Here is a 224,956-nt window from a genome sequence, read left to right as displayed (position 1 = left end):
TCTTTTAAATGAGAAATGGTACTGGATTTTTTTTCTTCTTTCTTAAAAAAAAGTGACAGAAATCCTGGTGACTTGGGGAGAGATATGAATAGATGCGATGATTGAGTTTTTTTCAAAGGAGTCCATGTTTGATTCTCTCCTTCGCCCAGCCTCAGGGTTCTCTAATTGTGGTCAATTTCCTCTCTACTCTTTCCCTTCCTCTCCTGCAGTTGCTTGCTTGTAAAATCATCTGACTTGAGAAATTAATTTGGTGGTGAATAGGACAGATTTTTAGAAGAAAGAGGAGAGGGTCAGATCTGGAGATTGTGAAATTCTTTTCTCCTGTTTCAGCAAACGCCTCTTCCTCCATGGCCTTCGACACTGAGAAAGTAGAAGAAACTGAGGCACGGAGAGGAAGGCAACTGAGGAGGACTGAGGTATGGCGAGCGTTCGCTCAGGCCTTTTTACTGAACCTGCTCAACCGTCCTTTCCAACTGGGTCCCAGTGTTTATCTTAAAGTTGCAGCAGGGATCAGATGTGCAGGGAGTCCAGAAGTAAGTTTTCCCTACAGAGATTTGACAGAGCTGCCTCAACTGGAATAAAACTTGCCAAGAAGCCAAGCAAGAAGGGCAGATAGCCCGGCTCCACCTTCCTTTTTGTTCTGGACTCTTTCTTCCCTCCAGTTTCCTCCCATTCTTTTGATCTGTCTTTGTTGCTCCCCATCCACGGCCCAGCCCGGGAACCCATTTCTCTACTGCCCCTGAGCCTCCCAGGCTCTCGAAACGAGGGGAAGGTAGGCAACAACCAAGAAAGGACTTGTAACAAAGGAAGAGTCCACAGAACATTGTTTACAATGCTAAAATGTTTCTTCTTGATGGTATATTCCCCTGCCCCACCCCCACTACACTTTAGTTCATTGAGCCTTGGTTTCTGTCTTTTTTTTTTTTTTAATGTGGAATTATCTTGCCTATGTTCCCATATTATTTGGTTCGGTCCTCTCTCAATCTCATTACCAGTCTGGTTGGGTACCCCCTCTTTTTATGTGTGGGCTCCTCTGTAAGTGCACTAGACCCTCTTGTGCGACGGCACTGTTTTTCTTATACCTTTGACTCTAAGGGCCTCATCTTTTCTAAGTGATGGTCATCTCTGTCCTCTCTTCCCGTCTGCAAATCCGATGGCTCGTCCTGAGTATGCCTGGCCCCCCTCTTCCTGGCCTGAGTGTGCACGCGTGCATCATCCTGACACTAAGAGTGTCTCCACTTGTGTGCTCGCCACATTGCACAGCATGCGGCAGCAGTCTCTCGTGTCCTCTCCTGTGCCAGGTACCTCTGCCTGTCTGCCACATGTGTCACGGTCTGCAGGTGTGGGTGTCTTACTGCAGCAGTGTGCCTCCCTGTGCACCTACATCCCTGTCTCCAACAGAGCACCTGTTAATCTGCCGGATCCTTTTCCTTGTTCATCTCACACACACACACACACACACACACACACACACACACACACACACACACACACACGCACGTGCACGTGCGCGCGCGCACACACTGACCCCAGCCTGTCTGCAGTCTCCCCTGCTCCTGCCTGCCTCTCTACCTGCTTGCTTCTGTTATGATGCCTGCCTGCCTGCCTGTCTGCTCCTCCCTCGCTGGCTGGCAGCTTTTTTCTCTCCCTGGTTGTCTGTCTGCTTCTCTGGCTGTTTGCCCACCACTCTCTCTCCCTAGCCATCTGTCTCCCCGCCTGCCTGTCTCTGTCACTTTTAAAGCCTGAATCTCTTGGTTTGTCTACCTTCCAGGATTTGCCAGTTTCCCATCATGGTTTGCCTCTCATCTTGACCTTGGACGTGTTTCCATTCCAGCGTGTCTCTGCTGAGTTCCTTGGCTTTCTTTGACTCCTTGTAGCTGTGGCCGCCACTGCCTGCCTGTCTAGTCTCCCGCTCTCCCACGGTTCAGTTTGTATCTTTTTACTCTACATATCAGCTGTTTCTCCCAGGGCTTCCAGGGGTCGTGCTGACAACTCACCAATGGGCTTAGGTCCTCTCCCCAGGCCCTTTAGTGGGTCCCTGGCCTTGTGTCTCATCTGCATTTGTACCACATCCCTTACCCGCCCCCCCACCCCCACCTCCTTTTTAATTCTCTCTTCTTTGCCACCTTCACAGGCAGTCTGGGTGCCTCAGTCTTTTTGCCAGTTTCCTAGTCTCTATTTTCCTGGGGTTTTGCTGTCTGCTTAGCAGCTTCTGGCTGTCCACATCTCTGCTTGCTTTTCTTTCTTCTTGTTTGTTTAAGGTATTTTTTTCCCCAGTCAACTTTTGAATAGACACAAACAAGCTATGAAATTCTCAAAGTATGAAACCTAAAGCTAGTGTGAGACAGCTGAGTAATTAAGAGCATTGGCTGGCCTTCCAGAGGACCCAGGGTTGATTCCCAGTACTGATGTGGTAGCTGACAACCATCTATAACTCCAGGTCCAAGGATGCAACGCCCTCTTCTGATATCTTTGGGTATTGCATGAACTATATACATACACTGAGGCAAAATACCCACACACATAAAAAATAAAGTAGGGGCTGTAGAGATGGGTCAGAGGTCAGCAGTACTGTTACTCTTGCAAAGGACTAGGGTTTGATTACCAGCACCCACCCTTCTGTAATGCCAGTTATAGAGAAGTTAACACCCTGAACCACGGGGGGAATCAGGCACATGTGGTGCACATACATGTGGTACACATACATGCATGCAGCAAAACACTCATACACATAAAATAAATGCTTTTAAAAATAAGACTTTTGCCAGGCGGGGAGTGGCGCATGCCTTTAATCCCAGCACTTGGGAGACAGAGGCAGGCAGATTTCTGAGATGGAGGCCAGCCTGGTCTACAAAGTGAGTTCCAGGACATCCAGGGCTACACAGAGGAACCCTGTCTCGAAAAAAAACAAAAACAAAACAAAACAAAAAGTCTTTTAATGAAAATAAAAGTAAGTCTCCCACATAGCCTTCTCTCCAGGGCCAGGAATGAGTCTCCCCAGAGCCAGTCATCCTTCCGATTGTTAGATACCACCTAAGAGAGGCCCACACATCTGAACCCCACGACTCTGTGCACACAGTCACTCCTGTCACCTCTTTCCCAGGTTCCCTGGTACTCTGTCACACATCAGGACTTCCTAACATCTCTGGGCTTTGCCATCTCTTCCCATTTACTGGTCCAATCCTGCCTGGTAGGTCTCACAGAGGCTGGGTGTCTTCTTTTTAATTGGCTGGTTGCCTTTGCTTGTTGTCGCTACTGCAAACATGCTCAGGAAGGGCTTACCCTCCCCTCGTCAGCCTGGTGAGAGACCTGGATGACAGCACACACTCCTTGGTCTCTTCACTAAAACCTGTGTCATGGAAAGATGGCCACGCTGGGAGGAGTGAGCCGATGCGCTGACGTAGGCAACGTCACAGGTGCGGCGGTGGCGTGCGAGCTGTGTTCCTGTGCGTGGGACGCAGGTGGACGCCTGCTCCGCTTTTCTTGTATACACTTAGTTTGCCCTTTCCTTTTGTAGGAAGACAGTCTAGCTGTGTCGTCTAGGCTCTTCCCCTTGCCTCCCGGCCTCCCCGGCCTCCCAAGCGCGTGTCTGTAGGCATGCGCCTCCATGCCCAGGCCTCAGGGTGAGTGACTCTAGAGCCTTTCAATTTAAGTCTGTCCAAGAAGTTTGCCTTCTTCCTTTTCTAAAAATTTTGCTCTTTACTATCCCCCCCCAACCCTTTCTTCTATCTCTTCTCCATGCATTTTAGAAACAAAGACTCAGACTGTACACAGACCTTTTTTGAGAAAGATGATCAAACTTCTCCATATCATGTTCACTGTCCTTCATTTTTGCTTCCTGAATGTCCGGTGTTCCAGAGCCTCCTCACTTGTCTTTCCTCTTAGATGTCTGTCTTCCTCTCTGTTCCCACCTCTGCTTCAGATTGGCTGCCCTTCTGGCTGCCTGGCCAGTATCCCTCCATCACGTCATCTGCCTGCAATGGTGCGCATTGGTAAGCTGTGTGGCGCCATGTCTGTGTCGAGCAGTATGTCCCTACTGTCTGTCTCACACTGGCTTCCTCTTTCTCTCGGCTTCTCATGGCCGTCTCTCTTTTTTCCTCACTCACCCGTTTTTTCCGTTTCTCTGTCTGCCCCAGGCATGTCTCTCCCCTGTGCACACAGACTCCTCTGTATTTCTTTTGCCGTTTGTTGTCTGTCCTTGGGCCTTTTGTCTGTGCCTGTATGTCTCCTGTCTCCAGTGCCTGTCCCCTGCTATCAGATTCAGTGTGGCCATCTGTTCTCTCTTTCTATACTTCCAAAGTCAGGTAAGTGGGAATCCCTTGGTGATTACTTCTTGTTTTTATTGGAAGAGTGTTCAGGTGAGAGCAAGGAGCATACAGACATGCAGTTATCCCACTCAGAAGAGAGGTTGAGAGGCCTCCTCAGCAAGGGAAGCATTGAGGAGACTCCTAAGCCAATAATCAGATTAGTCAAGAAATCTATCTAAAGCAATAGTTAAAAACCTTTCAGATTATAAAAAGTTATAAACTATTTTGCTAGAGAAAAAGCAGGCACTCTTTGAGGGGAAAGGAGATCTGGCTCTGTGCAACCAAGCTTGCCCACAGACCTTCATGTGTAAGGCTGAGGTAGCCCAGGAACAGAACTGCGGGCCACACCAGCATGAGGACCTGAGTTCAATACCCAGCACCAGCTTAAAAAGTCAGGCATTGAGGCTGGAGAGCTGGCTCAGCCATTAAGAGCACTGACTGAGGCCCTGAGTTCAAATCCCAGCAACCACAAGGTGGCTCACAACCATCTGTAATGGGGTCTGATGCCCTCTTCTGGTGTGTCTGAAGACAGCTTCAGTGTACTTACCTATAATAAATAAATAAATTTAAAAAAAAATTTTAAAAAAATCCAAGCATTGCTGTGCAGACTCTGTTGTGATTTCAGCTCTGGAGAAGGGAAAACAGGTAGAGCCCTGGAACTTGACAGCTAGCTAGATTAGTCTAATTACTAAGTCCCAGGTCCTAGGGAGAGACCTACCTCACAAAGTGGACAGAAATCCTCAATCTCTGGCCTCCAACATGCACCAACACACATGTGTGTACATAATTACACCCAACACACATAATATAGTAATATTTTTACTTAAACCAGTAAATAATAATAATAATAATAATATGAACATTTATCAGTCATTCAACTTCGTAACTACAATATTATTGACATCTTTAAAGTCACCTGTGAGAGCTGGGCGGTGGTGGTGCACACCTTTAATCCCAGAACTTGGGAGGCAGAGGCAGGCGGATTTCTGAGTTCCAGGCCAGCCTGGTCTACAGAGTGAGTTCCAGGACAACCAGGGCTACACAGAGAAACCCTGTCTCAAAAATAATAATAATAAATTAAATAAATAAAGGCACATGTGAGGGCTAGAGAAATAGCTTGACAGTTCAGATAACTCACTGCTCTTGCAAAGGACCTGGATTCAGTCCACAGTACTCCCATGGCAGCTCATGAATCTACCTCCTGCTCCCAGAGTACTCACACGGCAGCTCATAACTACACCTCCTGCTCCCAGAGCCCCAAGACCCTCCTCTTGCCTTCCTGCCATCCTGCAGAGAAGTGGTGCCCATGCATTTATAAAACACACAGACATGCACATAAATAAGAAGGGAAAGTGACAAGCTTCATGTGGCTTTTACCCTTTCTATACATTCCCATCTTTTGTTTCCAGCACAATTTTATGCTTAAAATTTTGGGTATTTTGGGACTAGAGAGATGGCTCAGTGGGTGTGAGCACTGGGTGTGTTTCCACGGGCTCTGTGTGCACACTCCTGGGGTCTATGGATACCAGGCACACGTGCGGTACACAGACATACATTCAGGCAAAAACCATACATATAAACTAATTTTCAAAATTAAAGTTTTTTTTTTCTTTTCCTTCCCATCTGTAACTTTTTTTTTCTTGAGACAGAGTTTCTCTGCATAGTCCTGGCTGTCCTGGAACTCACTCTGTAACTTTTTAAAAACATTTATTTTGTATGTGTGCAGATGTGTACACATGTGCATGTCTGAACGCACCCCTCATACAAGAAGACACCTTGCGAAAGTCAATTCTTTCCCTCCACCATGCAGGTCCTGGAATTGAACCTAGTTTTTTTTTTTTTTTTTTTTTTTTTTTTTTTTTTTAAAGTTGGTTTTTTTTTTTTTTCCAATATTTTGAATTTGGTTTTTTCGAGACAGGGTTTCTCTGTATAGCCCTGGCTGTCCTGGAACTCACTCTGTAGACCAGGCTGGCCTCGAACTCAGAAATCCGCCTGCCTCTGCCTCCCAAGTGCTGGGATTACAGGCGTGCGCCACCACTGCCCGGCAAACCTAGTTTATCAAGCTTGTCAGCAAGACCCTCTAGCCACTGACCATCTCAACCATCCATGGTAATTTCCTAATTTTTAAAGATTTCTAACCTATAGAAAAAATCGGAAAGAATACAATATTCATGTCCTCCTCATCTAAACTTAATTGATTGCTAATATTCTGTACATCGACAATGGGCGTTGTCTTAGTTAGGGCTTTACTTCTGTGAACAGACCCCATGAGTAAGGCAACTCTTTTCTTGTTTTATTTTGTTTTGTTTTTTGTTTTGTTTTGTTTTTTGCGAGACAGGGTTTCTCTGTATACCCCTGGCTGTCCTGGAACTCACTCTGTAGACCAGGCTAGCCTCGAACTCAGAAATCTGCCTGCCTCTGCCTCCCAAGTGCCAGGATTAAAGATATGTGCCAACACTGCCCGGCAAAAGGCAACTCTTATAAGGACATTTAATTGGGACTGGCTGACAGGTTCAGAGGTTCAATCTGTTATCATCGTGGGAGCATCCAGGCAGGTGTGGTGCAAGAGGAAGCTGAGAGTTCTACATCTTTATCGGAAAGCTACTAGGAGAAGACTGATTTCCAGGCAGTCAGGATGAGGGTCTTAAAGCCCATGCCTGGGCTGGAGAGACGGCTCAGAGAGTAAGAGCACTGACTGCCCTTCTGAAGGTCCTGAGTTCAAATCCCAGCAGCCACATGGTGGCTCACAACCATCCGTAAGGAGATCTGACACCCTCTTCTGGTGTGTCTGAAGACAGCTACAGTGTACGTAGATATAATAATAAATCTTTAAAAGGAAAAAAAATCCCATGCTTACATGCTTACAGGTGCACACTTCCTCCAACAAGACCACACGTACTCCAACAAGGCCACACCTCCAAAGAGTGCCAGTTCCTGGGCCAGGCATATTCAAACTGCCACAGGTGTTCTGGCAAATTTTATGACACAGGCTATTATCATTTGGGAAAAACAAAACCCAGCTGAGAAAATCCCCCACCAGACTGGTTGTGGGCTGTGGGCCAGGCTGCTGTGCATTTTCTCAAGATTGACGTTATGGACCCAGCTCACAATGAGCAATGCCACCCCAAGCTGGCAGTCCTGGATACTGTAAGAAAGCAGAACCAGAGAGTGGTGGCGCGCATCTTCAGGCCCAGCACTTAGGAGGCAGAGGCAAGCGGAACTGAGTTCGAGGCCAGCCTGGTCTGCAGAGCAAGTTCCAAGACTACACAGAAACCCAGTTTTGAAAAACCCTAAATAAAAAATTTTAAAAGGAAAAAAAAGGCAGACTGCGAAAGTAAGGAGTAAGCCAGTGAGAGCCACGCCCTCCGCCAAGTGTTCCCGCCTCCACCTGCTCCCACCTCAACTCCTCCTGCTCCTGCCCTGCCCTCCCTCAGTGACGGTCTGGGACATGGAGCCATAAGCCCAAAAGAACCCTTAAGCTTTCAAGGTGCTTCTACCACAACAGTCAAGAGCCTGATTAGGACAATGGGCAGATCTCTGTGATCCAGTTTTAATGGAAGGAATATCAAATTCTGCATGTAATATAATTCCAACCATGTAGTAAGAGAATTTAAATATTAATAATGGTTTTCATAGAAATAAGCATTTTCTTCATTTTCTCTATATACTTGTCTCCCTAAGTATTTGCTCTGGAGTATATATTCTATGATGAAACATAAAAAAATAAAACTAAGTCAAGAGAGCAAGAGTGACTGCCTTGTGGTCGTTCGTGCAGTGTGGTGGTCTCACTGGAAGGACGGCGAGGGGCATAGCTCAGTGCCGGGACACTGGGCTCGATACCCAGAAGAGATCACACATCTGAGAGAAGTTTACATGTGTGTGCAGTGTTGGAGATTAAGCCAATGACTCTACACTGAGCTACGACCCCATCCTAAGCAAATCTAATTTTAGATCCAGGGTTGTTTCCAAATTCCCCAGCTTGTATTAAACCCTGCATTCCTTGAGGCTCCTGCAGTCTTGCCCAGAACACTGCCTTCTCTCTCTTTGAGATGACTTTTTACAGGCTAGCAGCATGGCTGAAAGGGTACGCGCCATCCCTAATGGCCTAGGTTGAACTCCCAGGACCCACACTGTAGAAGGGGAGAAGTCCCCACATGTGTGCTGTGACGTACACACCCCCAGCATGTATGTACATACATATAATACATATGCATGAATATAATTTTTAGATAAGAAAAATAGGTTAATTTTCATAATCTCCGCTATTAAGTCTTTGCCCCTTGATTGCTCCCCTTACTGAGGCCCCTTGCTACCTAGACCCTGATTCCATGACTTGCAGAAACCCTGGAGTGACCCCAGTCTCTGCACCTGCCCCCTCCATGATACAAAATGGAGGATACCCCTTGGCCACCATTCTCTGCCCCTTGCTTTCTCATCTACTTACATGTCACTATTTTTGGACCTGTGAAATACTCCATATCCCAGCTGTCCCCTCACCAGGCCACTTTTCACCTCTTTGAAGCAGCCTGACCTGCACTGTCGGCTACTCCTCACCACAGCCACCCACAGCCACCCGTCTTCACATTCGCCTCCCTGCAGCAGCTGTGTTGGATCACTGTGGCCGTTTACCACCACAGCGCAAAGTGTTGCGGGTGAGCCTTGGCCACTGAGTAGGTCCCAATCAGACCCAGTCAGCCCTTATAGCTTCCTTTGTGGGTCAACATTCTCCACAGTGGCTCTCCTACTTATATTTAAAATATTTTAGTTTTAATTGTGTGTGTGTGTGTGTGTGTGTGTGTGTGTGCGTGCGTGCAGGTACTCCAGAGACCAGAGGCATTGCATTCTCTGGAGCTAGAGTTAAGGTAATTGTGAGCTCCCCAGTGTAGCTGCTGGGAACTGAGCTCAGTCCTCTGCAACAGCAGTGTGTGATATTAATCACTCGGCCACGATGTCTTTTTAAAACCATCCTCAAATCCACTCCTTAAGAAGTCTGGTCTAAGAGGGCTGGGTTCAGGAGGCAGGTCTAAGAACTTATCCTCAGCACCCCCATCTCCCAGCCTCATGATGGTGCTACCTAAGAAAGTCTTCCCCCGCACCCTTTGCTAGCCCAGTCAGTGATCAGACTTGGAGGAGGATCGGACAGGAGGGTGGAACTGTGAGATAAAAAATGTCTTGGTTGTACCTGTTTGTGGCTTAGCTTTGTAGTTAAATAGCAAACAAAAAAAGGAAATAAACTTGAAAGTTTTTTGTCATCTTAAGAATAAAGCAAGTCAGGCAGTGGTGGCACACGCCTTTAATCCCAGCACTTGGGAGGCAGAGGCAGGTGGATTTCTGAGTTCAAGGCCAACCTGGTCTACAGAGTGAATTCCAGGACAGCCAGGGCTACACAGAGAAACCCTGTCTCGAGAAAACCAAAAAAAAAAAAAAAAAAAAAAAAAAAAAAAAAAAAAATGGTTTGGGACCAGTATTTCAAAGGAGTGCTCTGATTAAACTACTATTATTAATACATTTAAAATATGTACACTTTTAATTTAAATATTAATAAAATAAAACTAATACTGTATTAGTATGCTAATAGTAAATATATTTTGATATAAATATTAATAAAATAATACAACAAAAAGCCAGGTAGAGTGGTACACATCTTTAATCATACCACTCAGGATGCAAAGATAGACATTTTTCAGAGTTTTAGGACAACCAAGTCTACATGACCACTTGCAGACCAGCCAGAGCTACATAGTGAAATTACATCTTTAAAAATAAAAAAGGCTTTGGGGTTGGAGAGGTAGCCCAGTAGTTGACAGCAACCTGAGAAATAGTTTTAAATGAACAAGTATGAGGTGCAGCAAATACTTTCCTGAATTTTTTTTGTTGTTGTTTTTTTTTGGGTTTTTTTTTTTTTTGGTTTTTTTCAAGACAGGGTTTTTCTGTGTAGCCCTGGCTGTCCTGGAACTCACTCTGTAGACCAAGCTGGCCTCGAACTCAGAAATCCACCTGCTTCTGCCTCCCAAGTGCTGGGATTACAGGCGTGTGCCACCACTACCCAGCTTTTCCTGATCTTCTTCTGTATGAGAAAGTTTTAAACTACAATGAGAAAAGCCATAAAGGAAATTTCTTATATATTTAACAAAACTAAAATTTACTATGTAGAATATCATAACATTAAAAGACAACCAGGGAGAGAAATGATTCCCAAAAATTGTCCTCTGATCCTTCCTCGGTATGCTGTGGCACATGCCTGTTCACATACACACATGCACATACACACATGCACATGCACGCACGCACACACGCACACACGCACACACATATGTGCACACACACATGCACTTACACACATGCGCACGCACACATATATGCACACACACATGCACATACACACATGCACATGCACACATGCACATACACACATGCACACGCACACATGCACATATACACAAGGAAGGAAAGAAGGAAGGAAGGAAGAGATTAAAAATGTAAAAGGACTGAAGCGATGGACTCATGGTTAGGATGACTTGCTTTGGGATAACCGCGGCGCACACCTTTGGGCCCGGCACTCAGGTAGTAGGTAGAGGCAGAGGTAGTAGGATCCCTGTGAATTCAAGACAATCCTGGTCTACATAGTAAGCTCTGAGACAGCCAGAGGGGCCCTGTCTCATAAATTAAATTAAATTAAATTAAATTAAATTAAATTAAATAAATAAATAAATGCAAGCACTTGCTCTTTCAGAGGACCAGAGCTTGGTCCTCAGCTGTCCACAGCTGCCTGTGACTCCAGCTCTATCGGGGCACTCTCTTCTGTCTTCCATGGGTAGCCATGTGCACATATGTATGCTTTCACACAATAGACGCATAAACAATAAAAAAAGATTTAAATGATTTAAAGACAAACAGAAAACTATTTGACATACATACCTGACAGACCATTCAGTCTTTTTTAAGATTTATTTTCATTTCATGTGCAGAGCAATTTCCTTGCATGTACCCTTGCATGTATGTAAAGTGCACTCCATGTCTAGTGACCACAGAAGCCAGAAGAGGGTACTGGAGCCCTGGAACTGAGTTACAGACAGTTGTAAGCTGTAATGTGGGTGCTGGGAACTGAACCCAAGTACTCTAAAAAGACAATAAATGCTCTCAACTGCGGAGCTATCTCACTAGACCCAAGCATTATATCCTTTAATAATGCTTAGAGATAACAGAAACTAGTTCTTTTAAGTAGAAAGAGATTTTATATTTTATCACTTGAGAAGTTGAGATAAGCAGATCTCTGTGAGTTCAAGGCCAGCCGGGTCCACACAGCACGTTCCCGGAGTCAGCCAGAGCTGCACAGAGAGGACCTGTGGGAGAGAGATAGAGACAGAGGGAGAGGGAGAGAGAGAGAGAGGGAGGAAAAAGAGGGAGAGAGAGAGGAGACAGAAAGAGGCAGGCAGAACTCTTGAGTTTGAGGCCAGCCTGTTTCACAGAGTGAATTTGTGAATTTCCAGGGCTACACAGAGAAACCCTGTCTCAGAGAGAGGTGGGGGATGGGAAGAGAGGGAGCCGGAAATGATGAAATTACAAAACTTGCTGAAAGGGCCAGAAAAGCAGCATAGCAGAGGTTCTAGGATAGGCCACATTGCAAAGCTGGCCCAGCAGAGCTCTTCCTGTCTCTCCTGTGGCCAGGAAGCTGTTGGTCAACAGCTGGTTCCACAGTCCCTCCAACAGTGTCAAGTGACAGGACTCAATAAGTAGAAAGCACAGTTACAAGGGGAAGAGTCAGCTAAAGTTCCCTGCTAGCTTAGAAATGAGGTCTCACTGTGCTGCCTGGGGCATTCCAAACCTGAGCATTCAGGTAAGCCCCCTGCCTCAGCTTCCTAAGTAGCTAGGTACTGTAGGTGTACAGTGTTGTACCTGGCCATAATGTTTCTTTTCTTTTTTTTTTCCTTCCTTGCCTGCCTTCCTTCTTTGAGATAGAGTCTGATTCTGTAAACCTTGACCGGCTGGCCTTGACCTCCAGAGACCATCGGTCTCCACCTCCTAGAGTTAGCACTAAAGGTGTAGCACGGCATACCCAGCAGTTAAGTAAAGCCCTCGGGCTCATTGGGATGGCGCAAAGGTAGAAACACTGCTGCCAGTCTTTGTGACCCATGTGCTGGCAAACCCCTCCACACACACAGAAATATAATTTTAAGTACTGAATAAGGACCTTAGAGAAAGCCACAACAACAACAAAATCACTAGAAGAATATAACAAGCTATGTAGGTGGCGTGAGAGGCTGATTGCTGGTCCTTACAGAGTTGTGCGTTCTGTCCAGGAGCATCCCCGGGCAAGCACTCAGGAAGTGCTTCACTCCTTCCAATAACCTTCAACAGCAGTGACCTTCACAATCTCCAATTTACAGATAAGGAAACTGAGGTGAAGGGAGGTTAAATAGCTTCTCCGAGGTCAGAGGTATTTAGAGGTAAAGTAGGCATTTAGATACCAAATTCATGGGGCTGGGGAGATGGCTCAGCGGTTAAGAGCACTGACTGCTCTTCTGAAGGTCCTGAGTTCAAATCCCAGCAACCACATGGTGGCTCACAACCATCTGTAACAAGATCTGATGCCCTCTTCTGGAGTGTCTGAAGACAGCTACAGTGTACATACATATAATAAATAAATCTTAAAAAAAAAAAAAAGAAATCTACAAGATACAAGAGGAAGTTGAGTGATATGCAGACTCTAGGTCTGAAATACCATTATTAGAATCCTAGGAATTATCTGGAAAAGGAGATGACTTTCAGAGGGGATGAAGCTAGCAGGACGAGACAGACATCTTTCACCTGCCCTCCCCTTGCTGTGAGCTGTGAAAACTGTGCTGTAATCCGAGGGACCTGTTACTGCTGTAAACACAATGGTGTCATTTCTAGTGAAGGTGTAGTCAGTCTTCCAGTCCTTTCTCTGGGCTTTCTTGCTGACAAACTTCTCTCTTTGCTTTCTAAGGAGCTATGAGATTAAGAAGATAGACGCGCAAAATTGCTGCCTCCTCTTTCTCCTCCCCCTCTCCTTCCTCCTCCTTAAGACCTGCATTGCCTGACTATTGGAATAGAACTGAATAGCCATATACAAAATTGAGTTATACTTTATGTACAAATACTTCATTAATAAAAATATTATACAGATTAAGCATCTCTAATATATTTTATTTTTTATTTTTTTGGGGGTTTTTTTGGGTTTTTTTTTTTTGTTTTTTGTTTTTTGTTTTTTTTTTTTTGAGATAGGCTTTCTCTGTGTAGCTCTGGCTGTCCTGGAACTCTGTAGACCAGGCTGGCCTAGAATTCAGAAATCCGTCTGCTTCTGCCTCCCAAGTGCTGGGATTAAAGGCATGCGCCATCACTGCCCTGCTCTAAATGTTTCAAAGTCCAAGACTTAAATAGCAACATGATTCCCTTGTGTTGGGGTCACAGCAAAAATTTAGGCACACTATGAATGTTGAATTAAGTTACTTTCGGGCTATGTATGTAAAATTTATGAAACACAGTGTCTTTTGGGTTTAGATGATCCCATATCCAAGATCTTTCGTCGTAAAGTATATATAGATATTCCACAGTCCAAAACATCACTAATCTTGTTCCATGCATTTAGGAAAATGGATACTCGAAGTTTCCTGTTGCCTGGCCATCTAGAAATGCCCAGCTTCTGCTGTCGAGCCCAGCAGTCCCAGCAGAGTTAGTTACCTGCCACTTTCCCGGCTGGTCAGCTCTCTTGCACTGTAGGCTGTAGCTCCGCCGGACCCTTGTTGATGCCCCAGCCCCCTCCTGGCTCTGCATTTGCTCTTAACCTTCTTTACTATTTAGCTCACACTATACAGGAAGCAAGTTAATGTCACAACTAGTTTTTAAGATTCCATATTGAAAAACTGTATAACCTCCAAAGTCCACCCTAGAGCCAATAATGAAGGTACCTAGTATCTTTAAGGAGAGGCATGTCAAGAGTCAGAAAGGCAGCAAACCCTGCCTCTTACCAACTTTGCCCTCACCCTCCTGCCAGGCAAGCTCCTTGTTCCTCCAGTGTCAGCCTTCTGTGTGAAGTCAGTAGTGAGGAGAAAGGAACTGACTTAGATTAGGCACTGCCGGGAGGAGAGCGCCCTCAATAATTGATAGTTGTTCTGATAATCAAATTTACTATTAGGCTGTTTGTCTTTGGAGAGATTCCTTTTAGGTGATTCCAAGGTGAAAGGATTTGTGTCCTTGGTTACATATAGAAATCCTAAACTTAAAGTGCAAGAGATGGCCTTCAGTGACTCTCTTCCTGGAAGCTGCTACCTTCCCTAGCTTTGCTTCATTTGCATAAAAAAGCTCAACTCTGACAGGATGTGAGACAAGCGCTTTTAACTGCACTTCGTAGTTCTCAGAGAGACGCGAAACTATTTGGTTGAAAACAGAAAGTTAGTTCCAGCTGTGATCCACTAACTTTCTCATCACGAAGGATATTCCTGGATGCTACATATTGCCCAATCTCAGGACACATCAGGAGCCTCTGTCCCAGGCCGTGCAGGGGCTGTTTGTCGTCCTTGCTGTCACTGTCTGTGGTTGAAGAAATGGCATCTAAAGAGAGGAGTCTGTAGGAAGTTACTAATCAAGAATACTGTTCCCCTCTAAGAAGTAGCTGGACGTTTTCTGGCGTCCCATGCTCTCCCTGTGCAGTCGAAGCCTGTCTCCTGTAGCAGACACTGCCCAGGTGCTGTTTCCAAGATCCACAGACACTTAAGCCATCCTCTTAAGCTAGACCCCACGCACCATTTCCCACAGTCCTCCCCACCTGCCTCCTGGGCTCTGGCATCCGTGCTCCCAGCCTCCTCCTCCCCTCTCTGTGTGGCTGGCTCCTTCCTTCCTCCCCTGCCAGGCCTGCTCAGATCTCACTACTCACCAGGTGACCTCATCTTTAGCTTTGGCCACAGTTCCTGCTGCCTGGGACTTCCTGGCTGAAGGGACCCAGAACACCAGTCCCAAATATTTTCATGTCACAAAGTTACCACAAACAGCTAACCTCCTCTTTCACCCCCTGCCTTCTACCCGTCTATCCATTGTCTATCCATCCAGTTGCTCAGGCCAGGCAGACCCTTGGGTGTCATTCTTGGCTCCTCCCTGCGCCTCTAACATCTGCCAGGGGAATTACTCCACCTTTCCTCCTCAGTCCTCCACTGTTCCAGCCTAGCTGCCTTCTGGTCTCTCCGAGGGCTGCTGTTGCCTCTGTCTCATTGTCGTCCCCACCTCCCCCATTCTATTCTAGTCTCTCTTGGACACTGTAATGCTTGTCTGCCCATGTAAGGTGGTGCACACCTTTAATCCCAGTATTGGGGAGGCAATCAGTCCAGTCTCTGAGTTTGAGGACACACTAGTTTAGATATAGAATTCCAGGCCAGCCTGGTCTCCATGCAGAGTTCCAGGGCTACATAGTGAGAGTCTCCCAAAGTAAACAAACAAAAACCTCCCTCTCAAAATGACTTAGCAGGTGATACATGCCACATCAGCTGGGCATCTGCGTTTGATCCCTGGGACTCACAAGGTAAAGGAGAAAACCCACAGCGGAAGGAAAGGACAGACTTGTGTTGTCTTATGATCTGTACACACGCACGCACATGCATGCACAAATATAAAAAATTTAAAAGTAAAAATTAATTTTAGGTGGTTGTGGTGACACACAGCTTTAAACCCAGCACCGGGGAGGCAGAAGTAGGCAGATCTCTTGAGTTTGAGGCCAGCCTGGTCTACAGAGAAAGTTTCAGGACAGCCAGGGTTACACAGAGAAACCGTGTCTCGGGCAGGAAAAAAAAAGTCATACAAAATAATAATTTTAATGCAAATCTGAAAATGTCCTTCCCCTTAGAAAGTTCTTAACTCTGAATTCTACACTGTAAAGGGGTGACTGTTATATCGGGTCTTTACAAGAGCCCTAGCCTGGTTGGCGAAGCTCCCAGGCCTGACCTGCCTTCTCCTCGGCCCTCCTCACACTTCACTTCCCCCCTCTAAAGTTCGCGCTCTCCTCTGCCTGTCCCTGCTCTCTCCCTAGCCTGACACTGAGGCAGAGCCTCCCTGCCCTTCAGGTCTCAGCTTGAGGCAGCATTGCTTCCCTGCAATGCCATCCCTAGACCCCTTCCCTGGTTCCCACAGAAGGGGCTGGGGATTGTTGTTGTTCCTGAGCATAGCCAGGGCCACAGGGTTGCATGTCTCACCTCCCCCCTGGGTAGCATTGTTGATCACATGTTTGTTGGTTGTTGGGGATATTTGGGGAATAGCTTCTCTGGGCTGGGGTGGGGGGGCGGTAAGTGCTGAGTGTTCAGTGAGAGATATGGTCTCTATCTCTTAGGCTCTAAGAAGGGGGAAAGGCGGGCAGGAACCTACACGACAGGGGCTAGTGATGTAGTTGGGTAGGTAAAGTGTCAACCTGGCATTGGCAAAGCCCTGAGTTCAAATCCCAAGCACTGCATTAAAAACCTGGTATTGTGGTGCACTCATGTATCCAGCATTGGGGAGGTAGAAACAGGAGCAGCAGTTCAAGATCAGGGTCTCTGTGGTGAGGACTCGGCAGGTAGAAGTGTTTGCTGAGCTAGCTCAGGCATGCTGTAACCCATAGACCCTCATACACTCTAATAATAGCAGTATTACAAAGCTTTTTACAAATATACATTTGTGCCAGGCATGGTGGCGCTTACTTAATCCCAGCACTCAGGAAGCAGAGGCAGACAGATCCCTGAGTTTGAGCCTAGCCTGGTCTACAGAGTGAGCTCCAGCACAGTCAGGGCTACATAGAGAAAGTCTGTCCCTAAAAAGCAAAACTAAAATTAAACTTTAAAGATCATTCTGTTACAGGCAAGTCTGAGACCAAACTGGGCTATAGAGACCTTATCTAAACAACAAAGCAATGGAGGCTTAGGAATGGCTTCACTGGTGAGGTGATTGCTCCACAGGTATGCAGACCTGAATTGGAATCCTTAAATGCCCAGAGAGCCACTGGTAGCTCCAGTTACAGGGAATCTGACACCTGGACAGCTTCTTCTGACCTCTGAGGGCACTGAACACATGTGGCTGTGAGCCACCATGTGGGTGCTGGGAATTGAACCTTGCCCTCTGTAAGAGCAGCCAGTGCTTGTTAACTGCTGAGCCATCTCTCTGCCTCATGGTAAGAGTTTACTCCTTAACTCTAAGGAAGCTTTTGGAAACTTTTTTTGTTTTTGTTTTTGTTTTTTGGATTTGGTTTTTTTCAAGACAGGGTTTCTCTGTATAGCCCTGGCTGTACTGGAGCTCACTCTGTAGACCAGGCTGGTCTTGAACTCAAATCTACCTGCCTCTGCCTCCTAGAGTACTGGGATCACAGGCGTGCGCCACCACCGCCCAGTGAGGATGGCAAGTTTAACAGGTACCAAACTTCACCGAATCTCCTAATAAACTTTTGTTTGCTTGTTTGTTTGCTTGCTTGCTTTATAAGTTATATTTCCGCCAGAGAAATGAGCCAATTTAAGCCAAATTAGTTTATATTAAAGGCAGGTTTATTGGGAAGCTGCTCTCAGGCGAGTTCACTGGCCCCAAGGGCTGAGGCCAGGGAAGTTGCCGTGGAAGGGAGAAGAGAAGCAGAAGGAGGAGCAGGGAGACCAAAATCCTGGATTATATAAGGAAGAGCCTGTGTGGGAAGGGCCCGGCCCCTGGGCTGGCAAGTTCACGGCTGGGGCACGATATGCCAGGTAGGAACTGAGGGATGCTGGGGTATGTAAGATATGCACCTCTGTCCCTTGTCCTGGGGTCTGAAACCAAACATTGCTTTGGTTTATTTTTTTCAAGACAGGGTTTCTCTGTGTAGCCCTGGCTGCCCTAGAACTTAAGAGGCCAGCCTGCCTCTGCCTCCTCAGTGGTGGGATTAAAAGCTTTCTGCTACCACTGTACAAGCTGTTATGTATTTCCCAAAAATACCCACGGGAACTGTGGTAGTTTGAATGTAAATATGTAGTGGCACCATTAGGAGGCGTGGCCTTATTTGAAGAAGTGTGTCACTGAAGAGTGGGCTTGGGGTTTCACAAGTCAGACCAGGACCAGCAGCTCTCCCCCTGCTGCCCTCAGATCCAGATGTGGCACTACCAGCTCCTTCTCCAGACCACGCTGCCTGTGTGCTGCCATGCTCCTACCCTGACAACAATGGACTGAACCTCTGAACTGTACACCAACACCAATTAAATGTTGTCCTTTATAAAAGATGCTGTGGGGGCTGGAGAGATGGCTCAGTGGTTAAGAGCACTGGCTGCTCTTTCAGAGGACAAGATTTAATTCCCAGCAACCACATAGTGGCTCACAAATATCTGTAATGGAATCTGAAGCCCTCTTATGGTGTGTACTCACATATGTAAAATCTTAAATAAAAATGTTGCTGTGGTCATGGTGTCTGTTCACACCAATAGAAACCCTAAGTAAGACAGTACTATCTCATATCTTCCATGTTTGTCTGTTCCCCTCGAATATGAAGACGTGATCCATCCTTACCCTGGTTCTTTGGAGGCCCATTCACTCTCAGAACCCAGCTCCCAGACAGTGAGGAAGTCCAAGCTCACGGGTGTGGAGGCTCATAGAAGAAGAAAGAGGTGGAGGGGGGTAGCTCAGTGGAAGAGAATTGTCTACAATGTTGGAGGTCCTGGATTTGATCCCACAGCATTGAATAAAAAGTTAAGAAAATGGACCCTCCAACTTCCAGAAATGTACCCCAGTTCATGCATTTGGATATAGAAATGGGCTACAGCACCTAGCTCAGCCTGAACCGCAGACATTCACACAGTAATGGTGCTGGTTGTTAAGGTCTCGGTCTAAGGGTGTTTGCTGACAGCAACAAGAGAGTGGAATGGCATCTCGTGTCAACTGTGCAGCGTGGGGTTGGGAGCACGATGCCAGCGTTAGTAGGTGGACTGTTTCTGTCTTGCTTCAAGGCCTAGCTCTGCCAGATGGTCAGTTGTATGGCCTTTGACAAGGTACTTAACATTAGTGCATCGATGTCCTTTCATCAGTTTAAATGAAAAACTTGAACAGGTGTAATGGCGCACACCTCTAATCCTAGCCCATGAGAGGCAGAGGCAGGAGGATCTCTGTTTGAGGCCAGCCTGACCTTCACAGAGAATTCCAGGCCAGCCAGGGTTATACAGAGATATTCTTTCTCAAAAAACATGCACAATAGTTGTACTTACCTCTGAAGTCTACTGGGAGCACAATGTGATTAATTACAGAGAACTGCATAAGTAAATTTGTTCTCATGTATGTATATATAGTATAACTTTAGTTCTGTCTGGGTATAGTGGCTCACACCTACAATTCTGGACCCTTTGGAGGGATGGTGAAGGGGTTCAAGCCTGCCTTAGTTACACAGTAAGTTCAGGGCCAGACTGTCTCAAAAAACAAACAAACAAACAAACAAACAAACAAAACCAGAACTATCCAGTGATCTTTTTCAGGTGTGGTGGCTTTTCAGGTAAAGACATATGCTGCCAAGCCTGGGAACCTGTGGTAACCCCAGGACAAGAGAACTCCTCCCCCCCCCCCCCCCCCGCAGGTTCTCTTCCATCCTACACGTGTGCCGTTACTTGTGCAAACCCATACCTGTACCTAGACACTATACACATACAAGTGCAATATAATTTTTAAAAAGACCAGTGAACTCTTCTACTTATTTGCCCACAAGAGTATGAACCCCATAAAGCAGGCCTGCCTCCCGTTCGTTGTTAGGACCTGAATGCCTGGAACCAGGCAGAGTGCAAATTAACTGTTTGTTAATAAATGAATGTGTAGTACATTCACACTGCTGGTAAAGGGAAGGCTTCACTGGTTCCTGTCCAGTGTCTGTTTTGTTTGGGGTCCCAGATTCCTTTGAGCCTATGTGCCATAATGTAAGTCATTCCCTATCAAACTGTCGATGGCTGGGCTGGGCTGGGTGACTCCTGACTTTAATTCCAACATCCAGGAAGCACAGTTGAGAGCAGGTAGACCAAGGCCACCCTAGTCTACATCAGAGTTTAGGCAACCAGAGCCACGTAGTGAACCCGTCTCAAATAACAAAAAAAAAAAACAAACAAACCAATGGCAACAACAAAAACTCAAACTAAAGGTCTGCTAAAAAGGTTGAAACATTTTTGCCTTTTGTTTTTGTTTGCTTTTTGAGACAGGGTTTCTCTGTAAAGCCCTGGCTATCCTGGAACTCACTCTGTGGACCAGACTGGCCTGAAACTCAGAAATCTGCTTGCCTCTGCCTCCCAAGTGCTGGGATTAAAGGTGTGCACCACCACCACCTGGCCATTTTTGCCTTCGTGATGTAGGCACTGCCCTCTCTGCCCCCTTTTGCCTGAAATCCAGGCTAGGAACAGAGCAGCCAAAATGTTGATGACTGTGAGTATTATTAACAAGGGAAAGAGGACATTCTTGTGGCTCTGATGATCTATTAGAATCACTGTTTCACTAACTGCAGACCTCTGGTTATATGGATAGATTGAAATCTTTAACTCCAGTAGCCAGCTTTGTCACATGCAGCCAAATGCTGTGGTGTATTAGGGATTAATATTTACCCCTTTAGGGTGACAAGTCTAAACCTGTCATCTCCCCTACTGTTAACAGTTAGGACAGTATGATGGTTGTTTGTATATGCTTGGGTCAGGGAGTGGCACTGTTTGGAGGTGTGTCCTGTTGGAGTGGATGTGTCACTGTGGGCATGGGTTTAAAGACCCTCATCCTGGCTACCTGGAAGTCAGTATTCTGATAGCAGTCTTCAGATGAGGATGTAGAACTCTCAGCAGCCCTGTACCACACCTGCCTGGATGCTGCCATGTTCCCACCTTGATGATAACGGACTGAAGCTCTGAACCTATAAGCCAGCCCCAATTAAATGTTGTCCTTTTTAAGACTTGCCTTGGTCAGCCAGGTGGTGGTGGCGCATGCCTTTAATCCCAGTACTTGGGAGGCAGAGGCAGGCGGATTTCTGAGTTTGAGGCCAGCCTGGTCTACAGAGTGAGTTCCAGGACAGCCAGGACTACACAGAGAAACCCTGTCTCAAAAAAAAAAAAAAAAAAAAAAAAAAAAAAAAAAAAAAAGACTTGCCTTGGTCAAACCCTAACTAAGACAGACAGTTCATCAGTGCACCTCTCACTTCCTGTCCAGGTCGTCAATCGGGGATAGAGATTGGTTAGGAAGGGATGCTTTGCTCTTGGGTTCACATGGACTTAAAAGCCAGAGCTGTGTGGTAACTTCATGCTTTAAATTGTTTCTGACTTATTTTCTATGTGTGAATTCTTTGCCTGCAGGCATGTATGTGCACCACTGTGTGCCTAGTGCCCTCAAAGCTCAGAAGGCAGCATCCAGCCCCCCTGGACCTGGAGTCATGGATGCTTGTGGCCTACCTTGCGGGTCCTGGGAATTGAACTCTGGTCTTTTGCAAAAGCAACAAGTGCTCTGGAACTGCAGAGCCATCTCTTCATTCTAGCAATGCTCATTCCTGAAATAAGCATTTACTTGTTAAGAGTCCTGGGTCGGGCACTGTACGACCACTGGGGACACAGGATGATTTAGGGGGGCAGCTGAGCTCTCACTGAGCAGTAGTTCTCTGAGGGCACTGGATGGGCCAGGAGGACCCAGGTTGGAGCAGTCCCTCGCCAGTCTTTTCCCTGAACCCCAGTTTAACAGGGCCCCTCATTCATTCACACAGGAGCTTTGTTTTATAGCGTCCCTATGTGCCTAAAGGATCCATGTCCAGTATTTTGCATATCTGCCTGATCTCTGAGATGAGATCTGACCCTTAGGGTCCCTTAGGTTCAGACTCTGCTTTCTTACTCCTGTGCACTGAGTAAGACCTCTCGCTGAGCTAACACAAACTGTAGTAACAGCACAACTGTGTGCTTGCCACGAATTCACCTGACATCAGGATGTCACAGCCTTATCCTGATGTCATGATGGGGGTTAACCTAAATGAGCTGGAAACATTTGAGCCTCAGTGATAAGGCACAATCAGATCAAAAAAAATTTAGGATAGCTGTAAAATACTCCAGACCAGTCGTTAACTCCAAAGATTGAAACATTAGGAATCCCTGTTGTGGGATCACAACAATGTGACATGGGTTGACACTGATCAAGATGGTGCACCCTGTTTGTGACTTCTCAGGCTTCTTGTTAATTTTGTATGAGTGGAACTGCTACTGTAGGCAGAGGTTTGGGCTCTTTGGAGAATCTGATGAAAATTATCTTTTTTTTTTCCAAAATAGTGCACATGCATGCGCGATCTGCGCACGCACACACAGAGACATATATATTTAGAAAGTTTCAAGATGTCCATATTACTTGCTATGAGGTAGAGCCCTTTTCTAATCGTTATTTTACCTGCAAGGAATATATGCTTATTATGCACAGAGAAGTGTGTCACCACCAGTGTGTAGAAAACTGCCAATTGGGTATTTTGAAGCTGCTAGGATTTGCTGAGGACAACTGCTCTTAACATTCAGTTCTTGCCTGGCGGTGGTGGTGCACGCCTGTAATCCCAGCACTCGGGAAGCAGAGACAGGTGGATTTCTGAGTTCAAGGCCAGCCTGGTCTACAGAGTGAGTTGCAGGACAGCCAGGGCTACACAGAGAAACCCTGTCTCGGAAAAAAAAAAATTAAACCAAACCAAGCCATTTCGTTCTTTCCCCATCTCCTTCCAGTACACACGAGACAGCTACCCCAAGACTCATCCCTATACCCAAGTTCTTGGCTTTTCAGATCTCAGCTTGAAACATGAGTCATATATTCCTCATGTCAAATATCCAGTTTTAGAACAAGACAGCACCTATCGGAAGGCCTGCTAATGCACTAAGCAATGGGTATTAATAAAGCAATAGGACATCTTGTTCCTCATCTACTTTACCCCTCCTGCCCTCCAAGGTCCCCTCACTGAGCTGATTCACACATCAGCTTTGGTTTTTAGTGTACCTCTAGTACCTTAGAAACAGCTAGTCAGGTGTCCTGGGTGTTGTTTTTGTCATCTTGACGCAGCTAGAGCTGTCTAGGAAGAGGGGTGTCCGCTGAGAAGGTACCATAGCGGGCATTTTGAAATGAGTGACTGGTATCGGAAGCCCCGGCCCCCTCGGGAGTGGTGTCACCCCTCCGCGGCCTCTGCCTCCAGTTCCAGCCTGTGTCCCTGCCTTGCCTGCCCTTCAGGATGGACTACAACTGGAAGCTTAAAACCCCTTCCCTCCCCAGGCTGCCTTTGATTGTAAGACACTGGGCATGGTGCTGGTGTGTGCCTGCAGCCCCAGGACTCTGGCGGCTGAGGCAGGAGGTGGGGGAGTTTGATTACATAGTGTAACTGTCTCAAAACCTGCCTGCGTCCGTCCTGCAGCCTGCCCAGCCATTGCACCCACACTGGGGCCTGCGGCTGCAGCTTGGAAGATGCCCTCTCTCCTGGGGAAGGCACACGGGGACTAAATCTAGCCACATCCCCAAACAAAACATGATCCCCTCTTCTCACTTCTAACGTACCCCTCAGGCCACACAGCCACCCCTCGATTCAGCTTTATCCCAAGCTGCACACACAACCACACCCCAAGCCTGCCACTCACCCCATCCAATAAATGACATTTTTTTTGAGATTCCTTTTTTTTTAAATGTGTACATGTGTCAGATTCCTTAAAAGTAGAGTTACAGATGGTCCTCTGGAAGAACAGTCAGTTCTTAACCACTGTGCCATCCCACTAGCCCCATATGTGACTTCTTAAAGTACTTATGTATTTATGGAAAAAATTAAAAACATGCATAAACTTCATGCTAACAGAGCGGTGTCCATGCAGGAGTTCTTCCTATTACACCCCCCGCCCCCTCCCCTCCCCTCTGTGGCCCCTTCTAACTTCTTTGATGGTGGTTTCATGCATGGCCCTAGGCTCCTGGACTCTTTAGTCATGAGAGCCACCTGGTGGCCATAGAGGAAATCACACTCCACATTCCAGAGTGCCACCACACTCTGGTGCCAGAGATTACAGTGAAATTTTGAGTCCTGGCTCTGTGGAAGGGAAAGAAAAAAAAAAAAAAACCTGTAGGTTGAGACCACAGAAAGGGCCAGGTACCCTACTGTCTCTTAGTCCCGCTGTGCCTTCAAGACACACCGGACCCACCAGTTCTCGCAGACAGATGACTTCCTCGGTGCCTGAGTTCATTCAGTCTATTTATTGAGCAGCAGCTATGTGTTCAGCAATGAGAATACAGAAATGAAGGAAGTTTCTGCCCTCGTGAGCTTACAATCTAGCAGTCAGACAGCCATTTTTACCTGTCTATGTAGTTTTGAAGTGATAATAAGAACACAGAAAAAAAAAAGTGCATACTGCTGAGGTGAGGCCAAAAAAGACAAAGAAGAAAACCGAATAGTTAGGATAATCAAGGTGCCGGATAGAAGGGTGTGGTGCACTGAGAACAGCTTCCATGTGAACTGAGGTAGGAAGAGGCCTCATGGCTTGCAGGACAAGGAGGACCGTGAGGGGATGCCACGGGCATCGAGGCAGGGCCCGATTTATGCAAGGCTTCTTGAATTTAGGGCTTTATTTCTTTTCTTTTTTTTTTTTTCTTTTGTTTGTTTGTTTGTTTGTTTGTTTGGGGGATTTGGTTTTTTTGAGACAGGGTTCTTGACCAGAGCAGGCAGGTATAGCTCTGGCTGTCCTGGAACTCACTCTGTAGACCAGGCTGGCCTGGAACTCAGAAATCTGCCTGCCTCTGCCTCCCAAGTGCTGGGATTACAGGTGTGTGCCACCTCCGCCCAGCTAGGGCTTTATTTCAAAAGCATGAAAAGCCTACTGAAGATCTAAGACAGAAAGTAAGATATTTAGGTTTGTGAAGGCAGAGGTAGAAAACAGACATCAGGAAGTTTCCCAGTAATCTGAGACAAAGGTGGTTATTATATTAGACAGAAGAACAGATTCCAAAGATTCTTAGAGATAGACCGGATGAGCTCTTGGGCATTTAGGGACAGGAGTGTGTGTAACAAGAAGCTGGGACTAGGTGAGTGATCTCTGAGTTCCTGGCCATCCAGGGCTACATAATGAGACACATCCCCCACCCCGCCCCAGGAAAATCAGGAAAAAAATCTGTAAGTGGGATGTCCTGGAAAAGACAAGCTTGGCAGGATGAGCCCAGCCCACAGCACCCCCTGAGGATGCCGGGGAGGACCTGCTTTGGCTCTCGGATAGTTTAAGACTCAGAAAAACAAATAAGAACACACATAGATCATTTCTGAGCTTACTAAATATCACGACTGACTGATTCATCCAAGCAGTTTATGGACTCTTAGGTTGCATACGACTAAGTGAAAGTCGTCAGCATCAGTAGATTAAAAAATCACTGAAATCAAGAGTTTGAGTCCACCTTGGCTCATGCCTCTACAGTCACCTTCTCAGAAGACAGTGCGTCCCACCCAGTGTCTCTCTCATGGAGGGAAAGACGCAAGCTCCTTGACTGTATTTGCCTGATGCTGCTGCAAACTATGTTGTTGTTTTGTTTTGGTTTGGTTTTGAGACAGGTTTTCTCTATGTAGCTTTGACTATTCTGGAGCTTGTTTTGTAGACCAGGCTAGCCTGGAACTCATGAGCTCCAGCTGTCTCTGCCTCCTCAGTGCTGGGATTAAAGCTACTCCACCTGGCACATTGTCAGCCTTAATCCCCCTCCTCTGTTAGGGATAAAGGGAACCAGATGCAGCCAGTCGCTATGAGAGTTGTCTGCCTCTCTTAGCCCCCTTCTTTCTGACCCTAACAAACCTCTTTTAGGGTCACCATTTGACAAATTCAACTGTCTTCCTTGCTGTCTGTCAGTGGCAAGGCCTACTGGAAAAAGAAGGTGTACCCTTTTGGGTCCCTCATTAGAATTTCTCTATCTACAGGCCCTTTCTCCATTCTGCTTCTTCCTAGAGTCAGTAAATATCTACCTTCTTGCACCCAAACAGTCAGAAATCTTAGGATATCAACAAGGAAGTAGCCTCAATAGCCAGTGCTTGGCTGAGATTTAGCCTTCCCTGCCTCCATCCTGAGTTCTCTCTAAATTAACCCCCTAAAACACAGTAAATATTAAGTACACAATAGGCTTCTATTTCCCCATCATGCAGTAAGCCTAGGACAAACTCACATTCCAAATACACGGTTTGAGAGCAGCCATCAGAAATGTTAGCATTAAGCAAGGCTGCTGAGAATGTTCCTTTACACTGAAAGATGCCCGACTTGGTAAATTCCTAAGGAATTATCTGTGAAATAGCGTTAATGTTATAGGATAGCTGTATTGAACAGTGTAAAACTCCAGCATTTCAATTCTAAATTAACCTCATTCACTTTTCCTGGGGCACCAACTAGTAAACACCTTTAAAAAGGAAATCTACCAACCACCTATGATTGGTAAAGCTAATTTCCAAATCCTGTAAATCCTACCTTCCTACAAATATCTCATTCTCACCTTTGCCAAAAAAGTTCTTCCCTCCCTTCACCCCGTGTGTCTTTCTCTTACTACTAAAAAGTTTTGCCTGAGCCGTGCTTCCTCCTCACACTCCTGAGAGACTCTAGCTCTCTTCATGGATTCTTCCCTAGGACCCCACTAACACTCTGAGCAAATCACCCATGAGCAAAGGAGCCAGGGATACACAAGAACCACGGGCTGATTCCCAGCAGGGAACAGAGGGTTAGGCCAGCCCCACACACCCACACCTCTTTTCCTCAAGGCATAGAAAGAGGCAAACTCAAACATCTTGAGTCTACATGCACTTGAGTCTATAGCTCTGTGAGGTCATCATTGAAGTAGAGCAGTATTGCAGGTGTGTGAATTGTACCATCCATATTGAGATAGTCAAACTCTTCTTCTTCATCCCGGATCCCATTTTCTTCCAGAGTTTGATCCATGTTCAAATTCTTCCCATCGTATTTCCATGTGTAGCTGGCAGCATGTGCATTGTAGGGGAGATAGCGGTGCAGGATTTCCCACATTGATTCCAGAGCCCCCACCTAGAGAACACAGAAGTATTCACCTCTAGAATGCTGCATGGGACACACACACACACACTCCCCAAAGGCCAGAAGGTAATTCTAAGGGAAGAATCAGTCACAAGAAACACCAGAGCTTGAATCAGAGCACCTCAGTTAGCAGATAGCAACCTTCGGGTATCCCATAGTCCCAGAGAAGGGAAGTCGAATCTACAGCGTACCATAAAGACTCCACAGTCCTGTCCCTTCTGACAAATGACTCAATAGAGTAAAAGTCGGTGCCTCTCACTTACAATGGATCCATAACAGCATATAAACCCTTCCACAGACCACCATCACTAAGATGCTGACCTAGATCTATGAAGGAGACTGTGGCAGCTGTAATACAAACATACTTCTAGAATTTCCAACTCGGGGTACCAAGATCATCTGCTTTCCTCTGTCATATTAATATGAAGGGAAGAAGATGCAGCTCCCAGAAGTGATTTCTGGTTCCTCTAGTATGTCCCCAGGCACCATATCTCACCTGCAGTGTGTGCTCCTGTATTGTTAGAGTGTTAATAATACGGATGTTCCGAGTCCGGGCAGACAGTCGCCCCACCTGGTAATTTACCCCCTTCCACCAGGGTATTCCGAAATCATTGGCCCAGTCTGAACGGGGCAGAGGAGGCGGGACATGCACGAAGCGGCCCCGCGGGGTGCGGTATCTCACGCAACCAGTCAGTGGATCTATATGCTTGCGAATCTTCCAAAGCAAGGGTTTGGAGAGAAGGAGAGGTGCAATCACTACTTCGAGTTCGAGTTCTTTCCCGCCATCCCTCCTCCGCTCTCCAGTGCCGCTTCCACCAACCCCACACTCCATCGGAACTTACGTCTTTAGTCTCTGGATCAAACCAGTGACTAATGTCCTGGCCTGCAACCTCCAGGATGGGTTTCAACAGCAGATCCCCTAAAAGGGAGCAGAGGCCGTCAACGGCCGGCCATCCAAGTGCCAGAACCAGCTCTCCAGCCCTTCCCTAGTGTGTGTCCCGTACCTTTGAATTCCTGTACAAGTGGTGTTAGATTGTAAACAAATCCCAGGTAAGACACCCATAGGTCCTCGGGTTGGTTGTGTGCAGCTACTTCTGACGGCGTGAAATACCGACGCTGAAAATCATCAAAGTCTGGCCCTGCCACTAGGCCCCGGCGCGGCATGGCTCCTGTTCTACGAGAGGCACAGGCTCCCTCAGCTACTTTCTCGCTCCTCAGCAATCTTAAAACTATCAGGTCCAAGAACTACCAGGAGTGCGTTTGTCGCTGACATGGAAACCATTGTCCTTTTCCGGCCACCATCCACTGGAGTTAAATAAACGTAAGAAGGGCGTGGCTTGGGCTGCAAGTGTTCACCGGAAACATTCCGGATTCCGGCATCGAGCATACTTTTGTTGAATTCATTCTTAAGAGGAAATGAAGACAATCCGTTTCATAACGGAGTGTAGGCTAGATGTGATAGAAGGTAACAGAAAATATCGACGAGACTAGAATAGAGGGTTTTTAAATCACCAAATTTCAGGCGTTTCTAAAAGCTATTTTAGAAATTTCAGGTAAAGTTCTCGCGATATTCTTTAATGGCCTAGTAGGCATCTAGGAACCTGGCATGAAATAAAATCTCGCGAGATCTCTGCAGTGGCGGAACCAGAGACGAGGAGGAATTGTGATCTCACGAAAGAGCTTGGGAGCACTCGCGAGATCTGACACGCCGACCCCAAAACGCTCCTAGGAAGTTTTAAGGCCCAAAGAAGGTCCCAGGGCCAATGGCCGGAGCTGGGCCGACCATGCTACTACGAGAGGAGAATGGCTGTTGCAGTCGGCGTCAGAGCAGCTCCAGCGCCGGGGTTAGCGTGGGCTCGGGTTCTGAAGGAGCAGTCGGGCAGCGACACCGAGCGGGTAGGGGAAGGAGGGTGGCGAGCATAGAAAAGGGAACTGCACTTCCCAGCAGCCCACGGGCTTCGGGCAGCGCCGCGAGGGCAGCTGGGAATTGTGGTTCTATGGGCGTGCAGCTGACACTGGGCGTCTGAGTGCTTGTCCTGCCCTAGCAGGACTCTGATGGGGAACAGGAGGACTCGCCGGCAGCGCGTGCACGGCAGCAACTGGAGGCACTGCTCAACAAGACCATGCGTATTCGTATGACAGATGGAAGGACACTAGTCGGCTGCTTCCTGTGCACCGATCGCGACTGTAATGTCATCCTGGGCTCTGCGCAAGAGTTCCTCAAGCCTTCTGGTCAGTGTCCAGGGAATACACACCTACCTCCTTGGGAATGCGGCGGAAATTTACCTCAAGGCATTTCCTCTTGCAGGCCTAACTGCACCCCTTATTTTCTGGGGCGAGCCCTATGTTTGCCTGCTGTTCTGATACTGACTCTTTTTTTTTTTTTCCAGATTCATTTTCTGCGGGGGAACCCCGTGTGCTGGGTCTGGCCATGGTACCAGGACACCACATCGTTTCTATTGAAGTCCAAAGGGAGAGTCTGTCGGGGGCCCCATATCTCTAACCACGATTGCACTTCTCTTTGAGACCATTAAACCCTATGACCGAAGTGGCCCGTGTCTGTGTGTAGGTCCAATGTCAGGGTAGGGATAGCACACCCCACCCTTAGCGGTCCATCTGAGCTCGGCAGCTCCCTCAGCTTGCCCAGGGGTACCAAACCCTCAAGTTATGAGCTTAAGGCAACATGCCCTAGGGTGGGCCCCTCCGTCTTCCCTCCCACGCTCCTGCTTCAGATTCTAGCGGGAAGGGGTGTCATCCTGCTCCGGAAGACCCATTGTTTCCCACCCCGGCCTGGCAACACTTAGTTCCTTTAAGCTGGGGTCAGAGAACGGGCTCGGGTCCCCAAGGGGAACTGGGTAGGCCGCCGAAACAAGGCCCTCTCTGCGCTATTAATGGCAAAGTGACTTTGGGGTCAGGGCCAGAGAACTCTGGGGTCTGACCAGGAAGAACGGACAAATGAGATAAGGAGAGGCAGGATGCTGAGTGGTGCTCTCTGCTTTGCCCATTTGTAGTCTTGAGGATTTGTTTCCTACTTCTGAGCCCTGGGCAGGGGCGGCTGGATATGCGCCACCCCTGTATTCACACAGCGCATTCATTTTTTAATTTTTTTTATTTGTGAAGGTTTTTTCTCGAGCCCTGTCCCTCAGTCCCGTAAATTCTGGAGGAGCTGCACCAGCAAAGGAAGGCACAAGGTCCAGCTCTCCTCTTTACAGTAGGGAAGGAAAGATGTGCAGGGTCCAGCCCAGACGTTCAGGAATCAAATGTGAATGAATTTTCTGGGACGTGGGGGTTTTCGTCAGCTTTGGGTCCGTGTTCTGTTCCATCAAAGGGATGCTAGGATGAGACTCGGGCCGCGGTAAGGAGCTGGGGTGGGCAGTTTCCCCCTGGGCTTGCTTCAAGTCCTTGAGAGTCCAGGAGGGCAGTGGGCAGGATTCTTGACTCTCAGCACCTCAGACCCAGACCTTTCCCGGTGTAGGAACAGCCCGGGAGCCCGGTGAGCCTGGGATTTGCTTCGGCTGTGGGATGCGCCGGCGCCTGTAGAGGGCTCGGCTGTAGGGCACGAGGCAGTCGGCCAGGCGGAGGCGCAGGCAGAGGCGGCGGTAGGTAGCCAGGGCAAGCACAAGCAGCGGCACGAGCAATAGGAATCCAGTGACCAGCAGGGCAGTGAAGCCGGGATCGCGCAGATGCGCCGTGCAAGGGGGGGCCTGAGAGCGCAGAAACTGCGGATAAGAGACATCAGGATGGGCCACACTCTGCCCAGGAGGAACCAGCCCAAGAGCTGTGGCTCAAAGACCACCCGCCCACAACCACTCACGCATACCCCTGGGGGCACATGCTTACCTGGGAGTGGCAGAGAAAGCCGAAGCCTAACATGGTGACAGCAGGTAGCAAGATGGTCCCCAGCACCAGTGCCAGCAAGAGGAGATTGAAAACAGCCACCAGCAGATTCTGAGCCGTTACCAGCACTGCACAGGCCCAGCAATCTAGGGGATCCCGAGGCTCTGGGCCGCCAGCGAGGACAGGGCGCTGGGCTGCGGGGACCTCCGCCATGGCCTGGTTGGTTCCCGCCCCGCACGGCTGCAGTCCTTATAGCCCTCTTTCCTGCCCCTCCCCCGGGGCAGTCTCTCCCCACCCCGCCCCCCACTACCTTATCCTGGAATGCAGCTCCGGGATTAGGCATCCTCATCCTAAGGAGCAGACTGTGGTTCTGGACATTCCACAGGCTCCTCCGGGAGGGGCTCGCCGGGCTGCCCCGCCCTCCCATCAGTAACTGGACCCTTCAACAGATCTGCTCCACAGCCAGCATCAAAACACAAGGGTCTTTTTTTTCCTGCTTTTATTTTTAATATTCTCACACAAAAATCACTGAAAATAGGGTAGGGATGGGAAGCCCCCTCTGCCCCTGGGGCAGAGAGACAGTGCAGTGCGAGGGGGCGGGACTGTAACCCCCCCACCCCTCCGCAGCCCCAGCGGGAGAAAATGAACTAAGAAAATGAAAATAAAGCCCCAGAGAAAATCACCCCAGGGTGTCCCTGCCCCAGAGAGGCCCTGCCCTGGGATGTTTCGCGCCTTAAAAAAGGGGGTGTGTGTGTAGGTGTCCAATGTTTTTAAAATGGCCGAGGCTGGGGAGGACAGGGTTTCTTTTCCTCATAGTTCTTTCTTTAAAACTTTTTTTATTTTATTTATTTATTTATTTATTTATTTTTTTACAAAATACCATTTCAGTTCCCACTTCTTCCCCTACAGTACAGGAGTCGCTCACCCTCAGGTGGGGTTGGGGTGGGGTCGGGAGTGGGGGTACTGGTCCAAGAAAGTGCAGGACAGAGGGGAGGGGAGCAGGTTTGAGCACCATGAGAGCCCGGCTGGAGCCGCGGGCAGGCGGGCGGGCGGGCGGGCGGAGACGGACGGGCCAAGCCCGGACATACACTGGGGCGCAGGAGGGCCCAGGACTGGGCCTCCCAAAGAGGCAGGAAGGATGGCTTGGGGATGTAGGAGGTCGGGTTTTCCCAAAAAAGAAAAAACAAAAAAACAAAAAATGAATAAATAGAGGTGAGTGGGACTGTTATAAATTAAAAACCAAAAACAAAAAGAACAAAAATACGAATCATAACCAAGTGAATAAACAAGAGACATATACAGGGATCACAGCTAGCATTGGAAGTAAAAAAAAGGAGCTCCTGGGGGAGGGGTAAAGCCCATAGAAAGAATCTCATTAAAAACCTCGGCTGCCGAACGTCTATGTACACAACGAGCCGCGAACGTCCGCGGGGCGGCGGGCGGCGGGCAGGCTTGAGGGAACCCGTATGTGACCCCCGCCGCCGCCGCTGCCGGAGCCTGGTCCTTGTGTCTGTTGCTAGAAAGGCCAAAGTCGGTGAGGGGAGGCGCTGGTGGGCGAGGGGCCGCCGGCCCCCTCCCCGTCTCCCATTTTTTTTCCTTTTTTTTTTCCTCGTATTTGTTAAAAAAACTTTTTTCTTAATAAATTAAGTGAGGGGAGCTGCCAATAGGGTGGAAGGGCTGGGCCCGACCCCCTTCCCGGCCAGAGGCGGGACCTAGGTCCAGCCCAGGCGTGTGCTGGTGGCCCCGCCGCGCCCAGCGTGGGCGGGCGAGCGGGGCGTCCGGCCTCATCGCGACGTGCTGGCGGGAGCCTGTGGGCAGAGAGTGGGCGGCTTCAGTGTGGGCGGGTGGGGACCGGCCGCCCCGCGCCCCCTCGGGAGCCCCGCGCTCTCACCAGTGTGAAGGCATCGTAGGCCTGCGCCAGCTCCTCGGTGCGGTATTGCTCTAGCACCACCACGCCCTGAAGGCCAGCGCTGCGGCGGCGCGCACAGCCCTCGCAGTGCACCAGGTACGTGTTTCGGCTGCCATTCTCGCTTGTAACGAACAGGATGTTGAACACCTCCACCTGGCCAGGAGAAAGCGGCTGTCACTGAGAAGGCACTACTTACTTCTGCTAGGGGTCGTCCAGGCTGGCGGGAGCCTGCACACTCACGTCGCATTCGTTGCAGTAGTAGGCAGGCTCGTCCTTGACCCGGCCTTGGTAAGCGATCTTCTTCCCGGCCCGCACCAGGCTCTCCCGCTGCACCTGACAGTGCTTCATTGACTGCAGGAGGCAGAACCTGAGCGAGACCCAAAGGTGGGTGTTGAGGAGACTCTAGAGGGGGTGCTGAGGCTGGAGGCTGGCGAGTGGGCAGGGGTGGCGCTCCCGAGACCCTAGCTACAATAGACTTCCCTGGGCAGCCCTCCCTTTTCATTTGCATTTCCTGTATTGAATACGTCACACTTGACATTTCAAGGTTTTATGTGTGTTTGGACCACAGGAAACCAGGGCTATGAGATGAGAATAGGACTTTTGTCAGGCTCCCCAGCACAGTAACACTTAAGGACATGCTGCAGACGGAGAATGGGGAGTCAGGAAGGACAAGGCTAGGGAACAAGCCAGTGAAGGTGGCTGGTAACCAGCAGGGCGCTCACTTGATCATCTTGAACAAGTCAGGGTCGCTGATCTTGACTGTCCGAGCTACATTCCAGGACACGTGGATCATGGGCACAATGGACTTGACGTTCTTCACCTCGTTCCACTCATATCGCTCCAGGGCCAGCTGGTACTGATAGGCTGTGGGCCAGAGGAAGCCATGCAGGGTTCTCCAGCAGTGCTTCCCCCACCCCCCCCACCCCCGCCTTCTTCCCTCAGATTCCTGACTCTCCAGACCCAACTCTCCCCATCAGGGTTCACTCCTCATACCCTTCACTGTACCGAGAGGACCCGACCCCAGCCTCTCACCGGTGAGGGGCCCCACGTTCCAGGCAATGTTGTTGCACCAGCCAGTAGCCTGCACCCAATGCACAGTCCCTGCATTAATCCACACAAGGTCTCCAGGGCGCTGCACGAAGCGGTAAACAGGAATATTGGACGCATAGAGGTCATCCAGAATTGGCCACCAGGAACCAGTCAAGTAGTCCACACCATGCCTGTGGAGTGGGCAGTCACAGGGTCAGGTGGGAAACCCAAGGACCCGATGTGATGGGGTGACTAGCAAGAGGTGGTGCGCACCGATCGCAGAAGGCGCTGATGGTCTCCCAATAGTGCTCGTGTACCGCGAACCACTCGCAATCCCCGGGGCCAATGTTGATATTGACAGAGCAGAAATTGTTATTCTCTTGGTGGCCTGCAGAGGGAGATAGAACGTCATGGATGGTCTGATGCAGGCGCGCATGGAGCCACAACCCCGCCCTTTGCCCTCATTGGCTAAGACCTAAGCACTGAGTGCACACGTCCAGCGCCGCGTGCGCGTGCGCAGGGTGAGAAGCACACCTGGCGTCCGGCTGCCAGGGACCTTCATGTACAGCTGCACGGTGTTCATGCCCAGGATGGTGTGGCCCACATGGCTAAGCATGTTGCCTGTGGATGTTACCCGCATGAAGGCAGGCAGCTTCAGCAGCTCCTGTAGCTGTGGCTTCCACCTGTGGATACAGGAATGCCGACCAAGTTAAGAGGGTGTCCCAGACCAGTACCTAGCAGGGTTTCATCCCAGCTGCACTGGCCTAGCTGGCCTCACTGACCTCTTGGCATCAGACAGGTCGATGTTAGTGCCAAACTTGATGATGTGATGGTTCTTGGGGTCCGGTGCACTGCTGTTGGGGCGAAAGCACAGCCAGGTTGACGGCGAACCAAGGGAGAAGAGCGAAGCAGGAAGGGACAAAATTATCCTTTACCTGGGAGAGGTTCCTGTCGTGCTGTCTGGCTCCTCGGATTCCTCATCCTCACTCTCCTTCTCCTCCTGCTTTGTCAGACAGGGACACGGGCCTGGGTCAATGACTTCGGGAAGCCACTGAAGTCAGAGCCCAGCACCCTTGTCCCCTCTTGTGCCTGACCCTCACCTGCAGTGACTCCTGGAAGGATGAGGCCTGGTACTGTGCATATTTAGCGATGGTGGTGTGCGAGCGGGAGCTCTCACAGGGCCAGATCTGCCTGGTACCCGTCAGGTCCCAGTTCTCGTCTGAGGGCTGCTGCACTTGGGTACGGACCTCCACTGTATGTTCACCGCTCGCTTCCACCAGAGTCTTGGTGGAGAAGAGGCCTAAGTCTGAAGGGGACGCCAAACCGGATGTCACTCAGGTCACAAGGCTCAACTCACCCCTTTCCCACCTGCCCAGGACTCTGATCTAGTGGACATAGATTGAGCAGAACTCAGCACCAAGGAATAGGCATGAATCATGGCCCTAGGAAGCTGACAAGGCTGGCTCCTGCCCAGCCCCTTTCTCCAACTATTTCAAGCCTCAGGTCTCTCTACTAGAGATCTCAGGCATGCAGATGCCCACATGGTAGGCAATCACTGAATGGCTCAAGCAAAATAGATAGTTGAGCTCGGAATGTCTCCCAAATTACTCCCTGGGAGGAGAGAATGTGTGGGCATAAAGGAAACAAGACGGACTTCTGTATTCCTCTGGGTTTATACTGCTTAAATTTTTACATTAAAAAAAAAAAAAAGCAGGGCGGTGGTAGCGCACGCCTTTAATCCCAGCACTCTGGGAGGCAGAGGTAGGCAGATTTCGGAGTTCGAGGCCAGCCTGGTCTACAGAGTGAGTTCCAGGACAGCCAGGGCTACACAGAAACACCCTGTCTCAAAAAACAAAACAAAACAAAAAAAACAAAACAAAAAAAAAAAAAAAAGAAAAAAGAAAAAAAAGGAAGCCGGGTGGTGGTGGCGCACGCCTGTAATCCTGTAATCCCAGCACTCTAGGAGGCAGAGGCAGGCGGATTTCTGACTTCAAGGCCAGCCTGGTCTACAGAGTGAGTTCCAGGACAGCCAGGGCTACACAGAGAAACCCTGTCTCGAAAAAACCAAATCCAAAATATAAAAAAAAGAAAACAATTAACCACGGATCAGAAGTAGTCTATAATTCATACTTTTAAATTTTCTATTTGTTTTGTTGTTCTTTTAGAAACAGGATTTCTCTGTATACCCCTAACTGACTCTATACACCAGGCTGGCCTCAAACTCACAAAGATCCGCCTGCCTCTGCCTCCCTGCTGGGATTAAAAGTGCGTGCCAGCCCCGCCCGGCCATTCTTTTCGTTCTTATTCACTAAAAAAGTCAGAAGAATGACTCTAAGGACTCCTGAGATCTATCTTCCCAAGTGTCCACTGCTGAGGACAGAAATGACCATGGATGAGAGAACCCCTCAAGGCTGACACAGCACCCAGCACTCCTCAGACATAGCCTGTGCGTGGCTGAGTGAGCTCCTTCACCGTGGCAATCTCTAAGCATGGAAGGGGTTCTCAAAGGGTCCCACAAACCACAATCCTTACAGCCTGGGCATACTTTTTCCCCAAACTCACTGAGCCGCAGTGAACCAGCCAGGCCCCTGATGACGGTGATGGGGTTGCGAGGGTCTGTACAGAACTGCAGCAGGACCGGCGAGAAGGCATCTCGTTTGCTCTCCAACTGAGACAACCAGGAGATAGTGGGGTCAGAGCCCTTTCCCAGACTCTAAGGACCCCAAGTCAGCCCTTCTGGGAAGGGTGGTGCTGAGGACAGACAGCGTACATACATAGATGCTGGGTGTGGGGGGGTTGAGTTTTTCCCGGGGCAGCTTCTCCTCCGTGTTGATCTTCGGCTTTACAGACTGGGCAGGGGAAAGGTAGGACTCTCGAAATTTCCCTTTCACCTTGGCATTCCTGTGTGAAGACCATAGAATAGGGTCAGGAACATGGGGTAATGAGCAGGAGCCTGTCCCCAGGCCAAGTGGGCAGCCTTGGGTAGGACAGCCTCCAAACTCACTTGCTGGCTCGCATGACATCAGCAGCGCAGTGACTGATGGTGAGGTCTGCCATGCGCAGCCGCCGCTCTTCCACCTCCGAGGCGATGAAGGTCTCCTTGTCCCCACTCTCTACCTTGATGAGCCTGATCTTCAGCTCCTTAGGCGGCCCCTCGCTAAGCGACCGAAGCTTCAGCATGTCAGCTCGGCTCACACCCGGGGGCCCTGGAGTGTCCTCTCGAGTCTTCTTCCCGGGGACAGGGGCCGATGGTGGTGTTGGCTGAGCAGAGGGTGCAGGAGCAGGCGTGGGTGCTGGAGCTGTGGGTGTCTTGACTTTGGAAGCCCCACCTACCTCAGGCCGAGCTTTCTCCCGGCCCTGGATCTCCTCACTCTGCAAGTCCAGGTTCCCCAGCACCCTTCGGCTTTTTTCTTTGGGAGCTTTGGCCTTGGCCTTGGCCCTCCCCTCACGGGGTCGACGACCCACACTGTCCCTACAGGTTCGTCTGTGCCGCCGATGCTCCTTCTGCCGACGCTTGCCACTACCTGGACCTGCCGCTGCCGCCGCCGCCGGCGCCACAGCCACCCCCCCACTCTCCTCTTTTGCCTGCGCAGGCGGCGGCTGTGGCTCAGTCCCACTGTCCACTGGGTCTGCTGTGTCCACTGGGTCTGCTGGGTTGATGGCACTCCGGCCCACCCGCTCTACAAGGGTCTCACAAGCCCGACTGATTTCTTCTAGCACCTCAGACTCAGATCGAGCAGGGGGCAGCGGCAGAGGTGGGGGCAACTGGGCAGAGGTCACGGGGCCTGGTGCTGGCTCTTCGCCTGCCCTGCGCTCCCGGGCCCAAGGCCCGCCTGAGGTAGAAAACTGAGATGACGAGGAAACAGAGGGCTTGGGGGAGCCCTGGGCGCTGGGGGCCACTGAAGTGGGTGGTGGGGCGGTAGCACCTGATGCAGGACTGGGGGAATACTGAGTGGCGGGCATGGACCCGGGCCTGGTCGAAACGGCTGCTCCAGTCCCCCGGTAACAGTACTTTTGTCCCTCAAGAACAGAGGCCAATGATTTGAGCAGGCTGGCTGGGCTGGCTGGTGGAGGTGGTGGGGGCTGCGGCTGGGGGGGTGGAGGAAACTTGGCTAGAGGCGGTGGTGGCGGCAGGGCTGGTGGTGGCTTCTTCTCCTCTTCTTGGGTGGTGGTTGTGGTGGTAGTGGTGGTGGTGGTGGTGGCGGCAGCAGTGGTGGTGGCTGGGGCTGTGTCACTGGGAAATGGAGGCTGTAGAGATGCAAAGGGCTCTTTGAGTGGGGGTGGGGGAACCACGCCTGCCTCCTGCTGCTGCTGCTCCTCCTCCTTCCGAATGGATTCATCCAGCATCTTCATGATGTTAGCTAGCCCATCAGGTAGGATCTTGAATTCAGCTGGCTCTTCAAACTGGTCCTCCAGGGGAGTAGGTGGGAAATCAAAGAGCCTCGGGCCTCGGGCGGGTAGCTCTCCAACCCCAGGTGGCACAGGCTGGGGGCCTTTACTCAGAGAGCCTGGGGGTGGCCCCTGCCCCACTTCAGGGGTCTTTGGGAAGGAGACCCTGGGCCGGGGGCTCTCCGAGCGCCTGAAGCTTCCTGAGGTATTTTGGTGGCAGGAGGAGGGAGGGGCTGGAGGCAGGGCAAGAGTCAGTGGTGGGAGAGGTGGGTCCTGGGAGCTCAGTGTGGGGCTGGAGGGCCTGGGCAGGGGGTCTATACTTCTGGCCAGGTAGGGGGGTGGTGGGAAGGGCGCCGGCCCAGTAGGACTACTGCTGTGGCTGCTGCTGCTGCTGCTGCTGGTGGTGGTTGGGGGAGCGGGAGGGGTATGCGAATCCTGAGTGCCCACAGAAAAGCGGGGGTTCGGAGGCCCCAAGAAGCCATCGCGGTGGGGAACGGGTGGGGGAGGACGGGAAGGTCCCTCAGCACCAAAGAAGAGCTCCCCTAAGATCTCTCCATCCTCTCGGGCTGCACGGCAGGCTGAGCCCTTCATCCAAGCAGGGGGGGGTGGAGGGCGCAAGAGGCGAGGACATGGGGGTGGGGGGGATGATGGGGTCCCAGGTGGTAGGGATAAGTGGGGAGCGGCAGCAGGGGCCGTTAAAAATGGTTTCCGACTGCTGTGTGCGGAGGGACCCAGGCGGGCCTGGTGAGGGGGGATCTCCAGCGCAGGGTTTTGGTAATGGTCAGCGCCAGGCTGCAAGTGAAGAATGCAGGTCAGTGGTACTCTTCTGGTGCCCCCGGAAAAGTTCACCCACCTTCAGCCCAACGTCATAACATACAATGCCTGGGCTCGGCTCCACACCCCGAAGACCAGTGTTGTTGTTGCTGCTGCTGCTGCTGCTGCTGCTGGGGAGGCCAGGGGGCCGGGAAGGGGCGTAAGGCACGCAGGCGGTAGATGCTGCTGGTGAAACGCTGGAGTCCATCCGCGACCTCTGAACTCTGCTCTCTCTAAGGTCACTTCCGGGGGGACGGGTGGCAGGCAGGCAGCCATGGCTCTCTGCTCCTGGGGGTCGGGGACCTGGACCAAGGGGTGTGGCCGGGACCAGCCGATGGCCGGGCGGATGAGCAGTGTAGGCAGGAGCTGGGTATGGATAGGAATGAGGCAGCGAGTGCCGCTGCTCCTACAGGAGATGGATGAATGAGGTCACAAAGTGAGGACTGGTAGTTACAAGAGGTAAAAGGTAGCAGGTATTAAAGGGGGGCTCACCTGGCGCTCTGGGGGTGCTGAACCCTTGCGCTCGGGCCCCCAAGCATCTCCATGCAGGGTATTCCACAGCCCTGGCTTAGTCAGCTGAAATGGGGGGTTAATAGCCAGGCCAGGCAGCGGTGGCGGTGGCGGCGGAGGTGGGGGTGGCGGCGGAGGTGGAGGGGGCGGGGGTGGAGGGAGTGGCAGACCTGGGGGAAGGCCAGCCTAGAAGAGAAAAAAGTGTGAAAGTCCTACTCCTTGCCCCAGGCCCCAGGCATCGCTCTGCCTGCTGGCCCATGTACAACCAACCCACCTGTTCAGAGCTGCAGCCTCTCCTGCGCTTGCCTCCAGGGCTGAGACCCTCCTCTCCTGAGGGGCCTGAGAGTGCTGCAGGAGGCATAGGCTGGACCACTGGGGGTTCAGCAGATCTCTTCACTGGAGGGCCCCCTCGCTTAGCCCCATAGTTCCGTTTGTGCTGAGAAGAGAGACGGAGCGGTGTGAGCGTTGGCCTGCAGCGCACGACCCCCTTCCCTCAGTCACTTTACCCTCAGGCTCACCTCAAGGTGCAGCAAATTCCAGACTTGCTCCAGCGGGGGTAGGACCTTGGCTCTGTGCTGACAGGAACCAGCATGAAAGTTCCAGAGCTGGGCCTGGGAGGGTCAAAGGGCAGATGAAGATGAATTGGGAACATTGTGCTAGAAGGCACAACCCAGCCACCTGTGTCCCACCTCATCCCACCTGCTGCAATCGGCCAATTCGGGGCCCCAGCTCAGCGAAGCTTCCTCCATAGCGAAGGGCCCTGTGGTAGCAGCATATGGCCTCCTCGCTGTCATGCTCTGACTCATACAACTGTCCAAGCTGTTCCCATAACCCTGGCTGGGCTGGCTCCCGGAGCAATGCCTGCACGCAGCCATGCAGGGATTCGAGCTTCCCATGGAGGGGTCTTGGGGCGGGTGTCCTACAGAGAAGGAATTGGGGATGATCAGGCTTGAGGAAACATTTTAAGGCCCCAGTTTTCCTCCAATCCTAGAACTTTTGAATCCCCCACTTACCCAGGAGCATAGTAAGGTTTGTTAGGGTGCCCGGAACTACCGCCATGAGAAGGGGGTAGAGGAGCAGAGAGCGGGGGCTGCCCAATGCTGGCCGAGCATCTGTAAGGGGAAAGACCTGTTACGTCCTGCCAGTACTCTTCCCCCTGGATAGAGGGGGAGCAGATGAGGCTGCATCCGGACCCACATCACAACAGAAACTCCCAGAATGTGACCCAGTGGACAGAGAAGACTGGAAGAGAAATGCCTGGAGGTAAGGCCAGCGATCCCCTCTCACCTGCCTCCAGGCAGCCATGAGCTTCGGGGAGGAGGATGGGGTGGGCAGGAGCTCCAGGCCCCGGCGCAGCTCAGGCCCCCAAGGGCAAAGGCTTCCCGTGCAGAGCGGGCCCCTGGAGGGTCCACTGCCCGATGCATCCAGCCTAAATCAGAGACAAGGGATCATGCTCTAACAGGGAAGCAAAACATTCAGCCATGTTTACTTCCAAACCAGTTCCAATCTTTCCCTTACCAGGTCAGCAGTGGCCCCAGGAGCCCTGGAGATGGGGCACAGCCCCCTGCCCCAGCTCTCTGGCACGATGGTCCAGCTCCAACTGCCCTTAACAAGAGTGCCCACTGTTTCCAGGTGACAGACTCTGGCCTTCTACAACCAGTTCTACAGAGAGAAATAAAAGAGTGCACTTTAGTTGCCAACACAGTGAGGGCCCGAAGGCTGGTCTGAACTGTCAGGGCAGAAAATTGAGGGCAAGGAGCCAGGGCAGACATCAGCATAAGGAGCCCCTAGAAGGACCCAAGTAGAGTAACAGGAATATGGGACAAATAGCGGGGAGTCAGCGATGGGAACAACCCAGCCACTGCACTGTCTGACAGGCTTCCTATCCTGAGCCACTAGGGCGACCTACCGCGCGCGCGCCTGCTTACCCAGCCTCCGTGGGAGCGTCCTCTCACAGCTTCAAGAGCTTCAGAAATTTAGCCAATCACAAGACTTCTCTATCCCCAGAAAGCCAATCATCACCCTTGTCTCCGCCTCAGTAACAGCCTAGCAGGAACCAATAGGAGTAAGGTTAGCCGGGCTCTGAGCAGCCTCCAGAGGAGGGGCGGCAAGGCCGGTCAGACAAGCTCCTCGCCCTAGGGTGACCCCGATGTGACCCCAAGGTTCCCACCTAGGGTCCACATCTCTGATCAGAAACTGGTAGCCCGCAGGGCAGTAACAGCAAGCTAAGACTGAAAGTGCGGAAATCATCCACTAGCCGACCTGAGGGCAAGCCTCACACATCCACCGAACTGGCAATTGTCCCCGGCAGACTGTTCCAAGTCGTCCTCTGCCTATCCACCCCAAGGACGGACAGCAGACCAAGGCGAAAGGCAGACAAAGACATCACTACCCCTCTTCACTTCACGTCACCCAGCTATTGCCTCGATCACCCCAGTAGAAATGCTTAGGTCTCGCAATCAGCAAACCCAGCACCCAGGCCCTCCCGCGCCTCTATCAGAATGCTCCACCTCCAGCCCCTGGTCCTGTCCTAAATCATGGTCAAGTCCCCAGTCTCATACCAAGTTCCTCCAGCTCCTCCACTTTCCCTGGCTCTGAGTCTTCGATATCAGTCGACCCCCTCAGCCAGTCCCCCCAGCCCTCCAACTTCTGGGAAGCTGCGCGCCGTGGAGTGGCCCCTCTCGCGTGGCTCCTGTATCCTCTATGCCCTTTCCCTGCCGGGGCCACGCGGTTCCCCACGGCCCACGTGGCCCCCACCCCCCCAAGGGAGGGGGGATTTCGGGGGTTGCCCGTGACGTGGCTTCTTGCGCAGCGGAAGCGGTGTGTGTAAGGGGGGGTCCTTCGGTAGGGAGGGGAGGGCGGGGCCCAACAGGCAGTGACATCACCCCTGTCCCACTCTCACCGCCTACTCCCTTAAAGAACCCAGAACCCGTTTCACTTCCTTCTTCTCGCCACCCCCCCCCCCCCTTACTCCTTCCCGTCGAAGCTGAACCCACAACGGGCATAGTACTCCCCTTTCCTAAAGCACATTCCCTTTAATCCTAGCTTTGCCGTCTCAAATCTTAGGGCCCAGACGCTGCCTCCCTGCGCATACCCCAGGTCCCGGCAGGTAGGGAGCCTACTCCGCTCCCGGGATCGGTCCATTGAGAGTCTAGAGTACAAAGAGCAGCGAGAGGCTGGAGTCGAGTACAAAGCCGCGGGGGCGGGGCCAGCGCTCCAGCTGGAGAAAGCGCCGGGCGGGCAGGAAGCCGGGGGAGAGCGCGCGGCGAGGGGTTGGGGGCGGCTGGAAAGTTCGCCTTGGCCGAGAAGTCTGCACCGGGAGGAAATTTCCACCCAGCCCACAATGGCAGAAGGGTTTCTGGCGAAAACTGTCTTCCTTCCCGCTGGGGGCAAGGTCATCTGTGCGGGAAAGTGCTTGGACCCTACAGATCCCGCGGGCTGCTCCGATCCGGCCCCGTAGGACCGCGCGTTCCGCGGACTACTCAGTTCAAGCGGAGCTCGGGTCAGACCTCTCTAGAGGCTGCAGTCTGTCAGTTACCAATCCCTGGGACGTTACAGTGCTAAACTGTGATCAAGTGCAACCCAAACTGGCTACCCCAATCAAGCCCTGCGGGGTAGAGAAACCAGACGTGGATAAACGGCAGCTCGGGGTACCAGATGTCAGAGAAGCAGATCCCGGCTAAGGAAGTGGTGCCCAGAACTCTGCTAGTTACCAGGAAATGCAGCTTCCCCTTCTGCGATGATGACACTTCCCCTCTACCACTTCCCCTTTCCCACGGGGAACTGACTCAGCTTTCCCTAAACTGGCGAGTTCTGTCCCCCAGCCGCCTTGATCTTCAACCTTTATCCACAACCTCCCACGACGACGACAGCATGGACTACAGAGCGCTCCAGAACAAAATTTCCTGTGTCCTAAGCACAATCACGCCAACTACCACGAATCTGTGTCCCCACCAGGGACACAGGCGCCTGACTTCCCATCCGCCCCACGAACAAAGCCTTTCTCAGGGTCTGAATCAGGCTTGGGGTGGGGGAGAGTGAGTCACTCCGAAAACCATCCCCCGTTCCCACTGACTCAGCCCCCGCCTCCCGCGACTCACACAGACACACAGTCAGAGACAGACACAACTCCTCAGCCCACATACTGCTCACCACCGGTCCCGCGGAATTTCCCCTCCGTCTCCCTCAAGACGGCCCCACCCCGCGCTGGGCAGCCCCGCCGCCGCACTCACACCTGTTCCTCAGTCGCCGCCGCCGTCGGCTGGCTCGCCGTCCACTCTCACCTCCACTCTCGCTTTGAGGCAGGAATGGCCCTCCCCGACTCCCAGTGCTCATACTAACCAAGGGGAGGGGACAACCAGGGACAAGCACAAAGACAGACACCCACAGCCTTCTCGAAGACAGACGGAAGGTAGACGCGCACGTCCAGGGCCAGGCTGGATGGCCGACACACTCCTGAGGCTGACAATCCAGCCTTTCCAACCCGACCTACAGCCCCAGAAAGTCGGCCGCCCAGAAAGGGTTAATTCCACTTGAGTCGAAACCACGCCCTCTCCATCCGGGCACTCCCGGTAAAGCCAAGCTCCGCCTCCCGCATCCGGGATCTGGACTCTAGGACTTTAACCGAAGCCCCCCCTGTTCAGTCCCAGGAGAGAGCTACTCCATCAATCACACCCACTTAACTCTCTCTGGGCTTGGGTCAGAAGAGCCCCTCCGCAGCTCACGAAACGCGGGGTATAAGAGGGACGCTTGGCCCGAGGCCTGCGACCCGCAGGCAGACCTTGGACGACCAAAGACACCAGACCCCGCAGGCCGATTTTTCCTGAACATGCATTTTGCCAGCACGCACCGGCTCGAAGGTGGGGCGGATTCAGAACCGACCCCCGCGGGTCCCATTCTTTCGCAGTCTTCTTTCGGCATGGCGGAAGCTACTAAGTTGCCGGCTCGCTTCTCACCTGGGAGAGCCGGTGGGAGAGGGAGGGCCGCGGGCTGAGACTCCGCTGTGACTCAGCCACCCGGGCAGGCCGCCCGCCCGGGATTCCCTTCCCTAGCCTTCCCCCGCCGCCGGCCCCTCCCCGCCCCCATCGAGAAGTGACAGTGCCGGCCCCAGCGCGCTGGCCCGCTATGTGTCACTGCGGGTGTTTGTGTCTGCCTCTGACTGGGCGCTGTGTTCATCAGTCAGTCTAACAGGGTCGACTGTGTGTGGGTCTTGGTGTCTGTTTGCACCTGCATATCTGCTCATCTCCCTCTGTGCCTCTGTCTGGCGCGTTCCTGTCATTATCCCTGTCTACATGACTCTGCTAGGCTGTCTCTTGTCTGTGTGTCTGGTTGGCTCCTGTCTCGGTCTTTTGTCTGGGTCTGCCTCTGCATCACTGAGGTGATCACGTGTGTCTGTGCACATGCCTTTCAGTGTTTGCTTTCACGGTCTCAAAGCCGGGGAAACATTGGAGGCAGGCTTGAGGGGTTCTCTCAACTCCCTGAATCCTGACTGACTGGGGCAGTGGTCCTGCTCAGTCGGTTATTTGAGGCTCTGTCTGCCTTCAGTCAGGGTTAGCCCCATTCCTCCACATCCTCACTTGAACCCTCACAGCTTCCTGCAGTTACCATGATGCAGAGTGCTATCATTTACCAAATGGTAGGCACTGTGTTAAAAAACAAACCTTTTGCATATACCTCTTAACTCTTCCCCAAAACCTGGCAGAGGGAGGTACTTGATTGCCCTAATTTGGGAATGAGGAAACAGGCTGGGGAAGGCTTGGTAATTTAACCAAGATCATTCTCAAATGAGCCGACAAGCTGGGCTTCTTTCCACAGCTACATTTTCTACACTGCTTCTGACCTGTTCTCCCTCAGTTTTATCCTTGCATGCTACCTCCTAGACCAGCCTTCCTCTCTGTTACTATCCCAAGTGTCTCACATCCTCCAGACTAGGTGTGGGCAGGAGGCTTTGCAGATCTCGGAAGCCGTAGGTTTCTTGGCAGTGAAGTACTACATTCCCTTACAGCATTCATTCAACACAAATCTACAAAGGCACCTCAACGTGCGAACTGTCATACTAAACGGGACAGATAGGAAAAAATAGGCCTACTCAAGAAACTCAATGAGCAATGGGGAAAAGCAATAAAGACTTAGAGAGCTGAGGCTTCCAGCTTAGGGAAAATTCCTTTCTGCTAGGGAGATGAAGCAGGGCCTCAGGAGGAGAGCTGGCAGAAGGTCTGAGGAAAAGCGGGAGTTATGAGTTAGGTACACGAAGCAAATCTACACGGAGAGAATGAGCCAAAGAGCACTCAGAGGTGAGGTGCGAAGTCAGCCTTGACAAGCTGGGACAGCTGCACGCCAGACACTGGTGTGTGACATCTCACATGGATCCCTAAACACCTTCTATAGGCATGGGGGGAGGAAGTCTTCCCCTTCACAAGAAATTCCTCTGGGCTATCTCACAACTACATTCAGCCTGCAAGCCCTAGCTTTCTTCAGTCTGCAGATGAGTTCCTAGTAGACTGGGGGTGGGGGTGAAAAGGTTTTCAGGTGGTAGAGAGGCTAGTGAAGTGCAGGGACAAACCATTCATGGGAGATAGAGGGGCGCTTCAGAAACGTGGAGGGCTGAACCATTCATGCTCCGCACGTTGGGGGGAGGCTCGGAGTTGGACTGGACCATTCTGATGAGTGGGCATGAACCTGATCATAGCAAAAATGTTCAAACGTGCGGTGAAGAGTTGTGCATGGGGGACGGAGGTGGCACTCAGCAGCCAAGCTTACCAGATGGAGTTGGAAGTGGACTGTCTCATGGAACAAGCACTCCAGCAATGGGGTACAGCAGAAGTCAAGTCGTGGGGTGGGTCCTATGGGGTACAGCAGAAGTCATGGGGTAGGTCCTGCTATGAGGCTGACATGGTGCCTGGGGGAACCTAAAAGAAAATTTCAGTTAGAGGTGGGATCTCCCTTCGTCCCTTGCCCCCCTCATTGAGAAATCAGGCTCTAGAGGTCAGATGAGATGGGAGACTCAGTTTCCATGGTAACCTGGAAAAAAGCCATCTTCCAACCTTCCCTTTAAGAAGCAGCCTGGTTCAGGTGTAAGGAAGCATGCAGTGGCACCGCAGTACCCACCATGTCCTCTCCTGACTGGACTGATATTCCGGTTCAGGCCCAGCTACAGGGGACACCTACTGTCAAGCAGCCTTAGTTCTGCCCCCAGGGCATGTGGCCCCTAGGCCTTCAGTTCTGCTACTTCCAACCCTAACAAGACACCAGACAGTCACCACCTTTTGGACTCTGACCCTTCCAGTTCCCTTAGGCTGGTGTAGGCAGGTTCTGGCAAGCGGCACAGGTGGTCAGACAAGATGAACGGGCCCAACCGGGAGGCGCCTTCTTCCTCTGCAAGAACTGTGACTGGGCCTGAGCTAGGAAGTAGCCTCTGTAGCAGGTTCCCTCCATGTCACCTCCAAGGCCATATCCTGTTTCCCCATCACCTCCTTCCTCTATGTGGCCCAAGGAGGTGACAGGGGCCCACTCCCTTCCCTCCTAATCCTTAGATACAAAGAGCTAGGCTTATTAATACAAGGCCAAGACCAAGACTCAGGTGTCCACAGCAGGGGTCAGACCTCAGTCAACCCTCACCTCAGACTCACTCCTCAGGGACCAGTGTTTCCCCCAGGACCCAGACACATGGGTTCTCTACCTGGCCTCTCCATTTCCTGGCCTTCCAGCCCCCTTCTTTTCCCCCTGCCCCAGAGACTTAGGCCTCTGGCCTCCATGATGCAATGCACTGCAAGCTTCTGTCGCTGCTGATGACACTGCCCCCAGGGAAGGGTTATTTCTGACCTAAGCAAGGCCCTTAAGGGGCAGTGGTCAGCTGCGAGCTGTGACAACTGGATTGGCTAGGACCTTCTGGAGTAAAGATGCTAGAGGCTGGAACCCTTTCGGACAGGGAGGCAAATTCAGGACTAAGGTGCTTACCCAGCGGGTGACAGAATTTGTAGATATGGGATAGGATAGCCTATAAGGGAAAAGGGCCCCCCAGGCCAGACCAAGGGGGTCAGAAGGGTGTGTGATAGGTGTCTGGACACCAGAGTGGGGGAGGGTCAGCAGCCATTTAAAGGGCCAACCTCAGAACTTTAATCCCTTACCAGCCTTGGCCCCAAGCAGGAGGCTGTAATTCATCTGTCCAACAGCTGGGGTGGGGGTGGGGGGGCATGTGCATGAGGGGGAGGGGCTGGGGCCTTCTTGTGCAAAGAACCAAACAACAAAAGAGGAAGCTGAAGGGCTGGCTCTAAAGTGCCCAGGTCACTCTGCTGGCCTGCAGATCTGCCAGTGCCCCCCACCTGGTCCTGGCCCACAGATTCCGTAGTTCAGACTCACAGATAGTTCGTCATGGAGTCAAAGGGCTCAACCATGGGGTTCTGGAGGAAGCGCAAACTGAGCACCCTCAGGGCAGGCTGTCAAGCCTTTCTTGCACCTTTCCAGCCACATAAGTGTACTGGAGACCTGAGGCCCAGTCCCAGACAGCCTCAAGTGCCCTGCTCACCAGCCAAGCCTCTCTAGACACAGCCTGCCAGCTCCCCCTCCTGCCAGCACAGGGTGGCAGTGGCCACACCGAGGCTGTCCCTTTAAATCATTACCACCCCTGACGGTGTGGACAAACCAAGGGCCCTGCCCCCCAGGCAGGCAGCTTGCCACCACCCCACCCCCCCAGTCCCCAGATATGTAAGGGCCATTTAAAGGGACATCAGAGAGGCAGCCTGGTCTCTAACAAATCCCCACCCCCTCCACACACACACTCACTGCCCCTGTCTCCAGCAACACATAGCCCCCCTGCCTCTCCATAGGGCCCCCAAATTCCGGTTTTCTTTCACCCCTAGAGACTGCTACGAGGAGAATGGGGCAAGGGAGACTCGGGGAGCAATTAAAGGATAAGGACTCCCTCCTCCCTCAGAGCCCCATGAGACTGGTCGGAAGAAGCCAGCCTGAGAAACATCGAGACAGAACCCCAAAAGGTGCCTCGGGCAGAACAGGGGAGCACACACTGTGGGGTGGGGGGAAGGGAGTCAGGCTGCAGGAGACGGAGGGTGGCGGAGCCAGCAGGCGACGAGCCCAACTCGCAGAAATGGAACAAGGAGGGCTGGGGAGGAAAGGCAAGGCCCGGGAAATCGGGGAGACGGAAAGGGGTCGTCCGGGAGGGTGTGGAAGAAAAATCAGACAGGGGGAGGGAGAGCCAGGCCAGGGTTACCTGCTGGGTGTCTGTCCCCCGGCGGTGCCCCCAGAGTCCGGGTAGGGAGGGGGAAGCAGCAGGGGGGGGAGTGGGGGCTGGGGGGCGGGGGAGACGGTCCCTCCTCTGCCTCCTGGGCCTGCCCCGGCGTTTGCAGCCTCTGCCTCCCTCCCTCCTCCCCGTCCCTGAGTCCCGGAGTCAAACAAAGAACTGTAGCAGGCTCTCCCCAACCCCCTCCCTCCCTCCTCCTCCTCCTCGTCCTCCTCCTCCTCCTCCACCTCCTCCTCCTCCCCTCCCTCCCCACCAGCAGGCTCCCTCCTCCTCCCTTCCGGTCTCTTCCTTTAACTACCCGCTCCCCCAGCCTCCCCCCCCCCCAGTCTCTCTCCACCCACCCACCCACCCTCCCCAACCTTTTACACACCCCTTTAGCCTAACCATGTCCCCGCTAGGGAAACTGTGGAGTCCCTTTGCAAAATGAAAGGCTCCAGAGAGCAACATGGGAGGGAACCAGAGTGTCGCTTCAAAATCACAAGCCACGACGTATATTATTTTAACAGCCAAAGGAATATAATCTTAGCTATTTTTTTTTTTGAGGGGAAAAATAAGCCTAAAGAAAGCAATACAAATCTTGACTAAAGCCCACATCAAATAAGGTAAAGTAGCCGATGCTAATCCCTGACACCCCACACACACACACTCCAGGTAGCAAAATCCTCCACTCTACCCAATCCCTAACGAGGGCTCCTTTAGAAACAGGTCCACCCACTATAAGAATTAACAACATTTAATAATACGTATTTCATGACACTCATTCGGTATTAATTTCATACCGACCACTGTGCTAAATGCTTTGCATAAATTATTTCACTACCCCTCCTCCCATCAGCTAGAAGGTAAGTACTGATATTTAAATGTCCCAGGTTAAGGATAGGTTCCGAGAGAGGTTGACTTTTGAGTCCCATTTAGGGGCAGAGCTGGGATTACAGAACCCAGATTTGAGCCGACCATCCAAATTCTAAGGAACATGAAAGGAGACTGTAACACCATCACCAACTCCAAGCTTTAACCGAGGGCAGCCATAACTATCATTGGCCTTCTCTCTCCAGTGTGGGCAGTACCAGAGGCTGATCCACACCCACACAGATAAAGACCTTGACTTCTCCGCCTGACTCTGTTTCCTTAGTTGTTGAGAAGTGAAGGGAATGACAGGGATGAGCGGTGTGCATACCACAGACGCTCTTCTCTTGGGGGCAGCTGTCTCCAGCTACACCCACTTCAGCTCGAGACGGGAAGGGGCAACATGACACTGGGCCATGCAGCAGGTGGGAAAGTAAAAAGACTTCCAGGACACTCTTCCAGGGGCGCGCGGGAGGGAGTACGGGGGTGGGGGTGGTAGGAGGGGCTGCAGAGGAAGTTTTTCATGGCAATCTAGGAAGAAGAAGAAGAAGAAAAAAAAAAAAGACCCAGAATTCTCTCAAGCCAGCAAAGGGGCAAAGTCTTTCAGGCCACACCACACCCGCGCCCCTCCCCCTCACTAAACTCCAGGCCAGGGTTTCCCACCTGCAGGATGCTAATGCCAAGGGAAAGGAAAGGAGAAAGAGATGGCACGGGACTGGAACGGGACTCTGGGCAGAGGTGGGAGGGAATGGAAAGGGGAGGAGATCGCATTGCCTGGCAACCGTCCCGGGGCACGTGCACTGGTGACATCATCCCAGGCCACCTCGAACACAGACCTTTGACTCCTACCAGGGTGAAGAAGCTGCTGGCTGGCTAAGTTTCCTGAGAAAATAGCTTTAGGAATTCTGGAAACCCAAAAAGGAGACGAAGGAGGGAACCCAGGCGTCCTGCCTTTATCTCTATTAACCCCAGCAGAACTAATCCTAGGGAATCCGGTCATTCGCCTGCCTCCTCTCAGCCTCCAGCCTTGACCTCCCAACCCACATTTCGACTGTCCCGACACGCCCCTCCCCTCGGAAATACTGTGCCTTCTTTATTCTGGCTTGATCCCTGGCTAGGGCGGGAGACTAAGGACCGGGCACCCATCAAGTCCCTCGGGACTCCGTCTGCTATCTGCAGGATCCCTTGTGCCCCAGCTGGCCGCCAGCCGGGATCTGTCTGGGTCCCCAACTCTCCCGCCCCTCCCGCGCTGTTCCAAGGCGGAGTCTGTGGAGTTGAAATCAGGACACGCGGAGAGGAAGAGTTATATAACCCTCTGGAGAAGCGGAGAAGGACGAGAGGAGATGGGGACAGACAGCCCAAAAGGAGCCAAGGGAGGTGTAAAGAACGCCAGAGCATGCTAGAAGGAAATGTTAAGGAAGGGAAGGGGAAGGTTTGGTTGCCTATCAAAAAAGCAGGAAATTACAAGAAAAAAAATGGCATAACGACCCCTCTGGCCAAGAAAGTCACCTGGACCATAAGGGGGCTTTTCAGTGTCCTGCGGTGTCACTAACTGCAGCTAGGCCTGGGTGGGTTAGGCCACGGGAAGGGGCGCTTGTAACCCACTCCCTTTCTTTTGTGGAAACAACCTAAGCTAGCGCTCGGGAAAGCCGCGACTGAGCCTAGGGGGCCGGAAACCACAGCTCCGCCCAGCCCACCTGGGAGCTTGGGGCGCCAGCTGGGGGTGGCAGTGGGGAACACAGGTAGCGGGCTTTCCCTTGAGAGGCTGACATTAACAGTCGACACCCGGCTAAAGAGCGCAAACCCACCCAGACGTCTGGGCCCGCAGGGGTTGAGAAACCTGGACTAGTTTGCAAACACAGCCTGTCGACCTGGGGGGGTGGGGAGGGGAGACGGCTCGCCGCGCAGGCGCAAGAGACTGTCTGGGCTCGTGCGATGGAAGGGGTAGTACAGGGAGTGAAGCGTGTGGGAGTGCACGTGCGGATCCGGGGTAGCCTCCGCCTCCCCCCTTCCACCTCCTCCCTCTCCGTCTTTCAGTCGCTCTATAATGACAGCTCCCCATTGGTCACTAGGGCCCTGACGTGGTCGACGTCCGCTGAAGCGGATTGGACTGGAGAGAGTGAGTTTGGGAATCTGGCGGTGGACGTTCGTTAGCCTGTTACTCTGGCAACTGAGCAAACAACCTGGCAAGCGACGGAGAGTCGACCCGCGGGACGGACGGATGCTGAACGACCACTGGGTCCGCTCCTATCGCACCTCGATCGCTTACTTCTTTTCTCTCGGAGTTCTCATCTCCAGGAACTAGGTGTTCTGCCCACGGCCTTCCCCACACTCCAGCGCGCAAGACACCCAGGTCACAGCCAGCCCGAAACAGAAGCTGAAGTTTAGTGAGCAACTCGAGCCACAGGCCACTTCCCCACGGTTTATTCTAGGCGGAAAAAGCATGGTCTCTAGCCCTGCCCCTAGCTTCTGCTCTTCGCCCATATGCTTACAAAGTCCTGGGCCGGGGGCGGGGGCCAGACAGACGACAGGGAATCAACTAAAGGTGACCGACCCTCCGCGCACCTTTCTCAAGGTTCGTGTCACCGCAGTATCCCCCACAACCCCATGGCCCTCAGCTCTGGTGGGCGTCTCATCTTCGCCATCTCGTGGCTACGTGGGAGAGGTTCAGTATGGAGGAAGGGCCTGAGCCCAGTGACGCCTAGGGAACTAAAGACGGAACCGTGAAAAGGGCACCCGGGACTGGGGGAACGAACCAGGCGACACCGAGAGCAGAAGGTGTGGCGGAGCGGGGTGAGACGGAAAAGCTCCTAGAGGGATGGTCAAAGTAGAGAATACATACACATCTCCCCCGAGGAGAGAGCTGCCTTCAAGTGGCCCCATAACTGGGGGTTCGCTTTGCCTGATCGCAAGTGATCTCAGTGCCAGCGCCTAGCCCGAGCCCTAGCCGCAAACGGTCCTACAGTCTTGTTCCTCAGGACCGCAGAGCCCCGCCCTAGTGTCAATTCCCCATCCCAAGCGGGACTGGGATTACTTTTAGGCCCTCTTGACCTTTAGAGCCCAGACCACAGTTTCTCCACTACCTTTGCCTTGTTCCCTTTTGAGGGACTTGGGTGTTCTGCGCCCCCGTTTTGCCATTGCTCTTCCCAAGACCCAAATGCCCATCCCTTGCCCTGCCTCTCCAGAGTCTGACGTCCCGCCCCTCCCCCTTGCAAGGAGATGGTCTCCCTCTTTCCAAAAGTCCCTGCGATTCCCCATTACCTGGTTGTAGGGGTCCCAGATATTCATGGTCCTCAAGGCCTTTCGGGGGTCGAGCGGCCCCCCCTCTCCCAGACAGGGGTTGGGGGGGCCGCTCCACCCCGTGGCGCAGTTTGATTTTCCAACACAAACACCCGCCCCCGCCCCCTTCTACAACCCCGCCCCTGACTCGTGGTCCCGCCCCTCGGCGCTGAAGTCCCTCTCTCCGGCTCCGCCCTGCCCTCGGTCCTGCTCCCCTCAGCTGTAGTGTCAGATAGAATTTCGAGTAAGGATTGCAAGTCTTAGTTAGGGTGTAGTGTATAGAGCCCACGCTGGACCCTTACCTGACAAGTCTCTATTCTATTTGCATCCCGCGCCCTTCCAAAGCAAGCCCCGCCCCGCCTGCTCAAATCCTTTCCAGGAGGTTTGGTCACACCTCCTTTAGGCCTGGCGGGCAAGTAGTTCAAGGCCACGCCTCCTCTAGAGGCCACCTCACTTTCCCTTCTCAGTTCTGGCTATCGCACTCCTTACCAGAAGTAAGTCCCAGCTTCCCCCACTCCTCCAGGTTCCCTCACCCCCCACCCCCAACACACACTAAAACACCATCATTCCATTGAGAGACTTGGGACTCGGTTTTGCACATGTTTTACTGCGCTGAGCTCCAATAAAAGTCCTCTTCCACCTTTACCGCTAGCGCCGCTAGGTCCCGTCGGAGCGTCATCATATGCTGGATTCAGCTAAGATCAAAGCCTGAGATCCAGCTTTAGTTCAAGGTCCGAGGGCTTCCGACCCTCTCAAGAAGGAAAGAGGGCTCATCAGCTGTCCAGGCTCATCAATAGAGCCGTGCCCCTCTTAATCCAGTGATCAGATGTCATGGCTCCAGATCGGAGATCGATGCCTATGACAAAGGAGGCTCGGTCTGCGCTGCCTGCCCGGTTGGGGTAATAATAGCAGGGACAGGAGTACATGCCTAGGGGAGAAGGAGAGAAGTCAAACGGAACCTGGGAGATCAGAGCAGGCGCATTTGGGAGCTGAAGCAGAGGGTGGGTCAGTATCCAAACAAGGGGTGGGGAGGGACCATTTCCCACCCTTGGCACTTTTCTTTCGGCTCTCTGCTGGACGGAAGTGGATCGTGGGCATGAGGCAGACCAGTTGCATGGGCTCGGCCTCAACTAAACAAGAATTCTTTCGGTCCCAGCCAGCTCCCTCCAGGTACAGGCCCCGAACCCAAACGCCATCCTGGAGAGAAATCAAGACAGAGCTGGGGGAAAGACCCTTCGCTGACGATACCTCCAACCTAAGTCCTCCGTCTCCTCTTCTCCCCACTTAATTTCCCACTCTTTCCTCCTCGTCCTTCCTTATCCCGAGCTCATCCACCTCCCACCTTGGGTGGATACACCAGGTTGCTGTCGTCCACAGTGGAAACTATAAACTCCCAAGAGAGGCTGTCCACTGAAATCTGTGGATTGAAGGCGACAATGAAGGAGGCTCCTAAGGAAGAGAGCCAATAGTTTTCGCTTTCCCAGGCTGCCTCCGGGCCCGGCCGGGCCGCTCACGTTGTTTTGGCGAGCGGCGGACTGCAGGACCGCAGTGAGGAAGCCGGTGGGGAAGGTGAAGCCAGACAGCCAGAAGAGCACAGGAGGACGGGCTCGGCTGGCCCACGTTTCAAACTGCTCCACACGCACGGCCAGGTCCCGGGTCCACGACGCCAAGGGCTTTTGTGAGGGATATACCTGAGGAAGGGGGGGTGCATGTGTTCTTCTCTCCCCCCCACCCCCGCAGTATTAAGACCACCTGGGGCATCCGCCAAAGCTCTCCAAAAGTTAACTCCAGGGGGAAGGGGAGAGGACCATAAAATAGCAGCTACTTAATAATAATAATATCCCTACAAGATTATCCTTTATCCAAAATGCACGGAGCCAGAAGAGTTTGAGGTTTCTCGTGGATTTTTCAGAGTGTGCTTGGAATATCTGCATAGACTACTGGTTGAGGATCCCTAATTTTTTTTTAAAGACACAGTTGTTTTTTTGTTTTTTGGATTTTGGGTTTTTTTTTTTTTTTTTTTTTTTTTTTTTTTTTTTGAGACAGGGTTTCTCTGTGTAGCCCTGGCTGTCCTGGAACTCAGTCTGTAGACCAGGCTGGCCTCAAACTCAGAAATCCGCCTGCCTCTGCCTCCCAAGTGCTGGGATTAAAGGGGTGTGCCACCACTGCCCGGCAAGGGGGGATTCCTAATTTGAAGAAAAAAATAATCTGAAACCTTTTGAGCACTGTGCTTGGCAATGTTTTGTATTTCCGAGTTTTGGCAGAGGGATGCTTGTTCTGCAGTGAATCAGGTACTTCTGGAGTACCATGCACAGTATTTGGGGTTGGGGTATCCTTGAAAGAATATCCTTGCAGAAATCAATGTGGCTACATCTCTTAAGGTGTGCATGCAGTCAGTGAATGGCAGAGCAGATCTCAACACCTTGAACCTGTCTGGATTGGAACCCTAGGCTCTTTGTAGTCTGCTACACGCCTCGCCTCCTGAGAATGAAGTGAGAGGAGGTTCAGGGTTAGGACTGGCAGTGCTGGGAGCTTACCTTTCCCCAGAGTGGAGGGACATGAGCATCAAATATGCAGTTGAAGATCTCTTCCAGGCTTGTTGACATGACAATGAGGCCCTGGATACCCTTCTCTAAGTCTGTCAGTGAGAACCTGAGTGGAAGGAGGTGGGGAGGGAATTAAAGAGGTACAGGCTGGAGAGCCATCCCAGCCCTGGCCATGGTGGGCGGGGCTTTCTCCTTCCCCTCCCACGCTCTCCAGTGTTCCTTCCATCTTACAAGATGGTCCTCATCAGCTTGTTGTATCTCTGGATCTCCTGCAGGAGGACCACATTGAGTGGGGAGGGGTCAAGAGCCAGCAGCTTCCGCGTGCCCTCGTAGTCGATCATCTCAGGAATCTTCTGCTTCACATCAGCAGCCAACTCGAGGACCTAGGGAGGCAGAGGCTCTGGCTGGGCTGCCCTCCTTCAGCAAACCCTCTCCCCGGGACATCCTCTCTTCCCACCTTCTCTTCTCGGCTCTGGCCACCAACCCTGGTGGGTGTAATTTGGGGTTGTAGGGAAAGCAGGGTCTCAAAGAGGGTCCGGGCCTCGGTGATCTGGGAGGCCACGTCAGCGTTGGGGTGCTGGCCGAAGGCCTCAGGGGGGTCCATACTAGGCAGCATGCTGATATATTCTTTGTAAGAGGCCAAGCTCCCATCCTTCGGGATGTAATAAGTGTCCAGTACAGACAACCTGGGCAGCCACAGCAGAGAATCAGCAGACTGCAGGACCTGAGCTTCCGCGCTGAGCCTAGACCCCCATTCCCAGTGCATTTGTCTAGCTCCTGGCTCCAGCTCGCGCTCTGCCTCCAAATTTCACAAATTCCATTTCCTTTCAACCTCCTAGCCTCTGTTCATGGACGTGTACACGCAAACACACACACACACACACAGACACACACACCATTCACCCTTGGCCTCTGGTCTGCTTATATCCTTTCACCCCTTACTCAGTGCTACCCCTCCCCCACAACTGCACTGTTATCCGCTCGCCTCACCGGTAGGAGGGAGTTGTTAGGCTCAGGTCAGAGAAATAATCATTGATATAGGTGGTGAGCAGGCGCCGATCCCAGTCATCCGTGACGTGTCCCCCGTAGTTGACACCGGCAATGAGGTATTTGAGTGCGTCCCAGGGTGTCTCCTCATACTCATCCAGATAGAGGCTCAGCAGGTTCTCTGACACCTGTGTGCATCCCAGCCCAAGCCCCCAATGCCATTTAGTTATGGCAAGAACTCTCCTGGGGAGGAACATCAGCTTCCTGACAGCCAATATTCCCACAACAGAGCCATGGGGCATGAGAAGAACAGGCTGGCGTGGGAGACCCTGGTTAGCACAAACCTCAAAGTCAGAGTCGTTGAAGCCATAAATAATATTCCAGCCAAGCTGTAGAAACTTTTTGCGCTCGAGTAATATGGAGTGGAAGAAGCAGAGGGCGAACAGCAGCTTCTTGTACTTGGCGGGCTTGGAGCAGTGAGTGAACTGCGCCTCTGTCATCAGTTGATATAGACGCGTCATGTTGGCCTTTAGGCCCTGAGGACAAGGAATACAGGGTGATATTTGCCACACTCAACCCCGTGGCTAGCCGTTTCCACATGGCGACAGTTGTGGAGGAGGCCCTGCACGAAGGCTCTGGCTGGAGGAGTGGAAGGAAGCGGAACACAGCTAGCCTCTGACCCGCATGTGCAGACAGATGCTCGTTCATGGGGTGGGGACCTTTCTACACTGACTGTGTATGCCACTAGTAACCCCACGCGCTCCCTCACCACCACCACCATCGTTTATGTGTAGGGCGCTGGTGCTGGACATCAGACCTTGGACTTCAACATGTCAGGCATAACGACTCTGCCACCGAGCTTCATGCTCAGCCCCGCCACCCTTCCTTTTTGGAGACAAGTTCTCATGGTGTAACTCTGGTTGGTCTGGAATTGCCATGTACTAGGTGGGCCTGGAACTTACAGATCTCTTCCTGCCTTCTTGACAGTGCTAGGGTTACAGATAAGTGCCACAGACCCCAGCCCTTCCTCCATGTTAAACTCCCTCAATCATGATGTCCTCCATGAAAGAGCCAATTTAATTTGTGAGTGATGGAAAATATGAATAAAGACAGAAGTATATACTTACAATTAGTGTTTCATTGTGACTTGTTTTATTTCAATGCTGGGGATTGAATCCCAAAGACTTGTTTGTGCCAGAAAAATATTCTACCACTGAGCATCTGAGCACTATCAGTCTGCTGCACTGAGTGTATATATATATATATATATATATATATATATATATATATATATATATATATATTGCAAGTATGAGGGTCCCCTTGGGAGACCAAAATAGGATCATAATCCAGGCCAGCCTGGGCTACATGGCAAAAGGAAAGGAAAAAGAAAACAAACAAGTAGGCAGGAGGTAGTAGCATATACCTTAATCCCAACACTCAGGAAGCAGAGGCAGGTGGATCTCTGTGAGTTTGAGGCCAGCCTGGTAACAGAGTAAGTTCCAGGACAGCCAGGGCTATTACATAGAGAAACCACATCTCAAAAAAGAAAAATAGAAAAAAGAAAAGACAAGCAGCTTTGGATGCTTCTGCAGCTCCAGTCCTGGACTGGGGTTAAGATACTTGCGAGCCGCCATGTGGGCGGTGGGAACTGAGCCCAGGTCCTCATTAGCTACTGAGCCAGCTCTCCAGCCCCTAGTTTGCCTTGCCTCTGATCCTCCTCCTCCTCCTTCTCCTTCTCCTTCTCCTCCTCTTTTTTGGTTTTTTGAGCCACGGCTTCACTGTGTAGCCTTGACTGTCCTCAAACACACTCTGCAGTCTCCGGCTTTTGTCTCCTGCATGCTGGGATTAAAGGTGCGAGTCACCACCTGGCTTACTTTTGTTTAAGAGAATTTTCTTTTGTAACTTAGGCTAGCCTTGAATTTATAGAATGAGAGCTAGAGTGTAAGTACTCTGAAAGCATGCATAAGCCTGGAGTTACCGGGTAGAGCCTGCCTGTGATCCCAGCCCTCAGGAGGTGGAGGCAGGAAAACCAAGAACTCAACGTCATCCTCAGAGATGGGTTTGGAGGCGTGGAAGTCAGGGAACAGTTTTTGGGAGCCAATTCCTTAACTCTACCCTGTTGGTCCAGGACATTAAACTTAGGTTGGACAGCGATGTCTTTTCCTACTAACTCATCTCACACGCCCCAGCAATCCAGCTCCAACACACAAACCCCGAGCCACTCTTTCTTCATCACTGGTTTAGCAGCTGGTGGGAAGGGCCCACATCTGCAGCACAGAGGATTTCTTGGAAATCTCTCATAGGCTTAGCTTCGAGATGTGACCCAAGAAATTATTTCTCAAAGAAAAGGAGCCAATAAGAAGGTTCAGTGGGTAAAGGGGTGTGGCACCAAGCTGAGGACCTGAACTCAGTCTTAGCACACAGAGTGGCAGTTAAAAGCTGACTCTTAGCTGCTGCACGGTGGTGTCGCACACCTCTAATCCCAGCACTCTGGGAGGCAGAAGCAGGCGGATTTCTGAGTTCGAGGCCAGCCTGTTCTACAGAATGAGTTCCAGGACAGCCAGGGCTATACAGAGAAACCCTGTCTTGAAAAAACCAAATCCAAAAAAACAAACAAACAAACAAACAAAAAAAAGCTGACTCTTGCACCATCATTGTCTTCTGACATCCACACTTAAGCCATAGCACAAACATCCTCCCTGCCCATCCCACCGGGACCAGCACGCACCTGCACACACAGGAAAAATAGATAAATAAAGGGTACCGAAGTGGAGAGGTTGGTGGCAGAATGAGCACTTAGCATATTCTGGTTGTGGGTTCAATTCCCAATCTTATTCAGAAAGAGGGGGACAGGATATTTGTTATATTAGTGACAGATTTATGGGATGTTTGACATTTTGAAATGTCAAACATCGGGTGGTGGTGGCGCACGCCTGTAATCCCAGCACTTGGGAGGCAGAGGCAGGCGAATTTCTGAGTTCGAGGCCAGCCCAGTCTACAGAGTTCCAGGACAGCCAGGGCTCCACAGAGAAACCCTGTCTCGAAAAAACCAAAAAAAAAAAAAAAAAAAGGAAAATATGTACAGAATACTTTGGGGTTTTTGTTTGTTTGTTTGTTTGTTTTGAGAAAGGGTCTCTCTGTGTAGCCCTGGCCATCCTGGACTTTGTTTTGTTTGAGACAGGGTCTCTCTGTGTAGCCCTGGCCGTCCTGGACTTTGTTTTGTCTGAGACAGGGCCTTGCTGTGTAGCCCTAGACATCCTGGACTTTGTTTTGTTTAAGACAGGGTCTCACTGTTTAGCCCTGGCTGTCCTGGACTTCCTTTGTAGACCAGGCTGGTCTCAAACTCACAGAGATCCACCTGCCTCTGCCTCCTGAGTGCTGGGATCAAAGACCTCTGCCTCCCGCAAATGAATGCAGGTAACAAGGGCCAGGGCCGCATTAGCAGGCAGCCAGAATACTTTTGATGGCAGAAAAAGTGTAAAACAGCCAGGCTTAAAGGCGCACCCTAGGGCAGCACATTCCTGAGGCAGGAGGATTCGGTATTCAAGATTATCATTGATTATACAGTGAATTCAAGGCCAACCTGGACTACATGAGACTTGGCCCCATTCTAAAGTAAAAAGGTCAACTTCACATTTCTTTCCTGTGCTAGGGATGGGATCCAGAGCCTCATGCGGGAGCTTGGCATCTATTTTAACACTAAACATGTGAAAAAAAATAGTGTTACCTAAGGCAAAAGTGAGATAAGAAGCTACTGAGCGAAGCTCCCAACACCCTGTGTTAGGGATTCACAGTGCTGGCACAGCAGGTAGATACGCTTCGTCATGAGGCAATGCAGCCTGGGGCCTGAGCTTGGGGACTGGAGGTGAGATCGGGATGAGGACCCTTCCCCATGAAGTGCTAGTGACGATGGAGAAAGAGAAAAGCTGAACCAAAGCCTAGATCCTGAGATATAAGGAGCAAAAAGAAACATAGAACTAATAAAAGTGGCTGGGCTGGGCTGGGTGGGGTGGTGCACACCTTTAATCCTAGTATTTGGGAGGCTGATAGCCCAGGATTCATAGGGTGAGGAAAAGCTTCCAAGTATGTTCAAATAGGGTTTATTTGTTGTGTAAGTCCTAGAGTGGCCTCTACGTGTGGATTTTGTGTTTACAAAAAATGTTTTTTGTTTGTGTTTCAAGACAGGGTTTCTCTGAATAACACTGGCTGTCCTAGAACTCACTCTAACCAGGCTGCCCTTAGACTCAGAAATCCACCTGCTTCTGCCTCTCAAGTGCTGGGATTAAAGGCGTGTGCCACTACCACCTGGGTCTTGTTAGCAATCCTTATTTGTATTTCATGTGCCTGCTTGCCGGCATGTATGTCACGGAAGCCAGAAAAGGATGACGGATCCCCTGGGGCGGTTATGAGCTTCCCTGAGATTGCTGGGAAGGGAACAGCCAATGTTCTTCACCACTGGGCCATCTCTTCAGACTTGTCTCTATGTTTTTTATATACTGGCACCAAAAAAAAAAAAAAAAGGATTTTGATCTTAACTAAGACCAAAAAAAAAAAAAAAAGCCTCCAAAATAAGCAAGCCAGGACGGCAGTGGCTTCAGCCACCTGTAACGCCAGCACCTAGGAGGCAAAACGGCAGCAAGGCTGAGGCAGCCTGGGCTACTCAGCAAAACCCACTCTCAAATAGCCAACAGCTGGATGTATAGCTGAGTAGCTCAATAGTATAATAAAGGACCACAACAAACAACACAGCCTTCCAAGTGCGGCAATGTAGTAACAAGAACAGACTAGTTTGTTTATTGTTTTATTTGCTTATTTACTTGGAGATAGGAGATAGGATTTCTCTAAGTAGCCCTGGCTGTCCTGGAACTCATCCCGTAAACCAGGCTGACCTCAAACTCAAGGATCCACCTGCCTCTACCTCCCAAGCACTGGGATTAAAGGTATGTGCTACCTCCACCCAGTGACAAGAACAGGTTTTCAAGGGCCAGTGTTGTATTGTTTTAATAACATTGTATTCAGCAGTTAATTTAAGAGATTAGAGACAACTCTCAGGAGAGCTGCAAGGAGAGTGAGGCTGAGGTCTGGGAGGTATGAACTTAGCCCCACCCCCACCCCAGGCAGGGCTTAGCCCCCAGGGTGGCTATTCAGGACTAGCCTACCCTTTGAGCCTCCTACCTGCAAAGTAGGAGTAGCAGCTCTTACCTGTTGTAGTGTGGTGTGTGAAATGAGTTAATAGATGTGAAGGCAGGCGGCAGAGGGGAGCCTGGCATATAATAACCACTCAAGAAATGTTTTCTGCTGTGTTCTGGAAGTCTGACACCCAGAAGGGAGCTGGGAGTTTTAGGAAACAACTGGAGTCAGGAGTCAGAGAAAAGTGTGTTGTCATTAAGGCTGGGACCTGTGTTTGCTGCTGAGAGGCACGCTACAGCGCAGGCAATCCCGGCTCTTGGCCACTATACCTTTGGTGGCTCTGTGGTCATCTTGATGCTGGCCTGCAGGATGGAGATTGGGAAGTCTGGGTGAGGGCTGGAGCTGAGCCACAGCCGGAAGGAAGGGTGCGGGTCCTCCACCTGCAGCTGCTCCACCAACTTGTCCAGATTAGGCATCCAAGACAGTGACAGGTGGCAGTTGGCCAGGAACACCCAGTGACCTGCAAGGAGATGGAGCTGGGGTTAAACGTCCAGTGTCATTTCTGGGAGTTCTAGACATGAAGGAACTGAAATCATATAGTGGGGCTGGGGCTGGGAGGCTCTTGGGAAGCAGACTGGGGCTAAGAAGTGGACAGGAAAGACGGACACTGTGGTAGCTAGTTTTACATTAATTGACACAACAACCTGGGGTCATCAGAGAAGAGGGAGCCTCAGCTGAGAAAATGCCCCGTAATCTGGCTGTAGGCAAGCCGGCAGAGTATTTTATTAATGATTGATAGGAGGGCCTAATGCATTGTTAGGGCCACCCATGGGTAGGATGCTCTTGGGCACTGGAGAGATGTCTTAGCGGTTAAGAGCACTGACTGCTCTTCCAGAGGTCCTGAGTTCAATTCCCAGCAACCACATGGACGCTTACAACCATCTGTAATGGGATCTGATGCCCTCTTCTGGTGTGTCTGAAGACAGCTTCAGTGTAAAAATAAATAAATCACATGAAAATAAATAAATCTTTAAAAAAAAAAAAAAGGAAGCAGGTTGAGCGAGCCGTGATGGACAAGGCAGTTCCAGCACCCACCCCTCCATGGCCTCTGTATCAGCTCCTGCTTCCTGTCCTCACTGCTTTTGAATATACATATATATTTATATATATTTCACTCACAGTTATATGGAACTGTGAGGAAATAAACCCTTTCCTCTCCAACCCTTCCCAAGTTACTTTCGGCCATGGTGTTCATCGTCCATCGCAGCAACAGCGAACTGACCTAGAGGGACACCAACCTTGATTCACACCCTCTCGAAGGAGCCGAGCAGCAATAGGGGCCTGGCCCTGGCCCAGGGACAGGGCGTGGAAACGGTGGGCCATGCCCGTGTGCTCCGCCAGCTGAAGCAGAGCACTGGTGGGGTCCACACCGGGGGACAGGATGAATACTAGTGGGGATCGCGGGGTAGAGTCCTCCATCACCTGGAAGCACAGGGGCGGTGTCAGGATGGGGGGGTGGGGGGGTGAGGGGGTGGGAGGTGGGGGGATGGGGGGAGGTGGGGCAGCTCCAACGGGGTTGAGAGGCAGGGGCCGCTGGGCAAGAAGGCAGAACCACAGACCGATTTCATGTTTAGCACAGGTGGTTCAATGAACCGAGAGCCAAGGTTGGACACGATGAAGGAGGTAACGCAGAACGCCACTCGGTCCTGGCGCAGGGATCGGACGATGAGCATGCGCTGCATCTCATTGCACGCGTTCTCCCACTCGCCTGGAGACGAGAGAACAGAGGTCCTGAGAGGGAGCCTGGAGGGAATCTGAATGGTGGGGAATCAGGGGCCCCAAGTGTGTGTGTGTGTGTGTGTGTGTGTGTGTGTGTGGAGGGCGTGGGCTGGGTGGATAAAGGGAGAGGCAGGGGGCTCCACAGAGGCAGCGGCTGGCAGCCCAGCACCTGGCAGCATTGCCTTCTCCGGGGACGAGTTGGTATACCACAGGTGCCAGTCCCGAGGGTACTGCTCAAAGGAGTTCATGAGCCCGTGGAAGTTGGTCAGTTTGTCCAGCTCTGTGATGTTGTCCCAGTAGGCATCTGCCAGCCAGCTAGTACAGGGGTTGTCCATCTGGCCCTCTCGATCCAGAACCTAGGGGGAAAGAGAGAGGATGCCGGGAACCCTCAAAAGGATAGTTCCAAAAATAAAGCAAGAAAAAACCTGATCTGGTCAACACACATATGTATGTATGCATGTATGTATGTATGTACTGATATTGAAGCACCGCATAGCAAGCCAGGCATGGTGCCTGTCACCAAAGCACCCAGGTGCTAGGCTAGGCAAGAGAATGACCAGGAATTCAAGGTCAGCCTGAGCTATAGAGTGAGTTCTAGGCTAACCTGAGCTATAAGGAGCCTTATCTTTAAAAAAAAAAAAAAAAAAGCCACACTATACCCATAGACTGTATACGTGCTATGTTTTAATTAAAAATAAAACATGATATTTTGTGGTGGTGGCACAAGCCTTTAATCCCAGCACTTAGGAGGAAGAGGCAGGTGGATTTCTGAGTTCAAGGCCAGCCTGGTCTACAGAGTGAATTCCAGGACAGCCAGGGCTACACAGAGAAACCCTGTTTTGAAAAACCAAATCCAAAAACAAAAACAAAAAACAAAAAAAACCCATGATATTTTAAGTTATCTCCTCCCCTGTCCTCTGTGTGTGTGTGTGTGTGTGTGTGTGTGTGTGTGTTTGGTGTTGGTTTTGTGTGAAGCAGTGTGAATACCGAATGAGGAGACTGAGACAGGAATCCAAGATGGATGCAAAGCCAGCTTTACTGAGGGAGGAGGGGTGGGGTGGCATTACATGCCCACAGCAGTTAAAGTCTAGGAAGCTGATGCCCTCTGGTGGCTTAGTGGCAGAGACAGCTCCAAACCCACAGTTGGCACACTCCTCTGTCTGTTCATGTACTCGTGTTTTAAAATGAAAATCTGGAATTTCTGCCTCCCCTACGGCGTGTATGCACACACGCACATGTGTGTGCTATACGTGCAAGTATGTGGAGACCAGGGAACCATGTTGGGTGTCTCCTTCTGTTGCTCTCTTCTTATTCCCTTGAGATGGGATCGCTCCCTGAACTGGAAGCTGGCCAATTAGGCTAGGCTAGGCTAGGTGGGTGGCAACCTCCCAGGGATCCCCATCTGTCTCCACCTTTCACCATCTGCTGGGGTTATGAGTACATGGAACTCAGCTGACTTTTTTTTTTTTTTTTTTAAGGAGAGTCATGTATACCTGGGTCTCATGTAAGAGGTGATGGGAGATCAGCTTGCAGTGGGTACCGGGAGTCACATGACCAGTCAGCCCCACAGCCCCAAGTGCTCCGTGTGTTCACAGTCCTAGCATGGTTTTCCATACATGGCCTGGGAAGCCTTGGATTCTGTGCTCTGAGTCCAGGACTCCCCCTCACACCTGCTACCATCCTCGCAGTGGCTGGGACCCCCGTGATGGGAAGTGCCCTCCGACCGACTCACCACACCCCCACGCAGAAAGAAGTTGTACTCGTCCATGTTGAGCTTGCCAGACGTCTCCAAGATTTTGGCACACATGTGAAAACTGAACAGAAGCTTGTGGCGCTCAAAAAGGGTTCGGCAGGTATACCTGGGAGAAAAGATGGCAGAGGGGGGAGGGCTGTGGAGTGGGATACCCAGCACAACTACTCCATGTGTGAAGGTCACACAGAGCCTTACACAGAAGGACTGTAGCCAATGTCTAACCAAAACCTCCTGGAAAACAACCAAGGACTCAGGGGCCTCGAGAGATTGTGTTTTCCCAGTGTTCGTCCATAACTAGGCATTTGGTTCCATTAAAAAACCAAACATTGATTACCCTCTCCTAGTCGCAATTGCTCGGCACTCTGTAGCCCTGAAGACACAGATAAGGAAGCTATAATCTAGGCCCTTGAGGAAGTCACAGCTCAGCAGGGAGGCCTCGTGCTCTGACATGGGGACCCAGAGGCAGTCATGATGAGCTCAAAGTGGTGTCGGGGGAATGGAAGGCTCGGTGCCCAGCTGTGCCTGACCCTGAGAGCAGGTGTCTTGAGGTGTGTAGGGATCATCCAGTGACGTGAGGAGGAGCTGAGTGTTCCAGGGAAGACTCACAGCGCAAGGAAAGCCCCAGGGGAAAGGGCCTGGAGTGAGGGTTGGCAGTGCTGCCCAGGCAGCTGGTGGGAAACTGGGGCAGGTGGAGGCCAGGTCACAGAGGCCTTTGGGGAGCCCTCAAAATATGACAACCACTAAAGAGTTTAAGCTAGGAGTAACAGGGTCAGAGTCAGGCCTGGTAGTCTGACAGCAGACACCAGCTTTGGAGAACAGACTAGGAGGGTGTGACACAGGGGCAGGGTGACCTACGGGGGGGGGGGGGGGGGGGGGGGGGGGGGGGGGGGGGAAGCTGTGCAGTTCCTGTGAAAACCTGCCCCAAGGCCCAGCCCTGGTGGGCGGGGCAGGGAGGGAGAAGGGACCAGATGTGTGCATAAGTAGAACCCAGCAACTGCCTGGGGCTGGTCAATTAGAGCAACTCCACGTGGCTGACTTGGTGTGGGTGTGACAGGGTGTGAGTGTGACATGGGTGTGGAACGGTTTGGGTGTGACATGGGTTGGTACCTGTGCCATTCAAAGATGAGGACCCTGGTAAAAAGGGTGGATCACACGTTTGACCTGAAACAATCTGGACTTGAGGGGTCTGTCAGGAGTCCAGGAAGAGAGGTTAAGTACTCTGCTGTTCAAAATGGCAGCTCGAAGCTGAAGGAGCTTACTGCCAAGCCTGGCGGCCTGAACTGGATCCCTGGAGCCCTCAGGCTGAAAAGAGAGAATGGCCTCCCCGTAATCTGTCCACTGATCTTCACATACTTGCCGTGACACCCATGTGCTGTAGCCTGTGCCTGCTGCCCACCACAAATAATCAGTAAATGAATGTAAGTTTTAAAATTACATAGAAGATGAAATAGATCAGGATCAACAGCTCCCTGGAAGCTGATCAAAGGCGTAGAATCACAGACCCCACCCCAGACCTCCTGAATTCCAACCTGGGGGCAGGTATCGGGGTGTGTGTGTGTGTGTGTGTCTGTGTCTGTGTATCTACCATGTACAGATCTATGTGTGTGTTCATGTGTGGTGGTGGGTATGTATGTATACACAGTGTGTGTGTGGAGAAACAGAGGGCAGTTACCTTTCCTCAGTTGCTCCCCACTTTATTTTTGGAGGCAGGGTCTCTCACTGAACCTAGAGCTGGACTTCAGCTGGACTGGCTGTGGAAACGGTCCGGGCACCTTGTCTTACCGCCCCAGTGCTGGGATTACAGGCACACAACACTTATACCCAGCTTTCGTTGTTTGGCTGGTTGTTAGGCTTTTTTGGGGTGTAGTCAGGGTGAGACAGGGTTTCTCTCTGTGTAGCCTTGGTGGTCCAGAGACTCGCTCTGTAGACCAAGTTGGTCTACCTGCCTCTGCCTCCCAAGTGCTGGGATTAAAAGCGCGCAGCTCTACCCAGCTCATGGCCAGTTTCTGATGTGGGTACATGGAATCTGAAGCCAAGCCCGCCATGTTTCCACAGCAGGGGATTTACCCACTGAGCTCTCTTCCAACCCTCCTTTTCCGCCGCTCTTCCAATCTGTATGTAACACCACCACTGAGGTGGCACCGTGCCACTATAGCGAGAGTCCCTGCTCTATGCGTGGCCACAGACCTGTAGACAGCATAGGTGTGGTAGTCATTCAGATACTCAATGCGGTCCTCCAGCTTATTGCTGCGATGGCTCTTGTCAATGCTGAGGACGAAGAGGCCGATGTAGGCATCCAGCGAGAACTGGTACATGGGGTCAATGCGGCCCATGTCATTGAGCACGAAGAACAGCACAGAGGCCCGCTGGGCACACGGACGGTAAGCCTGTAGGGGTCAAAAAGAGTCAGGGCTACAGGGCAGCAGGCACACGGAGAGCTCAGGAAGGAGGGGATGTCAGGTGGACATCGTCTAAGTTGCTTCTTGGTGGCTGGTCAGGGGCTGGACTGTAGGGTATCTGTACCTCTCGGGCCAAGTCAATGTTGATCTCGGTGGTCTCACTGGTCTCCAGTTGCTCAGTCACCTCGGTGGCCGTTATCTTGGATGTCTGAAGGGTATTTACCAGCTGCACATCATCTAGCAGAGAGCCTGTAGCCTCATTCAACAAGCTAGCGGGGAAGCCGAGAGGCACACGGATTAGGCATTTGAAGACTGGAGAGGAAGGATTCCTCTTGGCCCCCTAGAGTGCTAACTGTGCGCATGGGTAGGCAGGTTGGATGCCCACTGGGAGCAGACATGGTGGGTGGGCTTGGGCGGAGGCGGGGCTGGTATCCTCACCGCAGGATCTCATCCTCTAGCTCTTTGAGCTTTCTCTTTCCCGCAGCAATGTTGATGACCAGAGAATCCTTCTGCTCCTCCAGCTCTGGTCGCTCCTTCCGAACCACAATGCCCAGCAGCTGGGCTTCCAGACCCTGAGGAGGTCAAGACTCAGGGTCAGGGTCCCCTGCCTATGGTATCTACACCCCCCACACACACACCCGCCCCAGCTCCGCCACACTTTTAGACTTCCCAAGCCCTGGTCCTCCACTGCCCAGCTCGAGGTTGACCTTTTCTCTGTTTCTCCCAGACTTCCAGCCTCCCCTGCTGCAGCCCTCGCCCACCTGCTCCTTTACAGCAAAGTTGACAATGGTGGTCTTAGCCGAGGTCTCCGGGCTGTAGTGGGGATTGGAGAGCTTGGTGGTGAGGTAGAAACGGAAGTTGGGGTTGTATTCCACCTCCTTGTCACCAATGCGCATCAGTATCCGACCACCTGCGTCAGCGGGTGGGTCAAGGACGAGAGGAAGGCTGCCCCGCTCCCCTCTTACACCTAGGTCCCTGACTCGGCCTGCCCAAAAGGCTTCACTGAGGCCTAATTCATGGGATGCAGCCCGAAAGAGCCCCCACTTTCCACCCTACTGTCTTTAGGACGAACCCCCAAGAAGCCTAAACTCTGACCAATTCGAGCTACAGATTTGTTGAGCACTGGGTTGAGCGTGGGGTCCAGATACTCCTGCACATTCTGGAGTAGCACTGGAAATCCAAACTGGATGGCATGTTCCAGAACTCGAAGGTAATCATGCATCTGCAGGTCGATGATCTTAAGACCCTAGAGAGCAAGGGGTGGGGGAATGGATGGATGGATGGATGTATGGATGGGTGGATGGATGGATGGATGGATGGGTGGATGGGTGGATGGGTGGGTGGATGGGTGGATGGATGGGTGGATGGGTGGGTGGATGGATGGGTGGGTGGATGGATGGATGGGTGGATGGATGGGTGGATGGATGGGTGAATGGATGGGTGGATGGATGGGTGGATGGGGTGGGTGGGTAGATGGGTGGACGGATGGATGGAAGGATGGGGTGGGTGGGTGGGTGGATGGGTGGATGAGAGCTGCATGGTGGACCACAAGAACCAAGGGCAGGACCTTGAGAACAGACTAGGCTTGGGACTCTCCTGGGGCAGCCCAGCCAAACGCCTTGCCTAATACCTGGTTTCCTTCCATGTTCTTAATCCACTTGAGGGCTTGGGCCTGAGGATCGATCATGAGGGCCCACCTGAGAGAGGAAGGCCCTGTCAGAAGACAGGCTGTGCTCCTCCCGTCTCTCCCTCCCCTGCACAGCTCTCACCTGTTGCCCCTGGTGACAATGATGCCATTCTCAGTGGAGAAGGAATCTGAGGGCAACCCCTGGATGTTCCAGTCCCGGACTTTGGTGGGATTGGTCAGAAAGCTATCAATGGCAAAGCGAGGTGAACAGGGAACCTGAAGCTCCCAGATCTGGGGAGAGAAAAACCCCAAAATTCAGCCAGAGTCCAGTCACTGTCTCTGGCCCCAGCTGCTTTCCTGTAACCCGTGGGCCCTTCTCACCTTCTTGATCCAGATTTGATTGACGATCTCGTCGCGGTAGTTGGTCAAAAAGGGTCCCATGTAGGACAAGAATGCAGCTGCAATCAGACAGTCACCCACCAGGTAACCCAGATCTTCCTCTAGGCCCTGGTGTAGAGAGAAAGGTGTAAGCGCCTGGGGCCTCAGACCTTTGGAGATAAGCTAGAGTGTTTTACTCCTAGGATTCTGGTCCAGATCAAAGCTAGTCTCCCTTTTCTAAACCCCTGCAGGCTGAGAACTCAATCACTCTGGAGCCCAGGCCTCCCCCCACCCCCAACAGCAACGAGTATGCTAATTATCCACTGATAAGATCTGCCCCTTGCAAGGAGTCAGGAATTCTGTGAGCAAGAGACCAGATGACCCCAGTCTGTTATCTCTCAGGAGGACAAGCTGTTAACCTAGAGGTCTCCGGGGCCTTCCAGTTCCCTCCTGGGACCCACCCTTCCGTTCCTTGTACATTCTCATCAAACGCTGAGAAGGGGGGGGGGATTTCTCCTCTCAATTTCCTACAGCCATGTGCTCTTGTTTTCCCCCGGCCACTGTCCCTCAGTGGACACGGGGATGGACCTCTTGAGTGGCGTGGGAGAGCAGTGGGAGAGCAGCCACTGTGACGACCCAGGTCACCTGCACAGTCTCTTCCCATCTGGCCTTTTCACCCGCGAGGCCCGACACCAGCATTCCTGCTCGCTCCAGCTTCAGCTCCATCTCTTCTGATTTCTTGCGAAGCTCCTCCTTCTGTGCCAGCTTCTCATCGTACTGTTTCTTCAGCATCTCCAATTTCTCTGCCACCTAGGAACAATTGGCACGTGGGAGTCAGGAAACACAGGGCTCAAGGGCAAGCTGTTTTTTGTTTTTTTTTTTGGTTTTTTGAGACAGGGTTTCTCTGTGTATTCCTGCTGTCCAGAACTCACTCTGTAGACCATGCTGGCCTCAAACTCAGAAATCCGCCTGCCTCTGCCTCCCAAGTGCTGGGATTACAGGCGTGCGTTGCCACTTGAAATAGCTTGCTCTTGGGTCGGTTAACCTCCTTGAGGGCCAATGAAGTTGACTTAATCCTCTGAACATGCTCTCACATGTACACATGTATACACATACGCTTGTTCAAGTGCACGCGTGCCTGCTCACGCCCGCGGCGCGCGCGCGCGCACACACACACACACAGAGGTGCACATTTGGAATCCCAGCATTCTACAAGAAAGATGGGAAGCAGAAACAGGAGAATCACTCAGAAGTTCAAAAGTCAGCTCCCTCATCAATGTAGGAGGCCTAGACTCTAGAAACATCTGGTGGCCTCTGGATACAAGCGTGTGCATGCACACATCACACAGTTCCTGGTTTTGAGGCTCTGCCTTTCTCGTGTATAAATAATCCTACGTATTGACATGAAGGAGTGAGGGGGTGGGAGGGATGAACATTATGTCAGATGAACTTCATTTTTCTTCCTCCCTTCCTCCCTCCTCTTAAAGCTCAGACTCGACCTGGTAATGACCAGACTGTGCTCGCACAGAGAGGGCAGAGACCTCCTGAAGCATGCTGAACAACGTAAGAGGCTGGGATGGAAAGTAACTCGGTGGTAGAAGGCACGAGCCAGGTCCTGGGTTCATGCTCCAGCACAGCAGAAAAATAAAGACAGCCATATAGGAGAAGCTGGCAAGAGAACCCTGGCGCGTCTTGTGGCTGCTCCCCCACAAGATGCCAGGACACTGATGGCAGCAGTAGCACCAGAACTTACACTCAGAGCTGCTGGCAACAGTTTTCCAGTTAAAGGTGAGAAGCCAATGGTGGGGTGGCCTGCCAACCCCGCATGTGGGGCTAAGGCAGAATGACCACAAGTTCATGGCCAGCCTGAGTTATATGCATAGTGCCAGGCCAGCCTGGGTTACCAAAGTGAGAATGGTCTCCAAAGGGGGTGTGGATGGGAGGAAACACAAGTTTCCCTGTGAAGCCTCAACTTCCATAAGGAGAAACATCAGTTAAACCTCCCATGACGTGGATCCCAATAGAGGAAACAGAAATTAAGGGGATATCAGGATTTCCATTAGAAGTAATGTCGTGGCTGGATACCATGGTGATGGCATTTTAATATCACCTGAGGAACAACTGCTCAAGGGCTGGAGAGATGGTTCCATATTTAAGAGCACTCATTGATCTGGAAAAGGATTCAGGTTGGATTCCCAGCACCCACTTGGCAACTCACAATTGTCTGTAATTCCAGTTCCAGGGCATCTGATGCCACCTGGTCTCTGTGGGCACCAGACACTTAATAGGTACATACACATAATGCAGGCAAAATACCTTTATACAGAAAATTTTTCAAAGAATTGTAAAAAAAAGTTCCAAAGACTTGATATATACTTTGAGGTAAATACATTTTATGTGTTTTAAAACAACCAAAATAAACTTGCCTCCAAAAAAATATGTATGTGTGTTTTCCCACACCCCCCACTATAGTAAATGCTTATTACTTAGGTTGTATCTCTTTCTTATATAATCTATTGATGGAGGCTTCCTCATTAAACTTAAATTCAGTTTCCTGATAACTGAAATTCCAGCAAAGCTAAATCCAAGATGGCGTCCACAGGCCCTCATCCCTCAGGCACTGTTGAGTTTCTAATGTGGTCTTTGGCGGACCATCACTGGTGGTTTGAGAGAGCATAATCTTGTTTGGAAGCTATATATGCCTTATGAAACATTTGCATGTCTTTTTATTCCTAAATGGTACTCGTTGAGAAACTTGACTTTGAACTAAGACAACCTTTTAGCTCTTTAAAAAAAAAAATGATTTTTCTGGCACATTTATTTAATCCTAGCACTAGAAGCTGAGGCAGCTTTTCTTTCTTTTTTTTTTCTTTTTTTTTTCGAGACAGGGTTTTTTTTTTCGAGACAGGGTTTCTCTGTATAGCCCTGGCTGGCCTGGAACTCACTCTGTAGATCAGGCTGGCCTCGAACTCAGAAACCCTGTCTCGAAAACCAAAATAATTTTTTTCTTTTATTTTTCAGGTTATAATATGGCATCATTTCTCCCGCCTTTTCCTCCTCCTAGAGCAGTGGCTCTCAACCTTCCTAATGCTGAGACTCTTTAATACAGTCCCTCATATTGTGCTGGCCTCCAACCATAAAATTATTCTGTTGCGACTTCATAACTGCAATTTTGATCATTATAATGGGGGTCGTGACCCACAGGTTGAGAATCACTGCTCTAAATCCTCCCATCAACTCCTCCTTGCTATAATTCAAATTCATGGCCTCATTTTTCAATTAATTGTCCTTTACAGGCATATGTGTGCAGGCATATGCATATATATTCCCAACTGTAACCTGCTCAGTCTACACACCATGCATGTTTTCGGGACTGACCATCTGATGCAGGACAACCAACTGTTGCCTGTGGTTGCTCCTCACCACCTCTGCATTCCTTAGGCTTCTGGGATTTAGATGAGGTCTTACTATATAGTCCTGGCTGTACTGGAGCTCGCCTAAGTAGTCCCGTCTGACCTCCAACTCTCAAGAGACGCTCCTGCCTCTAACCCCCCACCCCCACTGGAATTAAAGGTATGCATCACTAAATGCAGCTATGCCCCTTTTCTGGGAGAGACACACTAGTTTAGGAAAACTAGTTTATCTTTTTAAAAGCGTGACCACAGACATTTATTTATTTAAATGCTGTGGTGTTGGGAGGTGATTTGGTCCTGAGAGAGGACTCCTCATGCATGACATTAGTAGCCCCCAAAAGAGGCTCTGTCGTGAATGGTGGCTCCTACTTGTAACTCTAGGGCTTGAAAGGCAGCAGCAGGAGAATCCCCATAAATTCAAGGCTAGCCTAGTCTACCTAGAGAGCTATAAGTTACCTAAGGCTGTAAACAAACTATCCCAATACAGAAACATGGGGAGGGGGGAGGAAAAAAGGGAGGAGGAGGAGGAGGAGGAGGAGGAGGAGGAGGAGGAGGAGGAGGGAGAGCGGAGAAGAAAGAAATGGCGGCAGCAACAGCAGCCACTTGGCCATCCCAGGCCAGCAAGACTCAGTGGGTAAAGGCCCTTGATGCCAAGCTTGACTTGAATTCAATCCCCAAACCCATAGGATGGGAAGGGCGGACCAACTCCTATGAGTTGTCCTCTGGCTTCTATATTCTCACACACACACACACACACACACACACACACACACACACTTGGGCTCTGGAGAACTGGCAGACCAATCCACCCAGCTACCATCCAGGCTGGTTGCCTCACCTGAGGCTATGACCTGGAGGCGGGGGCGGAAGACAGTGAGGGAGAAGGCGTTAGAGAGCTAGGAGAGGCTATGACCACAGGATGGAGGGATGGACGCGTGCACTTGGACAGATGACTGCGAGCCTGGACCCTGGATGACTTCTCTGCACAGGCAGAACTGGAAGAGGCCTTGAGGGCAAGCTGTACTTCTGACAGTAAAAATGACCATGAAGGGAAGAGACAGAGACCAGCTCTGGGCTGGGGTAGGTCATCATGGAGTCACAAACATGGTGCCTAGCCCAGCTCTGTTGGCAACTAACCTATAGTTAAATAAAGAAGACACCAAACGGTGTGTGTAATGAAACTATGCCTGTGTGTGTGTGTGTGTGTGTGTGTGTGTGCACTCGCCGTACTGTCTAACTGTTCTATATCTGTGGAGAGACATATGACTAAGGCAATTTATAGAAGAGAGCATTTAATTGGGGGCCTATTCTTGCTCTTTTAGAGGGTTAATCTGTGTCACCATGGTGAGCAGCAGACAGGTATAGCCCTGGAGCAGTGGTTGATCCATGGGCAATAGACAGAGAGGGAACAAGAGAGAGGCGACAGTGAGAGCAAGAGATGGAGGGAGGGAGGGAGGGAGAGAGAGAGAGAGAGAGACAGAGAGACAGAGAAACAGAGAGACTGAGAGAGGGAAAATGGCCTGGCATGAGTTGGTTTTGTTTTTTTTTTTAATTGAAACAGGGTTTCTCTGTGTTGTCCCAGCTGCCTGGAACTCACCGTGTAGAACTTGAATTCAGAGATCTACCTGCCTCTGCCTCCCAAGGGCTGAGATTGAAGGTGTGTGCCACCACTGTCTTCTGCTCTGGCGTAGGCTTTTAAAACCTCAAAGCCCACTGCCAAGGACACCCTTCCTCCAACAAGACCTCACTTTCTAATCCTTCTAATCCTTTCAAAGAGTTCCACTTCTTGCTAAATATTCAAATATATGAAACAATGAGGCTGTTCTCATTCAAACCATTGCAAGTATGTAAAAGTATGTATGTATGTTTGTGCATTTGTGTATATATGCTTGTGTGCGCACACACACAATCACTCATAGGAACATAGATCAGTTTTGGATAGGTGGACAAGATTTTGTAAAAATTGGCTGCTCGTTCATGGAGAGGAATTGGGTGCTACAGAGAAGAAGGTGGGAAAGAATCTTTTTTAAAATGTATTATTCTCTCATATATTGCACCCCAGCTGCAGTTCCCCCTCCCTCCTCTCCACTCAGTCCCTCTCCCCCTACCTCTCCTCTACTCCAGACCCACTCCACCTCAGATTCCCTTCAGCAAAGAGCAGGCCTCCCTGGTTTACCAACCACATATAGCATAACAATTGAGAGCAGACTAGGCATCGGCTCTCAATCAGGGCTGAGTGGGGCAGGGAGGGAGGCAACAGAGTCAGAGACACGCCCTTTCCCACTGTCAGGAGTCCCCAGAACACCAAGCTACACAACCAGAACATCCATGCAGAGGACCTAGGTCAGACCCAGGCAGGCTCCCTGGCTGTCAGTTCAGTCTCTGTGCACCCCATGAGTCCTAGTTAGTTCATTCTGTGGGCCATTTTCTTATGGGGAAAGGCTTTTTCTTGTGTAGTCTATTGTGCTTTTTGAATTTCAAACTAAATAATATCAATGTGAGTATATTATTTAGGGGGAAAAGGTATATATATTTTATTTTGTTGTTATTATTTGAGACAGGGTCTCTCTCTCTGTGTGTGTGTGTGTCTCTGTCTCTCTCTCTCTCTCTAGCTCTGGCTGTCCTGGAACTCACTATATCATCCAGGCCAGCCTCCAACTCACAGAGATCTGCCTCTCTTTTCTTCTACGTGCTGGGATCCAATGCACTCACTGTCACATGTGTTGTACTATCTATTAAACCAATGATTTTTTTTTAAAATTACCAAATGACAGAGAATTCTAAATTCTTTTGATAGCAGCACTTAACTGCTCTTTAATGATTTAAGAGTCAACTGTGCACATATCTTGTAGGAAGTTGCCTGACTTGTCTACCCTGTACATAGTAACTAACCCCACCTCCAGCTCCTGGAAAACCCCAAGCTGACCCCAGTACAGACAGCCTCCTGCTGTTCCAGGCCAGTAGTTGGCATCCTGACCCTGTGGACTCACTCGAAGCACACACAGTCAGTCAATATCCCACAATGTATTACAAAGGCAGTGACAGAGGCAAGCAGCTCTGTCCATCTCCGAAAGGGCGCCCTGGGAGCCTCTCCCACCCTATGCAGTTCCCTAAGCTAAGCTTCACACAGATCTAACAGGACATAGAGCAGGGGAGACAGTACAGTACTGTGGGCAGTAGAGTTGGGCATGGAATCAGCTGGCCGACACAGTGACAAGAGTCTGAGACAGAGGAATGGCTGCAGGCAAGATCAGGGGGAGCTCACCTCCCGCAGCTTTTCCTGGGCCTCAGCTAGGGCCGCTTGCTTCTCCTGAAGCTGGGCCATGGCCGCATTCATTCGGATCCGCTTGGGCTCTACCACTCGATACAGACGCCCATACAGCTGTGGGAAGATGGGCAGGCATGGGGACTCCCCTCACCCGCCAACCCCCTTCCTTCCCCTCTGCACCTGCCACCCCTCAGCTTCCCCAGCCCCTTCCTCCCCATTCCCACTCACCTCTACCACCACCTACCTCCATGGCCCGCACCCACATACAGAGAGACTTAGCAGCCAGGGAGACTCGGCCAATGATATCAGGCTGGAAGTCGGGCTGGGCACAGTAAGCACCGATCTTCTTCAGCACCTTATCTGAGATGTTGTCTTTATCAAAGTTGATCAGAGACTTGATGAAGTTCTGCTCCCCTGTGGACATTTTGATGCAGGCCTCAGCCAGACAGCCAGATCCTGTTCCTTTACCCCAGTTCCTCATGGCTTTTCAAGTTCCCAAGGCCAAGATATTTGACCCCTTATAATCTTGCTCCTTCCTCTGGTATCCTCTCAGCCCCCAGGGCCTCCTCAGTCTCCCCAGCCTGGTCTCCTATTCCAACAAATTCAGTTAAATCTCCCAACATAGCATTTTTTTTTTTTAGAAGACAGGGTTTCTCTGTATAGCCATGGCTGTCCTGGAACTCATTCTGTAGACCAGGCTGGCCTCGAACTCAGAAATCCGCCTACCTCTGCCTCCCAAGTGCTGGGATTACAGGTGTGTGCCACCACCACCCTGCCCAACAGAGCATTCTTTCTATGAGCTTTGCACTCTTCTAGCGGCAAAAACTGCCTTTTTTGGGGGGAGGGGGAAACAGGTTACAGGAGGGGGGAACAGGTTACAGGAGAGGGGAACAGGTTACAGGAGGGGGGAACAGGTTACAGGAGAGGGGAACAGGTTACAGGAGGGGGGAACAGGTTACAGGAGAGGGGAACAGGTTACAGGAGGGGGGAAAAAGGCTACAGGAGGGGGGGAACAGGTTACATTCTGCTGTGGGAATCCAAAACAGAGAAAGCCACAAAATAAAGATAGAGTCCAGAGGCTAGAGAGATGGCTCAGTCAGTAAAGATACTTATAACACAAGCATCAAGACATGAGTTCAATCCCCAACACTTAAATAAAAAGCCAGGCATGATACCAAGCACCTATAATCTCCGCACTGGGGGAGGCAGTCAGGAGAATCTCTGAGTGCCCTGGTCAGTCACCCTAGGTGATCAGCGAACCCCAGGATTCCGTTCAAAAGGAAAAAAGGATACATGGCTCCTGAGGAACAACATCCAAGACTGACTCTTGACTTTCACAGCACATGCATGTATACACACACAGACACACGCACACTCGCACACATCCAAGCAAGTATGCACATACAGGCACACCTCCTACAATGTACAAACCAGCACAGAAACACAGAGAAAGGGTAAGAGAGTAAGACAGAGCCAGCCGAAGAGAAACAGAGAGAAGGAAGAGCCATTTCTCGTTTCCTGCTCCTGTCCCCATGGGGCACCAAGGCACTCCTGTCCTTGGCTCTTGCTGTGCATTCTAATGCTTCAGATCAATGTTCTTTTGATTGTGGTGTGAGGACCCGGCTTCTGCTCTGTCCTTTAAAGAATTCTAGTGCATGGTCAGGTCTTCGCTCCCTCCTAAACCCTGTGTTCCCAGGGGTCTCTGCAGCACCTCCGTACAGGTCTGCTGCCCTAACCTTGATCAATAAACACTGGACAAATGGCCGTCTTCCCTCACAATGCCCTCGGCCTACCTAACTGCCGCTTTGCTTCTGCCCACGTGGGCTCATTGCCTCGAAGAATCATGACGGCCTGCATTACAATTTCCACCTGTGCAGGGGGTCGTCCGTAGGACTTGATCTCACCTATGTCCTTCTTGTTCAGAGACTCTAGGGCCTGAGCAAAGGGACTCACTCAGAGAACTAAGATGGCAAGATGGGTCCTTCCTGGACACGGCCCAACTGAGGCGTCACCTTTCCCTTCAACTTGCCCACAGACCCCAGGGGTCAAAAAAGGCTGGCTCCACCCCCACTCCTGGCACCATCTAGTGCCAGTCTCTGGTACCCGCATGGCTTCTTCAAGGGCAGGCAATGCCTCCTCTAGATCCTTCTGGGCATTGTCGGCCAGCGCCTGGCACTTGACCTCCTCAATAGCGATCTTCTCACTATTGGCAGTGACGGCCTAGACACGAAAAGAAAAGAAAGGGTTCCGTCTGTGTCTTGAGCGGAGGTGGGAGCCATAGGCCTGGTGAGAAGGAAGCCGGGGAAGAGGCGAGGGGCGGGGTAACTGATGGGCAGGGAGCCCCTTCGCAGGGACCCTGGAGGAGCGGCCTGCGGGGCGGGGCCAGTGACCTTCTGCTGCTCATCTGCCTCGCGCTTCTGCTGGACAATGATGACCAGGTACTCTTCGCACTGCTTCTGGAACTCGGCCACTTTTTTCTTGGCGTCCTCCAGCTCCAAGGACATCACTTCGACTTTCTCCCTGGTTTCGTCGATCTTGAACAATCCAGTTCGAAGCTTATTGGCTTGGTCCAGCAGCTCCTGCCGCTTTTCTCCCAGAAGCCTACAGAGGGCTTGTGGTAAGTTGCTTGCAGGGAGAGACTCCAAGGAGGGCGGGGTCCTACAGAATCTTCCTTTCCCTGACATCTCCTCTCGGTTTCTCTCTCTCTCTCTCTCTCTCTCTCTCTCTCTCTCTCTCTCTCTCTCTCTCATTCTCTCTCTCTCTCCCTCCCTCCCTCCCTCCTCCTGGCCATTTCCCTGCCATCACATACAGACACATAGGCTGGTCAGGTCTTTATCATTTCCAACAAATTCCCCACAGGTCTTCTTATTATAGAGAATTATGATTTATTCTCTATACCAAGCTTGAAATCAGCTTGCTAAATAGCATTTTGACACATCACTTCCTCTCCCTGGGGCCCTTTCACTGCCTACACAGTGCAGCAGGCAGCTGGGCCATAATGGTCCAGAAAACATGAACCCACCCAAGGGGGCAAGTGAGCCCCCCCTTAGCCTCTCTCTGTAGGAATTAATGGGGCCCCAGTCTTGTTACTTTTCTGTTGTTTAGAGAAAAGTTAGAAAGCTGGATTTTTTTTTGTTTTAAACAAAGATATGGGTATTTCCTGGACTAAAGGGTTTATCAAAAATGTTTGACAAATAGAAAAGGGCAGAATTTTGGTATGCCCAGAAAGGCATGGCTGGACATTGCTCTAAAACAGCCTAGCACATAGTAAAGGATTAAAATTATATGATGAATGGGTGGATCGATGCTGACTATCATTCTTACAAATTGATTGATTGATTATTTATGTACTTATTTAGAGGCAGGGTTTCTCTGTGTAGCCCTTGCTGTTTTAGAAATCAACCCGTAGACCAGACTGGCCTTGAACTCAGATCTGCCTGCCTCTGCCTCCAGAGTGCTGGGATTAAAGGTGTGTGCCACTACCACCTGGAGCAAATTGCTTCTCTCTCCGCCCCCCTAACATTGATTAAAATACTCAATCCTGGTAGATGTAGTGGGTCATGCATGTGACCCCAGCACTAGGGAGGCTGAGGCAGATTGCTAAGAATTTGAGGCTGGCCCCAGCTAAATAGTGAGTTCAATACGGGGCTGGACTATATATGTGAAACATTGTCTCAAGAGAAGTCAAGAGAAAACATCCTTTCTAATCAGCCAGTGACAGTGTGCTACAAACCAGTTAGCTCAGGTAAGCTGAGGAGTGGGCAGATACACAGGACAAACAGCATGAGGTTTGGTCCCCGAGTCTGAACTGGGACTGAAACCTTAAGTGCAGGATCTTACTCCAGCTCCAAGTAGACAGTATAGGATTAAGCTAGGATTATGACTTCTAGGACATACGGCCATTTGGGGGAAACTGCTTGGTTTGTGGGGAAATCTGCCTGAACACCTGGTGTTCAAAGTGAAATACTGGCTTAGATATGAGAGTGGGAAAACACACTTCAAATTTTTCTGGTTTTTTATCTGCTTTGTTTGCTTACATTTTTTGTTTTGGCTGTATTTTGCTTTGAGGGAAGGCCTGCAGTCTGAGCTGGCTTTAGCTATTGTTGAAGAGAGGCCCCCACCGGCCTTGAACTTCTGATCCTTCTGCCTCCACCTCCCAAGTGTGGAGATTACAACCATGTATGTCACCACCGTGCGGTTTATGTGGCAGGGAAGCAAGCCTAGCATGTTGTGTGTGCTAAAGCATATACATTCAGATCTGTATCTCTAGCCCAGTCTACTTGTGTGGTTTTAATTAGATTGACTGATTGATTGATTGATTGATTTTGAGACGGGGTCTTACCATTTGGCGATGGCTGGCCTAGAACTCACTATGTGGACCAGACTGGCCTTGAACCCTCGGGGATCTCCCTGCCTCTGCCTCCTGAGAGCTGGGAACAAGGGCATGAGTCGACATTCCCAGCCCTTGATCATTTTTGAGATAGAGTCCTAGTATACAGCCAGGCTGGCCTTGAATTCATAATCTTCCCATGTCAGCCTTCCTAGTGTGGGGAGTGTGTAGGCATGTGTCACCTCACTAACCATTCCACAGGAATGGCCAGTCTAGGGGACATTAGAGGGAGAGAGGAGAGAATTACAAGGGTTATGATAAACTTCACATTCACAGTAGTCTGAAAACCATAGGACATGTGAACAGACAGGGTATAGGCGGCATTAGAGCCTGGGGTGGGGGGTAGGGAGTCGGGGACAGTCAAGACCAGGGAGCAGCTCTAGAAAAGGTCTTCTCAAGGGAGCGCCTCCTCTAATTCACTTCTGGGAATAACTAAGATGCTCTGTGTACCTGCCACCATCCCCACCCCACCCCACCCACCCCTGACCCACACAGTGCCCATAGCCTCCAGCCTGTCCCCTTGGCCAGATCCTGGATATCTTCTAGTACATCACTTTACCAATCAATATCTTCAAAAGACACCAACACCCTGGCCCTCCCTGTCTCTTGACTTTCGTACTTTTTATATCCAGACACGAGCTCCAGATAGTTTGTGGGCGTAACGTAGTTGTATCTCCGCAGTTCCAACAGCATCTTCTGGGAATACTGAGCCACTGACCAGTGCATGGTGACAAAGATTTGGGCCACTTTCCTGTGGATCTGAAGCCGGTAATATAAGCTGGGAGATCAGGGTGTGGAGCAGGCATGAAGGGGGTGTGGATGTGTCAGGGGAAGCTCACATTCTCCTGTGTCCCCAAGTCCACTCCTATAAGGTACTTCTCAGCCACCTCTAGCAAGGCCTCTCGGGGCCACTCTGAGAACCAGTTGATGGTTGTACAGTTTACTAAGGCTGGGTACTGGCGAATCCAATTCCTAGGAAGAAGTCCAGGAGAGAAGTCTACTCACGATGCTTGATGCTTTCTAACACACGTTCATCCGCTCTGCAGTGACCCAAAGGCCCTGTCCTCCTCTTCCTGTCAGTTCCTCAGGACTTACCACCTCAGAGATAGAGCTAGCTCAGCATAACATTAAGAAATGCTCTCAGATCAAAAAGGCCCACATTTTCTAGATGTTGATCTTGAGCAAGTAGTATCTAACATTCTCAGATATCAGCTCCCTCATCTCTAGAAGGAGATTAACAGTATATACTAAGGTTGTTAAGAACCCGGCGAGGTAACCCAAAAAGAATGCTCAGCATGGCGCCGGTACCTTGGTAAATAAAATACACCATAAATCCATAAATTAAAACATAAGCACAGTGGTAACCCATTTTGCCTCTCCATCTGCTCTGCCTGCTTCTTATGTCTATGCTGGTTAGATTTTTTTTTTTTTTTTTTTTTTTTTTGGTTATTCAAGACAAGGTTTCTCTGTGTAGTCCTGGCTGTCCGGGAACTCACTCTGTAGACCAGGCTGGGCTCGAACTCAGAAATCCGCCTGCCTCTGCTGGGATTGCAGGCGTGTGCTACCACTGTCCAGCTAGATTTTTTTTAAGACAGGGCATCACATGTACAGATATTCTACGTAGTCACCCTGGCTACTCTGGTGCTTGCTATGTGGCCAGGCCTGGTCCTAGATTGTACCAGTCCTCTTGCTTTGGCTGTCTCTGTCCTGAGGCCATAGGTGTGCAATGCCACACAGCCTCTTCCTTCTGGTTTCCATTGTCCTGAAAAATCTAGTCATACCGAGAATGAGTAAAATATATATAATATATATATGTAATATATATTATATTTATATATATTTTTTGGTGTATACATACTGTGAATTCTATTTATCCTATAAAAAGCTGCTTGTCATATGCTACAGTGTGGATGAGCCTAGAGGATATCATAGAGTGAAGTCAGTCACAGAAGGACACACAGTGCACCATTCCCATGCACAAGGCCATCAAAGATCATCAGGTTCAAAGAGACAGAAAGCAGGAAGCGCCTTTTTGGAAGATGGGGGAGGGGAGTTGTTCTTTACTGGGAAAAGACTTTGAATCTGGGAAAATGAAAAGGCTCTGTTGGGAGTGACAATGCGGACAAAGCCCCTAAACTGTGGAGGGAGTCACATGGGATGCGCTAATTTCCAAAGATCACAGAAAGCCAAAAGACAAGGGGAAGCCTGTGGGGAGCCGGTCGCTCAGGAAGCCTCACCTGAAGGGGTCCCCCACGGGGCTCAGGCAGAGCACAATGTGCAGGTTGTTCCGCACACGCTCGATGAGGTATGCGAAGAGGCTGTCCGAGGATTCCGGTATCTGCTCTGCCCGGGCCTGGTCTATGATCTGGTTCTGGATCTACTCAGAAACCACACTGTATCAGAGGCCCGGCCTCTCACAGCAGGAGCAGCCAGACGGCAGTTAGGCTGGCAGACTGGAGTGGGATTTAAAGCAACCCTGCCTGTGAGGCCTCTGGGGAATGACTGACAGAGCAGCATGCCTTCAGCCTCACAGACACTGATCTGGGAGGTTGGGGTACTAGAGAAACAGATGTGGAATCTGTGGGAGTCTGGTGGTTTGTTAGGAAAGCCAAAGAATTAACTCACTACCAAAGGAAACTGTACCTCTTCAAATTCGTCAGACTTGTAGAGATTGGGGACTTCTCCCGAGCTGAGGATGTTGTTGATGTCTTCTAGGAAGGATTCGTCCGCTATCTGGGTGTCCACAAAAAGGAAAGACGTGGTCTGGAGTTCTACCCCTGCCTGGCGATACAGGCGCTTGATATCTGGCCGAACAAGTGAAGGGCAAAGGAAAAGACTTACTTCAGACTCCCCATCTGCCGGGCGGTGGTAGTGCACACCTGTAATCCCAGCACTCTGGGAGGCAGAGGCAGGCGGATTTCTGAGTTCGAGGCCAGCCTGGTCTACAGAGTGAGTTCCAGGATAGCCAGGGCTACACAGAGAAACCCTGTCTCTAAAACAAAAACAAAACAAAAACAGACTCCCCATCCTGAGCCTCTGAGCTGGAGGACCCTCCCCCAGCCATGAGCACTCCCAGCACACAAAGGCCAGGGCCATCTCACCACCGGGCAGGGCGGTACCTCAAGCAGCTTAGCTTTCATTCTAAAACCTCTGCCCACGTGCAGGAACCCAGCCGTACCGTCTCGGAACTCCTGTTTGCGGTAGTGCTTGGTAACCTCGATCTGGAACGTGTTGTACTCGCAGATGGAAGATGCCAAGCGGGCCAGACTCTGCCGCCCACTGCCCCCAATCCCCACCAGCAGCATGTTGCCTCGGGGCTGTCCGATCACGCGCACGATCCGAGTGACTGGGGGCGGGGTGAGGGTAACAACGCACTGGGTGAGCAAATCCAAGCAATTTCCAAACCCTGGGCTAGGGATCAAAACCTCTGAGGCTGAATTAGAGAAGTCAAGAAATAAAGGGTGGCCGGGCGGTGGTAGCGCATGCCTTTAATCCCAGCACTTAGGAGGCAGAGGCAGGCGGATTTCTGAGTTCGAGGCCAGCCTGGTCTACAGAGTGAGTTCCAGGACAGCCAGGGCTACACAGAGAAACCCTGTTTCAAAAAACAAAACAAAACAAAACAAAAGAAAGAAATAAAGAGTGGAGAAGGTAGTGCCTAAGGTCTGATGGCAAGTCAGCATTTAACTGACATTTTCCCCCTGCCCAGTGAACCCTAGTGGATAGGTGTGGTACTGCAGGCCTGTAATCCCAGAGAGAGGCAGCGGGGTCACAAGTTTAAGACCGGTTTGCTCTAAACCAGCAATTCAAAGTGGGCAAGGGTTACACAGCAAGACCCTGTCTTAAATAAAAAATGAATAACAGAAGGGCGGGAGGCGGCAAGCACTCACTGTGTTCTATGGCCTCCCGGAAGAGCACCAGCTGCATCGGCACAACAGACGGAGACAGGTTGTATTCATTCAGGGCCGTCTCCATGGCTGTCTTCAATACTGTCAGGTCAACCAGGTCTTCATAGACCTTGGGCTCCTTCAGGAAGTCCCCTAGGCCGCAGGAGAAGGGCATCAGCTTCCGCAATGCCTGGTCTTCCCCAGAGGTCCCTCAGGGCCATCAGCCCCCTGCCCTGCCCTTCTAACCTCAACCCTCTAAGCTCAAATGTGCCCCAGCTCCTGGCTCACCAAAGATGGGAGGGCGTTTGCTGGGACAGAGATGATGAAACGTGAGGTCAAAGAAGGTACCGAGTTTGTCACTTAAGATGCCCATAAAGGCTTCCATGTCTGTTGTGTCAACCAGTCTGTCAGAGAAGACTCTGTTGGGAAACAGTTGGGGAGGATCTCAGGAAGAGAACAGTCCCGGGGAGGCAAAGTCTGGAGGCAAAGGCTGGAGTTGGGAGCAAGGCTGGGGTGGGGGCGGGGCAGTCAGGCCAGGACACCCAGACATGTCACCTGAAACACTCATGAATCCAGAGTCTGGTGATGCTGGCTTTGGTATCATGGAAGTCCTTGTTGGCTCTAAGCATGCCCTGGAAGACCTGGAAAGTTGAAGCAATCATTGAAGAAGAGGGAAGAAGGAGATGCTCTGCAGGGCCGAAGGCAAGGGCAGAGAGCACAGCATTTCAGGAGAGGGGTGGCTTTAGGCATGTGCTTTGATGTGGACTCCTATTTTTCTTTTCTTTTCTTTTCTTTCTTTTTTTTTTTTTTTAGTTTTTGGTTTTTTTGGATTTGGGTTTTTCAAGACAGGGTTTCTCTGTATAGCCCTGGCTGTCCTGGACCTCACTGTGTAGACCAGGCTGGCCTCGAACTCAGAAATCCTCCTGCCTCTGCCTCCCAGAGTGCTGGGATTACAGGCGTGCGCCACCACTGCCCGGCCTATTTTTATTTTCTTAAAGATTAAAAAAATTATATATATGTATATTTGTGTGTTATGTGTATATATGAACATCTGTGTGTATATGTGTGTGTGTGTGGCAGGGGTGGGGGGTGAGGGTGACATATGTGCAGGAGCCAACAAGGGCCAGAAAAAGGCTTTCAGTTCCCCAAAGCTGAAGTTACCCATGGTTGTGAGTCACACAGTGTGAGTGCTGGAGAGCAAATTCAAGGCTCCACAAGAGCAGGCGCACACGGAGCACGGTGGTGCACGCCTTAATCCCAGCACCCAGAAGCAGGCGCAAGTGTAGCACTGTGCTCTGCGTTTGGGGCCAGCCTGGTTGTACTGTCTGGCTTTGTGTGCCAACATGACACAGGCTGGAGTTATCACAGAGAAAGGAGCTTCAGTTGGGGAAGTGCCTCCATGAGATCCAACTGTGGGGCATTTTCTCAGATAGTGATCAAGCAGGGGAGGGTGATGCCACCTTGTGGGTGGTGCCATCCCTGGGCTGGTAGTCTTGGGTTCTATAAGAAAGCAAGCTGAGGGCTGAAGAGATGGCTCCGCAGTTAAGAGTACTGACTGCTCTTCCGAAGATCCTGAGTTCAAATCTCAGCAACCACATGGTAGCTCACAACCATCTGTAATAAGATCTGATGCCCTCTTCTGGGTTGTCTGAAGACAGCTACAGTGTACTTATATATAATAAATAAATAAATCTCTAAAAAAAAAAAAAAAGAAAGAAAGAAAAAGAAAAAGAAAAAGAAAAAGAAAAAGAAGGCAGGCTGAGTAAACCAGGGGAAGCAAGCCAGTAAGGAACATCCCTCCATGGCCTCTGCATCAGCTCCTGCTTCCTGCCCTGCTTGAGTTCCAGTCCTGACTTCCTTTAGTGATGAACAGCAATGTGGAAGTGTAAGCTCAATAAACCCTTCCCTCCCCAACTTGCTTCTTGGTCATGATGTTTGTGCAGGAATAGAAACCCTAAGACACTGATCTACATGGAAAGTTCCAGGATAGGCAGAGCTACACAGAGAGATTCTGTCTCAAACACAAACAAAAACAAACAACAACAAAAACTGCAAACAGACCAGAACGCAATCCTAATGGCTGACTGACTCCTACACCTCCCCAGCCCCTTGCTATGGAATAATTCTTCTATTTCCTCCTCCTTTGTCTTCTTCCTCTTCCACTTCCTCTTCCTCCTCTTTCTTTTTATTCTTTTAGATTTATTTTATTCATCCTGTATGTATGTCTGTGCACCACGCGCATGCCGGCGCCTGAGGAAGCGGTGAGCCTCCACACAGGTCCTTCACAGGAACAAGTGTCCTTAACCACTGAGCCAAGTCTCCCGTCACTCTTCTTCTTTTTAAAAGTTTTATTTTTATTGTTTGAGTCTTACATGCATATCTGTACTACCTGTGTAAGTGGAGGAATTGGAGTTACACACAGTTGTGAGTCACATGTAGGTGCTGGGAACCGAACCCAGGTCCAGGGTAAGAGTAGCCAGTGCTATTAACTGCTGAGCCATTTCTCTAGCCCTGCTATGGAGGCCCCTAAGGCTCATTTTAAGAAAATGCTGAGGGGGCTGAGCCAGGTCAAAGCAGGGGCTCAGCCCAGTGCCTACCTTGGAGATGTCTCGGAGGTTGAAGAGGTAATGGATCTTGGCTGGCGTGGGCAGGAAGCGCTGTACCACCGTATTGTAAACATCCAGGGTGGCCTCTGTCACAACGTTCCCAATGGGTTTTACCTCTTCCTCAAAGTCCTGAAGCTTCTGGTTGATCATGGTGCCAAATATGCGGATGATCTGGGATTCCTAGAAAGAGGCCTCACACTCACTTCCTAAGTAAGGTTCCTGGGCCTGCAGCCAGGGCCAGGACCAGTGTGAGGCAAACGCCGCGCTCACCTCATGAGCAGAACCAAAGAGGCATTAAATAAATAAAACTCTAATGAAAAGAACTCATGTTTTTATATGAGCCTTAAAAATGAAAAAAATTATACAATCCATCCGTAATAAACACAAACATTGTAAGTAAAGATGGGTGGGCTCCGCTGGCACCCCCTTCACCTCAGCCTTCACTGTGGTTGGGAACGCACTGTACCGACTTCACACATAAAGTGTGGGTGTCTTATTCATCAAAGACTTTTTACTATTTATTTATTTATTTATTTTGATTTGGTTATTTTGAGACAGGGTTTCTCTGTATAGCCCTGGCTGTCCTGGAGCTCACTCTGTAGACCAGGCTGGCCTCGAACTCAGAAATCCGCCTGCCTCTGCCTCCCAAGTGCTGGGATTACAGACGTGTGCCACCAACACCTGGCTCTTTTTATTTTTTAAAATTAATTTTATTTCTATGTCTATGGCCATGTGTGTGCACAGGGCACGTGTGGAGATCACAGGGCACATGTGGAGATCACAGGGCCAATCTGGGGAAGAAGCCACTGTCCGTCAATCATGCAGTCCTAGGGGCTCGTGCCCTTTCCTGCTTTACATTAATTTTAACTCATTTAAGAAAATATTTAATTGAGAGTCAAATAGAAGCTAGGTATACTGGCATTCTCCTTTAATCCCAGCACTTGGGAGGCAGATCTCTATGAATTTGAGGCTAGCCTGATCTACAGAGTGAGTTTCAGGACAGCCAGGGCTACACAAAAACTGAAAGGGCCAAGAGTGCACCGATACACACGTTAGTGATACACACCTGCAAACTTGCCATTTGGGAAGCTAGAAAGGGTTTAAAGCCACTCTGGACTACATTTAGTGAGATCTTATCTCAAAAACTAAAACAAAACAAAACAAAACAAAACAAAAAAGCTATCTATTTCTCCTGACAGTGTTTTTGGTTTTTGTTATTTGTCTTATTTTCAGTCCCCTTACACCTGTATTCACTGCCCCCTAACCCTGGCGCTGGTGTTGGCTGTCAGCCTTGTAAGCTCACCTCCCTGAGTTTGTATCAGCCCCAGGCATTCTCTATGTGGCCATGGAGACCGTGGGCTCTACATTCCAGAGCCAGCAGGCCGAGCTTGCAAACGCTGCGGCTGTCCTGGCTCAGATGCCAAGGGCTTCTGCAGAGTCCCACCTGTCTGGTCACAGCTCCCTGTGTGCAGCTCTGCTGGCGCCTTGGCCCCTTGCCTGATCATCCTCATTCTAAGCGACTGGAATGGTTTTGCCTGGAAGATCCCTTCCTCCACCCCATGGCCTCACAGTGGGGAAGGCTCCACCCCCATGGCCTCACAGTGGGGAAGGTCATGTTGATGATGTTGAAGCGACTCTGCAGCCTGGGGGAGATCACAGTCCGTCCACCCCCTGGAGGACCCATGGCGGCCATCAGGAACATGTCCTGGAGAGAGACAGATGGGATGGTGAGCGATGGGATGGTGAGCGAGTCAGGACCTGCCTGGGAGCTGGGCCAGAGAGGACTCTGAAAGTTTCCAGTAGAAATGGTTGGTACACATCTGCCTGATCTGATCATTACACATCATTCTGCATGTGTTAAAATAGCATGCTGGCTGGCCATGGTAGCGCATGCCTTGAATTCCTGAACTCAGGAGACAGAGACAAGAGGATTTCTGTGAGTTCAAGGGACCAACCTGATCTACATAGCAAGTTCCAGGACAGCCAAAACTACTATATAGAAAGACCCTGGAAGGAGGTGTGTGTGTGTGTGTGTGTGTGTGTGAGCAGAAGTCTCGAAGCAAGGTGCTGTGAAGAGCAAGACTCTTAGTGACTAAGTACAGACAGGCTCGCTGAGGAGAGTCAGATGGGGTCCGTAACTTGGGAGCCAGATCTATGGGTCCTCAGAAAGGGGCAGCGCACTCCTGTGTAGGGAGGGATATACAGATAAGACCGCGGCCCGGAGTGGGGGTGGGACCCAGCGGAGGAGGGATGCTTACTCGGATGTGCTTGATGCTCTGTTTCATGCGATCATACCAGAAGCCATAGTCAATCCAGAGGCGGATCAGCTCCAGGGGCGGCTGGGACCCAAACATGTCCTTAGCGGGCATGTTTAGGTCATCCATAAAGGTGATCATGCTTTTGCCCCCGAATGGCACATATACACCCTTGGTTCGCTTCTCCACGCGGCTCTCAATAATGCTCTGCACGTTGTTCGATGTGGTCTGGTGGGAAAGCACACGGCAGGTGTGAGGGGCCCGAGAGAGGCACAGGCGGAGCCGAACACTTGAGATCCAGGCGAGAGCAGATGGCAGGGGCTGCTGGTCCAAGCCCCTGTCCCCCCACCACATACCTGTGCAGACATGTTGACAACGAGCACTGACCACTGGCTGGAGGGCAGGGACTGGAGAACACTCTGGGCTATGGAGGTCTTCCCAGTTCCCACGGGACCCACCAGTAAGACGGGGTTCTGGTTGGAAACCAAGGTGCTCACGAGGTAGTTGTATCGCACAGTATCAACAGTAGGCACCATGATCTTATAGAAAGGAGCACTGGGGAAAGAAAGGAACCGTGTCTCGAGGTCCATTGGCCCGCTGCGGTTCGGCTCTCCCTTCCTTCTTATTTATCTTCCTCTGGTGTCACCAAGGTCTAGTCACCAACCCAGCCTTCTGGGTCCTGGGAGGGTGGCATTCTTCAGGCCCCTGTCCTGAGAACCCTAGATCCAACTTCCTAAACCTTGTCACCTCTTCCTGGAATCGGCTTTCTCCTCTTTAGCTCGCCCCGACTTCTGGCCGCCACACCCGACTCACACCCTGGACCCTGCTCTCACTTGGGAGGGTAACGCCAGCTCTTGGGGAGCTTCTCCTCGAATGACGTCCAAGTCCGCATCTTGGGGTTCACGTAGTATTCATACACTGTGTCCTGACAACAAGCGCGAGTCGGGTCACCAGCCATTCCTCCAGCCCTTCCCAACTGGAGCTGGGCTCACAGACCGATGGGCGAAGAGGGTGGCAGCAAGATGTGAGCTCAGGGGCAGCGTGAGGGCCAGAGGTGCCCTGTAAGTCCCGCCAAAACGGGACATACAGGGCAGCTGGTTGTGAGGGCCCTGACCTTATTAGGAAAGGAGCCCTCGATTTCCCGAAGGTAACTGTCGATCTTCTTGCGGCCATCCTCATCCACGGAGGCGCACACGGACCAGATCATGCTGAACACGAATGTCATCTCCACCATAAAGGCGTAGTTTTCCGTATCGGCTGGGTTCACCTGGGTGGAGCAGAGAAGAGGTTCAGGAGTTCAGAGTGGTGAATTGGCCTTAGAATAATCTCCATTCCTCAAGGTACAGGAGGCACACCTATAAGGGATGGAAGGATCTATTTTAGCACTTATCCAGAAGGCAGAGAACCTACCGTCTTCTTTCAACCTGGTTCTGTATGGGAAGTTCATCTACCATCTACTCACGGGTTTTAGATAACTCTGGGATCCACTGCTGTTGCTCATGGCTAAGTCAGAAGGCAACTGTCATCTGGCCAAGCCAGGCTAGCCCTGGAGGACCACTCGTGAGTGTTCAAGGAGACAGGCATGTGGCCGCCTATATATAACTGCAAAAAAAACAAAACAAAAACAAAAACAAAACAAAAACAAAAAAAAACCCAAAACCAAAAACCAAAAAAGCAAAAAACAAAAAACTGGAGACAACCTAAACATCTACCAGTAGAGGAAGGGAAAATAAAATGCAGGATTTATCATGGAATAGTCCACAGCAGCTGCATTCCACCACAGCTGCATTCCACCACAGCTGTAGTCCAGCACAGCTGCAGTCCAGCACAGCTGCAGTCCAGCACAGCTAAAGCAATGGTGTGTGTCTGCAAGTGGCAATACACAACTCAATGTCATAGTTTTGGTTTGACAAGCATGTTACCTGTAGCATGATACATTTTTTAGATTTTTGTTTGTTTTGTTTCTGAGATAAGGTCTCTCTGTATAGCCCTGGATGTCCTGGGACTTGCTATATAGACCATGCTGGTCTCAAACTCACAGAAACTTACCTGTGTCTACCTCCTGTGTGCTGAGACTAAAGGCACGTACCATCATGCACACCACAGTCTCTTCCTAAACAGAACAGCACCTATGCATATCTGTGTGGTTTTATGTCAACAAGCATTTTTGTTTGTTTTTTTGAGACAAGGTCTTACTGTATAGCCCTGGCTGGCCTGGAACTCCCTATGTGGACCCAGATGGTTATAAAACTCACAGAGATCCACCTGCCTCTCCCTTCAAGCACTAGAATTAAGGTGTGTACTACCACCCCTGGCTGAGTACTTTAAGGAACCTAGAATTATACAAACAAGCATACTTCAGTGGTTACTTCTGTGGAGGGGAAAAGAAACCAAGATTAGGAAGGGGGGGGGGACAAATGGGCTAGAAAAGCTGTGTTTGCTGGGGCCTGCAGTCTCAGTACTGAGAAGGCAAACTGATCACAAGTTCAAGGCCCCACAGCCAGATCCTGTCTCAAAACGGGAGAAAGCAATATCTAATTAAAAATAAGTAAATTTGCTGGGCAGTGGTGGTGCACGCCTTTAATTCCAGCACCTGGAAGGCAGAGGCAGGCAGATTTCTGAGTTCAAGGCCAGCCTGGTCTGCAGAGTGAGCTCCAGGACAGCCAGGGCTACACAGAGAAACCCTGTCTCCAAAAAACCAAATCCAAAAAACCAAAAAAGAAAAAAAAAAAAAAAGTAAATTCAATGACTACTTATACAATTACAAACATAGTTTTGGAATTTCGGAGTGTGGCTCAGCAGTAAGCCCTTGCTTTGAGCCCATGAGAAACCACATTCAGAGGCCGAGCACCCACATATATAAATGCCAGGTGGGCGTTGCAGCTCACTGATAATCCTGGCACCGAGAGGGGACAGGAGGCTGCCCAGGCAAACTGTCCAGATCAGCTGAATCGGAAGACCCTATTTACCTAGGAAAAAAATTTAAAGTAGAGACAGATTGAGAAAGACATTTGACATCAACATTTGGCTTCAACACAAATTTCATCCACACTCGTGAACACACACACACACACACACACACACACACATGCTCAAAACAACTAAGTTTTATGGAGCTGAGGAGATGGCTCAGTTGATAAAGTGCTTTGCCACGCAGGCTTCCCGGGAAACAGCCAACCAACTCAGCATCCTTCTGACATCTCTGACATAGCACAGGGGCACAGCCACAGGCAGGGCTGAGGGATTCCTGATAACAGATTCTGGATAAGGACTCTTATAACTGCAGATAAACGGCACATGGCTGCAGTCTCAGTGCTTGGGAGGCCGAGGTGAGAGGCTCGTCATAGTTCCAGGCTAGCCAGGAATGCACAGAAAGCATAAAAATAGGATTACAGGATTCTGTCCAACCCAGAATGATAAGAGTTGGCCTTAGATCAACCCATGATCATCAAACTCTAGGCAGGAGAGTATGATGAGGATCTCTGGTTTGACAGAGAGCGAGGCCTTTGGTAGTAACAACCAGGCTCTTCTCTGAAGTCTGAGAGAGCCAGCCCCTCCCCCAGGAGCCTTTGCAGCCAGCAGACCCCTGCTCCCCACAACCATGTGAGGAGAGTGCAGCGACAGAAAATGAAGGCATGTTGGAAGAGCTGCAGCAGGACCTGGTGGAGTGTGATATCAGGCACTGGTCGGGGGAAAGGATACTATTCCTGCCCACATTCTTTTTATTTTTCTGTTGTTGCTTGGTTTTTTTTTTTTTTTTTGTTTTGTTTTGTTTTTGTTTTATTTTTCAAGGCAGGGTTTCTCTGTGTAGCCCTGGCTGTCCTGGAACACACTCCGTAGACCAGACTGGCCTCAAATTCAGAGATTCGCCTGCCCCTGCCTCCTGGGTGCTGGGATTACAGGCGTTTACCAGTACCCCCAGCTCGTTTTTCTTTTCTTAAGTGGCTTTTGCTCTTTTGATTTTAGGCAGGGTCTCACTGTAGCTCATGCTGCCCTTGATCCCGATATACAAGCCATGCTGCTGAGGGCGCAAGGTTTTCCTACCCGGGTCTTTTCAGTGCTGTGACTGCAGCTGTGTCTCACCATCCCTGGCCGCAGTGAATAACTTACACTGTCAAGAGATCTTAACTGCTGCTCATTATATATTAATAGTTTCGTTACCTGGTAACATCGTTAAAAATAATGTGAAACATTTCTAGGGCAATGACTTAATCTCAACCAAAAAAAACCCCCCAAAAAACCAAATTTAGTTATTTTAATTATAAACAACAAAAAATTTCTGATATATCAATTCATCTGAAACTTTCTAGAACTTATCAAATGGTATCCATGATATGGGTAGGAAACTAGGACCCCTCTTGGGCTGTTCATCCTCTCAGCCTCCCTCCCTCCCTCCCTCTCTCCCTCCCTCCTTCCTTCCCTCCCTCCTTCCCTCCTCCCTTCCTTCCTCCCTTCCTTCTTTCTTTTATGAGGCAAGTCCTCTGTCCCTGAGCTACACCACTACTTGCTATATTTAATTCAGCAAACATCCAAGCATGTGTATCTCTTTCTGCTTGCACACGTCCCCCTTCCCCATGGTCACTGCTGATGCTTCTCCTCTAAGTTTCTGTTTCAAGCTGCCCCCAAACTGAAGGTGTGTGGGTGGGTTGTGAGCCATCCCTCCACCATTGCCCTAGGCTGCTCCTCTCCTCACCCCATTCTCTGGTGTGGCCAGGACTGTGTAGAGCTTACAGAGCGAGATGATCCCACTGTACTCAGGGACGGGTACCAGCTCATTGCAGTTATCCTTTTTGAAGTTCAGTATCTTGTTGATGAACTTCTCAAACATGCGTTGGAGCGGCTCTATTTCCATCTAGATATGGACAAGAAGGGATGCCCTGTCTACCGTTATCTACTACTACAGGCCGCCCTGGTCACGGTCATGTCTCCTCAATTCCCTTTTTACCTTTGGCCTCTTTTCCAGCCATGACTGAACGTAAGGCTTCCAGCCCAGGTCCACATAGTCGGTGTAGACCATCCCACAGCGGGACACAGTGGCGGGAGAGGCCACGGCCAAGTTCTCCACTTCAAACAAGAGAGATACCTAAGAATGTAGACTCTTGTCAGGATGTCAGCAGCTCATTCGCAGTAATGAAAACACCCAAAACCCATGCCTTCCGGGTACTTGTCAAGTGAAACAAGAATGACTGGGCTTTATAAAATGGCTTCCCTCTGGTAGTTTATAAAATGGCTTCCCTCTGGTAGTTTATAAAATGGTTTCCCTCTGGTAGTTTATAAAATGGCTGGCTCCCTCTGGTAGTTTGAATGGGACTGCCCCCTCCCCAACCCCCATAGGCTCATGTATTTGAAAGCTTAGCGGCACTGCTTGAGAAGGATGAGGAGGTGTGGCCTCACTGAAGTGGATGTGGCTTCTTTGTGTCACTGGGCTCTGAGGTTTCAAGGGCCTGTACCAGGCCCAGTGTCTCTGCCTTTGGATCAAGATGGAGCACTCTCGGCTCCAGCTCTAGCGCCTGCCTGCCAATCACCGTGCTCAGCCATGATGATGCTGACAGACTAAACCTCTGAAACTGTAGCCAGCCCCCAGTTAAATGCTTTTTGCTTATAATAGTCGCCTGACTCATGGCATCTCTTCACAGCAATAGCGCACTGACTAAGACACTTTCTAAAAGAAATTAGAGCTCATTCAAATTTATCTTTAGGGAAAAAAATCACTCTCTGGCTTGCATGGAAGAAAAGAGTGGGTGGCCTGTGCCTATAATCGTGGTGTTTGCGCGCTAGAGGCGGGAACAGGGGGAGCAGGAGGAGCAGGAACCAAGGTTATCCTTTACTACCTAGGCCAGCCTGGTCTACATGAGATTCTACCTAAAATGAATGAGAAGGAGGAGAGGAAGGAGAGAAGGAGACGTTAAAATAAAGAAAAGAGATAGACATGACACCCCAGGAGTCATGGTACATGGTATGAAGGCCACACCTCACAGGCCAGTGGAAATGAAGCCAAGGACAGCCTGGGTCTATAACAGTGATTTCTAGACCCAAAGTTCTTTACTATACAATTGTTCCTGGGTAGCAATGGCCCCTCCCCCTATGCTGGAGATGGACCCCAGAGGCAAAGGCCAGGTAAGCCCTCCCACTGAGTCTACCATCATCAGCCTTTTGCCTCTTGCTTCAATTGCAGATTTCCCTGGATCGGATCCTCGTGCCAGCTCTTTCCATGTAATTCACTCTCAGAATGCCAGCCTCCACCTCAGCTTCCCTTCCACCCCCACGGCGGCCATCTTCCCCAGGGGCCTGGGATCCCTCCGTGTGGCAGTAGCACCTGCTCCGGCATTGCAATGCGCTCCCCGTTGATGAGGGTCAGCACTTTGTTGTCATCCATGACGGAGTTCATGCTCTCGATCCACAGCGTGTCCACGGGGCCGTCAAAAAGGATCCATTTCTCGTCTGGCTTCTCATCTTAGTGGCAGGCGGATGATACGGAAACCAAGAGGCTTCCACCTCCCTCTCCTCCCGCGTCCCTCACTGCCTGCTTCTTTGTCTTAAGGCATTCCTCGGGCATCTTTCAACCTCGCTGGGGCATCCTGTTCCAGGGTCCCCACTCTCTCAGGAGCTGCTGACATCTCCTGTCCCCCACCTGACCCACCGGATACCTGCACAGGCAGCCCGCATGACACTAGACAAGATGCCATCGGTCCACTCGTTGGTGTTGAGGTCATATTCGCCATACAGCTCCCCTAAGGACAGTGCCTTTGGGTTCAAAGGGAACTCCTAAAAATGACACCAGAAGGGACTTCTGAGGTGCCCGACCCAAGCCCCCAATACCCTTCCCCCATCCCAATCCTCTCTCTTAGGCTTTTTTTTTTGTTTTGAGACGGGGTTTCTCTGTGTAGCCTTGGCCGTCCTGGAACTCACTCTGTAGACCAGGCTGGCCTCAAACTCAGAAATCCGCCTGCCTCTGCCTCCCAAGTGCTGGGATTACAGGCGTGCACCACCACTCGGCTCTCTTAGGCTCTTGCACTGGTCATTGCTTGCTTCCCTCCCAGGCCTCTTCAGGTCCGGCCCCTCCCAACAGCTGTAGCTACAAAACAGCTGCCCTACGCACTCTAACTACGTCATCGCCCCACCGCGCACTCTAACTACGTCATTGTCCCACTGCGCACTCTAACAATGTTGTAGTTGGGTTCTCCGGCACGACACAGGGACGACAGAGAGGCCTGCAGAATTTTCCAGGAGGTGGTCTTGCTGCTGCCAGTGCCACCCACAATCATGGTGGAGTGGCGAGAGTTCTTGGTTTCGTACAACTGTAAAACCTTGGTGAGGGTAAAGGGTGTGATCTGCAGGCCCATTTCTCGGATCTCCTGCTCAATGGTGTCCCGTAGCTGAGGAAAGCGGAAGGAAAAAGTGTGAGTCAGCCAAGGGACTTTCAGACATCCTGCAGTGCCAGGGAAGACTCAGCAGACCCACCGCAAAAGACACCAAAGTCCTGAGAACTGCCTAGCCAGAGGGAAAATACTGGGCTCTGGGATCTATAGACAGCGCAGTGGCAGGGTGCTAGCTGAGAAAACACAAGGCTGTGGATTTGATCCCCATATCTCTGAAGGAAGGCATGCAGGAGGGTGGGAAGAAAGGAGAGACCTAGGAGGGAGGGGGGAAAAGGCAGGCAGGCAAGCTGGCTACATTAGAACTGAGGAACCAGCTCAGTAGGAAAGAGTATTTTTCTGCTCAATCCTGAGGGCTGCACACGGCCCTGCAACTGCAGTGCTGTGAGGAGCGGAGAGAGGATCACTGGGGTTTGCTGAACAGCCATGCTCCAGGGGCAGGGAGAGACCGTCTCAAAGGAATAAGGCAGAGTGACAGATCAAGCCAGTCTGTGTCCTTTTGTGACCTGTGTGTGTACATCCATGCACATATACCAGACAGACAAACAGACAGACAGACACACACACATATCCTGCATATATGAACAGAGGATGCTGGCGTCTCTGTTCAGCCAACCTGGCTTCCTAGCGTTTGGTTTTGTCATTTTGAGTTGGTTTTCCTTGGAAACAGCCTCCTCCTGTGTACAGTGTCTAATGTAGTCCTACACGTTTTTAAAGCATCATTCAACAACTACTTACTGAATCTTTGTGGCACTGTGCCAATACTAGAGATACAGTTGGGAACAAAATTATTTTACCATGCTTTAAGATCTCACTGTCCTCAGCTGAGAGATAGCGCAGTTGAGAGCATTGGCTGCTCCTGCATAGGACCTAGAATTAGTTCCCAGCACCCACACAGCAGCTCACAACTGTTCGCATTTTGTCTAAGCTCTGCCCCACAGTTACCTGGCAACAGCCAGGTGTGCCTGACAAACTGTGAAAGGGGCCCCTCCTCTCTTGTTCTTGCCTTCTTGTTCTTGCACTGCCCCCCCCATTCCTTCTCCCAATTTCCTTCCTCCCCCTCTCTCCACGTGCTCATGGCTGGCCTCTACTTGTCTACTCTCTCTCTCTCTCTCTGCATTTCTCTGCCTCTACTTCCTCTTAACTACCCTGCCCATGCTCTGAATAACTCTAAGGGATGCCTCAGCATGAGCCTTCTCATACCTGACTACACCTCCACCAAAACATATTCCCTTCTCTCTTTATCTTTTTATAAACACAACAACAACCATTTATAATTCCAGAGGATTCTTTTTTCTCTTTGGGTCTTTGTGGCTCCAGACACACACGTAGTCTGGAGTGGGTGGTGCAAAACAAAACACTCACATACACAGAAATAAGTTAATTTAAAAAGTATTTTCAGATTAGTCGGGAGTCTAGCAGAGGCAGAGGGAAGCAGAGGCAGGTGGAACTTTTGAGTTGGAGGCCAGCCTGGTCTACAGAGTGAGTTCCAGGACAGCCAGGGCTACACAGAGAAACCCTGTCTCGAAAAACAAAACAAAACAACAAAAAAAAGGCAACAAAAAGTCTACATCCAGAATTGTTTGTTTGGTTTGATTTGGTTTTTGGGTTTTTGTTTGTTTGGTTTTTTTATTTATTTGTTTATTTATTTATTTATTTTGGTTTTTCCGAGACAGGGTTTCTCTGTGTAGCCCTGACTGTCCTAAAACTTACTCTGTAGACCAGGCTGGCCTTGAACTCAGAAATCCGCCTGCCTCTGCCTCCCAAGTGCTGGGATTACAGGCGTGCGCCACCATGCCCGGCTTGGTTTTTGGTTTTCAAGACAGGGTTTCTTTGTGTAGCCCTGGTGGATCTTGAATTCACTCTGTTGACCTGGCTGTCCCCCAGATCCAGAGATCTGCCTGCCTCAATCCCCTTGGTGCTGGGATTAAAGCCACCCCCCCCCAATATTTTTATTTTTTTGAAACATAGTCTTACTCTATAGCCAACTACATATCCCAGGATTCCTTAAAACTAGTAGTTCCCCTCCAGCCCCACCTCCCATGTACTGAGGTCACAGGCACAAGCCCATATCTGTATATTTTCCTTAACTTTTTAATATTGTATCTTTCTGTAGTTTGCTTTAGGGATGGTGAGATGGAGTAGAGGCTAAAGGCATTTGCTGGGCCAGCTGGGTGAGCTGAGGTTTTTGACCACCAGAGCCCATGGATGCGTGAAAGTTGCTGACCACCAAGATCCAGCCAACTTCAGCATAGTTGGAAGAAAAGCCCGTGTCCTTACACTAACACTGGGCAGCTTTTACCTGAGACACGCCCACACCCTGAATGCTGTACTCACCAAACCAGACTCCTCAGACCAAATTTAACCAACTCATCCAAACACAGGGCTCCCCTCCCTCACCTGTTTATAAACTGCCCACGGGGCCACATCTGTCTTCTCTCCATCCAGAGGCAGCCCATTGTCCTTCTGGGGTAAGTATCCCTCCCCCCCCCTTGTTCCTTTTCTCCCTCCCTCATCCTCACCCTCATCTCTGTCTGATTCCCTGCCCTTTGTCCCTCTGGGACAAATAAATCTCCGCTGTGCTGAGAACTTAGTCTTGCTGTTGTGCCCTGGGCTGCCTCTGGTCATTCATAACCAATTCCACAAAGCTGTCCTCTGGCCTCCACACATGTGCTATGGCATGCATGCACATACACATCGACCATACAGACTCTAATAATAATGATGATAATCAATAGAAACATAAAGCTTGCTTTGTCTGATACCAGTAATTATCACTGTGGTCAGAATACATATGCTGAATAGATGCCTTCAAATTTTTTGAGGCAGATTCATGGCCTTTACACTTTCAGAGTTTCTTTTTTTTTTTTTCAAAAGATGTATTTACTTATTATATATATATGTGAGTACACTGTAGCTGTCTTCAGACACTCCAGAAGAGGGGGAAGATCTCAATACCGATGGCTGTGAGCAACCATGTGGTTGCTGGGATTTGAACTCAGGACCTTCAAAAGAGCAGTCAGTGCTCTTAACCCCTAAACCATCTCTACAGCCCAACATTTAGAGTTTCTATATGTTCTATGTAAGTGAAATTTGTAACTTGAGTGAAATTTCTTTAGCTATGAAGCAATTCAAAGTTGTATGTTGTGTTGTTTGAATCTTCCATGACCGTGAATTTTAGTCAGCCTGGTTTACTTACTAAGAGGTTAAAATTGCCTCATGAGTTTGTCTATTTCTCCTGATATCTCAGCCAATCTAGCTTTAGTTCTTTTGAGTCTGTATCATTAAGTACATCCAAATTAGGTCTATTTTATCTTCCTAGTCAGTCGGAACCTTTTATTATGAGGTGACTTTCTATTTCCAGTAAAGCTCTTGGCCTTGAAGGCTGCGCAGTCAGTCGCTAGCTGGTGGCTTCCCTAGGTTTCTCTGGAGTAGTTATCTGGCAGACCTCCTGAGGAGACTCTTTGTCTGTAGGTTCCAGGTGTGTCTCCTGTAAACACTCTGAGCATTACCACAGGAGGTGGGCTTTTCTGCCAGACGGTTCGGTTTTCCCTGAGGGCTCTAACGATACTGTTCCTGTCGATCACCTGGGTTTCCAGATTCGAGTCACTAACCTAACTCCAAACTCTGCTAATTGTCTCAGAATGAAGGCCACATCACTTATTAATGTTTCTGTTATACACACTCTCGAAGCCTTTGGATTTTATTTATCAGTAGAGGAAGGGTTCACGTACTGAAGAGATTTGATAGCCTTGACTCTGATTGCCTTCTCTCTCCGCCCACCCTGTGACTGCCATCTTGGGCTCTCTGTTCACCATCATCTGAAGCGTTATTTAAGCTTCTCTTGAATGGTGTCCCTGTGTCTGCTTCCCTGCTAACTTTTCAGTCTGTACCTGTGCTTTAGTGAAGCCACATTCTCTCACAACTTTCGAACATAGTAGAGGCTGTTTGTTCGTTTGTTTCACCATAATTGAAAGTGTAGCTGATCTAGCCTTCTATTTACCACTAGAATTTTGAAGGCTGCTCCATTATTAGCATACTTAATACTATTGAGACACAGAACAGCCTAATTTGTGGTTGTTTTTAGTCTCTTGCCTCTCTTCTCTTTTCCTCCTAGGAAACAAGTGAAATAGTCTCCTAGTTCAATATCCAGAATTTCGGGGGGGGGGTGCGTGTTAAAGGATTGCTCCAGTCCTTTAGCTGGTCTCCTTTAGCTATAGGGACCCCATACCTCCATTTTCTCCTCTCCTACTTTTGAAATTATTTAAACTTTATCTCGCCTAGATTTCCCTTTAAATCCTATCTCTCCTCCCCATTGTCTGCTGGTCAGTCTGCCTTAGTCCTTTCTTAACGGCTTGTCAGTAGAATTTCACTTCAATAATTCTGATTGTTGTTCATTTGTGTGTGCACCAGGGTAGGGTCTCCATAATCTGATTGTTGTTCATTTGTGTGTGCACTAGGGTAGGGTCTCGGTGGCCCCGGCTGATCTGAATACATAGAGGCACAAGATAATCCTCTCTCTCACCAGCACCTGTGTGTGCAGGTGTGCCCACCACTCCCCAGCAGAAACTGTCATGGACGGTTTGTTTCCTATTTCCTCCCCTTAGGCTATCTACTTTCTCCATCTGGCTCTTTCTTGTTTGTTTGCAGTTCTTTTGTTACAGAACCTGGGTCCTGCAGCTAAGCAGATCCTAAGCAGATAGGTATGCAAGCCAGACAAGGGCAAGTCCTGCATCCCCCACCCTGTGGGGAGGGGCAGGAAGGCAGCCCCATCTCCCCCACCACCCCTGTGGGGAGGGGCAGGAAGGCAGCCCCTTCACTCCCCTCTGGGGAGGGGCAGGAAGAGGGAAGGGCAGGAAGGAGGCGGGATCAGTCTCGCCTTGACCTTTTCTGGGTCACACATTAACTAAGCCCCCACCTCATATCCAGAGAGTGATTCCTGACATGTGGCATGAATGGCAATGTGCCCACTCCCCTACTTCTGTCGCAGACCATAGTTCACATATCACATATTGACTAAGCCTGCTTCCTTGTGATACAAGATCACCCCTCTTCGCAGGAACCCTTACAAAGTAGACTCCTTGCTTCTCTCAGGGCTAATACTTTCCTTCAGTCTCTTTAACATACTGTCTGTTGCCCTACATTTAAAAAAGTCTCTTGTTAGCCGGGCGATGGTGGTGCATGCCTGTAATCCCAGCACTCTGGGAGGCAGAGGCAGGCGGATTTCTGAGTTTGAGGTCAGCCAGAGCTACACAGAGAAACCCTGTCTCAAAAAAACCAAAATCCAAAACCAACCAAACAAAAAGTCTCTTGTCTCAAGAATTTGGCTCAACACCCCCACTCCTTCTCTGTCACCTCCTCCCTCCCACTAGTAACACCTAACAGCCTTCCTACTAGAGCCTCTTTAGTGAGCTTAGTTTTTCCTTGCATCCATTCATACACACACACACACACACACACACTCACATGAATATATATTATAGCCCAGGCTACCCTCAAATTCCTTATGGAGCTAAGGTTGGCCTTGTATTCCTGATTCTTCCACCTCTATCCCATTTTCTGTTTATATGACTGGGTGTGGGGCTCCCAGACTGTAAGCTGAGCAGCCCTGCAGGTAACAGTGCACTTGGGGTCGGTCTTTCTGCCACGCTCCAGTCACTCCTCTTGGGTCAGAAGAATTCCCCAGAGAGAATGCTTTCACTTGCCTGTCTGGGTGCCCCTATTCTTTAAGCTGAGATATGAAAGAAAGCATCTAATCTGCAAATGTTCCCTCAGTGCTGATTAATCCTTCCTCATAGGCCTGCTGTCCCTCAGGCTTGACACCAGGGAGGCACAGTGACCCAGGGCCATGAAGACACCAGATCTTAGAGATACAACTCCTTTCTCCCCGAGACTTGTCCTGCTACACAACTCTGGCTGGCTTCAATCTTCCAGTGTAGACCAAGCTCATCTCAAACTTTAGTGATCCTCCTGCCTCTGCCTTCGGATGCTGGGACTGCTGGTGAGTTGAGACCTATGCAGTCTGGAGCAGTTTGCCTCAGAAGCCCTCGTTGCTTTCCTGCGCTGCTCTGCCCGCCTGCCCCTTATTTAGATGTCACAAACGTCAAACTGAAATTGCCGCTCTGCTTCCATTTCTGGAGTTCTCAGGCCGAGCTTAGTGCGACCTGTGAGATTTCTCCTTTCTCCTTTTTTAAAAAAATTTTTTTAATTTTATTTATTTTTTTGGTTTTTATCGAGACAGGGTTTCTCTGTGTAGCTCTGGCTGTCCTGGAACTCACTCTGTAGACCAGGCTGGCCTGGAACTCAGAAATCCGCCTGCCTCTGCCTCCCAAGTGCTGGGATTACAGGCGTGTGCCACCACGCCCCGCTCCTTTCTCCTTTTTCATGCTCTTTGACAGACAGCATATTCTTTGGATTTGACATGTATGCCTTAGAAATCAATCTTTCTGTTTGTTTGTTGGAGACTGGGCTACTCTGTGGAGCCCCTGCTGTCCTGGAACTCACTCTGTAGACCAGACTGGACTTGAACTCAGAGATCCACCTGCCTCTGCCTCCCAGGTTCTGGGATTAAATGTTTGTGCCGCCCCCACTTAGCAGAAACTAGACTTCAACGCAGTTGTCATGAATATAACTGACTTTGCTTAGCTGGAAGTTTTCTGTTTCTCTGCTAAGGCTATTTTTTTCTTCTCCCCCAATTATGCTTTTATTTTAGATTTTAGATATAGATTTATTTATTTTTTTATGTGTATGTGTGCGAGTGCATACACATGCAGGAAATTGTGTGAAGGCAGAGGACCCAGTGGGACTTCAGTTACGGGCAGTTAAGAACCACCATGAGTCCGGGAACCACAGCTGGATCCTCTGCCAAGACAATAAGTGCCCTTAACTACTACACCCTTCCTTCCTTCCTTCCTTCCTTCCTTCCTTCCTTCCTTCCTTCCTTCCTTCCTTCCTTCCTTCCACCCTTCCTTCCTTCCTTCTTTCCTTCCTTCCTTCCCTCCTTCCAGTGTAGATCTGGCTGGTTTGGCCCTTTCTGACTTCCACCTCCAGAGAACGCTGAGATTATAGACATGCACTAGCATGCCTAGATGTTTCTACAAATCTATTCACTCTTCTTCCCAACATGATTTGCTTAGAGCCTCTTGTCTCTTATTTCCTTGAGAATATTGGAGACGGCTATCTGCAGATTTCTTGGAGTGACCATGTGACCATGACATGAAGGGCCACCCCTCTGCCGGCCTTGTTTTCCAGCGTCCATCCGCATTAGGCTTGCGCTGTCCTCTGGGCTCTGCTGCCGTTGCATTCGGTCCTCATTCTTCTGGACTAGGGCTGAGACTGAGCTCCTCCAGAAACCATTCCCTTTGCTTCCACCAGTCACCTGGGGGCACTGACAACCGGCACCCCCTCTCCTGCCCCGGAGATGAAGCTTGAGACTTTCAACTACACGGCCTGAGGCTGACCTGAAGAGATGTCGGGGAAACCTTTGACCCCTCCCTTCTATCACCAGGACTCAGACAAGCACAGCTCTTTCCAGGTTGTAAATTGTCCTTTCCTATCAGTAGATGGCGGCGAGGGTGTGTCCCCGTAGCCTGATGCTCCTATAACAGTGGCCTTTAAGGTCCACCTCCAGACTTGGGCTGCTTTCCTTCCTATTCCTGGTACCTTAGACTGACAAAATTCCATGGGGGAAACAGTATTGGAACCTCCTTGCCTCTCAAAGTCCCCACACCAAGGGCCCTAGAATTCTCGCCATCTTAGCAATGTTCTAAAAGGGGATGTATTTCTTTGAATGTTTTAATCTAGCATTCAGCAGTTTCAACTAAAACAACAGCTCAGAGGGTGTGGACGAACACAAGGAGGGGATGCTCTCGTAGCCTCTATTCCTCTGCTCTCACAGACCACAGAGCTCCTAGAGACTCTCTTCAAAGTTCCCACCATAAGGACAGGAGGCGAGGTGGGAGATGGCTGGTGGATACAGACAGGGTAGCTGAGCTTTCAGTGAATTCAAGGATCTGAGGGGTAGAAGTTACTTGAGCCTGACATGGTGGCCCATAGTGAGGTCCTGTTGGTATGAGGCCAGCCTGGTCTGTATAGGGAGCTCGGGGTCATCCAGGGTTACATAGCAACACCCTGTCTCTATATTAATTAATTAATTAAGTAAGTAGGTAAGTGTTGTGAACAGGTAATCCTGAAAGATATGAGTCAGAGAAAAAGCTGTCTGTGTGAGTCCTAGGAAGAGCCAACTGTGCCATTCAAAGTCACACCATTCAGAAGTTCAGGACTTCACACTCCCTGTTCCCAGATGCACAGTCACTCATGAAATCAGGGAGCTGGTTAACAAGAGTAAATACAAGGCCAGCAAGAGGGCTCAGGGAGTAAAGGCACCTGCAGCCAGGCCTGATCTGAACCTGATCCCCGGGACCCAGTTGGTGGAAGGAGAGAACTGGTTCCTGTAAGCTGTCCTCTGACCTCCACATAGACACCCACCAATCAAAATAATGTTCTTTTTAAAAGGAGGTGGGGCTGGACTGGAGAGATGGCTCAGTGGTTAAGAGCACTGTCTGCTCTTCCAGAGGTCCTGAGCTCAACTCTCAGAAACCACATGGTGGCTCACAACCATCTGTAATGGGATCTGATGCCTTCTTCTGGTGTGTCTGAAGACAGCAACAGTGTACTCACCTACGTTAAATAATAATAATAAACCTTAAAATAAGTAAATAAAAGGAGACGGGGGGAGGGGGCAGACACCTTGCCGTAGTCGATGACTGGGAGCTCAATGTTGGGGAAAAGGTCTTGCACGATGGCATTGAACAAAGGGACGTCCACTGACGTCAGCTTGGCGATGTTCATGTCTCTCATGGAGAGCAGCAGGACCTGTGAGGAAAGTGAGACCTAAGGACGATGGATGATATGCCAGTGTCTGTCCTCAGCAACGCAACAGGGACGATCAGGACGATCAGGCTCTATCAGGCCAGCCAGGGGACAAAGCCTGAGGTGGTGGGTAGGGCAGGGGTGGATGTGTGCATGGACAAGCAAGGGTCTGGAAACTTTCCTGACGACATCATCACACCAGTGACAAAAGAGGCAAAGAGCCGAGGGCCACGAGGGCCACGTGTCTGGCCTACCTCTTCATCAGACAGGTCCGGCTGTAGGCGGCGCTTCTTGCCGGCGTATCGCAGAAGGGAAGTGAGGGCGCGCAGGCCGAAGTCGTAGTGGTCCTGCCTGGAGAGCTGCTGTACGGCCAGTGAGTACAGTGTGTACACTTTCTTGGCCAGGATCTGGGAACCGTGAGGAGGAGACAATGGCTCACCTCCCACAAGTCCCCTTTTTATTTAGGGACACTCAGACACAAGAACTTAGGTCAGGGACTTGAAGCAGCTAGGAAGTGCTCTGAACAATTGTAGGAGATCTTGTGGACTGTGCTATTGTTGGTTAGTGGCTTCACAGAAGAGAGACACCCCACCACCCGGCTGTCCGCCCGTGTTCCTCTGGCTTCAGATCCTACTGACAATACTTTGAAGATCTCAGTAGGATAACCAGATTGTGAGGCGTTCAGGGGCTCCTCTTTCCAGGGAACAATTATGCCAAGGAAACGAAATAAGAAATAGATTATTACAATACCTTGCAGTTGCCAAAGCCCTCCCCAAAAAGAATGATTTCTGCAATAAGTGTCGAATCAGGCACCACCATGGCAATTGGGCGGAACATGGACTTCAGGTTCTCCGGAAGCTCTGTGCGGCCGGCATAGCCTGGAGACAAAGCCGCCTGTTCAGAACCCGTTTGCCTATCCTCACTTGGTCTCTCAAAGATCCAACTTGCCCAACCTTTATCATGGCCCTAACTTTCTCCCCAGCCCCAGCTCTAAGATGGCGTCTTCCTCATCCCAGCCCTGGCTCCCTCCCTCGTCTTCTCTCTTCATAGGTGCTCTCATTAAGTTTCACATGGCCCTGAAACCACAGAGCTGCCGAGTTATACGTGGGGCCCACTAGGTGGGGCCCACACGAGCCCTCTAAACTCGCAGCTGCTGTCGCTATGATCCGATGCTTCCCAACAGGTGCTCTCCTAGACCCTTCCCCTAAAGAGGTTCCTAATGGGCAGCTGGGCAGCCATGAAACTGAAAACCTCAAACATTGGGGAAACTTCCATTTTCCAAGAGGGACAGGAGGCAGAGCCGCGAGCTAACCCATTGGGAAAAGGTGGCTCTGCCTTTAAAGGCTTCCACAGAGACAAGTAGGTGTTTCTTGAGCCTTGGGGAGGACAGGAAGTGTTACTTCCTCCTCTCCTCGTGGCTTCTCTTCTGCTGTTGCTGTAATTTGGATCCCAAGTGTCCCGTAAAGGCTTTGTTCCTAAAGCAGCAGGTCCAGGGGCGGAGCCTGCTAGAAGCGATTAGATAATGAGGGTCTGGACCTCATCAAAGGACTGTTTCACTGACTGAACGCCACAGAAACTCTAGAAGGTGTGGCCTACTTGAAAGAAGTAAATCACTGGAGTATGCCCAAGAATCAACGAAATCTCCCTCCTCCCTGTCTCTCCCTTCAACCTTCCTTTCCCGTTTATCTCCCTCCCTCCCTCCTCCCTGGTCACCCTGAGCAATCCTGTTCCCCCACACTTCCTTCATTCCATCCTGCCTCACCTCACCAACAAAGGTCCATGGATGAGATTGTGGGACCACAGCTCCCCTTTCCTCCTTTAAGCTAAATACCCCTTGGGGATTTTGTCACATTAATAGAAAGCAGATGAACACACAGTCACCTTTAGTCAAATACTTCTTAGACAAATGCTTTGACACAGAAAGGGAAAAGGACACAATACTTATCCCAGATGCCCAGTTCTCCTGCCCCCTTGCCCTGTGTCACCTGGTTCCTCCACCTACCGGGATTCATGGTGATGAAGATCCCACAAGACCACACCAGATTTATTTCAAAGCCCTCGAAATAGAAACGTGTGAGGTTGGCTGTCAGGGCAGACAGGATGGACAGGATCTGCTGGGCCACCACGGACAGCACCTCAATGTTGATGCGGTTAAACTCATCAAAGCAGCCCCAGGCTCCAGTCTGTGGAGCGGGAGAGAGGGGCAGAGTCACTACAGCAAGAGAGGTGCCCCAGGCCACCAGACCGCAGCCTGACACACCCGTCCCAAAAATGCTTCAGTAGCAAAGGTGGCATCCGAACCAGGGGGTGCACAGGGGACCAGAGCAACAGTGTCATAGCCTCTGGCCAGAGCTTTCCAACAGACCAGACAGCCAACAGTGATGGCTAGGACACCTAGAGGCTGGGACTTGGGTGCACTGAGTAGTAACTCCTGTGTGCTGGGCAGTTTCTGCATATGCTCTGTTTAATCCTTACGTGGCCAGAGTTTGCAAACTTGCAATGTGAAACTCAGGGAGTTGAAGGGGTTTTACTTCTTCATTCTGACTGTAAGAATTGCCCGTGGCAAGCTGTCATGCAAGCCACACAGGTACAAACCAGATTGGGGTTTCGGCTGATTTTCAGGTACTAGAAGATATGTAAAGACTTTAGGATGGGGAGGCAGGGTACTGACCTGTGCCAGTCCTGAGTACATTCTTCCCATGGACTTATAGTCTAAGCCCTCGGAGCAGTTGACCACGATGACGTATATACCCAATGCCTTGCCCAGGTCCTTGACTGTCTCTGTCTTTCCAGTACCTGCTGGGCCTTTGGGGGAGCCCCCACGATGGAGGTGCAGTGCCGTGGTCAACGTCATGTAACATCTGAGAATTTAAGACACGACTCGGGTCAGATAGTCGACTGGAGGACTCAGACACCTCTGCAGCTCCTACCCGGAAGACCAGTTCACCCCTCACGGCAGACCTGTCTGTCAGGGGCGTGATGACCAGTCGACCAGAGTTCCCTAAGTACTCGTAACCATATTGGAATTGTGTGTTGGTCTGGCGGATTATACAGTCATCCACGTCCTGGGAAAATAGGACAGAGTAAGACAGAGGCGGGCTTGGGGGATGTGGAAATGGCTACCATAGGGCTCGGAGAGGTCAGGAGGGTTGCAGGTGGATTAAGGGCTCTGATTTAGAGCTGAAAAGAAGGGTATGGTTTGGGGCCACGAGAGAAAATGACATGGGTTCCATATTGCATGTCCCCCCCCCATCCCAATCCAGGGAAGTAGCTGCTTGAGATCTGAGTCGCCATCAAGTGGCACTTATAAGGAGTGCTGCCCTGAGAGACCACTGGCCACTCCTGAGCTGGAATTGGGACAGCTAAACCTTGAAGGAAGAAGCTGTGAACGTGCAAAGGACTGGGCTAGAGGACAGCACGTGTCCATGCTTGGGAAGCACTGCAGGTCAGTCTGGGCCTGAGACAGTAGCGAGTCTGTCACCTTCTCCCAGTAGAAGCGCAGCTGGCTGAGCCAGTCGAAGGAATTGACGTCCATGAGGCCGCTCTTATAGAGCTTCTCCAGCACGTCACGGGCGTGGATTTCTATCGTCACCAGAGCCACAATTTTAAGTCTCATGATCTTGGTCAAGTTCCCCCTGATGGCCTCTGAATACTTATTTAGTATTGACACCTGTGGGATGGGACAATAGGCAAGAATAGAAGCATCAATGTAGCCAAGGCTGGATGGCACCACGTCCCAGGCTGAGGTCACCTCCAATCCCATTCGGATCCTAGAATTCCTATATCCACAGCTACACAGGAGAGCCTAACTCTGCTCTGCACAATGCACTGCCCTGCACGTCTGTCCCAGAGCACCCTTGTTCTGGCCTGCCCATACCAGAGCACCTTTGTTCTGGCCTGCCCATACCAGAGCACCCTTGTTCTGGCCTGCCCATACCAGAGCACCCTTGTTCTGGCCTGCCCATACCAGCCCATCCCGGTTGTGATTCTAGTCATCTCCTCTCTACCCATTCCAGCACCAGGCCTGTCTCATACTTGAAGAGCTCCCCACCTGCTTTTTCTTCATGACCTTGAGGATTTTCTTGTCTGACCGCTCTTTGGCTGTCATCAGGCACTTGGTGACATCAGCTGTCCACTGGATCTGACTAGCAGTGATCACCACCTGAGGCGGGTACAGAAGCTGATTCCTAGGCCCTACCTTCAGCCATCTCTCCATACAGCCCAGCTCTTGAGTTCCAGCACCCAGTGTCACCGTGCCTAGTATGGCGCATGCACCTTGGGTCCGGAGCAGCGGGTCTAGCACTTAGGGTATGAGAGTCAGACCCAGGAGGAGGGGCAGGGAGCCTCTGGAGTCTGTCTTCCACATGCTGTTCTGTTAGCGCCACTGCCCCCCCCACCCCATTTGTGTGGCTCCAGCTCACCTGGCCAGCCCAGTCTTTCACCCATTTGTCCCTCTTGTTGAGGAATTTCTTGAGGGCCACGCGGCAGTTTCTAAGCAAATCACGAAGCGTCATCCTCATGGCCCGCTCCACATCGCCAAGCCACGACTAGAGAAATCGAAATAATCCTCAGTCTAAGGGTCAGAGGCTGAGGTTTCCCCGAGAGAAGGCATAGAGGACATGAGACCGCCGAGGGCTGAGGACCCAGGAGGGAAGGTGCAGCTGGGCACAAGCTGGCACGGGTCTCCAAAGGCCGTGGAGGCAGGAGGCAGAGGGGTGGAGCATTGGTTTAGGGAGGGGTGATAGACGGCGAGAACACGAGTGGCTCAGGAAACTAAATGCAAAGCTCATCCTGCTCATGAAAATGTTCTCCTCGTGGAGCCAAACTCCTTTCTTTCTTTCTTTCTTTTTTTTTTTTTTTTTTTTTTTTTTTGGTTTTTCGAGGCAGGGTTTCTCTGTGTAGCCCTGGTTGTCCTGGAACTCACTCTGTAGACCAGGGTGGTCTCGAGCTCAGAGCTCTGTCTGCCTCTGCCTCCCGAGTGCTTGGATGAAAGGGATGGCCCAGCAAACTTTCAAATAGAAAGACGGCTTGATTCTAGGACTCTGGCCACCACTCACCTCCACGGGTCCTTCTAGAAGTACTGGATGGAGGAAGTCAATGTATTCGCCATCACCTGAGAACATTCCCACTGCCTCCCATTTGCTGCTGGAGCCCCCAACCTGCAGAAGAGACAAGTTACCCAGGCCATAGCCTCGCTCTCTGTAACCTTCTAGAAGTATTTAATATCCCCTCCCCTTTTTAAACTTATTTATTTTTTTGATATATAGGAGTACACTATTGCTCTCTTCAGACACACCAGAAGAGGGCATCAGATCCCATTACATGTAATTTCTTCTCTTGCCCCTCCTCTCTACATTGCCTCTTCTGGAAAGCTCTGTGTGAGGTTCTACGGTCATTAACAAATGCCACTCTCCCGCTGGCAGAGCACGGTCCCCTCCACAGCCTCAAATATCATGGCGTCACCATTCCTTCCCGGCCCGCCTTCCCATCATGGCCGTCTCCACTGACCTTTTGGATTCTCAGCAGTTTGATGTTGTCAAAGCACTTTTTGAGATGTGGCTGCACAGCCTCTGGGTTACGGGACTGGCCCAGAATCTCCAGCAGGTCATCGTTGGACAGGAAGTAGAAGCGGGGAAATATGTGACGCTTGGTCTCTAAGTACATGTCCAGAGACTTCTGAATGTCCTCCAGGATAGCGTTCATTTCTATCAGGGTCTCCAGGAGCCCTGGGAGGAAGGGCAATGGATGACACTTTTCGCCACTGCCTGAGTGGATCCGGACACCCGGGCTCCACTTCTTTTCCTAGCTCTAAGGTTGAGGTCCAGAGGGCCCTAGGCTTCTGAAGACAGAGAAGTGGCCCCAGCACTCCTGCATAGTTATCCCCGACTCTTCATTTATCTCTCCACACGACTTGTTAACTATGCACCATGGGGTTAGCTCTACTCCTCCCCGTCTTTGGAACAACAGGCCCATTATACCTAAGAACTTGGAGCCTCACTGTTCAACTCAAGAGTTTCTGAGTTGAAAATGTCTCCGCAGCTTACACAATCCAACAAGCCAAATCACTTAAAGGCATGTGGCAGGCACACAATGACAGCGATTGTGGCACAGCACAGAGGGCACTTGACCAGGAGACAGAAGGCCACCACTCAAAGTCTTTAGCTCACTAACATGTTAATTAACATCACTGAATTTTGACTTCCCTGCCTGTGACACGGCAGAAGGATCCAACCCAAAGCCAGGGTTATTGAAGAGACTCCCAAACTCTGCAGCCTATTGCTCTTACCCTTGGTCAACCGCCAGAGGTGGAATGCTTACCCCAGGCCTGGTAAGTCTCTATCGCTAAGGACACCGTGTACTTCAGAAACAGGGCCAGAGACCCCTGAGCTGGAATTGACTTGAATGACCTCTGAGTACTAGCTTTCAGGTACCAGAAAGCATCATGCAAGCTTCCCAAGGAGAGGGGTAACCAACAGTCCTACCCAGCTATGAGTCTCTGAACTACTACAACAACCCTAAGGGTGCAGTAATGGCACGAGTGCCTTGGAGGTAACCAGCAGCTCTCCAACTGGATTGAAGGCCCACTCAACAAGAGGGAAACCAGGCCCGATACGGGGAAACCTAGATAACTACCACTCGTTGCCAGTGAGGTTGTGGTTACTGGAGGAGAATCTACAACCACGAGCTCGCTATATATACCACCACAATCGCTAGAAACCTTTGTTCTTACACTGTCACCCCCACCAAAGGAAACTTCTCTTTGCAACAGATGAACACTAAAAAACACAGCCAGTTAAAATGCAGTCGTGGAGCCCGGGCCGGATGGACACATCTACAAAACACTCTCTCCTCTGAAGCTCAGGGAGCACTGCCGGGGAAGAGGCAGAAGGATGGGAGAAGCCAGAGCACCATAGAGTTTGCTGTGAGGCTGTGTCTCCTAGTCATAGCAGAAGCTGCATCCATGCAGTCTCACCAACATGACTCCCGGACCTGATCTGAAGGACGGCTGACACCAGTGAGCACACCAGTTTGGATGGTGAGAAGCTCACGAGGCTTCAGCCCCACACAAAGAACTACAGGTAATTGAGGAAAAGTGGGAGTGGGAGTGCAGGCCCTCCCCGGAGAAGAGTGCCACAGTCGGTTGTCTGGGGCCAAACGGTCAGCCCTGAATCCATACATGCAAGTAACATCATATGGACCGAGCCAGCTGGTTAGGATCAGGAAGGTACATGTGCATGCACGACTACACATGCAATAGCAGTTAGTGATAGCAAACAGTGGTCATGAGCTTGAAGGGGGGCAGAGGGGTAGGTGGGAGGGCTTGGAGGGAGAAAGGGGAAAGAGAAATGTTGCAATTACATTACAATATCAAGAATAATAAGATAGAGCTGGAGAGATGGTTCAGAGGTTAAGGACACTGACTGCTCTTTCAGAGGTCCTGAGTTCAATTCCCAGCAACCACACAGTGGCTCACAACCATCTGTAATGAGATCTGGTGCCCTCTTCTGGTCTACAGCATACGTGCAGGCAGAACACTATGTTATACATAAATATTAAAAAGAAATGATAAAATAAAATAGATAAATAAGGTAAATGAGATCCAAAGGCGTCCACGGCCAGCTGCTGGCAGCCACTCCCTCGGCACCCACGCGCACGCACAGTAGGTGTGTACACCAAACACACAATACTACACAAACCCACACACCCACACAACCCACACAACCCACAGAATATGCAGAGCTTACAGCCAAGATTGTGTTCTTGAAGTAAACACACAACCCTTTTTCTTTCTTTGAAGAAAGAAAGAAAGAAAGAAAGAAAGAAAGAAAGAAAGAAAGAAAGAAAGAAAGAAAGAAAGAAAGGAAGAAAGAAAGAAAGAAAGGAAAAGAGAAAGGAAGGAAGGAAGGAAGATCTATCTACCACACAGGCTGATTTGAGATTCTGAGCGCAATGCATCCATATCTACAAGTCCCAGAAGTCCTAGTTTTGTGAAACAGTATTCGGCAAAACCAGAACGGGGAAGTGGGAAGGGGTGGGTGGGAGGACAGGGGAAGAGAAGGGGGCTTACGGGACTTTCGGGGAGTGGGGGGCTAGAAAAGGGGAAATCATTTGAAATGTAAATAAATTATATTGAATAAAAAAAAAATCCAAAAAAAAAAAAGAAGAAGTCCTAGTTTCTTCCTAGTCTATACTCCTACCCCTTAGGGGTTTCCTCATGTCGTCCCAGGTTCTGTCCTTTGGAAGAAATACCACTGACCATGAGTGTGACCCCGGCAGCACTCCCCAGTGCCTTCAAGCATGTATAGCCTCTGCAGGCTGTTGGAGTCTTAGGTGACCCCAGATGACCCCCTAGATATCGCAGAAAGATTCAGAAACCTTGGGCCAGATGTTTCTTCTTTGTATTCAACAAAGGAATCATTGTTTTTGTGGCTCTGTGAGTCACTTGGAGTACCTAAATCACTTCAGAGAATGTGGCTGCTGGGACCCAGCCAGAGAAGAGCGGCTTTCAGTCAGGGCCGCTGAGAACAATCAGCCTCCCCCTGCGCTGGGAGAGTCACCACTCCTTTGTGGTCTTTAAGAAAACCCCGTGACAGATGAGGAAACTGCAATGTGGCGGGGAGCAAGCTGCCACGGGCACAGGACCAATAAGGCCTGCATTGGGCTTTGAACCCAAGAGCTGGCTCCACGGCCTGTGCTTTGGACCATTCTATGATATTCTCCTTAAGTATCGGTTTAACTTGCTCTACTGTAAAAATAAAAATAATTAGTAATAATATTTGTGACTAACATTAGCAAGTGTTACTAAGCAGTGGTGCCGTCACTACTCACAGTCACAGAGTATTAAGCATGATAGTGATGATGTAATCGCGTCTGCTGACGAGTACACACAACCGTGATCCACAAAGGCAGGTAACCAGCGAAGGCTGCAGGGGCGGCTGCCTGCGGGGCTCTTACCTGGGTAGTGGGTGCTCCGGAGAGCGTTATTGTCTTTGTTCATGCGGTCCATGATGGCTTTCCAGTTGTTGTTGACCTGGTCAAACAGGGCTGACTCATTGGGCAGCTGCTTGCGGATGTCCTCTCCAAGGAAGATATTCTGAAAGGGCATCGGGTTGGCGTGAGGAGGAGGCTGTTTCTCACACCCCCTCCACCCTCGGCTCCCTGCTCCCACACCAGAGATGGCAACTGAGTAGAAGAGTCAGATTGTGAGAAACCAATGACAAGGGCTGGAGAGATGGCTCAGGGGTTAAGAGCACTGACTGCTCTCCCCTGAGTCCGAATCCCAGCAACCACACGGTGCCTCACCACCATCTGTGATGGGATCCGATGCCCTCTTCTGGGGTGTCTGAAGACAGCTACATAAGAAAGAGCTGGAGTAGGGTAAGGGAGAGCCCAGACAAACGGATTCTGACCTCTAAGTACATCCACTGTCTCTGCACAGTGAGGACCATCTCAATAACTTCCAGAATGAGAGAGAGGCAGCGCTCCCAGTGGTCCACATCCTTCTCAAAGGCCTTCACGAATCGAGATGCCTTCATAGTTGACAGAGCCACCTGATTATCTTCCAGTGCCTGGAATACTTCTTCTGTTCCCCTGGGACACAGAGGCTCAAAGTCATTGTCCACAACCATTTTCAGTTCGAGTTCCATAGGCCAGCCTCATGGAGCCCTCTCTACCTGAGCCGGTGATGGCCCTTGTCCTTGTAGGGTACTATGTCTAGCTGAGTCGAATCCCAGGTTTTGGCAATGTTTTGTAATCCCTGTGAAGAGAAATTGAGGGACGGAATAACCAGGTACCTAGTCTACAAAGGTAAGGGGTGTTTGGGAGGGGCTCTCAAATGTGGCACAGGAGGACGTTGTGCACTCGGAGGCTGGGGAGGTGTGGACAGCCTCATACCACTTCTATGGCCAGCTCTTTGGTCGCAGAGGCTGAGATCTCCCCGATCTTCTCCACGTGCTGATCCATCCCTAGTTTCACAATCTGCTCCAAGGTGAAGCTTTCTGACTCCTGATCAAACTCCCGCTGGACTTCCTCTTTGACCTGGTCCCAGTGCCTGCAGCCCAGAACAGGAAGTCTCACCCGCAGGCCAGCTCCAGGGCCTACTAGCAGTGTCATTATCAAGCCCTGGGGTTGTCAATGTGACTCAGTCTCCTGCTTAGCATGTGTGAGACATTCCACACCCAGCACTGCTTAAAAAAGAAAAAAAAAATCACTCCTCTTGCTTCTTCGAATTGAAAATTTATAATTCTGGTTATTTGTTAATTCATGATTCAACAGATCTCGCTAAATAGGCTCTAAGGTGCAATCTTAGGCACCATAGGGAATAGCAAAATTGATGTGTCAGTCTCCCAGAGTTGGTTCTCTGGAGAGGAGTTAAGGCAGGTGTGCATACAAACAATACCTCAGAGCAGGCCTGTGACAGATCACGTGTGGGCTGAGTGCTTCACGTGCAGCTCTGTCATTCCCACAAGCACTCCATATTGCAGAGTGCTATCATCCCATCTGTAGATGAGGAAACTTAGGCATAGAGAGCTTAAATAACTTGTAAGCCAAGGGGTCAGGCTGAACTCAAGCACATGATATCAGAAGAAGAGTAGACAGATTTGCCAGTGACTTTGAAAGGGTGAAGATTTTCTTAAACTAGGCTCAAAGGCAAAAAACATTTTGACTGCAACAAAGTAAAGGCAGCCGGGCCGTGGTGGTGCACACCTTTAATCCCAGCACTTGGGAGGCAGAGACAGGCAGATTTCTGAGTTCGAGGTCAGCCTGGTGTACAGAGTGAGTTCCAGGACAGCCAGAGCTACACAGAGAAACCCTGTCTCGAGGGAAAAAAACAACAACAACAAAGTAGAGGTTTTGTATGAAAAAAAATAAGGCTTATCTGTAATAGATAACCTGAAGTGGAGAAGACAGAGGAGACATTGGGGAGAGGCAGGGATACCCAGGACATAGAAGACAGTGGCAGATTGCACACATGGGCTCCATGCTGAATGCAGTACTGTACGCAGCAGCCAAGGTGTAGATGGAATTGACTTAAGTGTTTATCATTTATTATACGGAAAAAGAAAACGGGGTATGTGTACGTGATGGGAGGTCATTCAGCCTCCAAAAAACACAGGTGGGCTGGACAGGTGGCTCAGTGATTAAGAGGTAGGATTTGGGGGCCAGGCCTTTATTCCCAGCAGAGGCAGGCAGATCTCTGCGAGTTCAAGGCCAGCTTAGACTACAAAGCCAGTTCTCTATCAGCCAGGGCTATATAGGCTATATAATAAGATCTTGTCTCAACAAAGAAGAGGAAGGTGGGCTGGACAGATGGCTCAGCAGTCAATACTGCTGACTGCTCTTCCAGAGGACCGGAGTTCAATTCCCAGCACCCACATGGAAGCTCATAACCATCTGTAATGGGGTGTGATGCCCTCTTCTGGTGTGTCTGAAGAGGGCAATGGTCTCTCCATATACGTAAAATAAGTAAATAAATAAATCTTTAAAAAAAATAAAAGTTTTAAATCAATTTGAACAGGCGCTATGTGGCTTAGTGCTAGCATTCACAAGCCCTGGGTTCAGTCCTTAGAAGCGAAATAACCGGGGGCCAGGGAGGGGGCACACTGGAGAAAGGTGTTCTCTGTGTAAGACTGAGGACCAGGGTTCGGATCCGCAGAACCCAAGAACAAGCTGGTCGCTTATGGCATTTGCCTTTAATCCCAGCCCTTGGGAAGCAGGGACAGAAGATCCTTAGAGTGGCTGGTTAACTAGCTGGTTAACTAGCTGGTTAACTAGCTGGAATTGGGAAGCTCTGGGTTCAGATCATGCTCCATTAGATAAGGTGGACAGTGCCCAAAAAGGAATCCAATGCTAACTTCAACACGTGTGTGTGCACACCCAGGTAAGCAAGCCACACCTACCACACGCGTGCAAAAGGAGGGGGAAATGGAAGAAACGACTTTACTTGAGGCAAACTGAAAGCTCCCAGAGAAGGTACGGGAGTGGAGCGGGCGGAGCTGGGCAGGGCCCGCCTCACCTCTCCCTGAGGGCTGGGTTCCGCAGGTCGGAGATGAGGGGCATGGTCCTCTTGAACTGCTCTATTTTGGAGCGAGTCGTTTCAATGATTTCCCAGTTTCTGTCCTGGGTGAGAACGGGAGATATCAGAGGACCTCGGTACCAGAGCATACCCACTCCCTGAGCTGGGGCGGGGCCATGTTGTCCCCTGTCCAGTCCCACTTACCTTGTACTCTTTGGCTAGTCTCGTGAGGCGGCGGAACAGCCCATGGGCCGTGGACTCCATGGTTTCTGTCTGCAGGGTCAGGAAGCAGCCGGTCTTCCACTGGTTCCAGCTCTCCTCCCAGTCCCGGGTGATCTCCCACACTTGCTGGAGGGCATCGAGCTCCTGTGGGTGGGAGCGGGGAGATGGACAGCCTCAGGCACGGCAGCCCCTGCCTGCCCTCCTCTCCTCACAGCTCCTTCAGTTTCCATCTGGCGCTGGGCTGTTTCCCTTCGGCTCTCTCACCTCCAGGGCCCATCAAACTAAAGCTTGGGAGAAGTTACTCAACATTGAGTCTTAGAGAAATGCAAATTAAAACCACAGTGTGATACTACATCACACCCACTGTGGCTAGAACAACAACAACAACAACAACAACAACAACAAAACTGTAAGAGAAAATACGCTTTGGCAAAGATACCAAGGAAAAAATAGAAATCCTCACATGTTTGCTAGTGGGAATGGAACATGGCGTAGCTGCTGCAGGAAACGGCTTGGCTGTGCCTCAAAAACTCAGAGAGCTGCCTCTGATCTGGCAGTTTAATTGCTAGGCTCACACCCACCACCATTAGGAACAGGTGTCCAAACCAGTATACGCATTCACAGAAACACTACTCATGACAGTGCAAGGGCAGAAACAACCCGCCCCATCCCAAGGTGCATCGACAAACAATGGAATATTACTGAGCCGTGAAAAGGATCAGAGTGCCGAGACATGCTATAGCATACATGAGTTGTGGAAAGACCAAGTGAGCTGGGTGGTGGTGGCACATGCTCCAGCACTCATGAGGAAGAGGCAGGCGGGTCTCTGTGAGTTTGATGCCAGCCTGGTGTGATTCCAGGACAGCCAGGGCTACAGAGAAACACTGTCTCGAAAAAACAAAACAAAACAGACAGGAAACCCATTGTGGGAGTGAAAGAAATCAGAGACAACAAGGCACACATTACTTGGTTCTATTGTAGGAATCACCCAGGGCAGGCGAACCTACAGCATGGACAACAGGTTAACAGTTGTCAGGGGAAAAGGGACAGAGGCTGTCTGCCCATAGACGCGTGATCCTCTTGTTTTGTTTGGGTCTTTTTTAAATCACATTTTGAGAATATCTTTTTTCTAAAGATTTCCCTTTTTCTGTTATGTGTATTGCTGTTTGGCCTGCATGTATGTCTAGGCACCGTGTGCATGTAGTGCCAAAGAGTCCAGAGAGGGTGTCAGATCCCCTGGCCCTGGAGTTCCAGACCATGTGAGCCTCCATGTGGGTGTTGGGAATTGAACCAAAGCTCTCTGGAAGAGCAGCTGTGGCGGTCTGAAGAGGACTAACCCTCGCAGGTTCATGTATTCCGGATGTTTACTCATCAGGAATCCTACTTAAGGAGGATCAGGAGGCGCTACCAAGGACTGTGGTGTCGCTGTGATAGGCCTGACCATGCTTTCGTTTGGAGCACCATGGAAGACTGGGTCTTTAGAAAGAAAAGCAGTTAGATGGTTCAGTGGGGCTTAGTGGGCTAGCCTAACAGAAATATGGCAGACAGGTGCTGAGGGAGTTGTGAAATGGGGGGGGGGGGGGAGGCAGATCAAGGGGTTTCAGAGAAGAGTATTAGTAAATGGCCTGTAACTCAAAGAATGCGTCTGCTTTCTGGCCTTCTCCAAAAATATCTGCCCAAGGATAAACTGAAGAGTTTTGAATTAATCTGGTGTTGACAGAGATGTCAGGAGAGCCTAGTACGGACAGAGCACAGTTACTAGTGGTCACTCGTGTGCAGATCTACAATGAAAAGGAGCAAACTAGGCAAGAACAAAATATGAATGGGCAGTTTGAGGAGAAAAGGAACACCAGGAAGTGTAATGGTGCTAAGTCTAACGCTCAAAGAGATAAAGTTTAAAGAAAAGCCCAACAGTAAAAGGAATAAAGGGAGCGGTGACCTCAGGGCAAGGTCCCCTCCTCCCGCCCCAGCCAGGCTTCCAACTGTGGAAAGGAGCTAAAGAGAAGCTTAAGCTCAGAGGGAACCATCACTGATAACAGAAATCTAGTGCAGATGTAAATACTAAAGGAGCCAGCCTCCGTCCAGCCCCAGCCTCCGTCCAGCCCCAGCCTCCGTCCAGCTCCAGCCTCCGTCTAGCCCTGGCCTCCATCCAGCCCCAGCCTCCGTCCAGCCCCAGCCTCCGCCCAGCCCCGGCCTCCATCCAGCCCCAGCCTCCGTCCAGCCCTGGCCTCCAGCACAGCTTGGAAGCTTCGGCCACACGGTTCTGGCTTCAGACTCGAGGATACAAGAAAGGGACTGGGAATCTCCTTCCCGGTCTTAAGAAAGCCACTGAGATCAGGCGTATGTCAGGGTTTCTCTGCATGGAAGCCCAGAGGAGACACTGTGTGAAGCTGGATTGTGTCAGCCATCGCAAGATACAGGAGATGCCAGAGCCATTGGGTACCTGTCGGGGGAAAGCTGCTAACAGGGCGTGGGGCCAGCCCAAGGGAAAGAAGTATGCTGCAGTCAACAAAGCTGAAAGGAGATCTGAAGAGCACTTTGACCTCAGACATGGAGGTGCAGAGATGGAGCTGACCCCACTGGCTTTCTTCGCCATGCTCCCTTCCCTGCTGTGTGAAATGGAAATGGATATTCTACGCCATTCTATGTTGGAAGTATGTGATCTACCTTTTTTTTTTAAAGTATATATTTTATGTATGTAAGTATACCGTTGTTCTCTTCAGACACACCAGAAGAGGGCATTGGATTCCATTACAGATGGTTGTGAGCCACCATGTGGTTGGTGGGAATTGAACTCAGGACCTCTGGAAGAACAGTCAGTGCTCTTAACCACTAAGCCATCTCTCCAGCCCTTTTTGATTTGCTGGGAGTTACAGTTAAGAGATTGCCATGAATCTCAGAAGAGGCTTTAAACTCTGGAATTTTGAAACAGTGTTGAGACTGTTACGAACCGTGTGAACTTCTGAAGTTGGACAGAATGCATTTTTGTGTTATGATCTATCTGCTGGCCTTGGGGGCCAGGGAGTGGAGTGTGTGGTTAAAGCATGCGCGGTACCTAGGGCTCAGATGCCGAGTCATCACGGAGCAACACTACTTGAGAAGGCTGAGGAGGGGTGGCCTTGCCTTGCTGGAGGAAGTGCTGCTGCGGGTAGGCTGTGAGGTTTCTGAAGCCTCAGCAGGCCCAGTGGCTCCCTCTCATCCTGATGTTTGTGGATCTGGATGTAGAAATCTCAGCTACTTCTCCAGGCCCACGTTTGTCTGCATGCTGCCATGCTCCCCCCCCCTTGCCCCTCACCTTCCCCTCCCCAATCTCTGAAAGTGTAAGCCAGCCCTCAATTAAGTGCTTTATTTTATAAGAGTTGTCCTGGTCATGGTGTCTCTTCATAGCAACAGTGTGTGTGGGCAGCGTGTGGTGTGGTGTGTGTGTGTGACATGGCAGGACAGGTGCATGTGTGCCACTGTGCACACCTGGAGGTCAGATCATAGCTTTATGGAGTCCGATTTTGCTCTCTACCTTTACAGCTAGGCTTGGGCAGCAAGTGCTACACCTGAGCCATCTCAGCTACTCCGTGGAAATGTTTTGAAATGAGAGCCAGAGGCGACGACTGTGCAGCACTATGCATAACCTCAATGCCACTGAACTGTGGGAAATGCTTGGGCTAGTGTGAATTTTACCTTAGTTTAACAAACAAACAAAAAACACGGGACAGTGGAGGCCCATGCCTTTACTTCCAGCACTTGGGAAGTAGAGACAGGTGGATTTCTTTGAGTTTGAAGCCAGCCTGGTCCACAAAGCAAGGTCCAGGACAGCCTGGACTACACAGAGAAGCCCTGTCTCAAAACCAAAACAAACACAACTCACAAGGCTGCTAATGAACTCATCTGCCTGGTTCTAGCCATTCCCTGGCCTGGGAAGTGTCCTATCTCTGCCATTTATCCCTGGTTTCCGCGGGGCCCAGCGCAGCACAGCACCTTCTCCAGGTTCTGGAGGTCCTTGGAGACCGGCTGCTCTATCTTGAAGATGCCCAGGTTGGATCGCAGGTTGTTTTCCTCATCCCGCATGGCCGTCAGCATGGCGCGCACCTGTGCGATCTGATCGAGCGCAAGCGTGTGGCCCACGTTGCTGGTAAAGGGCCCTGCAGGAAGCCAAGGTGTGGCTCAGAGCCCGCTCAGGTCCAAGGCCCCTTGAAAGGTCAGCCCGCGGCTCTCTTAACTTAGTGGGCAAAACCCACTGCTGCCCTCACATTGAGAGAGGAAAGGGAAGGAAGGAGCGTGTGGAGAGAACAATGGGTTGTCGAAGGGAAGGCCACCAAATCGGACTGCAAAGTCTGACGGCGGGTGGAGGACAGGAAGTCAGGGTAAGAACACTTCCGGGCCCACCCTCCCAACCAGAATCCCGCAGCTCTGGGTGAGCTCATCCCATCTGGCCCAGTAGCTTTTTCCCTTTGCCTCGCCGCCCACCCAGGGTCCTCCACGCTTCCCTGCGCGCCAGGCCACGCCCCCATCTGCTTTCACCCTCCCAGGACATTTTGAATGCTGGGTTCCCAAAACCAAGGCTAAGGGACTGGGAGTGGTGGAGTAAGGAAAACCTTTGAACTCAAAGTCTTCCAGAAGGTTGTGTGCCTTCTTCTTGAAGTCATCGGCGGCGTGAATAAGGCCTGTCTTGAACTTCTCCTTGTGTTTCTTAAGCATTTGTTCGCTGTCCAGCAGAATTTGTTGGAAGGTGAGCCACTCCCCATTGAGACTGTCTAGCATCTCCAGGACCTGGGAGGGACAGAAGGCAGGACGACCCCCTGGAGGAGGCCTACCCGCACCGAGATTAGACACCCAGGGTGTCACATATGCTGGGCAACGCTCTTCCATTGAGCTGCTCATCCCCCCCCCCCCCCCACTCTCCATCACTGAGCCAAACTCTTCCTAAACAGAGTCCATGGGCGTGACTGATCCCCTAGAAACTAATCTCAAGTTGCTGGGGCCTAAAAGAAGCTCATAGGCTGAGGGAAGAGGCATCATTTGAGGTAGACTTGGTCCTCCGGAGTTCTGAATCTCTCTCACTTCTCTGGACAAGGTCCTCCCTCCACAATCTGTCACCACTGCCATAGGCTGGGAACTGGGAATGCCCGAACGCTTCAGGGACTTACAGTGTCCGGAACCGGCACCTCGTACTTTTCCAGAATGGTAAACTGCTCGTGGATGGGGGGGATCTGAGTCTCCAGGTTGGGTAGGTCATGCTGCAGGGTGTCCATGAGCTGCAAACTGACCCCTAGCTCCTCCAACGTCTGCGGAGGGCGGCTGATTCTGAAAGTCAGGAAAGAAAGTGTTGGGTGGAAAGCACGCCCCCAGACACATGCATGCACATGCACGCACACACACACCCAGACACATGCATGCACACATACACACACATGCATGCACACGCCTACACACACACACACACACATATGCATGCACATAGTCGCATGCATGCCCCCCCCCACACACATACATACACACACACAGGCACATGCACAACATAGGTGCACATGCACAGGCAAATACATAACTGCACACACACTCATGCACACACACTGGAACGCACACACATGCACGCAGCACACACACGCTCACATGTGCCCCCTCGCTCGTCCCAGCCAAGCCTCACTTCTCAGCATTATCCTTGAGGTAGGTGTGCAGGTCCATGAGGCGCCCGGCCCGCCATCTCTTTGAGCAGGGTTGTGAACTTATTCTGCCACTCGTTGCAGTGCTGCACCAGTGAGAACTTAAGGTGTGAGCAGTCCAGGAGCACGAACTGAATGTTGAGGACCGTCTCCTCCTTCTGCACATTGTTTGCCACCTCCGTGTAGCTGCAAGAGCCACCGATCTTTCAGGCGGGTTTTATTCCCTTGTGGGTGACCACGCCCACTCCTTTCCTTCCACCTCAAGTCCTAGCTGGTTCTGTTGCCACGTATCACCCATGCCAAGCGGTACCTGGCAGACGGCTGTGACCATGTCCACCTCCCAAGTGCTGGGCAGGACAAAACCACAGCAAACTATGGGTCCCCACACCCATCCCCCCACCCCCCCCACCCTCCCCACCCCCCCCACCCTCCCCACCCCCTGGAGTCACCCGGGCCTAGGCTGGGCTCGCACCACAGCTTCCTGCTCAGTTGCCTCAGGCGCTTTGTTTAGAAGATAAGAGTTGTTGCATTTTTCCAGGCTGGACTCAAAATCCTGAACACAGAGGTCCTCCTGCCTCAGCCCCGAGTAGCTGGAACTACAGATGAGCTTACCTCGCATATTTTTAGGGTTTTTTTTGGGGTTTTTTTGTTTGTTTTGTTTTTGTTTGGATTTTGTTTTTTTTCTGGGACTCTTTAATTATCTCCATCCATAACGCAATGAGGGCCTTAGGTTGTCTTGGGGGACACACCCCTGCATTGATGGCCCTCTGTCCTGCCACCTTTCCTCTGGGAACACACTGTGGGCTCCCATCTGCACCTTGGCCTCTGCTGTTTCCTCCTGTGCCCACCCCGCCCCACTCCATCTCTGCCTGATGAAGCACTAATGCATGAACTGCCCGGCAGGAGCCTCCCTCATGAAGCCTTTCCACTGCCTCCGCTCAGAAATCCTCTTCCTTTCTGCTCTACTGTGGATCTCAAAATCCCCCATAGGTCTGTGCGGTGAGTCCAACCTGCAGCTCGGAGCTACTGGGAGATGGTGGAAAGAGGAGACCGCATAGGAAGTCTTCCCACACTGGGGCTGTGCCCTGGAGCCCCTCCCCTAATTCCCATATGCCCCACCCCCATCTGTCTCTCCTTTATTCTAAGTCATAGGTTTATGTCTTTGCATCTCCTATAAAGTACACTAAAAGCCCAAAACGCCAATTGGTTATGGGCTAAAATTTCCCCAACTGTGAACCAAAACAAACCTTCTTTCTGATTCTTTATGGTAACAGACACAGACTGGCAAACCTACTCAACTGTCCCTGCCCCTGCCCCCTGCCCCACCCCCTCAGCCTGTGTGCCTCATCAGGTGCACGGGCCAGGGCCAGTACAGTCACAGCAAGAACCTTCCATGCCCTCAGAGCTCACAGAGGGCTCTCCCATGTACCTCCAACAGTCTCGCATCCTACAGCGGACTGCAGAGTAACCATTTCACAGGAAACTGAAGCCTGGGAGACGTAAGGCCCCTGCCTGAGACCACATAGCCAGTCCGTGTTAGAGCTGGGTGCAAGCCTCCCAGCATGCCACGGCTCCCACTCTCAGTCACACATTTGTCTTCCTCACTATCACTACACTAAATGGCCATGGCCTAGGGAAAGTGCTTTCCTTCTCTCTCCTCCTTTTCTCCCTCCCTCCCCCTCCCTTTCTCCCCTCCCCTCCCCCTCTTCCTCTCAGGTTTTCCACTATTCCCATCTCTAGCATTTCGTCCTTCCCCATCAACCCTTGTGACTCTCCGATGCTTCTCTAAGCAGCTGCCTTTCCCTAAACTTCGTCAGGCTCTCTCCGCTGCGTTCTTTCCCTGTAGCTCGGGGCCCACGGTGTCTGTGCCTGCTGTCAGCCAAGCTCCTTTCCCAGTCTTTGGCCCCTGCCCTGTCTCCTCCAGTGAGCCCTGTACCTGTAGATACTTACGCCTCCCTTTCCGCACTCACCGGGCAATGTCAGCATCAAAAGAGGAGACAGGGGGGTTGAGGCGCTGGTAGCGGCGAATGAAGGAGTCCTTGTTGATCTCCCAGATCTCCCGATACATGTCCCAGGTCTTGAGGTAATTCTGCAGCAGGCTCGCATTGTTCGTCATCCCACTGCTGATCTGCGCCTGGATTTTCCTGATGTCCTCATCTCGCTCTACAGAGGACGGAGAAAGAGGCTTCTCACTGACACACACCCCGCCCCAGCCCACACTCCAGCCCCAGCCCATGGTCCAGCCTGGCCCCTGGGTACTGCCTCGGACTGTCCACCCCACCTGCTTCCACAAATACAAACACGAGCTTTAGAAAACAGAGGGGAGGGGTTGGAGAGACCCTCAATGGATGAGAGGAACTTCGGTCTATTCCCAGCACCCACAGGGAAGCTCACAACTATCTGTAACTTTAGTTTCAAGGGATCCAACACCTTTTCTCTGGCCTTGATAGGCACCAGGCACACCCACGGTACACAGACACATTTAGGCAAAAATACCCATACACATAAAATAATAATAAATGATTTTTTTTTTAAAAAGGGCTGCGCTATGGTAGCATACACCTTTAATGCTGGCACTTTGTGGCAGAGGCAGGCAGATCTCTGTGAGTTTAAGATCAACCTGGTCTACGGAGAGAGTTCCAGGATGCCCAGGGCTACACAGAGAAACCCTGTTGCGGGGGGTGGGGGGGAGAAAAAAAAGGAAGGAAGGAAGGAAGGGCCCTGAGGAGGCAGCATTTCAAGTGTGACCAGTGTCTCTCGCACAGGGTCAGAGATCTCTCCCGTGGGAATCAAGTCCACCCTAAGTCTCAAACTTGTCCCCGCTCATCTCCCAGTCTTGTTTTCACAACCCACAGGTATCAGTCACGGAATCTCAAGTCTCCTCCCTGTCCCTGCTCCCTCCTCCTTCAGTGGCCCTTTGGCTGGGATTCCCACCAGCCATACAGACAACCGGCCCAGTGTAAGGGGAATACCCTCATCTCCCCTCAGCCCGCCCACTGTGTGCCTCCCCAAAGCCCACTCACCCACAAGTACATTAATGGGCTCTCGATTCATCTTGCGTTTGGTGAGGATGTCGGGGAGGTGGCGGAAGACAGAGATGGTAGCGAAGAGGTGGCTGCCGATGTCATTGACCACGCTTGCCAGAGTCTGCAGAGTCGGGGAGAATTCCACCTGCGGGAGAGACCAGAGGAGCTGAGCACAGCTCGCTGGAGACACGAACCTCTGAGGCTCAGCAACCCAGAACTGGGCCTGCAGGCTGAGGATGATAATGGCCCCCTAGAATAGGGAGAAGAGTGGTTGGAGAGATGGCTCAGCGGCTAAGGGCACTGGCTGTCTCTTCCAGAGGACCTGGGTTCAATTCCTAGTATCCACATGGTGGTTAACAACTATCTGTAACTCCAGTTCTAAGGAATCCACTACCCTCTTCTGGCCTCTACACACACACATCAGGCACACAAACAAAACACCCACACCCATACACATTTAAAAAAGGAACTCAGTGGTTAAGAGCACTGACTGTTCTTCCAGAGGTCCCCAGTTAAATTCCCAGCAACCTGATGCCCTCTTCTGGTGAGTCTGAAGAGAGTGGCAGTGTACTCACCTACATAAAACAATAAGTAACTTTTTAAAAAATGAACTCCTCAATTGGTTATCCAACACCAAGGGGTCTGCCCTAACACTAAACAGACTATATAGTATGTGAATATATAATATATAATGCACATATATATATAACCTGCTGAGTCTGTTTATATATATTATACACACACACACATATATAATAGTTGAATTTGAGAGCAAAATGGGAACATGGAAGGCATTGAGAAGACACAACAAGTGGAGAAATATTGTGATTATATTTTAATTTTTAAAAATTAAATTTTTTTTAAAAAGTAATTAGAAGAAACTGAGGACTGGGATGTGAGAGTTTTCGGGGTGTCAGAGGCTGGGCGGCCTTACCTGTGACCCACCTCCCTGCACATCGTTCTGTAAAATGACAAGGACTCTGAAGAGTGGGTTTGGGGTGGTCTTCCCATCCCCGTTGATGGCCTTGGAAAGTTCCAGCAGTGACCACTTCACGTTCAGGCGCAGGGCGTCCTCCATCATGTGGTCCAGCCGTATGGTATAGAGCAGCCACTGCTGCTGAATCTGGGGGCAAAGGCGGGGAAGAGATTCCTCTGGAGGGACCAGCGCAGGGCCTGGGCAATGAGCACAAGCCAATGGGAGCCAGAGAAAGACAGCTACAGAAATGCAGGGTCAGGTGGGGTGGGGCCGCTCAGTGGTTAGAGCACTGGCTGCTCTTGCAGAGGACTCAGGTTCAGTTCCCAGCACCCACATGGTGGCTTATAACCATCTTTAACTCCAGTCAAGGGGAACCTGATGCCTTCCTCCAGCCTCTGAGTGCAGCAGGTAGGCACATGGTGCGTCTCTGTGCAGGAAAATGCCCACAGACATAAAAATGAACCTTTAAAGAAAGAGAGGTGAGATCCTGGATGCTACCAGAAGAAAGCAGAAACATGGAAGATGAACTGAACTTGGGACCAGCATCAGATATTTGAAAAACATAATTAGTAAAGGGGCCATAGTAGCATGGTAGGAGGGGATTCGTGCTGTCTCCCTGTCACAAGAGCCTGGTCGCAGCACGCCTACCTCGGGGCCGTCATTCTTGAACACTTCGTAGGAGTTGGTCATGATGTTCACCACGTCCTGGTGCAGGCTCACCAGCTTCTGCTGGACCATCATGCGGTGCTCCCTCTGGGCCTCCTCAAACTCTAGGTCCCTGTAGACCTGCTTGCCCGTGATGTGCACCAGCAGCAGCTCTGACATCTCCTGGGCCTTCCAGCCGATGGTCAGGGTGGAGGCCTTGAAGTCGTTCACGATCATCTGCACCTGGGGTCACGGTGGCACGTGTGACACGTGTCGCCGTGAACCTCGGGGGGCACCTCACAGGGACCTGATTCTTCTCCCCTCCTCCACTTATCATCCCCTCAGAAAAGACCTGCCTGGAGTGCACAAGATATCAGGGCAGATTTTAAGGAGGAGGGAGTTCTCCCCCAGCATAGTTCATTTATGTGGTAATGCTTCCGGGGGCCTCCCCCATCACCCAAGACCCGGGTGCTGATGGCCCAGGTGTCAGCCTTCCGCTGGCCTTACAGACTTCTGGTGACCACGGCCTACCTTGCTGGCATGGATGCGGCACTCGGTGATGAAGTAGGCACTGGCCCCCTTTAGGGCCCAATTCAGCTTCTTCAGTCCTGGGTGGATCTTCTTATCCAAGAATCGGATCCGCTCTTTGAACAGGGCCTGCTCATCTGGGGACAGCATGGCGATAATCCTGTGAATGAGGGAAGATGGGTAACTGGGAGGGAAAACTGCGAAGGCGTCTCCTCGTGCCAGGAGACTTGGCAGGCTCTGAAGCCAGCATCCTAGCCTGGCACTCCCTAAAGAAACTGTGATAGTGCATGTGTTACATACAGTGTGTTGGCCAGGGGCTGGTGGGGTAGTCCAGTGGTTAGAGGCACTTGCCGTTAAGTCAGATGACCTGAGTTCAATTCCTGGGACCCCGCAGAGTGTAAGGAGAGAACCGACTCCCACAAGTTGTCCTCTGGCCTCCACCAGGGCTGGAGATGGCTTGGCAGTTAAGAGCATTTGTTTTTTGCTAAGGACTGTGGTTCAATTCCCAGCCCATACCTGGTGATTCACAAACCCTCTGTAACTCTGATCTCTTCTGCCCTCCTCAGGCACCAGGCCTGCGTGTGGTGCACAGAGAGAACACCCATACACATTAAATAAGTAAATAAAAATGTAACGTGTGCTGTCCAATATTAGTCAAGTAGAGCGTGAAACATGGCATGTGCCAGTGCGGAATATTTTTAATTCCGTAATCTAAATGGGAATTTAGCATGCAGCTAATGGTTACTACATTGAATATAGCCTTTCTAGACATTCAGACAATAATACATGTTTTTAGACCCTTGGATTCTCACTGAGGTGGGAAAGGTGAGAAGATTTTATCTTCCCAAAATCTGTCTGTTAAAATCTTTAACTTCTGCTGTGGTATTGCAGGCGCTGGGAGCTGATTCAACCACGAAGGGTGAGGCTGTCATGGATGGGGTTGGTGTCTTGAGTAAGAGACCTAGCACAGCTCCTGTCTCACTGGACCACGGAGGACACCATAAGGGTCGCCATTTAGAAACCAGGAGGCAGAGAACTTCACTGACACTTCACTGGGTCTGCCCAGACCTCGGTCCCGAGCTTCTGGAACTGTGAGCAATGAATATGGTTACTTCTAAGCCACCCCGTCGCTTTTAGGGGATAGAACTGGCTGCAGGGATGTAAGAGTGGGAAGTGGGAAGAAACATGTTGGGTGGGAAGCTTCAGGAGGGCCACCGCGTTGTCGGGCGGCCACAGGAAACGCCAGGCTGGCCCACGGGAGGATGGGGCCCACCTGTTGTAGTCTCGAGCAACCAGGAGCAGGTTCTCCCGGAGGATGCGCAGGTCCTCGGCGCGCTCGGCCACGTTCATCACGTAGTGGGGGGTCTCGAACAGCAGCCGCTCCCAATAGTCAATCTCCACAAAGAGGGTCAGGAGACCCCTGGGGAAGAAAGCAGAGCAGCTCAGGGCACTGCCATTAGCACAGTGACAGAGGTAGACTGGACAGAGCACAGCAGCTTTGGGGATTTCGGGGTGACTGGGGCAAATGGCCACAGGTACGAGGTGAATATACAGTTTAAGTCCTAGAAGTTAACAGTGGCTGAGCTGGGTCAGGAACCGACGGGGACTCCTAAGTGGGCAAGAGGTACAGCCCAGGAGCTTGGGAAACTACCAGCTCTGGAAAAGACCCGGGACTGCAGGTTCAAGGAGACCAAACAGAAGGAACTTTGAGAGTGAGATTCTGGGGCTGAGGAGATGGCTCAGGGGTTAAGAGCACGACTGCTCTTCCAGAAGTCCTGAGTTCAAATCCCAGCAACCATGTGGTGGCTCACAACCATCTGTAATGGGATCCGATGCCCTCTTCTGGTGTCTCTGCACTCACTCACATACATGAAATAAATATATCTTTAAAAGACAGAAAGAGAGAAAGAAAGGAAGTGAGATTCAAACAGGGAGACCAGTGGAGAATTCAAGAAGCAGCTTCCCTGTGTCCTTCCCCGACCCTGTAGAGCAGGGGTCCCTCCCTGGCGACAGCAACGGGCTGAAGCCTTGTTGGCTGATGAGGACAGCACAATGACAAGCAGGAGATGACCGTGACCAGGGGACCCTGGGCCAGGAAGCATAGTAGTATACTGAGAGTGCGTGGGGTGTCCACGCTCAGGGTTACAACCTAGCGTTCTTGCTCACAAAGAGACTCGCACTCTGTCAGTAGACAGCTGTGCGTATGTGAGGGCAGGCAGTACACCAAGAAAGGACCCCGTTTGGAAGATTCCTTTCTGTGGCCTCTGACCAACCTGGGAGGAAGTGTCTAAGGATGAAGACTTTGGGAATACTCCTCAAGTAGCCGAGCCCCATTGACAGACATCAACATTTACAATTGACAAGCCCCGCCCACCACTTCCCAAGCTTGCAATCAGCTTCCAGACCCTTTCCTACAAGTTGAATGAGAATAGGACATGGAAGGAGCCTTTCTATTCTTTTTCTAACACACAAGGGCTCTTGTTTGCTTGCTCTGGTGTTTTGAGAGAATCTCAGGCTACCCAGGCTGGCTGTGGAGGCCCGGAGGATGGCCTTGAACTCCGGATATTCCGGCCTCACCTCCCAAGTGCTGAGATCACAGACTCACAGTACTGCGGGCGTTCAGCTTTGACTCCCTCAGCATCCTACTTTGTCTTACGGATTCTCAATTCCGTGAGCGCAATGGTGACAGCTCCGCTGTCTCCCATGTTCTCTCAGAGCTTGTCACAGGCTTGGTTTGGGCTTCCACCCCCTCATGCTCAAAGTTCAAAATGACAGCAGAAACACTCAGAAATCCAGGTAAGAACAAGGTAAAATGGACTGAGACCTCTCGGAAGACAGGCAGGAGGAGGACGCGGAGGTAAAGGAAGAGAAGAGCGTCTACAGGAGAAAACAGAGAGTGCCCCGTTAACAGTGCTACATTGCTGTGTACTGGAGGGAAGGCCGGGTTGACTATCATAACTAATTTCATTTATTAATGGCATCCTGGAGCATGCTGCCCAATTCTCAGCATCCTCTTCCATCTGCCTGGCCCTGCCACACCCAGGGACCCTCCTCAAGTCTAAAGCTGCCTGCACCAGCTGCTTCCAGACATCCAAACCACCTGCTCTCTGACCTCACAAAAGCCTTCAGGCGGCGATGTTTACCTCCTCCCCGTCCACTTCCTCCCCAGGCCGGCTGGCCTTTACTTCTTGGTTTTTGTTCGTTGTCTACGCTGGGAAGGGAAGCAAGGCTCTGCGCTAAGCAGCACGTACCCTCTCTCAACTGCACTGAGCTACAGCCTCCGGTCCCAGCCCCACATCTCAGTCACTTTTTGGCCAGTCCCCACTCTTGTCCTTTAGTGTAAACATCTCACAAAAACTCCTGAACAAGCTAGGCATGTTAGTACATGCTTTTAATCCCAGCACTTGGGAGGCAAAGGCAGACATATCGAAGCAAGTTTGGGGCGGATCTGATCTCCGTCCACGTTCCAGGCCAGGGGCTGGGGCGTAGGTGAAATCTATTATCCTCCAGGCTAAGTCCTGTGACTGTGACTGTGACTGCCGCAGAGGGATGGCTCTCCAGGCTACATCCCGAGTCCTTCCCAGTCACTCTCTTACGCCTTCCTCCAGATCTGAGTTGTATCACAAAGCGATCCTGACAGAACACACTGTGGTATCTGCCTGAAAACAGACACTGACCAATGCGATAAAACTGAAGACCTGGACAGAACTCCAAACAGCTGATTGGTTTGCTTGTTTGTTAGTTCTTGTTTTTGTTTGAGACAGGGATTTCTCCATGTAGCCCTGACTGTCCTAGAACTTACTATGTAGAGGCCAGCCTTGAACTCATAGAGACCCACCTGCCTCTGTCTCTCAGGTGCTGGAATTAAAGGAGCATTACAACCTCCACATCTGGCTGACAGCTGGTTTTTAGTAAGAAAAAAAAAGATAGCATCTTCAACATCAGTACTAGTCAAACCGGATGACTACAGGTAGAAGAATGAAAACAGATCTGTATCTATCCAACCCCACACAAAACTCAACTCCAAATCTGGTCAACCTAAGAGCAGATACCCTGAATCTGACAGAACAGGAAGTGTGTGACAGGCTTGGACTCAAGAAAGGTTTTTCTGAACAGGACACCAATACCAAAGGCACTAAGATCAACGGTTAATAATTGGGGCCTCGTTAAAATAAAAACCTTCCAAATCAGCAATGGACAGCATCATTTGAGCAAAGCAGCAGCCTACAGAATGGGGGAAAAAAATCCTTGACAATTCCATATCTCTTCAGTCCCTGTGTAAATCCTGTTCTCAGAGCTGGTCTGCTCTCCCCAGCAGAAAGCCATCTGGTGGGAGCCGCCTCAGCTTCCTGCCACAGAAGGTGAATTGACCTGTCTCTCCGGACTGGGCTCCCTTCAGGTTTATGACCTCAGAGTCCCTCCTCTCCGTACTAAAGCTCCCTGGGCCTCTGTCCTCCCTCAGACACACTCTCAAGCTCTGCCACACCCACTACTCCCTCAGCACAGCCGTTCCTTCCCACCATTGGAATAATGGCCAAAATTCCACAATCTCAAAAGATAATACAATAAAAGCAACCTTCTCCCGACTGCTGTATCCTTCAGGTACTCTGCCCTCCCCCGCAGAGCAGAGCCTGACTCCTCAAGGAACTGTTCTGGAAGGGAGGGCCCCTTTCGCTGCTTTCTTCTCCCAGTCCTGCCTCCCCACCCCTCCACCCTTACCTCTAAGAGGACTCACCGAGAGCTCCCACAGCTACATCCAATGATGTCATGGCTTCTTGGTCTTATCTTCCCTGACTTTTGCACAGGCTTTTTAAAATTATTATTTAATTTTACTTTGTGCGTATGGCTGTTTTTACTTGCATGATATCTATGTACCACGGGGGGGGCGGGGGGCGCGGAAGAGGCCATTGGATCCCCTGGAACTATAGTTACAGACAGTTGTGGGATGCCGTCTGGGTGTTGGAACCAGAACTCAGGCTCTCTGGAAGAGCAGTCAGCACTCAACTGCCCAGCCGTTGCTCCAGCCCCTCAGCCGTTGCTCCAGCCCCGCAGCCGTTGCTCCAGCCCCTCTGTAGGTTTTGACGTTATGGTGAACACTCCACTTTTCTTGGACCCAGACTTTCCCCTTTCATCTATCTTCTCTTCAGACGGAATTGTCTTCTCTGTGGTATCTTGGGATCCTTTCACTAGGGTACAGGAAAGAATTTGCTGCCTCCATAGCCCACTTAAATGGGGACCCCTGAAGGCTCTTCCCGGGGTGAACAACCCAAAGCCATGGCGGCTTCAGTTGCCTCTGAAAGCTCCTCAGCCTGTGCCACAGGCATCTCCAGCTCCCTGTGTCCACAGACAAGAGGAATCGCGCCTGTCTCAGGAGAGAGCAATCTCCAAGGAAGAGGAGCACCCCAGAAGAGGAGCACTCCAGAAGAGGAGCACTCTAGAGGAGGAGCACCCCAGGGAGAACAGCGCACAGGAAAACATCAAACAGGAAGGCAGCACAGGGAAGAACACCAAGGAAAAGCACTACCCACGTCTAAGCAGGGTCCAAAGGCCACACGCACATCCACCCACAATCTCAACTTTCCAGCGCCCTACCTACCACTAACAACTAACTTTTGTTTTTGTAAAGCAAAACCCAGAAGTTCAGTTCTATCCAAGGACTATATAACTCCAATGTCATGGTAAGTGGCAACAGAAATTTGCCTAAGATAAGAAGACATACTCTATCTTCAAGAGCTAGAGCCATAGTTGTCACCCTATAGAAATATGGACCTCGATGGGCAGTGGTGGTGCATGCCTGTAATCCCAGCACTTGGGAGGCAGAGGCAGGTGGATTTCTGAGTTCAAGGCCAGACTGGTCTACAGAGTGAGTTCCAGGACAGAGTACAGGACAGCCAGGGCTACACAGAGAAACCCTGTCTCAAAAAAACCAAAAAAAAAAAAAAAAAAAAAAAGTAATAAGAACCACCTTTGTCAGGGAGGAACAAAAGCAATGGCATGTAACGGAGGATAATGTGTCAGAAATGATTTGTACTGAAAAATGACCTGTGAGCAGAAACTATGCCAGTTGAAAGGAGAATGCCATCTTTGTACAGAAATACTCAAAATCATAGAGCTTTTCACTCCCCTAAACTTAACCTATAAATTTAACCCAATCCATATTCTAATAAAAATAGGAATGTGACTATTCTGGGAAAGAAATAAATTGTTTAAAAAATTCTTATGAGAAATATATATCAAAAATAGCTAGGAAATTGAAAAAGAGAGTGCGAGAAATGAGGCCAATAATTAAAACAGCTCGGCTCTTGAACATGAATACGCTGGAAGAGCGAATCCAAAAGCAGAGATTTGCTGGGAGACTTTTTTATTATTATTATAAATATAGCAGCTCAGTAAATGTCGGGCCTGGCGAGTGCAGGGTGCCTGCCTTGTGTGGGCACAGCTCCCCAGCAGGGTGGAAAATAGTGCATTAGCAAGATTAGGTCAACTTGCTTTCAATCTATTTAAAAATATAAAAGACACAATTGAATCCATAACATCTTCCCTACACCACAGTAAACTTCAAATGGATTTAAGACCTAAGTGTAAAGGACAAAATCAGGCAACCTGGTGACAGGCACTTCTAATCCTAGCACAGGTGTGGTTCAGGCAGAAGGATCAGGGCATTAAGATCCTCCTTAGCAACATGAGAAATTCAAGGTCACCCTGCCTGCACTCATGAGGTGCTGTCTCAATATATATATATATATATATATATATATATATATATATATATATATATATATATGCATATGTATATATAATGTTTTACATATATACACACATATATATTATACACACACATTATAAACAAATGTGCACATATTATATCCACACATATTAAACTACACATACATTATACACACATATGTACATACACATATTATATTATATACATACAAATATACTTTTTTATCCATTCTATAGTCAATAAATGATATAAAAGATATCACATCTTAAACCCTCTGAAGAATTCTATTTTCATTTTTTTTTTTTTTTTTTTTTTGCATTTGGTTTTTTCGAGACAGGGTTTCTCTGTGTAGCCCTGTCTGTCCTGGAGCTCACTCTGTAGATCAGGCTGGTCTCGAACTCAGAAATCCACCTGCCTCTGCCTCCCAGAGTGCTGGGATTACAGGTGTGTGCCACCACCGCCTGGCTCTATTTTCATCTTAAAAGGAGAATAATTTAAAGAATAAAACTATTTCGAATTCGTGTTTATTTGTGATTTATGCTTTAAGAGACTGTGGAAGATAACTGTTTTTTTTTCTCTGAGTTTTTAAACATGGAACATCTTCACTAACAAAGGCATTATTTATAAAGCTGTTAAATTTTCTTCAAAGTGAATAAGACTCTCTGAACTACAAATCAACAGTGGAGCCGGATGGTGGTGGCGCACGCCTGTAATCCCAGCACTCTGGGAGGCAGAGGCAGGCGGATTTCTGAGTTCGAGGCCAGCCTGGTCTACAGAGTAAGTTCCAGAACAGCCAGGGCAACACAAAGAAACCCTGTCTCGAAAAAAACAAATCCAAAAAACCCCCAAAAAAACAAAAACAAATCAACAGTGGGTCACCAGATGTTTAATGAATGTCTTTGAGGTAGGAGCTAAAGGCAGAAATCAGGAAAAAATGTTTTCAACCTAGAACTGTAACCCTAAGCTAATGTACTAATATGAAGGCAGTAGGAGTGGTTGCCTGTTGTGTGTGAACTCAAAGACTTCAGCTCCCAGCCTCACTTCCTCGAGAACTACCAAAGGATGTGCTTGACCAAAACAAAGATGGAAACCAACGAAGAGAAAGTCAGAGGAAATGAGTGATTGACTAATTAATTAATATATGATAAGAGGGCTGAGGTTGAATTTCAGTGGTAGTACACTTAAAAAGTCAAACAGGGGCTGGAGAGATGGCTCAGCGGTTAAGAGCACTGACTCCTCTTCCAGAGGTCATGAGTTCAAATGCCAGCACCCACATGGTGGCTCACAACCATCCTTAAAGAGATCTGACGCCCTCTTCTGGTGTCTGACAACAGCTACAGTGTACCTAAATATAATAAATAAATAAATCTTAGCCAGGCGGTGGTGGCGCACGCACGCCTGTAATCCCAGCACTCTGGGAAGCAGAGGCAGGCGAATTTCTGAGTTCGAGGCCAGCCTGGTCTACAGACTGAGTTCCAGGACAGCCAGGGCTACACAGAGAAACCCTGTCTCGAAAAACCAAATTAAAAAAAAAAAGTCAAACAGACAAGCCGGAGAGATGGCTCAGTGGTTAAGACAGCTGACTGTTCAAGACCCAGCAACCACTTGGTGGCTCACAACCTTCTATAGAAGGATCTGATGGATGCCCTCTTTTGGTGTGTCTGAAGACAACTACAGTGTATTCATATAAATAAATAAACCTACATAAATAAATAAATCTTTTTTAAAAAGTCAGAGCTGGGCAATGGTGGCGCATCCCTGTAATCCCAGCACTTGGGAGGCAGAGGTAGGCAGATTTCTAAGTTCGAGGCCAGCCTGGTCTACAGAGTGAGTTCCAGGACAGCCAGGACTACACAGAGAAACCCTGTCTCAAAAAAAAAAAAAAAAAAAAAAAAAAAAGTCAAACAGACAAATAAAAAAGAGACTCAGGGAGGGAAATAGGGAAATTCCATGTGGCTTTCTGAAGCAGACCTTGAGACAACTTCATTCACTGATGAAGCAGCTTGAGGGATGTGAGCCCGGCACGTGCAGCGAGCGCCTCAGAGGGCGATGAAGGGCCGGTATTAGTTGGTGTGTAGGAATTAACGGCAGTGAACGGAACTGAACCGTGGTAACAAGAAATGTCAATTACTAATGACAAAAATATCATGAAAGCAAGGAAAGAGGCACCTCAGCCCCTCATCTGGGTGCAACAGTTGCAGGCCCACCCCACCCCCACCCCCACCCCCACCCCCGGGGAGTCCAGCGCCTTGGGTGGTGCTAACCCATGAGTGGCTTGTTTTTTCTTATGAATCCACACCCAGGAGAAGTTCAGTTTGAGAATTAGGCACAGCCAGGCTTGGGGGCCATGACTGCAGACCCTACACTCATGCTGAGGCAGGAGTATTGCCTCCAAGTTCTAGGACAGCCTAGGCTAAAGAGTTTGAGGATGTCTCAAAAGGAAAAAAGGGGACTGGAGAGAAGGTTCAGTGGTTAAGAGCCATCCTGACTGCTCTTCCAAAGGTCCTGAGTTCAATTCCCAGCAACCACCCTCTTCTGGTGTGTCTGAGGGGAGTGACAGTGTACTCATATAAAATAAATAAATCTTACAAAAAATCAATAAAAAAGGAAATAAACAGAGTGAGAGACCAACAGAACCGTTATGATGACATACTGCAGTAAAAACTAAGAGCAGAGTCTTTCCCTTCTGAGAGATCAAAACAAACAGATATGAATATCGCAGGCTTCTGCTAAGGGAAGCCACTGCATCAACATGAAACCGCATGGCTTAGCAGGTAGCAAAGTAGCCGTCCATGCTGAAGGTCAACTTCACCAAAAACTGTCACAGCCATCAAAGAGGGTGGAGGGCTTGAATATATAGGGACATTTCTGGTAGTCTAAATATATTCTCCCATGTTTTCAAACTGGAGAGGTTGAATTTGTCTCCATTCACAACTATCTGGACAAGCTCAGCGGGACAGAATACTGGCCAACAACACACCAAAATAGCTCTGAACTTTTCTTGTCTTGACAGGATTTTCAAAAATAAGCTGAAGGTAAATTATCGAATTTTGTCAGTCAGCAGAATGAATTCAGACAGTATCTCCTAAGGTTCTTCTAAAGAGCATAGTCATTTTTTTAAAAAAACTTTTTAAAAATGATGTTCAGTCTTGACAGAATTTTGCCAATAAATTTCCAGAGCACAAATTTTATTGACAAACCTAGCTTCCTTCATACTCCATTTGGGGGATTACGATTTTTTTTTTTTAGAGCTGTGTTATAATGCGATCCCCAAATGTGTGACAGAGCTAACAAAGCGAGGCCACTGAGGCTGGCAGTTCTGACAGCCCAGAGTGCACACACGATGCCAGCCAACAGGAGGGAGGAGAAGAGGGCCACACTGGGACGAAGGAAGGCCTGGGCAGGCACCAGCGCCAGTCCTGGCTTGGGGAAGCCCCGCCCTCTGGTCCACAGGCTGAGAACTCAGCTCTTTCAACCGAGCACCTGGGACACATTTGCATTAAGTGCAATCTACAGAGCTGTTCCGGCCAGAAAATGTGCTAAAAGCCCATTTGGGCTTCAGAGTTCAAATATTTGGGACATGCGGAGGGGAAAGGCCTTTGTAGGGTAATATAAATCCTATTAGGGCCTAGAAAGCTCCCAGGACTGACAGTCAGGTAATTCTGAGAACTGTCGGGGACGTTTCAAAAGTATGCTCAAGGTCGGCCCTGGCCTTGACGGGGAGGCTAGGCCTGATAAGCTGTTTTCACTCTCAGGGGCGCTAATCAGTGTGGGAGCTGAAACTGTCTCCAATTTTTTTACGGGTTTAATCAGCTCAGACTTTTCTCTTCTTTCTTATCTATTATTTACTGAGTTGAGGCAATTTTATCCTAAAATCACCAAATGTATTGTTAGGCACCTTATATTTCTCCAGAAAACAGCTGCCAAAGGACAGAAACACAGCCGCCTTCTATTTGGAAGAAATGCTTAGCTATTGTCTGGCTTTCAGATAAATCTAGGTCATAAATGATGTCCCAAGGCTTTGTGTGTGTGTGTGTGTGTGTGTGTGTGTGTGTGTGTGTGAAACACTAATATAAAGAGAATGCAAAAGGCGTCTCAGGCGGGGTCAGGGGACAGCTCAGCTGTAAAGGCCCTAGCCACCTCGCCTGACCGCTGGGCTCCAACTCTGGGACCCACAGACTACAAGGAGCATACTGACGCCCACAAATTGTCCTCCGACCTCCACACACGCTCTGCAAACCAACCAACCAACAAACAAATAAGCTGCAGTAGAAGGGAGACCTGTTTCCAGCTGATGACTAAACAGTCATCTGCCCAGCCACATGGACATCGCATTCCGCCTTCTAGAAAACCTAGCCTGACTTTACAGCATGGGGCTAAATCTCTGACATGATTAACCTAAGACAGGAAATTTTATGATTGAAATACAATTCCTTATCTTTGTTTAAAGTTTTGATGGTATTATGAATGTAAATTTTCAGATTTATAGGCTTATTTAGTGTGCATGTAAGTCATGTGTGCATGTGTGCCTGCCTCTGTGTGTGTGTGTGTGTGTGTGTGTTTTGGAAAAAGGACAGAGTGGCCAAGTATGCCCACACCCACAGTAGCCCAAGGTTGCCCACTAGGAAGACTCTCTGGCGTAGCACCTTTGAGGATATCCAGCTTAACAGAGAATGCATCTTAAGATTCAGTTCTAGGCTGGACGATGGTCCCACACACCTTTAGTCCCAGGGTTCGGGAGGCAGAGGCAGGGGGATCTCTGTGAGTTTAAGGCCAGCCTGGTCTACAAATCAAGTTCCAAGATAGTCAGAGCTGTTACCTAGAAAAGCCCTGTCTGGCAGGGGTAGGGAGGCAGGGGAAGTGGTATTCAGCCCTAGTATGTGACTGCAAATGTTATCACCAAGAAAACTGTTTGTCTATATAAATATATAGCTGGGCTGGAGAGATGGCTCAGTGGGTAAGAGTACCGACTGCTCTTCCAAAGGTCATGAGTTCAAATCCCAGCAACCACATGGTGGCTCACAACCACCCGAAAAAAAGAGATCTGAGGCCCTCGTCCCGTGTCTGAAAAAACAGCTACAGTGTACTTACATATAATAAATAAATAAATCTTTAAAAATAAATAAATAAATAAATATATAGCTATCTGTAAATCTGCTTATATAGCATGTAGAGAACCAGTTATAATATAATCTTGGCCTAATGCTTCTTTTCTTCAGAATTTCACATCAATAAGAGGCCATTTAAAACTTCGAGTTTTTGGGTTGGTTTGTTTGTTGTTTTTGAGACAGGATCTTGCTGTATGACTTGCCTGGTCTGTAACTCCCAGTGTAGACCATGCTGACCTGGAACTCATAAAGAAACACTTATTCTGCCTCCCAAGTGCTCAGATTAAGGGCATCACCACCATGCCAGTATTTATTTTATTTATCTATTTATAAATCTAAAAAAGATTTATCTATTTTATGTGTGTGATTGTTCTGCCTATATGTATGTATGCGCATCACGTGAGTGCCTGGTACCAATATCAGAAGGTGTCATGACCCTGGGCACTGGAATTACAGATGTTTATGAGCTATCATGTGGGTGCTGGGAACCAATCCCAGGTCCTCTGCTGAGCCATCTCTCCAGCATAACAGGCAATTGCACGACTATGTTGGCTTCACAGGGTGCACGGGTGAGGCAAGGGAGAGCCTGACTAGGAGAACAACTTCCCCGGAAGATCCACGTCGCTGAGAGAAATGCCTCACCACACCGGCTTTCTCCTTTTCTGCTCTTGAGTAAACCTTGGCTGAGAGAATGACATCATGGTCCCTTGAGGACAGGGACATCCTTGGTACCTGACTCAGTTCCTAGCGCAGTGCCCACTGCTTGTCTGGTTTGGGGGTTTGTTTTGTTTTGCCTTGGATTACAGCCCAGGCTGGTCTTCAACTGGAAACTCTCCTGCCTCAGCTTCCTGTACTGGGATTCTAAGAGTGGGCCACCACACCTGGAAATTACTGCATAGTCTTAATAATTAATGAGCTAGTTGCCTTTTTTTAAAGGACAATGTGAAAATATGTTTCAAAGCTGTGCTGTCTCTGGAAAGCTCAAACTAGGGCGCAGTTACATGACTTAGCTGGGCTGTCACCGCCATCTAGTGGTAGAACAGTGACATCACTAGTTTAGTACATTGGTGAATTGTTTACTTTTTTTGGTTTTCTCTAGACAGGGTTTCTCTGTGTAGCCCTGGCTGTCCTGGAACTCACTCTGTAGACCAGGCTGGCCTCGAACTCAGAAATCCGCCTGCCTCTGCCTCACAGAGTGCTGGGATTACAGGCGTGCGCCACCACGGCCCGGCACATTGGTGAATTGTTAAAATCTCCATTTGTTGTCGTCTGTTTGCTTGCTTACTTTAAATAAGCTGTAAAACTAATTTTTTTTTCAGTACTGAGGATTGAATTTAAGACCCCAGTCCCAACCTAGGTAAAACTAAATTTAAGAAGCGATAGCTAGTGGGTGATGGTGCATGCCTTTCATCCCCACGCTTGGGACGGGGAGGCAGAAGTGGGAGCTCTGATTTTGTAGCCAGCCTAGTCTACAGAGCGAGTTCCAGGACAGCCGGGGTACACAGAGACGCCCTAGCTCTGGGGGCAGGGAGGAAGAGATGGAAGAGGAGGAAGAAGTAGTGACAGCAGCTGAGTATGGTGGAGCCCCACTGAGGCGCCATACCGAGACCAAAGGATCACTAGTTCAAAGCCAGCCTGAACTACATGGTGAAAATCAGCCTCAATTAAAGCAAACATCAGGAAACATAAGGATGGGAGAGAGGACCCAAGGTGGGAGTTAAGGTCTTGGGGGAGTGAGAGGAGACTGGCACCAAGGACAGGGGGAGGGGAGAGGGGGGTCCTGTACTTGTCAAAGTTGACATCCAGCATGCCCACTTTCTCCTGGCTGATTCGCAACAGCGACACGTCCAGCCGACGAATGCTGTCCTTGTCCAGCGTTGTTGTCCACTCTTGGAAGGTTTTTCGAACCAACTCGTCAATGGCTTGAACCATCTGCTGATAGGTGTGTACACTTTCCTCTCCAGTCCCAATATGGGGCAGGAAGTGAGCTCCAGAAAGACACTGGGCAGTGGGGGGACAGAAGGGAAGCCCATTGATACAGACCTGCGACATGTCTGCAACCCTCACAGGTACCTGCTCAGCCCTCAGCCCTGGAAGGAGGCTGAGGCTGATGAGACAGAGGGAGGACGCCAAACGGTGAGGGCGAGCGCTCCCAGACAACAGCTGGAGGAAAGGGTCAATCCCAGAAACACGACCTGAGGGGCTCTCCAGGCCCCTCAGCCCAGTCCTCTGCAGACTCCCTCACTTTCTCGCAGAATAAATCAGGGATAGCAGGTAAAGAGTTCACCCTTACCTGCCGCCCCCAAGCTAGGGTACAGACAGGTTCTCACTGCATAGCTCAGGTTGGCCAGGACTCAGGCCTCCTACCTCGGCTTCCCAAGCACTAGGATGATGCGGATACTCTGCCATGCCTAGCACAAAAATTGTTTTTCTTTTAATCCTCCGCACCACACCAGATGGTGGCAGCAGCAGTGGGGGCATGCATGCCTTTATCCCAGCACTCAGGAGGCAGAAGCAGGTGGATCTTTGTGAGTTCGAGACCAGCCGGGTCTACAAATCAAGTTTCAGGATAGCCAGGGCTACACACAGAGAAACCTGGTCTTGAAAACAAGCAAGCAAGCAACAAGAGAAAAGCCTTTCCCCTCCCCTTGTTCTTTCCTTCCCGTTCTTCCTGAGAAAGCAGGGGTCTCGGGGTCACCAGGGTGTAGCCCTGTTCTGTCACTCCAACCTCCCAGACTCCAAGCTTATGTCTCCTACCTTCACACAGAATGTTAAAATGACCTGTGTGTCACCCGCCACTCCTGCCAACTCTGCACACCAAGCCACGGCTTGCCAGGAAAACTGAGTCTGGCCCGAGGACGCTGTCTGCACTCACCCCAGCCTCTCCCGGGCTGTATACAGCCCGTAATTTGGTGTTCACCGAAGACAGTTCCGAAGGGGCCAGGCACTTACATTCATGACCCTGTCGATGCGCCGCCGAAGGATCCGCACCCAGTGGGCCTGCCCGGAATACTGAGCCATGTACGGCTCCAGGTACGGCCATTTCTTGTTCAGCTCCCGGTTCACCAGGGCGAGTTCACTGTTGAACAGCATGTAGAGGTCCACGGCCTTCTTCTCATAGGTTCGCATGATGGCCTAAGCAACAAGAGGACGTCGTGCTCCGTGGAGGGGGTTTTCTTGGTCCTGACCCCAGAAGAACCTCTCACCCCCACACAGCAGCGGGTACACTCTCCACAGATGTGGAAGGCGGGGAATCGGAAAGAGGGAAATAAGAAAATGTGGTGGGAAGGACACACGTGCGGGCAGGCCCTCGAGGTGGGGGCCTCGCACCTCCCGAGTAGCCAGCCTGTGGAAAGTATCCAAGAGCAGCACTCCGTGCTCTACATCCCGGACCAACTCAAAGGCAGAGGTGATCAGATTCTGGGTCATCACCTCCAGGTCCTTGATACCACCACGGAATCTGCAAGGTCAGAAAGGCACAGGGAAGTATCAGTGCCCTGGCCTGCCTCTGCCTCCCGACTGCGTCCCTAATGCCCTGAGTATCAACTTCCCTCAGGCACGCTGCTTCAAATCCTGAAGCCTCTAGATAATGCTAGGAGACAGAGTCCTTAGACTTCCGGATAAGGAGGCACAGGCATCCACTCTGGAACCAGGAACCCACCCTCCCCTTTGCTCTCGTCCCTCCCCACCCGTAAGCAGTTCCCACAGCCTTCAACTTGCGATCTTCCTCCTTCTTCCACCCCAAATCCTGGCATTTCCGTGGTCGGTCTCCTCGGGGCACAGAGCCTCCCAGCCTGGCCCCCCAGTGCAGCCTGAGTTCCTCACTTGTTGTAGTCTTCATGCCAAGAGGTGTTCTTCACATCCAGGATGCCTCCACGCACGGCTCGCAGCGTTTGCAGATTTTTATGAAAGATGTCCTCGATTTCTAGCAAGTTTCGTGTAATCTGTGGCCCCTGGGCACCAAAGAAGCATGGAAGGGGACCTTGCTTGCCGTCTTCCCAACGGGCAAAATGGTACTGACACTCGCATACCTAAAAAGAGGTCAGGGTGTGAAGACTCCTGCAGGGCACCCAGGCCCCTTGAGAGCTCTGATTTACCTTCAAATGTCCATGAAAACTAGAGTCATCTGGATGGAGGAGAACACTGGGGTGGATTTGGGCTGCAGAATGAAACGTGAGATGCCTGGTAAAAGCCGAGAAGAAAGAAGCCAAGGGTGGAAGGCCCACACCTCTGCAGAGAGAGACGCCACCAAGCCAACGTCCTGCTTTAGACTCTCAAGCAGAGCCTCAGTCCCCACACGCTTGGCTCCCACAGGGGATTTGGGGGCCTGTTCTTAGCATTGATTTTTCCCACCTTGGCAGTCTTTCCTACCTCAATGAGGTCTTTGCAGCGCTGCACAAAGGCATCTACTTGAGCAAATATGCTAGTCTGGTCCAGAACCCAGCCCCGATTGGAGAACCTACGCAGGGGAGAAGATGGGCTGAATCCACAAAGGCGAGCCGCTGAAGACCAGTCTGCCCTCAAAACCTCCCTGTGTGAGCCTGGGTTCAGAAAGGAGACCCTGAGGAGTCGTTTCCCTGAACCCTGAGAGGAGAGACCAGAGGTGAGCAGAACATCAGAGGACACAGTCCCAACTTTCAGAAGGTGGCTTTTCAGACCGTATGATCGTGGGAGGGCTACTTGAGGTTCCTGCACGAGGCTAGAAGGAAACCACGGGGCTAGGAGCCAGAACATCTGCATTTAAACAGATCCTTAGCTGGGGGGTAGAGACTCCCAAGTCTAGAAAAACATATAGCCCACAAAAGGGGAAGGCTTGCAGAGAGTCAGAGTCCCCCCCTCGCCCCGTCCCGCCCCCGTGCGGGAGCGTCAAGGGTGTTGGACACGCGATGCCAGGGCTGTCCTACTGGGTGTGCATCTGCACGGCGCGCAGGTAGTGCTCTTTCCAAGCGTGGCAACAGGCAATGCAGCCCTGCAGGTCCTTCTTGCTGGAAGAGACGTAGCCCTCAAAGATTCGGTCCAAAGAGATGGAGTGGCAGCATAAGCGGATGATCTCGTTGCTCATCTGCAGAGACGGCACCGTCCTCTGCTCAGCCTTCTTCCCACCACTCCATTCTCCGACCTCCGTAACTCTGCTCAGGTCTAGGGCTCCTGACTTGGTCCGTGGGACGCTCCTTGTTGTGATCTTTGCTCTGCCCTCAGACCTGCTCTGAACATCTGGCTTCAGCATGCCCTCTACCGCCCTCTGTCTCCCCGGACAAACTGTCTTGATCATGCTGCTTGGGAAACGGAGCTCCTTCCCATACCCCACTGCAAACTCCATTTTGAAAAAGGCGAAGAGGGCTGCTCTCTGAAGTCTATCCTTGCTGCCCTTCCTGGGCTCGCTGCCACTTTCTCTCTGAGACCCGCACCCTGCTGCAGGTTCCTCAGGCCCATCTCTAAAATCTGAAAGGCAGGCCAGTACGGCCTGTCCACCTCACATCTGCCAGGGAATCTGAGCCCTGCCGGCTTGGCGCTGCCGCCCCCACCTTCCGGAACAGGGCGGTCAGCCTTTCCCGGGTGTTGTAGTGGGGCGAGTTGACCCAGATGATTCGGATGAGACTGATGAGCTTGGGGAGCTTCTCCGAGATGTCCTTAGGCTTCATGAAGGCCAACTCCTGGTAGGGTTCCCTCAGGATCGACAAGAAAGTCAGGTTGGACTGAGCTTGTCGAGAGCCATCCTAGCCACAAAGAGAAACCAGGAGTACTGTTATCCATGTGGGAGAAAAACAGATGTAAGGGCCGAAGAGACGGCTCAGTTGATAAGGGGCTTGCTGTTGTGCACACATGAGGACCTGAATTCAGATTGCCAACATCCATATATTGCTGAGCACAGTGGCCTGTGTCCCTAATCCCAGCACTGGCCTGGTGGGAAAGGACAAGGCAGGTCCCTGGAGCTTGCTGCCTCAGTGACACTAGCCAATAGGTCAGGGTCAGTGAGAGACCTGTCTAAAATATAACACGGAGCTGGAGAGACTGCCCAGCAGTTAGAAGCACTGCTGCTTTTGCAGAAGACCTATATCTCTTCCCATGGCCACCTGACAGTTCACAACCATCTGTAATTCCAGTTCTGTGGGATACAATGCCCTCTTCTGGCTTCCTTGGGCATTGCATGCATGTGGTAGACAGACATTCAGGCAAAACACCCATGTACGTAAAATAAATGAATAAATTTTTTTTTAAATTAAGTTCCCAGCAGAGGGAACTTAATTTAAAACTCGGGAGGCAGAGGCAGGGGGATCTCTGAGTTTAGGGCCAGACTGTGTCTACAGAGAGTTTCAGAACAGCCAGAGATACACAGAGAGACCCTGTCTCTAAAAAACAAAAATAAAATAAAATAGAATGAAGAATGACTGAGGATGATAGCCAGTTTTCTCCTCTGGCTTGCACATGTGCACACACATATGTACACACACATGTGTGTACACCACACACACATGAACATGTGTATAAACCACACACACTCACCCACATAAACATGTATATAAACCACACACATATGTACATACCCAAATGAACATGTATATAAACCACATAAACACATGTACACATATCCACATCAATATGTGTATAGACCACACACACACACACACACACACACCAAAAAAAAACCAAACAAACAAACAAAAAAACAGATTCAGCTTTTCCACCCATCTTCATCTTCCAGGCAACCTCCCCCAACAACTCCTCTCCACGAATTATCATTTCAGAACCAGAGTTTGCACATTCACTTGCTTTTTAAAAATAGTTATTTTTGCTGAGTGGTGGTGGTGGTGGTGGTGGTGGTGGTGGTGGTGGTCACACGCCTTTAATCCCAGTGCTCTGGAGGCAGAGGCAGGCAGATTTCTGAGTTCGAGGCCAGCCTGGTCTACAGAGTGAGTTCCAGGACAGCCAGGGCTACAGAGAAACCCTGTCTCGAAGAAAAAATAGTTATTTTTATGTGTGTGGGTGTTTTGGCTGCATGTTTGCCTACATATGACACGCTGTGCCTTACGAGGCTAGAGGAGAGTTGGATCTCTTGGAACTGGAGTTACAGATGGCTCTGAGGTGCCATGTGGGTGCTGGGAACTGATACTCTTGCGCTCTGAGCCATCCCTCCAGCCCCCAACTTGCTTTTTCTGAGACAGGGTCCCACATAGTCTAGGCTGGCATCAAATTAACTATGAAGCCAGGGATGACCTTGAATTTCTGAGCCTCCACCATGAGTGCTAGGATTACAGTTACAAACCACTGTGCCCTGTTTATTCCTTGCTGGGAACTGACCCCAGGCTCCCAGGCATGCTTTGCAAGCCCCCTTCCCCCCCATTCCCCCCACCATCCCTACTCCCACCCCCAGCCCTTCTGTGCAACTTCCAATGAAGGCTCCAGGCTGGGAATTCCCTAAACCCAGGTCTGGTGCCTGTTCCAATTAAATGAAGAACGCTGTACAGAGTGGAGGTTCAGAGCTGTTGGCTAACTGCCTGGGTGTCACCCCTCTCCCACACCCACTCAGGTCACCCAGTCCCCTTACTGTCTCAATGAGGGTTTAGGCTTCCCCAGCTATTACAGCTCAATTCCTTCAATGTCTGGTTGAAATTCTACCTGGGAAGAAAGGTCCTGAGGAAGATCACTCACCTCCTGGGGGACGCAGTACCAACACAATCGGCTTGCCACGGGAAATGTAGTTTTGAAACTCTCCTGACTACACAAGCTTATCCTTGGCTCTGCACACTCTTTGGGCCCTCTTTTACCTAAACTCTATTTTCTCAGCTGCACTGGAGTGCTGGGCTCACTGTGGGGACCACCCTCTCCTCACTGACTAATTGGATGTCTTCCTACCTAAACGTCCAGCTGCTTGGGGACCTTTATACACTACTCATGTGTCCTCGAAGCCCACAGTGCCCGGGCGGTCTGTGCACTGTGTGAGAGTTGCCTGCCTCCCTCCTCTTGCCCCCACCCCAGCCACCACCCGCCGGCGTTGTGATCCACCCGGGGCCTCTGATCCACTCAACCTGGATCTGCTGGGCAAGCTTCCTGAAGGGCGCTAAGTAGGACGACTTGGCCAGGAACAGGATGGACTCAATGTGCTTCACGCCCTGCTTCACCAGCTGCTTGCTGATGCCCGACAGGTCCATGCAGCGGTTGTGCCAGAACTCGATCTCTTCCAAAGGTCCTAGGTTCTCTCCTGTCTCCACAGACTCCTGGGCGCTCAGCACTTCCTTGATCTGCCTTGTCCAGTGGATCATGGAGGCTGCAGTGGAGAAGAGGGGTCCCTCCTGTGTTTCCTTTTCTGCTTCCCAGTTGTGTGACCTCCTCACCAGCTCCTCTCTCAGCAGCTGGAGCTGCCTTCCTTCCCCACTCCCACCCCCTGGCCCCAGACACCTGCCACTCACTCTCCAGCCGCTGTACCAGCTCCTTGTCCTTTATCACCACCTCGGGGTCCATCTTTATGGCCTCTGCGGGGATGTACAGGACGGTGTGACCCTCCAGCTTGTACCGAGTATCTAAGAAAGGAACAGGAAAATTCCAAGGGTGAGCTTCACTGCCTCTGTATAAATTATGATGGATGACAGTTGGTGGTGGGTGGGGAGTATAGCCAACTCTGCGTAGCCATAGGCTTCCCGACTTCGTGTCCACAATTAAGAAAGAACTCCACTGTTTTCGGTTCTGTTCTTAGAGGGTCTCGTGTATCCTAAGCACGTGCCAACGGTGCAGAAACCGGACGCCAACCTTCGGGGAAGGCGATTCTCTCCCTCAGCCGTGGGTGTCTGAGGAAGGACCTTAGATTGTCAGACTTACTGGACCCACCAAGTCATCTCACCTGCCCCCCAGAATTCTTTACAAATTACATCTGTATTGAGTGAGTCCTCTTGTCATTATCCCCTAAGCAATAGGACACCTGATGACACTGTATTGAGGCAGAAAGGATTTGAAGGACTCGGGGTGGGTATAGGTACCCGTGCAGTTGGGGCACCTCCTTCTAAGTGTGGCACCACCTTCTAGTCCTTTTTTTTTTTTTCAAGACAGGGTTTCTCTGTGTAGCCCTGGCTGTCCTGGAACTCACTCTGTAGACCTGGCTGGCTTCAAACTCAGAAATCTGCCTGCCTCTGCCTCCCAAGTGCTGGGATTAAAGGTGTGCGCCACCACCGCTAGGCATGGCACCGCCTCCTAAGAGGCTTGAATGTCCTCAGAGTGGAGGGAGAGTCCTAAAACCAACTCCTTACAGATACCAAAGATAGCACATGCACTTCAGGAGAGCGCACAGAGTGACTGTGACTCAGACTTCGTTGGTGTGTCGAGCAGAAATAACAGACGCTAAGGGGCAAAGCTCCAGGAGGTCTGTTAGGAAATTACCATAAAATCTTTTCACTGTCTGCACCATGTCCTCCGAAATACACACAAGTTCCCCCCCACCCCACCCCCATCGCTTATATGTCTCCTTATGCTACGTGTACGCTTAGCAATCTCCAATTATGGGTTTGAGCAGGTCTGAACAAGTTCTCTGTTAGAAAAGTGAATCTAAATTAGAAGGCAAATTTTTGCAACACTATATTTAGCATTGACCAAGGCTTTGTTTAGCAGGGCTGTGGATCAAACCTAAGACATCAGGCATGTTAAGCAAATGTTCTACCTACAAAGCCCCCCTTTAGCAACTAGTCTCTTGTTTATTTTTTTTAACCTTTATTTATGTGCATTGGTATTTTACCTACATGTATATCTATATGAAAGTGTCAGTCAGATATAGGAGTTACAGACAGTTGTAAGCTTCCATGTGGGTTCTGGGATTTGAACCCAGGTCTTCTGGAAAAGCACTCAGTGCTGTTAACAGCTTAGCCATCTCTCCAGCCCCTAGTGACTGGTCTTTGCTTTTCAATGATACTCAAGATGTTCTTCTTTGTTGTTGTTGTTGTTGTTGTTGTTTTGGGTTTTGTTGTTCTGTTTTGTTTGAACTTAGCCTGAAAACTCACACAGAAACCCACAAGCCTCTGGCCTCCAGAGGACTGGGATTAAACTAAGAATTACTACACCAGGCCCTCTGAGTAGGTCTTATTATTAGGAAATTCTTTGTATTATGACACATTTGTATGAAGAGGCATCGGAGACCAAACTAAAGAACAGACATTGGTCAGAAGTAGCTTTTTCTGTTTGTAATATTTTTAGGCTTATTTAATGTGTATGAATGTTTTGCTTACATGAATGTATGTGTACCGTGTATGTGCCTGGTACCTATGGATATGGGAAAAGGGCATTAAATATCCTGGAACAGGAGTTACAAACACATATGAGTGTCATGTGGGTGCTGGACATCAAACCTGAGTCCTCTGCAAGGTCAACAAGTGTTCTTAACCACTGAGCCATTTCTCCAGCCCTTGTTTTGTTGGTGGTGGTTTTTGGTTGGTTGGTTGGTTGGTTTTTTGAGACTGAGCCTCACTTTGTAGCTCTGCCTGTCCTGGGACTTACTATGTAGACCAGACTGGCCTTGAACTCATGGAGATCTGCCTGCCTCTTCTCTAGAGCACTAGAATTCATGGTGTGCACCACTTCCTGTGCCCAGCTTCCTTGTTTTGTTTTTTAAGGCAGGATCTATGTGGTCCATACTGACCGTAAGCCCAAAAGCCTCCTGCCTCAGTTCCTCTTGGATGCCAGCGAACTTTTAGTCTTTAAGTCAATTTGGGTTTTTTTTGAGGGTCTCATGTAGTCCAAGATCACCTTGAATTTCTGATCTTCCTGATTTCAGCTGCTTCTTGGGTGCTAGAATCACAGATGCCCGCCACATCTGCCTCCACTGTCTGCTGCTGTTCTGGGTCTCCTATATCCTAAGCTAGTCTCAAACTCACTAGGTAGCTAAGAAGGACTTGAAATTTCTGATCTTCCTGCCTCTACTTCCTGAGTGTTGGGATTACAAATGTGTGCACAATCCCCCGGGGTTACAGAATGCTGGGATTCAAACCCACAGTTCTGTGCATGCTAGACCAGCATTCTAGCAGCTAAGCTATATCCCAGCCCAAGTCAGGAAACACGGAAGCAAGACGCTTGTGTGCACACATATTAAACACTTCCAGCTGGGCGGTGGTGGTGCACACCTTTAATCCCAGCACTTGGGAGGCAGAGGCAGGTGGATTTCTGAGTTCAAGGACAGCCTGGTCTACAGAGTGAGTTCCAGGACAGTCAGGGCTATACAGAGAAACCGTCTCGAAAAACAACAACAACAACAACAACAACAAAAAACACATACCTATGGGTGGTATGCACGGAGAGATTTCATTCCTAAGAGTCTTTTAAAGGCTAGGAATAGAACGTGCCAGGTGGCACATGCCTTTAATCCCAGTGGGGGGGGTGGACCTGGGGGGCACAAGTCTGTGAATTCAAGGCCAGGTTGTCTACAAGGTGAGTTCCAGGACAGCCATGGTTGCACAGAGAAACCCTGTCTCAAAAAGCCAACCAAAACAAAGCGAAACAAAGAAAGCAATCACTTAGCTAGTATACATGAAGCCCGGGGTTTGATCTTCAGCGCTGAAAAGAAATACTTTTGATATTTTAACATGAATGTTAATAATAGAGTTGGTGGTGTGGATCTGTGGCAGAGTTGTGCATACACGAGGCCTTACCCACCACCAGGAGAAATGGTACTGATGAGATGAATTCCCAACTGCCTCACACCCCCAGCATGGAGAAGCTGGCCATGCCAGCCTCTTGCTTACCCGTCAGAGAGGCCAGAAACCGATGCAGGTGTGAAACAAAATGATTCCGGATGCTCTCAGGCCAAGACTTGTTCATAAAAATCTGAGGGACGTAGACACCGCTGAGCAGCCGGAGCAGAGCTGGGATGTAGGCGCCCCGCACTGTCCCGTACTGCACAGCATCCTCAAAGTTCTCCGGGGTGATGGAAACTGGTGCTTGTCGAATGAAGTACACAATCTGATTCTGCGTCTGCAGGCAAGAGATCAGAGTTCAGTCTCCAGGATGCCCGAAGGCGAAGGCGGCTGAGGCTCCCTCCTGAGAGCCAGGCTGAGCTCTGTGATGTCCCAACCTGTTCTTCCTTGATTCCACAGATGTACAGGGAACGGATAAAACGTACGACTCTATTTTGTTCAACTTGAACTAAGAGGCTAATGTAGCGTGTCTAGCACATAGCACATGATCAATAAATGTGTTGGCTGAGTGGGTAAATGGACAGGGTAGAATGGATATTTTATTTCAGCCATGGGAAAAGCAGGGAGAAATAAGAGATCCAGGAGGAAGATTGCGAGTAAGAATTATCTCGGCAGTCGGTGGTGGCACGCACCTTTAATCCCAGCACTCTGGTAGCAGAGGCAGGTGGATCTCTGTGAGTTCGATGCCAGCCTGATCTACCTGGTAAGTTCCTGGATAGGCAGGGCTGTTACACAGAGAAATTTTGTCTCAAAAAAATAAACAAATGAAAAGTAAAAGAAATAAAATTTTTCTAGGATTTCTCATTTCAGATTTTTATTTTCAGGGTCTCAAATTGTCCTAGAAGTCACTAAGGAGCTGAGGGAAAACCTGAACTGAGTGCCACGCCTGCAGCTCTGGAGCAAGGCCACACACAAGCTTCACACTTTGCACCTTTCCCCTGACGGTCATTTAGCATTCGGTTTCACCTGTGGCGAGTGCTGCTGCAGCCCACATTCACAAGTCTGTAGTTTTTCTCACTTATAAGACAAAACCAAAAAAGAAAGGTTTTGCTCCAGTATTTGTCACAGAGATGAAAATGTTTGGCCAACACACATAGAGATAACAGGGAATCCCTTTTTAAGACGTTTCACATCTAAATTTGTTTGAATTTAGTAGAATAAGAAGAAACTGGAGCCAGGCAGTGGTGGCGCACACCTGTAATCCCAGCACTTGGGAGGTAGAGGCAGGCAGATTTCTGAGTTCGAGGCCATCCTGGTCTACAGAGTGAGTTCCAGGACAGCCAGGACTATACAGAGAAACCCTGTTTCAGGAAAAAACCAAATTCAAAAAACAAAAAACTAAAAAAACAAACAAACAAACTAACAAACAAACAAAAAAAGAAACTGAAGTTGAGAAGTTGATAGAAGGATTGTTAAGCTTCATATAAATGTCTCTCCCCAGAGACATCTCAAAATGATCCTTTGTTGTGGTGGTGGTGGTTGTTGTTGTTTTTCCAGTGCTGGGAACTGATTTCTGAACCTCATATATCCTAAGTATGAGCTTTACTATTAAAACACATTGCTACCCAATTTTCTCTATTTTATATCCTGATGATCATGGTGATGGTGATGATGATAGTGTGTGTGTGTGTGTGTGTGTGTGTAGACGTGCATGAGAAGTGGGGGGGGAGAGAGAGACACAAGGAGGAAGAAGGAAAGAGAGAGGGAGAGAGGGAGAGAGATTGAGAGAGAGAGAGAGAGCACAAGAGTGTGTACGTCTGTCCCAGCATCCATGTGGAGGTGAGAACATCTTTGGGGAGCCGATTCTCTCCTTCCACCGAGGATTCAGGGAACGGACACTCATTGTTCGGCTTCTGTAGAAAATACCACGACCTACTGAACCACATCATGGCCCTCAACTGTGTGCATGTGCGCATGTGCGATTTTTTTTTTTTTGAAACAAGGTCTCAGCTGTGAATCCACGATTGCAGAAATTCTGCCTCTGCTTTCCAGTGGCTGCCACTGCAGACCTGGGCCACCACCCCCACCCAGCTCTTTCAGTTTTTATTTTCAAAAAAGTCCAACCCGTAGAAAATTTCCAAGAAAAATAAAGTTAACAAAATATCCTTGCCTCCTAGATTCAATGTCAGCACTTCACCTGTCTGCTCCCTCTTTACACGTGGGCCTTTGTTAGCTGCGGACATCCAGGCACCACACCCTTAATACTTGGCCTGTATCTTGTAAAAATACCTAACACTGTCATTATGGTAATAGAAAAATGTACCTAATACAATATTGTCCATATTTAGCTTTCTCCAGTTGTCCTGATATTATTTATAGCCGGATCTCTTCCTCTCCATCCATCTCCAGCCCAGGACCATCCGTGGTAACGACTTATTTTGTTGTTGTTGTTGTTGCTATTTGCCTTTTGTTTCTCTTCTGAAATAGGGTCTCACTATGTAAGCCCTGGCTGGGCTAGAATACATCACTACATAAATTAGGATGGCCTTCAACTCACAGGATGCCCCTGCCTCTCCCTCGCAAATGCTGAAGTTAAAGGCATGTACCACCATGTCTAGCCTCGTGTGTGTGTGTGTGTGTGTGTGTGTGTGTGTGTGTGTGTGTATGTGTGGTGTTTGAGGTGAATTTTTGTTTGTTTGTTTGTTTGTTTAGGGTTTTTGGGGTGTGGACAGAGTTTTATATTCAGTCTGGCCTTGAACTCCTAATCCTCTGTCTCCCACATCCTCCTTTCAACAACTCTCCATTCTTTGCTTTCGTGTGTGTGTGTGTGTGTGTGTGTGTGTGCGCGCGCGCGCGCGCAGGCTCTCAATCCTCCTGTTTTAGGGACAGGATCAGGAGCATGCACACCATGCCCAGCTCTCCTTTATGTCGTACTATCCATCGCACTAACAATCAAGCCAGATGTTTTCAAATGTCCCTTCATTTGGATTTATCTGAATGCTTGTTATTAGGCTGAAGCTAAATGTTCTCGGTAGAATGTCACAATGTTCCCCAGCACTGGCATCCTTACATTTCAGTGCTGAAACTAAACTGCACACCAACATTAACCGTGAGAGGCCATCGGTAAGCAGCAACAGCGCGTCTTCCCCACTCCTAAACGGTCCTTTTGCATCTCAGGAAAAGTCTTTGTATGTCCTAGGTCCGCACTGTGTGGCTGTCTACGCACGCAGCCCGGCCGTGCCCATCCCTCCAGTCTACTGAGTCTCTCTAATTGCATTAATGTGTCCGGCCTTTCCTTTCACATGAACTGCGGCTGCCTCAGCCTTGTGCTCAGGCAGTGACGGGTTTTCAACCACAGCTATTCAGGTCCCCGCCATTTCTCATCTGGTTTTGTAGCACGCTGTTTTATCCGCTCCCTAAGATCCGTGCCCCCCCCCTTTCATCTCCCTCCACCTTTTATCATCTCGTCTGCCTTTTTAAGAGACTGAATCCGTGTTCGTATCGGGTTGCGCTGTCGCGCTGTTGTGAGGAGCCTCCTCCTTCTCCCTCCTGTATGCGCTTTGTTCTTTTTTTTTTTTCCCTTTGTCCGTGGTATAACACACCCGCCGTTGCCATGCAATTTCACCCCATTTTGCTCGTGCCTGAGCAGCTTTGACAATTCACTCTTTGGCTCTAGCACACTGTGGGCGACTTCTTGATGTCCCACTGGGAGAAACCAGTTTATTTTGCCTCTTGAAGGTAAAGCGAAAGGATTAGGTATTTTATGTTGTATTCACTTTTCTGTAGCCTGAGAGACTTATATGAGGAGGGGCAAGTGGTTAATGCTAATTTAAGGCAATAGCAAATCTTTGTTAAATCACAAACCTCTTGGGAGAGGTTGGGAATGCTCCAAGGTTGCCCCCAGCCAAGTGCGGGCAAGGAGGGACTTGGGGCTTCAGGTCCCATCTAGTGCTCACACCTGTTTGTAAAATTCACTCGATGCGATTATGCGATTATGCCTTTCCCCTGTGGATCCTCCATGCTGCTGCCTTCACGTTTGCAGGTTTTTCTCTTTGCCCCTTTTATCAGAAACTGGGTCATGGACTTGGCCTCCGTGCCCCGCCCCGCATGGCAAGAGGAGATACTCAGAGTCTAAAGTCAAGATGCAGAGAGACATGAATCTTTTTCCCCTTTCTGTGCTGGGGATGGGGTGCAGGGCCTCGTGAAGGTCCCACTGAGCTGCTGTGAGTAGTCATGTTTTAAAGGAAGTTTAAACTAGCCACCCTAACCAGGAGAATATGGTAAACTCTGTCATCTGCTGCTGTAGCAGGCTAAAGGATCTCTCTCTTTTTAAAATTTTATTTATTTTAATAAATATGTGAGTACACTGTCTTCAGAGACACCAGAAGAGGACATTGGATCTTGTTACAGATGGCTGTGAGCCACCCTGTGGTTGCTGGGAATTGAACTCAGGACCTCTGGAAGAGCAGTCAGTGCTCTTAACCTCTGAGCCATCTCTCCAGCCCACTGATGTCTATTTTTATACATCCTTTAATGTTATTCATCATTTATACTCCTGACCTAGTATTAACTGTTTTAATTACTATAGTTTAATAAGCAATTCTTCTTCATTATTACTGTTATAAACAATGCTTTCTTCATTATTACTGTTGATATTTTTATTGCATATATATGCAATATATATGGGGGGTTGGTTTTTTGAGAAAGGGTTTCTCTGTGTAGCCCTTGCTGTCCTGGACCTCACTCAGTACACTAGGCTGGCTTCGAAATCATAGAGATCCACCTGCCTTCCACCTTCTACCTCCTGAGTGCTGGGATGAAAGGTATATACCATAACCTCCCAGCATATAGATAGGTAGATAGATATAGATATAGATATAGACATAGATATAGATAAAAACAGTGGTTTCTAAGATAGGGTTTCATACGTCCAGGCCAGTCTTGAACTTGCAGTAAAGCCAAGGAAATGTTTGAACTTCTGATCCCCCTGTCTCCAGCTCCCAATACTTAGATTGACAGGCTTGGACCAACCAACTACAGACTTTCCTTCATGCTAGATGAGCGTCCTGCCATGTAACCAGTATCACTGGCTGCACTGAAAGGTTTAATCATAGTTGGAGAGATGGCTCAGAGCTTCCAGAGGTCCTGAGTTTGATTCCCAGCAACCACATGGTGGCTCACAGCCATCTGTAATGAGATCTGGAGCCCTCTTCTGGCCTGCAGGCATAGAGGCAGGTAAATGCTGTATACATAAGAAATAAATTAAAAAAAAAAAAAAGTTTTTATCCAAGGAAGCCAGCCAATCATGGTGGCAATGCTTGGAACCCCAGCACTTCTGAGGCTGAACCAAGAGGTCTAGAAGTTCTGGGCCATCCTGGGCTACATATTGAGCACTGATACATATGAGAGGTCAGCCAGGTAAACAAAGCAAGACTCTGTCTCAACAACACAAAAAAGGGAATCTAGAGATGTGGTTTTGGGTACTCTAAATTAAATTAAGTTAAAATGATGCATGGAGACACACATCTACGGCCCCAGCCACTCAGGAAGCGCCGGGAAAAGGAGCCCTGAATTCAAGGGCAGCCTGAACTACATAGAAAATAGTAAGACGAAGCAGTACTTCTTTGAATGAAATATCGTTGCACTTTAAAACTGCACAGTGAAGCCAGTTGTGGTGGCACACCACGACACCTTTAATCCCAGAGTTCCAGAGGCAGAGGCAGATGGATCTCTGAGTGTAACGCCAGTTCAGTCAAGTCCCAGGACAGCCAGAGCTCTGTTACATAGAGAAACCTTGACTTGAAAAACCAAAGTAATAATAACAATAACAACCATAATATATGGAATGTTGAGCATCGCCTTTCCACTTCTGTATACATGGTCCAACGAGAGCCAAGCAGTGAGACGGTCCCCAGCATTTTATTTTTAAATGTTTCAAATAGACAGAAGAAAATGGGAGAATCAGAGCCAGTGAGATGGCTCAGTAGGTAGTGAGATGGCTCAGTAGGTAGTGAGATGGCTCAGTGGGTAGTGAGATGGCTCAGTAGGTAGTGAGATGGCTCAGTGGGTAGTGAGATGGCTCAGTAGGTAGTGAGATGGCTCAGTGGGTAGTGAGATGGCTCAGTAGGTAGTGAGATGGCTCAGTAGGTAGTGAGATGACTCAGTGGGTAGTGAGATGGCTCAGGAGGTAGTGAGATGGCTCAGGAGGTAGTGAGATGGCTCAGTAGGTAGTGAGATGGCTCAGTGGGTAGTGAGATGGCTCAGTAGGTAGTGAGATGGCTCAGTGGGTAGTGAGATGGCTCAGTGGGTAGTGAGATGGCTCAGTAGGTAGTGAGATGGCTCAGTGGGTAGTGAGATGGCTCAGTGGGTAGTGAGATGGCTCAGCAGGTAGTGAGATGGCTCAGGAGGTAGTGAGATGGCTCAGTAGGTAGTGAGATGGCTCAGCGGGTAGTGAGATGGCTCAGCGGGTAGTGAGATGGCTCAGTGGGTAGTGAGATGGCTCAGTGGGTAGTGAGATGGCTCAGTGGGTAGTGAGATGGCTCAGTAGGTAGTGAGATGGCTCAGTAGGTAGTGAGATGGCTCAGTGGGTAGTGAGATGGCTCAGTGGGTAGTGAGATGGCTCAGTAGGTAGTGAGATGGCTCAGTAGGTAGTGAGATGGCTCAGTAGGTAGTGAGATGGCTCAGGAGGTAGTGAGATGGCTCAGTGGGTAGTGAGATGGCTCAGTAGGTAGTGAGATGGCTCAGTAGGTAGTGAGATGGCTCAGTGGGTAGTGAGATGGCTCAGTGGGTAGTGAGATGGCTCAGTAGGTAGTGAGATGGCTCAGTAGGTAGTGAGATGGCTCAGTAGGTAGTGAGATGGCTCAGTAGGTAGTGAGATGGCTCAGTAGGTAGTGAGATGGCTCAGTGGGTAGTGAGATGGCTCAGTAGGTAGTGAGATGGCTCAGTAGGTAGTGAGATGGCTCAGGAGGTAGTGAGATGGCTCAGTAGGTAGTGAGATGGCTCAGTAGGCAGAGGTGCTGGCTACCACGCCTGCAGACCTGTGACTTCTACATGTTGTCCACACACATGCCATGCATGTACTTGTGTTCATGCTCACACACAATAGAGGATAGATGATAGATAGATAGATAGATAGATAAGTTAATTAATTAAGGGAAGTTTTTAAGTAAAAGAACTATGCGAAGGTGGTACCCATGACCCGCACTCCACCGCTGACTCTTTGCTACACTACTTCCGTTTGCCTTTCCTTACCCAGGCCTCCCTGCCTCGTGTCACCGTCTTTTTCTGTACATCTGTTCCCGGTAGTGTCCCCTACACAGCGGGGTTCCATGAGCCTTGGGCACCTGAGGGACTCAGGACCAGGGAGCTATGTAGCACCTCCGGCTCCAGGACGACTGCCCGGAAAGCAGGGCACCCACCTGCACAGGCATACCCAGCTCCAGCTTCAGCCCAGAGATGGGGTCAATGAAGATGGTGAGGACGGGCACAGTGGGATCCTGGACAAAGTGCTCCAGAACCATGTCGTGCTCCCCCGTCCACGTGGCATCTGCCAGTCCGGTCAGCATAGCTCGTGAGAGGAAGCAAGGCTTCTGTGGAGGACAGAGAGAGGCAGTGCAGTCCGAGCTCCCATCCACAGCTGCAAAGGCTGACATGGGAGACTAGACCAGAAGGCTGGGGAAAACTGAACGATAGGTTTCCGGCTTTTAAAGGAAGGAGGTAATAGAGTCTCCTGACCCAGGGCAGGAAAACTTAATGTGTCACTGGTGCGCCATTATCTTCCCCAAAATATTTCTTCTGCCTGTGGCTGTGGAAACGCAATCCTCTGGCATTCTCAACCTCAGAGGGAAAGATGAATAAAGGGAACAGGTGAGAAGACACCAGCTGGACCAAGGAGCTGGGAGCAGGATGGGGAGGGAGGGGCAGGCACGAGGACCAGCCCCTGGCCTGGGAAGCTGCCCTGCAGGAGACTCCATCAGCAGGTGACTGGCCCAGCAGTTAGGAGACCCCAGGGATGAGAGGAAAACTGCAAAGCGCTAAGGAACAAATTGATTGGGTGGGAAACAAGTTATCCCTGTGAAAACAGTGAGCCCGTTGGAGTCTATGATGTGGAGCAAAGACTCTGGGGACTGCAGGTGCCACCCGATCCTTCCCAGTATCCCTGGACGATGAGAAAGAGGAATCACAAAGTTCCAAAGAAGAGAAAATAGACAATCTTCTAAGCTCTTTCCTGGACAGGATATGGAGGAATCAATGATAGAATACCAAGAGCCCACAAAGTAAAAGACACAGACAGGCCATGCCATCTGTAAATGACATTGTTTTACTTGAAATCAAAGAATATAAATAAAAAATGACAGATATCATTTACTCTCTGTTTTTGTTAATATTTAGTAAATTGATAATCCTCAGTCTAGAAAAGAGCTTTATCGCTGATGTAAGGGCATATTACAATCTGGTTAGGACAACTTCATATTGTGTATTAGAAATATAAGCAATGCCCTTACTATTTCTTGTTAGCTAATTTTCATTTTTAACCTTAATTTTTCATTTTATGAACATGAGTATTTTGTCTGCATGTATGTCTGTGTACCACTTGTGTGCCAGGTGCCCAAGGAGGCCAGTAGAGGGCCGCAGATCTCAGCAAACTGAGTTACAGATAGTTGTGAGCTATGTGGGTACCAGGAATCAAACCCTGGTCCTCTAGAAGAGCAGCCAGGGCACTGAACCACTGAGCCATCTCATCTGTCCAGTCCCAGCCACTCTTAGTGATGCTTTACCTGTACAGAGATGGCGCTTAAAGCAATACTGCACATGTCAGTGTCAGCTTTACGGTATTTCTCACAGTGACAGTATGAGGGCAAAATATGGCAAACAGCAAAATGACCAGAGTAATGGTTTAACTAGGGTGCATGTGTCTAGTGGAACACCAGGCGGCCACTAAAAGTGGTGTTGGGAGAGTGAAGCGAGAGGACGGAAGAGTGAAGGCCCCACTCGGCTGTGCAGCAGGACCCTGACTCACAAAGACTAGAGCTACAGGCCTGCCCGGGCAGAGGCACACTTGTAATCTAGCACTAGGGAATTGGGCAAGAAGACAGCAAGTGAATTTGAGGCTATCCTGGGCTACAGGCTCACTCAAACAACCAACTAAACTATCTAAGAGCAGAGTGTTTGTGTGACGTCTCAGCCTGGGTTTAGGGTCCGACACATGGGGGAGGAGAATATTGTATTTGGCTGGGGCTGGGCCTTTACGCTGCTTCTCCTTCTCTGTTCTCCTCTTGTCGTTTGGCTGTTTGAACAGAATCTTGATGCATAGCCCAGGTTGGTTTTATCCATATAATCCTCCTGCTTCAGCTTCCCAAGGGCTGGGATTGCAAACATGTGCACAGATCTCAGCTGGCACAAGGTTTTTTAGTAGGCAGTTATTAAGTCTCTTTTCCCTTTTCAAAAAACAACAAGGTTGGGGCTGGAGAGATGGCTTAGTGGTTAAGAACACGAGTTGCTCTTCCTGAGTACCACGTGGCAGCTCACAGCTGTCACTAACTCCAGTTCCAGGGAGACCTACATACATGCAGGCAAAATGCTAAAGAACATAAACCAAAAGTAAACACTGAAAAATTTTTCAAAAAAGAACGCAAGGTTGCTACCCCATTCATCTCCCTGCATAATGAAGGGCAAGGTTATGCTTGGAAGAAAAGACAGTATTGAATGTCCATCTCACACAGTGGCTAGGGCAGACTCTACGAAGTCCGCAGTCAAAAGGCAACAGCAGGAAAAAGGACATCTTAGAAATTACTATCCAAGCAGGACATCAACTAACCAACTTGTTCAAGCTGTTCAGATGTCCACGAGTAAGACTGACCCAAGGTTGGGAACAAGAGAGATCATCTCAGAGGCCAGTCCCTTCCCGAGGCCTTGTCCTGGGGAACAGAGGCTCAGATCATCTAACCCATTACTCGTGAACTGGCTTTGGGATGAAGTGAGGGCAAGAGACAGGCTAGAGGATCCCGCCTACATGGCCGGCACTCATGTTTTGATTGCTCAGTCAATGGGAGGACTGATGGGAGGACTGATGGGAGGATTGTGATCCTTTGGGGAAATGCAGACCTACCACGTCCATCGAGGTGTCCAGTTCTTTAGGTACTTCAGGTTCCTCTGGCTCTTGCTCTGGGGAGAATGTCAAAGATAAGAGCCACATTACCCAGCAATCCCACTTCTGGGGCCCACGTGGCTTGAGAGCAAAACTCGTGTGACCTGTTAAAGTCAGCAGCAGCAGCAGCAGTGCTGTTCCCAGTGGGGAGCAGAAATGGGCGAAGGAGCTTCCCCCCAGCCCCCAGGCACATACTTTTAACCCCAGCACTTGGGAGGCAGGGGATGGATGGATAGATAGAGCTACACAGAGAAACCCTGTCCCCTTTAAAAAAAAAAAAAAAAAAGGAAGTGGGCACAGGCTATAGCTCAGTGGTCCGTTAGTTGCGTAGCACACATAAGGCCCTGGGTTCCCTCCCTAGGACTGAGGGAGGAGATGGACGGAAGGAGGGCAGACGGTGCAGGAACAGTCTGTGTCCAGTAAAGCTAGAGCTGGATAAACAAAATATTACAGTGGACTACTAGTCACTGTTAAAAAACGAAAGTAAAGGTTCGCGCTACAACACAGCTGAGCTTTGAAAACTTTATTCCATGAAAAGAAGTCAGACACAAGACAGCACATCATTGTGTGACTCCACCTACGTGAGATGGCCAGCAGAGACCGTCCACAGAGAGACTGTACATGAGTCATCTCAAGATCTGAGGGAGAGCTGCTGGAATCAAGGCTCTCAGCCCAGGGTCAGGTCTTTCCTAGCATATACAAGTATGACAGGATGCTTGAAACTGTTTGTAGTTAGGGTTTGGCTCAGCCTTAGCACACACCTTTAATCCCAAACTAAGAAGGTAAAGTTAAGTTTGTAGAAGGAAGCACCCATGTTTGAAAGTGGTGGCTAACTGAGTGACAAAGTGAAGAATCAGGGAAAAATTTGACAGAACCGTATATGTCCAACTCTCTCGAGAGTTAAGAGCACTGGCTGCTCTTCCAGAGGACTCAGGTTCGAGTCCCAGAACCTACATGGCAGCTCACACCGTCTGTAACAACTTTTTTGTAACTCTAGTTCCAGGGGATCCGAATCCTTCACACAGACATACATGCAGGCAAAACACCAATGCTCTATAAATAAATAAATATATAGGGCTGGAGAGATGGCTCAGTGGTTAAGAGCACTGACTGCTCTTCCGAAGGTCCTGAGTTCAAGTCCCAGCAACCACATGGTGGCTCATAACCATCTGTACTGAGATCTGATGCACTCTTCTAGTGTGTTTGAAGACAGCTACAGTGTACTTAGGTATAATAATAAAGATATAATTTAAAAATAAATAAATATATAAATACACAGGTAGACAGATAGATGAGAAAAAAAGGATACTTTTACATACACACATGCATACACACACATACACATATACATATTGCACTGGTTAGCTTTTTTTATCAACTTGACACAAGCTAGAGTCACCGGGGGAGATGGAATCTTACTTTTAAAAAAAGAAAAAAAAAAGCCTCCAGGGGCTGGAGAGATGGCTCACAGGTTAAGAGCACTGGCTGCTTGTCCGGAGGTCCCAAGTTCGATTCCCAGCAACCACATGGTGGCTCACAACCATCTATAACTCTAGTTCCAGGATGACACTTTCTTCTGACCCCTGTGTATACATGTAGACATATGTCCGAGCAACACCTCCGTAAATAAATAAACAAATAAACAAATAAGCAAGCTGAGCGAGCCGTGGTGAACAGCCAGCGAACATCATTCCCCCACAGCCTGTGCTCTGGTTCCTGCCCCAGGTTCCTGCCCCGCTTGGCACCGCTCAGTGACGGACCCTGTCCTCCCTGGGTTGTTTTTGGCCAGTGTTTTATCACAGCAACAAAAGTCAAACCAAGACACATACATATATATGCATAATACATACATATATTAAATATACATACATATGTATGCACACACGCATACATTAGGAGGAGGACGAGAGGAGGAGAAAGAAGAGGAGGAAGAAAAGAAGGAGATAGATCCAGGAATCACTTAGCACCAATTTGTCAAGGTACTTAAAATGGCTTTCCTTTTTTTAAAAAAAAAAATTACTTATTTTATTTATATGAGTACACACTGTAGCTGTCTTCAGACACACCAGAAGAATGCATCAGATCCCATTACAGATGGTTGCTGGGAATTGAACTCGGGACCTCTGGAAGAGCAGTCAGTGCTCTTAACCACTGAGCCATCCCTCCAGCCCCCAGGTCAAGTTTCTTGAATGTGGGTTGCAACCCCATATGGGACTGCATAACAGAACATGGGCACTGGAAAACTTTGACGAGAGTAAGAGGTTTCTGATGAAAATTAATGTAAAGGGCTGGCAAGAGGGCCCAGTGGGTTCAGGCGTACACTGCCAAGCCTGGTGCTCTGAGTTTCATCTCTGGGACCCACATGGTAGAAGGAGAGAACTGACTCCAACAAGCTGTCCTCTGACCCCACTTAAATACTGTGGCACCTGCACACCACATGCACACTCAGAGAATAAATAAATAACAATAAAATGTAATAAAATCTTTTTTAAAAAATTAAAAAATAGAACTCATAATGAACCTGAGGTACGTCTGGCAGCCATCACCCATCACCCATGCTACATTCTGCAAGTTCTCCATGGCCTTGATCCTAAGCACATAACACACACACACACACTCACACACACACACTCACACACACACTCACACACACACACACACACACTCACACACACTGCACGTACCACCAACACATCGCCAACAAATATCTCCTGAAACACCTCAGCTCAGATTGGAGACTATTGTATGTTATAAGCTGCAGGGTTTTTACTGTACACACCACGTTTTCTGTTCTTATAAAAACATAACGGTTTAATTATAGAAAACAAAGACCTTAATATTTTCCTGGCATCTCTCCTCGGCATGTAAGTATCAAATTAGTGTATCTTTGGATTGTGTTGTATTAACATGTTTGATTTTTAAAATTGCTGTTTGAAATCTCAGAGTGGTAGTGCACATATTTACACGGTCCCAGCGGAGAGAGAGCAGGGGTAGGAGAATCAATTCCAGGCCAGCCTCAGCTGCATAAAATCTCCTTAAAAGCACACACAATAGCACGTGGGAGTCAGGGAATGGTGAGTCATTGTGGGTTCAAGGTCAGTCTCATCTACATAGTGAGTTCCAAACCAGCAAAGGCCACAGAGGGAGGGAGACCCTGTTTCAAAATATACATACACACATACATACATACATACATACATACATCATACATACATACATACACACATATACACATGCACACATGCATACATACATACATGCATAAATACACACATACACACATACGCACATACTTACAAACACGAACTGCTCTTGCAGAGTTTCGTGCCCAGCACATATATCAGATGGCTCACAACTGCCTATAACTCCAGTTTCAGGGACTTTCTATACTCTGGTCTCCTCTGGCACAAGCACGCACATGAACAATACCAATACACACACATGAACAATACCAATACACACACACACACACCGTTAAAAAGAAAATAAATATTAAAAAAAAAAAAAAAGCTGGTGCTAGCAAGATAACTCAGCAGCTAAAAGCATCTGCCCTTAAGCTTAACAATCTGTATTCAGTCCCAGGAACCTGCAGTGGAGGGAGAGATGGCCCTGTACACAGGTGCGGTGTCACTTGTGCACTTACAGAGGAGCACATACGTAAAAACAACAACAATAATGTTAATGGTGTTGTAAGATAACACTAATAAAATACAAATAATGTTAAAGATAGCCGGAGAGCCGGGGAAGTGGTGGTGCATGCCCGTTATCCCAGCACTTGGGAGGCAGAGGCAGGTGGATTTCTGAGTTCAAGGCCACCCTGGTCTACAGAGTGAGTTCCAGGACAGCCAGGGCTATACAGAGAAACCCTGCCTCAAAATAAATAAATAAATAAATAAATAAATAAATAAATAAAGCTATCTGGGGCAAGATGCAGGTAGTTTGGGGGATGAGAAATTAGAATTAGGAGTAGCCTACCATTTAGGTTCTACTCGCCACCAGTCCTCCTCCTGCACGGAGAAGTTGGGGCCCACAGAAGTCCGCCCTTCTCCCACCCCAGGCACCCCACTCTGCCACATCTGCCCTGTGGGGCCCACAAACCTACACTGGTTCTCTGCCTCGGCACTTTCTGCTCATGCTACAGACAGGACAAAACCAGCAGGCTTCCCATCCTTGGGAACTGGAGGGAGGAAGGGGCCAACGAGACAGAACTGAAGGACAGGGGGCCTAGGACGCCCTGCCGGCCAGAAAGGCAGGGTGCGGACAAAGAAGGAACGGAGGAGAGATGGAAAACAATGGCAGATGCTTCACAGCAAGGGGACTGAGCTGAGTCCCTTGGGAGCTAATAGCTTTCCATTTCTCACTCAGGACTGTCCTCTGAGCTATGCGGCCACCATCTTTCTTCTTCAAGAGTTTAGCTGGGCTTGCTTGCAAAACATTACCCCAGCTGGGACTGTTGACCTGTGGCCTTCGCTCTTATAAACAGGGAACTGAGAGGTGGGTCAGGGAAACCTCACCTAAGCATCTCGCCACCTCCTTTACTTGTTTGCCACTCTGCCCTAACTGCATGTATGTGGCCTGAGGGTCTCAGGGTGTACAGATGGAGGAGGGCTAAGAGAGAGAGCGACTCCGTCTATGCAGCTATGGGAAAGCATTATCCCTGCTGACTAAAGACCATCCCCAGATGGAGGCCTCCCACTCCTGTAAGTAATCCCTCACTTACACTCAGTAGGACAGACCACTAAACCCCAGGCTGAACTCTGCAGGCACAAACCTTGGTTTGTGTTAGGACCTTGGAGGGAGACATTGCTTACATCTCCCCAAGGGAAGAGATTTAGCAATGGGAAACCAAGAGGGAAACTAGGCAACCACTGAGATAAACAGGTTTTGTCTTCTCTAATTCGATTGAAACAGAGGCATGCAGTGCCCCCAGATGTGGTGGCACACCCCTTTAACCCCAGCACTGGGAGGCAGAGGCTATGAGTTCAAGGCTACCCTGGTCTACAGAGTGAGTTCCAGGACAGCCAGAGGTACCCTAGAAACCCTGTCTTTGAAACAAAAAGAAAGAGAGAAAGAAAGAGAGAGAGAGAAAGAGAGAGAGAGAAAGAGAAAGAAAAGACATGCAATGCCATAATAGTACACAACATTCATGGATATACGCAGAAAATTAAGCAGTAGTGGAAGATATACCACATGGCAAGACAGCAGTGGCCTCTAAGGAAGGAGGAGACCTGGGGATGGTGTGAGCAGGGATGTGTTATCCTCATGACTGGGGACACTGCCATGGTTTTCTCTTCTGCCTAAAATATGCCTGTGATCCATTACCCACAATGCATGGTGTCAGAAATGCTCTGAAGTCAGAATTGTATGGAGCTTAGAGTGCAGGGCAGAGGGAGAGCCTGTGCTAACCGGGGCAAGATCCTGAGTTCCAGCTCTAGACCAGGACAGAGTAAGATTTAAAGTTGTAACACCGTCTGTGACACGGGGGCTGGGGGTGCAGCCGAGTTAGTGGAGTGTTAGCCTCGAGTGCATGAAGCTCTGGGGTCAGGCTCAGGCTGGCACACACCTGTAATACCAACACTCCCGAAATGGAGGCAGGGGGATGGGTTTGTGTGTCAACTTGATGCAGGCTAGCGTCATCAAGAGGAAGGAGCCTCAGTTGAGGAAATGCCTCCATGAGATCCAGCTGTAAGGCATTTTCTCAATTAGTGATCAATGGAGGCGGGCTCAGACCATTGTGTGTGGTGCCATCCCTAGGCTGGTGGTCCTGGGTTCTTTCAGAAAGCAGGCTGAGCAAGCCAGGGGAAGCAAGCAGGTCGGTAAGCATCAGTCCTCCGTGGTGTCTGCATCAGCTTCTGCCCTTATCTGCTTCTGCCTCTGCATCAGCTTCTGCCTCTAGGATCCTGCCCTGTTTGAGTTCCTATCCTGACTTCCTTCATTGATGAACAAGACTGTGGAAGTGTAAGTCAAATAAACCCTTTCCTCTCCAATTTGCTATTTGGGCATGATGCATCATTGCAGCAACAGAAACCCTAAGACAAACGTCAGCTTTGGCTACAAAGGAGGTTGAAGACCAAGTTGGCTTATATGAGATCCTGTCTCAAAAAACCAAAAGTAATGTAACATTGTTTGGTATGAATCCCTGGCTCCTGTTCCAGAGAGCTCTAGAGCAATATTTAACAACCAACCTTTTATTACTGTATCTCTGCAGTAAAATATATGAATATTTATAGTAAGTGGCTTGAACAGATCATAAATACCTTTATGTCAGCTTAGGTTAGGTTTTGCCACTAAATAAGTTTATATGCCAGACTTTATAGGGGTGGGAACTTGCAAGCTAGAGGTTTCAGGATCTTTTTTTTTTTTTTTTTTTTTTTTTTTTGGATTTGGTTTTATCGAGACAGGGTTTCTCTGTATAGCGTTGGCTGTCCTGGAACTCACTCTGTAGACCAGGCTGGCCTCGAACTCAGAAATCCACCTGCCTCTTCCTCCCAGAGTGCTGGGATTACAGGCGTGTGCCACCACCGCCAGGCTTCAGGATCTTCTTAAATATGTTATCTATGTCACAATGGAAACGGGCACAGAGGAGCCACCATGTGCATGTGGCTGTCAGAGAACAGCTTGCAGGACTCAGTTCTTTTCTTCATTTTTTTTTTTAATTTAATGTTTTCCGGCCCCGCTCGCTGCAGCCATATTTATTTTATGTGGGTCACTGTCACTGTCTTCAGACACTGCAGAGGACAGCATCGGATGCCCATTACAGATGGTTGTGAGCCACCATGTGGTTTCTGGGGATTGAACTCAGGACCTCTGGAAGAGCAGTCAGTGCTCTTAACTGCTGAGCCCATATTGTGTGTTTCTAAAAGACTATTATAGATCCTAGAGTAGGTTCACGGGCCTTTTCCCTAGACCCGCACTTCATCTCCTAACCCTTATTAGTAATATCAGTGAGGATCCAGGAGAGGTGCGGGTCTATAGTCCCGGACTTGGGGAGACTGAAAATGAAAGGTCAAGAATTCGAAGCAAGAGCAAGAGTTCAAAGCCCTCCTGGGATACATAAGAAAACCCCATCTCTCAGTGTGTGTGTGTGTGTGTGTGTGTGTGTGTGTTGCTAGCACACCCACAGCCCTAGGCCTATTCCCAATATCTCATCACAGTGGATTCTATCTGAGGCTACAGCAGCTCCGTGGTAGAGCACTTGCCTGACAAGCATGGGGCCTTGGATTCAGCCCTCAGCACTGAAGGAAAAGAGAGGGTCTGGGCCTGGGTCAGCACATTCGGGTACTCAGCACCAAGCCTCACCACATGAGTGTGATCCCCAGAACCCAGGTGGTGAGAGGAAGGAACCAAGTTCCACAAGCTGCCCTCTGACCTCCACATGTGCACCGTGATATGAGTAGGCACACCCCTCCACGCACACACAAACACACTAAACATATATGTAAATAATGAATTAATTAGGGGTTGGAGAGATTACTCAGTGGTTACGAGCACTGGCATGTCTTCCAGAGGACTTCCGTTTGACCCCGGCAGCCACATGAGAGCTCACCATCTGTATTAGAGCTCTCGGAGATCTGATGCTCTGGCCTCCACCAGAGACATGCATATGGTGCTCAGACATTCAGGCAAGACAGCCATACATATAATAACATAGTAGTAGTAACAATAAGATACTAATCAAATAAAATTGTAAAAGTCAGCAGGAGAAGATTCTATTTCCCTTCGTCCTTGCCGGGCTCCAGCAATACCGACAAGCCCCGTCTTAAGGGTGAGGTCTACACCTGGCCCACAGTCTCAGGCCACTGGACTGGGTCTAAAGGGAAGGCACTGGCAGCACCCAAGCCCCCAAGCCCCTCCAACCCCTCCGGCTCCAGGATCAGCTCCACGAGACGCAGCTCTTTGTTCCCTCCATGTAGGCTTCTTTTCCTGTCACCATGGACCTGAACCTCCACCATCTACCAAGTCTCTGCCAAGACGAGGAAGAAAACACAGGAGCTTTCAACAGATGGCGGAAAGCATCAGCCGGGCTTAGGAATCAAAGGGTGGCGAAGCAGGCTGGGTCTCCATGGTGATGGGTTTAATGGAAGAAAAACACTATTTGTTTTGCCACCCAGGGTGAAAATAGGAAAAAGGAAGAGATCAAACCCTCTACGGTGGGGTGGGAACAACCAGGAACACTTGAAATAAGGAAGAAGCTGGAGAAAGAATTGGCTGGTGAATTCCTGGTTCGCTCATGGGAGATTTTTAAGACAGAATAAATAGCGGGCTGGCCAGGAAGGAGACACGTGCACATATAAAGAGAAAAGACAAGAGAAGGACAGAGGCTTCCACAGAGCTCTGTCACAGATACACTATCACACCTATCCTGCTTCTGCTTCGAGGCTCTGCTCCCTGGCCCCAAGGTACTCAAGAGTTGGGCTTGGTGGTGCCCACTTTGATCCCAGGGCTTGTGGGGCAAAGGGAGGCAGATCCCTGTTGAATTCCAGGCCTGCCTGGTGTACCTAGCCAGTTTGAGACCACCCAGGGCTACACAGAGAGACCCTGTCTCCAGGAAAAGAAAGAAAAATAAAAAGGTGCTCAAAGGCCTCTCTAATTCTCCCCTCCATCCATTTCTAAGTACTCTGTTCCCGCAAGTACTCACCAGACTCCTCCTTGATGGACTCCGGCTCCGGCTCCTGGACGATAGAGAACCGGGAAGCCTCGGTAGCTCCCGGGGCCGCAATGGACTGAGGAGCTCGGCCAGCTCGGCCTGCCCGGGCGCCTCCCCGGCCACCCACTTTTCGCTTCTTCTCAGCTTTGCTCGCCATCTTGAAGGCAAAACCTGCAGGTACACGGGTGCCGGAAGTCCACCTCCAGATCCCACCTCTAATCCAACCTCCCAAGACACACATTCCCTTCTAGATTCAGAAACTGAGTGGGACACCCAAGATGATCCTTTTTTCTGGGAGTACCCTGCTAGACACTCGGGGCACACCCAATAGAACCTTGGAGCTGGGGGGGGGGGGGGGCGGGTCACAGCTCAGTAGTAAAGTGCTTGCATAGAATGCGCGTACAAGGCCCTGGGTTAGACTCCAAACACCAAATTTAAAAAGGGAGGGGGACCATGGAGTCCTTCTCACTTCTTCCCTGGGATAACCCAAATTCTCCACAGAATCAGATTAAAAGCCAAAGCCCCGGGCAGGCTAGAGGGCTTAGAAAACGAAGACGCCTGCCAACAAGACTAAGGTCCTGAATTCCATCCCTGGGGTTCACGCGGTACAGAGAGCACACCCACACCCACAAGCTGTTCTCTGCCCTGCACTTACACACCACGGCACGCACACACACATAAACAGACAATAACTACAAGTGGGGGAAATCGAGGTCTCACAAGCCATTAAGAACAAACCAGTAGCAGTCACAGGAACTGAACAGATAGCTTCCTGCTCTTCAGGGCCACAAGAGCTTGGTTCCCAGCAACCTGGGGACTCACAACTGCCTGTAACTCCAGATCCTGGTGATCTGACTACCCTCTGGCCTCTTTGGGTACCTACACACGTTTTTTTATGTGTACATAAAAAATTAATTTTTTTATAACAGAAACCCCACTAAGGTATGGAAAATGCATGATATGTCCACCCAGACCTTCAGCCACACTGCCCTACAGTCTCCTGAATAAGAGGAGGCCCATGGAGAGGAGCCCAGTCCCCGAGATTATCACTTATCATCGCTGTCTCTGTGTCAAGTCACTGAGGCAAACCCAATTTCCACACTGAAATCTCAACAGCTTTAAACAAAGACCATGTACACAAGTCTCTTTAGTCTCTAATGGCTTAGAGGTGGGGAGCCTGTTTAGTGTGGATTGCGGTTTCTTAGGCCCTTAGGCCTGTTGGTCCAGTCTACCCTAAGTACACAATTTCAGGATCACCAGGTTCCAAATGTCCTTAAGAACAACCAGGAACCAAGAAGGACAAAAGCAATTCGGTAACGAATTTCATATTATGCGATGGTGAAAAAGAAACTGAGGGCCTGAGGAAGACCCAGCGGGCAGAAAAAGCAGCCCTGTCAGGAGCACAGAACCTCCAGGAACACACTGTAGAACGCTGGGCACTCCCTCTTCCTTCTCGGGAGTCTGGCAGCCACCTGTGGCTTCCTTTCCTCATCCCCACAGGCTGCCACAGGCATTGATCACGGGTTATGAATTTCAAACTTGAAGGATTTGTACTTTGCTCCAAGGAAAAACGTTCTGTTAGGCCAACAAATCAATAAAACCAACTACAAGAGCGCCGTTTCCTTCATCAGCCTCAGGGGAAGCACCTAGTTCCCCTGAGCCTCAAACTGGAGCCTCGGGAGAGACGTAAACCACACTGCAGACACCAGGAGACACTGTTCCAGCCCGGGGCTCACTGGGGTTACCGGAAATACCTCAGGGCCCGCCTGCTCCCCAATGGTCACCAGTATGCAGTCTCCTTCACAACTTCTTGCCCATACAACTGTCCCCTCTTCATTGCACCCTGAATTGCCCTTCTTCCTCTCAGTCACAAATGCTCCTTGCTCCCCTGGCCCCTCTAGCCACCGCCACTCCTCCAAGCTGCTGCTCCTCCCCGACAGCTGCCCCCTTTCCCCAGCATTCTTTCCTTCCCTCTGTCCCGACACACACCTCACAATGTCGACCCTCTCCTCCCTAGACCGACGGTTGGGTCACACCAACCAAGAAGCTGCCCCGCGTGGCCCTCCCAGGCTCGCGCCAGCATGCACGCGTCGCCATGGCAACTCGGGGCCGGGAGAGTAAGTGGCGGGTCTGCCAACACTGCGCAGGCGCACTGCTCCGCGGCCCCACCCCACGAGAGTCTTTCCCGCGTGGATCTGAGACTAAAGGGCAAGAGGGGGGGGGCGTGCTAGGGTTTCGAGATCTACTAAATCTGGGAGCCGAAGGTGCGGGGGACGGCTCCCGCCTGGATTTGAGGACTAAGCTGGAAGGACTGGGACTGAAAACAATGAGACACGGTCTCGCAGGATGTGGAAAAGACGTAGAGGACCCAAACGCCCGACCCGGTCCCCCAGGTGTGGGGGCTCCGGCCTGCACGGGTCCAGCAGGTGGCGCTCGGGGTCCCGCCTGCGAGATTCGTTCACCTTCTAGAAAACTCTCCAGGATTTCCAAACAGCCACGGCTGCAGCTGGGTCCAGGGGAAAAACCGGGGCTGGAGCACCCCTGCCCTCCTGCTGCTCCTGCTTCTTAGCCCGGATTGGGGTCTATGACTGCTGGGAGGCACAGGGTGGGGGGGAAACGGGTGAAGGCTGGAACTGGATTTTTTTTTTAATCTGAGGATTGGCTTTGAAAAGTGTTGCTGGTTTGGGGGGCGAACGAGAGGCGGGGACTCCCTCGGGGAAGGTGACCCGGCCTGGGAGGAGCTTTGCTCTCCTTGGAACAAAGGCTGCGTCCCAGAGCAGCTTGGAGAGCACTGGAGGGGCAGAACTGAGCGGGTGCTAGGGGGCGCTGCGCGTCCTGGTGGCTGGAAGGCGGAAAAGACAGCTGTACCCGGGGTCGTAAGACGCTTTGGGGAGACGTGGGAAATGTCGCGAGGAAGCAGAATCATGGGAATAGGGAGGCGCCCTCCCTGCTTCCATCAATAGTGCCTAATTAAGACAAAGCCAGCAGCGAGCCCACTGATTACATTTCCATGAGGAGCTAAAGTGATGGCATTTTCTTTGCTGGCTATGAAGAGACGCTGGCACCTCAGCTCCCCCATTTTCACACCTGACAGGTCTCATTTTGCCAGTCTGGTCCTGCCGGAAGTGGCAGTCCCTGGTACTCCTGGAAGCCAATGTATTTATCTACACCCTGACCCAAGCTACCACTTCCATAATCAACAATTCCTTTCTTACTTACACACACCGCTCACCACCACCACCACCACCACCTTCCCCGTTCGCCACGTAGCTCAAGTTGGCCTCAAACTCTCAAACTTTGAGTCCTGCCTCTGCCTTCTGAGTGCTGGAATTAACAGGGGTGTGCGCCACATCTGGCTACCGCCATTATCCTGAAGATGGGTCTCTGGGCTCTGATTTGTGTGGTCTCTGGCCCAGCACAGACTCCTGTTGCTGAGAGAGCAGGGACTGAAGGAAAGATGATGCGCGCCACACCCTGAAACCAGCAGCTGCACAGCACACGGGGCTGGGATGGAACATGTAGGTAATCTTCCAGCCAGATGGTAGAGAGGGGTGGTGTGGCTGGTCAGAATCCCAAAGGGAAAAATCCCAAAGGACCGAGAATTTGTGGGGAGGCTTGGGATGGGGATCCTCAAGGGCAGGTTCATAAATCCCTCAGGGAAAGGAACTTTGCACAGAGCCTTTTTCTCTTCTGACTTCCCCTCTCAACTGTGGCTGTGTCTAGGGATCCCAGCCCCCCACATTATGCTAAATAGGTAATCAAACATCTTGCTTTGCTAATTACTGCTCAATCCGATTAAACGCTGCCGCTCGAAGCTCATCAACAGAGGTGGAGGTAAAGGGAGAGGATGGGGAGGCAGCCACAGCTGTGATGGGGTGCTTGTCCCTAGGGACTATAGGGGACAGCTGAGAAACAGCCAGAGTAGCAAATCTAAGCACATCCCAAAGGAAAGGACTGACCAGTCACCCTGGAGTCAGTCCCTTAGCCTAGGCCATCCCAGCTATAGGCTCCCCCCGACCCCACCCCAACCCCATCCCCGCAAAGCCTTATCACCCTCAGAACCCAGGCATCCTGCCATTCCCACAGCCACCCACACACCCCTGTCCCAGATTTAATAAGGTCTGTCCTCCCACTGTCAATATTTGATTTCTCAGAGCCATCTCCACGGAGAAGAGGGGCCTCGGTCCTTCTCCCCTACCTTGGCCCTCTTTGGCCCACTCCTAGTCCCTTTGTGTTCCCAGCCTTCCCTGAACTTACGGACTTAATGAAATGATATTAAAGTCTTAAGCAACTCCAAGAAGAATGGTTGCTATGGGAAAGGGAGTGGGCAGGACGCCTGGGTCCCTGAGGGGAGTAAGGGCTGAGAGGGAGAGGAGCCAGAAGCTAAGACCTAGAAGTCACAGTCGTCCCCCCCACACCCACACCCACACCCACCCCTGTGGGTGATAGCAAACTTTGGGTGAGGTAGGTGTCATGCCTCTAGATCTTGGTGAGAACAGGGAATGAGGCTTGGGATGCTAGGAGAAGCTAGAAGGACAGATGTTCAAGGGTCAGGGTCTCTCCACTGGCTGACCAGAGCATCCATTAGGAGAGAAGGGCCAGTCCGGGAGGCAGGGCCTCTGTGCCAGCGACCTCCCTGCTGACCATGGCCTGGACCAGTCCCATGAGAACCAGAGTGGGTTCTTCCGCACCCTGACTCATCTCCCTGCCCCCTTTCTCGTCCAGCAAGGCCCCCCACAGGTGATTTGTAGCTGGTGCCCCCAGAGTGGCAGGAGCCAGGAAAGAGTCATTCCACCCACGTCACCAAGACTGAGGGCTTCCGAAGAGAAGAGAACACAGGCCAAGGGATGGAAACTGAAGCCCCACCCCAGCTCCCCACACCCATCCCCTTCTCACTCCCCTGGGGACCCTGGCCCAGCCCCAGTCCCCTTGGGGTGGTGGGAATGCAGGGACATTTGGCTGAGGCTGATTGATGGGGGGGGGGGGGAGGCCCATGCGCACGAAGGCTGCTGTTTGCTGAGCACACAGATTCCTCCCCACTCACCAGCTGCTGCCCCCTGAGGCTGCTCGTGGGCACCCCCACCCCACCAGTCAGTGCCATTGAGGGAGCTGACGCCTGAGTTCCTGAGAGAGAACCAGGAAATGGACTGCTTCGATTCCCGCATGAGGAATCATGGCTGCCTGGAAGCTGGTGGCTTTGAACTCCCTCCAGACACCTGCCCGGCCTTGCTACTCCATAGTGGCCGTTCTCGCGGTGTCTTTCTAGTCCCTGCCTACCGCCCCAAACCCAGGCAAGCCAGCAGGCTGCCTCAGAACCACCCCGCGGCTCCTTTCCCAGCCTGCCTGCAGACCTCGGACCTCTCCCTGGGAAGGTGGAGCCCCGTGTCTGTGGGTGCCCACTTTCCCCCTAGGGAGCCCCACATTTCATTCTAACTTAAATCTCAGTTTGTAGCATCGAACGTTATCCACCGGATATTTTGATTGCAGTCTGGTGAGTGGGCTCAGGGAGTGAAGGCACCTGCTGCAAAGCCTGCTAACCAGGGTTCCGTCCCGGGGGGCGGGGGGCCGCGGGAGAAGAACCGAGTCTGGCAACCCGGTGTCTGCCCTCCACACGCATGCCACGGCCTGCATGCATGCTCCCTACCACACGCGCATTAGACGTCAGGACGGCACTCCGAACAGGTGATAGTTGTAACCTTTGAGCTGCACAGCCTCCCTCCCACTGTCGGGAAGGGCAGCTTGGGCATCTCGGTCCCTTGCCTACTTGTTTCTGTTAGTTCTGCTCTGCTCGCCCGCTCCGGCTCTGGACTGGGGGCTCTTTTCATTGTGTTGTTTGAGATAGGGTTTCGCTTTACAGGTTACACTGGTCTCAAACCCATAAGCCTCCTTCCTCCACACCTCTCAAGCGCTGGGGTTACAAGTTCTTGCCACCCCACACTCAGCTTCCTGCTCTGGATTTTACTGTCTTGGGTGTCCAAAAGCTCGAGCCATCATCTTTGCCCTCCTCGGGCTTAAAAAGTCCTTGAGAAAGAACAACTACTCTATACACACAAGAACCCAGGGGGAGGGGAGGGGAGAAGACCAAGTCTTCTTTCTCTTTTCTTTCCCTGTCTCTCTCTGTCTGACTCTGTCTGTCCCTCTTGCTCTCTCTCCCCTCCTCTCCCTCCCCCCCCCTCTTCTCATCCCCTCACTGTTTGAAATAGGGTTTCTCCGTGTAGCCCAGGCTGGTCTGGAATTCTCTCCGTAGACCAGGCTGACCTCAAACGGAGAGATCCACCTGCCTCTGCCTCCGGAGTGCTGAGATTAAGTATGTGCACCACACCTGACTTGACTAGCTTCTTAGAGTGACTTTCTGCCCCCTGGGCTGTGGCTAGGGACAGACAGGGAACAAAAATAAGGAGAATGCCCTTGTTATTACCAAACACATCAAAATCTCTCCCTTTCTATCGCTGCTTCTGCCTTCTCACTGCAGTTCCTGGCTGCCCCACCAGTACTCTCTGACCTCTGAACCGGAAAGAGTTACCCTGTTCCCCTGAGTTTCCTTTCTTTGTTTGGTCTTGTTCCGTTCTCCACAGGGTCTCTCACCCACCCAGGTTGGCTTCAAACTCCTCTCACCTCAGCCTCAATATTGTTTTCATGAACTGAGATTGTAAATGCTGTTCCCCATCAAAATGTGGACTTCAGGTGGGGTGGGGTGGTGCATGCCTTTCATCAGAGCTCTTGGGAGGCAGAGGCAGGTGGATCTCTATGAGTTCGAGGCCAGTCAGGTCTACAGAGTGAGTTCCAGGATAGGCGGGGTCCTGTTACACAGAGAAACTCTGTCTTGAAAAACCAAATCAAACCAATAAATAAATAAATAAATAAATAAATATTTTTTTAAATTGTGGATCTCAGAAGCTAAACACTGGGCAGAAATGGAGTTGCACACAGTCAGGAAGCGAAGGCAGACAGGCAGGTCTCTTAAATCCAAGGCCATCTTGGTCTATATGTCAAAACCCTACCTTCTTTGTTTCAGGGGTTAGTTGGTTGGTTGGTTGGTTTTGATTTGTTTTCCAGACCCCTGGCTGTCCTGGAACTCTCCCTATAGACCAGACTGTCCTTGAAATCACAGTGGTCTGCCTGCCTCTGCCTCCTGAGTGCTGAAATCAAAGGTGTGTGCCACCACTGGCCATCAAGACCCTGTCTTAAAAATCAGTCAGTCAGTCAATCACACAACCAAAGAGCCTGGGCTAGACTGAGACCCTGTCTCAAATGCAGGCAAGAGGGAGGCCAGAGGATCAGAGACTAAGAGCTGCTCTTACAAAGGACCCAGGTTTGGTTCCACAAGGCCCAAGGGCTCTGTAACTCTGCTCAGAGGATCTGATGCCCTCGTGACTTCTGTGGACATGAGACACAGACAAGGTGCACATGCACACACGCAGGCAAAAATATTCAAATTAAATTCATCTTTTAAAAAAGTGGACCTGGGGCTGGAGGTGTGGCTTAATGTTTTCTCAAACATGTTCAAAGCTCTAGGTTTGACACTAGCACCATGGGGGGGGGAGTATAAAAACAGTCAATAGACAAAAATGTGATTTTATGAAGCAGGGGATTTTCGCCTTAGTGCGCAGGGCTGAAGTGGCACCTGGAACACAGTAGACATGTTGGAGCGGCTGAATGAACGAATGGAGGAAGGAGTAGCTCCCCTCCCTTCTATTCTTGTCATAGTTGTCACCCTGGGAGTGTGTGTGTACTTGTCTCCAGAAAGCCAACAGATGGCATGTGTGGTTCTAAGTGGAAGTCACCAGCATTTTCAAATAGCTTAAAAGACAGGCAAGTCAGTGCGCATGTGAAAGGCTGTAGGTGTCGTGAATGTCAGGTGGTTGGCAGGGGGTCTGTGGATGCCAGTGCTCGGAGGGGGTGTGTCCCAGGGGCTGAGCAGTCTGTGCTGTTTCTCTTCCCAGCTGTGCATCGGTCCCCAGGTGTCTTCCTGTCTCTCAGCATGTTGTGATGTCCTGGCTGCTTCGGTGATGTGTTTGTCACAGAGACTTTATCTCTACTTCTCTCCCCTCTTGTATCCACCTGTACCTCAGGATGTTTGTGTCAAGGGGACTCTCAGAGCCCTTGTCCCCTCATACTCACAGCCCTTCCCCAGTCTTGGACCCCTCCCTTTCTCAGTGGGCCCTGTTGCTGGGCTCTGTGTTGCCATAGTTACGGTTGCCAAGTCCCTGAGGCTGATAGCCAGCGATGGGGCTGTCGGCTCCATCCACGCGGGAGGCTGAGGGGGGCTTCCCATTGTGTAGAGAAGGGGATGTTTCCAAGACGACCAACCCCCACTAAGGGCCAGGGACCAGCCCTTCCAACCCCCTCAAGCCTCCCCACTTTGGGTAGCTCCAGTGTGGGCTCGGAAGGCAGGAGGAAATTCCACACAGCCCAGTACCTGCTCTCTCAGTTTTCAACTCCCCTTGTCCAGTACCTATACCTCAGAGGACCCAGGCATCTTGCTGATGGGTAGGGGGCCTCTATGAACAGAGTGGAAGGAGGACCCCTTGACCTCCAGGCAGATGGGAGACAGTGGGAGGGAACCTTAAGTCAGTGGAGGGCAGCCGGGGCAGAGGTTGTGACCCTGTGGACTCGCTCCAGCGATGTTCCTGATGGCAGCTTTTGTGGCTAGAGAATGGGGCAGAGTCTAGGGGGATGGGCACCTGGGCTTTTGGGGGAGAAGAGCCGGGCATATAAGCAGACACACTCGATGCCTGCACCCCTGGGGGTCTCCTACAGTTTTTTTTTTTTTTCATCAGCTCTATCCCCAACAGCAAACCTCAAGCATATTGGCAAGGGATTGTAGGGAACAGACCGTCACGGAAGTGCACATTAGTGCCACAGTGCTTCTAACGGTGACTCTTCTCTCCCACATGCTTTGGCTTAGCATGAAACTCCCCCACGCGTGACCAGCATTGGCACATATCACTACTGGAGTGTCCCAGCAGCTCCTTTCTACAGGTGGTTTCCTCCCTCAACCTTCTGAGCCCAAGATTCCCTCTCCAGAAACTGCTTACCTCACCACCCAACCAGTGTCCTTTCCCCAGGCCCCCAGGGGGTTTGCAGTGACCCACCCTCAGCCTGAAAGCCATTCTGACCCCCACATTCACTCTGAACCCCCAGATTCATGTCCAGTCATTTTCCAGCCTTCTGGTCAACTTTTAAAGTTTTTTTTATTTTTTTTCTTTTTCTTTTTTTGTTGTTCAAATTTCCCTTTTACAGTAAAACTATCGAGGTGACGGCCATACCCCGCCACCTCCCCAATGGCAATATCAACTTCCTGTTCCCTAGAAGGACCTGGGAACTACAGCGCCAGAGAGATGACTTGACCTCTGGTGGACAAAGCAACCATTTTGGCTGGTGACTGAGGTGGCCAACGCGGTGCCCAAGGGCAGCTCTGATCTAATAAAACTGAGCCGGGAGGACACTGAGGCAGCAGCCCACTGTGCACTAAAGAGCAGGGAAGAGGTATAGGCTTGTCACTATGGAAACAGCAACCAGTGCTAATAACTGCCATCAGCTAGACCAGCCCATGGGCCACCTCTTCACTAACGAGGGCGCTGTGTTGGGTTTGAAGGGAGGAAGGCAAGAACCAGATAGCCGTCTGGTTACTGGGGGGAGAACATGTGGGTTCTTGGGGTAGTTCTGTTGATCAACAGAGATTATACTGGGGGAGAACAAGACAAATTGGGCCTGCCACAGCACGTGGCAGTCATCTTAGCTGTCCTAAAAACCGCACAGAATACAAGGGAAGGGGGATCCTTGGGAAGTGCCACTGAACACTAAAAAAATTCCCAGTCCACATCTGTCCTCTCACAGTGGTAAGTTCCAGCTTCTTCCTAAAGCAAGAAGTTCCTCCTGCCCCTTTCTCCACAGGGTAAGAACCATCCACTTCCCATGCCCCCACCCCCACCCCACCACCTCCCCAGACTAAGAGCCACTTGGGATTCCAGCCAGACCACTTCCTATTTCAGAAGTGCGACTTCCTGTTCTGGATGAAGGCACTTCCAGTTCCTGCTGCTGCCACTTCCCAGGCCTTTTCTGTCCAGGCCTGGTCACTTCTTGTCTGGAACGCGTCACTTCCTATCTGATGCCCATTTGGCATCAGACCCAGTCCGTCATGTCCACACTGCTTCGTGTCTTCCTATCAGCCACTGGCCACAACAGGACACTTCTTCTCATGGGAGTAGCTGTGGCCCAGTAACCACCCCAAATGGCTGGAGTAAGTACACAGAAAGGCAGGGAAAGCGGCCCTGTACCCCATGCCTGGAGCTGAGGGGTAGAGTGCCAGAATCCGCCCCCCACCCGGACCCCCTGTTTTTGGTGGGGGAGGGGAGTGGTTGGTATGAAAAGTTGGAAAGGGCCAAGAACAAGGGGAGAGATACTTTGATGCCCCAACCCAGGAGACACATGAGAGGCACAGGAAGGACAAGAAGCCAAGAGGGTAAAAGGAGATGTAAGGAGGAGGAGGCTAGGGAGGAGGGAGAGAACAGACCTAGACACAGGAGAGAGAGAGAGAATAAGAAATAGAGAGAAGAGAAAAATGGTGAGAGGCAGAAAGAGGTGCCAACCAAAAGACAGACCATCCCCACCCCAACTCTGGGTGGGTGACGGAGAAAGGACACCTGTGTAGTGATTAAGGGAGGCTGAGCCTGTGCCCCCTCCCCTAAGAGGCAGAGACAGAGGAGTGCCCACAGCCAAATGAGGGTCGGGGAGGGCAGGAAGAGGTGTAGTCAAGTCTTAAGGGATCCTAACATTGGAGATGAGGGCTATGGCCAGGAGGGCAAAGGGGGCCAAAGTCACGGTGCAGGTGTCCCTCATACCATGAACTACCCTGGAGGAGCACCCCATGGATGGCTGGATTGAGGAGAGCCAGGTAGGAGGAGCCCTCAAACCTTGTAGTAGATGTTCGGAGGGCTCTGGGGGGGCCCATCCTGCACGATGTACACAGGGTGTCCATAGTCGCCGCTCACCTTCTCGTAGTGAGGGCAGAAGGGGGGATCCGCAGCCCCACCACCCCGCAGGGCTATTCCTAGCTCTCCAGGCTCAGCCTCCCGAGGCCCCATCCCCCCTCCACCACCCAGGCCCAGAGACCCTCCCCTCCCAAAGGAGCCAGGACCAGGGTGGCGACTCTCCGAAGGCTTGGCCCGCCGTCTCCGCCAACACATGGCACCCCCAGCCCCTGCCACGCCCAGCAAGAGCAGCGCCAGCCCCCCTGCTGCCCCAGCCACTGCGGGCATGCTGGGAGGGGGCAGGGGGCCTTCAGCACCCCGGGAGGTTGCATTGCTGTTGGGGTCACCTGGCAGGGAAGGGGTGAAGGAGGAAAGAGGGGGAGGGGCTGAAGGAACCATCTGGATATTGGATACACCCAGCCCTGGGGGTCCCCATGGGCTTCCCCAGCAGTACCCAGGCCCCTTAGGTACCCCATATTCCCTCCCCCAAACGGGGATCGAAATCCAGGTGTCCGGCCTCCAGCTCCCTGCCATGTAGTCCCCCCACCCCCCACTTCTCTGACAGCACTGATTGAAGCAGTGACTTGGCTAATTAGTTCTAATTGAGTCTTTTCCTCATTTGGCTTCCACTTCCCTCCCACCCTCCCATCCTCTCTTCTCCTCTTTCCTGTATCGCCGCCCCCAAAACGGGAGAGGGAGGGCGGGAGAGGGTGAAGGCAGGGCAGCTGGGGTCTGGGAGCAGAGGAGGCAGTGCCTGGTTCCTACCTGGTCCACTGTCCTTCCCAGGATCCAGGCTGTGAGCTGCCCCTCGCTCCCTCTCCAGGGGCATCTCAGACACAGGTTTTCGGGGTATAGCTCCTCCTCGGGGACCTGAAGTTGGGAAAGACACAAGGCTGAGGGGCTGAGAGGACTGCCCCTGATTTGCATGCACCACCTAAATGTCCCTCAGCTCCCAGCAGATGTCCCCTGGCCCCACGCACTTTGTCCCACTCGCAGGAGCACCTTCATGCCTCTTGTGAGGCACACACCTCCCTGCAAGCTCTCCAGGCCTTCCCGGGTCCCATCTGATGTGGCTGAAAATAAGAAGAGGACAAGAGGTCAGCACTCCTGGGTCCAGCCCTCCCCTGTTCCCTGTGGGGGGAGCACTACTGAATGCCAAGGGAGCACTGATGAGCACATAGAGGTGGATTCCAATGGCCCTAACCTTCCTCCCCTCCATCCCAGGGACACTCTATTTGCCCCTGCCCGATGTCTGGCAGTACCAATTATGTAGTAATCGTGGTGGGATCGGAACTCGTGGCCCCAGAGGTTAGGGCTGTATTCCTGGAACTTGATGGTGAAGCGGAGGTCCAGGTCTGGCCGATCACATGTGAGAAGAAGGTTTGGGGCGGGGGGTGCCTCACAACGCCGACCCTGGGCACCCCCTACCAGGTACAGTTTGTAGAACTCATAACTAGGAGAGGAGTGGGGGCCAGGAGGCCGGGCCCGGGGACAAAGTAGATCTAGCCGGTCCCCGATCTGCGGGTAAAGCACGTAACCTCCCTCTGCCTGGAACCTACAGGGAAGATAAGGTAGGCAGGGAAGAGGTGTCAGGGGTGTGGCGCCCAAAGCTTTCCCTCTCTCACTCCCAACCATCCAGGACAGCAATTCTTAGCTCCCACCCACTGCCTTTGTTTGAGTCCTGTGTTCAGTAAGCCCAGGCACTAAGGGCTCTGTAAGCTCGCATCAGAAGCAGCAGGAAGCCAGGCTCAGAGGTCTCCTGCCCCTTGGTGTGCCCAAATGCACTCTTCAGCCCGCCCTCACCACATGCACACTGCCATCTCCCGCTCCATCACCGGTGCCGTTGCCATGGCAACAGGATGCCAGTTACCAAGGAGCTGGCCTCTCTGGAACCACACAGCCTACCCCTCCCAGGTGATTTCACTATTCCATGGCAGTCAACCATGGGGACGGAACCTCCCCCTTCTCCAGGACACCACCGAATTCCAGGGCAAGGGGGGCAAGGAAAAGGTTGGCTGGGGGGTGGTATGATCAGGGATCTGGACCAATCCCCCAAGTTAGTTAATGGGACATGAGGCAAATGCCAGTTTGGCAATGACCAAAATGGGGCCGATGAGAATGGAAGTAGAGATGCCAACCACTCAGATCAGTCTTCCTGCATTCTACCTTGGGGCCTTAAACTTCCTGAGGAAAGTGCTCTCCTGCTGTGGAGTTGAAGTAGTTGGTTTCTGTCACTACAGCTGACACAAACCCTAACCCTAACATCTCCTTGGCCAGTTAGCCAGGGAGCGGATGGGCCCAGCACAGCCACAACCTGCCTACCATAGCAAGCCCCACCTGTGCATCCGCAGTTGAACCTGGGTCCCACACAACTGTTGCCCAGCGTCTTTCCAAACTCCTAAAGATCAGCTCCCCCCCATCCGACATCCGAAAGAACCTCAGATGTCCCAACGCCTTGCCTCAACCCTATCTATTGGGATAGACCAATTTACATCCTCAAGGTAAACCTCATACTCAAAGCTGCAGCCAGGAGTTGTTAGCAGGTGGGAGGGCTTGAGATTGACTATTCCCACTGAGATATGGGAGGGAGGGGGGGGTACCAAGATTGGAACCGGGCAGGGAGGCCAAGAAGCAAAAAAACAGAACCAAACAAACAAAAAAGAAAAGAAAACAATCCTACCTCTCCTTTCATGAGTATATAATATGTCCAAATACCTTGTCTCCAATCCTCATAACAGCTGTAAGGACTGAAGATACAAACTCAGAGAGGTTAAGCGACAAGAACACAGCTGCAAAGAGCAGGGCTAGTGTTAAGACCAAGAACCTGATGAACTCTCAGGTCCTCTCCCCTCTCCCATGCTGGCTCACAACCGCCCCAGCCAAGGAGGAAGTTTCTGAAACCCAGAACTCTTGGGCTGGTGGAGATAGGAAATGTCATGGAAGCAAATCACTCAGATGACCTCCCAAAGGTTCTGTCTGCTCTGTGTGACTGACCCTTGGCCTTTTTCCAAGCAGAGCAAGCATGTCAGGGAATGGTGTCAGGGAGAGTTTGCGGCCAAGATGACTGGAGAGAGCAGTGGCACCCTCAGGACTCCAGTGGCAAGAGGGAAGGAGGGGGCCATGAGAGGCTCCAGAAAGAATCCGCCAAACCAGGAAGACAGGAATGAGTTCTAGCTGACACTGTTCAGCCAAAGGTTCACTCGTCCTCTGGCTGTGAACACGAGTCGGAACACAGACTGAGAGTCAAGGAACCTTGGGTGGGCTGTTCTAGAGCCCCAAACTGAACCCCTTTCCCCCTCATCTGCAATGCCGAGTGCCTCCTGGGAGCTAGGCGTCCCTGCCCTTCCCCTCAGTGCCTCAGCAGCACCCATTCAGCACCTCTCTCCCGAGAGCTGACATTAACCAGGCTCCCTTCAACGCAGATGACACAGGTCTCCTCCAGATCCACAGAGCCACTCTATTGCCCCTCCTGCTGCCCGTGAACTTTATCTTTGCCCCTGTAAGGTCTCCCAACTCCCGACACATGGTATCACCACCCACAAACAGCTCTGTGAGACTAGGAGTCTGGCTCCCGAGATCATTGCTGTCTTGTAACCTGTCACCTCACCTCAGTGCTATAGCAAGCACCCTTCTGCCAGCCTCCTCTCAGCTCAGAATCCTAGCTGTTAGTCTCCAAGCTTCCATATCCCTTATCCATGGGACTGGAAATCTCCTGGTCCCAGGCCACTCACCTCTTATTCGCCGAGTTCCAGTAGACAGGCTCCAGGCTGAGTCCAGACACCAGCCCCGCAAAACCTAACAGCAGCAGGGCCCCGACTTGCACACCCCCTGGTCCAAAATGGGGGGCCCCCATGACCCTACCAAGGCCTGGGGGCGGGGCACCAACTCCCCCAAAGTCTCTCACCCCCAGGGGTGGCTACCACGCTGTGGAGCCCCAGTCACCCTGGTGGGTGGCTAGTCACCCCCAGCTCCCACAAGGACCCCCTTTTCTGCGATGCTTGCGCCCCGGCTCCAGAGCGCTGAGCCCCACAAGAACCCTTGCAGGGGCCGTCTGCAGGCGCCCTACGCGCCCCCGGCCCACGCGCCGCACCTCGGGATTTGTGCGCCTGGCTACGTGGGGGACATGGGGAGCCGAGGGCCGGGCGGAGGCGACATGGGGCGCCGGGCAAGGCAGCGAAGAAGGAGACACCGAGCTGGAGCCCCAGCCTCGCCGGGATTGAGGGCAGCGGGCTAAGGGAGGAAACCAGTCCCGAGCCCAGGAGGGGGGAGTTAAAGGAGAGGCGGGGAGGGGGAGAGCATGGTGGAGGGAAAAACCGGAGCTGGAGCTCAGTCGGAGCGGGCGTCGCATCCCGCGGCCCACGCCCCCCACACCTCCCTCACCTCGCGCACCTCCCGTCCGCCACCCCGCCTCGCTGCCCCGCGCGGTCTCTCACGCCCCCTTTGTCTCTGGCAGTGTCCGTCTCTGGCTGAGTTTCTACTTGCTTTCCTTCCTGCCCTCCGATTGCCCGAGCGTTTGGAATCTTCCTCGCTAGCATCCAGAAAGGCTCTTGCCCTCTCCACCCCGAAAAACCTTCCCCCTTTGCTCCCGCAGCCTGCTCCTCTTCCATTCCAAAACAACACCGCGGCTTTCCGGGCGGCCTGGAGAGGATAATGACAACCTTGAAGGCGAGGCACTTCACAAAGTAACGCTTAAGTTGATGGGCTACCTGTGTGAAGTGGGAGGGGGCAGAGCTACCCAGGTTGAGAGGGGACCCCGTGACTTGCCCAAGGTCACACGGGGAGTTTAGGAAAACCCTGAAAACACAACCTAGGCTGCTGAACACCCCCTTTTCCTGGGCTTCCTTTTGTCACAGCTTCTCTGACTCTTTACTGTTTTCTATGGATTAGGTGGAGACCAGGGAGTAGTACATTTTGGCCTTTCTTGGGTGATCATGGAGAAAAGTAAGACTGGGAGAGGAAAGGGGTACCTATAACCCCAAAGCTGCAATCCACAGGAAGGACTGTTTCCAATTATCCTGGGGGAAGGGAGGAGCTGCCTTCTTGGGTGTAAGCACCAGGCTTTCAGCACCTCCCCGGCAGGAGCCACATTCCTCTCTTTCCTGCCCAATCCTCCACAGGCTGCTCCTTTCCCTTTGACTGAGGTCCCCACCACGGCCCGTTGACAGCAGCTCTTCAAAGGCTCCCATTCTGGGTATTTGACAAGGTGTGTGGGGAGGAGGGAGAGTGGACAGATGGAGGAGCACGGAGAACAAGCAAGCCCCTTGCCCGAGCAGGCGAGCTGCAGTCTAGGGGAGACCAATGAGAAGCAGCTGTGTTCTCCCATTTACTCCTTTCTGTGTCCTTGCCTCTGCCTCCTGGGGTGCAGTGGGACACCGTGGTGTCTCGCACCCTTCTCTTCTGCAGCTGGATGATGGTAAACAGTGCGGGGTGCAGCCGCCAGCACTGACCTGTCTGTCATTGTCTGCTTAGTCTCATAGTCACACTCAACAGTCTGCCACCAAGCTCCTGCCACCCCTACCCAGGCCAGCTCATCGTGACCCCCATGCAGCCACCTCAGGAGTGAGATTTCAAACAGGTTTGCTCCTCAGTTTACCAAGTTGCCTAGCAACCACACAGTCAATGGCAAGAGAGCCCACCCCCACCTGCTCGACTTCACACCATGCTCAGCGCCTCATTGGCTCCTGCCTGGTCCCACCTCTCAGCCCCTGGTTTTGGGAACAATATGCCAGACCCCACAGATGCTGGACAAAGGAACCTACTACCGCCCCTGCCAAACTCCCACCAGTCACGTGCCACCCCAAACAGACACAATGACTCCAGTGTGATACAAAGTCTTTATATTAACTCATCCCCACAGCCTCTGTCCTTCCGTGTCCCTTCTCATCCTCGTCGTCAGGGCTACGGGGGTCAGGTCCCCCTCCACACCACCAGAGCTGAAGCTGACATTCAGGGTGGGCGTGGCACAGGGAGAGCAGAGGAAGATCGGGCTCCGTCTCACCTTCATCCCCACTATTGGTGGGCTCTGGGAACATGCGCTGGCCAGAAGCAGTGGCCAGCAGAGGTAAGGTAGGATGAAGGCTGGAGGGAGGAGAGAGCAGTCTGTCAGCACCTAGTTCAGGCTAATACCCGAGAAATCCACCTTCCTCCCACACCAGAGCTCCAAGCTCCTTCAGTGAATGAGGACCTGACTCCATTGGTGCAGTCCTTCTGGGGCAGAAAAGTCATTACGGGTCCCAGCTGTTTGCTGTCACCAACAGCTCCACTGATATCCCACACAGAGACAATTCCACTGGTGTTGCCGCTCACTAGGAACTGTCCACTCCTGGGAAAGAAGGGAGGCTTGTGGCAGACAGGCATCACCCATTCATATCCAGGGGCCTAGAACCAACCCTGCAGCGAGACTCTGACACCCTGACTCGAGCCCGGAGGGGGCCACAGCCACTTACGGGTCCAGATCAAAGTAGATGCGCTGATTGGTGGCCACTTCCCGTCTCAGAGACCACAGGAGGTGGCCTGGCTGCCGGAGATCCCAGCACAGAAGTTCAGCATCCTGAAGGTAAGAACAGGGGTCTGGAGTCGGCGGTTCTCTCCTCTGACTCCGCCTCAGGCTCCCTGAGTCTCTCGAACTTGTCACATTCCAACACGTTACAGATGGCATCCCCATCCCTGACTACCCGCATGCTTTGGGTTCTGACCCATACCTTCCGGGCTCCGGAGAAGAAGAGGTTACCATCAGGGTGAAAGCAAAGGTGAGTGATGCCCCCTTGGTGGCCTCCCAGCAAGGCAAGAGGCGAACCATCATCCCAGGCATACAGGCCCAGGGTGCGGCCATAGGAGCCGCAGGCATAAAGGGGCTGGGATGGGCTAAAGGCTATACAGGAGATGATGCCACTCTGGCCCTGCTTTTTGGCTGGGGAGGAAACAAGAGAACAGTTAGCACAGGACATTAACTAGCTAAGGGCCTCCACCCTGCCAGTACTGACATGCCGGGACTCATTCCCCCACCATGTTTGTCCCAAAGCAATCTGAAGATCTCTGATGGTTCCCAGATCACTCAGTTCCCTAAAGAACCTGGCGTCTCTCTTCCCTCTCACATCCCACTTTTCCCTGGAAGGGATAAAGAGCTAAAGGCGCACAGGAAATGGGACTCCCCGTCACCTTTCTACAGCTCAGTGGTACAATGCTTGTCTAACACAAGAGCCTGGGGGTTTCCTCCATGCATGGGCGCTGTCCCTCCTGGAGCTGGCATGCGCCTCCCAGGCCTGTACCACAAACAACGAGAAACCCCACCTGTGCCCACCTCACTCAAGGCCTCCACAGGAGCGACTCTTTCATCTCCCCCATCCTGGAGGCTTACCAAATGTGGCTCGCACCTCACAGTCTCTGCCAGGCCTGGCTGTGGAAAAGACACGCACAGTCCGATTGAAGCCACAGAAGAGTTGGGAACCATCCGGGGAGAAGCAGAGCGAGTGGGCCGCTGTCAACTCGTCCTAGGAGTGGAGCGAGAGAGGGCTGGAGACAGGCCTGCAGAGCTTCAGGCGTCTTCCAAAACGGAGAGCGAGGCGGCAGTGAGCACAGGCCAGGCGGGCAGTCAGTACCAGGTGGTTGTAAGCGCGGAAGGAAGCCCGGAGTTCTCCAGTGAACGCATCCCAGATGTGAATCGGGTTCTCCCGGCTGCTGCTGGCCACACTGAGGGAGACACGAATGCTCAGACCCGGCCCTGACTGCCATCAGGGAGCCAAGTGCCCAGCCCTCTCAAGTTCTGTCAGAAGGACATACTTAGCACCTTCTCCTTCCCTCCCTCCCAGTAGCCCTTCTTGAAACTGGGTGTGTGGGCTGGGGAAGAGATGATGGGAACCACGGTGAGGAGCACCTGAGGGCCATTACCACTTACTAGGCGGTGTCTGGCTGTGAGGAGGACATCAGAGAATACCAGCAGTAATCATAGATGGTGTCACCCTCCACCATTCGAAGGACAGGAACCTGGACAGAAATGTGGGAATGTGGGGGTCACTGGCAGGGGAAAGCAGGCAAAAACTTGTACACCCCCTGGGGGCGCTATGACCCAGTGGAGACGATCCAGGTAGGAGAAAGCACATGGGGCTCTTACTGTTCTAGCTTCTAACTCAGCCGCTACTGCCAGGCGTGGGCCACCAAAAGACAGCGATTCATAGTTTTTTAAACCCATCTAGAAGATACAATACCTAATACCCTAATATAAAGACAATACAATACCCTAATGTAAAGACAAAGAACCAATGAGGATCTGTGGCATTTTATCCCTTTAAAAGATTATAAGGCCCTAGGGATTTACCTCAGTGGCAAAGTTGATTGCCTGTCACTTGCAGGGCCCTGAGTCTGCTTCCCAGCAAAGCAAAAATAAATAAAAGTCCAAAACTGCAAAGACTTCTCAAATACTGTGTCTGTGCACATACATAGTACTGCACCCATGTGGAAGCCAGAGGATGACTTGAAGCAAATAGGTGTGTGCCCTTTTGTGTGTGGGTCCTAGAAATCAGACTCAGATCTTTACCTGTAGTACCTGGCCCCCAAAGGCTTTCTGTCTTTCTGTTTGTCTTTCTTTCTTTCTTTCCTTTCTTTCTTTCTTTTTTTTTTCTTTTTTTTTCTTTTTTTGGTTTCTTTCAAGACAGGGTTTCTCTGTGTAGCCCTGGCTGTCTTGGAACTCACTCTGTAGACCAGGCTGGCTTCAAACTCAGAAATCCACCTGCCTCTGCTCCCAAGTGCTGGGATTAAAGGCATGCTCCACCACTGCCTGGCTCAGACAGGGTTTCATAGATCCCAGACTGGCCCTGAACTTCTGATCCTCCTGCCTCAGCCTCCAAGAGGCAGGTGTCATCGCAGCCGGCTTCTGCCTTGCTGGGGAAGGAACTGAGGGCTTTACATTTGTGAGACAGGTACTCTACTAAGCAGGCCACATTCTCAGCCAACAGACACTTCAAAAGCAAAATGAGGGCGGTAGCCATACCGCAGTGGACAGTACCCGCCTGGCCGGCTCCAGGCCCTTGGGTCAATCTCTTTTAACAAAAAAGCAAACACCTACAACCTTTCTACCCAGTTGCCTCTGGCCTGTGACCCCAGCTTCATTTGACCTGAGACAGGAGGGACTGCTGTGAGTTCAAGGACAACCTGAATACCTAAAGAATGCCGGGCAGGTGAAAAGACACTTGTTGAGAATCAAAGCTGGCCAGCAATGTGTTCTTTGTTCTTGTTTTGATATAAGGTTCCCTTGTGTAGGCTTGGCTGTCCTCCAACTCACAAAGATCTGCCTGTCTCTGCCTCCTGTATGCTGGGATTAAAGGTGTACACCACTACTGCCTAGCACAAACAATACACATTTAAAAAAAAATGCACCTAAGCTACATAGGAATACACTGCCTCAAAAACCCGAAAGACAAGAGGCTGTAGCTAGGTCGGTAGGGCGCTTGCCTGATATCCACAGAACCCTGGGTTTGATCTCCAGCACCACATAAAACCAGGCATAAAAGGCTCATACCTGTAATCTTAGTACTCCAGAGGCAGGAAGATAATGAGTCAAAGTTCTTAGATATGTGGCAAGTTTAAAGCCAGCCAGGGCTACTTGAAATCCTTTCTCCAAACAAAACAAAAACAACAAAGAAAAACAGGGGTGGGCTTGGGGGCCAGTGGGCTCAGGCGCCTGTGCAAACCTGGAGACTTTAGTTTAATCTCACAGGGAGATGGAGAGAATGCGAGTCTGCCACGCTCACCCGCACCCGCGCCTACACATCACACACACTCTAATAAAACAACAGAAAAAACAAAATAATTTAAAGTTTGACAGTGTGCTGGAATGTGGCTCAAAGCCCTGGCTTTGATCCTCCTCACTACAAAAACAAAACGAAATACAGGCGATGCCAGGAAGGGGAAGAACACCAGGCGCATTTAACTGCTGCTGCTAAGAGTAAACAGGGCTGAGGGCTCCGGAAAAACTGACATCTCACAAAGCCAGGGGCTGCTCCTCCTCACCTCAGCCTTCAAAGTGGCGGGGTGAGGAGCAGCTAAGACCTGGCTATTCTGTCCGCTGGCTATGAGATGGTGTTTTGTTACGGCAGAACTTGGTATTGCCATCCATACTATACAGTGAACGTACGCCAGTTTGCCCTGGTTTTTTCTTTTGCTTCATATGGTCTCATACTCATTCTTGGGTGACTCTAGGTGTTGGGATTCTGTCTAAGCTCCACCCCACAATTACCTGGCAACAGCTACCAGGTATGCCTGCTCCCCACAGTTGCCTAGCAACAGCCAGGTAGGCCTGGCCTATAAAAGAGGGTGCTAGGTCCCTCCTCTCTCTCTTACCTCTTCTCTTATTCCTCTTGCCTCTCTTCATCTCTCTTACTCCTCTCTCCCCTCTTAGACTCTCCTCCTCTCCCCCCTCTCTCTATGAGGTCAAGGCCAGCCTCCACTTCTCTACTGTCTCCCTCTCTCTGCCTTTCTCTGCCTCCACTACCCCATTAACTCCCATCCTCTGTCCTGAATAAACTCTATTCTATACTATGTCTGTGTGTGTCTGGTCCCTTGGGGGAAGGGATGCCTGGGCATGGGCCCGCCTAGGCACCCCCTTTTCCCCACACTGCCGTATACCACATTCTCTAAAACCTCTTTCTCTTTTTACGATCACAACATTGGTGCTGAAACCATAACACCAGGCTCCTGTCAGGTTGGCATCTGAAGCCTGACAGGCACACAACACCGGGTGATGGTGCAGAAAATGAGTCATGACTGGTGGAGTCCACAAAGAGCTTACAAAGGGTTGGCATAGTACTGCTTAAAAGTCCTTCCTACAAATTATTAAGAAGAGAACTTAGTACCAAAAAATAGATTAAAAAAAATCAGAATGATATGCCTTAGAAATGCAGAGAAAATTAAGCCACATACGGTAGTGGCACATGCTATAAACCCAGAGCTTGGGAAACAAAGAAAAAAGACACTAGTTCAGAGAACTGCACTGTGAGGCCAGGCTGACCCCATCACCCTGAATCCATACGGCTGCCTACCGGGGATAGCCCCACTTAGAGTGCCACAGGCGCCTCCGACTCCATTGATCCGTAACAGACCCAGCACCTGCTGCTCTGGGCCCCACACTGGCTTGGAAGGCTAGTGTGCACCCTCGAGACTTGCTTCAGCTGCCAACCTGACAGGAACCTAGAACTGAGGATGAGGGATTACACAGACCACGCTGCACGGTGGGCACGCTATCGGGACACTTTCTTGATTCTGGCTAAGGTGACAGGGTCGGCCTACTGTAGGTATGCCATCCCTGGGCTGGTGAACCTGGACTGTATTTATTAAGAATGGTGGCTAAACATGAGCTTGGGAACAGAATCACTCTTGTTTCTAATCACAGCCACAGATAATCAAACTAAGATAACACCCCATCCTCAGACACCCTTTCCACTAGCCCAACACTAATTTGCCAGTTTTCCCTGCAGGGTTCCCTGTCTCCCCGCCTCTGTCCCTCTCCTCAAAGCCTACCACAAGCTGTGCCTTCTTGTTTCTGCAGTGTCCCAGTGCTCAACAGACCTCCCTCCCCACTACTTTCAAGCCGACCCATCCACTCTCCGCCCACCATCCCCTGGAACCAAGTCCTTTGTAAACTGGGATTCTCCGTGGTATCATTCTCCTGCTGAAGTACTGTAGACTCCACATAGCCTTTTTCCTTATGAAGACTTCCATTATATGTTCCTACCTGTAATTCACTTGTCAAAACTTATCTCTACTATTGTTTGTTTATTTTTGGTTTTCCAAGACAGGGTTTCTCCAAGTAGCCCTGGCTGTCCAGGAACTCACTCTGTAGACCAGGTTGGCCTCGAACTCAGAAATCCACCTGCTTCTGTCTCCCAAGTACTGGGATTAAAGGCGTGCACTCATCTCTACTATTGATCCCTATTGATCATCTCTATTGATAATCACAGTATCCATCAGGCGGCAGTGGCACACGCCTTTAATCCAGCACTCAGGAGGCCGAGGCAGGTGAATCTTTGTGAGTTTGAGGCCAGCCTGTTCTATAAAGTGAGTTCCAGGGCCGGGCAGTGGTGGCGTACACCTATAATCCCAGCACTTGGGAGGCAGAGGCAGAGGCAGAGGCAGAGGCAGGTGGATTTCTGAGTTCGAGGCCAGCCTGGTCTACAGAGTGAGTTCCAGGACAGCCAGGGCTACAAAGAAACCCTGTCTTGAAAAACAAACAAACTGGGGAGGGGGTATAGGTGGGAGGGTTTCTGGGAGAGGGGGAACCCGGCTAAGGGGATAACACTTGAAATAAAAAAACAAAAAGCAAACAAACAAAAATCAGCATCTCCACTACTTTGACTCTCAGTCCCCAATGAGTTAGCAATTCCATTTACTGTCAGCCACTGGCCTCCCAAGAGCAGTCTGTTTGTAATATTACTCCTCCCTCGCCCCTGTAACTCCTCCAGATGGAATGTCAGTCACTCCAGAGCCTGGTGCTTCCTCCTCTGAAAAGCTGTCCACCCCTTCTGCACTCCTGCTTGGTGCTCCGGGTCCTCTGTGCTCCTCAGTGCCCCCTCTGCCCCGACTTTTCTAACGGAGTCGAGGGTCCTGCCCGCTCTGCTCAGCAGTGTTCTCAGCATCTAGGGCAAGGTCACAGGCTGACTCCTTTATCTCCACTGTGCATTTATGAGCGCTTTGTCTGCTGTGTGGATGTGCACCACACGTGTGCCCACTGCCCTCAGAGTCAGGAAAGGGGTCAGATCTCTGTGAGAACAACAAGTGCTCTTAACCACTGAGCCACCTCTCCAGTGCTTAAGGAATGTTTCCATGAGCATACGGAGACAGGCAACACTGTCAGGAATGTAAGACCCAAATTAAATGGATCCTGAATTAAAGTCCGAGGGTGATGGAGTGATTAGTGAGATTAGACGGCTTAACGAGAAGATCGGTGTGTAACGATGCGGGAGGGCAGGGAAAGAGATTACAGGAGAGACTCTGGCTTCTGACTTAACTATCTGAGGCCACAAAGATGATGGAGACACAGAAGGCTGTGAGGAGGCAACTTCCTCAGAAGTAGGAAATCGGAAAAGACTTGGTGAGGATGGCCTTGCACTGGGCGATGAGGACTCCTCCATCTCCAATACAAAAAGGGATATCAAAGTTGCCAAGTATCTTAGAAGGCCAGGGTGGCAGCCAGAAGCACATGGTATGACAAGTCAGAAAACGGGCTGGGGAGCTAGGAGTTCTAGAAAGCTCTGGGAAAAGATAGAGAAGGTAAGAGGAGGTATAGGAAATCTAATCTCTCCTCAGTAAGTACCCAAGAGGCACTGATCCAGGACAGTCCCCCACAACATACCAAAATCTGCTGGTGGCCAGTTTCATAGATTATGTAAATTTGCACTTAGGAGGCAGAGACAGGCCAATTTCTGAGTTCGAGGCCAGCCTGGTCTATAGAGTGAGTTACAGGACAGCCAGGGCTACACAGAGAAACCCTGTCTCGGAAAAAACCAAAAAAGAAAAAAAAGAAAAAAAAATAGAAAGCACAAGAAAAATTTGGAAAACAAATTCTCTATATCACAAACCATTAACATAAAACAAATACCTATATAGACATATGTCTACATGCATGAACACTGTTGGGACTAAGACATTTCTTACATATAAGTTTCATATAAAAACCTGTCTCAGCTTTTTTTCTGGGTTGACAGATCATGTCTTTAATCCTAACACTAGAAAGGCAGATGCAGGCCCATCTCTGGGTTCTATGCCAGCCCATGTTACAAAGTGAGACTCTTGTCTCAAAAACAAAACATGTGGAAATACCCACTGAATACTCTAGAAATAGTTACTGTGCAGGCCAGGTCGCTTTGACCTCTCAATCCCCCAGCCTCAGTCTCCGGAATGTTAAGATTACACAGGCACTGGCTACCACACCCAGTTAGCTATCTGAAGAATAATGTTTGCTATTAAAATCCTAGAAACTCAAACATTCAAATGAAGGAGTTTGTTTTGTTTTTTAAACAAAACCTTTCAAAAGCACTAGATACACACCCTTAAACACAGAAACTATGAAGCCTGGACCACAGTAAAAAAACAAACAAACAAGCAAAAAAAAAAAAAAAAGAAAGAAAAAGAAAAAAGAAAAAAAAAGGAAAGAAAAGAAAAAACACTTGTTGAAAGGAAAAAAAAGTAGGAATTAAAACCATGTACCAAAGGGTTACAGACACACAAACAGCTCCAGTATTTACACACAGCTTCCAGAAACAACAGAAATAAATGTCAAGTGCTGCTTTGTAGCGTGGTGGGTAATGGCGGCTTTCTCTTTGTTTGCTTGAGACAAGCTCTCATTCTGCAGCTCAGAATGGCTTGGAATTTACTACATAGTCCAGGCTGGCCCATGTGCAGCAACCAGACTTTCCTGCCAGGTTCTGATGACAGCCTCTTCTTCACACCAAACCTAGCAGGCTCTCACTGGCTCCCTGAAAGGACCGACTAAGTCAGTACCTTCAGTACTGCTGTGGTAACCCCCCAGCCATAAAATTATTTCCGTTGCTATTTCCTCACCTGTAATTTTGTTACTGTTATGAACTATAATGTAATTATCTGTGATGTCCAATGGTCTTAGGCGACTCCTGTGAAAGGAGCACTGGACTCCCAAAGGGTCGGGACCTACAGGCTGAGACCCACTGGTGTGGAGGAACTGGTAAGACTGGGGTATGTGGACTGGTGTGCCTGTCACAGTGGTGCTCAATGAGCCAGAGATGGGACTCTCTGGTGTCTGAGGCTAATAGAGACTTTCACAAGAGTCTTTTGTTACTGTTACCCTTCACACCCTTATTCCTGTCCTCCCACCACAAGACAGGGATTCTCTATGTAGCTCTGGCTATCCTGGAACTCAATTTGTAGGTTGTCCTCAAACTCAGAGATCCCCTGCTTCTGCCTCCCACATGCTGGGGCCAAAGGCATGCGCCACCTCGCCCAGCTCTGGCGTTTTTTAGGGTTTTTTTCCCCCTAGACTTATTTTGCATTGAGTGTATCTGTGTCTGTATGTCTGTGCACATGAGTACAGGTGCCTACAGAGGTCAGAAGACTGTTGGATCCCTAGAAGTTGGACTTACAGGGGACTGTAGCTGCCTGACATGGGTACAGGGATGGGGCTTAAGAGGTTCTGCTGCCGGGCGTGGTGGCGCACGCCTGTAATCCCAGCACTCTGGGATGCAGAGGCAGGCAGATTTCTGAGTTCAAGACCATCCTGGTCTACAGAGTGAGTTCCAGGACAGCCAGGGCTACACAGAGAAACCCTGTCTCAAAAAAAAAAAAAGAGCTTCTGCAGGAGAACAGTCCATGCTCTTAACCGCTGAGCCATCTCTGCTGTTGAGGTGGTCTCTGTCTCCCCGGCTGGCGTGGAACACACTATGTACCAGATCAGACACAGGTGTCAGTCCTATGTGGTTCTGTGTTGTCTCACACATACTGAGATTACAATACTTGCCTTACAGTGACTGAAGGAAGCGTTACTTTTGGTCACAGTTTGAGGGTGCAGTCCACCACTGCAGGGAAGTCACAGCAGAAGTATTTTATCCTCGGGCCGGAGGCACAGGTGTGGGAAGCTAGTACTCCCCTGATTTTATCTTTTCATCCAGCTCAGAACCCACACCCACAGACAGGGGACTCTCCCGGTTAGCATGCGTCCTGCTACATTAATTAATCCAGCCCAGAAATTCCCTGACAAACAGACAAGTGTATCTTCTAGGTGATTTAAACCAGCATCAGCTATCTCAGGTGAGCAAGGTGGCCTACCCAACAAAATGGCTGGGTATACCAGCCTGAGTCCCCAGAAGTCACAGAAAGACGGAAGGAGCTCAAACTGGTCTATACTCCAGTTTCAGTAGCTCTAACATCCCCTTTTGTCTTTCCTTTGTGAACACCAGGTACGCATGTGGTGTTTAACTCCACAAATTTATCTTCTGACTGCCACACGTGCTCTGTGGCATGTGTGCCTGTGCACACACCGTGCACTCTCAATAATAAATATTTAAAACTTGGCCATCACAACTCACTGGGAATGTAGCTCCAGTGCAGTGCTTGCCTCGCATGTACGAAGCCTTATGTTCAAACACTCACTCACTCACACACACACACACACACACACACACACACTCTCTCTCACACACACACACACACATTCACACTCACACAATTCTAGTGTGGTGGCTCATTCCTAAAATCTCAGTATTTGGGAGTTCGAGGCCAGCCTTGGGTAAGTAGTGCGCTTCAGGCCATTCTGAGCTACAGAATGAGACCTTGTCTCAAAACAAACAAACAAAAGAGAAGGCCGCCATTACCCACGGCGTTACAAAACAGCACTTGACATTTATTTCTGTTGTTTCTGGAAGCTTTGTGTAAATACTGGAGCTGTCTGAACCCACAGCTCATACTTTTATCTTCTGCTTTTCAACAGTTAGAGGATAAATGTTTTTCACAGTGGTCCAGGCCTTCCTGAGCTGAGCAGGCTCACACTCCCCTCCTCAGCATAGACTTCAAGGCCAGGACGCAGGAAGATGGAGCCCCTGGAGCTCCTGCTAGAAGCCTGCGCACCCCGGTCAAACACTCCACCCAGCCCGGTTCTCCACCCTGCTTCCTCAGATCCTTCTTTATCTTTTTTTTTTTTGGGGGGGGGTGCGCTTTTTCTAGACAGGGTTTCTCTGTGTAGCCCTGGCTGTCCTGGAACTCACTCTGTAGACCAGGCTGGCCTTGAACTCAGAAATTCACCTGCCTCTGCCTCCCAAGTATTGGGATTACAGGCGTGCGCCACCACCACCGCCCGGCCAGTCCTTCTTTATTACTGCTGTAAGTGTCCAGCATGTGGGTGGACCTGGATGCATGCATGCCACGGTGCATGGATGAGGTCAGAAGACAACTCTTACAGACGGATCTCTTTCTTCATGGGTCTCATGAATTCAACTCAACTGTGAGGTTTGCACAGCAAGAGCTTCTTCCTGCTGAGTCACCTCACTGGCAGCTGTTCTCTGAACCTGAGCTGTCTCTCCAGCCCTCCCTGCGCTCACTCACTGTCCTGTCCATCTGTCTGTCTTCCTCCAGGCTCCACTTTCACTCACTCTTTTATCTCTCAGGTCTCTGCTTAAGTGCTGCCTTAACAGTGAGGGCTTCTCCTAAGACTCCATTTTTTTTGTTGTTGTTTTTGAAACTGGGTCTCACTGTGTAGCCCTGGCTAGCCTTGAACTCCCAAAGATTTACCTGTCTCTGCTTTCCAAGTACTGGGATTAAGGGTGTGTGCCAGGGCTAGAGACAACTCACTGCTCTTCCAGAGGACTGGGATTGAATTCCCAGCACCCACAGAGTCCCTTACAACCATTTCTAACTCCTGACAACCTTCTGTAACTCCAGTTCCAGAGGCTCTGAGGGTCTGAGGTCCTCTTTTAGCATCTGAGGGCACCCAACACACAAATGACACAGCTAGACATACAATGCAGGCAAAACACCATGCACACCACAAAAATAAATAAATCAATAAAAACAAGCACGCAGCACTATGCCCGACCTAATCAGCCATCTCTTACACCTATAATTTACAGTCCCAATGCCCCTCCCAGCTGCACCGTTCCTGTGCATCTCTCAGGTATACATTTCACTGCCTCTTTAGTGCCTATTTCTCCCCACAAAATAAAGCTTTGTAAGGACAGAGACTCTGCCTGTTTTGTGCCTGACCACTCCTCAGGACATGAAATACGGCCTGCTTACAGAATGTTCAACAGGAATTTACTGAACCTGCTAGGCACACCGACATAAGCCTACAGTCACAGTCACTGAGGGTGGAGCAGGTCCAGTCTGGGGGCTAGCCTGGGCAATGCAGTAAGACACTACCACAAAAAAGAAGGCGAAGTTCCTGCGAGCCACCATGAGGTTCCGTCTGCTGAGTCAGGATGCAGAGACTGGACTCTCCTTTTCCTTCTTCTGTCTTTAAGAGGCTGCCAGGCCTTCCTGTGAGAAGGTTCCCCGAGCCTTTTTACTTTCTTTGAAGCTCCTCTCCCCACCATGTGGCTGTTTGTTACCATATGGGGCTAACCTCGATGTATAACTCAAATGTCCCTAAAAAGGAAAAACAAGAACCACAACAAAAAAACCTTGAAGATGAGGACCAGGGCTGCAGCTCCACGGCTGAGTGCCTACCTAACATGAATCTGGCCAAGCACCACCATCACCACCGCTGCCACTGCTGTTGCCACCACCACAGCCCCGCCAGCAACAGCTGGGTATGGTGGAACAGGCCTTTAATCCCAGTGCTCAAGAGACAGAGGTGAGTTCAGAGTTCTTTGTGAGTTCAGAGTTCAGGCCAGCCTGTTATACAAAATGAGTTTCAGGACAGCCAGGACTATTACACAGAGAAACCCTGTCTCAAAACATCATCATCATCATCATCATCAACAACAACAACCACCTCGCTTGAACAATGCCAACAACAACAACAAACACCTCCCTTGAACAATGACTGAAAAGAAGCATGGATTTATACGGCATGCTGGCCTGAAAATGTCACACATTTCCTTCCTCAGTTTACATCTGCCACTTGCCCCAACAGTCAAGCATGCGCTGTGTCCACAGCAAATTGGCATGACCACCTCTAACCGTCAAGTTCACTCACTCTCTTTCCACAGTTCCACAACCCGCTCTGCCAGATGCAGTAGCTCCTGTCTGTAGTCCCAGAGCCCTGTGACTTGATACAAGGCAGACATAAGACAATGCCCAGAAGCTCGCAGGCCACCTGCAGCACTGAACAAAGACCCTGTCTCAATCAACATGGAAAGCAGTGACAATACCCAGAGGTGTGTTCTGACCTCTGCATGCCCCCAAAATGCATACACACATATCACATGCACACAACAGTTTTTTTTTTCACCTGTATTCACGAGAAGGGTATTGCAGCACATGCCTGGGATCCTAGCCCATGAAGCATGAAGATTAGGGGTTCAAGAGTTCAAGGTCTCCTTGGCTCCTTATGGAGCTCAAGATCAGACTGCAGATGAGACCTCATCTCAGGGTGGGGGGGAGAATCCAGAAGCAGACACAAGAGGATCTCTGAGTTCGAGGCCAGTCTGGTCTACATACTAACTTCCAGCCAGGATTCCATAGTAAGACCCTGTCTCAAAAAAATATATATATATATAAAAAAAAAAAAAAAAAAAAAAAAAAAAGCAGCTAGAGAGATAGTTCAGTGATCAAGAGCACTGGCTGCCCTTCTAGAGGACCTAGGTTCAACTTCCAGTACACACATAGCAGACCACAGCCCTCTGTGACCAGTTCCAGTGCCCTCTTCTAGCCCCTATAGGCACACATGTGACATAGACATGTATATACAGGCAAAATACCCAAACATGGGTATTTTACATGGGCTACATAGTAAGACCCTATCTCAAAACAAACCAACAAAACAAAGGCAACCTCAGCACTTACGGGGAGCCGGCAGGTCAGGAATTCAAAGCCATCCTTGGCTATATAGCTGCATTGAATTTGAGGCCAGCCTTCTCTACATAAGATCTTGTCTCAAGGGCTGGAGACATGGCTCAGAGGTTAAGAGCACTGACCGCTCTTCCAAAGGTCCTGAATTCAAATCCCAGCAACCACATGGTGGCTCACAACCATCTGTAATGGGATCTGACGCCCTCTTCTAGTGTGTCTGAAGACAGCAGCAGTGTACTCACATATAACAAATAAATAAATCTTTAAAAAAAAAAAAAGATCTTCTCTCAAAGGGGTGGGGGAAGCAGGAGTGCTGGAGAGATGGCTCAGCAGTTAAAAGCACTGGCTGCTCTTCTACAAGACCTGGGGTTCAATTCCACTACCCACATGATGGCTAACAAGCGTGAGGAACTCTAGTCCCAGGGGATCTGATCTAGCCTCTAGCTTCCAGAGGCCCTGTATGCAGGTGGTGCACAAATGTACATTCAGACAAACACTCACATACATTAAAACAATTTTTAAACATAAAAAACAAAACAAAACAAAAAACCCCTTTTACCCAGGCGTGACAACAAATAAGGCCTATAGTTTCTAGCGCTTAAAAGGAGGGAGGAAAACCAGGAGTTCAAGGCACCAGCATGAGACCTGGCTCAAAAAGAGGTGGCTGGAAAGATGGTTCAGAGGTTAAGGGCATTTAACAAGCAGGGGACCCAAGTTTGGTTCCCAGCATCCGTCATGGCTTCAGAATACCTATAAACTCCAGCATGGCTCTCTACTGGGAACACAAAGGCCCGTGTGTCTACAGGTAAAAACCCTATTCTTCCACCTAGAAAGCTACGAATAGAAAGTGAGTAATAGTCCTGTGATCGGTGTGATCTCTTGGGCCAGGCCATATTAAGTTCTTTCACCTAGGCCCAGAGGTGTCTAGTAATCTAAATGCACCTTACAGCCAGAGGCTCCCCAAGGTCCCACAACCAGAACCTGAGATACCTAATAGTCTAAATGACCTTCAGACCATCTGCTTGGCCAGGGGCCCCCAAAGCTCCCACAACTAGGACTACAAGTGGCTAATAGCCCAAATGACCTACACCATCTGTATGACCAAGATGAGGCCAGACCGACCCTTCCTTAGGCCCTAAAGCTAGTACAGGCCCTCAATCTCCAGAACCCATATTCTTGGAATAAATGACAAAATGACAGGTCAAATTTCAATGTAATTATGCTTCCTTAAGCACCAGAGATAGCATTATGGAGGAAACTTTTTCCAAATTGTACTTGGTTCACTACCTGAAGTCAGACGCCCCAGCATCCTGACCCACATTGATGGAAGCCCATCTGAACCAAGTTTTCATTCTCAGTTGAGGTTCCCTTTCCTGCCTGCCTGACTGCAGAGCCCCCCCCCTCAGCTCTGAAGCACGTACCCACACACATACTTAAAATTTAAAAATAAACCTAGTTTGGTTTGGTTATTTCAAGACAGGGTTTTTTTTTTCCCATATAGCCCTAGCTGTCCTGGAACTCTCTCAGTAGACAAGGCCAGCCTCAAACTCACAGAGATCGGCCCACCTCTACCTCCCAAGTGCTGGGATTAAAGGAAAGGAGGGAGAGAGCAGGTGCAGGTGCACTGTCTATAGCTCAAAGGCTGAAGTAAACTCCTGCCTGGGGCTTTTGGACCATTTGTTTTAATGTGCAATGATCTTACTTACTGATATGCCACCACCCAATAAAATACAACCAGCTCTTCAGCCACGATTTGCTTCTATACAAGCCCAACACAGCAGCCTAGGGCCTGCTATGCAGTTGAGGATGACCTTGAATTTATCCCTCTTCTCAGCGTCTGGAAAACTGTGACTACAGCAAGCCAGTACATGCAGTGTATGCAGTGTGGGGCTCAAACATGGGCTTTGTGGGTAACGCTAGGCAAGCACTCCGAGCTACATCCCCAACACTGTGTGAAAATCACTCAGTAAACACCTAGAAACACACATTGTCACAGAAAACACTGGTTCCTGACTAGTCTTTAAATGGTTTCATAATTCACGACAGAAAATGATGTAAGTGGAAATCTGTGGTGAGGGAAAATCCTGTCTGTAAAGAGGTGACCCATGGACACACGGTCTTCATTTGCAGGAAGGGCTCTAGTGCACAGTGGCTTTCGAGGGTGCAGCATCAGCCCCGCCTTACCATTTCAGCATAATCCACCTGCTCTTGTTCACTGTACAATTCTGGAGGCAGGTTGTAAATCCGTAGGACATTATCAGCACTATTGGTCAAGATACAGGAACCGTCAGGGGCCCTAAAAATACAGGAAAATTAGAAAACTGAACAGAGCTGCTATTTCCAGGTGTAGCACTAGTGTAGTCTAGCCTGAGTCCTTGAGAAGACACCAGCTCTGAGGAAACAAGCTTATGCAGAGAGTGGAGGCACACATCTGTAACCCGCGCTACTGGACAGGCGGAGGCAGACGACCACCTCCAGGCTAGGCTGGGCAACCTGACAAGACCCCATCTCAAAATAAAGCAAAAAATGACTAGACTGCTGGACACCCTGTGGTAAATCCACAATACCAGAAACGGCAGTAAGGATCCCCAGGGGAAGGGAAGGGGACAAATCTTAACATCAGTACTCACCAGTACTCTACTGCTCCTTAACAACCTCTCTCTAGAAACCCTGGGGTTGGTTTTATCTTGGTTTGTTTTGCTTTCCCTCCGGACAGTTTCTCTAAGTAGCCCAGGCTGTCCTGGAACTGGATCCATAGACCAGGCTAGCCTTCAACTTTAGAGACCTGCCTGCTTCTTCCTCCAGAGTGCTGAGATTCAAGGCATGCGCCCAACTTTTGTTACTGTTTTTATTTTAAGACAGGGTCTTTACTCTATGAAGAAAGCTGGCCTCAGTTTCCCACATGTTGAGATTACAAGACTGTCGTCCCACCACGAGGGGCCAAGTATAGGTGGGTTTTAAGAAGGTGGCCATCTCCTTGCCCATCGTACTACTTACCATTTACAACCTTTCAAGAAGTTCTCGGGACGGGCGCTGAACTCGGACCAGGAGCCACTGAGGTACCGGGGTACTTGCGAGAAGTTGTAGCTCCAAAAGCTGGAAAGGAGATGGAGAAACAACCACCGTGGGTCGTCAGAGCAAAACGGAGGTGGAATGGAGCTGAGGGCTGGCGCCCTCAGATTCCAGAGTCACTTACATCTCCCCTTCATCCACTTCAGCGCGCTCCTCAGACACAACTTCCGTGGCTTCTCCTGACTCCAACTCTGGTCGATTCGTTTCTTCTTCTACGGGAAGGCTCGCATTTTCAGAAACTTCTTGCTCCTCGATTCGAGGACTCAACCCCCTGGAAGTATTAAATTCTACTTCCAGAGGATCTGGGCCCCCTTGTTGAAGCTCCTGGGACACAACCGAGCCAGCCGCGGGATCTGTGGCTACCTGGGGTTGGTCATCGCCACTGCACGGCGGAGGCACTGGTTCAGAGTCTGTATTTTTGTCCGCGGGGGAACCTTGGGGTACTGGAGCTGGGTCCAGGTCAGACGGGAGGCTATCCGGAGCTGGGAGTCGCTCCTCCGAGGTCTTCATTCTGTAGCTAAGCCCGCGAAAGGCAGAGGCGGCAGGCAAGCCTCGTTGAGCCGGCTACCAGCTGCCGAGGCTAGACTGCATTGCCGTTCCCCGGGACCCAGGCGCAGAACTGCACAGCTCTGAGTCTGCTTTCCTCTTCCGGAAAAAGTAGGCAGAACCCCGCAACCTAAAGCAAACACCGGGAAACGAACGCCCAAAGCGAAGCGCCTAGGGTCGCTAGGCGCCGCCAATGCTTCTTGCTCTCGCGGGAGTCGGGCCACTTTCCGATAGGTTCTCCGCGTAGGAAGGAACGACTTTGCCCAACCCTCAAGCGCAAGGAATTCCTAGAGGTTTCTGGGAGTTGTAGTCTGAACTCTCGGCCTTGGCGAAAATCACGCGAGCTCCCCCTATCGTCCCCTGGGGGTAATTCTTAAAGCACCTACCCTCCCTGGTCTGCAGAGGGCGCTTAATTTCTACAGTTTCTGCCCCCTTTGAATATCTTGGTTTGAATTCCGCAACCTCGAAATAAGGTTTCCTTTCTCCCCACCATCCTCCCTTTCTTGTTCCTCTCTTCCACCTCCCCCCCGCCCCCCGCCCTCCCTTCATTCATTTGACATTTATTATCAAGTTCTTACTTCCTACCCAGGACTGTACGAGGCATTGGGAAAAAATAGCAGTGAATCAAATAGTTTACGAGTTCTCAATCTCCATAAAGTTTTCATTGCTGTGAAGTTGAAGGCTGTGAAAACAGTCTTTACAGATAGTGATAAGGACTGTACAGGAAATTAAACAAGGTGGTGTGATAGAAAGTATCTCGGAGAACACCTTAGATTGACCTATTAGGAAAAGCCGTTCTAAAGTGACATTTTAACTGATGGGGGAAATAAAAATTTAGCTACCCGTGTTGGTTCATCCCTGTACTTGGGAGGCCTAAAGCAGGAAGACTGCTGCGAATTACAGGCCAGGCCTGGCTACAAAGACTCTGTTTTTAAAAGCCAAAAAGATGACTATGACTAGCTGGATAGGAAAGAGCACAGTGCTCAGAGCAGTGGTCCACTTAGACTATAAACGCTCAATTCTTTCCACTCTTTATATTTGACACAGTGGCAGGAGTCCTCCGAAACGGTTTCCACAAATTTTTTCCTCACAGCTCTATCTTAGACGACTTTTCACAAAGCGTTCCATGCATGATAGCAACATCTCAGGGAGAATCCTAACTCTGCAAGTCCCCGCCTCCATTTCTTGCCCTCAACCCACAGAATGACTTGCCCTTACTTGTTATGGCCACTATCCAGCTTTGTGCCAGGAGTCTCGCGGGGGTTGCTGGGATTGGGACTTTCCCCTCCCACGTGCTCACACTGGCTAAAGTTCTAAAGCTTCAGTTCATTGGGGCTATCCTGGCTGTAGGTAGCGACTACGATTAGGGGGCACCTGGCATCCAGGCCCGCATCCCACTTCCCACTTCCCACCAGGGTGTCACGCTCCTTCGGAGACTGGGTAAGTGACTGACTGAGCGTGACCGGTCCTCTCCGGTCACTGGCTCTCTCGGTTTGCATACATAAAATTAGAGAGAATCGTGGGGTTTGGGGGTGGGACAGTGGGGGTGCTCAGCGCGGTTGAGATGGGCGGAATGGAAGCTTGGCGGACGGGAGGAACGGGAACGTCTGTCTGATGCTGTAGTGAGTATAGCTGATGATGTTAGCCAACCAGCCTCGCAGTCGTGCACCTGCAAAGTAGATAGAGCATTTGGGGACCCCCGAGATGGCCTAAGGGGTTCTCTCTCCGCTACCCTGTCTACACACGTATCTACCCGCTACTGGGTGGTGGAAGCTCCTGAAAGAAAATGCACAAAGCACTATGATTTGAGATTTCTCGAGATTCATAGCTTAAGACTTCAGATCCCATAGCATCCTAATGAAACCCCGGGCTCCATTCCTTGATGAAATCGGGGTGATCCGGGAAGCCTTGGCTGCTAAGGTCCAGCGACTTCCGGACCTTTGTTCCTGGAGTGATTTCTTTCTTTTTCCTGCCGATTCTCGACCCTGTTAGATGCAGAAAATCCAAGGAGAGCCTGAGGCACTAGCGTTGCTAGCCTGAAGTGTTTGCCCTCAGGGCCCGACCCAACCTCTTGGTCTGAAAGGCCCGCCGCCGGCCTTGTTATTGTTTGGCTCCACTTTTACGTTTTTGCCGCTTGCAGGAGCATTTCCGGTTTCTTTTTTCGGAGCAGATCACTGCTCACCGGGCGACGGGGGAGTAGCAAAGAGGAGAGAAATCTATTCTAGGCTGGTTCTGTTGTTTGAGGAGGAAAACTGCTCTCCTCGACGTCTTATTTTTCTGGATCACTTGGTTATTGCTTTTGCCAAGGAGGAGGTGTTTATTTAAAAGAGTGCGCCGATAGGTCGCTTCTTCGTGCCGGAAAAGCAAATTGCCGAGTATCCGGTTTTGGGGTGAGCCATTCCCTAGCCCGACGCATTCCTCACGTCCTGAAAGCGGAAGGGGCGGGCCGGGCCGGGCGCCCGGAGGTCCTAAGTGCAGTCGCCGCACTGGCCGGTTCCTCCCAGCGGGAGGTAGCAGAGCTCTGTCTGGGCGTGTGTTGCCCGTCCCCGCCGCTTCAGTTTTTAGGACAGGTCTTTTTATTACAGTTTCTTATCGCGCAATGAGCGTGCCTTTTCTTCTTTTGTTTTTTTCTATTTGTTTTGTGAGAATACTATTTCCACACTGCGCTTGGAACGGGAAATTTTTAATAGTTTTGGTCTAAAGAATAAGTCAATAGGTAGACAGGGACTTTTTTGCATGGGTTCAGGTGTAAAGCTGAAAGGAAGACTAAGTCATTCAAGTTTATAGTGAAACACAAATTACTTGGCTTAAACTTTTTCTGCGTGAAGGGAACCCCAGCTGTGAAGGTTAGACCGGACAATCACAGCGGAGGAGGGATGCCTTCTTATGCAAATAGACGACCTGCTCTTGCAATCTCTTGCCGGGATTTGGTGTCGGACTCTCTTATGAATGTGAAAAGATCCCTCCCAATCCAAAGTCAAAAGGAGGCCCCTAGGCCCCGTCCCATTTTCAAATGTAGATATATGTAAATTGTTGTTTACGTAAAAGAGTTTCTCTTTATCTTTCCTGATCTCCCAGTTTTCTCAGAATAATTTTACTGCAGAGCGGTTTGGCAGGTCTTTGATGAGTAGTATGTGCCTTTAAATTATGTTTAAATCTTCTGTAGCTTACAGAGGACCATACAATGTATATGCTACTCAAATAAATGTTATAGTGTTGACTGGAAAAAAAGGAGCCAGGGTGGGCCAGGTGCTGCAGGCCTTTAATCCCAGCATAGGGAGACAGAGGCAGGTTGATATCTGAGTTTTAAGCCAGCCAAAGATACACAATGAGACCCTAACTCAAAAAGAAAAATATGTCACATCTGTAAATATTCACACAGACACAAGGTTACCTAACAGCAGCAATTTTTGTAGCATTAGGAAGCCTGAAGCTAGATAATCTCAAATTCCAGGCCACAGTGTCTGATGTGTACAGGGGGTTTGAAGTCAAGAGAGACCCTAGCTTTAAAAAAAAACTGAAAAGAGCTGGGCAGTGGTGGCACATGCCTTTAATCCCAGCACTTGGGAGGCAGAGGCAGGCAGATTTCTGAGTTCAAGGCCAGCCTGGTCTGCAGAGTGAGTTCCAGGACAGTCAGGGCTACACAGAGAAACCCTGTGTGTGGGAGCCAAATTCAAAACAACAACAACAACCAAAAAAAAAAAAAAAACCAAAATACCCTAAGTTTAAGGCCATCCTCCCTCTTGTAGGGGTAAATGGGACTGTGTCTACTAAAAAAGAAAGTACAAAAGTTAACATACATTAGCAAGTCAGAGCCTGAGGGCCTTTCTCCTGGAAGGGTAAATGAGGAAGTCCTGTTGGGCCTTTACCGGGATGCTGAGACCAGAAGAAGCCTTGAGTCAAAAAAACAACCTGGGCCTCTTAGCAAGACCTTGTCTCTGAAAAACAAGCAGCTGGAGATGCAGCTTGTAGTAGAGTATTTTACCTGGCAGACATGATGCCCTTGGTTTAAATCCTGCGACCACAAAAGCAAAGGCCAAGCCCAGCTTGACCAAACTGGGTCGCTGTTTTCAAATCAGAAATCTGTGTAATTCATAGCATCAACACCCTGGGAATGCTCAACAGACAGAGAAAGGGCAGCCGGCTGTGCCCTCCGTCATTTTTCCCAATCCTTTCTGTTCTATTCTTTTTTTTTTTCCAGGACAGGGTTTCTCTGTGTAGCCCTGGCTGTCCTGAAACTCACTCTGTAGACCAGGCTAGCCTTGAACTCAAAAATCCACCTACCTCTGCCTCCCTAGTGCCCGGCTAAAAGATTTGTTTGTTTGTTTGTTTGTTTATTGTATGTAAGTACACCATAGCTGTCTTCAGACACTCCGGAAGGGGGCATCAAATCTCATTAAGAATGGTTGCGAGCCACCGTGTGGTTGCTGGGATTTGAACTCAGGACCTCTGGAGAAGCAGTCAGTGCTCTTAATCACTGAGCCATCTCTCCAGCAAATGTTATGTGTCTCTTTTAGTAGTAGTAGTAGTAGTAGTAGTAGTAGTAGTAGTAGTAGTAATATCATAATTTGTTTTCTTGAGACAGGGTTTCTCTGTATAGCCCTGGCTGTCCTGGAACTCACTCTGTAGACCAGGCTGGCCTCGAACTCAGAAATCCGCCTGCCTCTGCCTCCTAGAGTGCTGGGATTACAGGCATGCGCCACCACCGCCCAGCTCATAATTTGTTTTCTTGAGACAGGGTTTCTCTATAGCTAGTCTTGAAGAGCTCCAGCTGTCTCTGCCCGCTATGTGCTGGGACCAAAGTGCATGCCGCCACCAGCGGGCTTCACAAGGAACAAACCTCAGCAAACTGAGTGCCTGGGACCCTGGCACACTACCATGGTTAGGACAGGCAAGCCCGGAATACATAGTGACACCTTGTCATAAGAAAGGGGCGTGGAATAAGTTCCCAAAGTGATATTTTCCAAGGTGCGAAAGTGATGATTCCTTAGAGAAAGCAACGTTGGAAGGGACAGAAGTACATTTGACTCCTTAGTTATTACCTTGGTGTCGATTTGAGACCTAAAGGTAAAGCTCTTGGGAAGGAAGGGCACACATCTTGACATTTTGTTTGGTTTTGTCTTTGGCTGATAGAGGGAATGGACTAACCAAGAGAGGGTTACAAGGCTGTTTTCAAAATTTGCCAAATAAACAGTTTTCTCTTGTATCCACATTTTAGTTACATAAACAGTCTTAAGCCAGATGTGGTGGCTCATACCTGCAAACCCAGTACTCAGGAGGCTGCAGCAGAAATGCCACATAGCCAAGCTTCAGAGTGAGGAGACTGTCTCGGTATAAAATAAAAACTAAGTGAAAAGTAGTGGTCATCTTACCACATTGTGAATGTCAGTGAGTGTGTGTGTGTGTCTGTCAAACTCAGCTATGCTCATTAGCGTGTGTCTAAGGGGTCAGTTGACAAATTAGTAGAAATTAGTTTTGGGGTAATCAGTCTTGGTACCAAGTGCCTATTTTAGTTACAGACCCATATATTTTCTGATTTATATAAACTAAATTAGTTTTTCATTAGTTTTTCATCAATGGTTTGAGTTTTTTCAGCAAACCATATTCTTCACCCAATTGTTTCTGAAACATTTTTCAAGACTGATTTGTGTGTCTGTTCCCCACTAATATGTTGTGGTTTCTTCTTGTTCCATATCCAGAATAACGCTGACAGGAGCAGTTTTTGTGCAAGGCTCCTGCTGTCCCTGTGGACTGTTGTAGGAAGTGCAGCCTAGATGTGGTTTTGCTGAGTGAGATGTGTGCTTTAAGTTAAACTAGACATGGCCTTGCTATTATTTAGAACCAACGATATATCGGTCCTTGGCTCCCACCCCAACCCCCTCCTTTATCAATGCTAGGTGTTGAACCCAGAGCCTTAGACATGCTGCACAAGAACTCTGCCACTGAGATATACTGCCAGCCCCAAAAGATTTTTAAACTAAATTCTTGAACCCTTCCAGCTGGTCTACCTCAAGATCCTGTGTCCTGGGAACCCCTGTTCTTAGCTGCCTGCCTGCCTAGCTTTCTCGGAATCAAATGAGATGAGCCCCTGGAAACAGCAGGCCTCCTGGGCCGGGAAAAAGCAGCCTTGGGTGTGCTCAGACCGCTCCTGGGTTTATTGCCTTTCCCACCTGGCATTGTCTTAACCCAGCCTCCCTGGATCCGTGGCCCCCCTGATCTGGTTCTTGTGAGCTGTTAGTTCTATCTTGGTGACTGTTTTTGGTTTGTTTGGGGGGTGGTTGGGTTTTTGTTTTGTTTTTTTGTTTGTTTTTGTTTTGTTTGTTTGTTTTTCCAAGACAGGGTTTCTCTGTGTGGTCCTGGCTGTCCTTGAACTCAGAAATCCACCTGCCTCTGCCTCCCAAGTACAGGGATTACAGGCAGCACCACCACCGCCCGGCAGCAACTGTTCTTTTTAAGGAAGCACTGAAAACCTAATTACTAATGACCTGGATGATAGAGAAGAAAGACCGCCTATTGTCTGTGTGGCTATGATGGAGACATCGGGCTACCATGCCAGCACACACCATGACAGGGTGAACTGGCAGTAATGGGCAGTGTTTAGTGCCACAGAAGCACTGCTTGCTCAGAACACATGAGGTGCTCATGTCAACATTGCTGAGCTCTTGTATGCCAGGCACTTGTGTTAGTCTACATGTTTTACAGATGTGTACCGTTGGGGGACGGGGGCTGAGCTCGGGCCCCAGGGCCAAATCTCAAGTAAATGAAAAGGTCAAAAGGAAGAAGCTCTGAGCCTCCCTTACCCCTTTCCAGAGCCAACCACCTTAGGATTCAGAATGAAAGGGCTCTGATATCTGGTCCTTAGCTTTCTTCATTTAACTGATTGCAAGAGAACTGTGCATAAGAACCTGTGATGCACTAGATTGTTTGGGTGGCCATCGTTAGTAAAAACTCATTCACTTGCCCTGTGTGTGTTCTTGGTGGGTCACCTGTCAAGTGGCATATGTGACCATCAACACAGAGGAAATAGCCCATATGTAAAGATCTCTCAAACTTTTTTTTTTTTTTTTTTTTTTGAGACAGGGTTTCTCTGTGTAGCTCTGGCTGTCCTGGAACTCACTCTGTAGACCAGGCTGGCCTCGAACTCAGAAATCCGCCTGCCTCTGCCTCCCAGAGTGCTAGGATTACAGACGTGTGCTGCCACCGCCCCTACCACCACACCACCCACTTTCTCAAATTCTTAAATGAGAAAGTAATTAATCCACATATAAGTGAAGGTGAATGTTAAGATTATAGTCAATATTAACAGTAATTATCCTGGAATGTTTGTCTTTGTTGTTAGAAAAGAAACATGATGTCTGGCCAGAATTCAATCCCCAGAACCCACTTATCAGAAGGGAAAAACCAAATTCTTGCAAGTTGTCCTCTAGCCTTCATCTACCTTGGCACCTTTAAATAATGCGCAATAAATAAGTAAATGTTTAAATAAGGAAGATAATAGTTCAATGTCTGGTAATAAGAGTAAGTGAGTGAGAGTATTGGACCGCTTAGCTGCTCTGCTGTGAAGAAGGTGATTGGCTGGCTAGAACTGAACATCACTGTGGAGCTGTGGCATCCAAGACAAGGAAAAGCTACCTCATAGCCATAGGGAGAATAGAAAGTATGACTTTGCTCTTGTAGAAGGAACACACTGATGGAGCCAGGAGGGAACAAGTGCTCACAGAGCCCTGGGGAGAAGGTAGTGGGAAACTTGCTGAATCTTCAGGAATTTGTGAGGGGTTGGGGAGCTGTCCCAAAGGGACAGGTGAGACACTGGGGGGCATTCTTAGAGATTGGCCATGAAGAGGGTTTGAAGACTGGAGCTGAGTGTGAGGGGGTGGATAAGGGGGTGGGGGAGGGAAGGGAGTGGAGGCTTGGGGGGGGGAGTACCTCCTTGGTTATCTGTTCCTTAAAGCAGTGTGTGGTTGGGGAAGCTGATAGGAGGCCAGGCCACAGCTTGAGCTGTTCCATTCCTGCTTCTCTGGAAATGGTGTTCCTCGCGGTCCTCTCAGGTCCTGGCTTCTTCATGGCCAACTTCTTGGATACTTGTAATTAGTCCCGAAATAATGACTCTGAAACTTCAAAATATATTTGCAAATACCTTGGCCATAGCTTTGGTTTTTCTCTGACTTGCTCATAACTTAATAGCCTTGTTAGTCTAACCTAACTCCTGCCGAGTGGTTGGTCCCCTCTGTGCAGCCGCTGCTTCTGCCCTCCACGTTCCTGGGGGAATCCCCACACTTTCCGAATTTAATCTCCTTACCGGATGTCCCACCTTCTTTTTATTCTACCCTTTCCTATAGGCCATTGTTTTTATTGACAAGTTGTGCATCCATATAGTACATAAGCTATTCTCTCTACAGATGACTGCCATGGAGGACTCATCGGATCTCAGCATCGAGCTCCCTCTGAGTCAGGAGACATTTTCACGCTTTTGGAAACTGTGAGTGGATCTTATGGGGCCCTTAAGATACCATCCCACCATACCTGTATCCTCTCCTTGCCTATGAGAAACAAAAGCAATAGTGTTAAAACATGGTATGATGTTGGGTGTCTGTGATTCCTGCACTTGGGAGGTGGAGGCAAAGGTCTCTGACGTTTGAGAAACATAGCAAGTTTGAGGCCAGCCCAGGATAAGTGAGATTCTGTCTCCAAAAGCTGGGTGGAAATCAGCGGAAGTAACTCTCTGCTCTTTTTTTCCAGACTTCCTCCAGAAGATGTTCTGGTAAGGACTGGGGCAGAAAGGGACGTAGGCTGTGGTGGGCTGTTGGGTTGGTAGACTGAGGCCAGTCCTGAGGCTCTTCTTTGTGCCGTCCACAGTCCACCTTGGTGGAGTCACCTAATTCCATGGAAGATCTGTTTTTGTCCCAGGATGTTTCTGAGCTTTTAGAAGTCCCAGATGAAGCCTTCCAAGTGTCAGAAGCTCCTGCAGCCCAGGACCCTGTAACTGAGGCCCTCGCACTGGCAGCGCCTGCACCGCCAGCCCCTGCACCAGCCACTCCGTGGCCCCTGTCTTCTTCCGTCCCTTCTCAAAAAACTTACCGGGGCAACTATGGCTTCCACCTGGGTTTCCTGCAGTCGGGGACAGCCAAGTCTGTTATGTGCACGGTCAGTGGGCCTGGGGAGTCACCTTTCATGTGACCTTTTGATACCTCTTTTTCTGTCTAGGTTTGGGGGTTCCTCTTTAGCCTGTGGACTATGACTTATAGTTTTCCTTTCGCCCTGAACCTGCTTTATCCTTTTATCCTTCCTCTCGGATTCTCTGCATCTCTCCAGGGGGCATAGAACTTCCTTCCCTCACATTCCTTTCTTGGCCTTTGAAAATAATCTTCTGAGGCCAGGCACAGAGGCATGCACTGTAGGCCCAGCTGCTAGAGACATTGAGGCAGGATTGCTTAAGGCCAGCCTGAACCTCGAAGCAAGACCCCATCTCACCAAAACCAAAGACAACCCAGTGGGGTGACACACACCTGTAGCTCCAGCACTGGTGAGGCCACCACAGGAGGAACAAAAGTTCAAGGCCAGCCTTGACTACACAGTGAGATGTCCTCTCAGAAAAGGAAAAAGAAAAGTCAGGTATAGCCAGGTGGTGGAGGCGCACACCTGTAATCCCAGCACTCTGGGAGGCAGAGGCAGGCAGATTTCTGAGTTCGAGGCCAGCCTGGTCTACAGAATGAGTTCCAGGACAGCCATGGCTATACAGAGAAACCCTGTCTTCTAAAAAAAAAAAAAAAAAAAGGCAGGTATGGTGGTCATCTCTGTGAGGTTGAGGTCAGCCTGGTCTACAAAGTGAGTTCTAGGACAGCCAGGGCTACATAGACAAACTCTGTCTCAGTAAAAACCAGAGAGAGAGGAGAAAGGAGAACAACCCTCCTGGTATGTAGACTGCAGTCCTGTCGCCGCTGGCCGCCTCCGCCACACTGCTGGCATTGTCCCTGACCTTCCATTCTTTCTCCTCTCTCACACACAGTACTCCCCTTCCCTCAATAAGCTCTTCTGCCAGCTGGCGAAGACATGCCCTGTGCAGTTGTGGGTCAGCGCCACACCTCCACCTGGTAGCCGTGTCCGTGCCATGGCCATCTACAAGAAATCACAACACATGACAGAGGTGGTAAGACGCTGCCCCCACCATGAGCGGTGCTCCGATGTTGACGGTAAGCACTCGACACCACCTGTGGGCTGAGAACTGGTTGCCTAGGGTCTCCAGGCCTCTGACTTATTCTTGCTCTTAGGCCTGGCTCCTCCCCATCATCTTATCCGGGTGGAAGGGAACTTGTACGCTGAGTATCTGGACGACAGGCAGACTTTTCGCCACAGTGTGGTGGTACCATATGAGCCACCTGAGGTCTGTAATTTTGTTTTGATTTGTTTGTTTTAAAGACAGTTTGCCCCCTGCCTAGGCTTAGAGGTGGGAATTGCCACACCCAGCCCCAGGTCTGCTTTAACCACAATCTGTGGAAGAAGGGGCTTTCCCATGGGGTGGGGTATAGAGATGCTGAGTCCTGTTCCCTCATACATGCTAAGCAAGTGTTGTGCCCCACAACTCCAGGAGGTGTGCAGCAGAACAGGTGGGCTGTCCCTACTCTACAACTACAACTATTAGAGGCTATAGACATTCGTGGCTGCTGCAGATCACCTGTGGTGAGGTTGGGAGTGACTTCACCTGGATCCTGTGTCTTCCCCCAGGTTGGCTCTGACTATACCACCATCCACTACAAGTACATGTGTAATAGCTCCTGCATGGGGGGCATGAACCGCAGGCCTATCCTTACCATCATCACACTGGAAGACTCTAGGTAGGAAGCCCGTGCTAGGTTAGGCTAGCGTGTTTCCTCAGCAGCCTCTGCCTGCTTCTGTTCCACGAGCCCTGCCCTCTTTAGTTCCTACCTTATCTATGTAAATGAAGTCTCCTCCCCATTTCCTTAGGGACTTCTCTTATCTGTGGCTTCTCTGTAACTGGGGCTTCTGTTCCAGATATGACTAGAGGGGTTGGGAACAGGTAGGGCCTGGTTTACAAAACAGTCAGATTAGGGCCCAGCTTTCTTACTGCCTTGTGCTGTTCCTTTTCTTGTCCTGGTTAGTGGGAACCTTCTGGGACGGGACAGCTTTGAGGTTCGTGTTTGTGCCTGCCCTGGGAGAGACCGGAGGACGGAGGAAGAAAATTTCCGCAAAAAGGAAGAACCTTGCCCTGAGCTGCCCCCAGGGAATGCCAAGAAAGGTAAATGGGCAGGTCGTAGAAGGTGGAGAAGGCCATCAGCTTCACCCAAAGTCACCTCTTCCTCCTACCACTATCCCCCCCCACCCCCCCAAGACAGAGTTTCTCTGTGTAGCCCTGAATGTCCCAGAACTCACTCTGTAGACCAGGCTGGCCTTGAATTTGAAATCCGCCTGCCTCTGCCTCCCAAATGCTGGGATTATGGGCGTGCGCCACCACTGCCCGCCTCCAAAGTCACCTCTTGCTCTCTCCTTCCACAGCACTGCCCACCAGCACAAGCTCCTCTCCCCAGCAAAAGAAATGGAGAATGGAGAATTCTGATGGAGAATATTTCACCCTTAAGGTACCAAGGCTGGGAGAGTTGCAGGTCAGAGACATATGCCCATTACCGCCTCTGTCTCCTGCATATATAAAACTAGTGTTGTTATCAGATTAAAATTCTAAGTCTAGTGCACAAAATGCTCTATCTCTTTCAGTGGCTTTATCTCTAGCTGTGACTTTAGCTTTGGAACATATGCTCTGAGGCTATTGTTCCTCAGAGACAGTGGCTCTCAGTTGTAACTAGCTGAAGAACACCAACTTACGCTGTAATACAGGTGCTCCTCTACCTAGGACAGGAGCATGTCCTAGGAAACACGTCATCGGTTGGAAATACCGCATGTCAAAACTTAGGCCTGGTTGACGCGTGCCTGTAATTACAGAGCTGAGGAGGGTGGCTCAAAGCTGGCAAGACAAAGAAAGTAACCCAAGAAAGGACATTCGGGTTTACATTACTCAGTTCCAGAATACTCACCGAGCATGCACCAGGCCCAGGATTGGTCCCCAGCGGCACACGGGGGTGCATTTACCCCACCTAACCCAGTGGACTCCACAGCTCGGCGCCACCGTGCTTCTCTCACAGTCGCCCTGTTAAGTGTCTGTTCCCTCTAACTGAAAAAAAAGACCCAAGTTTGTTGTACACTTACTACTGAATGACTGTTACTTTCACATGGTTACAAAGACCCCCAAAAAACTAAGTCGAGCCAGTTTAAGTTGGGGACCAACTTTCAGAAAGAAAGTTGATAAGAGTGAAAGTGGTTGTGTGACTTTGTCCAGCACTTCTGTCTTATTTCTTCCTTGCTGCAGATCCGAGGGCGTGAACGCTTCGAGATGTTCCGGGAGCTGAATGAGGCCTTGGAATTAAAGGATTCCCATGCTGCACAAGCGTCCGGAGACAGCCGGGCTCACTCCAGGTGAGTGGCCTGGGGCAGCGCCTGGCTGGGGTACTCTACCCGGACCTCCCTCCTGTGACAATAACCCCACTCTTCTAGACGCGTGGGGTTACTCTATGAGGCCCTACTACTCACCATTTCGGGCTCTATAAAGTGGGATGAGGGACAAGGCACAGTGTCACGCTCCTATAATCTCAGCCGTGAGGAAGGCAGAGTCAGGAGGGTTTGGGGAAGTCTGAAGCCTTCATCAACTATATAAAGCTTTCGGCCAGCTAGGGCTAACTATGTAGCAAGACCCTGTCCTGTGATAGTGATGGTGGTTGTGATGATGATGTCGGTGGTGATGGTGATGAAAGGGAGGATAAACTGATTCTCAGAAGCACTCCAGCGTGTTCTGTGAATATACCTACCCATAGTAGGAGCCATCTTAAATTCCCTTTTCTTTCAGCCTCCCGCCTAGAGCCTCTTGATCCAGAACCTTGATCAAGGAGGAAAGCCCAAACTCCAGCTCCCGTTACTTCATCCCTCCCCTTTTCTGTCTTCCTATAGCTACCTGAAGACCAAGAGGGGCAAGTCTACTTCCCGCCATAAAAAAACAATGATCAAGAAAGTGAGGCCTGACTCAGACTGACAGCCTCTGCGTCCTGTCCCAGTCCCGTCCTGTCCCAGTCCCGTCACCAGCATCCCCCTCCTTGCCATTTTAGGATGTTAGGGCTTGTTCCCTGAGCTGGGAAACAACCCTGGTCCCTTCCGCTGCCTTTTTTACCTTGTAGCTAGGGCTCAGCCCCTTCTGAGTACTGGTTCCTGGCCCAGGTTGGGAGTGGGTTGGTAGATGCCAGGTCTCTGCTGGCCTAGCGAAATCCTATCCAGCCAGTTGTTGGACCCTGGCACCTAAAATGAAATTTCACCCTACCCTACACCCTGTAAGATTCTATCTTGGGCCCTCATAGGGTCCGTCTCCTCCGGGGCCCATTTTCTTCCACTCTGCAAAGCCTGTCTGCATTTATCCTTCCCCAGCCAGTCTCCCTTTTTTTTACCCCTTTTTATATATCAATTTCTTATTTTACAATAAAATTTTGTTATCACTTGAATGGTTTTTGAGAGGTTGATATCGGCATAAGCTGCCTGGGCCCCCAGGTGCAGGGATGAATTTGGGAGGTGCCCACCTGAGTCCAGGCAGTGTTAGAGTCAGGGGTGGGGAACTTGGGTTCCAGAAGAGGAACAAAGCCAGGGACTGGGTCAGTCTGTGGGCTGCATGACAACAAGGGAGCAGGGTGACTCCATTCATAACTTGGGAACCAACTGTCCCTCCTCCCTCCCGCCAGGACTGGCACACAGTCCATCCACCCCTACTTCTAGGGTTGGGCTCCTGCTGTCCTCCGGGGAACCTCTCACCAAGGATTAAGGGATTTAAATGTCTGATTTAGCAAACCTGAGCCTCTGGAGCAGCCATCTGCTCCACAAGAAAGGATCAGGGTGCCTGAGTTCCCCAGGGAAGGGGGTGGCCAGTCCTGCATGAGGAGACACGTGGGAGGCCTGCCAGCTGGGGTCCCAGGAAACTGGGAGCAGTTAAGGTGAGGTTTGGGGCCTTCCCAGCATCCCCACATCCCGGGCCTCACGCCAGGCAAGTGAATGAATCGAAGCTTTGCACTTTGCCAGGAAATCCTTTGAAAGGGCTTCTTGGAGTAGGGAGGAGAGTCAGAGCTGGGGAGCCCAACACCCTCTTACCCACCCCCTTCCTCACTGTTGCTGGCTCCCAGAGAGCAGGACTGGGCCAAGCTCTCCCCTAGCCTGCTGAGCCAGTGCCAGCAGGGAGAGCAGGCCGGGGCACATGGCTTGGCCATGTCTCCTGGTAATAGCGAGAGGGGTACTGAGGTCCAGAGGGACTTTGGGGCTGCTGTCCTCTCTGCCTGTCCCAGGCTTAAAAAGCCAGTGAGAGTCCTTTCCCTTGCCCAAGGGTCCTATACAAGGTGGAAGGGAGCCGCCTCTTAGCCTCAAGACCACCTTTTGTACTTACGAGTACCAAATGTTCTCACTGCAAACTAGGGTCTACCCTTTTAACTTAATTTTGTGGGAACGTGTGATGCCAGTCAAAACCCCACTAGGCTTTCCCCTGTTTTTGTTCCACAGCTTTACTGAGAACTAAATCCAAAGAACTCGGTTCAAGGGCCACAAATTTGAGCCCTTATCTCAAAAAGGAGGGGGGGTGGCTAAAATGACTGCCAAATTAAAAGCTGTCTCTACACTCACCATTTGTGACTGTGTGGTAAACTTTAAGTCAGGCAGAGTACTGCTCAACAAAAGCTCTACCACCTTTATTTTATTTTCAGACAGTGCCTTGTTAACTAAGTAGCCCAGGCTACCCTCAACATTGGTCTATTTAGCTTTCCAGGTGGAGGGAGAGACCAGACAATGAGCCACCACACTTTACCTTCCCCATTTCCCTCTATTTTGTCCTTAATTCTGTCCTACTACCTGGAGTCTTCAGAAAGCAGATCCACGTTGGGGCCCTGAATCCCTCCTTTGAGAGCAGAGAATAGTGAGGTTTCGCTCTCCCAGCCTCATGTCAGTCACACACCTCCCAGCTTCCACTTCCGGGCTGTTTTCATTGATTGCATCAATTAGGCATCCTTCCATAAAGTACTTGATAGTCACAGGGACCCTGGGTCTTGTATGACCTCTGCCCAAGAGGTAAATAACCCAGGCCTTATTTGACTGAGGTCTATAACCAAATCTCCCAATCTCTAATCTCCTTGTAACTCTAACCTATTTTTACATCACTTTAGGTCAATATATTCTTTATTTTTTTGTTTTTGGAGAAACAGTGAAGTGCCAGACCTGGAACCTAGGCAGTGTAAGCAAGACATTGTACCAGGAGCGAGCTAACCCCCAGCCCCAACTCCATAGCTGGGTGGTGATGGATGGTGCGCACCTTTAGTCCTGGCACTCGGGATGCAGAGGCAGGCAGAGTCCAGCCTGGTCTATAAAGTGAGTTCCAGTACAGTCAGGGCAATACAAAGAAATTCTGTCTCAAAAAAATAAAATAGCCAATAAACAAGCAGAAAACTCAACCCCTATCCTGGCTTGATTTTGTTATGGTTTCAAGATTTTGTTGCTGCTGTTTCGTTTTGTTAACTTTTGAGATGATGGAGTCTCATGCAGCATAGGGTAGCTCTAACTCCTGATCCTTCTGCCTCTACCTCCAAAATGCTGAGATTATAATAAACAAGACTCACAACTCCCAGTATATGTTTTTCTTAATTTAGAAATTAATTTAAGAGCCAGGCAGTGGTGGCGCACGCCTGTAATCCCAGCACTCTGGGAGGCAGAGGCAGGCGGATTTCTGAGTTCGAGGACAGCCTGGTCTACAAAGTGAGTTCCAGGACAGCCAGGGCTATACAGAGAAACCCTGTCTCAAAAAAACCAAATCCAAAAAAAAAAAAAAAAGAAAAGAAAAAATTAATTTAAGAAGCATACTGGGTCTATGAATTTGAGGCCAGCCTGGTCTACAGCACAAGTTCCAGGACAAACACAGACAAACCCTATCTCAAGCTAACAAATGAAGTACAGGGTCAGAAAGCAAAGGCAGGCAGAGCTCCGTGAGTTCCAGGCTCACTAGCCTGGTCTATATAGTGAGTTCCAGGAGTTCAGGAATATAAATAGCCCTGAGTGCTGTCATGTTGTTTGTTTTTGTTTTTGTTTTTTCGAGCTCTCATTATTTAAGAGAGAGAAAATAAAGGAAGCTGGGGACTAGAGACGCGGCTCAATGATTGAGAGCACATGCTACTGGTCCAGAGGACCACGGTTCTGATCCAGCACCCATGTCAAGTCACTCACAAATATATGTCTCCAAGAGATTCAACTTCTCACCTCCAGAGGTGCCTGCATATACATGGTACACACAGTATACATGCACACGCATGGTGCACATGCACACGCAATACACACACATGTACACATGGTACATATACATGCACTGACAGTGCACATACACACACACACACACATGGTACATATACATGCACCAACAGTGCACATGATGCAGTTGGTACAGACACACACACACACAGGGTACACATGCACACATGATATAAATACATATCCCTAGAAACACACAAATAAAATAACTAAATCTTCAAGGAACCTGTACTTATCCTAAAATTAAAGCTATAAACTACTGACATTTGATTAAAAGGGCAAACCTAAAACTTTAATCAGCATTTTAAAAGTCAGGAACTTTAAAATGTATGTATACCTTGAAAAGCTAAGGGCTGAGCTCAACAGAGACTCAACATGTGCAAAGTCCTGGCCCCATCCAAAGTTCTATCGTTAAAAGAGAAAGGGGAAAGAGAGGGAAAGAGCCAGCCTGGTCTACATCATCTAAATAAGCCAGTCCTACACATTAGGACCATGTCTTAAACAAACCTCAGCTGAGGAAAGCTGAGGCAGGAGAGTAGAAATGTCAGGTAGCTTGGCCAACTGAGCTAGTCTGAAAGGAAAAATATGAATAATCAAGTGACCCACTGTTTATTCTGGGCCATAGGAAAAGAGTAAACTTTTAAATTATTAAAAATTAAATTATTTAAATGATTTAAAATTATAAGGGTCTGGAATGCTATCACATGCCTTTAGTGCCGGCAGTCAATCAGGAGGCAAAGGCAGGAGGACCTAAGCAAGTTAGATGCCAGTCTGACTAATAACAATAATAATAATTACACTAAGGGTTAAGAGTGCGGGTCAGTGGGGAAACAGTATTTGGCAAAACCAGAACGGAGAACTGGGAAGGGGTGGGAGGGAGGACAGGGGAAGAGAAGGGGGCTTACGGGACTTTCGGGGAGGGGGGGGGCTAGAAAAGGGGAAATCATTTGAAATGTAAATAAATTATATCGAATAAAAAAAAACAATAAAAAAAAAAAAAGAGTGCGGGTCAGTGGAGTATGTATATACCGTGTTAGAGACTCTTCTTTCCATCCAGAGTTGAAAAAAAGAAAGCTGGTCCCAGCTGCAGTGGTTCATGACTTTAATCCCAGCACACAGGAGGCAGAGGCGGGCAGATCTTCTGAATTTCAGAACAGCAAGGGCTACATAGAGAAATCCTGTCTCAAACAAACGAAGGAAGGAGAGGGAGGAAGGAAGGAAGGAAGGAAGGAAGGAAGGAAGGAAGGAAGGAAGGAAGGAAGGAAGGAAGGAAGGAAGGAAGGAGACCTGACACGTGACTCAGTAGAGCATTTGCCATGAAGCTCATCACCAGACAGAGGGGGCACTCCAGCATGGTGACATAGTCTGAAACCCCAGTGGGAAGTAGAGACAGGAGGATAAGAAGTACAAGACAGAGCTGGGTGTGGTGGCGCACGCCTGTAACCCCAGCACTTGGGAGGCAGAGGCAGGTGGATTTCTGAGTTCGAGGCCAGCCTGGTCTACAGAGTGAGTTTCAGGACAGCCAGGGCTACACAGAGAAACCCTGTCTCAGGGGGAAAAGTACAAGACTGGAGCTGGAGAGATGGCTCAGCGGTTAAGACCACTGATGGCTCTTTCAGAGGTCCTGAGTTCAATTCCCAGAAACCACATGGTGGCTCACAACCATCTGTAACGGGATCCGGTGCCTTCTTCTGTCTAGCTGTGTGTCTGAAGACAGCAACAGTGTACTTACATATAAATAAACAAATAAGTCTTTAAAAAAAAGAAAGAAAGAAAGAAAAGAAAAAGAAGTACAAAACAGGTCTGGGTTACACAAGATTTTGTTTTTAAATTACTAAAATAGAAACCTAGGAAACAATTTATAAGTATTGATTGCAAAGATATTGATGCAGCTAGGTGGTGGTGGCGCACGCCTGTAATCCCAGCACTCTGGGAGGCAGAGGCAGGCGGATTTCTAAATTCAAGGCCAGCCTGGTCTACAAAGTGAGATCCACGGCAGCCAGAGCTATACAGAGAGACCCTGTCTCGAAAAAACCAAATCCAAAAAAACAAACAAACAAAAAGAAATTGATGCAAAATGTCTCAAATATTATCACAATGCTAAATTTAAGAAATTCTATGTTCTAACCAATTTATCCCAGAGCCAGGGTTTGTTTAGTAACAAAAGATCTATTAACATAATTCATAATGGTAACAAAATAGAGGAAAAAATGATATGATCAAATCAACAGGTGCTGAAAAGCATTTGATGACATTGCAGCTGCCATTCCAGTTCACAGAAGTGAACTGAGGGTTTTGCACAGACTATACAAACACTGTGCTACTGAGCTGTACAACCAGCAGACCAATATTATGAACATGGAAGTGTTAAGATCATAAGGTCATTTTCAGTTGGGATGAAAACTATACAGGGCGGTCCACTCACTAACTTTGGTTTGTTTTTTGTTTTGGTTTTTTCAAGACAGGGTTTCTCTGTGTAGCCCTGGCTGTCCTGGAACTCACTCTGTAGACCAGGCTGGCCTTGAACTCAGAAATCCGCCTGCCTCTGCCTCCCAAGTGCTTGGATTACAGGCGTCTCTCCAGCCTCTTTTTTTGGTCTTTTCCAACACATTAAAACCAAAGTTAGCTCACTGGCTGCTCTTCCAGAAGACTGGGATTCCATTCCCAGCACCCACATGGTGACTCACAAACATCTGTAATTCCAGTTCCAGGCGAGCCAATGCCTTCTTCTGGCCAGCTTGGGCCAGGCATGAATGTGGTGCACAGATGGACATGCAAAAATACCTATACGCATAAAATAAATATAACTTAGCAAGATTGAAATTGAGTTTGATTCTCTCCCTCTCCTCTTCTTCTCTCTCTCTCTCTCTCTCTCTCTCTCTCTCTCTCTCTCTCTCTCTCTCTCTCACTCATTCCTGTCTCCCTAGTGCCTAGAGGCCACTGCAGGAAGATGGTAGCAGGTTGGAGACTAGCCTAGGCTACTTGCATCATTGCTTCAAAAAGGAGGGGGGAGGCTTTTAATTTTTTTTTATACAGGGTCTATAACTCAAGCTGATGTCAAATTCCCATTAAAGGGGATAATCATCTTGAATGTCTGTTGGTTCCAGTCAGCTTCAACCTCCTGGAGTACTGGATCACAGGTGTGTAACACCACCATACCCAGTTTTATGTGATCCTGGAAATTAATCCTGCAGGGGTGTGGGGGAAGGGCGGGGCGGGGGCTCATGTATGCTAGGCAAGCACTTTCTGCACTTTCTGGACGAGCTACAGCCCCAGGCTCCCACCTTTCTGGATGGGAGGGGTGACACTGGAGTGAACCTGGGGCTTCACACACCTACTTCTGTACTCTGCCATTAAGCTGCACTTCCAACCAGAATGACCACAG

At 50.2% G+C, this 224,956-nt stretch overlaps 8 protein-coding genes across 24 annotated transcripts; 2 read left to right on the top strand and 6 right to left on the bottom strand.

Annotated features, from left to right (window-relative positions):
• Nucleotides 1-24,467: 24,467 nt before the first annotated feature.
• LOC127694646 (cytochrome b5 domain-containing protein 1) lies at nt 24,468-28,650 on the bottom strand. The gene is made up of 4 exons (XM_052196197.1): nt 28,300-28,650; nt 28,138-28,214; nt 27,792-28,010; nt 24,468-27,286 (listed from the first exon to the last, which is right to left on the bottom strand). Exons 1-4 carry the CDS (start codon nt 28,457-28,459, stop codon nt 27,056-27,058), a joined length of 687 nt encoding a protein of 228 aa, XP_052052157.1. The 5' UTR covers nt 28,460-28,650; the 3' UTR covers nt 24,468-27,055.
• A 316-nt stretch (nt 28,651-28,966) lies between these two features.
• Naa38 (N-alpha-acetyltransferase 38, NatC auxiliary subunit) lies at nt 28,967-29,843 on the top strand. 2 transcript variants are annotated; one of them, XM_052196199.1, is made up of 3 exons: nt 28,967-29,139; nt 29,344-29,527; nt 29,686-29,843. In XM_052196199.1, the coding sequence occupies exons 1-3, from the start codon at nt 29,059-29,061 to the stop codon at nt 29,796-29,798; spliced, it is 378 nt and encodes a 125-aa protein (XP_052052159.1). In that variant the 5' UTR covers nt 28,967-29,058; the 3' UTR covers nt 29,799-29,843. The 2 variants fall into 2 exon arrangements, with proteins under 2 accessions (XP_052052159.1, XP_052052158.1); XM_052196198.1 differs by having other exon boundaries at nt 29,007-29,191.
• A 538-nt stretch (nt 29,844-30,381) lies between these two features.
• Nucleotides 30,382-31,407, bottom strand: Tmem88 (transmembrane protein 88). 2 transcript variants are annotated; one of them, XM_052194121.1, is made up of 2 exons: nt 31,136-31,407; nt 30,382-30,999 (listed from the first exon to the last, which is right to left on the bottom strand). In XM_052194121.1, the coding sequence occupies exons 1-2, from the start codon at nt 31,343-31,345 to the stop codon at nt 30,745-30,747; spliced, it is 465 nt and encodes a 154-aa protein (XP_052050081.1). In that variant the 5' UTR covers nt 31,346-31,407; the 3' UTR covers nt 30,382-30,744. The 2 variants fall into 2 exon arrangements, with proteins under 2 accessions (XP_052050081.1, XP_052050080.1); XM_052194120.1 differs by having other exon boundaries at nt 30,383-31,014; nt 31,136-31,402.
• Nucleotides 31,408-31,613: 206 nt separating this feature from the next.
• On the bottom strand, nt 31,614-53,256 carry Kdm6b (lysine demethylase 6B). 11 transcript variants are annotated; one of them, XM_052194109.1, is made up of 24 exons: nt 53,146-53,256; nt 46,542-46,690; nt 41,711-41,828; nt 41,301-41,444; nt 41,070-41,211; nt 40,796-40,894; nt 40,482-40,701; nt 40,301-40,393; nt 40,057-40,218; nt 39,765-39,968; nt 39,337-39,678; nt 37,075-39,251; nt 36,845-36,971; nt 36,633-36,738; nt 35,171-35,376; nt 35,006-35,073; nt 34,853-34,924; nt 34,605-34,753; nt 34,344-34,458; nt 34,074-34,261; nt 33,764-33,905; nt 33,282-33,408; nt 33,024-33,194; nt 31,614-32,940 (listed from the first exon to the last, which is right to left on the bottom strand). In XM_052194109.1, the coding sequence occupies exons 5-24, from the start codon at nt 41,204-41,206 to the stop codon at nt 32,917-32,919; spliced, it is 4,929 nt and encodes a 1,642-aa protein (XP_052050069.1). In that variant the 5' UTR covers nt 41,207-41,211; nt 41,301-41,444; nt 41,711-41,828; nt 46,542-46,690; nt 53,146-53,256; the 3' UTR covers nt 31,614-32,916. The 11 variants fall into 11 exon arrangements, with proteins under 11 accessions (XP_052050069.1, XP_052050079.1, XP_052050070.1 ...); XM_052194119.1 differs by having other exon boundaries at nt 35,006-35,070; XM_052194110.1 differs by lacking the exon at nt 53,146-53,256 and adding an exon at nt 49,009-49,160.
• A 458-nt stretch (nt 53,257-53,714) lies between these two features.
• Nucleotides 53,715-173,201, bottom strand: Dnah2 (dynein axonemal heavy chain 2). The gene is given in 88 exon segments (XM_052197141.1): nt 53,715-54,091; nt 54,210-54,360; nt 54,506-54,580; nt 54,678-54,854; nt 55,701-55,815; nt 55,941-56,092; nt 56,167-56,395; nt 56,700-56,884; nt 57,041-57,232; nt 62,159-62,349; nt 63,128-63,311; nt 63,449-63,597; nt 63,778-63,964; nt 65,341-65,467; nt 67,549-67,748; nt 67,885-68,029; nt 68,199-68,332; nt 68,522-68,670; nt 68,856-69,006; nt 69,391-69,457; nt 69,530-69,678; nt 69,769-69,894; nt 70,411-70,575; nt 76,444-76,560; nt 76,691-76,860; nt 78,240-78,381; nt 78,550-78,666; nt 78,837-79,047; nt 81,456-81,595; nt 81,676-81,808; nt 83,074-83,213; nt 83,480-83,640; nt 84,015-84,182; nt 84,724-84,873; nt 85,009-85,139; nt 85,276-85,361; nt 87,318-87,506; nt 88,927-89,031; nt 89,585-89,809; nt 89,938-90,136; nt 90,415-90,506; nt 90,696-90,848; nt 94,275-94,433; nt 94,527-94,664; nt 95,898-96,034; nt 96,229-96,346; nt 96,739-96,957; nt 105,706-105,831; nt 106,083-106,235; nt 106,579-106,706; nt 107,831-108,011; nt 108,500-108,689; nt 108,790-108,893; nt 109,310-109,498; nt 109,880-109,990; nt 110,250-110,375; nt 110,886-110,987; nt 111,337-111,554; nt 114,784-114,922; nt 115,239-115,419; nt 115,503-115,585; nt 115,723-115,879; nt 117,845-117,948; nt 118,049-118,210; nt 122,039-122,202; nt 122,656-122,830; nt 123,208-123,364; nt 123,708-123,757; nt 123,759-123,909; nt 125,694-125,886; nt 126,747-126,894; nt 127,684-127,872; nt 128,374-128,613; nt 128,902-129,058; nt 130,172-130,318; nt 142,520-142,734; nt 143,686-143,868; nt 144,064-144,193; nt 144,559-144,764; nt 146,259-146,450; nt 148,761-148,999; nt 149,142-149,252; nt 152,451-152,679; nt 159,761-159,931; nt 167,896-167,955; nt 167,957-168,066; nt 171,128-171,307; nt 173,126-173,201. Coding segments are annotated over 87 exon segments (13,392 nt in total). The 5' UTR covers nt 171,294-171,307; nt 173,126-173,201; the 3' UTR covers nt 53,715-53,936.
• Nucleotides 173,202-181,091: 7,890 nt separating this feature from the next.
• Efnb3 (ephrin B3) lies at nt 181,092-186,320 on the bottom strand. The gene is made up of 5 exons (XM_052195374.1): nt 185,841-186,320; nt 183,372-183,664; nt 183,090-183,182; nt 182,875-182,979; nt 181,092-182,456 (listed from the first exon to the last, which is right to left on the bottom strand). The coding sequence occupies exons 1-5, from the start codon at nt 185,960-185,962 to the stop codon at nt 182,047-182,049; spliced, it is 1,023 nt and encodes a 340-aa protein (XP_052051334.1). The 5' UTR covers nt 185,963-186,320; the 3' UTR covers nt 181,092-182,046.
• A 1,609-nt stretch (nt 186,321-187,929) lies between these two features.
• Wrap53 (WD repeat containing antisense to TP53) lies at nt 187,930-205,401 on the bottom strand. The gene is made up of 10 exons (XM_052196641.1): nt 204,770-205,401; nt 204,571-204,669; nt 203,758-203,869; nt 190,004-190,092; nt 189,708-189,798; nt 189,467-189,599; nt 188,811-189,019; nt 188,556-188,659; nt 188,294-188,431; nt 187,930-188,187 (listed from the first exon to the last, which is right to left on the bottom strand). The coding sequence occupies exons 1-10, from the start codon at nt 205,153-205,155 to the stop codon at nt 187,950-187,952; spliced, it is 1,599 nt and encodes a 532-aa protein (XP_052052601.1). The 5' UTR covers nt 205,156-205,401; the 3' UTR covers nt 187,930-187,949.
• A 1,075-nt stretch (nt 205,402-206,476) lies between these two features.
• Nucleotides 206,477-218,744, top strand: Tp53 (tumor protein p53). 5 transcript variants are annotated; one of them, XM_052195727.1, is made up of 11 exons: nt 206,477-206,631; nt 213,591-213,670; nt 213,931-213,952; nt 214,048-214,335; nt 215,198-215,381; nt 215,460-215,572; nt 215,914-216,023; nt 216,309-216,445; nt 216,703-216,785; nt 217,568-217,674; nt 218,102-218,196. In XM_052195727.1, the coding sequence occupies exons 2-11, from the start codon at nt 213,591-213,593 to the stop codon at nt 218,121-218,123; spliced, it is 1,146 nt and encodes a 381-aa protein (XP_052051687.1). In that variant the 5' UTR covers nt 206,477-206,631; the 3' UTR covers nt 218,124-218,196. The 5 variants fall into 5 exon arrangements, with proteins under 5 accessions (XP_052051687.1, XP_052051683.1, XP_052051686.1 ...); XM_052195723.1 differs by lacking the exon at nt 218,102-218,196 and adding an exon at nt 218,203-218,744 and having other exon boundaries at nt 206,478-206,631; XM_052195726.1 differs by lacking the exon at nt 218,102-218,196 and adding an exon at nt 218,203-218,744 and having other exon boundaries at nt 206,479-206,631; nt 214,099-214,335.
• The last annotated feature ends 6,212 nt before the right edge of the window (nt 218,745-224,956 follow it).

The sequence above is a fragment of the Apodemus sylvaticus genome, chromosome 10 (assembly GCF_947179515.1).
Source record: "Apodemus sylvaticus chromosome 10, mApoSyl1.1, whole genome shotgun sequence".
Taxonomy (NCBI): Eukaryota; Metazoa; Chordata; class Mammalia; order Rodentia; family Muridae; genus Apodemus; species Apodemus sylvaticus.
Note: the sequence above shows the minus strand (reverse complement) of the source record. Positions and strands in the feature narration are given on the sequence as shown.

Coding starts and splice junctions, on each gene's coding strand:
- LOC127694646 (XM_052196197.1), bottom strand. CDS start 28,459: ATGCCGCGCCGGGGCCTAGTGGCAGGGCCAGACTTTGATGATTTTCAG. Junction 28,011..28,137: donor TTGATCCAGAGACTAAAGAC/GTAAGTTCCGAT, acceptor TTGCTTTGGAAG/ATTCGCAAGCATATAGATCC. Junction 27,287..27,791: donor TACAGGAGCACACACTGCAG/GTGAGATATGGT, acceptor TGTGTTCTCTAG/GTGGGGGCTCTGGAATCAAT.
- Naa38 (XM_052196198.1), top strand. CDS start 29,099: ATGGCTGTTGCAGTCGGCGTCAGAGCAGCTCCAGCGCCGGGGTTAGCG. Junction 29,192..29,343: donor CGGGCAGCGACACCGAGCGG/GTAGGGGAAGGA, acceptor CTGCCCTAGCAG/GACTCTGATGGGGAACAGGA. Junction 29,528..29,685: donor AGAGTTCCTCAAGCCTTCTG/GTCAGTGTCCAG, acceptor TTTTTTTTCCAG/ATTCATTTTCTGCGGGGGAA.
- Tmem88 (XM_052194120.1), bottom strand. CDS start 31,345: ATGGCGGAGGTCCCCGCAGCCCAGCGCCCTGTCCTCGCTGGCGGCCCA. Junction 31,015..31,135: donor GCTTTCTCTGCCACTCCCAG/GTAAGCATGTGC, acceptor TCTTATCCGCAG/TTTCTGCGCTCTCAGGCCCC.
- Kdm6b (XM_052194109.1), bottom strand. CDS start 41,206: ATGCATCGGGCAGTGGACCCTCCAGGGGCCCGCTCTGCACGGGAAGCC. Junction 39,252..39,336: donor TGGAGCCGAGCCCAGGCATT/GTATGTTATGAC, acceptor CTTCACTTGCAG/CCTGGCGCTGACCATTACCA. Junction 34,459..34,604: donor CCCTGGCAGCCGGACGCCAG/GTGTGCTTCTCA, acceptor CTCCCTCTGCAG/GCCACCAAGAGAATAACAAT.
- Efnb3 (XM_052195374.1), bottom strand. CDS start 185,962: ATGGGGGCCCCCCATTTTGGACCAGGGGGTGTGCAAGTCGGGGCCCTG. Junction 183,665..185,840: donor TGGAACTCGGCGAATAAGAG/GTGAGTGGCCTG, acceptor TCTTCCCTGTAG/GTTCCAGGCAGAGGGAGGTT. Junction 182,457..182,874: donor TGGGAAGGACAGTGGACCAG/GTAGGAACCAGG, acceptor CTTCCCTGCCAG/GTGACCCCAACAGCAATGCA.
- Wrap53 (XM_052196641.1), bottom strand. CDS start 205,155: ATGAAGACCTCGGAGGAGCGACTCCCAGCTCCGGATAGCCTCCCGTCT. Junction 204,670..204,769: donor GAAGTGGATGAAGGGGAGAT/GTAAGTGACTCT, acceptor TCTCCTTTCCAG/CTTTTGGAGCTACAACTTCT. Junction 188,432..188,555: donor ATCTACTTTGATCTGGACCC/GTAAGTGGCTGT, acceptor CTTCTTTCCCAG/GAGTGGACAGTTCCTAGTGA.
- Tp53 (XM_052195723.1), top strand. CDS start 213,591: ATGACTGCCATGGAGGACTCATCGGATCTCAGCATCGAGCTCCCTCTG. Junction 216,786..217,567: donor GAGAATATTTCACCCTTAAG/GTACCAAGGCTG, acceptor TCCTTGCTGCAG/ATCCGAGGGCGTGAACGCTT. Junction 217,675..218,202: donor GACAGCCGGGCTCACTCCAG/GTGAGTGGCCTG, acceptor GTCTTCCTATAG/CTACCTGAAGACCAAGAGGG.